The sequence below is a fragment of the Hypanus sabinus genome, chromosome 15, assembly GCF_030144855.1.
Source record: "Hypanus sabinus isolate sHypSab1 chromosome 15, sHypSab1.hap1, whole genome shotgun sequence".
In the NCBI taxonomy this organism is placed as follows: domain Eukaryota; kingdom Metazoa; phylum Chordata; class Chondrichthyes; order Myliobatiformes; family Dasyatidae; genus Hypanus; species Hypanus sabinus.
Genome location: NC_082720.1, coordinates 77,481,900 through 77,693,834, shown reverse-complemented (window position 1 = coordinate 77,693,834; position 211,935 = coordinate 77,481,900). Strand labels below are relative to the sequence as shown.

The 211,935-nt window shown below is 39.4% G+C and overlaps 5 protein-coding genes and 1 long non-coding RNA gene across 13 annotated transcripts; 4 read left to right on the top strand and 2 right to left on the bottom strand.

Annotated features, from left to right (window-relative positions):
* Positions 1 to 20,810: 20,810 nt before the first annotated feature.
* Positions 20,811 to 24,916, top strand: LOC132405610 (cytochrome b-c1 complex subunit 8-like). Its single transcript, XM_059990549.1, has 3 exons — positions 20,811 to 20,935; positions 23,704 to 23,881; positions 24,703 to 24,916. The coding sequence occupies exons 2-3, from the start codon at positions 23,728 to 23,730 to the stop codon at positions 24,795 to 24,797; spliced, it is 249 nt and encodes an 82-aa protein (XP_059846532.1). The 5' UTR covers positions 20,811 to 20,935; positions 23,704 to 23,727; the 3' UTR covers positions 24,798 to 24,916.
* A 9,827-nt stretch (positions 24,917 to 34,743) lies between these two features.
* On the top strand, positions 34,744 to 41,030 carry LOC132405611 (liver-expressed antimicrobial peptide 2-like). Its single transcript, XM_059990551.1, has 3 exons — positions 34,744 to 36,743; positions 37,737 to 37,876; positions 39,914 to 41,030. The coding sequence occupies exons 1-3, from the start codon at positions 36,678 to 36,680 to the stop codon at positions 39,948 to 39,950; spliced, it is 243 nt and encodes an 80-aa protein (XP_059846534.1). The 5' UTR covers positions 34,744 to 36,677; the 3' UTR covers positions 39,951 to 41,030.
* A 4,370-nt stretch (positions 41,031 to 45,400) lies between these two features.
* Positions 45,401 to 161,477, bottom strand: aff4 (AF4/FMR2 family, member 4). 6 transcript variants are annotated; one of them, XM_059990540.1, is made up of 23 exons: positions 161,129 to 161,477; positions 135,246 to 135,341; positions 130,865 to 130,994; positions 124,400 to 125,230; positions 118,124 to 118,168; positions 116,880 to 116,966; positions 115,862 to 115,898; positions 114,408 to 114,459; positions 96,556 to 96,582; positions 91,183 to 91,237; positions 90,546 to 90,583; positions 89,847 to 90,006; positions 84,321 to 85,247; positions 77,558 to 77,646; positions 76,113 to 76,371; positions 74,225 to 74,328; positions 66,164 to 66,227; positions 59,991 to 60,127; positions 59,813 to 59,884; positions 57,755 to 57,848; positions 57,619 to 57,662; positions 55,207 to 55,430; positions 45,401 to 49,609 (listed from the first exon to the last, which is right to left on the bottom strand). In XM_059990540.1, the coding sequence occupies exons 3-23, from the start codon at positions 130,988 to 130,990 to the stop codon at positions 49,482 to 49,484; spliced, it is 3,600 nt and encodes a 1,199-aa protein (XP_059846523.1). In that variant the 5' UTR covers positions 130,991 to 130,994; positions 135,246 to 135,341; positions 161,129 to 161,477; the 3' UTR covers positions 45,401 to 49,481. The 6 variants fall into 6 exon arrangements, with proteins under 6 accessions (XP_059846523.1, XP_059846527.1, XP_059846525.1 ...); XM_059990544.1 differs by having other exon boundaries at positions 89,847 to 90,003; XM_059990542.1 differs by having other exon boundaries at positions 161,331 to 161,457.
* Positions 161,193 to 176,349, top strand: LOC132405609 (uncharacterized). 3 transcript variants are annotated; one of them, XR_009515928.1, is made up of 5 exons: positions 161,193 to 161,331; positions 165,891 to 165,985; positions 169,406 to 169,482; positions 171,096 to 171,313; positions 173,638 to 176,349. It is a non-coding gene; the product is annotated as an uncharacterized LOC132405609 (long non-coding RNA). The 3 variants fall into 3 exon arrangements; XR_009515929.1 differs by having other exon boundaries at positions 161,200 to 161,326; XR_009515927.1 differs by lacking the exon at positions 161,193 to 161,331 and adding an exon at positions 161,551 to 161,953.
* A 150-nt stretch (positions 176,350 to 176,499) lies between these two features.
* zcchc10 (zinc finger, CCHC domain containing 10) lies at positions 176,500 to 192,724 on the bottom strand. Its single transcript, XM_059990548.1, has 4 exons — positions 192,619 to 192,724; positions 184,999 to 185,160; positions 180,801 to 180,839; positions 176,500 to 177,508 (listed from the first exon to the last, which is right to left on the bottom strand). The coding sequence occupies exons 1-4, from the start codon at positions 192,657 to 192,659 to the stop codon at positions 177,256 to 177,258; spliced, it is 495 nt and encodes a 164-aa protein (XP_059846531.1). The 5' UTR covers positions 192,660 to 192,724; the 3' UTR covers positions 176,500 to 177,255.
* Positions 192,725 to 193,081: 357 nt separating this feature from the next.
* LOC132405607 (uncharacterized) lies at positions 193,082 to 201,130 on the top strand. Its single transcript, XM_059990547.1, has 2 exons — positions 193,082 to 196,573; positions 200,432 to 201,130. The coding sequence occupies exon 1, from the start codon at positions 194,560 to 194,562 to the stop codon at positions 195,946 to 195,948; it is 1,389 nt and encodes a 462-aa protein (XP_059846530.1). The 5' UTR covers positions 193,082 to 194,559; the 3' UTR covers positions 195,949 to 196,573; positions 200,432 to 201,130.
* Positions 201,131 to 211,935: the final 10,805 nt, after the last annotated feature.

Sequence of the window (211,935 nt, the reverse complement as noted above, 5' to 3'; positions counted from 1 at the left end):
TAAATATCTGGAGAATTCCTCAGTTCCCCTTCAATATGTCTTCTAGGAAACCACGTTTGTAGCCATCCAGATTTTGTTCTTCAAAGATCAAAGTAAATTTTACTATCAAAAAACAGGTGTCAAAGTATGTGTCCTCCTCTACTTCCTGTACTCTAAGTACCTCATTTGATTCTACCTCCATATACCTTCTATGCAGCTCTTTTCTTAGCTAGAGCCTCAACATTTAAACCAAAGTTCCTTTAACATACCTTTATCTTTTTATTTTGACAGGCAGTTATAAACTTTGTAGTCAGAATTTAAGCAGACTCTCCAAGACTCCCTACTTATCAAGTCCTTTTTTCAAAAACCATGCTGTTCCAATTCACACTTGCCAGATCCTTTCTCATACCATCAAAATTGGCCTTAATTGAATTTTGGGTGTCAAGCTGAGGACCAGATCATAAGATTTAGGAGCAGAATTGGGCCATTTGGCTCATGTCTGGTCTGCCATTTTATCATGGCTAAACTATTTTTATTCTGTCCCAATCTCCTGCTGCCTTCCTGTATCCCTTGATGTCCTGACCAACCAAGAATCCATCAACCTTTGCCTTAAATTTACATAAAGACTTTGCCTTCACAGTTGCCTGTGGCAAAGAATTCCAGATTCAACACTCCCTGGCTAAAGAAATTCATCCTCTATTCTAAAAGGATGCCACTCTTTTGTGAGGCTGTCCTCTGGTCCCAGATTCTCCCTCCATTGGAAACATCCTCTCTACATCCATTCTATTGAGGCCTTTCACCATTCAATAGGTTTCAATGAGGTCATCTTCATTCTTCTGAATTCCAGTGAATACAGTCCAAGTCATCAAACACTTCATTTGACAAGCCATTCAATCCTGGAATTTTGTGAATCTCCTTTGAACCCTCTCCAGTTTCAGCACATCTTTTCTAAGATGAGGGGCCCAAAACTGCTTACAATCCTCCAAATAAGGCCTCACCAGTTCATTATATCCATCCTTTTGTGTTCTATTCCTGATGAATGTTAAATCACTTTTGCTTTCTTCACCAAAGACCTGACCTGAAAATTAACCTTTAGGGAATATTGTACAAGGACTCCCAAGATACTGCTTCAATTTTGTATCTTTCTCTCCATCTAGCAAAGTCTATCATTTTCTCTTCTACCAATCTTGATGCACTTCCTGACACTGGATTCTAACTGCCACTTTTTCACCCATTCTTCTAATCTGTTGTGCAGCACCTCTACTTCCTCAAAGCTACCTGCCCCTCCACCTATTGTATTTTGGCCACCCACTTTCTGCGCAGGCAAACTGGCTCACAAATAGCCCGTGCGCGGGGAGAGACTATGTTAATGCACCTCTGACATAATTTCTGCCCGGAGAGGGTGGGAACTAGGGATTAAAAGCCAGTGCTGTGAAGTTTGAATAAACTAGTCTTGAAATGAGTTACTATATCATTGTTTCTAGATCTGTATGTAGTACATCACTACAGTATATGTAAATTTGGCAAGAAAGCCATCAATTTCTTCACCCAAGATGAAGTATAATGTAAAAAGCAGTCTCAACGCATGTCTGGAACCCCACTAGTCACTGGCATCCAACCTCCCTTTATTCCCCTGCTTTGCCTCCTACTTTATCAGATCAGTCACTGCTTTATCCATGCTCATAGCATTCCAGGAAAGATTTAACTTTTAGCTTGTAAAGCAGCCTTGTATGTAGTACCTTGTCAAAGGCCTTCTGAAAATCTAAATGCACATCAGCTGATTCTCCTTTGTCTAGTTTTTTTCAAAGAATTCTAACATGTCAGGTAAGATTTTGTCTTGAGGAAACCATGTTGACTACAGTGCAGTTTATCATGTGCATCCAAGCACCATGTAACCACATCCTTGTTAAGCAACTCCAGCATCTTCCCAAAACTGAGGTCAGACTAACTGGTCTATAATTTCCTTCTGCCTCTCCTTGGAGAGTGGAGTGACATTTGCAATTTTCCTGTCTTGCAGAACCATTGCAGAATCCAGTGATGTTTGAAAGATAGACAATAGGTGCAGAAGTAAAACATTTGGCCCCTTGAGCCTGCACTGCCATTTTGAGATCATGGCTGATCATTACTAATGCCTCCACAATCATTCCAACCACTTTTAGAACTGTGTGGTGTACAACATCTGGTCCAGGTGACTTGTCCACATTCAGAGCTTTCAGTCTCCATCTTATTAATGGGAACTTCAGACTTCTGATCCCTGACATTCCCAAACTTTCACAATGCTCCCTAGTGTCATTTTCAGTGAAAACTGATGTAAAATAGAAACATAGAAAACCTACAGCACAATACAGGCCCTTTAGCCCACAAAGTTGTGCTGAAATTTCTAGGCTTGCCCTCTATTTTTCTAAGCTCCATGTACCTTTCTAAAAGTCTCTTGTAGACCCTATTGTATCTGCCTCCACCACCATTGCTGGCAGCCCATTTCTCACTCACCACTGAGTTTATATATTTAAAAAAAAAAAACAAAAAAACTTGCCCCTGACATCTCTGTACCTACTCCCCAGCACCTTAAACCTGTGTTCTCTTGTGGCAACCATTTCAGCCCTGGGGGGAGGGGAGGGAAGCCTCTGACTATCCACATGATTAATGGCTCACCTCTATTAGGTCACCTTTCATCCTCCATTGCTCCAATGAGATGGCTGAGTTCACTCAACCTATTCTCATAAGGCATGCTCCCCAATCCAGGCAACATCCTTGTAAATCTCCTCTGCACCCTTTCTATGGCTTTCACATCCTTCCTGCAGTAAGTTGACCAGAACTGAGCATAGTACTCCAAGTGGGGTCTGACCAGGGTCCTATATAACTGCAACATTGCCTCTCTGCTCCTAAATTCAATTCCACAATTGATGAAGGCCCATATACCATACACCTTCCCAACACTGAGTCAACCTGTGCAGCTGCTTTGTGCATCCTACGAACAAAAATACTTGTTTGTTCATCTGACATTTGCTTGTTCCCCATTACTACCTTGCCAGCATTCTTTTACAGGAGTTCAGTATCCACTCTAGTGCCTCTTATGGCTTGTGTATCGAGGAACCTTGTTTAATATTATTGGTTGGCTTTCATATTCCATCTTTACCTTTAATTACTTTTTTAGTTGCCTTCTGGTTTTTAAAAGCTTCCCAAACCTCTAACTTCCCACAAAGTTTTTGTTCTATTATGTGCCCTTCCTTTGGCTTTGACTCCCCTGATTAGCTGTAGTTGCATCAGCTTTCCTTTAGAGTATTACTTCCTCTTTGTGATGTGTGTATGTATGTGTATATATCCTGTGCTCTCTGAATTGCTCTCAGAAATTCCAGCCGTTCCTGCTCTGCCATCATTCCTGCTAGTGTTCTTTTCCAATCAATTCTGGCCATCTCCACTCCTGCCTTTGTAATTCTCTTTACTCCATTGTAATATTGATACAGCTGACTTTAGCTTTTCCTTAAATTTCAGGGTAAATTTGATCTTATGATCACTTCTAAGGGTTATTTTTACCTCAAACTAATCTATTCCAGTTCATTACACAACACCTAAGCTAGAATAGCTGATCCCCTAGTGGGCTCAACCCTGAGCTGCTCTAAAAGTGATTTTGTAGGCATTCTTCAAACTCCCCTTTCTGGAATCCAGCATCAACCTGATTTTCCCAATTTACCCACATGTTGAAAACCCCCCCCCATGACTATTGTAACAATGACCTTTTAGCATGCATTTTCTATCTCATTGTAAATTGCTACTGTTTACTTACTACTTACAACCTTACTACTGTTTGAGGGTCTATAATCATCTCCCACCTTGCAGTTCCTTGGCTTTACCCAGAATGTTTCAACACCTTCTGACCCTATATCACTTTCTAATGGTTCAATTTCATTTTTTTTTTACCAAGTTATGTCACACCTTTTGCCTACCTGCCTATCCTTTCAAAGCAATAGGTATCCTTGGATGTTGAGCTCCCAGCTATAATTTTTTCAGCCATGAGTCAGATGCCTACAATGTCATACATGCCAATCTCTAACTCCAGTACCAGTTCATGTATCTTGTTCTGTATACTGCATGCATCTAAGTATAACACCTTCAGTCCTGTATTTGCCTGCCTTGATTCTCTCTGTATTGCAACTCATCCTGTTGACAGCAATTCTGTCCTATCATCAGCCTCTCCTTACTAGGAGTGTCCCTAAATGTTGCCTTTGTAAACCAACTACCTCATCCTCCATACTATCACTCCAGTTCCCATCCCCTGCCAACTTAGTTTAAATCTTCCTGAACAACTCTAGTAATCCTGCCCACTAGGATATTGTACCCCCTTGAGTTCAGGTGTAACCCATCCCTTTTGTACATGCCATGCCTTTCCCAGAAGAGATCCCAATCTCAAGTCTGAACCTCTGCCCCATGCACCAGTTCCTCAGCCTGTCAAATCATCCTATTCTTACCTCACTGGTGTGAGGCACCAGCAGTAATCCAGAGATTACTGCCCCAGGGGTCCTGTTTCTCATCCTTTTAACTTGCTCCCTAAAATCTCTTCAGGACCTCACATTGTCTACCTAAGTCACTAGTGCTGATATGCAACAAGACTACTGGCAGCTCACCCTTGCCCTTGAGAATGCCATGACCTAATCGGATGTCCCTGGCACCTGGGAGGCAACATAACATCCAGGTGTCTCTATCATGCCCACAAATTCTCATCCTTGTTCCTGAATGTGGAATCACTGTGTACGATGCTCCTTTGGTGTACATCTGGATAGATCATGAAACCATGCATCTCACTGTTATGGCTTTTACATTTGTTTTTCATCTTGAATGTGATTCTTGAACTGTAAGACCCTGTGATTTGCAGTTTGGAGATCATCTGGGTGTTTCGATGCTCCACTGTCCCAGAATTCTGGGAAATGGGTAGCGTGCGCAAACCTTGTCGAGAAAGCTACAGGATGGAGTGTGAGCTGATTAAAATAAGGGAGAGTGAAACGTCGAGGTGAATGAGGAAGATAAGTGCTGCTACCTGCCTTTTGATCTCTGGGATCGCTCCGCTGTCTGAGAGGAAAGGCCTGTTGCTGTGCCTGGAGAACGTTACCCAGGTTTTCTGCATTTTGGATTTGGACTTGAATGATAGAATTTTTTCAGTCTTCTAGTTTTTTATATTCTGTTTTTCACCTGATCTTTCTCAGTACTTTTGTGTGCAGGGGAGGGGTATTTAAGGGTCAATGTACCTTTTCCATTTTTCATATTTTGTGCAGGGAATAAGTGTTTGCTGTGTTTCTTGTCTGTCTTGATTTTGTGGCTATCTGAAGAATTTCAGTTTTATATTTTGATAAATGAACCTTTTGAAAGATGGTCCTCTTCATCTTTCTCTTTGAAGCCACAGCACCTGACTGTGATGGAGGCCTGGTCACTGATGGGTCATCCACTTCAACAGTACCTAAAGTTGTATACTTGCTATTGAGGGGACTGGCCATGGGTCTACTGTGCATTCCTCCTGATGGCCACCCAGTTGCCCCTTTCCTGCAGCTCCTGTCTATCACTTCCTTGTTCTCCTGAATGAGTCAAAGGTCATCGAGCTGCAGCTCCAGTTCTTTAATCTTCTCTCCGAAGCTGCAGATGTTTATCTGGGAGACTGGCGGTCCTCCAGACTTCCACATTCCACACGCAGTACAAAACACTGCCCCTGGAGCCATTCTCACTAAACCACTATGTCCTAATGGATGAAGTACAAACAAAAAGACAAACTTCCCAGATTTACCTCGCCCAAACCTGATGAGCCAAAGCCTCTCTAAAACTGGCACACAAAAAATGGCTACTTTGTGCATGTTAATTTTCATTTGCTCTTTTTAATGAAGACCTTTTGTTGATTGGTTACTGTCCAATGCAAACTGCTGCAAAGCTCTTAAATCCTGATTGAAAGGTGGCTCTTTCAACACTTCCTTTTGCTAATTACCCAACTCAGCCTTATACTTTTCCGTAATTAACTTGAGACTAATGGCATTGTGATCACCAGATGCAACCAATTCCCCTACACAAATGTCTCACCTGCCCTGTCATGTTCCCTAATAAGAAGTCAAATATTGTACACTCATTGGGCTTGCTATGAACTGATTAAGGAAACTTTCCCAAACAGATTTGACAAACTCCATCCTAACTAGTCCTATTTGCCATACGAGTCCCAGTCAATATGGAAAAAGTTAAAATCACCTTCTGTAACCTTGTGTTTTTTGCAACAGTCTGCAATATCTACGGATTTTTTCCTCTAAATCCTGTGGACTATTGTGTGGTCTGTAATATAGTCACATTAATGTAGTTGTACCTTTCTTGTTGCTCAGTTCCACACATAAAGCATCACTAGGTGAGTTCTCCAGTCTGTCCTGACTAAGCACTGCTGTCACTTTTTCCTGACAAATAATGCCTACTGTTTTGTTGTGTCTAAAACAGTGGGTCACTAGAATATTGAGCTGCCAGTCCTGCCCCTTCTGCAATTAAGTCTCACTAATGGCCACAATATCATAATTCTATATGTTGATCCATGCCCTGAGCTCATCCGCCTTTCCCAAAATGTGCATTGAAACGTATGCAGCTCAGAATATTTGTCACCCCATGCTCAACCTTTTGATTTCTGAATTTGTCTACTATCTTAACAGCTGTCTCCACAACTACTCCACTATCTGTTCTAGCACTCTGGGCCACTCTGAGGCCACCCCGGCCACCCCGGCCTCAGTTCAGGTGCAAACAATCTCTTCTATACAGGTCCTACCTACCCTAGAAGAGAACACGATGATCTAAACATCTTATGCCCTCCTTCCTGTACCATCTTCTTAGCCACATGTTAAACTGTATGACATTCCTATTTCTGGTCTCTCTAGCATGTGACATGGGTAGCGATCCTGAGATTGCACCCCTGATGGTCTTAACCTTTAACTTAGTGCCTAACCCTCTGAGCTCACTTTGCAGAACCTTGTCATTCTACTTACCTATGTCATTGGTACCTACATGGACCACGACCTCTGGCTGCTTGCCCTCCCACTTGAGAATGCTGAGGACTCTATCCAATATGTCCCTGATCCTGGCACCCGGTAGGCAACATGCCATCTGGGAATCTCATTCTTGTCCACAGAACCTCCTTTCTGTTCCTCTAACAAATCCTCTATCAGCACAGCTGGCCTCTTTTTTTTTTTCTCCCCCCTTTTCTCAGTCATAGTCAGAGATCCTACCTGGGGGAAGCTTCAGTGGCCATGCTGAGTCTGGCCCTGTGACTCAGAAGGGAAAGGAACCAAAGTGGATGGCAGCAGTAATGGTCAGTACCAATCTATAGTCGGGAACAGACAGGCAATTCTGTGGACACTAAAAGGAGACACAGATGGTAGTTTGCCTCCCAGGTGCCAGGGTCCATGATGTTTCTGAATGCACCCACAATATCCTGAGAAGGGTGAGCAGCCAGAAGTTGTGGTACATATGGTAGCAACAACATGAGTGGAAGAAGTCCTGAAAAAAGAATTAGAGTTGGGAAGGAAGCTGAGAAGCAGGTCCTCAAGGGTAGTAATCTTGGGATCGTTGCCTGTGCCATGTAACAGTGAAGGTAGTAATTGAATGAGGTGGCAGATAAATATGTGGCTGAAAAATTGGAGTAGTGGGTAGGGATTTAGATTTCTGGATGATTGTGATTTGGTCTGGGGCAGGTGGGACCTGTACAAAAGGGACAGGTTGCACTTGGATCCAAGAAGGACCAATATTCTTGAGCAGATTTACTAGAGCTTTTGGGAGCGATTTAAACTAATATGGCAGGGAAATGGGAACCAATATGATCGAGTTGAGGATGAGCCAGAAGATGATGTAACATGAATATAAGTATGGACAATGCCAATAATTGGGTACAAATGCAGACAGTAAAGTATTAGGTTGTATCATAGAGGCAAAATTAAAAGATGAAGAATGCAATACTGAAGGTGCTGTATTTAAATGCACATAGCATTTGGAATAAGGTGGATGAACTCGTGGCACAATTAGAAATTGGTCGGTGTGATGTGGGCATCACTGAGTCATGGCTGAAGGAAGACCATAGTTGGGAAACCAACATCAAAGGATATACCTTGTATGGAAAGAACAGGCAAGAAGGTGTAGGTGGTGGTATAGCTCTGGTAAGAGATGGAATTACATTTTTAGAAAGGTGACAGGGTCAGAGATTGTTGAATCTTTGTGGGTGAAGTTGAGAACCTGCAAGGGTAAAAATTCCCATTATGGGAATGTACTGTAAAGGCTTCCAAATAGTAGCTAAGATGAGGGGTTGAGATTTCAAAGTGAGTTGGAAAAGGCATGGAATAAGGGTAATGACACAATTGTAATGGGGATTTCAATATGCAAAGAGGTGGGGAAAATTGGGTTGGTGGCGGACCACAAGAGGGAATTTATTGAATGCCTGTGAGATGGTGATTTAGCGTAGCTTGTTCTTGTACCTACTTGGGAAAAGGCCATCTTAAATTAAGATCTGTGTTATTACATAAAACCTATCAGGGAGCTTAATGAAAAGGAACCCTTTGGAGGCCCAAGAGGGGAGCTTGTCTAGGTGGATTGGAGAAGGATGCTGGTGGGGATGATGGGAGAGCAAAAATGGCTGAAGTTCCTGGGAATAGTTCATAAGGTGCAGGATAAATATATCCCACAGAAGGTGTTCTCAAATGGCAGGTAAGCAACAAAGACTGTCAAGGGAACTTGAGGACTGAATAAAAGCCAAGGAAAAGGCATACAAGGTAGCAAAAGTGAGTGGGAAGTTGGATGACTGGGAAGCTTTTAAAATCCAACAAAAGGCAACTAAAAAAGCTGTAAGAAGGGAAAAGATGAAATATGAGGGCAAACCAGCCAATAATATAAAGCAGGATACCAAATTTTTTTCAGTTATAAAGAGTAAAAGGGAGGTGAGAGTTGATACTGGACCACTGGAAAATGATGCTGGTGAAAGTATTTGGGGACAAAGAAATGGCTGATGAACTTAATGGGTACTTTGCATCCATCTTCACTGTTGAAGACACTGGCTGTGAGCCAGATGTGAGTATCAGAGCAGGAGTGAGTGCCATTGGTATTACAAAGGAAGAACTGCTAGACAGACTCAAAGGTCTTTAGGTGGATAAGTCACCTGGACCAGATGGACTACATCCCAGAGTCCTGAGAGGCTGCTGAAGAGATGATGGATGCACTGGTCATGATCTTTCAAGAATCACTTGATTCTGGTATCTTCCTGGAGGTCTGGAAGACTGCAAATGTCTATCTCCTTTTAGAAGGGAGGGAGGAAGGCAATAGAACAAATTATAGGCCAGTTAGCCTAACCTCAGTGGTTGAGAAAGTGTTGGATTCTATTAAGGACGAGGTTTCAGGGTACTTGAAGACTAATGATGAAATAAGTCAAAGTCAGCATGATTTCTGTACAGGGAAATCTTGCCTGACTAATCTGAGTTCTTTGAGGAAGTAATGAGCAGGATGGACAAAGGAGAGGCACTGGATGTCATTTACTTGAATTTTCAGAAGGCATTTGATAAGGTGTCACACCTGAGGCTGCTTAACAAGATAAAGTCCTATGGCATTACAGGTAAGATACTGGCATGGATAGAGGAATGGCTGACAGGCAGGAGGCAGTGAGTGGGAAGAAAAGGGGCCTTGTTGGGTTGGCTGCCAGTGATCTTCAGAAGTCAGTACTAGGACTGCTACATTTCACATCATTAATGATTTGGATATTGGAATTGATGGCTTTGTGGCAAAGTTTCCAGATGATACAAAGGTAGGTGGAGGAGTTAAGTAGTGCTGAGGAAGCAATGCGATTGCAGCAGGACTTGGACAAATTGGCAGAATGGGAATGCAGTGTTGGGAAATGCATGATGCATTTTGGTAAAAGTAACAATAGTATAGAGTATTATCTAAATAGGGAGAAGGTTCAAACTTCAGAGGTGCAGACAGAATTAGGAGTTCTTATGCAAGACTTCCAGAAGGTTAATTTACAGGTTGAGTCTCTGATTTAAAAAAAAAAGGCAAATGCAATGTTAGCATTTATTTCAAGGGGAATGGAATATAAAAGCAAGGGGAATGCTGAAGTTTTATAAGACACTAGTCAGGCTGTGCTTGAAATATTGCCAACAATTTGGGCCCCATATCTCAAAGGATGTGTTGTCATTGGAGAGTGTCTAGAGGAGGTCATCAGGATTATTCTGGGAATGGAGAGGTGAACCTGAGTGTTTGGCAGTTTTGGGCCTGTACTCAATCAAATTTAGACGAATGCTGGGGATTTTATTGAAACATACTGAATGTTGTAAGGACTAGATAGGGTAGATGTGGAGAGGGTGTTCCTATATTGGAGGTATCCAGAACTCAAAATTAAGGGGAAACCTTTTGGAACAGAAGTGGAAAAAATTTTTTAGTCAGAGCAGTGAATCTGTAGAATGCTCTGCCACAGACTCCAGTGGAGGCAAAGTCTGTGGGTGTATTTAAGGCAGAAGTGGATTGCTTGCTGATTGGTTAGGGCATCAAAGGATATGGTGAGAAGGCAGGTCAATGGGGTTGAGTGGGATCCAAAATCGGTCGTGATGGAATGGTAGAGCAGATTTGATGACATGAATGGCCTAATTCTGCTCCTATGTCTTATGGACCTCCAGGATTATGATCTCAAGATTGCTATCTATGCTATATGCTAGTGAGACCAGAAATAGGAAGATATTATACAGTTAATGGCTAAAGTGATGGTGAATGTTCTGAGTTGTGTATATTTCAATACAAGAAAGGTAGATGTGCTTAGATCAGCATGTGAAATTATGACATTGTAGCCATTAGAGACTTGGTTACAAGAGTGTATGAATGCAGCCTTGAGGCCTGGCTGCTCAATGTTCTGGGGTTCTATTTTCAAAATAAGTGGGCAGGATAAAAAGGGGGGGGGGGGGTTGCATTATTAGGAAAAATATCATTGCGGTGCTCAAAATGAAAAGATTGGAGAGCATGCCTACTGAGGCTATATGGGTGGAACTGAGGAATAAGAAAGGGGATGTCCACCTTAAGAGACTATGAAAGACCATCCAATAGTTAGCAGGATTTAGATAAGTTCATAGAGAGCAGAAGCTGCAAGAAAAATAAATTGTTATCGCAGGTCATTTTAATTTTAAAAAGTGACTGAAACTCCCATACTGCAAAAGGGCTGCATTGGATAGAATTAAACAAATGTGTTCAGGAAAGCTTACTTTATATAGAGAGGTCCCACTGGGGGGTGCAATACTGGATCCTGTATTGAAATGAGACAGGGCAGGTGACAGAAGTGTGTGTAGGTGAATGCGTTGGATCTAGCCATTATTTTCAAGATATTTTGAGGAGAATAGGTCTGGTCTTTGAGTTGAGATTCTGGATTGGATAAGGGCAAATTTTGATGTCAGAAAGGATATGGTGAATGTGGACTGGGACAGACTTTTCTGGCAAAGAAGTTCTTTGTGGGAGGCCTTTAGCAGTGAAATTTTGAGCACAGGTTTGTGTATTCCAATCAAGAAAGGCAAGGATAGCTGTTTTAGGGAACCCTGGATTTTGAAAGATATTGATGCTCTGGTTAAGGAGTAGGTGCACAGCAGGTATAGGCAGGAACAAACAAATGATGTACTTGAGGTGTATTAGAAATGCAAGGGAACCTTGAAGGAAATAAGGAGACATGAGTTTGCTCTAGCAGATGAAGTGAAGAATTCTAAGGGCTTCTACAGATCCTGTTAATGAAGAGCAAAATGATACCAATGGATAAAATTGGTTCCCTTAAAGATTGGGGTGGTCATCTACGCATGGAGCTGAAAGAGATGGGGGAGATCTTAAAATGATACGTTGCATCTGTATTTACTTGGAAGACAGTCTACAGAATTGAGGCAAAAGAGCAATGAGGATTATGCACAAAATATGGATTAGAGGAGGTGTTAGCTGTCTTGGAGCAAACTGGGAAGGATAAATACCCAGGGCCTGACAGTGTTCCCTTGGAATTTAAGGTAGGCTAGTGCAGAAATTACAGGGTCTTTGGTAGAGATCTTTAACACCTCCTTAGCTATAACTGAGGTGCTGGAAGATAACTAATAATTTCTATTTAAGAATGGCTCTGAGAATAGGCCCATGAGCCTGATATCAGTAGTGGTGAAGTTATTGGAAGATGTACCAAGGGACCAGATATGCAAGTATTTGGATAGATGGGGACTGATTAGGGATACTCAACATGACTTGCAGTATGTTGGGTTGTGTCTAACCAATCTTGGAGTTTGTCAATGAAGTTACCAGGAAAATTGAAGGCAAGGGAGTGGATGTTGTCTAGATAGACTTGAGGCCTTTGACCAAGCTCTACTTGAGATTGGTCAAGCAGGTTCAGCTGTTTAGTAGTCAAGGTGAGGTAGTAAACTGGATTAGACATTGGCTTCTTGGGAGAAGCCAGAGAGTGGTGGTAGATGGAGGCCTATGACTAGTGTGCTGCAGGAACTGGTGTTGGGTCCATTGCTGTCTGGTATCTATATGAACAATCTGGATGCTGTGGTAAACTGGATCAGCAAATTTGTATTTTATCACAAACAAGAGAAGATCTGCAGATGCTGGAAATCCAAGTAGTGTGCACACAATGCTGGAGGAACTCAGCATGCCAGGAGAGTATAGTCTAGCTAAAGAGTCTCAGCCTGAAACATCTTTCTCATAGATGCTGTCTGGACTGCTGAGTTTCTCTAGCATTTTATATGCCCAGTTTTTTTTGTATTTTATCTCCATTTAGAAAGTAGTAGAACAAATGAAAGGGTTGACTAAAGTCCATGACCATGCATTTCCCAACACTGTATTCCATCTGCCATTTCTTTGCCCATTCTCATCCAAGTCCTCTGTTAGCCTCTTACTTTCTCCAAACTACCTGCCCTCCACTTACCTTCATATTGCCTGCAAACTTTGCAACAAAGCCATCGATTCTATCATCCAAATCATGTGAAAAGAATCGGTCCTAACACAGACCCCTTGGAACACCACTAATCATCAGCAGCCTGCCAGAAAAGGTTCCCTTTATTCCCACTCTTTGCCTCCTGCTAATCAGCCACTGTTTTTATCCATGCTAGAATCTTTCCTGTAATACCATGAGCACATGTGTGGCACTTTGTTAAAGGCCTTCTGGAAAATCCAAGTACACAACATCAACTGATTCTCCTTTGTCTATCCCGCTTGTTATTTCTTCAAAGAAACCAACAGATTTGTCAGAAAAGATTTTCCACTTGAAACCATGCCTATTTTATCACATGCCTCCAAGTACCAAGACATCTTTAAAAAATCAATTCCAACATCTCCCAATCACTGAGGTCAGACTAACTGGCCTATAGTTCCCTTTCTTCTGCCTCTCCTTGGAGTGGAGTAACATTTGCAATTTTCCAGTCTTCCGCAACCATTCCAAAATCTGGTGATTTTTGAAAGAGCATTACCAATGCCTCCATGGTCTCAGCCACCTTGTTCAGAACTTTGGATTGTGCACCATCTGATCCATGTTACTTGGCTACCTTCAGACATTTCATTTTCCCAAGAACCTTTTCTCTAGTAATGGTAACTTCACACACTTCATTATCCCTGACACCTGGAACCTCCACCATACTGCTAGTGTCTCCTGCCATGAAGACAGATGCAAAATATTTATTCAGTTCTTCTGCCCCTTCCTTGCCCTCCCACCACCATTACCTCTCCAGTGTCATTTTTTAGCAGTCTGATGTCCACTCTCACCTCTTTTACACCTTTGGTATCCTCTTTAATATTATTGGCTAGCTTACATTAATATTCAGTCTGTGCCCTCTTAATGACTTTTTAGTTGCCTTCTGATTTTTCAAAGCTTCCCAATCCTCTAACTCACCAGTAATTTTTGCTCTCTTATGCTCTTTGGCTTTTATGTTGGCTCCCTTGTTAGCCACAGTTGTCATCTTTCCTTTAGAATGTCTTCCTTGTTGGGATGTATATATCCTGTGCATTCCAAATTGCTTTCAGAAGTTCCAGATGTCGCTGCTCTGCTGTCATCCCTGCCAGTGTTTTCTGTTCTGGACAACTTCTCTCTTGTGCCTCTGTAGTTCCCTTACTCCACTGTAATACTGATGCATCTGACTTGGCTTTTCCTTCTCAGATTTCAGGGTGAATTAGATCACTTGTCCTTAAGGGTTCTTTTACCTTAGTGTCGCTAATCAGTTCTGGTTTATTCCCCACACCTACTGCACATAACTGATCCTCCAGTGGGCTCAACAACAAGCTGCTTTTTATATTTAAAAAAAAAACAAAAAATACACCATCTCATAGGCACTCTAGAAATCCTCCCTCCTGTAATCCAGTACTGAACTGATCTTCCCAATCTACCTGCATATTTAAGTTCCCCATGGCTGTTGTAACATTACCCTTTTGGGATGCATTTTCTATCTCCCATTGCAATTTGTAGGCCTCATCCCTGTACTGTTTGGGGGACTGTATACAATGCCCATCATTCTTTTTACCCTTGTAGTTCTTTAGTTCTATCCACAATTATTCCTCATCTTTCTGCTCAAATAAAAGCCTGCTTACATTAACCCTATCTGTATCCCTCAAACTTGTATACCTCTTATCAAATCACATTTCCCTATGCTCAGAATAAAGTCCAAACCTAGTCAACCTTGTAATTCTGGGCAACAAGTGTTAGCAACATCCATATAAATTTTTATCTGTACTCTTTCAATCTTATTAATATCTTCCCTGTAGATTGGTGACCAGAAATGTCTTATACAGCTCCTATAGAGAGTACTTTATTTTATGAAGGCTGAAGGTCAATGTGCAAAAAACTTTTTACTGCATAACACCTGTGCTGCTTTCAAGGAATAAGCCAAGAAAATCAATGCAATAAATTTCCTGAAGAATAAAGGTTGCACTTTACAACTTTGAAATAGTCGGGTAACTAGTTTGGATTATAGGCAAGTTGATCTTTATGCTACAGGACTTGTGGTAGAAAGGAAATTGGGCTATCCCTTGTGGTGTTGATGTATGACAGCTAGTAAGAGTACGAATACCCTGGGTCAGCCATACTTAAAGCAGCAGCTTATCCTGGAGTTCTGTGCCTTTTGGTCACAAAAGTGAACAGTGGGGAAGATGTGATAATGACTTGGGTTTAGAATTTGACCCTGTCTGCCCAGTGGGCTCCAAACCAAACCTGCCAGTTCCCTCAAAGCCTAACAGTTATCAAGCCACATTTTACTGGCCCATCTGATGTCATTTTGGGTCTGGAGTATTGTCGGAACCAATCCTAGTTTCTGGATCAGTCTTGATCAGCTCTTTTTCCAACTTAAAATCCATCTCAAGCTGGAGTACAGGTCTTTCACTGAATAGCATTGGAGTTAACACATTGATGCTAACTGCACACTTCAGAAAGTTAGACAGAATAGGTTCTTTGAATTATCATTGTGCCTTCTCACCTCCCACCACCCCCCCCCCCCACCCCAATGCACCATCAATAACTCTTGGAGATGGGAGGTGAATGATAGGCCTTTATTAGCAGCAAAATGGAGCACAGCAGCTCGGAGACTGAGGTGGAAGCAGTGCCTCCAATCGCCTTTATACAGGGGTCTGTGGGAGGAGCCACAGGAGCAGTCAGCAGAGGGGTGTGTCCAGACAGGTATACATTGTTTACCACACCCCCGACATCTGGATTTGACTCCCATTAGAAATGGAAATGCATATTTCAAATACATACCCAGATAAAACTGGTATGGTGGGGGACTGTGGTTATGATAAATAAGTCAGATTCATAACAGCAAGATAACAAGCCCTTTACCCATTACTCCAGGCTGGCCATTAAGTGCCCATTAACACTAGTCACATGGATTGAAAAGCATTCAAAGCCTTTGAAATTTTGGTACATATATTTTTAAAGTTGAAAACAGTGAGCTAGTGTGAGAATTTAATAATATATCTTTAATATCCTTTATAATAATGTTAACACCATCCAGATTTGGATACAGATCAGTGTTTGTCCATTCTTTGCTGGATTAAAATTCTGGATGTAAGTGCAGCACTAACTGGCATAGAAAAACTTTCCCCATGCATTGTTGCTCCTGTGCTGTCCAGTGGTGGAGGTCACAGCATGTGAAAGTTCCTGTCCAGACCTGTTGATGCAGTAAGGTTTCAAAACCCAGAAATGCTGTCTTACAATGAAATATCCATGCTAGAATATAAAATAATAAGTCACTTTTTCAAGTCTTCTATTGTCTTTCACACAAAATCTAGCTTCAGCTGCTGAGATAAATATCTAATGCAGCCAGTCTTTCTAGGTAGAGCAGCACTGTTTCCAGACTTGTGCATTGCATTCAGTGTTCCCTTTGCATTGCAGACACCAAAAGCAGAATGGATGTGTGCAGAGATGACCCAAAGCTTGCCTTTGCTTGCTACTTTAATTCCCCTGTTGGTGCATGTTTCTCTTGCTGGCAGTGGACAATATGGCTGGCCTGAACTGTTGTCCTCCTGCTCTACATTCTTTTGTTTATGGTCTCGCTCTCTAGAATCACAGAACACTACATCAAAGAAATTTTTGGTACCTGCTCCACCTAGTCCATGTCAAACTGTAAACTTTGACTAGTTCCATCAACCTGTACTTTATCACGGACCTCCATACCCTTCCCACCCATGTACCTATCCAAGCCAAATACTGCGATTGAACCCGCATCCAGCACGTCCGCAATTCGTTCCACACTCCCACCATGCTCTAAGTGAAGAAGTTCTCTGTCAAGTTCACCTTTAACCAATGACTCTAGTTCTCTAACTGCTGCCATTCATCAATTGACCAAATAATGTTATCCCTGAGAATCACCCTGTTGGTGGCATCTCCCATCCCACCTTCCTGCATCTTTACCAGTCTCGTTAGTCTTCTCTCCAGACCTGATAAAGGGTTGCCAGCCTGAAACAATAAACTGTGACTGATCTGCTGAGTGGTTCCAGCATTTTCTGTATGGAAAGGGGTGAAAAAACATACGCATAAGTTGCGACTACCATCATTGGGTTGGGCTACACTTTAAGAGGTTGGTCTACTGTGATGTCATGGCATGAAGTGTTTTGCCGCGCTTTATGTTCAGTGTTTGGCTGACAAAGTGAGGTGTTATAGTTTCCCTTAAACTAAAAATGTCTTCGCTATGTTGTTTACAAAAACCTGCATTGGTGACTGGAGTTTTTAAAACATGGCAAGCAAGCAAAGTTACTGCATAGTAACTTAGAAGCTGCCTGAGTTTTGGGAGCAAAATTTCCTCCTTTGGCTTGTACAAGCCAAGGCCCAATCTGCACTGCGAGGAAATTTCCATGGACTAAGCAACTAGTGGTTTGGTTAGTAGCTCCATCTCAGGCTGCTTGAACAGCTGCCTGAAAGTGCAAAATATGGCATGCTGAAGACTTGCCTACCTCAGCCTAGCCTACCTCAGCCTATCAGAGCCTGATTGTGTCAAACAGTTGCTCTCCTTGCCCAGCCTGAGGGATTCTAGGCCTTTGGAGCTAATGGACCACCTATGCTCCCTCTCCTGAGAAATTACTATCCTTGTTTTATTTTTAAAGAACTCTTCATGTGGCAAGTGCCTGAGCAAATTGCATAGGCCTCACTAATGTACCCATAAAAGACTATAGGGAGCTTGCTAAAACAGCTGATAGTCTACACTCAGCCTGGCAGCGGTGCCTAATTCCTTCTTTCCTTGATCAGAAGGGCCTCTGACACACGCACACCTGCGGCTGTGAAACAGACAATGCTGGGTCTATGGTTTCACCACACTCGTTTTGGTACAAATGCCGGGAAGTGCTAACTGCTATGCAGATACAACTGTATCAGGACATCAGAGGTTCGTGAGCATTGTGGGTTCCAGCTGCCAGGATAGTGTATTGTTCATTAAAGACCCCCTTCCAGGCTGTTGGTTTTTGTGTGACAAGTGTGCTCAAGTGAGTGTGCTGCCAGCATCACCCATTGATCAGAAGGCAAAGAGTGGCAAAATCTTGCCGGAGTCTGCCAGGCTCCAGATCTGGGGACATGACGGGTGACGCTCTGCTTCAGTGGATGACGTTACACATGGGACTTCATCCTGGCTTCAGTGGATAGATCTCTGCTCGTTGCAGATTTTTGTGAGCCCAAGGACTGTTGGTTGATCTTAAGAAGTGCTGGCTTGTGGACGACAAGGAACGTGGGTCATTACACTGCTCTGCCAGTATGTTCCTCACGACGACTCTGTCAAGCACATGCACCACCGCCTGTGAGTTACTCTACTGCTGGGAGAATTTCCAGATCTCACCAAGCCCACATTCTCCACTAAAGTTGCAAAACATGAGGTCGAGCACCATACTTCCTTGATTGTCCTATCTGTCCATGCCCGTGTGCATAGACTGGACCTAGAAAAGCTGCCCACTGCGAAGGCCGAGTTTGCATACATGGAAAGGCTTGGCATTGTATGCAGGTCAAATAACCCCTGGTCTTTGCCCCTCCATGTGGTCCTCAAGCCCGATGGTAGTTGCCACCCATGTGACAATTACGGACACCTTAATGAGATCACCACCCCTGATCATTACCCAGTCGCACTCATCCAAGAGTTTTCAGCTCCTTGAGCTGGAAAGTTTTTTTTTCTGAACTTGACTTAGTTAGGGGCACGGTGCCTGTGTGCTCAGAGGACATTCCCAAAATGGTTGTGATATCTCCATTAGGCCTCTTTGAGTTTCAGTGCATACTGCTTGGGCTGAAAAATTCAGCACAGACAACAGCTGATGGGCTCTGTATTAAAAGACTTGGATTTTCTTTTTGTTTACAGTACCTGGATGACATACTTGTTTGGATTTTGATGCACAGGCAACATGTATCACATCTATGCACACTTCTCAAGTGCTTAAGCCAGTGCGGGTTGTCAAACATTGACTTTCTCAGCTATCGCATCTCCCTCCTATCAAAAGTACTGAAGAACTTGGAGTTTATAGGAATGGTGAATTTCTATCATTGCTTCGTTCTGTGAGCTGCTGAACTTGTGTTGCCTTAAGTGCTCTTAAGGCAATGCCCCTAATCACACGTTTGACTGGTTAGCGTATATGACCAGGGCATTTGATGGTACCAAACGAGCTCTTTCTAATGCAACCCTACTGACACATCTGATCCCCAGTACAACTACAGCCATTGTTACCGACACCTCAGACTATGCTGTGGGTGCTGCACACAGACAGTTGGTTGGAGGCGTGTGGCAGCTGCTCACCTTCTTCAGCTATTTGACCACAAGCTTCTTGGTCTCTATCAGGCTGTCTTCAATTTTCATTTTCTACTAGATGGTCCCCATTTCACAACATTTGTTGACCACAAACCCCTCGTGCATGTGATGGCCAAAATATCAGACCCCTGGCCGACACATCAAGGGGACTGATGCCGTGACTGATTGCCTCTCATGGCCACCTACTGAGGCCATACACATCGGATTGACGATGCTGGCATGAGAGCTGACCATACTACTGACTCGGGTCACTGAATTGCAGTCACGGGCCTGTGGTCGGCTGACATTAAACTTAGAGAAGCTGGGGTTTCTCCCTTGTGCGATGTCTCAGCTGCTTTCCCTCGCCCCATGTCACCCGCAAACTGTTTTTGACTCCATTCATGGCCTCACATAGTGAGCTAATGGGCAAAATTTAACAGTCAGGTTTGGACGCCATTGACTCATTTTGAGATCCCTGGTTTATTTGTGTCAACGTGGACCTGGTTTGACCTCTTACTATACGGCGTAGGGTACGCGTTTAGACTTGCACTTGCGCGTCGCATCGACGTCGTGGGGTAACGCGTATCCTACGCCGTATGGTGACGTACATTTTCCGGAAGTTACTCGCGCGTCGCGGCGACGCACACCGCAACAACGGTGATTGGTCCGCTTGGTAGCACCGCATTTCCGATTGCTGCTTCTCCGCCATGTCAGTAGGCTGTGCGTCCACCGGCGCGAAATAGATGAACCAAATCGTCAAATCTACCTGCCGACATGCGAAAATGTTTGAAGTGCATTTCCTCGTCCATGTCTCTCACAAAGAAACTCAAACACCTTGGCATAGAAATCCCACCGCCAACTAGCATTTTGGCGCACACCAACGCAAGCTCGCTACGGCGTAGAGCGACGCAGAAGTGAAAATCAGGGCTACGGCGTAGGCTGCAGCGTAGCCTGTACGCACAAGTACAAATCAGCCTTAAAAGGAGTTAGACTTTCCCTTGAACTTACGAAAACCTACATTAGATTTACAGCACCAGCAGATTTTTTTATTTCCACCCACCAGCAATCTCAAATTCTTGGAATATGATGTTAGCGACCCTGCCTGCGGTACTTCATTCAGAAAACACTTGCAGCAAGTTAGTATAAGTTACACATATACTAACAAAGCCGGGAAATCACTCATAAGCAGCAATAGATATATAACTATTAACTTTAAATATACAAATAAAAGAGAAAATCCACTCTAAATCCATTCTATCCTCTTGGACGGAAGGAACTATATCTAAAAGGAGTCACAAAACAAAAACATTTAGAGAAATAACCCGAAACCTTGACAAATTTATACAATCTAAAGACTAACTAGCTTTCTGGTTATGGGAAGTTTTCAGAGTATTAATGCTTAGTTGGAAATCTGACGTAAAAAAATATAAATGAAGGTTTCTTATTGCTGTATTTGCATTTATGGATATAAAATTTGCTATAAATTAACAAAAGATTTATGATTAAAATGATCCCTATGAGATTTGGTATTATTAGTAAACCCAAATAAAACATTTTCAAAGCAAAAAGTAAAATCCACAATAGTGCAGGATATTGATCTACACGAGCGCGCTGACGTCAGACGTACCCTACCTGCGTGACGCATCGCTAGGGGCGGAGTCAGAGCTGGGCCGGGGCCTCTCCGTCACTGAGGCGCCGCCATTTGAGGTCGGAATCAAGGAGACGGGAAGGTGAGAGCGGGAGGGACGGTGCAGGCGGGCGGGCGAGCGAACGAAGTACCTTCAGTTAGATTCGGGCTAGTGTCCGCTTTGCCTGATTGATGGAGGAAGTTTATATCTTGATCTTCGGGGCTCAACAATGAGCAAATCAGGGCGCCCGGAGCGGGAGGCCGCGTCGCAGGTTCTGGGCTCGGCTGCAGCTTTCGGACCACTCCACGATTAACACTGAAATTTTAAGTCACCCTAGTGTTTCGTGTTTTTTTTTTCAATTGTTGCTTGAAGTGTTTCAAGCTATTTTAATTGACAAATTCAGCTTGAGGTAGTGCCCCGTCCCATTGATAATTTTTGTACTGACAGGTTTGTGCAAGTAGTTTTGTTGGGTCAATGAATCCATGCACGGTGGTCGCAAGTTTCAAATACCATCTACTTCTAATAGGGAACAATAGGTAGTTTCTTTGCGTATCAATCTTAATCGATGTTTTGATTTCTTAGTAAATAACAAGTGTGGTTATCCTTTCCTTCAAGATATAGTTGTGACCTGACCTGTGTTTCAGATTGGCTCAAACAGAATTCTAAATGTGAAACATCAGACATCCCATCCTGCAAAAACTCATTTCAGGGACGTAGCACCCCCGATTGATTTCCAGGATATTGTATATATAATTTGTGGGCATCAGGAAGCCGCTATCAATATATGGGAGCCTCCTGGATCTTGCGGGAGAGGTGGGATGTCTGAAACCTGCAGCTTTTGCAGCACAGCAAGTCAATTACAAACTTGAGTTTCTGCGTCGTCCATCCAGTACAATTGTGATTCTGCAGACCATTTCTGGAACCATCAAATCAAATTCCATATCTGTCTAAAGACTTGATCCCTAAGTTCAGTCACAAACAAGAAAATCTGCAGATGCTGGAAATCCAAGCAACACACACAAAAGGCTGGAGGAACTCAGCAGGCTGGGCAGCATCTATAGAAAAAAAGTAGTCGACCTTTCTGAGTTCCTCCAGCTTTTTGAGTGTGTCCCTAATTTCAGATTGAGATTGATTTATCCATCACATGTACATTGAGATGAGTAGATTGTATTAACAACCAGCACAATCTAAGGGTGTGTTGGGGCAGCCTGCAAATGTCGCCATACATTCTAGCATCAGTATAGCAAGTTGTTCTGCAGAACAACCCAGTCAGTAACAACAGAAAAGCAAGTTATTTACGTTTTATATGTATCCAACCTCCAGTTCCTGGTATGGTCTTGCAGAAATTGGGCTTCTGACTTCCGGACACTCTGATTTAGAGGCTATGACCATTGGTCCTCGACTTCCAGATTTTGCCGACTTTGTGCATCAACCTTAGATATCAACCCCAGGACTCAGTGTTCACGGGACTTTCAACTCCGGCCCTCAAGCCAGTGACTTAGATGAATAATATAATTAATAATTTTGGGGTTCTGATGCTCTGACATTCATTCTTTGGGTTTTTTCCTGTTCTGTGGATGTTGGCGAAGAGTAGGAATTTTAGGTTGTGCACTGTATACTTTTACTGCTGTTGTAAGACCATTGGGTGGTCAGAAATAAGAGTCAGCTCTTGATCTGTCTATTCATAGCCCATACAACTTATTGCACTGCACTTTCTCTGTAACTGTAATGCTAATTCTATACTCTTTTTTCCCTCTTTCAATTAACTGTTTGGATCACATGCATACAAAAATCTTTTCACTGTTCGTGATGAAATGGCGGAGCAGACTCGATGGGCTGAATGGCCGGCTTCTGCTCCTTTGTCTTATGTGACAACAAAACAGTTACCTGGCAGGGTCGTTAAAGTGCATGTGTGAAAGAATAAGAAAGAGGAAGTAAGTGAGGGAATGGATTTGCTCAGAAGTGCAAGGACTCAATGGTCTAAATGGTTTCCTATCTCATAATGAAATATAGTGAAATTATCGACTGATCATGAAGTAGGAATTTCTATGGATTTTTGTACTTTGTCAAGAAGGTTTTGGAAACAGCTTTGAACCATTCCCTCTGTCCACCTGACCATGTAATGCTGAGATACTTTTTTTGGAATCTAATGACTGTCATGTGAACAAAATGGCTTAGCCCCAGGAGCTGACCTATTGTAATTAAAACTACAATGATGGAGTAAGCCTACTACTAATAACTGACATTGGTTTGCTTATTATACCAATGGATTTGTAGGGTTTTGCAAAGTATTGGTGATAGGTCTTGCAGTGAGGTGCCTGAACTCTATATTTTACAAATTTAAAGCAGGGCAGGGATCACTAGTAATAGATTGGTGCTGGGGTTGGAGTCTTGATCTTCTTTCAGTGGCCAGAGATGGTGCAGGCACACTGAGGGCAATGTGGACTTTAATTTTTGATGACTGCCACATCTCATGTTGTTTCTAAAGTGAGAGGTGTGAACCTTTACTGTCTGATATGGAAGTGGATTGTGGTTGTGGAGCTTGATGGGTTGGTAGACGACTCCTTTTGAATGTTAACTATAACAGTTCATATTCTTGTGTTCATGTTTTTCTTATGACATGAAAATTCAGTGCATCTTTATTGGCTGTGCATTTTCAACAAAGCATGTCTAAAAATGTAACCTAAATGCATAGACGTGGATCTGTTGCTATTGTATTTGAAGAGATCACAGTATTATATGTCAAGATTTTATGAATGGTCAATATGCTATTTGCTTATAATATTTAGCTTTTGACTGTTTATATAATATTGGAGTTGTAGATTTTATTCCTGAGCAATTCAATATGTTTTTCTGTCTGTTTTCCCTAGGACTTTGGATTTAACTTCTACAGAATGGGTCTCCACTTTGGAAATTTGGCCAGGGTGCGACACATCATCACCTACACCATATCTCCCTTTGAACAGAGGGCGTTTGCGAACTACTTTATCAAAGGCATCCCAAATACATGGAGGCGATTCAGAGGCCAGGTTTTCCGTGTTGTTCCTCGTAAGTACAAGTGTTCGCATTGCTGATTTCTATAATGAAACAGAATTTTAAAATCCTCTTATCACTACAAATTAGGCAAGTTGCAAGTCACAGATGGTGTAGGGAAGCAACTATTTTGTGCAATCCTGTGCTCTTTTAAATTGAACCATACATAGAATTAAGATAAAATGTCAGTGAATTGGTGTAACTGCTACTTTATCTAATTTACCAATTATATAAAATATACTAATATATTTTGTATACTAATTTTTAGACAGTCAGCCTGCATATCCTGTCACAATATTGATAAATGAATTCACATACATACTATCGTACCTGTTTTTTTTAATTGTGGTTTTGCCTAAAAGCACAAAAATATAAAGTAAATGTGCATTGATTAGGCATGTTTGTGTTTTGAGATTACAATGGTTAATGGCTTGGGACTGGGGTTTCTACTTTGATTTCATAAGTTTAATTCCAAGCATTAGTTAGAATGTTAAGCATAGATCAAAGAGAGATCAAATTGAGTTTGTTACAATTTTATTACGTGTTGGATCTGAACAGTATGTTTTCTAACAACAACAACACACACAAAATGCTGGTGGAACATAGCAGGCCAGACGGGTCTCGGTCCGAAACGTCGACAGCACTTTTCCTTATAGATGCTGCCTGGCCTGCTGTGTTCCACCAGCATTTTGTGTGTGTTGTTGTTTGAATTTCCAGCATCTGCAGATTTCCTCGAGTATGTGTTTTCTGTTGGAATTGAACAAGTTGTAGTCATTATCATCTTGATGAAAAAGAAATATTGTTGATCTGAATTGAATTGTATTTTTTTCCTCCAGCATTTGTGATCTCGTACCTCATTTACACTTGGGGCAACCGTGAACACGAATTGTCATTGAGAAAGAACCCAGCTGACTATGCCAATGACAGTTAAATACCAATTTCAAGAGAACTTCTATTTTGCAAAAAGTATTTCCAATCAGCAAGTTCACCTGCTTTCTTCTTGTGGAGAAAACTGTCCTGTCTATTGAAATAAAGTATTTATTATGTACAGCCTGCTGTGAACTCACTGCTAAACATTATATAATTAATAAGTTGTGAATTGAATTGTTTTATCAAGACAATGACAAGAATATTAATGGAATGCTCAGTCTACTTGTATTTAGACCACAAAGTGCATTTTTATTGACAGTACTTTATCAGGAGAAGTCAAGTCACTTTTTATTGTCATTTCGACCATAACTGCTGGTATAGTACACAGTAAAAACGAGACAACGTTTTTAAGAACCATGGTGCTACATTGACAATAAAAAGACTACACTGAACTATGTAAACCAACCCAAAAACTACACTAGACTACAGACCTACCCAGGACTGCATAAAGTACACAGAACAGTGCAGGCATTACAATAAATAATAAACAAGTGGAGGGCAGTAGGTTGGTAGTCCAATGGCTTGGGGGAAAGTCTGTTACTTAAATAAACAGCTGAATGGCAGTGTCCGGAGTTCCATCCGTTTCTGTACTCCCGCTGAGTAACTCGTTGCCACAGATGTAATCCAATTTAATGTCCATTGGAGAGCAGAATGGATGGAAGAGTCGGCTGGCTAGGGCTTGCTTTTTTTCTAGCACGGACTCCTGCTGCTTGCCTTGCTTCCTTCTCCTTGCACAGTGCTTATGATGTCCCCACCTCTGGCCACCGGCATCAGGCGACACCGCAGGCCCAATTCTCTCAGCAAGCCAAGGTCGCGCAATCTAACCAGCAGATTTTCATGAAGGTTTGTTTTTGGGCGATCTCTGAATTGTAGCAGTATCTGGCGATGGTAGATAGTCGCTCTGTTATCCATTGCCCGAAACCCTAATTGTGCCTTAAAATTAAATTTAAAAACTAAAGTAGCACCAGGTGGAGAATGAGGTTGAGAAGGAAATGGATCAGCCATGATGAAATGCTCAATGGGCTGAATGGCCTAATTTTCCTATGTCTTATGGTCTTTACAGCACAAATATTCAAAAGTTAATGCAAGATGTTGGATCTTTAAAGCATCATTATTTGTCTGTCAATTATTTTAATATTGGAGTTAATGTGATCTCAGACTCGTTTGTGACTAATAGGTGAATGCACCACTTATTGAAGCTAAATTCCACAGTTTAGCAATCTTTCTGATATGTTTGGGAATGGCATTTTTCTCATTTAGAGACAGAAGTTGCCCATTTTTGGTGACCTCTTGATGTAAGGCTGTTTTGTTTAAGAATAGGTGATTTGGTGAAATTAAGAATGCAAATAGAACAAGACAATAAATAGCATTAAAGTGAAGAGGTGCTAATGGATGCTGGACTAAGTTGTAAAGAAATAAGTAAAATGAAGTTTTAATACTTTTCAAGTAGTTACAACCTGGAAGGAGACCATTTAGCCTTGTGCTATTCCCATTCTCAGAGTTCAGCTTGGTCTGACTCCTTCCAAAAGTGTCTTTTTAGGTACCTATTCATTTCTCTTTTTAGAATTCTGCCTCCTTTAGTGCAACTGCATCCAGACCTCAGTCCTTTTTGCCATATGAATGATAGAACTGTCTTGGCACGTCACTGCAAGATGCAACATCAGATCTACTCATGCAATTTAAAGAGCTGGTCGAATTGCATTTCTGATCAGGGGTGATGCTACTATCTATCTCCCCCCTCCACCGCCCTCCAAAGAGATTGATGAGTGGGGGCTTATCAGTGATAATGCCTTTAGATATCAAGTGCAGGTGATTAAACTCAAAATGGTAGTTTTGTCTGGCATTTTTATAGTATGAAAACTATTTGTTGGAGAATTAGCCATGGGCGCCCACGTAGACCTCAGCTATGCCTGCCTTTTTGTTGGCTACATAGCACAGTCATGTTCCAAGCCTTCCCAGTAATGCGGTCCAATTCTTCCTCTGCTACACTGACAACTGCATTGGTGTTGCTTCATGCATCAACGCTGAGCTCATCAATTTCATCAACTTTGCCTCTAACTTCCACCCTGTCCTTAAATTCACTTGGTCCATTTCTAACATTACTTCCTCTTCTTTCTTGGTCCCTCTGTCTCCATGTCCGGAGACAAACTGTCGACCAACATCTTTTATAAACCTATGGATTCCCAGTTATCTTGACAATACCTGTTAGCAACCTGTCTCCTGCAAAAATGCTATCCCTTTCTCTCATTTCCTTCATCTCTGCTGCATCTGTTCCCAAGATGACCTCCTTCAAAGAACAGGTTTTCCTTTCCTCAACTATTGATGCTGCCCTCACCCATTTCCTGAACATTTACACTGACCCAAGCTTGCTATCTTGACAGTGATAGAGTTCCTCTTGTCCATATCTACTATTCCCATGAGCCTCCAAATCCAAAACATCATTTTCCTATAACTTCAAAGATCCTGGCACTGAATGTATCGTTACTTCATCCCCTCTCTGCTTTCTGCAGCAATTTTTCCCTCCGTGATTTCCTTGTTAATTTGTCCTTTCCAACATTTATCTCTGCAATTGGCCAAAGTGTGACATTTGCCCATTCACCACCTCCCTCGGCTCCATTCAGGGTTCCAAACAGTCTTTCCATGTGAGGCAACACTTCACCTGTAAATCTGCTGGGGTTGTCTATTGTGTCTGGAGCTCCCAATGTGGCCTGTTCTACATTGGTGAGACCCGTCATAAATTGGGGGACCGCATTGTCGAGGACATCTACTCCACCGACCAAAAGAGGGACTTCCAATTGGCCAATCATTTTAATTATGAATCACATTCCCATTTCAAGATCTCAGTCCACGGCCTCCTCTTGTGCCACAATAAGGCCATCCTCGGGGTAGAGAAGCAACATTTTGTATTTCATCTGGGTAGCATCCAAACTAATGGTATGAGTATTGATTTCTCCTGGTTAAAAAAAAATTACCCTCTCCCCTCTTCTGCACTCTGACCTCTTGCCTCATCTCACCTACCAATCACCCCCCCCCCCCCCCCCGGATTGCTCCTTCCCTTTTTCCTATAGTCCACACTCCTATCAAATTCCTTCCTCTCCAACCCTTTACCTTTCAGCTGGATTCACATATCACCTCCTCTCCCCTGCTTTTATTTTGGTGTTTTTCCCCTTTCTTTCCAGTCCTGAAGAAGGGTCTGGGCCTGAAATGTTGACTTGTTTATTCATTTCCATTGATGCTGCCTTCTGAATTCCAGTGGTTACAGACCCAGAGCCATCAAATGTTCCTCGTATGATAACCTTTTCATTCCTGGAATCATTCTTGTGAATTGCCTGGGCCCACTCTGATGCCAGCACATCTTTTCTAAGATGAGGGGCCTCAAGGTGAGGCCTCACCAGTGCCTTATAAAGCCTCAGCATCACGTCCTTGCTCTTGTATTCTAGACCTCTTGAAGTGAATGCTGAGTTCCTCCAGCATTTTGAGCGTGTTGCTTTGGATTTCCAGCATCTGCTGAATTTCTTGTGTTTATGGTTTGTTACTTACTAGCCTGCCTCCGAATGTCTTACTGCAGGCAGAGATGAAGTGCTTCATTTGCTGAGTTGTGAAGGAAATTAACAGTGCTATCATCTCCACTGAACATGTGGAAAGACAATTGTTGCTAAAATATCTAAAGAGATGGTTGAGGCAAAGCTGCAGCTCTGAGAAATTTCTGGAGTTATCAACCGTGGCTAGAATGATTGACTTTAATAATCAATATGGAGTTTAGCAGGCTTGTGTAATATTTGAATAGTCATACATCCTAAATGGAATTTGAGTTTCCATATTTTGCAAGCTGTATTGTTCTGGAACCCACAACAGTCAGAGCAGGATTTTGCATATGCTGTGCTAACTTCATAGTGCCATAGCAACTGATTCTAATTTGAAGATCAATGCTACTATAGTTGTAACCTAAAAGGAAATGAAACCAATATTAGGAGAATAGGAAGAGAAAAACTTGGATTATACTATCGGAAAAATTGAAAGATCAATGCACGTGCCAGTCAGTGGTTATCACTAAATATATATGGATTGCAATTTAAGACATCATAAAATAATAAGCAAATGATTGGGCAAAGGTGATGGGTATATTAAAGTCCATAATTCAAACTGATGTTGGTAATTCCACGTAGTAATATCAGAGTTTGCAAGATACGTTTTCGGTTATGTTCTAAAGTTCCAAAAAGAATGAGAGAAAGGGAGTTGGAGTTATCAGCTGTGATGTGAAATTTGATGATATGGCCTTTGGAAACTGGACATTTCCTGATTATGAAATATTGCAAGAAATAATTCTGGGCCACTTACTGTCAATAATTACTGTAAATCCAATAGAGCTTCTCAGTGGTCAAGTTAAGAATAAATATTGCATTGAAATGGAACCATTCTTTTCGTCTTTCTGCTTCATGATATTTATGTTCCACACAATCCTATAAATCCTTATTTAATCATTTTGGTTAATTGCTGGCATATACACTCAGAAGCCTTTTTATTAGGTATCTAATAAAGTGGTCACTGTGCATGTGGCTTTTTGCTGCTGTAGCCCATCCACCTCAAGGTTCAGAGATGCTCTTCACATCACAGTTACAAAGTGTGGTTATTTGAGTTTTGAGCTTCTGTCACCTTCCTGTCAGCTTGAACCAGTCTGGCCATTCTCCTCTGACCTCTCTCAGTAACAAGGCATTTTTAGACGATAAGATATAGGAAGAATTAGGACATTTGGCCATTGAGTCTCCTCTGCCATTTCATCAGGACTAACCCATTTTCCCTCTCAGCGTATTTCTACATGCCCTGACTAATCAAAACTCTTTCAACCTCTGCCTTAAATATACTCAACGATTTCACCTCTACAGTCGCCTGCAGCAGCAATTCCCACAGATTCACCACTCTCTGGCTGAAGAAATTCCTTCTCATCTCTTTCAAAAGGACACCCCATATTCTGGGGCTGTGTCCTCTGGTCTTAGACGACCACCATAGGAAACATCCTGCCCACATCCACTCTATTGAGGCCTTTCAGCATTCTATAGGTTTCAATGAGGTCACCCCTCATTCTTCTGAATTCCAGTGAGTACAGGCCCAGAGAACTGCTTCTCCAACCGTTCTCTGTAAACCCTACAGATTGTATGTGGAAATCCCAGGAGATAAGTGGCTTCTGAGGTACTCAAACCACTCAATCTGGCATCAACAATCGTTCCACAGTTAAAATCACTTAGATCATGGTTTTGACTTGACTTCATTGTTTACATCCTTCATATATATATAGAAACATAGAAAACCTACAGCACAATACAGGCAAACATGAGGAAATCTGCAGATGCTGGAAATTCAAGTAACACACACAATATGCTGTTGGAACACAGCAGGCCAGGCAGCATCTATAGGGAGAAGCACTGTCGATGTTTAACTAACTGACGAAAGTTAGTCCTGATGAAGGGTCTCGGCCTGAAACGTCAACAGCACAATATAGACCCAGTTGTGCCGAACATATCCTTACCTTAGAAATTATCTAGGGTTACCCTCAGTCCTTTGTAGCTATCCAGGAGTCCCTTAAAAGACCTTATCGTATCTGTCTCCATCACTGTCGCTGACACCCCATTCTACGCACTCACCACTCTCTGCATAAAAAAACTCACTCCTGACATCTCCTCTGTACCTACTTCCAAGCAGCTTAAAACTGTGCCTTCTCGTGCTTGCCATTTCAGCTCTGGGAAAAAGCCTCTGATATGATCATCTTATACACCTCTATCAGGTCACCTCTCATCCTCCGTCCAAGGAGGAAAGGCTGAGTTCACGCAACCTATTCTCATAAGGTGTGTTCCCAATCCAGGCAACATCCTTGTAAATCTCCTCTGCACCCTTTCTACGGTTTCCATGTCCTTCCTGTAATGAGGTGACCAGAACTGAGCACAATACTCCAAGTGGGGTCTGACCAGGATCCTATATAGGTGCAATATTACCTCCCAGCTCCTAAACTCAATCCCATGATTGATGAAGGCCAATGCACTGTATGCCTTCTTAACCACAGAGTCAGCCTGAGCAGCAGCTTTGAGTGTCCTATGGAATCGGACCCTAAGATCCCCCTGATCCTCCACACTGCCAAGAGTCTTACCATTAATACTATATTCTGTCATCATATTTGACCTACCAAAATGAACCACTTCACAATTATCTGGGTTGAACTCCATCTGCCTCTTCTCAGCCTGGTTTTGTATCCTATCAATGTCCCACTGTAACCTCTGACAGCCCTCCACACTATCCTCAACACCCTCAACCTTTGTGTCATCAGCAAATTTACTAATGCATCCCTCCACTTCATCATCCAGATCATTTATAAAAATCTTGAAGAGTAAGGGTCCCAGAATAGATTCCTGAAGCACACCACCGGTCACCGACCTTCATATAGATTATGACCCGTCTACAACCAATTTTTGCCTTCTTTGGGCAAGCCAGTTCTGTATCCACAAAGCAATGTCCCTTGGATCCCATGCCTCCTTAATTTCTCAATAAGCCTTGCATGGGGTACCTTATCAAATGCCTTGCCGAAATCCATATACACTACATCTACTATTCTACCTTCATCAGTGTGTTTAGTCACATCCTCAAAAAATCAAATCAGGCTCATCAGGCACGACCTGCCTTTGACAAAGCCATGCTGACTATTCTTAATCATATTATGCCTCTCCAAATGTTCATAAATCCTGCCTTTCAGGATTTTCTTCATCATCTTACTAACCACCGAAGTAAGACTCAGTGGTCTGTAATTTCCTGAGCTATCTCTACTCCCTTTCTTGAATAAGGGAACAACATCCACAACCCTCCAATCCTCCAGAACTTCTCCCATCATCACCAGAGGCTCAGCAATCTGCTCCTCGATGTCCCTCTTAGTATTGGATGGTCTATAATAAACACCCAGTAGAGTTATTGACCCCTTCCTGAATCAAACTTCCACCCACAGAGACTTTGTATGACTTCCTCCTTTCCTGCAGCTGTGACACTATTACTGATGAACAGTGCCACGCTCCCTCCTGTTTTGCTTCCCTCCCTGTCCTTTCTAAAACATCTAAAGCCTGGCACTTGAAGTAGCCATTCCTGCCCCTGAACCATCCAAGTCTCTGTAATGGCCACAACATCATAGCTGCAAGTACTGATCCATGCTCTAAGCTCATCCGCTTTGTTCATAATACTCCTTACATTAAAATAGACTCATCTCAAATCATCAGTCTGAGCGTGTCCCTTCTCTATCACCTGCCTGTCCTCCCTCTCACACTGTTCCAAGCTTTTTCTATTTATGAGCCAACTGCCTCTTCCTCCATCACTTCAGTTCGGTTCCCACCCTCCCCAGCAATTCTAGTTTAAACCCTCCCCAAAAGCCTTTACAAACCTCCCCGCCATGATATTGGTTCCCTCGGGATTCAAGTGCAACCAGTCCTTTTTGTTCAGGTCACACCTGCACCAAGAAGTCCCAATGATCCAGAAATCTAAATCCCTGCTCCCTGCTCCAATCCTTCAGCCACACATTTATCCTCCACCTCATTCTATTCCTATACTCACTATCACGTGGCATAGACAGTAATCCCGAGATTACTACCTTTGTGGTCCTGCTTCTCAACTTCCTTCATAACTCACTGTTGTCTGTTTTCAGGATCTCCTCCCTTTTCCTACTTATATCGTTGGTACCAATATGTAACACGACTTCTGGCTGTTCACCTTCCTACTTCAGGATATCGTGGATGCGATCAGAAACATCCTGGACCCTGGCACATGGGAGACAAACTACCATTGGAGTTTCTTTCCAGCGTCCTCAGAATTGCTTCTTTGACCTCCTAACTATAGAGTCCCCTATCACTGCTGTCATCTTCTTCCTTTCTCAACCCCTCTGAGCCACAGGGCCAAACTCTATGCCAGAGGCACAGCCACTGTTGCTTCCCCCAGGTAGGCCGTCTCCCCCAACTGTACTCAAACAGGAGTACTAATTGTTAAGGGGGACAACCAGTTAAGGGGTACTCTCTAGCATCTGACTCCTTCTCTTCTCTCTCCTGACTGTTACCTACATATCTGTCTCCCGAGGCCCCGGTGTGATTACCTGCTTGTAGCTCCTATTTATCACCTCCTCACTTTCCCTGACCAGACGAAGGTCATTGAGCTGCATCTCCAGTTCCCTAACCCGGTCGTTAAGGAGCTGCAGCTCGGCGCACCTGAGGAGTAAAAATCTTTACATTACATCTCTGTCTAAATGTTCAATGTGCAATTTATAGTAATTTATAATAAATAGTACGTACAACATGATAGTCAATATTACTTAGAAATGCAATTATGTCCGCGTGAATTAAGCAGTCTGATGGCCTGGTGGAGGAAGCTGTCCCAGAGCCTGTTGGTCCTGCCTTTTATGCTGTGGTAGTGTTTCCCGAATGGTAGCAGCTGGAACAGTTTGTGGTTGGAGTGACTCGGGTCTCCAATGATCCTTCAGGCCCTTTTTACACACCTGTCCTTGTAATGAATAGTGAGAAGTTCACAACTTCAGATGCGCTGGACTGTCCGCACCACTCTCTGCAGAGTCCTGCGATTGAGGGAAGTACAGTTCCTGTACCAGGCAGTGATGCAGCCAGTCAGGATGCTCTCAATCGTGCCCCTGTAAAAAGTTCGTAGGATTTGGGGACCAATACCAAACTTCTTCAACTGTCTGAAGTGAAAGAGGCACAGTTGTGTCTTTTTCATTATACAGCTAGTATGTACAGAGCATGTGAGATATTTGGTGATATTTATGCTGAGGAACTTAAAGCTGTTCACTCTCTCAACCCCAGATCCATTGATGTCAGTAGGGTTTAGCCCGTCTCCATTCCTCCTGTAGCCCACAACCAGCTCCTTTGTTTATTGCGACATTGAGGGAGAGGTTGTTTCCTTGACAACACTGTGTCAGGGTGATAACTTCCTCTCTGTAGGCTGCCTCATTATTATTTGAGATTAAGTCCATCAGTGTAGTGTCATCAGCAAATTTAATTAGCAGATTGGAGCTGTGGGTGGCGACACAGTCATGGGTATACAGAGAGTAAAGGAGGGGCTTAGTACGCAGCTCTGAGGGGCACCTGTCTTGAGGGTCAGAGGGTGGAGGTGAGGGAGCCCAGTCTTACCACCCACAGGCGATCTGACAGGAAGTCCAGGATCCAACTACACAAGGCAGGAAGACAGGGTGAAGGCCAAAGTCTATGAGCTTCCTGTCGAGCCTGAAGGGAATTATGGTGTTGAACGCTGACTTGTACGAGGGGTGATTGATAAGTTTGTGGCCTAAGATAGAAAGAGGCAATTTTAGAAAGCCTAGTACATTTATTTTTCAATGTAGTCCCCTCCTACATTTACACATTTAGTCCAGCAGTCGTGGAGTATACGGATCTTGGACCTCCAGAAAGTGTCCACTGCAGGAGTGATTGATAAGTTCGTGACCTAAGGTAGAAGGAGATGAGTTATACAGCTCTCATTAGATGCACATGCAGGTCAACTCTTTGAGGGATTATGCAGAAAGTTTGAAGTTAATAACTCATTGTGGGTGATTGATAAGTTCGTGGCCTAAGGTAGAAGGAGATGTTATTAACTTCAAACTTTCTGAGGCAAATGAAATACAATGTTGGAATATGCATGGTCATGCACTTTGGTAGTAGAAATAAATATGTGTAGTATTTTCTAAATGGGGAGAAAATCCAGCAATCTGAGATGCAGAGGGACCTGGAAGTCCGTGTGCAGAGCACCTGAAGGTTAACTTAAACACAAAGTACACTGGAGATGCTGTGGTCAAAGCAACACGTACAACAAGCTGGAGGAACTCAGCAGGTTGGGCAGCATCCGTTGAAATGAGCAGTCAACATTTCGGGCTGAGACCCTTCGTCAGGACTGAAGAAGGAGGGGGCAGGAGCCCTATAAAGAAGGTGGGGGGAGGGTGGGAAGGAGAAGGTTGGTAGGTGCCAGGTGAAAAACCAATCAGAGGAAAGTAGGTGGGGAGTGACTGAACTATGGGTGACAAAATGGAGTCCAGGTAGGCACATACAAGTTCGGTGGGGCAGGATGAAGCCGAAACTACTGGGACAGTCAGGCTTGTGGATCAAGGGGTGGGGGAGTGGAAGCAGGGAGGGGATAGGCAGGAAAGGTGAAGAAGGAATGTAAGGGGAAAGCCCTATGGGTAGTAGAAGAAGGCAGAATCATGACAGAGGTGATAGGCAGCTGGAAGAGGAGGCAGAGTGAATTCTCCAACTTCCAGCAATTCCCTCCCTCTCCCTTCCCCCATCCCAGGGTTATCATACGGAGGAGCATTTGATGCCTCTGGGTCTGTACTCGCTGGAATTCAGAAGGATGAGGGGGGATCTCATTGAAACTCATCGAGTGTTGAAAGGCCTACACAGAGTAGATGTGGAAAGGATGTTTCCCATGGTGGGAGAGTCTAGGACAAGAGGGAGAAGCCTCAGAAGAGAGGGGTGCCCTTTCAATACAAATGCAGAGAAATTTCTTCAGGCCAAGGGTGGTGAAGTTGTGGAATTTGTTGCCACGTGCAAACTGTGGAGGCCAGGTTGTTGGGAGTATTTTAGGCAGAGCTTGATAGGTTCTTGACTGGCTTGCAATCAGAGGTTATGGGGAGAAGGCCAGGAATTGGGTTGAGAAGGAGAGAGGAAAGAGGATCAGCCATGATTGAATGGCAGAACAGACTCTATGGGCCAGATGGCCTAATTCTGCTCCAATGTCTTTTGGTCTGATGGTTAATGCTACCAAGCTGGCTGGAGACCATTGCTTATGTACCCTGTTTTTTTTTCTTGGTTCAATCACGCTGGCAAACTCTAATGCTTATATATATATATGGTTTTACTCAATGTTCTGTCATCAATATCAACCCTTTTAATTTCTTTTTTGCAAAATTTGCAGGTATCTCCTCCAAAGTCAGAATTGTGAGGCACATGCGTCCTCTATTATGTTTATTCATTTATAGTCACAAATCTACCCAAAGCTTGTGTTCAAGTTGATACTGACATGCCAAACTCTCTTTGGTCTTAAGGTAATTCAGAATAGGTCCTTGCCTCACTTATACATCAGGCATTACTGGTGGACATCTTTTTGAGCGACCCTCCAAAACTTACTTTGCTTATTAATATCTCAAAAAATCATCTCTGTGTATTAGTTTGATCTTTGCACTTTGTTCTGTTGTTGCCTGTTACACCTTTTATAACCATATCTAAGAGCACATTTATGGTACCATTTGCGTATGTTTCAAGATAAGATATATTTTCATGTTCTTAACTAAATTACCATATAAAGGTATTTGTGCTGCACTAGTGTCCTTATCTTAGGCAAATTAATTGAAACCATTTTTGATTGATAGCCCGGTGTAGGTCAGCACCAAAGAACACAGAATCAAAATTGAGTTTATTGTCAAATGCACAAGTACATGTGTACATGGGTGCAATGAAAAACTTATTTGCAGCAGTATCACAGGCATGTAGCATCAGAGACATGACATTCACAAGAAAAATGTATATTAAACATGAATTATATCAGAAATGACACAAAATGTACATTGTGATGCAAAGCTATCATAGTGTATGGGGCAGAGTGGCCACTGTATTCTTTTGGAAAGATTTGGAATCACAAGGAAATTGTATGAAATTTCTTTCTTACCCCATCTATCCATTTGCTGTGCACCTGCTAGGTAATAAATTTCTGAGCTGACCTTTGCTTTCTGCCCCAGCATCAGGAAGAGTGCCACGTGAAGTATTTATGTTCATGCCCTGTGGCTGCCTATAAAAGAGGTGCAAGGGCTGCACTGTACATACTCTGCAGTCTACTGTGCACACCTGTTACAGAAGCAACTCCGACTATGGATTCTCAACTTCTGAAAATCTTTGCAATTTTTTGCATAGCCTCTACTATCTTGAGCAACCAGGTATGTTTCTGTGGCTTGAAACCATGCAAAAATACTTATTTTCCATTATAGAATAATCAGAATCAGATTCATTAATGCTGTCTTATATGTAGTGATACTAGTTTTGTGGCAGTAATAGAGTGCAAAGTCATTAAATTACTATATATGACAAAATGGTGCACAAAACGGAATAGATAAAATTAATGTAGCAGTGGCAGCACATGGGGTTGTTCTTCAGATTTTACGTGATCAGCCTCACAAAGCAACAAAAAAAGGTTTTGTTGCTTATTCTTGCAACTCATAATAGCTCAACAAACAGAGAGAAAGACCAGATGTGTGAATGTGAGTTGCCTTATTGGGCTTCAGCTGAACAATATCGCATGATGTATTTCTGCAATGTATGTGTTTCAGTGTTAGTGCAAGAAGTTCAATTTTAAAATTAGAGTGAATGCGTTTCAATTGTGCCATTAATATGACAAATCAACATCTTGCGGCAATTTAAATTTTATAGTAAACCCAGTTTATCTGTACCAGATGCACGTGATTATGTAACAAGGTATGAATAGGTAATTAGCACTAACATTTTAATAGGAATTGGTAAATCAATGCTGGTTTGTGGAGATGAAATACATAATTATTGTAGACTTTTGATTCATGTGAAATTTAATAGCCCATAAAAATTCCAGCCATTCTATATGGCAGATGTTTGTTACAACAATCCAAATCTGCTTTTGACATTATAGTTTCCAGTTAGGTTGCTGATCCAAGATGCATTTCCACAGGGGATCTAGATTTCAGCATTGCACAGAATTTCAAGTCATTTCTCCCATTTCTCAACTGAGACATACATTAAGCAAAAAAGTAATACAGAAGAAAAGAGTTTTAAATTAACTCTCTCTTGGCATTCATTGATTCTGGCTTTCTGAGGCATATATTGGGATGCAATATTTTACTAAACTGTTTGAGTTCTTTCTGTATCATTTGCATTATTGCCATTATTTGCTCTTTTCATAGGCGGACTGTGCTGCTATTGGACAAATGGAGACTGTGTTCTACCGGGTCCGAAGAATGACTCCACTCTGGAGATGGACCATCCAGAAACCAGTTGGATCCACATGTAGGAACAATGATGATTGCATCACAAAATACTGCAGGTATGTAAGGAAAAATCTTGAGAAAGTAATGTAAAAGGAGGAATCAGACTTAACTGGTTATCATGACTTGCATCCCATTAAGTAGTCTAGTGAAGAAGGGAGATAAGAATTAATGCTGAGTTTTGAATTATAATGTGAGCTCTTCCAATGCCTCAATAAACAAAAAATATATATTTTCTATTAGGTCATTTAATTTCACAGTTCAAGGAGAGACAATTCTCTGCTTGGTCCCAAGTAGAAATAAAATATGCCCTGTCAACATTCACTGATTTATCTTGCCTAATATAAAAAATAACTTAATATGTTTAATGCAAAAGTCTTCCCATCTTCGGTACTTGCAAAATACGAATTATCATTTCACTTAAAAAGAAATGACAATAAAAAATAAAATCTTCAGGTACTGGATGAATTCCACTTCAGGTCTGCAGTCAAAGAAACTACGGAAGTATAAAACCAAATGTATAACAAGTTGCTAAACATTTACAGACTAGGAGGTGATTAATCATACAAATAATCAAGCAAAAGAAAGCTAAAACTACAAGTAAAAGCACAATAAAAACAAAAATCTGGATGCTAATCTAACTCCTCCCAGGTCACAGATGTACCTTTTTTTAGATAGGAAATTTAGGATTCAATGTGTTAATGTTTAGCAGCAGTTTGGTTTACAAGATCTGGAATGGGTGGCTTGACTAATGCAGAAAGATTAGAGAGGTTCTGCTTATCTCTGCTAGGGTTAAAAGTGAGTGAGTGAGTGAGTGATTGATTGCACCATTTAACATCATTTGATAGGATAGCAACAATTTTTGTTTCTTGCTTCTTTTGTTTGCGTGAGCTGTGTTTTTCTTGTCTCCCTTTTTCTGCGCATCGGGCATTGGTTTTTATTTTTTTAATTGGGTATTTTCAGGTTTCTTGCTTTGTGGCTGCCTGTAAGCACACAAATCTCAAGGTTTATAATTTATACATTCTTTGATAATAAATGTTCTTTGAATCCTTTCAATTTTTATGGAAAAACCCAGAAATGGGGCGTACCAGTTAAACATAGGCAGCTTCTCAATTTTGAGACAGAGATGAGGTAAATTTTGTTTTCCCTCTCAGAGGAGCTCTGGGGTTGACTTCCTCAGAGGCCAATGAAAACAGAGTATTTCAGGATTTTTATGGTAGAAATAGATAAAATAAGGAAGTATAACAGAAATTACTCAAGGCAGACAGGACTGTATGTTTAAGGTTACAGTCACATCTGTTGTAACTCTATTAAATAACACAGTAGGTTTGAAGAACAAAGTGGACAACTCCTTCTTAATCCACATATTTGTATGCTCATTTTTGTTACAGTTTCAAACTTCAACTACATTTCTTTACTGATTTTTGTAACAGAAGGAAAAAAAAACCCTCCCAGCAAATTTAGAGCCATTTTCCTAAAATATTTTAATGATACAAATTGCAAACCACTGTGAATATTGTAAATCTTAAGTAAAAAACAAAAATACACGATATAACTAGGCATTACCTGGGAATGCCAATTACTAGGCATTAACTTAACATTTCACATTAATAACATTTGAAGATAATTTTCAATCTTCTCAATCAATGCAATTTAAAATTTCTGGTTAAAATATTTTCCTCTTCCCATTTCAGTCACCACTTGTAAATGAATCAGAACCGACCATTAGACTGAGTAGAATGAGGAGCAGACCATGCAATCCCTCATGCATGTTCTGTCTTGAATGTCATCGTGGCTTTTCTGATTTTCTGCAGGTCCTGCTTCCCCACAAACTTTTATTTCCGAGTGCTTAGAAATTTATGAGAGCCTTAAACATTCCCAAGGACACTGTTGCCACGACTCTCCATGACCAGGAGTTCCAAAGAACATGGAAAGCTTCTGGGAGAAGAATGATAGGGAAGGTTGATAACACTGATAAGATAACATTCATTCTCTTCAGCATTTTAAATGTTTAGCAACTTTTGGATTGTGTTGTTCTAGTTTAGGCAAGACAGTGAGGCCTGTGTTCTAATACAAGCAATATTTTGTTTTTGTAGGAACAGCCGCTGTTCTGTGATTGCTCATCGAGATTGACATTCATTGAAAGATTTTGTAAAGGATCATCATCTAACCATGTAATAACCTATGTACAGAATATGTGTAAATAAATGCTGTCTAATATACTGTAAATAACTGTTCAAAGCTCTGTAAATAATTGTTTAAACACAACCACAACTGAATTTCACAATGTTGTAGATTCATATTTGTTTAATTATGCTTAATGAACTGTATAATAAATTTTCATTTATATTAAAAATATAGAATTTGTAGCAGAGATAATTTTGGTCATTGAAAAAGGTTTAATGCTGAAATTGACATTTTACCTTCTCCAGAGGTGGAGTGGTGCCCCCAGCTATTACAATGGTAAAAACCACATCATGTCTCTTAAAACAAAACATATCCAATTGCTAGAGGCTCTGCTCGCATTATGAACGGTGAATGGTTGGCCAGTGACGATTACTGCTCCTCTCGTGATAAATTCCCAGTTTAACATATGAAACTCCCACCAGCATGCAAAACTGAAGGGGAATAGTTTGATCCAGCTTTTAGTAAGCTTTGTTTTAAACTAATAGAGTTTTGCATTATGAAAGCATCACATTCTTATAAGTTCCTCATTGACAGCATGTTGTTCATTTTAACAAATGATATAATTAATGAGGCTTGGGTGGCCAGTGCTCTGGACACTGTCAAGGTGTTTGTGTAATGAGATTGTGCCTCAGGTTTGTCTATTGTCTATTGTTTAAGAGGAGTCAACAAAAAATGAAATGTTGCTGTAGCAAAGCAGCATACGTCATCAAAAGATCCTCATCAGGCTGGTCATGCTCCTCCCTCGCTGGTGCCTCAGGACTCACACAGCACCAGGTTCAAGGTTCTTGAACAAAAGGGGATAATTAGATTGATTCTATCTCTGAAGGTCCCACAACCGACAGTCTCACTATAAGGACTCTTCAGCTTATTTCATACTTGTTTTTTTATTGCTATTTATTTATATTTGTACCTGCACAGTTTATTGTTCATTGAACCTGTTTACAGTTACTGTTCTAAAGATTTGTTAAGTATGCCCACAGTAAAGAAAAACCTGTGTTGTATGTGGTGACATGTAGAAGTTGAACTCTGACAATAAATTTTACTTTGAACTCTAAAAGGAAATAATTGCTCCACAAGTTTAGGCATTTGAGGAATCTTTAAAGTAAATTTTATCAAAGGCATGTTTTCCTTTTCAGTTTTAGTAAACACCGCTCATCAATGGCATAAGTGAGGATAAGAATATCGTTTCACTTGCTCCTGCATCATTTCCTTTGCTACATGTTAAAATGCCTCATCTTCCGATTTCTGACCTCACTAGCATGCAGCACGAATAGCAATCCTGAGATCACCATCCAAGAGATCCTGTCCTTTAACTTAGCAACCAACTTTGAACTCATTTTGCAGAAACTTGTCATATATCATTGGTACTGTTGTGGACTACACCCTCTGGACTGCTCACCCACCCTTTAAAAATGCTATGGATTCAATCCAAGTCATCTGCCCCTGGCACTGGGGAGGCAACATATCACACCTGGGAGAATCATTCTTGTCCACTGGGTCTCCTATCTTCACTAACCAGAGAATACCCCATCACTACTGCTTGCCTCTTCTCCCCCCTTCCCTTCTGAGCCACTAAACAAGACTCGGTGCTAGAGATCTGACAGCAGTGGCTTTCCTGTCAGGTATCTCCCCTTCCCAACAGCATCGAAAATGATATACTTGTTATTGAGGTGTATGGCCACAGCAGTACCCTGCATCAACAGCCTTTCTTTGCCTCTCCTGATGGATCAACTATGTCCTGCAATTTAGGAATAAGTGTCACCCTGTGTACCTTGTCAATCAACCTGTCTAACAAATGATCTGTTGGTCATCCAGCTCCCAAACTTAGTCTGTAAGGAGCTGCAGCCACATGCACATTTCACAAGTGTCATTCTCAGGGAGACTGAAAGTCTCCTTGACTTCCACCATCCTGCAAGAGGACCACAGCACTGCCCTGGGTTTCATTGTCACAGGTCTACCTGAGCAATACTAGAAACTTACCAGAAACTCATCTTTGCCTCTTCAGCTCCCCACTCATTCATACTACGACTGCTTTGCTTAAACCCAACTTCTTGTTATTAGCCGTTAACAATTGTCAGATTACCCTATCAATTTACAATAAAGGTTTGCCTTTTAGCCTCCTGCTATATGAAACCAACACAGATGATTTTGGCCATCTTAGGGCAAGTGTGGTTAAAGACCAAAACCTTAACATCCCCCCCCCCCCCACCAACACACACACACAAAAGCACACGGTATAAGGTGCAGCAGAGGTGTTACCTATCTTTGTTTATTTTAAAGATATATATTACCTATAACACCTACCTTAAGGTATTGGAGAGATATCAATTACTCAACAAAATCCTCCAAACCCATTGGCAGAAGCAGCACATCAATATCTGTGCCTTCTCCCAAGTCAACATTATAATAGTGCCAAATTGCATTTAGTTGATGACAGGAGCCACCTCAGTCGTATGCTCGACACTAGACTCCCCAGATACTATTCTAAACTGTCAGGATAATAGATAAGGTGGGGGTGAGAAAGTGGTCCATGGATATGCTTCAATCCACAAGTTCCACCAGCTGGTGGGAATCCTTTGCTGTTGACTACTGGAATGGAAAAGCAGCATAGTGATGCCAGGGGTTAGTTTATTATAAACACAGAAAGTCAAAGTAAATGGAAAAAGTAGCACACCATCTCCTGATCTTCCACTTGAACACCTTCTGTTAAAGGGTACAAAAGAATACACTTTTGGTATAGGTATGGGTGGAGAAAAGGCAGATAGAGTTACAGTTGAAGTCAGAAGTTTACATACATCTTAGCCAAATACATTTAAACTCAGTATTTCACAATTCCTGACATTTAATCCTAGAAAAACATTCCCTATCTTAGGTCAGTTAGGATCACTACTTTATTTTAAGAATGTGAAATGTCAGAATAATAGTAGAGAGAATCATTATTTCAGCTTTTATTTCTTTCATCATTTTCCCAGTGGGCAGAAGTTTATATACGCTTTGTTAGTATTTGGTAGTATTGTCTGTAAATTGTTTAACTTGGGTCAAACATTTTGGGTAGTTTTCCACAAGCTTCTCACAGTAAGTTGCTGGAATCTTGTTCCATTCCTCCAGACAGAACTGGTGTAACTGAGTCAGGTTTGTAGGCCTCCTCACTCGCCCACACTTTTTCAGTTCTGTCCACAAATTTTCTAACAGATTGAGGTCAGTGCTCTGTGATGGCCACTCCAATCCCTTGACTTTGTTTCCTTAGGCAATTTTGCCACAACTTTGGAGGTATGCTTGGAGTCATTGTCCATTTGGAAGAGCCATTTGCAACCAAGCTTTAACTTCCTGGCTGATGTTTTGAGATGTTGCTTCAATATATCCACATAATTTTCCTTCCTCATGATGCCATCTATTTTGTGAAGTGCACCAGTCCCCCCTGCAGCAAAGCACCCCCACACCATGATGCTGCCATCCCTATGCTTCACGGTTGGGATGGTGCAAGCCTCACCCTTTTTCCTCCAAACGTCACGATGGTCATTATGGCCAAACAGTTCAAATTTTGTTTCATCAGACCAGAGGACACTTCTCCAAAGAGTAAGATCTTTGTCCCCATGTGCACTTGCAAACTGTAGTCCGGCTTTTTATGGCTGTTTTGGAGTAGTGGCTTCTTCCTTGCTGAGCAGCCTTTCAGGTTATGTTGATATAGGACTCATTTTACTGTGGATATAGATACTTGTCTACCTGTTACCTCCAGCATCTTCACAAGGTCCTTTGCTGTTGTTCTGGAATTGATTTGCACTTTTTGCACCAAAGTACATTCATCCCTTGAAGGAGATGCATTCTGTCTCCTTCCTGAGCAGTATGACTGCTGCCTGGTCCCATGGTATTTATACTTGCATACTATTGCTTGTACAGATGAACAAGGTACCTTCAGGCATTTGGAAACTGCTCCCAAGGATGAACCAGACTTGACATCATTTTCAAACCTCAATCCGATAGAAAATATGTGGGCAGAACTGAAAAAGCGTGTGCAAGCAAGGAGGCCTACAAACCTGACTCAGTTACACCAGTTCTGTCTGGAAGAATGGAACAAAATTCCAGCAACTTACTGTGAGAAGCTTGTGGAAGACTACCCAAAATGTTTGACCCAAGTTAAACAATTTAAAGGCAATGCTACCAAATACTAACAAAGTGTATGTAAACTTCTGACCCACTGGGAAAGTGATGAAAGAAATAAAAGCTGAAATAATCATTCTCTCTACTATTATTCTGACATTTCACATTCTTAAAATAGTGATCCTAACTGACCTAAAACAGAATGTTTTCTAGGATTAAATGTCAGGAATTGTGAAAAACTGAATTTAAATGTATTTGACTAAGGTGTATGTAAACTTCTGACTTCAATTGTAAATCTGAGTATGTGTGAGGTATTATACTCGGGAAAAGTATTTAGTTAATGGCAGGAAACTTAACAGAAATATAAAGGGATCTCAGGCTCAAGTAGCTCACTGAAATTGCCAGAACTAAGAGAGAAGGTGGCAAAGACCTGTCAAGTTACAACTGTATAGAACTTTGGTTAGATTGCACTTCGGAGTATTATGTGCAAATTTGTGTCACCCCATTGTATAGGATGAATGTGGAGGCTTTGGAAAAGGTGCAGAAGCTAACCAGGATGTTACCTGATTAGAGATTTGACAAACTTGGGTTGTTCCTCTGGAGCACTGGAGGCTGAAGATATCTGAAGACATGATAGAAGTTTGTAAGATTAAGTATGGCACAGATCAAGTAAAAAGAAAGAAGTTTTCCTAACTAGAAATTAGGACATGCATTTTAGGAAAAAAAGATACGTTTTCTGTTTTACAGCGGCTAAGTGCCTGGAAGAGGCTGTTAAATATATGAATATGTAGGAAATGGATCATGTATAGGCTGGAGGTTTAGTATAATTCAATGTGTTTGGGGCCTTCATTTTGAGTCAAAAGACCTGATCCTATAACTGTGCCGCTTTGTTTTAAAAGTTTAAGATAACTTAGAGCTGTTGCAACTGTACAGTTTCAGAGACATATTGGAAGAAGGATCTTGCATAAAGTTGCAACAACAGAATACTTTTGATATTCCACAACATGATGGGAAAGAACATTCTGAGGTGCCAGTGAGCACATTTTAAGCCATAACAGTGATCTAAGTTAAGGAATGGCCAAAAGTTTTAATTCAAAAAAGATGGGGTATGGAAACATGCTCAAGATAGCAAAGGTTGGACACTAGAGGGAGTTAGGAGAAAACACATCCACTATGAAGATGGAGAGAATGATGTCAGTATTTAAATACCATTTCTACCCTTTCCCCCTCACTTTAATGGAAAATCCATATGATGCAAACAGATTTTGTGTTTCTGGTATAATAAATACACAAAATGGTCAGCATTTGAAAAATTTATTAAAGAAAAATCTCACTGGAAATTGACTAAAGTTAACAATCTGCATTATACAAAGCAAATCTACTTTTCCTGACAGAATATTAAGAATCTGATGTTTCCTTTATACACTGTAAATATGCGAATCCCATTTTACTTAAAAATATGTAACTTGTGACTAAAGTTGAAAAATACAGAGCTGAGCTGCAACAATCTAGATTTACTAAAAACCCTTTTCCATTATGATGGAAAATATATAATCTTTACAGAAGCCAAAGTTTAGGTTATACAATGCTTTACTTGCAATAAACAGATTATCTTACAAATACTTCCCAATGCAAATACCTCACCATATCCGAGGCAATTTCTGCAGTACTTTCTAAAGGGCCAACGTACTGCATACTGCTAAAGATGGCACTATGTTAGAGAACAACCTTATACACAGCTAAAAAAAAAGAGCTTTCCCTTACTGATTTAACTATTCATCTCCAACATTTTCAAGTGTTATAAATCATAAGTAAACACATTATTTTGAGCATATTTAAAAGTTAAAATGAAAAATAGACCATTTCCCATTAAATCAAAGGCATGTTTTGCAAGTTATATATCCTAAATTATACTACCTTTATTATTAATACATTTATTTGATAGGATTAACACTCCATGAATGTGTACAATTCACATTAAGCAGACATGCTGTGGGTCTCCAAAACAAAATTGTTAATAATTGTGTAATTACATCTTTTCTTCAACTACTGACATTAACCACCTGCTCATGACAGTCTTTTGGGGGGGGGGGGGGTGAAGGGGGGAAAACATAAGAATCTAAGAAGTCATTAATAATTTAACATTGTATGAAATGTTCATTTTCACTGATCCTCAAATTAAAACTACAAAGATCACAGGCAAATTGAGAACAATGATTTGATGAGGTACAAACACTGATCAGAACAAATTTCAATCATGTCTTTACAGGACGATACAAATGTCAGGTGCATACTCAAATGGTCATAATTATCATTTCCCTTTATGTATTGTAACTACTTTCTATCATACTTTATATCCAAATGCTCAACGTGTTTCCATAAATTCATTTGTAGCTCTAGTCTGAATTTAAACAAACTGTGCAGCTAATGAGCAATTGAATTTTGTTCAATTTTAGATCTGAAAATTAAAACAAATTATAAGGAAGCATTAAATGGGAATGATGAGCTAAAAAGGTCAAGATGACCTATATATCTACAGTAATAAATACTATAAAATATTATAAGGTCAGTTATTTCTATCAAATAAACATTTATAATTAGAAATACACATTACATTTAAAAACTTGGTATTTCATGGCAGACATCATAACAGACACAAACCTATCACACATCTTCAGTATTAACATCAAATACACAGCTCAAGAAGACAACGGTAAAGATTGAACATTTTGGAATTCGGCTGAGTGAATGTTTGAGGATCCCTCCATATACCACTGTACAGGAAGACTCTCCTAGTTAATAGTTTAAGGGGTATTTCATACTGTGGCTCAATATAGTAGCAGTTTCCACAGAATAGATACAGGAGAATACATTACAAAAAAGATTACTATTAAGTATTAGGCAATAATAAGTGGCACTTCTTTTCTTTAGAAAATACAGAAAATATTATTTGTTTGACTTCTCCAATATATGCCATAAACACAAAGGCATTTCGGCAGTAACAGATGCGAGGAAAAGCATGGTTGCTGAGCTATTCCTTGCAGCTCCATTATGGAACCCCTAAGAATCTTAAATTTGCCATTGCTTTTAAAAAATATACTTCTGACAAGCCCTATGTAAGAGGCATCCTATTAACTCAATAGTGTTGCAAAAGAGATACTGTTAAATCAGGCACAACTTCTCACAATCAAGTCCATCATTCCACACAAATGGAAATGTTCCAGAATAATTTAAATCTTTCTGGGAGAAGGGAAAGTAATAGCCCTTGTTCATGCTGTTCACTCACATTCTGTTGCATCCATGCACTCTCAATACTGATGCCACTTTTATTTTCAAGCACATTAATGGATCTTCATCAGGAAATCCATTACAGAAGATTTTAAAGCAGCAGGCAGAACACATTTTCAGAATGTCTTCCAAAATAAAATAAATATATAAATAAAGTGGCCTGATTTAGTAAAACAAACATACCCCTCCCCAAATAATATATTTTGCCTTTTAAGTTAATATATTTACTGACTGCAATCTAGCAATCATTATGCTAGATTATGGCAAGTGTGTGATATCCTTTTTTTAAATTGGCAGGATAAGAGTCGTTTCAAAATGAAAACTTGCAGGCTGACATTGGATTTTAAATAATTGCATTAAAATAGATTCCTCTAGGACACTATATTTCCTTATTTCACCTGGTTGTACATTATTTTTACTGAAAATGTTTGCATCCATCCCCGAATGATTTTGATTAAACCTCTGGTTCACAGACTAGTGTAATCATTTTAAAAGATCAGAGTGGCATGGACACCCGGCAGATGTAGTCACAAACCAAACCAACATTCAACAATACAGCATGATCCAAGATGGAAAATAACAAATCTTGATTAGTTTTCTTCAAAATTACATCATTTACACAAATTTAGTGTTTGATGTAGCACCTTGCAATCTACTGAAAATGTATAATAAAAAAAGGGAAATAAGAGATGTATAAGGCACACTCAGTGTGTTTGATGTGGCAGATGCAAACTCCCAAAGAGAATGTGACAAAAACATACAGAAAATGTAAAACGCTATTCTGTTTCAGTTTTAAAGAAATGCAGTTTCTTTAAAACCAGTGACATTTAAAGAAGCAGTGCAAGTCTGAAGCATATTTGTTGCTCTGATAGCTTGGAGTTTCCATTTCTTAAGCTTCATATGTAGGAATTTAATCATACTTTTAAAAATCATTTTCTATATTGTGGCACATCTTAAAGACAAATCCAGTTAAATGAAAATAATTCCAGACAAATAAAGATCTCACTGTGAAAAGGTGTCAATTCATTTTTGGGACAATGCACATTTTAGTGTGCTCTTGTCTATATACATCAGGTTGAAATGGATGTCTTCCCAGTAAACCTGATGAACAGATAACTGGAAGCAGAAGCTAAGATGGTTACGCAAGGAGCTGTCATATGTTTGTCTAGCATCACAGACTGGTTACTATAACCTTATGAACGCTGTACATCTTCTGTACAAGATTACATCTTTTGTACAAGATTGCATGCCTTCTGTACAAATGTTACACTAGACCATTTTGGACAATTCAGTTAGCCAACACTCAACATTCAAAAATGAATGCAGTAAAGAATCCATTTCATATCTTAAAAAGTCCAGCTGAGAGTAGATCCATTCATTATGTAATATGAACTGTGCTTGAAAGTCAATGCTGTTCACAGAACTGTGTACCCAGACACAGTAGCAGCACAATTTCCTACTCCAGTGGAAGTAGTAAATTTTCCAATAAGGTCACACCATTTGAACCAGAAATAACATCTGGCTTTAAACACACAACAGTCTCTCAATTTTGTTTTAATATACCCTGTGATAATTCCTGATTCAGACAAGAAACTGAACAGTATTTAAAGGTTGGTGAAACTCTGAAGTTATTCTTAGAATAGCTATGAACTTATTTGGTAACATTAAACAGAATAGAGAATCAATATAAAATATAATGCACCCATTTAAGATTCCATGCAAGTTAAACCTGGATTTTGTTTCGAAGCTGTGATTGTTTGAGTAGTGTAATGTAAAAGACAGGAGTTGTGGTTTGCATGATTACGATACTCCTGACGCAAACAAAATGAAATGATCCTGCATAATAGGAAAAAATTCCCATTTAAAGTATCTGAGGAAACGTAACAGAAATGTTATAAATTGCTATGTGTATTTTATCAGAAATTTATGTTACTAGGTTCAAAAATAGTTTCATTGGTAATATATCATAATTTTTGTTCTGTAAAAGTTCAGGATCTTATTTACAATTATAAAAAAGTGGAAAGAATGACATGAATTCTGAGAGTTAGAAAAAGGCAGATTTTTCTAGTCTTCCGTCCAACTTTTCCAAGCTCATGGTAACAAATTGGCATCCAGGCGAAGCCAATGTAAACCCTGCCGGGTGTAGCGCACCAAATCAGTCATACTGCTGCTGCTGAATACCAATGGATGCATCACTTTATCAAGTTCCACAAAAAAGTCTGTAAATAAACAAAAAATATTCAAAAGCTTCATTATTAAATAAAATCACCAACACAATTATAGAAATAACTATTAACCTAAGAAGCACTGACAATACTTCTATTCAGTGTACGTATATACATATTCAGTGGCCACCTGTACACATGCTCATTAATGCAAATATCTAATCAACCAATCATGTGGAAGCAACTCAATGCATAAAGGCATAGAGACATGGTCAAGAAGTTCAGTTGTTGTTCAGAATGGGGAAGAAATGTGATCTAAGTAACTGTGGAAGATTGTTGGGGACAGACGGGATTGATTATCTGAGAAACTGCTGTTCTCTTGGGAGTTTCACGCACAGCTGTCTTAAGAGTTAACAGAGAAAGGTCCAAGAAGTGGCAGTTCTGTGGGTGAAATGGCCTTGTTAATAAGTGAGGTCAGAGAATGGCCAGGCTGGTTCAAACTGACAGGAAGGTGACAGTAATTCAGAACTCAAGTAACCACACATTACAATGGATGGAGTGGAGGGTTACACAGTCCCATTCTCCCTGCCTGTATGTGTCTATCTCCTGATATAGTGGGAAGTTTGGGACTTGCAATGTCAGAACAATCTCAACAGCAATACATTTGATATCTGCTTCACCATCACTGTGACGAGATCTTCAGGCAAACGAATCCAGAGTAAACTCGAGACTTGAAGATAGAAAATAACGACAAGGATTTACTTGAAGAACGTAACAGATGAATAACAGATGAGCCAGAATGTACTTACTCGAGAGGCCTAGAGTACATAGAATGTTAGTTCACTCAGTACCCAAATTCAGGACTCAGTGATGAACACTAGTTGTGATGAACTTAAAACAGTGCATTTAGCGCAGGCACCCCATGCATATCAAAAATTAAAATTCAATAAACTAAACATAGAATGAAGAACCCACGCTCAAAAACAAGCAGCACGAAAAACACAAGGAGAGCTTAATAACTAAACCTGCCATTTAACTGGTTTAACTGAGGCCTGATGCTCTCTGGCACCTCACATTGGTCCAAAGAATTCATGTCAGGACCACTTCCCCACCCCCGTCCTATGGCCAGCATCTGATGGCCCAGGGTGATCTTGATATCTGTGATGATAATCCATAATTAACTGAGGATCCAAAATGTTATTGGACGGAACCCAACATCTTTCCTCTGGGTCATAACCCTCCCAAGTCCAAGAGATATCGTACTTTATCATGAACAAAAGGAGAGTCTAGCAGTCGCCAAACTTTTGACTTGGAAATAGGGGCAAAGGGACTAGAAAGTACGGGTTTAAGGTGCGAAACATGATAGGTAGGATAAATACGCAGTTCGTGGTAGTTGCAGGTGGTATGACACCGGACTGATTCTCCCTAGAGCTTTAAAAGGACTGATGTATTTAGAAGCCAATTTCTGAGATTCCACCTGCATAGGGATGAAGTGGAAAGCCAAACGCACTGGCTCGGACAGAACGAAGGACCTGGTCACCTTTGACAAACAGCCTGATGTCACTACCGTTGGGAGTTGACCATTAAAATTGATCTGGTCTTTGACCATGTCTGCCTGTCACCCAACATGGACTCTTGCTCTGAATAGAGGAAGACTGTAGCTGAGCTGACATTCAAACAGTGACATCTCAATGGAGTGTAAAAGATTTCAATGAGTGAACTCCACTCAAATAAGATGGGTCACTATGTAGTTAGGAATCTTTCCAAATCTTGGTTCACTCTCTGTTTGTCCATTGGTTTGCAGATGGAACCCAGAGAATAGGCTGACAGTAGCCCCAATGAGTTGATAAAAGGTTTTCCAGAATTCAGATGTGAATTGTGGACTAAAGTCTGAGAAGATATCCTGGGAAAGCCAAGTATCTAGAAGATAGTTTGTAACATTAGATTGGCCATTTCCAAAGCCATGGCAAGTGTGGTAGGAGGGACAGATTGACATGTCTTTGAGAATCAGTCCACAACCATAACAACAGTACTCCCCCAGGATGGACGAACACCAGTGATAAAGTCCATTGAAATATGAGACCAGGGACGAGTGAGAATAGGTAATAGTTGTAAGAAACCTTGCGGTAGTGATCTAGGTTACTTATTTCGGGCACATGTATCAGATCCTGAAACACAGTCCTTGAGACTGGCCACCAAAATTGCCTCTTAATGAACTCTAATGTATGCAAAATCCCCAGATGCCTGACTACATTAAGAGGCATGCTCCCAATTCAATACCTTGGAGTGAACCACCTTGGGGATGGAGATATGACCAGGGAGTGCATTGCCTAGATTAGCCTCATTTTGTTCCTGGGCCTTTTGCAGAATAGAATCACTTTCTATTCTAAGGGGAGCCACCAGCCTTGAACTGGGAAGAATGGTCTTTGATACTTTGTCGTCGTGTGTATCAAACAGTCTTGAGTGAGTGTCTGGTTTCCGATTCTTGGAACCAGATCTCTAAGTTATAATAAAAATTAAACCTATTGAAAAACAATGACCAACGTGCCTGCCAGGAGTTCAGTCTCTTGGCATCTGGCATACAAGTTATGATCAGTCCAAACCACAAAAGGATATTTTCCCCCCTCAACCAATGTCTCCATTTTTCAAGCAAGCAACTTCCTGTTGCCAATGTCATAGTTCATCAAACCAGGAGAGAGACTAGAGACCGTCACAGTAATCCTCTCACTGGATGATCCTGGAGATTCCCTGCAACTCAGGACTGGAGTCTCGAAAAAGGCCAGCCTTACTGCAGTATAAGCAGCTCCATTCTTCACACTCTTCTCTGCTTCTCATTGTGCTGGAGAGAGCTGGGTTCTTCCCAGTTGCATGGGCTCCTCTGGAGAAAACTGTAAGGATCTAGGTTGAGTGACGGATTGTGGAACCAGAGAAGGCATCAGGCAATTTTGAGAGCTGGCTCTTTGGGTGAGCTCACCACACCTCTCTCTCCTCTTGGACATGCAATTATAATTCTAATAGCCCTATCCATAAGCTCCTCCAAATCCTCTACCAGCTCCCTGGTCATTAGAGAATCCTTGAGTTGGTCACTTAATCCCCAATAAAACAGAGCAACCAAAGCTTCCATATTCCACTTACTCTCTGCTGTCAAAGTCTGCAACTCAATTGAATAGTTGCTAACAGATTGCATCAGAGCCCCCTGATGCAAATGTAAGATTCAAGTGGCTGCTTCTAGACCCTGGCAGGGTGAACGAACACCCTCCTCATAGTTTTTAAAAGACAAAATGATATCAAAACACATAAGAGAATCCTTCTCCCGTAAGGCCATAGCCCATGAAAGGGCCCTGCCCAAAAGGAGGAAAATTATGCAAGCCACTTTACTCCTGTCCAAGGGGAATTCAGCATGTTATAATTCGAATGCGAGAGAGTACTGATTTAAGGAAGGGCACCAAGATTCAGGTAGTCTTTGCACCACTCTTGTGCCGGCATGTTAAATGACTGCTCATGGTAGGTCTGGGCAAAAGCAGCAGGCAACAAAGGTGAATGCTTGAAACCAGAATCCACCGCCAAAGTACGCAAGTCTCACCTACTAGTTTCAGAACCTTTCTGTAATGATGCTAGTATCTCCTGGAGTAAATGCTCCTGCCATCCAATTGCCTCTCCTCGGTAGGTCAAAACCATAAGTAAATGATCAAACTCTGCTAGGTCCATGACAGCTGAGTCCTGCTGGGATGAGATCTTCAGGCAAACAAACTCAGGCACGGAGTAAATTTGTAACTCAAAGGCAGAAACTAAAGACGAGTATTTATTCAAAGAACATAACAAGAGGCATAATAAATAACAGAGCATACTGACTCAAGAGGGCTAGAGTCCACAGACTGTCAGTTAACTCAGAACCCAAATTCATGACTCAGTGATGAATGCTAGTTGTGACGAACTTAAATAGTGCACATATCATGGGAACCTGTGCCTATCAAAATCAAAAAATAAAAATAGGATGCACGATGAACCCGCATTCAAAAAGTAAGCAGCTTGAAAAATACAAAGAAAACTTTACAACTGAACCGCTCACTTAACAAGTTCTAGTTAAAACAGATCAATGATGTTCAGGTGCGACAGAGCGCTGAGGCCTGACACACTCCAGTGCCCAGTGCTGGTCCAAAGAACTCACAACACATAACTTGTGAGTTTATTTGCTTTGATGTTAACATCACTGAACACCATGGGCAGGAGATGGTTGGCACTGAGTTCCTACTGAGGCAGCCCAATTTATTTGGATGCCAGCACAAGTCTCTGAAAAAGACACATTGGTCTGCATTCTGTGAAGGGATTACCAGGCAGACAAAGGCAAACCAAATCAAAGACGTACTTAAAAGAATCCTTGAAGAAATGTAACCTCCCAATGATTTCTGGCAATCTTTGGTCTATGGCTGCTGGAAATGAAGATGCACTTACTGGATCGCACTAAAATTCTCAATGTCATGAACTGGGAACACAAAAAGGCCCTGCATAAGCAAGAGAGGGAGTGGATTACCACACAAACTACTCACTAGTCTGCTCAGGTGATTCCTTCAGGGTGATTGCAAACCTAACTTCCAAACTAATTGATTTAAGTAGTCTAACCTGCTTCCAACTTGCTTAGCTCACTTCTTGAAATCCTTATCCAGCTTGTCCGTGCAATGCTCTTCTGGATGGTATTTTAATCTTCACTTTTATAAGCTACAGCATAGGCAAAACACTGCTGCCTTCCTCAACAATCCCACTTACCTGGTGACTCCTGATCAGCAACATCACTATGTTAAAATTCTTATCCCCGTTTACAAATCCTTCAAAATTAATTTCACAAGTTCTAATCTCCACTATCCTCACAGCCTTTTTGAGAAGCTGCACTCTTCTAATTCTGTTCCCTTGTGCCTTATTTGTTAAGTTTAAACGATAACTGGTACTCATGCCTTCAGCTAACATGTCTTTGGTCCTTGGAATCAACTCCCCAAACTTGTGTTTATTTCTCTCTTTAGGATAATATTACAATCTACTTCTGATGAATGCCTTGCTCTTATTTGAATACCTTAGTGGTTCAGTGTCATATTTTCTGAGACAATGCTCCTGTGAAGTGCCTTGAAATGCTTTGCTATTTTTGAGTCATTGTAATACATGTACAATGAAAATGACTATCGGTATGTACTGGAATCATTGATGCCACAAATGGACAAAGAAGAATTTTATTAAGGATTAATTGCTCCTGCTAATCATTCATGTTGAATCTCAAAGAATCATTCCATTTTACTTTGCATAAATTTAACCCTTCACTTTCAAGGACTCTTCAACTCATGCTCTCAATTTATTGCTTATTTATTATTTTCACTTTCTTTTTGTATTTACACAGGCTGCTGTTTTTTCCACATTGGTTGCTTGTTCATTCCGTTGGGTATACTTTTTCATTGATTCTATTGCGTTTCTTATATTCACTGTGAATGCACACAAGAAAAAGAATCTCAACATTATATATGGTGTCATATGTACTTTGATAAGAATTTTACTTTGAACTTAAAATAACTGGGTAATATTTCAGGATTGTTTATAGATAAAAACATAGCTAATATTGATCTAATGCATTGTTAACATGCTAGAAAATGAGAAGTTTTCTAAGCTACCTTTGTTTTCTTTCCCCAGCTGGTCAGCTTGATCCCACACTTCAGTGGCATAGAGGAAATTGGATGTAACTTGAACATAACTGGCTGCCATCTGGTGGATCCTCTGTGGAATTGTGACTGAGGCAGAAGAACTGCTGGAGGAAGTATTACTTCCTGAGGAATAGGTTCCTGTATTACCCGGAGAAAGCTTGGGAGACACTGGGGATGGTGTGCCTGCAGCTTTGCTGAGTAATGATAAGGAGAAAAAATATATGTACATATATATTTAAAAGCTTTATATACATTTTTAAATACTACACTATTTTTTTAAATACTAAAATACAACATACTTTCATATGCAAATGCTTCAAGGTATGATATTTACACTAGATTTGTTTTTCTCTCCTTTCTGCTCCTCTTGGCTTGCACAAATTATTTTGAATTAAACAGCTCTAGTTTAAAAAAAAATCTAAGAATACATCTATAGACATTTTTAGTTGGTCCATTTTCATTGGACAGAACCAATTAAGTGGCAGCATCTTCTAGCATTAAGGTTCTGATCCATTTCCAGTGTTCACTCCTGAAAACATCCTTACCCTTTTCGTATTAGCTACTACCATCATCTCCAGCAGTACATTCCATGTTAAAGACTCTAGCTTTAGTTCTTTGCTATTTTTGTTTGGACGGGATACTCCTCAGAGATCTTCTAAGGCCCTTCTATAGCATGGAGAATAGTTCCTGCATTATGATCTTAACAGGATTCAATGCAGGCATTACAGAACCTTTGTATTTGCTTTATATGTTTAGAAATAGAACCCAGTTAGCATTTTTATATGCTTTACTTTGAATTCTGTTCACTTTTACCCCTTTACTAATATATGCAATCAGTGTTATATTCTTCCTCCCTAAGTGCATCGTTTGTTCAGTTCACAAATATGAACCTCAGCTTCCTGAACTGGTTACTTGACCTATTTTCACCTTTCCTTAGACCACTGCATCCTCTGCTTCCTACATTGTTCTGGTGAAGAACTGGTGAATACAACTTCATCTTCAAACTGGAAACATAATCTTCTGGACTCAATTAGTTTAATTATCTTCAGCAATTTGAATTTCCAGTATTCACCCCTCCTCCTTCTTGTTAGATAACTATTCTGCAAATGTATGTACTTCCTCCAGACTGATAAGTTTATTCCCTTATTTGTCCCTTAACACTTTGCTCTATTATTCCTTTGTCATCTAATTCCTCCAGCCCCATCACAAACCAACTTTCCTTGTTTTCCCTCCCACCTCCGCATCTTACCCAAATATCAAAGTTTTGAAGAACCATTAACTGCTTCTCTGCTTCACATCTTGCTGAGAATTTTATATTTTCTGTTTTGTAATTAAATTTATAGCATCTGCAATACTTTGTCTTCGTACCCCTGTAAATCTCATCTGCTGTTTAAATAACTCATGCAGGTGTGCCCTGCTGTATTTATTCAGTTGTAAATGGAATTGAACAAAGTTTACTGATGACTATATGTTGATCATACCCACTTCTGATTATGAAGAAAAGTTTTAATGGTAATGGTGCAGGTACTTGTGGAGTGTAAGTCCTGAGTAGCATGGCCAGGATTCCGTTTGTTCCCATAGCCTTTTCTATGCACTATATTCAGCACCTTTGTGCTGTGAATAAAACTGACTAAAGATTGGTTTCCTCCAAGAGCACCACAATCTGTTTGTGGTTTGGTGGCTTGCGTGTCATGGTGACCTGGACAGCTACTGTACGTTGGCTGGCATCGGCTTTATGACCATGCCATTACAGGCACGACTAAGAGTGGTCCACAGGTCCTCCGGGTGGGGTGGTTCAGCTCAGAGCTAATAACCCCGAATAGTACAACAAAATTGGAACAGAAACAGAAATGAAGAATAATTCTATATCTGAGTATGCTGTCATTCCTGAGTTTCCTCTAGGGACTCGCACAACTGACAGAAGTGAAAACTGAAAGCGGGCTACTGACATGATGGAAGAAAGTCCTGAACTCAACCAGAGAAGAAGGATCTTCATTGCTGCCCTAAATGCCAGCAGCACAAAGGGTGGTAAGTAAAGATTGGTTTCTGTGAATGTAAAGATTTCAATGGAAAGTCAAGACACTGCTTGGTTGCAACTGCATTAGACTTGCCTTTAGCATTTTTAAGCTGAGTCCTGTTATTGAGGATAGGGTCACTCTTGAAACTTTTCCCTTTCCGTAAACCGACATTTCAATTTGGATGAATACAAAAGTTCTCAGAAGTATATGATTATCTTTTGATTTTCAGTATCTTTTTGCATTAACTGTGTCATTGGAAACTTATCATTTTAAATACTTGAAATGACTCCAAGACAGTATCAAGTGAACTCAAGTAAAAATAAAACTTTCACATTATCAAAATGCAAGTACTAAATTAAATTACCTTCCTACGCCAGGTGACTGGGCTTGTGCACTGTTATACGAATTCTAGAAAATAAAATAATGTAATATCACAAGGGAATGTCTAAAATAAAATCTGTGAAATCAAGGTCTCTTCTTAAAAATACACTATTACTTACCTTAAGGTGTTCAGTCAATGTTTTGGAATATTTTAGTGCACTATCTTTCTTCAGTTTGAACAACCTCATGTATAAAAGGGACTGGCATCTGAGACTAGAAAACAGTCAAAAAAATTTAATTTCACTGTTAATGGAAAGAACTTTTGCATACACTGTTTTCAGTTTGATTAGCCAAAATTGGAGTAAATATTCAAGAAATGGATTGATCTTAAACTTCCTAAATTGTGGATTATCAATCATATGCTGAACTTCCTCTTACATGTATCTATGCTATTCACCTCAACCTCATTGTGACAACATGTTCCACATTCTTGCTGGTAGATTATTAACAGAAATCATATTCTGGCCTCCATCAGGACACTAGCTCTGTCTAAAGAGCCCCACATACTTTAGCCTTTCCAAATAAGCATGTAGTTTCAATACAATTAAACTTCTCCTACACTACATTGACAACTGAATTGGTTCTGCTTCCTGCACCTATGCCAAGCTCATCGACTTCATCAATGATGCCTCCGACTTCCACCCTGCCCTCAAATTTAGCTGGTCCATTTCTGACACCTCGCTCACATTTTTCATCTATTTCTGGAGACAGTTTATCCACTGATATCTTTAATAAATCCACTGAATCTCACATTTACCTGGACTGTATCTCTTCCCACCCTGTCTCTTGTAAAAACACCACCCCCTTCTCTGAATTCCTCGCCTCCATGCATCTGCTCTCAGGACTGGTCTTTTCGTTCCAGAACAAATGAAATGCCGTCCTTCAAAGAAGGGGGTTTTCCTTCCTCCACCATCAACAATGCTCTCACCTGTATCTCTTTCATTTCATGCATGCCTGCCCTTACCCCATCCACCTGCCACCACTAGGGATGGGGTTCCTCTTGTCCTTACCTACCATCCTCTGTGTCCAACACATAATTCTTTGTAACTTTACTTGTTGGTCTCTCCTCACAGATTTCCCTCCTCGTACTTATCCTTGCAAGAAGAACAAGTGCACAGCTGCCCCTACATCAGTTCCCTCACTACCATTCAGGGCCCCAAACAGTCCATCCAGGAGACACTTCACCTATGAGTCTGTTGGGGTCATCTACTGTATCTGGCACTCCTGGTGTGGCCTGCTGTATATGGATGAGATCCGACGTAGATTGGGAGACTTTGTCAAGCAACTACACTCCATCTGCCAGAAAAAGCAGGATCTCCCAGTGGTCACCCATTTTAACTCCACCACATATGTCAGTCCATGGCCTCCTCTAACTGCTGTGATGATACCACACACACATTGGAGGAGCAACATCTTATAGTCCATTTGGGTACACTCCGACTTAACAGCATGAACGTTGATTTCTCAAACATCTGGTAACTGCCCCACCCCCTTCAGTATTCCCATTTCACATTCCCTTCTCTCACCTTATCTCCTGAGCTACCTTCCTCTGGTGCTTTTCTTCCCTCCCTCCCTTCTGTCCTCTCCCATCAGATTTCCCCTTCTCCAGCCTTTACCTCTTCCACCAATCGACTTCCCAGCTCTTTACTTCACTCCTCCCCCTTTCTGATTTCACATATCAACTACTACCTTGTACTTCTTCCTCCCTTCCCCCCAGCTTGTTACTCCGACTTTTCAGCTCTTTCTTTCCAGTCCTGATGAAGGGTTTTGACCTGAAAAATTGACTGTTTACTCTTTTCCACAGATGCTGCCTGGCCTGCTGAGCTCCCCCAGCATTTTGTGTGTATAACTTTGATTTTCAGCATCTGCAGATTTTTTCATCATTCTTCTTTTTCTCCACAAGTGTAAATAATCCACACAACCCCTTTGGCTTGTTATCATAATGTTTTGGTAGTAGCCAGTATCTGCATAAGCATTTAAGTTTTAAAGGGCAAAAGACCCAAGCTAATCCAATCGTTACTTGTGCACAGGAAACATACTAAAACTGAAAATGGCTAGATGTGAATTTTATATCAAACCACACAATATTTTTGACGTTTGCACATTTAGAGATCTAGATTATGACATGATAAATATGCCTGCTAGCAATGAAGATGATCATGCAAGATTAAACCTACCACAAGACTGCCAACTTCTTGTCAGCTGCTGTAGCATCAGGCGCCATATGATTCTTTAACTTCATAGTGTATCTAGAAAATAAAAATATATCTTGAAATGATATGTTTTATTAAAAGTCACTTAGAATTTACTTATCTTTGTGTTAACTGTGTGCTACCCTGTTGAGTGTTTACTTACTTGATAAGCTCTACTGTCTCAGCATACATTGGGAAAGGAGATTTGGCTTTCTGAGAATTTCGTTCCAAAGCGTTGCCACATTCAATGAAAGATACCACAGCATCAAGATAATATACTGCTTTTTCAAACCTGTCAGACTGCAAAACAGAAAGGAGTTCTTAAATAGATTAAAGCAATAAACCAAAAGTAAAAAAGTCAGGAGTCTGACAAGTGTAAATGTTTATTTCATAAGTAAAGTTATATAACTCAGAAACAGGGCCATCAGCCCAACAGGTTCACACTAATAAGTTACAAAAACCTACATAAAATAGTGCACCTTACTTCAGGAAGGAAACTTAAGTAAAAGGAACAGAACACTCGATTAAAAGAGGAGATCTTAATTGAAGAGACACGAGAAAAAAATCTGGACCTGATGCATTAAAACAGTCATGATGAAAGAAATGCTCAAAATAATGGGAAACAGTTTCCTTTAGAAGAATAAGTAAAGAAAATAGAACTGCGATAATATATAGTATGAAAAGAATATTCTGTCAGAAGCAATGCTGGAAGCATAATCTACATCTGTTCAACATGGAAGTGGATATTTTCAGAGATTGTGATAAGACATACTTGAAGCTGGAGGTGGTAGACAAGGTCTTCAATGAATACTTTGCTTTAGTATTCACCACTGAGAGGGACTTTGATGAATGAGAGGTCAGCATAGAATAGCATAGGCTAATGTGCCGGGACATGTCAAGGCTAGGTGAAAAATATTGAGATAGGTAAGTCCCTGTGGTCAAAAGGGAGAAAACCAGGGAAGAGATTGATGAAGGTGTATGTGGTGTACATGGATTTAAGACAGACATTTGACAAGGTTCTCTATGGTAGACTTATTCAGAAAGTCAGAAGACATGGGATCCAAGGGAAAATAGCTGATTCAATTTGAAATTGGCTTGTCCACTAGTGGTAATCTGTAGGTATTTGTTCTGGGACCCCTGATCTTTGTGATTTTTATAAGTGACTTAGCTGAGGAAGTTAAAGGGTGGGATACTAAGCGTGACATAACATGACTACTGGTGTTGTGACAATGTAGAAGGCTGTCATAGGCTTTAATGGGACAGTGATAGGAGAAGAGCCAGACTGAGAAGTGGGAGATAGAGAAGAGTGAAATGATATACTTTGAAAGGTTGAACTTGAAAGAGGGTATACGGTTAATGGCAGGATTCTTAGCAGTGTGGAGGAACGGGGGGGGGAAGATCTTAGGGTCCATGTCCATATACACCTTAAAGTTGCTGTGTGTTGATAGGATTGTAAAGGTGTATGGTGTGTTAGTAAGCTGCAAAGTATTTTGCAGTTCTAAACACCTCGGGGTGGACCACACTTGGGAGTATCATATTCAGTTCTGTTCACCTGATGAGCAAAAAGCTTTAGAGAGAGTGCGGAGATTTACTAGCACACTGCTTGGAGTTGAAAGCATGTCTTAAGAGGAAAAGTAGGGTGAGCTCAGACTTCCTCTTTGAAGCAAAAGAGGATGAGAGGTGATTTGATAGAGGCAAATAAGTTAAGTAGTATAGATCAAGTGGACAGCCAGAGACTTTTTGCCACTCAGCAGCAATGGCTAATACAAGGCATAATTTTAAGGTGAATGGGGGAAAGTATAGCAGGGATGTCAAAGGTAGGTTTTTTCCCCCAACATGCAAGGAGTGATAAGTGCATGGAATATACTGCCTGGGTGTAGGTACAGTCCGCCCTCCTTATCTGCGGGTTCCGCATGCGCGGATTCAGCCAACCATGGATCGAGAAAACCTGGAAGTTCTCTCTCCAGCACTCGTTGTTTAAGCATTGTTTGCATTGCGTTTCGTTCGCTCACTACTTGTGTTGTGAGCGAGAGGAAGGAGTTTAAGGCTATTAAGGCTACAGCTGGCTAGCTACAGCCTCAAGAATTTAAAGATTACAGGAGAATCTGGATCGGCTGATGCTGAGGTGGCATCAGCATTCCCAGAAGAGCTATAATGGTTGCGTCTGTACTGAACATGTACAGACTTTTTTTTTCGTCATTATTCCCTAAACAATACACTATAACAACTATTTACATAGCATTTACATTGTATTAGGTATCATAACCATATAACAATTACAGCACAGAAACAGGCCATCTCGGCCCTTCTAGTCCATGCCGAATGCTTACTCTCACCTAATCCCACTGACCTGCACTCAGTCCATAACCCTCCATTCCTTTCCTGTCCATATACCTATCCAACTTTGCTTTAAATGACAATATTGAACCTGCCTCTACCACTTCTGCTGGAAGCTCATTCCACACAGCTACCACTCTGAGTAAAGAAATTCCCCCTCATGTTACCCTTAAACTTTTGCCCCCTAAGTCTCAACTCATGTCCTCTTGTTTGAATCTCCCCTGCTCTCAATGGAAAAAAGCCTATCCACGTCAACTCATCTATCCTCCTCATAATTTTAAATACCTCTATCAAGTCCCCCCTCAACCTTCTACGCTCCAAAGAATAAAGACCTAACTTGTTCAACCTTTGAAACCGAGGTAACATTCTAGTAAATCTTCTCTGTGCTCTCTCTATTTTGTTGACATCTTTCCGATAATTCGGTGACCAGAACTGTACACAATACTCCAAATTTGGCCTTACCAATGCTTTGTACAATTTTAACATTACATCCCAACTCCTATACTCAATGCTCTGATTTATAAAGGCCAACATACCAAAAGCTTTCTTCACCACCCTATCCACATGAGATTCTACCTTCAGGGAACTATGTACCATTATTCCTAGATCACTCTGTTCTACTGCATTCTTCAATGCCCTACCATTTACCATGTATGTCCTATTTGGATTATTCCTACCAAAATGTAGCACCTCATACTTATCAGCATTAAACTCCATCTGCCACTGCTCAGCCCACTCTTCTAACTGGCCTGAGCCTCTCTGCAAACTTTGAAAACCTACTTCATTATCCACAACGAATCCATTATTCATTATCTACCTTAGTATCATCTGCATACTTACTAATCCAATTTACCACCCCATCATCCAGATCATTAATGTATATGACAAACAACATTGGACCCAGTACAGATCTCTGAGGCACACCACTAGTCACCAGCCTCCAACCTGACAAACAGTTATCCACCACTACTGTCTGGCATCTCCCATCCAGCCACTGTTGAATCCATTTTACTACTTCAATATTAATACCTAACTATTGAACCTTCCGTGTGGAACCTTGTCAAAGGTCTTACTGAAGTCCATGTAGACAACATCCACTGCTTTACCCTCGTCAACTTTCCTCATAACCTCTTCAAAAAATTCAGTAAGATTTGTCAAACATGACCTTCTACGCACAAATCCATGTTGACTGTTCCTAATCAGACCCTGTCTATCCAGATAATTATATGTACCATCTCTAAGAATACTTTCCATTAATTTACCCACCACTGACGTCAAACTGACAGGCCTATAATTGCTAGGTCTACTCTTAGAACCCTTTTTAAACAATGGAATCACATGAGCAATACGCCAATCCTCCGGCACCATCCCCGTTTCTAATGACATTTGAAATATTTCTGTCAGAGCCCCTGCTATTTCTACACTAACCTCCCTCAAGGTCCTAGGGAATATCCTGTCAGAATCTGGAGATTTATCCACTTTTATATTCCTTAAAAGTGCCAGTACTTCCTCCTCTTTAATCCATAACTTCCCTACTTGCTTCCCTTACCTTACACAATTCAATACCCTTCTCCTTAGTGAATATCGAAGAAACTGTTCAAAATCTCCTCCACCTCTTTTGGCTCCACACATAGCTGTCCACTCTGATTATCTAAGGGACCAATTTTATCCCTCATTATGCTTTTACTATTAATATAACTGTATAAATGTACTATTAATATAACTGTATAAACCCTTTGGATTTATTTTCACCTTACTTGCAAAAGCAACCTTGTATCTTCTTTTAGCTTTTCTAATTTCTTTCTTAAGATTCTTCTTACATTCTTTATGTTCCTTGAACACCTCATTTACTCCATGCTGCCTATATTTATTGTAGATATCTTTCTAACCAAGTTTCCAATATCCCTTGAAAACCATGGCTCTCTCAAACTTTTAACCTTTCCTTTCAACCTAACAGGAACACAAAGATTCTGCACCCTCAAAATTTCACCTTTAAATGACCGCCATTTCTCTATTACATCCTTCCCATAAAACAAATTGTCCCAATTCACTCCTTCTAAATCCTTTCACATCGCCTCAAAGTTAGCCTTTTTCCAATCAAAAATCTCAACCCTGGTCCAGTCCTATCCTTCTCCATAATTATATTGAAACTAACATTATAAGTAATCTAGAGATGATTTAAAGTATACGGGAGGATGTGCGTAGGTTATATGCAAATACTACGCCAGTTTAAATAAGGGACTTGAGCATCCGTGTTTTTTGGTATCTGTGGGGGATCCTGGAACCAGTCCCCACAGATAAAGAGGGCCGAATGTAGTGGCACATACATTAGGAACATACAAGTGATTCTTGGATAGGCACATGGATGAAAGAAAAAATGGAGGGCTGTGTGAGAGAGAAGGGTTAGATTGGAATACATTAAAACTCAGTACAATATCATGAGTGAAGGGCCTGTCTGTTCTAATGTTCTATGTACTAACATCAGGAAGCAATGCAGTAAATTGAAGAGCAAATATATTTTATATTAAATTTTGTCTGCATGTCAAGAATTATGCATATTAACACCCTGGGAAAGGGTTCACTGCTAATGTAATGGTTTCTCTGTAGTAGCAATGTTTGGGTTATGACCAGAGACAATGGCAGCTTTGGAATGTGTGCCTGCCAATGAGGGGAGGCACAAAGGAGAACGAACAAATGGGAAAACAGTGAGCTCCAACATGTGCATTAGACTGTCTCATTAAAATGGGACCTTTTTCTTTTTGCTTTCTTTATTAACCCTATTGTCAAATTAAGAATTATAAAGCTCAATCGTTTAATTGCATTTTGTGTACTGTTTGTTATTTTGTGGTACTGATTTGCAACAGGGGAACATAACATGCAGCATCCATCCAAACAAGATTTCTCAAGCTGTCTCCCCCTAAATTAACGCAGCTAGCCAAACCTGAGGGTTACATGTAGTAAGAAAAACATTCCCATGGGCAAGTGAAGTTGATTATATATAAGCAGTGCCAAGAGCTGGATCTACAGTTCACATGTGAAAATGCTTTATAAATTATGAGAGTAGTTTATACCAGCAGCTTAAGTACTTATTGAACTTATCAATCACCCCTGCTGTGGACCACTTCTGGAGGTCCAAGACACCGACTTCTACAAAGAAGGGATCCGTATGCTTCACGACCACTGGACTAAGTGTGTAAATGTAGGAGGGGACTATGTTGAAAAATAAATGTGCTAGGTTTTCTATAATTGACTCCTTCTACCTTATCAATCACCCTTCATATAATTTGCTATTCACTAAATAAATTTTATAAATTAATTTCCTTACTGACAGCTCTAATTGAAAGAATGCTAACGATAACTGCAGTCAATTTTTCAAAATTTTTATCATTTAGAAGATCATAAGCTGCAGGCTTCAAGCTCCTAAAAGTACAGCCCTCTACCCCCAAGTCGCATACAGTCTTCATCTGGAATTATATTACTATTCTTTCATAGACATTTGAAACAAAATCATGCAACTCTTGCTAATGGCATTGTGGCAGTACTTTTAACCACACACACAAAAGGAACAAGAAAGCAGCCTTTTGTGACTTAGGGCGTCTTCATGCAGTATCCAAGTCAACAACATAACCCTTTCAAAGTCAAAGAACATGCTGCACAACATCAAAAATATTAAAAGGAAATTACCTTTTAAAGTATGTTGTTAATATAACTTATCATGCATCAGATAAAGTGGATCCAACATAAGCCATCTGCTAAACATGTTGTATCCATTACACATTTCCTTTAAATCCTACACATTTCAAAAAAAATTCAAAGGTGGCCAAAATCTTAATCACCATATTGCCATACTTTGCATTAAATTTGATAGGAAGCAAATCTAACCACTATGGAATAACAGTCATTAAGCTGCAACATTACTTATCATCAACCGAGGCAGCTCAATTTGTTTGAGATGTTCTCATGAATTAAAAGAGGCAAAAATTATTAAGGCATACTCACCAGTGCATCTGCATTGTGCTTAAGTTTCTTTGCTTCCTGAAGGTAATGATCTGCAGAATGTAACCTGAAAAAAATTAAGGCAAAAATAGTTTTTGACATTTGGTCATTCATAAAATCCAAACTGTAAGATTTTATTATTGTTGTTAAAAATGACAATGAGAGTTTGGTTTGTAGGGAGTCAGCTGGAGACGCTCATGGAGTGAGTACCGTTTTGGATTCGCTCCATAACTTTTACTTTTTTTAACCTTTGATCACCCTTATTCAGCTTATTTTTACCTATACCGAAAGTTTCTTTCTTTTTTTTTGGATTTACTGCCAAGCGTTTGTTGTGAACTTTTGATGATATGCAAACAGAAATGTCTCTCAGGTCTAAGGGACGGGATCCCGGACGTAATCCGAACGGTAACGGAAAAAAGCAGGCTCCGACACAACAAACATCATTAACTTTTGAATTGTTTATGGAGGTTTTGAATCAAAAATTTGCTGAACTACAACAATTTTTTAAAGAAGATATAAAGGTTTTTCAAGAGTACATGGTTAAGACGGATTTAGTAATTAAACAGCAACAAGCTCTTATTACGTCTCTGCAAGAAGAAGCTCGGAAGCGAGATTTGACTATTGGAAAATTGCAACAGGATTTAATTTCGACCATTAAGCTGATGGAAGCCCTTAAAGCCAAGAGTGACGATTTTGAGAATCGCTCCAGAAGACAGAACGTACGTATACTTGGTCTTCCAGACGGCATAGAAAAAGATGACCCTTCGAAATATTTTGCTCAACTTTTAAAAGAAGCGTTTCCGACAATTTTCCCGAATAACCCCCCTTTATTGGATCGGGCACATAGAATTCGGCGTCGATCACTGAGTGTTACAGACAAACCTTCGGTGATAATTGTCCGGTTCCATTATGTACATGACAAAGAACAAGTTATAAGAGCAGCTCGTCGACTAGGAATGATTAAAATCAAAGATTTTTCCTTCCGCCTGATCGAAGATTTTAGTTCAGATTGTAGCGCCTCATTTCCTAGCGTATCCGAACCAACTCACAATTAGATAGCCTACGGGGGTTTGCGAGCACAGAGCTTTGGAGCCTCTTCGCCATGGGGGGCCGGTTGACAGAGGCTTAAAAGTGAGGCTGAAGTTTTCGAATAAAGTTTTTCCTTCGACTGCAGTTACCGACTCCGTGTCGTAATTTTAGCGCTGCTTGTAGCACACCGCTACAAGATCTTTTAAAAAGAAGGCTTCTTTTTAAACCGTTGATGGCTGAATGTTATGAGAAAAATCTGAAACCTGCGCTTCTATACCCTGCGAAGCTTCGAATTTCTCCATGACAAGTTTTCCTTTCAACTTCAGAAGTGAGAAAATATCTGGAGGAGAACTTCCCTACTGCTACAGACACCAGTCTTTAATAAATGAATGATTCTGATCGTATAAGATGGTTCTCGATCTCTTAAACCAGAATTATAATCTGGTTATTGGTGTAGGTTCATCCTACACTTTATACTCAAGTTAAAGTGTGTTTGCGTCATGTTAATTGTTTTGCCTTATACACTTTAATCATTTAACTACATACTTGTCTATTAACTTTGTTCCTTTGAAGGTATATTTTTAATTCTTTGAAGGTAAATTTTTCCTTGATTAAGATGGTGGTTTTTTGGAAAAGATTTTTGGTTTTGCTTAAGATGGCATTATGTTTATATTTTTCGTGTTTCTCCCAGACAATGGTATCGCTTATCTCAGCTTAAATATTTTTTGTTTTGTCTGGGCCAGAGCCCGAGTTATAATTGTTTTTAGTGATTATATTTTTATTCTTTTTACAACTAACTATACTTAGAAATATGGTTTTTATTATAGTGATTTTATTTTTAAAGTCGGGGTGATTCTTTTATATATATCCTTTTTATATGGAGTGTTCTTCAGCTGACATGGGGGTAGGATTAGTCTTACTTTTTCTCTTTTTAAGTCATATTTTGGCTTTTTCTCTTTTTCTCGGGGGGTGGGGGGATGGTCTGTTTTCTAATTCTATTTTTTTGTACCAGTTTGTGTCAGTTTTTTTATTCGGGCTGTTTTTGAACTTCAAATATGTCTGTGTTGTCGTCACTTCCGGGTCTTCTCACTACTTTTGTTCCTCTTCCGGGTGCATGAGTTTATAAGTTGGTTAACCCTTTCTATACCAAAGGGTTGATTATAGAATTATGGCTCAGACCATTAATTTTGTGTCTTGGAATACTAATGGTTTAAATCATCCAATTAAACGAAAGAAGATTTTCAAAGTATTCCAAAGACTTAATGCTCATATCATTTTTGTACAAGAAACTCATGTGAGGAGGGAGGACAAATTTCGTTTTTTTAGATTTTGGCGGGGTCAACAGTATCATGCAAATTCGAATGCTAAAGTAAAAGGAGTTTCAATTTTTATTGACTCCTCTATTTCATTTGTTCAACATGATATTTTTTCAGATCCGAATGGCAGATTTTTGTTAATTACGGGTTTACTTTGTAATAAAAAGGTTGCTTTGGTTAATGTTTATGCTCCAAATGTGGATTGTCCTGACTTTAAGTCTTTATTTACTTCTTTACCCAATCTAAACGAATATAAGTTAATAATGGGTGGTGACTTTAATTGTTGTTTAAATCCTCTGATGGATAAATCTTTATCTATTCAGACTTTACCTAATAAGTCGGCCACTTGTATTAACTCCTTTTTGACTGACAATGGAGTTTTTGATGTTTGGAGATTTCGGCATTCTAATGACAAAGAGTTTTCTTTTCTCTCACATGTTCATCACTCTTATTCAAGAATTGATTATTTTTTTGTAGACTCTTGTTTTATTTCATTAGTAATCGGTTGTAACTATGATATTATAGCTATCTCTGATCATGCTCCGTTATTACTTTCTATGAAATTTACGGATACAGCTTTTAATGCTAGACAATGGCGATTTGACTCTACCTTGTTGCAAGACTCTGACTTTATTAAATTTATGGAGGAGCAGGTCGACTTCTTCTTCTCAACTAATTCTACAGATGATATTTCCTGCGGAACACTTTGGGACACTTTTAAAGCTTATATACGTGGACAGATTATTTCTTATTCTGTTGGTTTGAGGAAACGTATCAAGATGGAAACTCTTTTATTGGTTGATAAAATTAAAGAGATTGATAAGAAATATTCGATTGCTCCTAGTAAGGAGCTTTACAAACAAAGGGTTGAATTTCAAATGGAACATAGTTTATTACTTACATCCTCGATTGAAAATCAATTAATGAAAACTAAATCTGATTTTTATATACATAGTGATAAATCTGGTAAACTGTTAGCTAGTCAATTGAAGAATGCTCTGGTTAATCACTAAGATTGGTCAGCAGAATGGGAATCTGACAGTTAATCATGATGAGATAAATAAGGCATTTCAAGATTTCTATACCTCCCTGTATCAATCTGAATTTCCTCAAGATTATAATACCATGTCTGATTTTCTGGGGAAATTAAATTTTCCAAGGTTATCATCTGATGATCTTTTGATATTGGATACTCCTATTACGGATGTAGAAATTAAAGGGGCTATTTCCTCAATGAATTCTGGGAAAGCACCGGGTCCAGATGGTTATACAGTTGAATTTTTTAAATTTTTTTCCGCTACTCTTTCCCCTTGGTTAGGTAAGGTTTTTGAGGAGGCCATTAGATTAGGGAATTTGCCACAATCTTTTTATAGAGCTTCCATTTCTCTAATATTGAAGAAAGATAAAGACCCTACTAATTGTGCTTCTTATAGACCTATATCTTTATTGAATGTAGACTCCAAGATTTTTTCTAAGTTACTGGCATCTAGATTGGAGAAGGTATTACCCAAAATTATTTCAGATGATCAAACTGGCTTTATTAAAAATCGTTATTCTTTTTTTAACATTAGGAGATTGTTGAATATTGTTTATACTCCCTCACATGATACTTCAGAATGCGTGATTTCATTAGATGCGGAGAAAGCATTTGACAGAGTTGAATGGCCTTACTTATTTAATGTGTTGGAGAAGTTTAATTTTAGTCCGATATTTATATCATGGATTAAATTGTTTTATCATACTCCAGTAGCCTCAGTGGTTACCAATAATCAAAGATCTCCCTTTTTTCGCCTATTTCGGGGCACTAGACAGGGATGTCCTCTTAGTCCATTACTATTTAACATTGCCTTAGAACCTTTGGCAATTGCCATCAGACAATCACAGGATATTTTGGGTATTAATCGTGGGACAGATATTCATAAGTTATCTTTGTATGCAGATGATTTATTACTATTCATTTCTAACCCGGAGAAATCCATTCCAGCAGTTTTATCATTATTGGCTCAATTTAGTGAGTTTTCTGGGTATAAGTTAAATCTTAATAAAAGTGAATTGTTTCCATTAAATAAACGGGTCCCAATTTATGGAAATTTACCCTTTAAATTAGTTAATGACTCTTTTACTTATTTAGGGATCAAAATCACAAAGAACCATAAAGATTTGTTTGGATTTAATTTTTTACCCTTAATTGATCAGATTAAAGGTTTGTTTACTAAGTGGTCACCTTTGTCTCTATCTCTAATAGGCAGGATTAATGCTATTAAGATGGTTATTTTACCTAAGTTTTTATATATTTTTCAAGCGATACCAATTTTTATCCCGAAATCTTTTTTTACTAATGTTGACTCTAAAATTTCTTCATATATATGGCAGTATAAAAATCCCAGGTTAGGTAAAACATATTTATAGAAGACAAAAAAGGAAGGCGGGTTAGCATTACCTAATTTCAGATTTTACTATTGGGCAGCTAATATTAGATATTTGTTATGCTGGTTGAAAGATGGGGGTGGATCTTTTGGCCCTTGTTGGGTGAGTTTAGAAACTAAATCGGTATCAGCTTATGCTTTGGGTTCTATTTTAGGGACTTCTCTCCCTTTTGCTCTTTCTAAATTGCCAAAACGAATTGACAACCCGATAGTTAACCATACATTGCGTATATGGTTTCAATTTCGGAGATTTTTTGGGTTGACTCAATTCGTTTTAAATAGTCCTATTGTATCTAATTGTTTTTTTCACCCTTCCATTATAGATCAAGCTTATTCAGCTTGGAAAACTAAGGGATTACTAAGATTTTCTGATTTATTTTTAGATAATTGTTTCATGTCTTTTGAACAATTATCCAACAGATATAACTTGCCGAGATTTCATTTTTTTTAGATATTTACAGATTAGACATTTTTTAAGTTCTGTACTCTCTACGTTTCCAAATTTTGTGCCTTCAGATACTTTGGAGAGTTTATTTGAATTAGACCCTTTTCAAAAAGGGCTTATTTCAAAACTTTATAATATAATTATGAAGATACGTTCAGAGCCCCTTTATAAGACTAAACAGGATTGGGAAAGAGAGCTTAGTTTTAGTATTTCTAGTGAGAATTGGGATAGAATTCTTCAATTAGTTAATACATCATCGTTATGTGCCAAACATTCACTAATACAATTTAAGGTTGTACATAGGGCCCATATGTCCAAGGATAAATTAGCTCATTTTTACTCTCATATAAGTCCTATTTGTGATAGATGTCATTCTGAAATTGCGTCTTTAACTCACATGTTTTGGTCGTGTTCATTTTTGGAGAAATATTGGAAAGATATTTTTGATATTATTTCTGCGGTTTTGAATATTGATTTACAACCTCATCCTATTACCGCAATTTTTGGTTTACCAATGTTAGATTCACAGCATTTGTCTTCTTCAGCCTGTCGAATGATTGCATTTCTAACTCTGATGGCTAGAAGATCTATATTGTTGAATTGGAAAGAAATTGATCCTCCCACTGTATTTAATTGGTTCTCTCAAACTATGTTATGTTTAAATTTAGAAAAAATTAGAAGTGGTACTTTTGAGACTTCTATTAAATTTGAAAAGTTATGGAGACCATTTATTCAACATTTTCATATGACCCTGTGCCAAGTACATTTGATTTCCTAGCTTTTAGCTTATGTATTTTGAGAGGACCGGAAGTGACGGCATTGATGAATACTTATTTTTGTGAGATATTATAAACAGCCCACTTTTTTTTTTCTCCTTCTCTTTTGTTTGTTTTTCTTTCTTTTATATTACTTATTAGTTATAGTTATTAGATTAGTTAGTTTTGCATTATATAAATTTTTTTTTGTTTTTTTTTCTTTTTTCTGTTTTTTTTATATTATACATTATGAAATATTTAGATTTACTATGTCCATACATATATCTTATGGCTTATGTCTTGGTAAACTCATTTATATTGTAACTATTATGTATGTTTTTTTTCATATGTAATGGAATGTGTATGTTGGTAATTTCTTTATCAATATATCATCTGTATTCTGTCCATATTACTAATATTAATAAAAAGATTTAGAAAGAAAAAGAAAGAGAGTTTGGTTTGCAAGTTACATTGTAAAAGTATTTGTATATGCACCATAATAAATATTGAACAGGCTGGTCACAAACTCAATATATTTCTATACAAATTGAAATTGAATTTCCAGGCTTTTTTATATTAAAAAAAATCATTCTTCAGTACATAAGTGTAAAAGAGAACAAAATAATTGTTACTCTGGATCAGATACAACATACAAAAAACACAACTGAGAGTGGCCGAATATACATAAGATCAGCTTATGTACACAGACTGATTGTATGTACATAAAGCAACACTAGGTGCACAAGTAATCTTGGTAAAAGAAACTCTTCTAGGTAGCAGCAGGGCATGGGAAAACACAGTAAAACAGCCAGAAGTCCTGGCACATATTGGCACCAATGACATGAGAAGAAAAAGCGAGGAGGTCCTGAGGAGAGCATTTAGGGAGCTGGGTAGAAAACTGAAAACCAGGACCTCCAGTATATAGTATAAAGTATATAATCCTGTAGCACAGTTAAGAGATTGGCAGGAATGATGTTGTGGGCATCAATGAGTCATTGCCAAAAGATGATTATAGTTAGGAGCTTAACATCCAAGAATGCACACTGTATTGAAAGGACAGGCAAGTAAGCACAGAGGGTACCGTGGCTCTGTTGGTAAAAAAAAATGAAATTAAATCCTTAGAGGTGACAAAGGATTGGAAAATGTAGAATCCTTGTGGGTGGAGTTAAGAAACTGCAAGGGTAAAAAGACCTTGATGGGAGTGATATACAGGCCTTCAAACTGTAGTCAGAATGTGGGCTACAAATTACAACAGGAGGTAGAAAAAGCATGTCAAAAGGGCAATGTTACAATAGTCATGGGAATTCCAATATGCAGACAGACTGGGAAAATAACTTTGTTGTTGATTTTGGATACCACAAGAGATTATTTGTAAAATGCCTATGAGATGGCTTTTTAGAACAGCTTTATGGTTAAGCTCACTAGGGAAAAGACAATTCTGGATTGAGTGTTGTGTAATGAACCATGGTTGCTGCATTACAGGGTGATGTGCAGGATTTTGAGATGAGGTTCAGAATAGGTTCACTTGGATAGAAAATATTAACTACAAAGAAAGACAAACTACAAGTTTCTTTGGAGTGGCTTAGCAGTATCTTACAGAAGTATATATCATTAAGGAAGGCTTAGATAGAATAGATAAGTGAGTATTTTTACCATGATGGGAATGTCAAATAATAGAGGATATAGCTTTAAATTGGTTTATTATTGTCACATGTTATTCATAAAGATTGTTTCATGATAACAGTGCAGTGCAGACAGGCAATAAAGTACATGACAATAACACGGTAGACTGCTAAGTTGAGTCCATCTCATCTTACTGGGGACTGTTTAGTAGTCTTCTAACAGCAGGATAGAAACTATCCTTGAGCCAATAGTACATGGTTTCAGACTTTTGTACCTTCTGTTCAATGGGAGGGAGGCAGAAGAGAGAAGTGGGGTCTTTGACAATGATGGAAGTAGATACAGTAAAAGTTTAAAAGGCATTTATGAACAGTTAGCAAGTTGAGAGATATAGACCATGTACAAGCAGATGTACAGTTCCTGTGGTGTACTGTTCTACGCTCCATTACCAGTGAAGTAACTATTACACTTACCGTTCATCAAAACTGAGCTTGGGCCGCCTTGACTTCAAACCATCTCCTGATGGTGCTGCTGACTGCAAAGGGTTCAAGCAGCTAACTGGATTTTTTTCTTGTGACTGATTAAAATAAAACCAATTAAACCATGAGTCCCAATGAATACCATTAAAACTGTAAGATGTTTAGAAGAAGTTCTACCCAAGAACAGATTTCTTGAACACATGGATATCTGGGATTCTAATTTCCACAACATTAGCAAGTAACACAAAAAATTAACTTTGCACCTGTTAAAATGTCTAGTCTCCTTTAATTTATTGTCATTCCAGATGATGATTTCATGCAAGCTATTTGATAGCCAATATAACCTAGATGTCTTACGGCTTTCAAGGAGTTTTACAGAAATGGTTTGAGATCAACTTCTTCTACAGCTGTTGAATGGCAGTATTGAGCCTCAGCCTAATCCCCTCTAATAGAAAAGTACCTCACAATAGTCCTGGATTTGAAAAATAGGAGAAAAAAATATACATTTGCTCCCAATAACAGACTTTTTCCATCATGATTTCCACATTCAAAAAGCTTTATTGAAAACACTATTTTGGCAATGAAGACAAAAATCATCTTCATAAATAACTAACAGAAGTTGGTACAGCAGCAGAAAGTGTTTGGTATAATGAAAAGGTCTGGTCCATCAGTACTTGATCCAATTATTCGCTAAATAGATTGTGTGTGAATACATTGATCTGAAATAAGTCTGTATGTTTGTTGTGTACCTTTTGATGTTGTCAAATTTTTGGACAAATACACATGATGCATTGAGAATATTAGTGAAGTTGGTCTCAGCTTCTTAAAAAAAAATGTCTGGATGCAGAAGGTTCATTGCCCTGTAAAGGCACTGGAAAATGCTGGCCATGTGTTGGTATACTTTCTATACTGATTAGACTGCTCAACTGTATTAAGTTGATAATTTCATGACATTAAACCATCTATAATGAAACAATGCTAATAATTTGCAACCTTCTGCACAATTTCACTGAAAATATATGCAGCTATAAGTTACAGATATGCTGATGTCAACTTCATGACCCCTGCCAAAATGGCAAAGCCTTGAGTGGTTACACTGTCTAGCGTGCAAAAATTCTACCACATTTAAAGGGGAAGAACATGCAGATGATGTCAAAATAAACCATGCTGATAAAACTTATCTAAGCTATGTCGCTATTGAAGTGTAATTTTTATGAACTTTTCAGAAGCAGATTTTCAAAAACAGATATATTTTGAAAGATTTAAAGATTAAAAAAACTAAATTCAATTTAAAAAGTGTAAATTGAGTTAACAGCTACACCTTTCAGACGCATGATTTGCATGCAAGGCATCCCAGTACTAGCACCAATTCCTCACAAAGTTTTGAGGTCTGTGGCTTTAAGAGAAACATACAACTTCTGGTCTATAATTCTAAAAAAAACCTGATTAATTTCTATAATACCCTGCTGTTGCTTTTTTGTAATAGTATTTGCAGGAGGAGAGAACTACTGAAGTAATTTTAATCTGTATTATGGACCCTACATTTATATTCCACCAATGGCTTCCATTTTATCCCCATTTATACATTTAGGTTTTGGCTTATTTTGGCTTTCTTACATAAGCTTCATTTTTCTAAGGAAACATGTAGTATGAGACATAGCAGATTATATTCCCACCCAGGTTGAGTACTGGCATGCAACTGTTGTGACTGCACATCATAGGATAGGCAAAATATTTCACACTGAACAATGTGTTCCAGAGCACGGAGGAACCATGAAAATGAGTGGAAAATAATCAGAAATTTGGCCATAGCAACATATTAATACATCAACATGCGGTGATATGACTTATAAATTCTGAAACTGAAACTCGATTGACTCACTCGGTTTTCCTTTGGACGTGAGGATGTTTTATCATCCGTTTTCTTATGCTTGGAAGAGGAGGAACTGTTTTTGCTGCTATTACTGCTGCTACTAGTCTGCTTTAGGTTACTATTTTTGCTCTTTGAGGTTGATGCTGGATTGGCAGTTCTTTTACGATTTGGATGTTTATGCTCTGTTTTGGGTGTTTTTTGTCCAATGCTTGCAGATGGAGAAGATGGAGGGATCTTTTCTCTTTCAGTGATTGGTTTTGAAGAACTCCTTAAAAAAAACACAAAGTTAAGATGTTAAATTACAGGAACCCATTCACCCCTGGATAATAAAGCTCTAGAAATCACCAGCGGTTAACAATGCGCTTATGTCAATTGTGCTCCGAGATCCTTCTCAATTAGTTTGTTTTTAATATTATTTGCTTGAAAATAATGTCAGGGGAGCTCACTATGGAGTAAAATAATGGTGGTGCAATTGGCAAACATCCTTTACAATTTTGTTAGTAATTAAAGACAGAACATCAACTCCTTCAAATGTGCAGATTAATTTTGTTGTGGAATATGGTTTTGCTAGTAAAACCAGCATTTATCAATCATTCCTAATTGTCCATGAGATGATGGTGCTGAACTATCACTGACTTTTGCATTCCTTCAGGGGAAGCTTTGTTCAACTGGATAGAATGCGATTTAAAAGAACAGTCAATCAGGTTAACGTGGGTCTGGAGTCACTAACATGTCAGTCCCAACATTAGAGTTAGTGATACCTATTTAATTTTATTTAAATCCCATTACTACCAGAGTGTACTTTGCAGTTAAAATAGCTTTCTTTTGAGAAATAGTCACACTGGAAGCTTTCAGATGTACCAGAAAGTAACAGAGGTATATTTATGCAGTCTTTATACATATGGTATCACTGACTCCCTCATGTATTGGATCTCAGTCCCCATCATTTTACTAGGATAAGAACACAAAACACATACATGGAAAAATTTGGGGTCTAGGGATGCTGGGACAGAAGATAAGAGAGAAAGGCCTCTTCTTCAGGTGAGCAGGAGCAAGATAATGATCTGGTGTACAGTGATTCAGCACAAGGCTTCGGCTCTCATATACAACTACATGAACAGCAGAGAATTACAGCCATCTTTTGGGATGATAACATCATTGGTTGCTATGGTTAGTTGAGAACATATTAGAGAAATGAAAAAGACATTTTTTTCTTTTCCACCAGTCTTGAAGCAGGGTCCTGGCTTGAAACATCAACAGCTTATTCATTTCCATAGATGCTGCCTGACCTGCTGAGTTCCTCCAGCATTTTGCGTGTTGCAAAGAAAAGTATTGTTTTAACTCAAGAATAAATTTATAACATATAAATTAAAGGCAGTATTCAAATGCATATAGGTTTTCAAAATATTACCAGTTAAATCATTTTAATCGTTTAATCACAAGAAAATACTCACTCTCTATTACTGGATGCTTTGTGGTTAGAATTAGTCCTTTCTTCTATTTTAGACTTCTTGCTTTCACAATTTTCAATTTCTCCATCATTCTGAGCAAACATATGAAATATTTATCAAAATCTCAAATGGTTATTAATTACATGCACAAATTACATTTAACTTACAATAATTTTTTTCAATTGTAAGTTGGAGATAATTTGGTGCGTTTCCATAACATGATCTGGCCTGAGAAAGACACAAGATGAGGCAAAGTTTCATACAACTCTGTATTCAATATTGTAACTTTATACAACTTTAAATTTAAAACAGCTTCAATTTCAAAACAAGGCTGCTATAGAACTGGCCTCTGTTAAGGCAAGTTGCATAAACCCAATGGGACTGGAAAGAAAACACCAAAGAAACCCTTAAAATTTCACTGTTGTAATTAACCTCTGAAAATTTAAGTAGCTGAGGAATGTTAAGATTTACAATTCATAAGAGTCACCTAAAACAGTTAACAAACTATGACATTAAATACATTTGCAGTGGAAAGTGGTTTAACATCAAAAAATTGAGAAGTACAGTGGACTAGGTCATCTGTGGGCCCATAAGTCCATGCAGACTGAATCCCTCTTTACGTCACTCACAACCCACTTTACATCGGCAGCACAGCAGTGGAAACTGCAAGTAGTTTTGAACTCCTAGAAGTGCACATCCCACACTTCTCATGATCCCCGAACACAATGTGCACAACTAGGAAAGCTCAGCAACACCTCTAATTTCTGAGAAGGCCGTAATGAGCTGGACTATGCAAGCTATACTCCCCTCATTAGATGGATACACAGTATGGAAACTGCATTTGAAGGCATGCTTTTAAGAACTGCAGTGGTTTTCCCATCAAGATGGAAATTCAAGTCACTTCACTTTGAGGGTTAGGGAATGTGTTTTTACAGATTATGTCCACTCTGGAAAACGTCAGATCATAAAAAGGACAGAGCTATGGGTCTGCAAGGATCACAGGACTGTAGGAATAGAGAATATTAAATAGGGCACAAATGGCAATGAGGATTTTAAATTCAAGACAGAAGTCTTTATGGTCGTGCAGAAGTGAAATACAACACAGACTGAAGATGAGCAAATAGAAGCCATGATAAAATAAACAGCAGCAAGGGAGGGATTCTGTGACAAGGAAACAGCTTGTGGCAGGTTAACTGTTTTAGCTATAACAATATTTTGAAAGGAGAATTTTCTCCCACATTCCACACGACCAAATATACTGAAGCTTATTAGAGGTAGGTTACTGATTGGTGGTATTACGCTACTATCCAAACACAGTTTATGGCATGCCTGTGAATAAGGCTGCCATGGGACACCATGGAGATTGTTGAATGAAGGATGAGATGAGGCAACCAAGTCTGACAAAGGAAACCAAATAAAACATAAAAATATATAATATAGCAAAAGTTAGGAATATTTCAAAAACCAACAGAAGGCAAGAAGAAATATGAAGGGAAACTAGCTAATTATATACAAGAAGGTACCAGAAGTTTTTTTCAAATATATGATTATATTGAGAGTGGATACAGGACTTCTGGAAAATGAAGCTGGAGAGGTAGTAATGGGGATAAAAAAATAGCAGAGGAACTTAAGTATTTTGCATCAGTCTTAATATGGGTGCAGATGTGAGTGTTGTTACTAAGGAGAAGGTGCCTGGGAAGATGAAAGGTATGAAGGTACCAACTAGACCAGGGTTCTGAAAGAGGTAGCAAATGTTACTACACCAAGAAGGGAGGGAAGCAGAAGTAAGGAACTTGTAGGTCAATAAGTCTGACCTTCAGTTGTTGGGAAGACGTTGGAGTCCATTATCAATAAGATTTCTGGATACTTGGAAACATGAAAAAAATAGGCCAAAGTCACCATGGTCTCCTTTGGGGAAAACTTGCCTGTTAAGAGTCAGTGGATGTTGTACACATGGATTTTCAGAAGGCCTTAGACAAGGTGGTGCACATGAGGATGCTTCACCGGATGTGCCCATGGTATTACAGGAAAGGTACTAGCATGAATAGAAGATTGCTTGGCTGGCAGGAGGCAAAGTGTGGGAATAAAGGGGGCCTTTTCTGGTTGGCCACTGTTGACTAGTGGTATTCCACAGGGGTTAGTGTTGGGGCCGCTTCCTTTCACATTATGTCACTGATTTGGATGACAGAATTTATGGCTTTGTTGCTAGTTTTGCAGATAATACAAAAATAGGTGGATGGGCTGGTATTGTTAAGAAAGCAGGGAGTCTGCAGAAGACTTAGATTGGGAGAATGGGCAAAGATGTGGCAGATGGAATATTGTGTATGGAAGTACGTGGTCATGCACTTTGGTAGAAGGAATAAAGGTGTAGACCATCATTTAAACAGGAAGAAAATTCAAAATTCTTAAGTACAAAGGGACTTGGGGTCCTTGTTAACATGCAATTTGTGTTGGTGGTAAACAGCAAATGCAATGTTAGCATCAGTTTCAAGAGGACGAGACTGTAAGAGCAAGGATGTCATGGTTAGGCTTTATAAGGCTAAAGTCAGGCTGCACTTGGAGTATTGTGAGCAGTTTTGGGCCCTTTATCTAAGAAAAGATTTGCTAGTATTGGAGAGGGTCCAGAGGAGGCTCACAAGAATAACTTTGGGAATAAAAGGAGAAGGATCGCTTTGGGCCTGTACTCGCTGGTGTTTACAAGAATGATGGGGTGGGGATCTCATTGAAATGTTTTGAATATTGAAAAGTCTGGATAGTGTCCATACAAGGAAGATGTTTCTATATTGAAGATGTCTAGAAGAGGACACAACCTTTGAGTAGAAGGACATCCATTTAAGATCAGAGATGAGGAGGAATTTCTTTAGCCAGAGAGTAGTGAATCTGTGGAATTCACTGCCACAAGCAGTTGTGGAGGCCAAGCTTGACTGATTCTTGATTAATCAGAAAGGTTACAAGCGGAAGACAGGAGAATGGGGCTGAAAGGGATAATAAATCAACTATGGTGGAATGGCAAAACAGACTCAATGTGCCAAATGGCCCAAATCTGCTATGTCTTATGGTCTAAAGCACCCATAATTCTGGGCAATGAGGTCTGCCTGTATGAGACATTACAGCAGTCTCACTGGCATTGCATCAATAATACCAATATTTTTCATGGCTGGTGAAAGGGTGAACAATTTTCAACAATGATGAGTTAAAGGAAGGAAAACAAATGTGTAAGAAGAGAATAAAAAATGAAGAACTGAATAGCTCAAAACAACAAGGCTGGGGATCAGAAGCTACAAGGCAATTTTGGGTTGCTGAGCCTTCAAATGATATTAAAAAAAATGAACAAGACCAGGTTTTTTTTCAAAAACTTATTCTAGTCACATGTTTATTCTTCATTCTAATTACTTTTCTCTCCTTAATCAAGATATACTGCAGCATTACATTTATTCCAAGCTTCAACACTCGTCATGAAAAGCATGTGAAAAATTACTTAACTTTTCTTTATTGATGGCAGAATTAACAATAACGTTAATTTCTAATAACACTCATAGTAAAAACAGGAACAAATTGGCAGCGAGTCATGAGAAAGAAAAAGTTACATGGATTCAAGTTCTACAGATGTAAATACTGCAGATTTTGGAGATCTGAGAAGTTGATGGGTTAGACACTGGAAACTGAATTACAAATTGTGATGACGTCAGCTGAAGAGGCATACAAATGTGCATTGGAGGATGGACAATTAAGAGATGATAAAAAATAAGCTGAAACATCAGAACAGTGGTGAGGAAAATCTGAATGCTGGAAATGAGAGATACAGGACTAGAATAGAACATATTGCTGAATTTGATGTCATGTCCTGAAGGCCGCAAAATGAGATGTGGTGATTCATAAGATTACATTGCACTTCTTGGAACAGGGCAGGAGACCAAAGATAAGAATTCAGGGGGAAGAGAGGAATGAATCAGAATTAAAACATTAGACATTTGTATGTCCAGGACTGAACAAGGCCTTACATTGCAAGGCGGTCACCCTGTCTACATTCCCCCCCCCCCCCCACATATAAACATGAATTTCAGATGATGATGAGGTCTCTGGGAGTGATAGATCAGCTGGTTGAGTGGTGTCACAATAGCAGCCTCACACTCAATGTCAATATTTGAAGAGGTATAATATGATTAGTAGTAGTCAGCATGGCTTTGTCAAGGGCCGGTTGTGCTTTCGAGCCTGACTGAGGATGTGACTAAACACATTGAAGGAACAGCAGTAGATGTAGTGTATATGGATTTCAGCAAGGCACTTGATAAGGTATCCTTTGCAAGGCTTATTGAGAAAGTAAGGAGGCATGGAATCCAAGGGGACATTGCTTTGTGGATCCAGAACTGGCTTGCCCACAGAAGGCAAAGAGTGCTTGTAGACAGGTCATATTCTGCATGGAGGTCGGTCACCAGTGGAGTGCCTCAGGGATCTGTTCTGGGACCCTTAGAAGTTTTTATAAATGACCTGGATGAGGAAATGGAGGGATGGGTTAGAAGTTTGCTGATGACACAAAGGTTGGAGGTGTTGTGGATAGTGTGGAGGGCTGTCAAGAGGTTACAGCGGGACACTGATAGGATGCAAAACTGGGCTGAGAAGTGGCAGATGGAGTTCAACACAGTTAAGTGTGAAGTGGTTCATTCTGGTAGGTCAAATATGATGGCAGAATATAGTTTTAATGGTAAGACTCTTGGCTGTGTGGAGAATCAGAGGGATCTTGGGGTCCGAGATCATAGGACACTCAAAGCAGCTGCGCAGGTTGACTCTGTGGTTAAGAAAGCATATGGTGTACTGGCCTTCATCAATCGTGGAATTGAATTCAGGAGCCAAGAGGTAATGTTGCAGTTATTTAGGACCCTGGTCAGACTCCACTTGGAGTACTGTACTCAGTTCTGGTCGCCTCACTACAGGAAGGATGTGTAAAGTCATAGAAAGGGCGCAGAGGAGATTTACAAGGATGTTGCCTGGATTGCGGAGCATGCCTTATGAGACTAGGTTGAGTGATCTTGGCCTTTTCTCCTTGGAGCGAAGGAGGATGAGAGGTGACCTGATAGAAGTGTACAAGATTATGAAAGGCACTGATCATGTGGATAATCAGAGGCTTTTTCCCAGGAGTGAAATGGTTGCCACAGGAGGACACAGGTTTAAGGTGCTGGGGAGTAGGTACAGAAGAGATGTCAGGGGTAAGTTTTTTTACTCAGAGAGTGGCGAGTGCGTGGAATGGGCTGCCGGCAACAGTGGTGGAGGTGGATACGATAGGGTTTTTTAAGAGGCTTTTAGATAGGTACATGGAGCTTAGTAAAATAGAGGGCTATAGGTAAGCCTAGTAATTTCTGAGGTAGGGACATGTTCGGCACAACTTTGTGGGCTGAAGGGCCTGTATTGTGCTGTAGGTTTTCTACGTTTCTATTGTGGATTCTGGAAGTGGAAACTAGGAGAACATACACCAGTCCTAATTGAGGCATTAGCAATCAGAAGAGTGAACAGTTTCAAGTTGCTGGTGTCAATATCTCAAAAGGATTTGTCCTGAACCCAACATATTGATTCAATCATGCAGAAGACAGGTCAGCTGCTCTACTTCATTAGGAGTTTAAGATTAGTATGTTAGCAAAGACCCTTACAAATTGCTTTAGATATATGGCGAAGAGCATTCTGACTGGTTGCCTCACACTCTGGTATGAAGCCTTCAGTGCACAGGACTGCAAAAGGCTGGAGAGAGTTATACAGTCAGCCAGCTCCAACAGAAACACAACCCTACACCTCACCATCTGAGACATGTCCTTTTCTCATTACTACCAGAGGAAGCACAGAAGCCTGAAGAGAGATACTTAATATTTTAGGAACAACTTCATTCCCTGCACTATCAGATTTCTGAAGAATCCACAAACCTATGAACACCACCTCATTATTCCTTATTTTTGCACTATTTACTTTAGTAATTTATAGATTTTTATGTCTTTGCACTTTGCTGCTGTCCTAAAACAAATTTCATCTTATGCTAGTGATAATAAATTTGATTCTGATTTAGGAGATTATTCTTCTACCTCCATCAATAGCCGCTTAAATTCTCATGGCATCTTCCTTGGTAACCACAGGAGATGCAACATCTGGCCTGATACCTCCTGTTTTCCAGGGACTGCAACACTCCTTTTAGGTTATGCAGCAGTTCACTTATGTAATATCAAATATACGCATTTAATGTTCAATGGAGTCACCAATACATTAACAATTATTGAGAAAATAATTCTGAGCTTCCAATTGCCTGACACTTCAATTTTCCGCCCCATTCTGAGGCTCTGCATCTCTGGTTTCCTAGCGCAATGTAAACTGAAGCAGTAGCAGTTCCTTCTACATTTTGGCACATTATAGCATTTGGGACTCCAAAACGAATTTAACAATTTCAGATAATCAGCCAATTATTCCTGAGCGTTTGCAGCTATCTGATGTTTCAGATGTCATTCATAACCTCCCACTTGTATCTCTTTTAGAGATACATTTACCAACCTCTTTCAACCAGTATCCACCAATTGAGTCTTTCAAGCTTACTTAATCTTCACCCTATCATCAACCTGAAAAGATAACTGTTCCTCTCTCCACTGATGCTGCCCAACCTGTCAAACATCCAGTATTCTGGTTTTAAAACAGTCTTCATTAAATTAATTCTACTGTGAAAATTCAATTCTCTACTTTGCATCATTTCCTGTGGAAAAACCCAAAATGTTGACTATACAAAAATGTAACTTACTTTGTGTTTCCGCTTGCCTTTATTTGACTTTTTCTCAGCAGACTGCTTTGGAGTGTCATGCATGCGTTTATCTAAAGAAATCTCCTTATTCATTTGGATTTGCTTTGTTTCGTTGTGAGGTGATTCAAATTTCCTAGGTAACAGACTTAAATCAATTCTAACAATGAGTGAAGTAATGTTGCGGTATTTATCATCAACATCACTCAGAGGTGAAAGTAGTTCCTTCTCTTCCATAGGAGAGAAAAGCCTTTGTTGGAAAAAGCTGTCTTCCCCATCAATGGAGGATTTATGGACAGGTGTCCTATTATTCTCCGAGTATTTTGGAGTTTGGGAAGCAGGTGGTAGAGTTTCACTTTGCTCAGAATCAGAGGATGACAAGTCTGTTTGAACAGGCTCTTTTGATTTCTGGGGTGTCTTGCTGACAATCTTGCGTTTCTTTTCGATTGTTGTTCTTGTTGAGGACTTGGATTCTCGCTTTGTGCTGGGCTTTCTAGAACCTTTCGTAGCAGCTTTAGGGCGATTTACAGGAATGAGAGTTGCTCTATCAGATGTTGGCTCACTTTCAACTTTCAGCCCACCCCTTGGTTCCTCAGTCACAGTTGGTCTCTCCGGTTTCTTGGGTTGCTTTTTACCGACTGTTTTCCTCTGAGTGTTCCCATCACTCTGAGCTGGTGACTTTTGGCGACCTCTAGTTTCTGATCCTTTCTGTGTATTCCTTGAATCTCGCCCTGGTGTGGCTACAGAGCCATCCTTGGACCCACCTGGATCCTCATACGTGGCACCCTGATCCCGACTCTCCTTTTTGTAACTGCGGCTCTGTGATGATTGTATATGACTATCCACAGAAGAAGCCGGTGAAACTTTATGAGAATTCACTTTGTTCAGCCAGTTTTCTAGCTGCCACTTACTTGAAGGTGGTGGTTCAGGCTGGAAAAGAGTAAGTATTTTAAAAATATTTACAGACTTTCCCTCAAAAATTGACAGAGCTCTTTTGAAATCAAACACCATCATTTGAATACCCATTACTTTGCTCATGTTGTCCCAATGGCTTTTGGAAAATACTGACAAACATCAGTTTTCATATCCAAACAGGTTATAAAGTACCATTATTAGCTTTAGATAGAAAAAGAAACAAGAATAAAAAGTGGAACACATTGACGCGATCCTTGTACAAAATTAAGCTTTTTCCAAAGAGCTAAAAGGATACAAAATTAAAACAATCTATGTTAGCTAACTGGCTATGACAAGTTAGTCTAAAATAATTTGATGGAAATCTGGGACATCGGCAGTGGCGTATAATGTACAAAAACTGAAAACTATTAAGATCAATCAGCATCAGAAGGGAAAATTTTACCCTTCAGATCAATGACATTTTAAAAGATTTGTCCATTTCAGATAGGCCTCTAGACTGCACATGTATTAGTATTCCACTGTATCCACACTACAGTCTTTCTAGTTTGACTTGAAGCTGCAATATTCGACTCGGATAGAATGGTTCTTAATGACATACAACTAACATGCTGGTCATGAGGATGTAATATAGCAGCAATGCTCCCTCTAAGATGCAGGCGTGCACATATCTTTTTGCTACTAGCACACAAAGAAATTTAAACTGTGCACAAAAAGTTGTCACCCTCTACCTTGCTGGCATGTTAAATATATTCACATCATACACAATCACATTTCCTTTTCTGGTTTCTGAAGCAGGCGGTGTTGATAACCTGGAGTTTGTGATGATTTGTCTGCAGATTTTAGAAATGGTTTATTTATATTGTTTTTATGTAGAAATTATTGATACACTATGTTGAATTCCAAGGCAGCACAAAAGAACTGCTTGTTCATTTAAAGTAGAATGGCTTAATGAAATAGAAGAAACTGCTACACTGAAAGCTCATGAGGTCAGAAATGTGCAGCTATGAGAAATATTTATGTACAATATAGAAACTGGTGTTACCAGAAAGTTGCTGGAGAACTTGCAAGTAGAAAGAGGCGGAGTGATATCTGTAAACTTGACTTTTTAAAGCATCATTTAGCAAGCAAATCACATTTGCTAGCTATTAAAATGAATAGTTATATATATAAAATTCAGAGCGCACATTATCACTGGGCAATAAAATGCACAGCACAAAATTCTGGTGGACACTGGTCATGTTATTACAAATTAGAGGGATAATTGTACAGCAGATTGAAGGAAAAATGTGATATAATAGGAGGACCAGATAATTATAATCTGAACTTCTCTAACATCTAAGAAAATAAAGTGAATGTTTCATACATTTTATTTTATTTGAGTGAAGGCAAAAATCTGAACACATTACAAATAGCCTTTTACTTGCAACAAATAAACCTACTGATGCATGGAAACAAACTGAAAATCATGATGTGGCAAAGACAAAATTGAGCCTATTTAATTCTTTAAGTTGAGGCTTCTGAGCACCAATGCGGCAAACTGTTAGTGAAACTAAACAAATAAAATGTAATTTTATAGAAGTTTAAAATACAAACTTTTAACTTTTCAAACATTTTGAAGGAGTATTTGGACATTTTAGTTAATTAAAATAAATTACCTGATGGACATAACAGCAAAATATTGTGGCTGACTGAAATCTTAAGTAAAGCCAGAAAACACTGGAAAAACTCATTATCTGGTAACATTTATTGACTAATAGAATAAGCAGTTCAAGGAATGCTTTAATCAGAAGTACTACATGCAAGTGTGATCACTAAGTTGTAGGGCGGATATGACAGATATAGAGGATGCAGTTCACTTATTGGATTGAACAACTTACTTATGAAGAGAGATTGAGAAGCTAGGTCTATTTTCCCTGAAGTGCAGGAGGTTAACAGGATAATGAGTGATGTTTATAAAATTGTGGGGTATAGACAGAGTAGACTGCAGGAAACATTTCCTCATTTTAGAGATAGATAAAACTTGAAGACATAGGTTTAGGATAAGGAGGAAGAGATTTAGAGAGGATGTCAGGGGAATATTCTTCACTCAAAGTGACAAGTATCTGGAATGCACGGCCTGAGAGAATGGTTGAGGCAGGGTTGCAGACAGAATTCAAATTTCTAGATGTGCATCTGAATCGCTTCGGGACACAGGGTAGGGACCAAGTGCTGGGAAATTGAATTAGTTAGTGTGTCCACTGGTTGGCATGAAGAGTTGGAGTAAATGTCCGGTTTCTACATTGTATGATTTGAATTCTGATGGCAGGATTAAGTTGAAATGGCAACATCATTTCCCCCTCTACAGATAAATAACAGATTAAACCTTCAAGAAAAATACTTGGTACAATCATATGTATCCTGCTTTAAAACTATATGCCAAAACTTCAAAAAAACTAAGTGGAAACACATACAAATTATCTAAAGTTATTAAAGCAGTTTACATTTTACAGTTAGAACATATATACATTTTATGTAACTTTAATATTTAACTATATAACTGCATTTGTGTATACCTATTAAAATTAATTTTACATTGAATAACCATTCTCAGTTTAAAACTATACATTCCTTATCGGTGTAATGATTATTCATCCCTGCTGATTTGCTGCAAATCAAAGTAAAATGAAACAAGTTACAAGCGATGTAGCACAATTAAAATATTCTAGATATTGGAAATTTGAAATCAACAAAATTCTAGAAAAATACAAGTGAGGCAGCATTTCAGTGAAATAAAATCTACCATTTACGCCAATAACCTTTCATCTTTCAGGTGAGATGTAAAATCAAACCTTTTTTTGTTACAGATATGGACCATTCTGTTGAATATTCATCAGTTTGAAACATTAATTCTTCATTTAATCATGAGCTGATGCCTGATCTGCTAATTATTTCCACTATTTTCTGTAATAAGTAATGCTGATGAAAAGCCTCTACATATTTTTGGAAGGTACATGAAAACAGCAACCAACAATCTCTTCTATTATACAGACATGGGTTCTTCATCATGCATTCATAGGTGCAGTGTTGATAAAAAGTACAGTATACACCCCCACTTTGGATGATTTCATGCTTTATTGTTTTACAACCCTGAGTCAAAGCGGATTTAATTTTTTTTTTACATTGATCAACAGAAACATTTGTGTCAAAGGGAAAACAAATTTCTACAAATTGGTCAAAATTTATTACAATCACTAAATGCAAGATAAATGATTCATTATTACTTATCCCCCTTCCAAGTCAGTATTTAGTAGATGCACCTTTCGCAAAATTACAGATTTCTGTCTGTGTGGATAGGTGTCTATCAGCTTTGCACATTTGGACACTGCAATGCTTCCCCATTCTTCTTTACAAAGCTGCTCAATCATGGGTCCATTTCAAGTCTAGCCATAAATTCTCAATTGGATTGAGGTCTGGACTCTAACGACCACTCCTGGATTTTAACTTTGTTGTTTTAAGCCACTCCTGTGTAGCTTTGGTTTGTACTTGGGATCATTGTCTTGCTGGAAAATAAATCTTCTCCCAAGACGCAGATCTCTTCATCAGGTTTTCCTCCAAGAATTCCCCATATTTTGCTGCATTCATTTTACCCTCTATCTTCACAAGTCTTCCAGGTTGCAGTGAAGCATCCCCATAGCACGATGCAGCTACCACACTTCACAGTGGGGATAGTGTTTTTTAATGATGTGCAATACTTGGCTTATGCCAAACCTAGTATTTAGTCCGATAGCCAAAAGGCTCGATTTTGGTTTCATCTGAACCTTCTTCCAGCTGACTTCAGAGTTTCCTACATGCTTTCTGGCAAACTTTAGATGAGATTTCATGTGAGTTTTTTTTTTCTAACAGTGGCCTGCTCTTTGGCACTCTCCCATAAAGGCGTGACTGGTGAAGCATCAGGGCAACAGTGGTCATAAAAGATCTCTCATCTCTCCCATCCTAGTCACTGAAGCTTGCAACTCGTCCAGAGTTGTCATAGGCCTCTTGGTGGTCTCCCTCACTGGTCCCTTTCTTGCACACTCAGTTTTTGAGGATGGTCTGCTCTAGGCAAATTTACAGCTATACCATATTCTTTCCATTTCTTGATGTTTGACTTAACTATACTCCAAGTAGCAGTGACTTCGAAATTTTCTTGTAACCATCTCCTGACTTGTGCTTTCAAATAACCTTTTTGTGGAGTTGCTTGAAGTGTTCTTTTGTCTTCATTGTGTACTTTTTGCCAGGATATTGACTGATCAGCAGTTGGAACTTACAGATACAGGTGTATTTTTACTACAATCAATTGAAACATCTTGACTGCATGCAAGTGATCTCCATTTAACTAATTATGTGACTTCTAAAGCCATATGGCTACACCAGTGATGATCTGACGTTTCATATTAAAGAGGGTGAATACTTATGCTACCAATTATTTTGTTTTATATTTGCGATCACTTTGTGGAAATCTGTTTCCACATTAACAAAAAAAGTCTAAACCCACTGTGATTCAATGCTGTAAAGCAATAAAACAGGAAAACTTCCAAGGGTGGGGTTGACTAATTTTTATAAGCACTGTATATGAGAAACAAACCCTTGACTTACCACAGGCGGAATACATGACGGTTCATTAGCTTCACTGTCACTAGAGCTGCTTTCACTTTCTGAATCGGATCCAGAACTGCTCTCAGACCCACTGTGGCTGCTGGAATCAGCTCTTGGAGGTTCCATACACTCATTGTTTTGCTGGGAAGGTTCAGAACTACTAAAAAAAACATAAAATAAACAGGAAATCATTCCCAAAGACAATTAAAAACAGCTTTAGAAAATATGTAAAGTTGACAGAGTCCCCTCCTCATAACACATTTAGGAAAACTGTAATTGTAAATAACACTGGTACAATGTCCATGAGTTAACATGTTACATTAAATTAACCTCTGGCATACTAAGTTCCGAAATTGCCAGAAAATTGTGTATCATGTTTACTGAAATACAAAAAATGGATACACTGTGTATACTAAACAGCAATTTGCTGGAAATATTTTCAGTATTCTAGAAAATGACTTTACGCAACTTTCATGTGAAATCCCATAAAACTGGCAGAAGACCAAGTCTTAACTACATCCTTGGTCAGCTAATACGATGATTCTAAATTAGTTGCCAATGCTCAAAATTTATTATTTTAAAGTCTACAAGTACATGGGCTACAAACCTCTTAATTACAAAATGGTGCAGTGTAAGGTGGCATGGATCAGCAAAAAAGGTTTTAATACATTTACATTAACCCACGTAAGAACTACATACCCTTCAGGAGTAGTCCTTGCAGGTTGTTTCCCCAAATCCTAAAAATAAAGCAAAAAGATACTCATAAAATTAAGACAAATTCAGATTATTGTCATTTAAAAACCACAAATGCAATGCAGTTAAAAAAAGACAACATTCCTCCAGAATGATATCAATACTCAAAAAGGATAAGTTAATATTCTCTTTCAAAATATTTTGATTTTCCCCGACACAAAGAACATGCAGCTTGTGAATGCAAAATCAATCTAGTTTGATAAGCTGCAAAGTCATTCTCAGTCAACTTTCAAGTCACCTAATATATCAGTGCACCTGTTTTACCATCTCCAGTTACTTGTTCCTCCTTCCTTCTTGTTCCTGCTGCATATGATCCTTTATGTATAATTGTCCTCAATTCCACTAATTGTCTTTATGCATATTATAAAGGTAAAAACATTTTCACCCATTAAATCTCGAGTTTTTGGTGAGTGAAAAGACCGTTCAAGGAAACTTAACAAAGAACATGGTCCAAGAGTCTCACAAATTATTTATATTTTGCTAGCATATTAACAGCCTGGGGCAAGCAATTTTATCTGTAAATATAAATGTTAATTAAATTTCAGTAGTGAGACACAAAGCATACGCTGGATTGAAGGCAAACCTGGTCTGCATCGCTGTCTTCACTGCTGCTAAGTTTGAGGTCCTCTTCCAACACTCTATACACAAAGAAAACAGAATTTCCATCATCACCAATGTACAGCAGGTCTCATTGACTGAAACTAATCTACACTGACAAGGCTCTAGCTCTATTATACCTTCAAACCTAGAAGAGGAGGAATGAACGGTTTAATTTCAGAACTATCTTTATAACCATCTACTATAGCAGACTACAAGAAAGTACAAAAAATATTTGTTGATAATTTGTTAAGATTTTGAGATGTTTACCAGGAACACAAAAACCAGAGCATGATTAAACATCCATTCAAAGAGGGAAACACAGCCACATCCAAAAACAGCTAAGGGTGTTCAAACGGGAAGAAAGCAAAATTGGACTCTACTTTAACTCTACTGAAACTTAAGAAAACAGGATTACTTTGATTATATTTGTAAGCCTGATATTAACATTTTTGAATACAGAAAAAGTTAATGATACCAATATAAAGCAATAAAACAAATCAAACTAGTCAGCTTCATTATACAACTTGTTTGTTAATCTGCATTATATTTTTGTTTTTTCTTTTCTACCATCATTAGAAAAAATCCAATGTTATTAAAATTCACCTTGTCTGCTCTTATATTCTATGATAAGAGTCGAGGGGGTTCATTAAAATTAGGACTTCCCTTCTACAGAATAAGAAATTAAGTTTGAAGTAAACTTAACAGGTAGAACCGACAAGTCAGAATTGTAGTAACCAAGCTAATGCGATCAATATTTATTTACTAAGATACAGTGCAGATTAGGCCCTTCCAGCCCTTCGTGCCATGCTGCCCAGCAATCCCCCGATTTATCCTAGCCTAATCACAGAACAATTTACAATTACTTAACTACCGGTATATCGTTGGATTGTGAAGGAAACTGGAGCACCTGGAGGAAACCCCCCCACCAAGTCAAGGGGAGAATGTACAAACTCCTTACAGACAGCAGTGGGAAATGAACACTGGTCATTGGCACTGTAAAGCATTGTGCTAACCACTATGCTTTACTGAAGGAGATGATTACAAGCAAAATTTATGGTGTATCACAAGCCACTTTCTTTGCACAGTTCTAATATCTTAAAGTGTATATTGCTTCCAACTTTTCCTAGACTGATTTGAATGCGCACTATTTTTGTGGCCTTTTATTCTGAGTGGAAGAAATATGGGCACTATTGCATTCCTGAGATTTTGCAGGATCTGTAAGGGACAGACTAAAAGAGTGATGGAAATATCCTCCACTAGGTTGTCATGTGCTGCTGTAACAACACTTAGCCAGCACAATACGACTGAAAACAAACTTGCCTACTCAATTGTTCCCCCCCAGTATTTTGCTCAATTAGTATTCCACTAACATTGTGTACCACTGCTAACTGGGACCAACATATACCTAACTACAATTTAGGCTGCAGTTACTTACCTTCCATACATGTTCAAAAACCAAGAAACTGTACAAAAAAATAAGGACAGCAGGCAGATGGAAACCCTACTGCCTCCATGTTCCCTTCCCTGCTACTTCCAAAAGTCATAACGTATCTCAATTTGGAAATACATTTCATTCTTTCATGTTCATTAGTTCCCAATCCTGGAATTCTATCCTGCAACCTATGGTAACACCATTAAAAAGAATTAATTTCAAGAACACTTAACAATTAGCACCAAATGCCTTGTCAGCAATGCCAACCATGGTCAGTTGTACAGAAATGACAGCATTTCAAGTAGTATTTCATTGGTTGAAAAGTGCTTTGGGATATCCTGCGACATTGCTAGTAAACATTTCTGGTGTCATTCTTAAATCTTTTTGCATTCACTTCAGTGCCACAGTATCCTTTATATAAGGGGATGAGATCTGTACACAGAATGCTGCCATAATCAAGATTCGATACATCAGAACATTTTTTTAAACTTGTTTCCACAAAACCCTGAGTGGCTTTTGCTGTTTTGTATTCCAGTATCTGATTGTTTTTCTGCTCCACTTCGAATGTCCCACAAGTGACAAAATTTTTATTAAAATCTCACCATAGAGTTAAAATATATTTATTTTAGGAAGAAGTATGAGGTTGTTTTGGAACTTTGGCATTTGGAAGTTCAAAGTACCATGGTATTTTGGAACTCCACAGGCACAAAACAAAACTTAGGCCTGAAAAATGCTACCAATAAAATCATCTTTTCAAAAGGAGAGGCTAATTAAATAACTGTTAACGTCCTCTGTGATCACTGTACGATCTACATTATTCAGGTATCCACTAGTTTAGTGAATGCTAGGTCTCTCAAAGTTGGAAAAATTATAACTCAATAAAGGAAGGAGAGAAGGTAAAACAAATAATCTAGCATGCTCAAGACTCTGGTGTGCTTGAACTTTTCCTATACTGAAACACCAATGTGCCTTTGTTTTCTTTAACAAAAGAAAATGGATTAGACCATAAGACAAAGGAGCAGAAGTCAGCCATTTGGCCCAGAGTCTGCTCCACCTTTCCATCATGGCTGATTTATTATCCCTCTCAGCCCCTATCTGTTTTCTTTCTGTAACCTTTGATGCCCTGTTTATCAAACTCTGCCTTAAATATAACCAATCTCTTGACCTTTATAGCTATCTGTGGAATCCATTGCCACAGACTCACTATCCTCTGGCTGGAGAAATTCCTCATCTGATCTAAATGGAGACCCCTCTATTCTGAGGCTTTGCTCCCTGGTCCAAGACTTCCCCACCACAGCAAACATCCTCTCCACATCTACTTTGTCTAGGCATTTCAATATTTGATAGGTTTCAATGAGATCCCCCTCACTCTTCCAAACTCCAGCAAATACAGGCCCAGAGCCATCAAATGCTCACACTAACCCTTTTGTTCCTAGAATCATTCTTGCGAACTTCCTCTGGACCCTCTCCAAAGGCAGCACCTCCTCTCAGATAAGGGACCTAAACCTGCTCACAATGCTCCAAGTGTGGTCTGACCAATGCCTTGCAATATCTTAGCATTACTTCCTTGTTTTTTCATACTAGTCCTCTTGAAATGAATTGTCAGCTGGTGGCATAGTGGCATCAGCGCCGGACTTCAGATCAAAGGCTCCAGAGTTCGAATCCAGCTGGCTCCCTTGCACACCTTCCATCCGTGCTGGGTTAAGCGCTGAGCTAGCAACTTGGCCTCGTAAAAACAAGAAAGTCTGCTAAAAAAAATGCCGTCACAACAGCATCCTGATGACTCCACTCGGAGTTAAGGGCTTTCTTCTTGTTGAAATGAATGCTAACACTGCATCTGCCTTCCTTACCAACTCAACCTTTGGAGAACCCTGCACTAGGACTCTCCCTTTGCAGCTCCAATTTTTGAACTTTCTTTCCATTTACAACATCGTCCACATCTTTATTCCTTCTGCCATAGTGCATTTGCCACTTCTTTGTCCATTCCCCCAATCTGTCTAGGTACTTCTGTATACATCCTGCATCCTCAACAGTACCTGCCCCGCTACCTATTTTTGTATTGTCCACAAACTTGGCCACAAAGTCATCAATTCCTTCATCCAAATCACTGCCATGTAATGTGAAAAGAAGCAGTCCCAATACCAAACGCTGCTGCACACCATTAGTCACTGGCAGCCAGCCGAAAAGGACCTTTTTATTCTCACTCTTTGCCTGCTGCAAGTCAGCCAATTTTCTATTCATGCTACTACCACTCCTGTAATACCACAGGGTCCTATCTTGATAAGCAGTTTCACCTGTGGTACCTTGTCGGAGGCCTTCTGAAAATCCAAACACACATCCACCAACTTTCCTTTGGTCTATTTTTTCATGTGCCTCCAAGTACTCTGAAACCTCATCCTTAATAATAGACCCCACGATCTTTTCAACCACTGTAATCAGGCTAACTGGCCTAGAATTTCCTTTCTTCTGCCCCCTCTTGCTTCTTAAAGAGTGATGAGATTTGCAATTTTCCAGTCCTCTAGAATCATTCCAAACTCTAGTGATTCTTGAAAGATGATTACTAATACACATCCACAACCTCTTCAGCTGCCTCTTTCAGAACCCTGGGACATAGTTCATTGATCCAGGTGAATTACTTACATTCAGACTTTTCAGCTTCCCAAATACCTCCTCCTAAACAATGGCAACAACTCTCACTTCTGCCTCCTGACACTCTTGCATTGCTGGCATACTGCTAGTTTCTTTCACAGTGAAGACTGGCAGAAAATACTTGCTCAGTTTGTTAGTCATTTTGTTGTCTCCTATACTACCTCTCCAGTGCAATTTTCCAGCAGTCTGATATTTCTACTCTTGAGTCTATATATAGAAAAATCATTGTATTCTTTTATACTATTGGCTAGCTTTCCTTCATATTTAATCTTTTCTCTATAGCTTTTTCAGTTGCCTTCTGTTGGTTTTTAAAAACTTCCCAATCCTCTACCTTCCCACTAATTTTTGCAATACTGTGTGTTCTGTTTGGATTTTAGGCTGCCTTTGATTTCCTTTGTCAGCAATGGTTGCCTCATACTCACTTGAGAATCATCTTTGGAAAGTATCTTTCCTATACCTTCCAATTTTTCTCCAGAAACACCAGCCATTACTGTTCTGCCGTCATCCCCTTTTCAGTCAAATTTGGCCTGTTCCTTTCTTATGCCTCTGTAATTCTCTTTACTTCACTGTAACACTGATACATCCAATTTCAGCTTCTCCTTCTCAAACTACAGGGTGAATTATATCATATTAAGATCACTGCCTCCAAAGGGTTCTTTTTTCTTAAACTCCCTAATCAAATCTGGGTAACTACGTAACACCCAAACCAGAATTGCCATTCCCCTTATGACCCAACCACAAGCTGCTTGAGAAAGTCATCATGTAGGCATTCTACAAATTCCCTCTTGGAATCTAGCACCAACCCGATTTTCCCAATCTACTTGCACATTGAAGCTCCCCATGACTATCACAACATTGCCCTTATTAAATGTCTTTTCCATCTCCTGTTGTAATTTGTTCAGAAGCCAGTTTCTTACCTCTACCCATAAGAACTCTACATCTTACAATCCTATGTCACCTCTAAGGATCCATCTCATCTGCCTACCTGCCTGCACTTTTGATTCAATGTATATCTTTGGATGTTAAGCTCCCAACTATGATCTTCTTTCAGCCATTATCAGAGTTTACTATACGAGACCACACTAGGACATTATAATGTTACCAAGCTTTTCAACTATCTATTGAGCACTTCAGGGTAGTGTTGAATGAGCTCCCAGACCAACGGCAGCACTTATTAACCAAAATGTGTTAAATATGGTGAATGTAACTAGAATACAAGGACCAAGGTACATAAAATCTAATTCCAGTTACAGTTCCACTTGGATGTAAACTTACCCTGAAGGCGTCTGATCAGCTTCTGAGCTATTTAAAAAAGAAAAAAGGCACTAAGTCATGCAACTTATAAACATTTAGAATATAAAATTAATTGTTGAGGTCTACTGTATTAATAACAACACAGAACACTTCCACATTTTTGTTCTCATCAACTTTAAGGGAATTTACCAATGAACAATAATAATGTTATACCCTATATACACAAACTATGATCACTGAGCAGCATGATACTAAATATGTGAATCAAAAATCAAAGGTTAATTATTTCAAATTCTTTGGATGCTACATCAGCTACGAAAATTGCTAATACGCTCAGTACCCTTTGTGACTACATCAGAGAATAATTCATCTGCAAGATGTTGGTAAACAGAGACAAATCTCATTACTTCAATCAGCTAAAGATGAATTTTTGATCTAACAATCTACTTCATCATGGCCCTCGCACTTTGTTTACCTGCACTGCTCTTTTTCCCGTAGCTGCAGTACTATATTCTGCATTGTTTTCTATCTACTTCCTCAGTGCAAGCAAAGTTTTTCATTATATCTAGATACATGTAACAATAATAAACAAATAACAGCAACACCTTAATATCCAAATCTATTTATGTGCCTTAAACATACTCAGCAACTCTGCCTTCACAGTCATCTAGGGTTAAGAACTTCAGAGGTCCAGTTCCCTCCAGGTGAAGAAATTTCTTGTCTTCTGTTGCCAGTCTCACCAGGTTTCTACTTACGGTGTTTTTATAGTTGATTATTTTCACGAATACTACTATGATGAAGAGGTATATTCAAGTTTGATTTCTGTATCATTGAAACATACTGTACATCACAGAAGGCCACCATTTGGCTAATGCTGACCAAAAAAATGACCTTTGGTTCAGTTCGACTTCCCAGGTCTTGCCCATACCCTTGCAAGTTATAGCACTTCAACTGCTGGTCCAGGTGGTTTATCAATGCAGAGAGCGTTCTGCCCCCATCATGCTTTCAGGCACACACTTAATATTTCAATTTCTCAATTCAGGTGAAAAGCTGCTTGCTTCCTTACTGTAAGGCCTGGCAATGGATAAAAGAGAGGTTAACAGTTGTGAAAGACAATATTGGGGTTGAAATATTCTGAAGTACTGCCTTTTGGTGAAGACTGGTTTTCAGCAAGGAGGGCAAGTAGCAATACGGCAAAGCAAGATTTTCTCCTTTGCTTGAGCCAATGGAATGGAACACTTCACTGAATGTGAGAGACCAGGTATCCCTAATGACCACGTCTGTTGGGAAGTTATGTTGCAGCTGAATAAAATTTTGGTTAAACCACATTTGCAGCAGATATAATGCCAGCCACTGAAACTGGAAGGATGTGGAGGATTTTGAGAAAGAGCTTCAAGAGAACGTTGTCTAGATTAGAAAGTAATTGTAAAAAGGTTGGAAAACTGTGGAGCAACACAAAAAAAAAAAATGCTGGTGGAATTCAGCAGGCTAGGCAGCATCTAGGAAAAGAGTACAGTTGATGTTTTGGGCTAAAACTCTTTGGCTAGACAGGAGAAAAAAAGCTGAGGAGTAGGTTTAAGAGACGGGAAGAGGGGAGAGAGAAACACAAGGTGATAGGTGAAACCTGGAGGGACAGAGATGAAGTAAAGAGCTGAGAAGTTGATTGGTGAAAGAGACAGAAGACCATGGAAGAAAGAAAAGGGGGAAGGATCACCAGGAGGCGGCGATGGGTGGGCAAAGAGATAAGGTGAGAGAGGGAAAAGGGGATGGGGGGGGGGTTGGGCATTACTGGAAGTATGAGAAATCATTATTCATGCCATCAGGTTGGAGGCTATCCAAATGGAATATAAAGCGTTGTTCCTCATCATGACAGTGGAAGAGGCCATGGAAAGACATATTGGAATGGGAATAGGAAGTGGAATTAAAACGAGTGGCCACTGGGAGATCCTACTTTTTCAGGCAGACAAAGCATAGGTACTTGGTGAATCAGTTTCCCAGTCTATGTCAGGTCCTACCGATGTACAGGAGGCCACACTAGGAGCACCAAATACAGTATATAACTCAAACAGACTCACAGGTGAAGTGTCACCTCACGTAGAAGGACTGTTTTATGCTCTGAATGGTAGTGAGGGAGGATGTGTAGGGGTAGGTGTAGCACTTGTTCCGCTTGCAAGGATAAGTTGAAAGGAGGGAGATCAGTGGGGAGGGACGAATGGACAAGGGAGACGCATAGGGAGTGATCCCTGCAGAAAGCAGAAAGTGGGGGGAGGGGAGGGGAGATGTGCTCGGTAGTGGGATCCTGTTGGAGCTGGCAGAAGTTTTGGAGAATTATGTGCAGGACCCGGAAGTTGGTGGGATGGTACGTGAGGACAAGAGAAACCCTATCCCTGCTAGGGTGGCGGAAGGATGGGGCAAGAGCAGACGTGTGTGAAATGGAAGAGATGTGGTTGAGGGTAGCATTGATGGTGAGGGAAGGTAAGCCCCGTTCTTTGAAAAAGGAGGATATCTCCTTCATTCTAGAATGAAAAGCCTCACCCTGACAGTAGATGCAGCACAGACAAAGGAATTGAGAGAAGGGGATAACATTTTTACAAATAACAGGGTGGGACAAGGTATAGTCCTGGTAGCTGTGGAAATCCATTGGTTTATAATAGACAATGGTGAATAAGCTGTTTCCGCAGATATAGACAGTGAGATTGAGAAAAGGGAGGGAGGTGTCAGAAATGGACCAAGTAAATTTGAGGGTAGGGTGGAAGTTGAAGGCAAACTAGATGAAGTCGACTAGTTCTACATGGGTGCAGGAAGCAGCACCAATACAATTGTCAATGTGGCATAGGAAAAGTGCAGGACAGTCATCGGTGTTGGCTTGGAACATACTGTTCCACATAGCCGACAAACAGGCAGGCATAGTTGGGACCCACGTGAATGCCCATGGCTAACCCTTTTGTTTGAAGGAAATGGGAGGAGCCAAAGAGAAATTATTTAGAGTGAGGACAAGTTCTGGAGGAGAATGGTGGTGAAGGGAAACTAGTTAGGTCTGCCATCCAAAAAAAAAAATAGGAGAGCTTTGAGGCCCTCCTGGTGGGGGATAGAGGTGTCTAGGGACTGGATAACCATAGTAAAAATATGATGTGGGCAAGGGAACCTGAAATGGATTGTCTTCTCAGAAGGCTGGAAGGGGCAATCTGATAGAAGTATATAAAATTGTAAGAGGCATGAATCATACAGATTTTACTGCCAAAGTGGAAATGTAAATTACTGGAGACCACAGCTTCAAAGTGAGAGGGTTAAGCCAGGGTTTTAAACATAAGAACTTAAGAAATAGGAGCAGGTGTAGGCCATCGTCCCATTGACCCTGCCCTGCCATTCAACAAGATCATGGTTGAACTGCCTGTAAACTCAGCTCCATCTACCTGCCTTTTCCCCGTAGCCCTTAATTTCCTTACTATGTAAAAACCTATCTAACTGTATCTTAAATATATTTGGTGAAGAAGCCTCAACTGCTTCCCTGAGCAGAGAATTCCACAGATTCACCACTCCGGGGAAAACAGTTTCTCTTCGTCTCCATCCTAAATCTTCTCTTGAATCTTGAGGCAAAGTCCCCTAGGTCTAGTCTCACCTGCCAATGGAAACAACTTTCCTACTTCTATCTTATCTATCCCTTTCACCACTGAGAGGGAACTCAATGACAGTGAGGACAATATGAGTGAGGTTGATGTTCTGGAGCAAGTTGATATTATGGGAGAGGAGGTGTTGGGAGTTGTTAAAATACATTAGGACAGATAAGTCCTCAGGGCCTGATGGAATATTCCCCAGGCTGCTCCACGAGGCAAGGGAAGAGACTGCTGAACCTCTGGCTAGGATCTTTATGTCCTCGTTGTCCATGGGAATGGTACTGGAGGATTGGAGGGAGGCAAATGTCCCCTTGTTCAAAAAAGGTAGTAGGGATAGTCCAGGTAATTATAGACCAGCGTGCCTTATGTCTATGGTGGGAAAGCTGTTGGAAAAGATTCTTAGAGATAAGATCTATGGGCATTTAGAGAATCATCTGATCAGGGACAGTCAGCATGGTTTTGTGAAGGGCAGATCGTGCCTAACAAGCCTGATAAGAGTTCTTTGAGGAGGTGACCAGGCATATAGATGAGGATAGTGCAGTGGATGTGATCTACATGGATTTTAGTAAGGCATTTGACAAGGTTCCACATGGATAGGCTTATTCAGAAAGTCAGAAGGCATGGGATCCAGGGAAGTTTGGCCAGATGGATTCACAATTGGCTTGCCTGCAGAAGGCAGAGGGTCATGGTGGAGGGAGTATATTCAGACTGGAGGGTTGTGACCAGTGGTGTCCCACAAGGATCTGTTCTGGGACCTCTACTTTTTGTGATTTTTATTAACGACCTGGATGTGGGGTTAGAAGGGTGGGTTGGCAAGTTTGCAGACGACACAAAGGTGTTGTAGATAGTGTAGAGGATTGTCAAAGATTGCAGAGAGACATTGATAGGATGCAGAAGTGGGCTGAGAAGTGGCAGATGGAGTTCAACCCGGAGAAGTGTGAGGTGGTACACTTTGGAAGGACAAACTCCAAGGCAGAGTATAAAGTAAATGGCAGGATACTTGGTAATGTGGAGGAGCAGAGGGATCTGGGGGTACTGGGGTCCACAGATCCCTGAAAGTTGCCTCACAGGTAGATAGGGTATTTAAGAAAGCTTATGGGGTGTTAGCTTTCATAAGTCGAGGGATAGAGTTTAAGAGACGCGATGTAATGATGCATCTCTATAAAACTCTAGTTAGGCCACATTTGGAGTACTGTGTCCAGTTCTGGTCGCCTCAGTATAGGAAGGATGTGGAAGCATTGGAAAGGGTACAGAGGAGATTTACCAGGATGCTGCCTGGTTTAGAGAGTATGGATTATGATCAGAGATTAAAGGAGCTAGGGCTTTACTCTTTGGAGGGAAGGGGGATGAGAGGAGACATGATAGAGTTGTACAAGATATTAAGAGGAATAGACAGAGTGGACAGCCAGCACCTCTTCCTCAGGGCACCACTGCTCAGTACACGAGGACATGGCTTTAAGGTAAGGGGAGGGAAGTTCAAGGGGGATATCAGAAGAAGGTTTTTCACTCAGAGAGTGGTTGGTGCGTGGAATGCACTGCCTGAGTCAGTGGTGGAGGCAGATGCACTAGTGAAGTTTAAGAGACTACTAGACAGGTATATGGAGAAACTTAAGGTAGGGGGTTATATGGGAGGCAGGGTTTGAGGGTTGGCACAACATTGTGGGCCGAAGGGCCTGTACTGTGCTATGTTCTATGTTCAAAATTTTGTATGTTTCTATAAGATCCCCTCTCATTCTTCTGGACTCCAGAGAGTATAGTCCCAGGCAATTCAATTTCTCCTCACAGGTTAACCCCTTCATCCCTGGAATCAACCTGGTGAAACTCCTCTGCACTGCTTCCAAAGCCAGTATATCCTTCCTCAAGAATGGAGACCATTTTAATTATGGAAAATATTTTAAAGAAATAGTAAAGAGGTAGGTGCCTGAAATGTAATGCTGGGGAGGTGGTTAAAACAACACTAAGAGGGACATGAATAGGAAGACAACTGAGGGATATAAAGCACTTGTAGACAGATACGCAGTTTAAACTGGCATTGTGGTCAGCACAGATAATATAGACCAAGGGGCCCATTTCAGTATTACAATGTTCTATGTTCTAACTTCCATCTCATCTCCCTAGCCATTAATGAAAGTCCCCTTGTAAACAAGGCCTTTGTTAAAGAAAATGAATCTTCCTATTACAGCTTTATTGGCACCTGAACTATTACCCTAAACACTCATATTTTCTCTGTTCATTTTTTGTCTACAAAATGTATTGTAGCAATCCAAAGCTCATTTTTACTAGCATCTCTAGAAAACTGTCCTTCCAGATGGTGGACTGCGAAGACAGAAGGAATGATGAGAAACTCATGGCCTACAAAATTATCTTCCAAATTACACATCACACTGATTTGGAAATATTGTTGAAGTTTCTATTCCAAGCATACTTTGAAGACTATTTAGTATAAGTATCTTACAATCAGCTTAAGTACAAAAAGAGGTGGCCAACTAATCTTAGCCAAGATAGAGATGTCCACTTCCTGTTGGTAAATATAAGATTTCGTTACTTCATATTCATTTCATTACAAGTGGCCATGTTTCATAATAAAACCTGTTTTACAAGAACAAATTGCAGAAACTATGGATATAGAGAAAAACAAACAATTTTACAACAAAAATTCCATTTGCCTTAGCTTGTGAGAACCAAAGGGATGCAGTTTGACTAAGCTTTTCTGTTCTAATTGTGTTTTTCTTGCATAACCACACTTAATTTGTGTTTTTCTTGCAGTTGTCTCCCTAATACCATTTAGTCTGTCAACCAAAACACTCAAAAACTTTTCTAGATGTACCATGGAGAGCATTCTGACAGATTACATCACCGTCTGGTATGGGGGGGGGGGGGGGTCAACTACACAGGACGAAAAACTATAGAAAGTCTTTGGGACTAGCTTCTGTATTACCCAGGACACGTTCAAGGAGTGGTGCCTCAGAAAAGCAAAAAGCAACATCCATTATTAAAGACCCCCAAGCACCCAGGGCATGCCCTCCTCTCACTGCTACCATCGGGAAGGTGGTACAGAAGCCTGAAGGCACACACTGAGCGATTGACGAACAAGCTTCTTCCCCTCTGCCATATAATTCCTAAACTGACATTCAACTCATGAACACTACCTCACTTTCGAAAAAACAAATATTTTATTTGTTTTTGCACCATTTTAATCTATTCAATATACTTATATACTTACTGTAATTGTTAGATTTATTTCTATATCATGTATTGCATTGTACTGCTGCTGCTAAGTTAACAAAGTTCACGAGACATGCCAGTGATGATAAACCCGATTCTGATTCTGCCTGTGATGTGGCTGCAAATAAGTTTTTCTCTGCACTTGTGCTTGCATGCACTTGTACATATGATAAGACTTACTTTGACTATAAAGCAGTTGTTAAATTTAAGAAATGCTAAGTTATAAAATGCTTTAAGATATTTTCAACTTTTTTCCTACTTAATACAAGACAGGCAGTGCACATGGTCCTGTTTACATCAATGGCACTGAATTAAAAGAAGATTAAGAGCTTCAAGTTGCATGGAGTTGTTGGATCTGTTTGTTACTTTCTTTGCAGTTCAACCATTATCTACTTGTATTTTAAGTTCTTATCTGAGTGTAGCAATTTAATATGCTTCCTAGTGGCCACAATATGCATATGCAGCTGTTCAATGTACCTCCTAGAGGTTATATTGATACAAGCCTGAACACTTCTGGAAGCTTATTTTGGTGCTGCATTATTTGAATAAGAGAGCTCTCTCATTCGCCGACTCTTATCTATGAATGGAGCAGTTTTTAAAAAAAAGCTACCACAATTAAATGCTCCTGGTCCATTTTTACACTTATAAGTGGACCACATTTCTTTAGCAAAAAGTCAAGGATACGCAGATGTACTGGTAATAGTGGACAAGATTTCAAGATGGGTGCAAGCTATTCCAGCAAATAAAGCCACTGCCATACAGAGCAGAAACTCTGATCAAGGATTATTTTCCTAGATGGGGATTGCCATGTCACATCAACTCTGACCAAGGAACACATTTCACTGGGAGTGTTCATAAGGAATTTTGATGACTGATGAACATTGCATGGCCTTTTCATTATCTACATCATTGAGACATCAGAACAAGTCAAACGAATAAATGGCACTGTGGCGACCCACTTCCTAGCACACTCAAACCGGCTCACAAATAGCCAGCGCGCCGGCACAAAGGCCAGTCCCAAAAGGGCGCCAGGTCTGCTTCACCAACAAAGGGAAAAGCCTGCGCAGGATTGTGAGTACATGCCCCTACAGCATCCGCGCCCGGGGAGGGCGGGATCAGGGAGGCTTTAAAGCAAGGCTGTGAAGTTCGAATAAAATCTTCTTTAACTGCAGTTTACCGACTCTGTGTCGTTATTTTAGCGCTGCGTGTAGCACACCGCTACAGCACTATCAAAAAACTAAGTATCATGAGGAAAGTGTACTATGGTCTATGGCTTTTCCTATGCTCTTGTGAAGCATCAGAGGAACCCCAAACAAGAAAACTAAACCAAGTACATTTGAGGTGGTAACAGATGACCCTTCACCCTTTCCAGAAGTTCTCAATCTCAGATGATACATATTATGGCAGACAGTTTAGTTCACTATTATGTGAAATTAACCCAAACTGTATGTTTCTCAATAGGATTCTGCTGCTTGGAGTGATCCAACAGAAGGAGGACACTTGATTCCTGGCGAGTGGACCCTGAAGAGCTTGATGGGAAGGTGCTTATGAACTCAGTGATAAAAGTAGAAGGCAAAAGTAAGTGGGTGCATGCCAGCCATTGTAAGCCAGAAAAAGTAGTACCTGATGAGGACAACAAGCACTGTGGTTAAAGTGGTAGTAACCTCTAGATCCAGTGCCTATGCTGCTGGGCTACAGTGAGCAAATCACAAACATCCAGAAGACTTCAAGCAAATTTACAACTACTTGACTTATGAAATTTATTCTAATATTATTTACTTCTGTCATTATTATTATTTAGCAACAATAACCCCCACCAAACCTTCCTGTAGCTGCTGATCAGACTTGCGGAATGGCAAGGAGGCATTTTAGACCATTTCCCCATACAAAACTGTTTCAGTTCATTAACACTTCAGGGATACCTTGCAGGAACAGCCCTCTTCAGGTCGTGCTACAGCATCTCAATTGGGTTAAGGTCTGAATTCCAAACCACAAATGTTTTTCTTTTTAAACCAGTTTGTTATTGATTTACTCTTGTGTTTCAGATCAGTGCCTTGTTGCATCATCCAACTTCTACTAAGCTTCAGATAATAGACCAGTACCCTGACATTCTCCTGTAAAGTGCCTTGACACAATTTTGAATTCATTGTCATTAGTGACTACAAGCTGTCCAGGCCCTGAGGCAGCAAAGCAGCCCCAAACCATCATTCTCCTTCCACCATGCTTCACAGTTGGGATGAGTTTTTGGTGTTGGTGTTTAGTGCCCTTTTTCTTCCAAATATCTCTGCCAAATATGTTCTGGAACAGGTGGTCTTTTGCAAACTTGAGACCCACAGCAATGTTTTTTTTTGGAAAGCAGTGGTTTCCTCTGTAGTGTTCTTCCATGAACACCATTCCTGTTCACTGTTTTTCTTATAGTGGACAATGACAGAGACTTTAGCAAGTCCTAGAGATTTCTGCAGGTCTTTTGTTGTTACCCTTTAGTTGTTTCTCACCTCTTTCAGCATTGCACTTTGTGCTCTTTGTTGTGATCTTTGCAGGAGTGTAGCAACAGTACTGAATTTCCTCTAGTTGTAGATAATCAGATCACATTTTATGAGAAATTAATGCAGAAAACAGGATTTTCTTGCAAGTGTATGTGTAATAATATCTTCTCTCACTGATGATCAACACTAGCACACCTCAGGGATATGTGCTTAGCCAACTGCTCTATTCTCTCCATACACCCATGACTGTGTGGCTAGTGATAGCTCGAATGACATCTATAAATTTGATGATGATACAACCAATGATAGCAGAATCTAAGATGGAGATGAAATATCCCAGCTTGTTGAGTGGTGCAGCAGCAACAACAACCTTGCACTCAACGCCAGTAAGACCAAAGAACTGACTGTGGTCTTCAGAAAAGGGTAAGACGAGGGAACAAGAACCAATCTTCATAGAGGGATCAAAAGTAAAGAGAGTGAGCAATTTCAAGTTCCTGAGTATCAAGATCTCTGAGGATCTAACTTGGTCCCAACATATTGATGCAGCTATAAAGAAGGCAAGGCAGTGGCTTCATTTCATTGGGGTTTTGAAGAGATTTGGTTTGTCACCTAAAACACTCAAAAACTTCTACAGATGTTCCATAGTGAGCATTCTGAAAGGGTGCATCACCATCTAGTATGGGGGCAGTGCTACAGCACAGGACCAAAAGCTACAGAACTCTATCTTGGGTACTAGCCCCCGTAGTCTTCAAGACTTCAGGGAGTGGTGCCTCAGAAAGGCGGTATCCATCATTAAGGACCTCATCACCCTTTTCTCATTATTAACGTTGGAAAGGAGATACAGGAACCCTCTGCCATCCAATTTCTAAATGAATATTGAACACTAACTACCTCACATTTATTGTTTGTTTTTGCACTATTTTATATACTTACTATAACAGATTGATTTTCCCCCCTATATTATCATGTGTTACATTGTACTACTGGCAGGTTAACGAATTTCACAACAGATGGCAGTAATGTTAAACACAATTCTGATTCTAGCTTAGACTTCTACACAGTACTATGTACAATGAGCATGTCTCCCACATACCACATTAAGCCAGATCATTTATGAAAATAATCAGCATGATTTAAGAAATATGTCAGACCCTATTCATGGGATAAATCCGCATCTAATGTTCATGACAAAGCTCTTAAACCTTTTCAAGTGTTTACTATAAAACCATTGTACCTTGTGCATTCAATTTTACTTGAATACACAAGGTACCATTTCAGTAGAGCATGGTCTTAATTGGGGTAATGATTCAGGCTACATCCACACTAGACCGGATAATTTTGAAAACCCTGGTTTCGTGTAAAAATGATAGGCGTCCACACTATGCGTTTTTGAAAATATCTCTATCCACATTGAAATGGGGATTTTGGCGAATCTCCTCCTCCTGCGCATGCGCAGGACACATCTACCAAAAACAAGCAACATGTTTGGAGTCAAATCTCGCCGTAGAAGTGCACGTTTGTGTAGTTACAGACTAGAAAAACTTAAAACGACTGTTGGCTCTCACGCAGGAGAACTTAAAACTAAAAAAAACCAAATATGGCGGCAACCGACAGGGAGTTCATGGACAGATTGACCCGGCTGACGACGAACATTGAAAAACTGACCAACTCTGTTGCATTAATAAAGCACCTTGTTAAATGTATAAAACATGTCTGCATCAGTGTTATCTTGTATTTCCATACAATGTTACATTAGGCTGTTACACATCTATTGTCAGAGAAGTACTTGCATAAATAGGTAAACCACCTTCATACGAGCAAGGACACAAAACAGGGCAAAGGGAATACAGTATACTTATTTATTCAGTAAGTTATGGGTCAAAGTATTTGGTGAGTACATTCCTAACTCTTCTGGCTTCAGTCTTGTTGCCGTCTGTTCTGAAATTGTTAGGTTGCGTTCAAGAAAACAATGAAATAGCGCGCTGCCGTCTGACAGTGTTTTCAAAAGTCTCTGGTTACCCCATCCACACTGATCTCCCGAGCAGCGTTTAAAAAAAATATCCACCTTGGAAAGCGTTTTTGAAAAGCTCCGGTTTCAGGAGACGAAAATGCCGTTTCAGTGTGGACGGAGGGTAAAAATTAAGAGTAAAAGCTTTGGTTATGGATTTATCTGGCGTAGTGTGGATGTAGCCTCAGAAATTTTCATTGATGGTACCCATTAGAAGAACATCACAATTCAGCAAAGCTCCTGTCAAGTACTAAGAGATTGCCTACATTCATGGAACAATATGTACCTTACATGTGGAAATACAGCCCAGACCTCTCTTCCAAGTAATTCGTTAGGATCTTACTATTTAGGGTATGTTTTCCTTAAGCACAGATCCTAAGATATATGAGCAGAATTAAGCCACATGGCCCATCAATGACCCATTTTTTTCTCTCAGCCCTAATCTCCTCCGTTCCCCATATCCCTCCGTGCTTTGACCAATCAAGAATCTATCTACCTCTGCCTTAAACACACATCAGGACTTGGCCTCCACATATTCAACACTCTCTGGTTCAAGACACTCCTTCACACCTCCATTCTAAAAGGACACCCCTCTATTCTGAGACTATGTACTCTGGGCTTAGATTCTCCCACCATAGGAAAAATATTTACTCTTACTCAAGGCCTTTCACCATTTAATAGGTTTCAATGAGGTCAGCCCTCATTCTTTTGAACTCCAATGAATACAGGCCCAGATGCATCGTATGACAAGTCATTCGAACCTGGAATCATTTTTGTGAGCCTCCTTTGAACCCTCTCCATTTTCAGCACATCCTTTCTAAGATAAGGGGCACAAAACTGCTCACAATACTCCAAGTGAGGCCTCACCAGTGCTTTATAAAGTCTCAACATTACATCCTTGCTTTTATATTCTAGTCCTCTTGAAATGAATGCTAAGATTACATTTGCCTCCTTCACCAGACTCAACCTGCAAATTAACCTTTAGGGAATCCTGCACAAGGACTCCCAAGTCCCTTTGCACCTCAGCTTTGGCATTTCCTAAATGGAGAGAAAATACAAAGTGCATGGCCATACATTTCCCGACACTGTATTCCATCCCCCACGTTTGTCCATTCTCCTAATCTGTCCAAGTCCTCTTCTTCCCCAAAACTACCTGTCCCTCCATCCATCTTCGTAGCATCTGCAAACTTTCTAACAGAGCCATCAATTCCAATATTCAAATTCTTAACATATAACATGAAAAGAATCTGCCCCATTCAGACCCTTGTGGAACACTAGTTGCTGGCAGCCAACCAGAAAAGGCAGCCTTTATTCCCATTCTTTGCTTCCTGCAATTATCCACTGCCTTATCCATGTTAGAACCTTTCCAGTAATACCATGGGCTTGTAGCTGGTCAAGCAGTCTCATGTGTGACACCTTGTCAAAGGCCTTCTGAAAATCCAAGAAAACATCAACTGATTCTCCTTTGTCTATCATGGCTTGTTATTTCTTCAAAGAATTCCAAAAGTTTCATCAAGCAAGATTTTCCCTTGAGAAACTATGCTGACAAAGGCTTGTTTTATCATGTGCCTCCAAGAACCCCGAAACCACATCATTAACAATTGATTCCAACATCTTCCCATCCACTGCAGTCAGACTAACTGGCCTATAATTTCCTTTCTGCCTCTCTCACCTTCTTGAACAGTGGAATGACATTTGCAATTTTCCAGTCTTCCAGAACCATTCCAGAATCTAGTGATTCTTGAATGATCATTACTAATGCCTCCACAATCTCTTCAACCACCTTGTTCAGAACTTGGGTTGTACACCACCCGATCCAGGTGACTTAACTACCTTCAGACATTTCAATTTCCCAAGAAATTTCTCCCTAGTAATGGCAACTTCACACACTCATGACACCGGGAACATCCATCATACTGCTAGTGTCTTCTACATTGAAGACTGATGCAAAGTATTTACTAAGTTCATCTGCCATTTCCTTATTCCCCCCCCCCCTCCATTACTACCTCCCTAGCATCATTTTCCAAAAGTTTGATATCCACTCTCACCTCTCTTTTACACTACATATCTGAAGAAACCTTTGGTATCCTCTTTAATATTACTGGCTAACTTATTTTCGTATTCAATCTTCACCTTCTTAATGATTTTTTAAAGTTGTGCTCTGTTGGTATTTGAAAGCTTCCCAATCCTCTAACTTCCCACTAATTTTTGCTCCATTATATGCTCTCTCCTTGGCTTTTATGTTGGTTTTGACTTCTCGTTAGTCATGGTTGTGTCATCTTGCCTTTAGAATACCTCTTCCTCTTTGTGATGTATACAGTAGCATGCAAAAGTTTGGGTACCCCCAGTCAAAATTTCTGTTACTGTGAATACTTAAGTGAGTAGAAGATGAACTGATCTCCAAAAGTCATAAAGTTAAAGATGAAATATTCTTTTCAACATTTTAAGCAAGATTAGTGTATTATTTTTGTTTTGCACATTTTTATAGAGTGTAAAAAAGGAAAGGAGCACCATGCAAAAGTTTGGGCACCCCAAGAGATTTGAGCTCTCAGATAACTTTTACCAAGGTCTCAGACGTCAATTAGTTTGTTAGGGCTATGGCCTGTTCACAGTCATCGTTAGGAAATGCCAGGTGATGAAAATTTCAAAGCTTTAAAAATACCCTGACTCCTCAAATCTTGTCCCAACAATCAGCAGCCATGGGCTCCTCTAAGCAGCTGCCCGGAACTCTGAAAATTAAAATAAATGATGCCCACAAAGCAGGAGAAGGCTATAAGAAGATAGCAAAGCGGTTTCAAGTAGCCATTTCTTCAGTTCGTAATGTAATTAAGAAATGGCAGTTAACAGGAACGGTGAAGGTCAAGTTGAGGACTGGAAGACCAAGAAAACTTTCCAAGAGGACTGCTCGTAGGATTGCTAGAAAGGCAAATCAAAAGCCCCGTTTGACTGCAAAAGACCTTCAGGAAGATTTAGCAGACTCTGGAGTGGTGGTGCACTGTTCTACTGTGCAGCGACACCTGCACAAATATGACCTTCACGGAGAGTCATCAGAAGTAAACCTATCCTGCATCCTCACCACAAAATTCAGCATCAAAAGTCTGCAAAGAACTATCTAAACAAGCCTGATGCATTTTGGAAACATGTCCTGTGGACTGATGAAGTTAAAATAGAACTTTTTGGCTGCAATGAACAAAGGTTTGTTTGGAGAAAGGAGGGTGCAGAATTTCATGAAAAGAACACTTCTCCAACTGTTAAGTGCAGGGGTGGATTGATCATGCTCTGGGCTTGTGTTGCAGCCAGTGGCAAGGGTAACATTTCATTTCACTGGTAGAGGGGAGAGCGAATTCAATTAAATACCAGCAAATTCTGGAAGCAAACATCACACCGTTTGTAAAAAAGCTGAAGATGAAAAGAGGATGGCTTCTACAACAGGATAATGATCCTAAACACACCTCAAAATCCACAATGGACTACCTCAAGAGGTGCAAGCTGAAGGTTTTGCCATGGCCCTCAGTCCCCCGACCTAAACATCAGTGAAAATCTGTGGATAGACCTCAAAAGAACAGTGCATGCAAGACGGCCCAAGAACTTCACAGAACTAGGAGCCTTTTGCAAGGAAGGATGGAGTGAAAATCCCCAAAACAAGAATTGAAAGACTCTTAGCTGGCTACAGAAAGCGCTTACAAGCTGTAATACTTGCCAAAGGGGGTGTTACTAAGTACTGACTATGCAGGGTGCCCAAACTTTTGCTTTGGACCCTTTTCCTTTTTTTGTTATTTTGAAACTGTAAAAGATGGAAATAAAAAAGTAATCTTGCTTAAAATATTCAAGAAACGTGTCATCTTTAACTTTATGCCTTTTGGAAATCAGATCATTTTTTAGCTATTCACAATAACAGAAATTTTGACCAGGGGTGCTCAAACTTTTGCATGCCACTGTATATCATGTGCCTTCCAAATTGCTTCCAGAAATTCCAGCCATTGCTGCTCTGGAATCATCCCTGCCAATGTTTTCTTCGCCAATCAATTCTGGCCAATGCCTCTGTCATGGCCCTGTAATTCCTTTTGCATCACTGCAACACTGATACATCTGACTTTCGCTTCTCCTTCTCAAATTTCAAGGTGAATTCAATCATATTATGCTCACTTCCCCTGCACCCGCCAAGGGTTTCTTTATGTTAAGCTCTCTAATCAATTCTGGTTCATTGCACAACACCCAATCGAGAACAGCCAATTCCCTAGTAGGCTCACCCACAAACTGCTCTAAAAAGCCATCTCATAGGCATTCTGGAAATTCCCCCTCTTGGAATCTAGCACCAATCTGATTTTGCCAATCTACCTACATATTGAAATCCCTCATGACTAATTTAACTATTTTCCTTGCTACAAGACATACACACATCTTGCCTTTACTTCCAGAGTGTAGAAGTAAATGAGCCATATCAGAAAGAGATCGCTTTGCATCAATTGTATATCCATTTTATGGTGTTGCAAGGAGTATTAAGATTAAAAATGCTGCTGCTGCCTTAGAAAAGTTAAGAAATGACACTATGAAGCCTTGTGATAAGTAACAACAGAAATGGTCACCATGTGCAAGGTGGGTCTTCAAATCATATGGTATTAGATCTTCTCTTAGCAGTTAAGGGGGAACATGGGTAGTTACAGGGAAGGAGTATTGTGCTTACATATCTGATAAGTCTGTAGACAACTAATTTGGCTGGTCATATCTGTAAAGCAGCAGCAAAAATACATCTGATGGATGGAATTTCTTTGATTGGATTCATTTAAGCCTCATTTAAGCTGGAGTTACTCAATATTACAGCTCATATTATTCATACTAATATGCCTCATCATAATTTACTTATTGTTTTGCTTGTTGAAATGAAATAATTAATAGAATAGTTAAAACTCGTACAAGTATGCCTACTAATCTGCCTAACAATGACATAATACTATGAATACATACCCTTTGATATTTCCTATCTTAGGTAGATCTTAATTATTTTATACTTAACATATATGTTAGTTTTTCTGCTTCTGAATTTTCAGATGCAATAATTTTAAATGTGTGATTCAGAATCAAAGCGGTGACAGTTGGATTCATCTGTTTGTTATTTTCTTTGCAGGTTTGCATTTCAAGTACTTATATACATATAACAGATTAATATGCTTCCTAAGGCCACAGTATATATATGCAGTTGTTCAATATGTCCCCTGGTGGTTACACTGGCACAATTCTGGAAAGTTCCTGGTGCTACATTATTTGAATAAGAGTTCTTTCATTAACTATGAATTTAAATTGAATTTCCCTTATCAATGTAGTATAAAAAGAGCTGCATGAGTTTTATTTCACTTCTACCCCCCCCCCCTTTGCTTAGCTGACCTCTATCACTGTCAGTTTCAATTTTCCTTTGTTCTAACAATGCTAAATAAAACAATCATGAAGCAACATGTTTTGTGCATCTTTTCTACCTTCTGAAAGAACTTTGTATTAAAACATAAGAATCCACAGAGTGGATATCACCACTAGCCTGCAGTGATTGAACCACATAGACCACATGGCCAAGAATTCACACTGGTGTCTCTACTTCTTCAGAAATCTGGCATGTCCCCTTTGACCTTCACAAACTTTTACATATACACCATAGGAGGCATCCTATCTGGATGCTTCAAAGCTTGATACGGCAACAGGACTGCAAGAAACAGCAGAGTTGAGGACATAGCTTAGCCATCATTGAAACCAGCCTCTCCTCACGAACACTGTTTACACCTCACTGTCTCAGTAAGCAGCCAACATAATCAAAGACCCCATCTACCCTGGATATTCTCTTTACTCTCCCCACTGAACAAAAAAAAAGCCTGAAAGCATGAACCAGTGTCAAAGACAACTTCTATCCCATTGTGAGAAGACTATGAATGATCCCTAGTGCAATGAAGATGGGCTCTTTGATTTCTCAGTCTGTCGCATTATAGCCTTGCAGCTTATTGTCCATCGAACTGTACTTTTTCTGTAAGTGTAACACTTTATTCTGCATTATTATTGCTTTTCCTTTATATATCTCAATGCACTCATATGAAGCAACCTGCCTAGATGTACACAAGACACATCACCACTAGCCTGCACTGTACCTCTGAACCTCGGTGAATATACCAGTTCTCACTTCACATTATCAAAATTCAATTCAGAACTAATGCTGGTGCACATCTAATTCTGTGTCAATGGCCAAATACAGCAACATATACAAAGAAAAATCAGTTCTTAACCAGAAACCACAGCATTACATTTCTCTTTCACCATCTGCATACTCCCAAAACAATGAACACAAATATCAGGTTCACCAAAAAAGCACCAAATGGAGTAGTATTGCTGATATCACACACCCAACTTCACAGATTTCACTGAACTCTGTTGCTCCTATTGAAGAACAGGCAGTAAATGCTCTATCCCTATGTACATTGAATTTGAAAACCTGATTTATGATTGCTTCAATGTGCATACAGAAAGCACTTTACAAAGGACAGCAAAATGAAAATTACTTACCATTTTGCTTGAGGATGAGTGGAGGTTGACTTTGGTGTTGAATTGTACCTCTCTGCAATTAAAATCTCATTATTAAAATATTTTTAATGGCCAAAATTTTAGGCCTATTATGCGCAATAACTTTGCACACATTTTGTAAGACAAAACCTCCGTTAATCAGAATAAGTACACCTGGGTAGTGGATGATCTGTGCTCAATTGATGCTAGTACAATAAAAATGGCATCAGTAAACTCTGAAGATACTTTTCACTTCAAACAGTTCTCATTTAACTTCTAAGGAGCGTTTGATGGCTCTGGGCCTGTAGTCACTGTACTTAGGAATAACGAAAGTGATCTTAGTGAAACCTACTGAATATTTAAAGGGCTAGATAGAGTGAAGAGAATGTTAGCATTAGCGGGAGTCCAGAAAGAATACACATCCTTAGAATATAAGGACGCTCATTTAGAACAGAGATGAGGAGGAAGTTCTTAACCAGTGGGTGGTGAATCTGTTGAAGTCATGTCTGTGGAGGTCAGGAAGGGTGTGAATGGTAATAGGGGGAAGGCAGGAGAATGGGGTTGAGGGAGAAAGTAAATCAGCTAGGATTGAATGGCAGAGCAGACTTGGAGTGAATAGCCTATTTCTGCTCCTTTATCTTATGGTCATTCAGATACTATCCAGTGACTCTTGCTTTGTAGCCGCTGTTCATGATCTAATTGCCTAGCTGTTGAAAAGCTGCCTAACGAGATTATATTAAGAAGGTGACAGCTATCAATACAGTCAACTTGAAGTGTAATAGGACAGAGATTATGCAACCTGATTTAGCAAGAAAGGAGAATTTGTGGAATCAGGATTGGTGGGGTGCTGGTAATCTTAAGTGGGGAAAAAAGCAACACATTTGGTATTCCCCCCAGGCTTTTATTGTGGAAGGAAAGTGATATTTTAGAAACTTGACTAATTATATGGTGATATTAAAATTGTGGTGCACAAAGTGAACACAGCTGAAGAGATTTAGAATAGAGTCAAGAAGAATTTGCTTCCAACTTTCACTACCATGGGTTTTTCATTAATTCTTTCGTCATTATGGTAAAAAACAATGTTTCATACAAAATTTCAAAAGTTGCTCGACTCCTTGTTTATGTATCTCCTTAATGACTATGAACCAACTTTTTTTTTGTTCACATGTAGGCATCTACTTCAAAATGAAGAAACGCAGGGTGAGTTTCTGTGTAGTTCAGTAATGACAGGTCTATTTCTGATATATGTGGTTGCAAAAAGCAAATACATTATTACTGTCTACCTTCTCTTAAAAAAACAAAATTAAAATTCATGTTCAATGCCCATTTAGGTAAGATAAAAAGAAATTTCACCTATTTCATTGACCTGAGTAAGTCAGATGATATAAATTTCTACTGAAAGGAAAGTCACACCCCATCATGAAAGAAATTCATTGTAAATAGCTTTAAATACTTACTCTGCCCTTGTACACTGTAGTTAACATGCTGAGATTCCTAAAAAAATAAAAGACAATATAAAATATGAAATGTACCACAACAATAATGGACTGGAAATGGAACAAACTCCTCTTCGACTCCTTGATTTGCTGGCTATCGAAATCTTAGTAAATTTTCAGAATGCACTTTACCTTCAAATTCATACACATTTTGCAATTTTACTCGTACAAATTCTGGAGGCATAGCAACAATTTAAGGTTACTCACCACCTAGGTGAGTGATATTTTCTACACTCACCAACATGAACTTTCCACTCACCAAAATCTGTTAATTGATTGTTAGTCAGAGAACCTGAATCTTAAGAGTTAAAATGAACTTTTGATGCAGATAAGAATCTTGTGGTTAGGGAAGAACAGCCAAAGAACAGTCAAACAAAGGATCAGATGCAGCATGAAAACAAAGAAAAATGGAGAGAAGAAACACCACAGTTAATTCTAAGCTACAATATTTTTTCAACCTTCTAAAGATGGAAAGTAGCAGAATTCATTCAAGCTAATTACTGATTTACCTTTACACTCCATGTATTTTAAGTATAAAAATAAATGAATACAAACGATATTTAAAATTAATGTTTTCTACAGTCAAGTATTAGTACAAATATTTAAATCTGTTGACATATTGTGCCTCAACTTGGGTATGAATATTTTCCATCAAGAGCTGTTCAAAATTACACGACGTCTGATTTAAGCACATTCAATTTGAAAGACCGCATGGTTAGATTAAATACTGACAGGCTGCATGCAAAATATTTCCCACTAGAGAGGATACAAATATACCAAAGTTAATGCCAATTGTGAATTCCTCTGTAATGGCTTGAAACATACTGATTTTTTGATATTTCTTCTCTTTCATCTTCCAATCACAAGTTCATATCTACATGACTTCTTTCCTTGGCTACATCATACAACCTCTCTCCTTAAATCCTTTGATTCCAAATTCAAATATTCCATTTCTGTAGAGGTAAATGCAGACACCCACCTTTGTTGGAAATGGAAATTTTGATGGCTCAGCTTTGCATGGTGTATGAATCGCTGTCAGTGGTGGTGGCCAGGAGTGAGTCATTTCCTGTAGCACGCAGAATGCACTGGGTCAGAATTTTACTCTATGTTGGATGCTTCCACAGTAATAAGCTATTTTAAGTTGTGTTAATATTTAAAATGAAACCAGTTAGAAATTAAGTATTCTAGAACTTAAATATGTATTTAATTCTACAACCATATATTTCATTGTAAATTCTTGTTGGCCATTTTTATGTTGAAAACTGGTACATGTATTAAAATCTAGTTACCACCCCCACTATCAACAAGAGAGTTGTTGGTGCTATCCTACAACATGAATTTGCATTGTGGTTCCAATGTTTGTAAAGAAAATCTTGAAAAGACTTAATTAATGCATGATCAACTAATAAATCAATTACCCCTTAGATCACTCTCGGCCTTTGACTTGATCACGTAGGAGATCAACCAACAAACTCAGAATACTTCATACAGTTGAACACATTTCATTTTAGATCTACAATCTCAAATAAACTGAACTGCACTTGTACTATATGGATTGAGGCACAGCACATTTATGATAGAACATAAACATACTATCACAATTATCAAATACTTTCAGTTCTTCCCACCCATTCCGGATTACTTTTTATTCTACTGACTAAAACACTGCTCTGCACTTAATCACGAAAATTGTTTAGCAAAATCAGGAAATAAAACACCCAATTTTGGGAAATTTTGAAGTGTTCTCGTAGGAGATCTCGTGAGGATTAGCAACCATATTTCTAGGGATGCAATTATCTTGAGCCAGAACAATTGGAACTCGTGCATGCTACATCTTCAGTGCAACTCAACAGATTAAATGCATCATCTGCTCTGACTGAGCATCATTATGGTTGTATGGCTGTATTTGACTAATACTGTATGTTTAATTAGGTAGAAAAAAAACATAATTTCCTTCAGTTATTGATGAAAGGAAAATATGGCCTTCCTATAAAGTAATTGAAAACATGATGTTGATCTTGCTTACAATCAACCATAAGGTAAGCAACCAACATGCACTGAAGTGAAAAGGGTGAGAAAAGAAAACTGTGGCCAAAATACATGAAGACTTCCAGAATTACGCCCAGGCAATATCAGCCCCTCAAATAAATGACTTTGGAAAAGGTATGAATAGAAAGGAAATAGCCCAAACAGTAATACTATTACCCATAATCAGAAATATACCTTCAAAATTTCATCCACACAGCTGGCATCTCCCGAGACAGAAGACTGAAAAGTTAAAAAAAATGAAAAGTGATTGTCCGATCATTTCATTCCTGTTATACACCAACATTACAAATAAACCATTAACAATATTATTAACAAAACTAAATTAGGTCCAATACGATTACATCCTTAAAAAAGGTGAAACAAACCACAATAAACAGAAAATACTGGAAACACACAGGTGAAGCAGCATTTGTGGATAAAGACTGAACATTTCAGCTGAAAAACTTTATTTTCTCACAAAGTGCAATAGCCCTCAGTTGCTGTTGACCCACTGGGGTGATTTCAGCATCTGCAGTTTTTTAAAACTTTCACTTTCTAGTTAAAGTTTTCAAAATTATCTGAATTGAAAATATTTCAAATTGTCCTATGCACAAAGCAGTAATGGAATTCCCTCGCTGGAATGATTCAAGGGAGTTCATGACAACCTTAACAAAATTGTGATGAGCAGTAAATGATAGTCTTGACACACAGATCCTGAAAAATATTTTTTTTATAATTATCTAGTGGATTCCAGTGATTTAGGACACATCGGGACCAGTACATTTTGGGCTAATTAAGCACCTGGCCAAATTAGCTGACATTTTATGGAAATAGTTTATAAAGGTATCAAAGAGACAAACTGAGTAACAGATTACATGAAATACAGACATATTAGACCACTACCAATTGTACTACAGTACTATAACACGGTATTAGTTCTTAATAGTTATGGGAGGAATTCATTCAGTGCACCCAAACGAGCAAAATCAGGCAGACACGTAGTGCAGATAATGGACTGCCTTCATACAATGTTGGGTGAAACATTTAAAAGAATGAAAAGATTAGATATCGTTGGTCAATTTATTGAAAAGGATATGCCAAAATAGTATTTTTTGGAGAGTTTCTCACAAACCAGCGTACTCATGAAGCTATCACCCCTCGTTTCTCATGGATGCTGGAAGGCCAAGTATACAGCCTATTCAAATATTTATATTTTTCTTTTGAACCTGGTTGAGCATTAAGCTGAAAATTTAGTAAGATATTACTGATTGACTGGAACAAATATGGCTGTTAACAACACCAAACATAATTCAACATTACTCAGTGGAAAACACAAACTGCCTTAACAAGAACCAGCTGTTCTACACATTCACTCAGTGTTGCTCCAAAGAGCCCTGAATAAATTCTGAACCAGGAATAAACAAAAAAATAGATGACTGTACTACGGGTCTTTCCTGACTGGGCAGAGATACTCCAATTTACTTGGACAACAGTAAACATAGAACATAGAAAACCTGCAGCACAACACAGGCACTTTGGCCCACAATGCTGTGCTGAATACGTACTCACTTTAGAAATTATCTAGCATTACCCATCACCTGCTATTTTTCTAAGCTTCGTGTACCTATCCAAGATTCTCTTAAAAGACCCTACTGTATCCATCTCTATCACCGTCACCGGCAGCCCATTCCACACACTCACCACTCACTCTGTTAAAATCTTACCCCCGACATCTCCTCTGTAGCTACTTCTAAGGACCTTAAAACTATGCCCTCTCGCATTAGCCATTTCAGCCCTGACAATCCACACTATCAATGCCTCTTATCATCTTAAAACACTTCTATCAAGTCACCTCTCATCCTTCGTCACTCCAAGGAGAAAAGTCAGTGTTCACTCAACGTATTCTCATAAGGCATGCTCCCCAATCCAGGTAACATCCTTGTAAATCTCCTCTGCACCCTTTCTATGGTTTCCACATCCTTCCTGTAATGAGGCAACCAGAACTGAGCACAGTACTCCAAGTGGGGTCTGACCATGGTCCTATACAGCTGCAACATTACCTCTCGGCTCTTGAACTCAATCCCATGATTGATGAAAGCCAATGCACCATATGCCTTCTTAACCCGAGTCAATCTGCACAGCAGCTCTGAGTGTCCTGTGGACTCGGACCCCAAGATCCCTCTTATCTTCCACACTGCCAAGAGTCTTGCCATTAATACTACATTCTGCCATCATATTTGAACTACCAAAATGAACCACCTCACACTTATCTGGGTTGAACTCCGTCCAGATTTGCATCCTATCGATGTTCTGCTGTAACCTCTGACAGCCCTCCACACTATCCACAACAACCCCAACCTTTGTGTCATCAGCAAATTTACTAACCCATCCCTCCTCTTCCTCATCCAGGTCATTTATTAAAAATCACAGAGAGAAAGGGACCCAGAACAGATCGCTGAGACACACCACTGGTCACCGACCTAGAAGCAGAATATGACCTGTCTACAACCACTCTTTGCCTTCTGTGGGTAAGCCAATTCTGGATCCACAAAACAAGGTCCCCTTGGATCCCATGCCTCCTTACTTTCTCATTAAGCCTTGCATGGGGTACCTTATCAAATGCCTTGCTGAAGTCACTGCTCTATCTTCAACGTGTTTAGTCACATTCTCAAAAAATTCAATCAGGCTCGTAAGGCATGACCTGCCTTTGACAAAGCCATGCTGACTATTCCTAATCATATTATGTCTCTCCAAATGTTCATAAATCCTGCCACTCAGGACGTTCGCCATCAACTTACCAACAACTGAAGTAAGACTCACTGCTCTATAATTTCCTGGGCTATCTCTACTCCCTTTCTTGAATAAAGGAACAACATCCGCAACCCTCCAATCCTCTGGAACCTCTCCCGTCCTCACTGATAATGCAAAGATCATTGCCGGAGGCTCAGCAATCTTCTCCCTCGCCTCCCACAGTAGCCTGCGGTATGTCTCATCCAATACTGGTGACTTATCCAACTTGATGCTTTCCAAAAGCTCCAGCACATTCTCTTTCTTAATGTCTATATCCTCAAGCTTTTCAGTCAGCTGCAAGTCATCCTCACAATCGTAAAAGTTTTTTTTCCCCATAGTGAATATGAAGCAAAGTATTCATTAAGTATCTCTGTTAACTCCTCCAGTTCCATACACACTTCTCCTCTGTCACACTTGATTGATCCTATTCTCTCACATCTTATCCTCTTGCTCCTCACATACTTGTAGAATGCCTTGGGGTTTTCCTTAATCCTGTCTGCCAAGGCCTTCTCATGGCCCCTTCTGGCTCTCCTAATTTCATTCTTAAACTCCTTTCTGCTAGCCTTATAATCTTCTAGATCTCCACCATAACCTAGTTTTTTGAACCTTTTGTAAGCTTTTCTTTTCTTCTTGACTTGATTTTCTACAGCCGTTGTACACCATGGTTCCTTGTCCCAGTCTCATTGGATCGGAGCTATGCAGAATGCCATGCAATTATCCCCTGAAGATTTGCCACATTTCTGCTGTACACTTCACTGATAACATCTGTTCCCAATTTATGCTTCCAAGTTCCTGCCTGATAGCTTCATACTTTCCCTTACTCCAATTAAACGCTTTCCTAACTTGTCTGTTCCTATCCCTCTGTAATGCTATGGTAAAGGAGATAGAATTGTGATCACCATCTCCAAAATGCTCTCCCATTGAGAGATCTGACACTTGACCAGGTTCACTTCCCAATACCAGATCAAGTACAGCCTCTCCTCTTGTAGGTTTATCTACATATTGTGTCAGGAAACCTTCCTGAACATACCTAACAAACCCCACCCCATCTAAACCCCTTGCTCTAGGGAGATGCCAATCAATATTTGGGAAATTAATATTTCCCACCACGCCAACCCTGTTATTATTACATCTTTTCAGAATCTGCCTTCCTATCTGCGCCTCGATTTTCCTGTTACTATTGGGTAGTCTATTAAAAAAAAACACCCAGTAGAGTTATTGACCCCTTCCTGTTTCTAGCTTCCACCGAGTAAACAACTCAGTAGACAATCCCTCCATGACTTCCTCCTTTTCTGCAGCCCTGACACTATTACTGATCAGCAATACCATGCCCCCACCTCCTTTGCCTCTCTCCTTGTCCTTTCTGAAACATCTAAAGCCTGGCACTTTAAGTAGCCATTCCTGTCCCTGAGCCATCCAAGTATCTGTAATGGCCACAACATCATAGCTCCAAGTACTGATCTATGCTCTAAGCTCATTCGCTTTGTTCATGGTACTCCTCACATTAAAACAGACTATCTCAAACCATCAGTCTGAGCGCATCTCTTCTCTATCACCTGCCTATCCTCCCTCTCATGCTGCCTACAAGCTTTCTCTATTTGTGAGCCAACCGCCCTTTCCCTCCATCTCTTCAGTTTGGTTCCTACCCCCCATCAATTCTAGGTTAAACTCTTCCCCAATAGCCTTAGCAAACCTCCCCACCAGGATATTGGTCCCTCTCGGATTCAAGCGCAACCATCCTTACTGTACAGGTCACACCTGCCCCAAAAGAAGTCCCAATGATCCAGAAATCTGAACCCCTGCCCCCTGCTCCAATCTCTCAGCCACACGTTTATCCTCCACCTCACTCTATTCCTATACTCACTGTTGCATGGCACAGGCAGTAACCTCAAGATTACTGCTCTCATATTCCTGCTTCTTAGCTTCTTTTCTAACTCCCTGTATTCTGTTTTCTGGACCTCCTCCCTTTTCCTACCTATGTCTTCTGTACCAGTATGTACCACAATCTCTGGCTGATCACCTTCCCACTTCAGGATATCGTGGAAAAACAGAAAAGACTAGAAATAATTTGTAATGATAATAAATATTGTGCCAATCAGCAGTAGCTTTGTAGTATACAAACAAGAAGCCATTTCACTTCATATAGTTGTGGACATGCAATCAAATCAGCAAACATTATAGCTGAATCTGGGGCAAACTATTCAATTTTGAATTAGTTCAAGCAAAACTATGTAAAGAATAATGACCTATTTAATTTAGTGATTGCATAACAGGATACAAAGGAATGGGTTTCTTGATTAATGCACATCTACAATTCTGTCTCTGGGTAAGTATCAATGGAAATTGTATTCAAACTTAAATACTGTTATTTAATTGGTTACTATGTGATAAACTAACAGCTTGACTGAAGCTATTGATCAAGAGTCATACAGTGGCTCAAGATTAAGCTTTATGTACTTTGTTACAAATATGTGGCACTGCTAGAAAATGCAAGGTACAGTAAAACCCTTATAACCCAGCATACTCAGAACTCAGACTGCCAAACTTTCTGGATTAATAGATGTCATTTCAATTAATATCACCATGCACTTCAACTTGACTTAAAAAAAACAGATGTTACTTAGTATGAGAAATACTCTGTAACCAGGTATGATTAAATGGAAGCTCCAATGAGCAGAAAGTGGGACAGGGTGGAGGGTGGGAAGAGATGGTACAGGAATTGGGTCCTTAGCCAGTGAGAAATGAAAGTATAAGAAATAGGATAGGAGGAGAGGGGAGAATGGAAGAACTGAGCAGGAACTCAAGTCCCAGTGGGCAGGAAAGTGCGGAAATGGCATGAGTGAGAAGGGCGGAAGGCAGTGAGACCTACATAATCTTATCAGACATGCACGGAAGTATCACGATTTCCAAATCATTAGATGGTAAATGATTAGAATTGTGTTGTCTACACTTTAAAACTGCCCAACTTCGTTTAAAAAAAAAAGAAAGTTAAGTGTGCCATGAGTAAATTGAGATTTGGAAAGGATGCTCAACACCAGAAAACTTTATTGAGCATTGGTAAGAACTGTCCTGAACAATTACTTAATATACAGTTGACAACTAGATCAGATGAGAGTGAAATGGTAATAAACCTCTCCAAAAACTGCTCCATCCAAAATGGAGAATTAAGCTAAGTTATCTATGTAAAAAGGGTCCCAAATGCAGAAGCACCCCTAAAAGATGATTTGCTGTCATAAACAATAGAATTGACTGCCAGAGACTGGGTAGACAGAAAAAAAATCTCAAAACTCAGGGCAGAAAGTCTTTGCTTCTGACTTCTCTAAGAAGTTAATGAGGATTAATCACCTGCGATATCATAAGTGTATTTAGTCTAAATGCTTCAGTTAAGTGCTGTTCAAGCATTTAAATCTCCTTACAGATCTATTAGATGTAAAACTGTATGTGCTTGAGTTAGTTTAAGGAACTGGTACATCACCAAAATTTCAATTTCTATTTTAAATAAGCTATGAAATCTATTTGGTACACCAATAACATTTAAATTTTGTAATGAACACAAATCATTTAACCTTCATTCTACTACAAGATGTCACTTAAAGCAACGGACAATTACATAAAATTTAAACATTCAACAGTAATATTTTTTTAAATCAGCAGGATCAAACATTTAGAAAGCATGCTTACCTCCACTGGTTGAGATGGAATTTTTAGTTTCGAAAGTAGTACTTTGTTGCCAGACTTCATTTCTGCCAGACTGCTACCATGAGACTGGCTACTATAATGCTCAGAAGGTATCTTCGGTTCTACTGATTCATTAGGCGCTTGATCCTGTCCATCCATTGGCCTTACATATGCAGTGGGCTTCTGTAACATGGAACTGGGTTTGGACATCAATGCAGGAGTGAAAGATTGAGAAGTATGCTGCCCACTAGCAGAAAAGGTATGAACACGTGATGGAGAATCCCAGGTAGCATCCAGATCACGGGGAGATTTGGACCGATGGCGCTCTTTACTATGGTGGTCGCTTCCTAGAGATCTGGATAGATTTGAACTTAAAGACGAAGAAACTGCAGGTGGCTTTGCTGGACTGACTGAATGGGACTTTGAATGTTCAGATCCATGCTGCCCACTTCTCTTACGATTGCTACTGTATGAATCACGATCATGTCTCTGGCTACTGCCACTCCCAGTACTGCTGCTGCTACCACCATGTCTTTGGCTACTGCCATGGCTACTCTGCAGGCCTGAATTTGATCTCTTTTGTGACTGTGATGAAGTACTAGGAGCAGAGGCTGCCGGACCCACTGGAGTCCATTTACTGCTTTGGTGAGATGCACTGTGTCTTTGCTCAGCAAAGAAAGCTTGATCAGATTTCTCATCTGTAGTTGATGCAACTGTCCCTTTGGGTATGTCATTGAATTTTTGAAGAGACCTGTCTCCTATGAAGTCTTTCATTTCATCATAATTTCCCAACATGCTCTGGATTCTGCTGGAAAGTTTATCTTCTGTTCTCCCCTGTTTTGATTAAAAAACGTTTTAGCCAACTGTGAGAGTAACAATAATAATTAATCACCAATAATTATCAGAAAACTTGCAGATGACACCATGACACCAAGATCGAGGGCAAGAAAGGCCATCAAGTTTGCAGCGGGGTCTGGACTATCTGGAAAAATGGGTAGAAAAGTGGCTGATGGAATTTAATGCAGTAAATGTGAGGTGTTTCAGTTTGGGAAAACAAACCAGGGTAAGACTTACACTGTGTAGAGAAGGGCAATGAAGACTGCCGTAGAACAGTGGGCTCTGGGCATACAGATCCATAATTCCTTGAAACTGGTGTCACAAGTAAATAATGTCTTAAGAAGAATTTTATGGCAAATTGGCCTTCATAAATCAAAGCACTGAGTGCAGGAGTTGGGAGATTATGTTGAAGTTGAAGTCTGCAGTTTTGTTCAAAAACCTACAGGAAAGATATCAATAAGAGTGAAAGAGCACAAAGAAAATTTACAAAGACGGTGCTGGTACTTGAGGACCTACGTTATAGGGAAAAGTTGAATAGGTTAGTACTTCATTCCCTTGAATGTAGGAGATATGATCGGGGTATATAAAATTATGAGGGGTTGTTCAGAGTTAATGTAAATAGGCTTTTTCCACAGAGGTTGTGTGAGAGCAGAAGTGAAGGTCATAGGTTAAGTGTGAAAGGTGAAATACTGAAGGGGATTTCTTCACTCAGGTGTGGTGCGAGTGGGGAACAAGCTGCCAGTGGAGGTGGCGGATGCAGGTTCCACTGCAACATTTGAGGGAAGTTTGGGTAAGTACATGGATGGAAGAGGTATGGGGAGTTCTGGTCCAGATGTGAGGCAATGAGGCTTGACAGAGTAATAGTTTGGCACAGAATAGATGGGCTGCAGGGTCTGTTCCTTGGCTATAGTGCTCTATGAGCACGAATAAGGAGAGCAGAAGGCATGAATACTTACATTCTGCATTTCAAATAAAGCTGTCATATTTACAGATGACGACTCAAATACAATAAATCACAATTGGACAGCATGGCTTTTAACACCATAAATACAGAACTATATTATGAGATGCAGTTAGAATTAACAGTGTAAGAGCACTCATATAGTTTACAATACAATTTAAATACAAAATCAAATTGCAAGAGCATATAAAGTATGCAAACATAATGGAATATCGAACTAACTCTGCTCAGAAAGCAAACATGCCCACTAAAATGTCTGAAATTCCCCAAGATGCCTGATTAGCCATCTTTGAACTCCTTCAGCAAACACCAGAAGCTCCCCTTTAACACCCCTCATATCCATGGCAACAGGACAAAGTAATGACTTAAAACCCTTATAAAATGAAATTCCTGACAATTGTAGCTCCTCAAAAAGAATCTTTTTCTGTTAGAAATTACAATAGGAAAGTTAGGAACATTTTGCAAAATAATCGATTGATTTAAGCGTCAGTCGAATTTGTACAAAATTTGGTTTACTGAAATGCACACTTCTATGTGCAAACCGGTCTTTTGCACTGTATAGAGCAAACTAACTATTTAACATATACTTTTTAATTTATGAACGCTTAATTCTACTTCCACTACAATTATGCCCTGGCTATTGAATCAATAAGACTGCGAATTTGTGGATCTCATCTTCTACCTGCATCCTTTAATGGACATTCATCCAAGAAAATTAAATTAACTCTATTTAATACAACTGATTTCAAAATGAATTTTTCATTCTATAAGCCATTTCTTTTCTCTGAAATTAATGAAATTGATGAAACTACACCATCATTTGCAATGTAACTGCTAAGAAAATGCAGGACACTGGTGTTCTATCATGGAACACACTAGTTGCCCAACACTGGAGGACGCCTTCTCAAGAACCTTAGGACTTCCATTTTTATGAAAATTTCAATTTCAATTTTTCTTCCCTTAAAAAGTTGCACCTAATGGTTTTGGGATTAGAGTTTATTATAAGACACTGCAGAGTTTAAAACAAAATCAGCAATTGCTTTCAGTTTCAGGATTGATTGAGACAACCTCTCTAAAGAAAACAATTTGAACCTATAGATATATTGATGACTGAAAAGATGCTGAATGAGATGGTCAAAGCCCTTGGCATTATCAGTACATCTGGGTTATTAGATGCAGAGTAAAAAAATCTTTCCTGAAACACGTTACTGACAAACATAAAAATATAGCTGAAAAAGATTTGATGAAAGCCTAACAAGATTCTCACTAGCAAGAAGATTTCAACTTCCGATGCCTGTGGATTCCAGAATACGCGTAAATCACTAAAGTTGATTTAACTTCAAACATCAAACTTCAATGTGAACCGCTGTACGTTATGCACCTTGAAGGGTCTAAAAGCTTCACAAACTTAGTGCATTTTCAGCAGCTGTATCAGAAACCTTTCTATGTCTATCAATAACTGGTAATTTCTGACCAGGTGGACTACAAAATGTGTTTTGTCATCAATAATTATCAATATAGGATCACAAAGGGCAAGTCACCTTGCATCTTACCGTCACTAAACGATATAGGTAAAAAACGGGATGAGGTCCTACAAGGTGAATTTAGGGAGTTAGGAGATAAACTAAAAAGTAGGACCACAAAGGTAATAATCTCTGGATTACTACCAGTGCCACGTGCTAGTCAGAGTAGAAATAGGAGGATACTTCAGTTGAATATGTGGCTTGAAAAATGGTGCAAGGGGGAAGGATTCAAATTTCTGGGGCATTGGAACCAGTTCTGGGGGAGGTGGGACCGGTATAAACAGGACGGTCTGCACCTGGACTGGACTGGAACCAATGTCCTAGGGAGAGTGTTTGCTACTGCTGTTCAGGAGGCTTTAAACTAATGTGGCAGGGGGATGGGAACAAGTGCAGAGAGACAGAGGGGTGTAAAATGAGGGTAGAAGCAAAAAGTAGTAAGGTGAAAAGTAAAAGTGGCAGGCAGGCAAATCCAGGACAAAAAGCAAAAAGAGCCACTTTTCAACATAATTGTATAAGGGCTAAGAGTGTTGTAAAATCAAGCCTGAAGGCTTTGTGTGTCAATGCGAGGAGCATTCGTAACAAGGTGGATGAATTGAATGTGCAGATAGTTATTAATAAATATGATATAGTTGGGATCACAGAGACATGGCTCCAGGGTGACCAAGGATGGGAGTTCAACATCCAGGGATATTCAATATTCAGGAGGGATAGACAGGAAAGAAAAGGAGGTGGGGCAGCATTGCTGGTTAGAGAGGAGATTAACGCAATAGAAAGGAAGGACATTAGCCTGGAGGATGTGGAATTGATATGGGTAGAGCTGCATAACACTAGGTGGCAGAAAACGCTGGTGGGAGTTGTGTACAGGCCACCTAACAGTAGTAGTGAGGTTGGGGATGGCATTAAACAGGAAATTAGGATGGGTGACTTCAATCTACATATAGATTGGGTGAACCAGATTAGTAAGGGTGCTGAGGAAGAGGATTTCTTGGAATGTATGTGGGATGGTTTTCTGAACCAACATGTCGAGGAACCAACTAGAGAGCAGGCCATTCTAGATTGGGTATTGAGCAATGAGGAAGGGTTAGTTAGCAATCCTGTCGTGCGAAGCCCCTTGGGTAAGAGTGACAATAATATGGTGGAATTCTTCATTAAGATGGAGAGTGACATAGTTAATTCAGAAACAAAGGTTCTGAACTTAAAGAAGGGTAACTTTGAAGGTATGAGACGTGAATTAGCTAAGACAGACTGGCAAATGATACTTAAAGGGTTGACGGTGGATATGCAATGGCAAGCATTTAAAGATCGCACGGATGAACTACAATTGTTCATCCCAGTTTGGCAAAAGAATAAACCAGGGAAGGTAGTGCACCTGTGGCTGACAAGGGAAATTAGGGATAGTATCAAGTCTAAAGAAGAAACATATAAATTAGCAAAAAAGCGGCACACCTGAGGACTGGGAGAAATTCAGAGACCTGCAGAGGAGGACAAAGGGCTTAATTAGGAAAGGGAAAAAAGATTATGACAGAAAGCTGGCAGGGAACATAAAAACTGACTATAAAAGCTTTTATAGATATGTGAAAAGAAAAAGATTGGTCAAGACAAATATAGGTCCTTTACAGTCAGAAAAAGGTGAATTGATCATAGGGAACAAAGACATGGCAGACCAATTGAATAACGACTTTGGTTCTGTCTTCACTGAGGAGGACATAAATAATCTTCCGGAAATAGTAAGGGACCGAGGGTCTAGTGAGATGGAGGAACTGAAGGAAATACATGTTAGTAGGGAAGTGGTATTAGGTAAATTGAAGGGATTAAAGACAGATAAATCCCCAAGGCCAGATGGTCTGCATCCCAGAGTGCTTAAGGAAGTAGTCCAAGAAATAGTGGATGCATTAGTGATAATTTTTCAGAACTCCTTAGATTCTGGATTAGTTCCTAAGGATTGAAGGGTGGCTAATGTAACCCCACTTTTTAAAAAAAGAGTGAGAGAGAAACCGGGGAATTATAGACCAGTTAGTCTGACATCTGTGGTGGGGAAAATGCTAGAGTCGGTTATCAAAGATGTGATAACAGCACATTTGGAAAGAGGTGAAATCATCGGACAAAGTCAGCATGGATTTGTGAAAGGAAAATCATGTCTGACGAATCTTACAGAATTTTTTGAAGATGTAACTAGTAGTTTGCGGATGACATGAAGCTGGGCGGCAGTGTTAGCTGTGAGGAGGATGCTAAGGGGATGCAGGGTGATTTGGATAGGTTAGATGAGTGGGCAAATTCATGGCAGATGCAATTTAATGTGGATAAATGTGAGGTTATCCACTTCGGTCGCAAGAACAGGAAAACAGATTATTATCTGAACCGTGGCCGATTAGGAAAAGGGGAGATGCAACGAGACCTGGCTGTCATTGTACACCAGTCATTGAAGGTGGGCATGCAGGTACAGCAGGTGGTGAAAAAGGCAAATGGTATGTTGGCATTCATAGCAAAAAGATTTGAGTACAGGTGCAGGAAGGTTCTACTGCAGTTGTACAAGGCCTTGGTGAGACCGCACCTAGAATATTGTGTGCAGTTTTGGTCCCCTAATCTGAGGAAAGACATTCTTGCCATAGAGGGAGGTACAGATAAGGTTCCTGGGATGGCAGGACTTTCATATGAAGAAAGACTGGATTGACTAGGGTTATACTCGCTGGAATTTGGAAGATTGAAGGGGGAATCTTATTGGAACGTATAAAATTCTAAAGGGATTGGACAGGCTAGATGCAGGAAGATTGTTTCTGATGTTGGGGAAGTCCAGAACGAGGGGTCACAGTTTAAGGATAAAGGGGAAGCCTTTTAGGACTGAGACGAGGAAAAACTTCTTCACACAGAGAGTGGTGAATCTGTGGAATTCTCTGCCACAGGAAACAGTTGAGGCCGGTTCATTGGCTATATTTAAGAGGAAGTTAGATATGGCCCTTGTGGCTTAAGGGATCGGGGGTATAGAGAGAAAGCAGGTACAGGGTTCTGAGTTGGATGATCAGCCATGATCATACTGAATGGCGGTGCAGGCTCAAAGGGCCAAATGGCCTACTCCTGCACCTATTTTCTATGTTTCTATGTTTCTATTTAAGGATAATTATTAGCTTTGCTCACCCATATTTACTGTACCTGTACTTTATACGGCTCAGCAAAGAGAGGGGAATTTCCAGAGAAAGTCTCTTCATTCTGCTGAATTCCTTGATTTCTCCGCTCTCGTTCTTTCATTCGTAGTACATTTCTATCTTCTCGGTTCATGTTGCTGAAAAGAAAAAAAAGAGCTAGGTCTCCTTTCACACAAATGTAGATGGCACATGAATTACATCTTACAACCTTCAACTCTTGAATTTGGTATGTTCACCAAATGCTACATAAATGCATACATTAAAAAAAACTTAATCATCAATACACATTTGGAAACAACTTGCTTTAAATCAAGCTTTTCCTTCCCTATTTAAACACAAACTGAAATATGCTAGGTAACAGCCATCAAGAAAATAATTCCATGACCCCCTGATCACATACAGATGAAATAAGAATACCCTATTGAGATTCCATTTAATTTACAATGGATAAATGATCTCTCATATATTGCACCTTATAAATCAGGTACTGGAAGAATGCAATTATTAAGCAAGAGGGGAAAATATATTTCCTCTCTAATGTTTATCATTTGTCATTAAAGATATGTGTAATTCTGAAAATGTAGCCAAACTTTAATCTTAAGAGATTTAATTCACTTTTTTTCGATAAAGTTTTTGACTGCCTTTTTCTGTTTGAGACATTTAAAAATAATAAAAGCACATTACTGCTTTTTTTAAAACTGGCAAAGGGGCATTGACCAAGTTTTAAGTGTAATCTTTCAACAGTAATGCTTCTGTGTGCAACTGTATGCTCTGTCTGCACTCAACTCTTAATTCAAGACTCTAGAATGCTTGAACTACTAAATTGGCCCTTCATTTGAAACCGTTATGGAGCATAGGAATTCTTCAGATAGTAATTCCAATTCCAAAGGAGGATGTAGAAGAATTACTTATTATCTAGTTCCATATTATTATGAGGGCAGGGGGTGATGGGGAGGGGGAGGGGGGAAGTAGTGAGGGCAGAACTCTCATCTATGCTACATTGACAATAGCATTCATTTCTCCACTCCAACCTTTATCCAGTAGAGCAATCATTACTCTAATCTGCATCTGTGTACACAACACAACTGAAAACTGTGAATGTCGACAGTGCTTCTCCTTATAGATGCTGCCTGGCCTGTTCCACCAGCATTTTGTGTGTGTTGTTTGAAGAATGTGAAAACTTGGGAGGCATCAACATGAGAAATATTAAACATAGTATCTCTTTAAAGTAGATAAATTGCCATAAAGAGTAAAACTTGAAATATTCAGCATGCGAGATAGTATCTATGGCGAAAGAGTTAACTCTGGTTAATGAAAGTATGATTCACAAATAATCTAAAACAATGCTTTTATTTAAAATTTCTAGCATCTCCATTGGCTACCTAAGATTACCTAAGGTAATCTTACATTGATTACATTGATTACCTGAGATCAAATACATTGGATTCTGGATAACTAGGAAACATAAAGACCAGTACATTTTGGCCTAATTAAGCAGTTGCCCCAATTGGCCAAAATTTCATGGAAATAGTTGAAAAGGTATTTAAAAAAGACAAACTACCATTTAACTGAGTAACAAATTGCGTTTAAATGAAATACAGAGCAAAATAGAATACTACCGACATTACTATAATACTATAAAACTGTATTAGCTCCTAATAATTATCAGAGGAATACATTGAGTTCTTTGGATTGACTGTAAATGAACAAAATTAGTGTAGATAATGCACTACCTTCATTGCCTTCTTCCAACAAGTAGCATCAAAAATCATTGCCTTTCAATTTGGTGTAGATCGACCCAAATGAATAACGTAACAGAAGCTTACGCAACAGACGCTATTTAAAAACTGTTTGTTCCAAGCATGATGTAGTGTCTGATGGCAGCAATGATGCTAGTTAAAATAAAACACAGTTGCATCCTCTAAATCTTCATTTTCATTGCAACATTCAAGATGAGTGTTGATTCCTTCAACTCCTTCATAGTTCTTAACTTGAAGTAGTGAAATCGTTTCAATTTCACTCCCGGGCATTTCTGGCATCTCCAGCCTGAATGCTTGGATCCGGTGAGTAAAATAGTTCAGAATTGTCCTACTGGTTATATTTTTGCCAACTTCAATGTTAGAAATCACTGTATTTTGAATACAAATACATGCACCTAGCGCTATTTAAAAACTGTTTGCTCTAACCATGGTGTAGTGTCTAAATGGCTACACGTGCACATAACTACACTAGATAGAAGTTGTTTGACAACAGTCTTCTGCTCCAATTAAGCGTCAAAGTATCCAAATAAATGAAGGAAATCCAGCAAATTTCTGTTAGTTTTTGTTGTTTAAGAGTAGTCCCAAAGTATATCCCAGATTGTTAAGAGAGGAGAGTGCTGAGAATCTAAACATTATTTCTCAATCCACCAACTGCAGATTTAGTACCATACAATTGAAAAACAGCTACATTTTTAACTTTTTTTTTTAGAAAGGACAAGTATTCATAGACAAGTCAGCCTATGTGTGATGGACTAATTATTGTAAAAAGATCTAACGTATAGTACAAAATGCCACTGAGAAAGATGCAGACTAACCTGGGGCAGATTGAATAATTTTACAACTAACAAGACTGAATATTTTGAGAAAATAAAAGTCAACAAGTGTTTCAGGATTTTAGCACATCCCTTTAACAAGAAATTGAGAAAATACTAATATTAGCATTCAAAGTAGATTTATTAAAGTATGTGTATGCTACCATATACTACTTGGATTTTTTGCAGGCATTTATAGAGAGAAAAAATACAATTTTATGAAAAAAAAACTACATAAACAAAGACTGACAAACATGCAAAATTCTGGAAGAACTCAACAAATATGGGGTGGAATAAACAGTCGATGTTTCGGGCCAAAACCTTTCATCAGGAGTGGACAGGAACAGGGTAGAAGTCTGAAAAAGGAGTGAAGGGAAGGAGTACAAGGTGGCACAGCCAATATACAAAAGACGACAAACTGCAAAAAAAACTAAAAACATTAGTTGTAAAGAATACTTGAAAGTGAGTCTATAGGTCGTAGAATCAGTTCAGAATAGTGATGAATGAAGTTGTCACTAGTTCATTCAGGAGCCTGATGGTTGTAGAGTAATAAGTGTTCCTGAACCGGGTGGTGTTGGACCCAAGTTCTTTTGTAGTAGTGAGAAGAGGTACAGAAGTGAAAACTGGTATGGTCTTCTGCTGCTGTAGCCCATCCACTTCGTGGCATGACATGCTGTGCTTTCAGAGATGCTCTTTTGCACACCACTTTTTGTAATGAGTGGTTAATAGAGTTACTGTTAACTTTTGTCAGTTTGAACCAATCTGGCCATTCTACTGACCTCTCACTAACAATGCATTTTCACCCACAGAACTACTACTCACTGGATGTTTTTGTTTACTCTATAGAGACTACTGTGCGTGAAAATCCCAAGAGATCAGTAGTTTGCCCCGTATGGCACCAACAATCACTCCACGGTCAGTCTCTTATATCACTCGGCTCAAAACGTTGACTGTTCGTTTCAACGGATGCTGCCCGACCTGCTGAGTTCATCCAGCTTACTTGTACGTGTTGATTCCCCATTCTGATGTTTGGTCTGAACAGCAACTGAACCCCTTGACCATATCTGCATGTTTTTATGCATTTAAGTATTGCCACGATTGGCTGATTAGATGTTTGCATTAATGAGCAACTTAACAAAATGGCCACAATAAATATGCTAGTACCCCACATAAAATTAACATTATCAATCCTAGAAATGTCAGTAAAAATTCTCTGCATCTTAAAAATACATCTTATGATTTATGTTTACTTTCTGTTTTGTAAAAATCTGCATTTCCAGAATCCACCTACTCTTAGTTCACAAAATAATTCCACGAAGTGCAAGGATTTTCAGAATCAGATTTATTATCACTGATATATGTGGAGACATTTGTTGTTTTGAAGCAAGGCAAAGTAATTATAAATTACAAAAACAGTTAATGCAAAAGACATCATAAGGTGGTACTCATGACCCACAGATCTGATGACAGAGGGGAAGAAGCTGTTCTTAAAACATTGACTGTGGGTCTTCAGGCTCCTGTGCCTCCCTCCATGGCAGTAACTCAAACAGGGCATATCCCAGATGGTGAGAGCTTTAATGATGAATGCTGCTTTTGTGAGGCATAAGATGTCCTCAACAGGCAATTAATATTTTTGTGACATTTTCAGCGATCATTTTAGTAAAAGGTAAGATTTTGATCATAAATGGAAACTCAAAGGAAAAGGAAGCAGATTATTATACAGCTTAGAGTCAGGTCCTTGCATCCCATCTCAATCATGTTACCTGCACTAACCCAATGTGCGAAGCAATCGTAAAAGGCTTCAGTATATACTTACTCAGTGTGTGTGAAGCAATCGTAAAAGGATTCAGTGATCTGAAAGCCACCCTCCCGTCACATCTCTTCTAACCAAAAAGGAATTTTCTTCTGCAGTCTTAAAGAAATAAGAAACCCAGTTACACAACAGCTACAACTGGGGCATCCCTTTCATGAAACTATAGTAAAACCAGAGAAAAGTATTCTGAAGATGACAAAGGAACGTTAGAATTCAACATATTTAAAGTCATTATCTTGCAACTTCACCCATCTCAAATTTCAAAACAAATTTTCAATGCCTTAATGAAGCTTCCTCCACCCAGTTGGTGAACAATATGTACAGCTTTTAGGCCAGAATATACTGTGCTTCCCAAGGTTGCTAATCAGGTAGCAATCTAGCAACATCTGCAAAGCAGACAATAACTCAAGGCTTTTGTCATAAGGACTCTCATTGCATTCATGTGCTTTTCACAACGTCCTGAACTAAGTATATTATTTCATCAGATTTAGTGATTTCTACTTGCTTGATAATTCCATCCTATCTAGTTTAGATTTTGCGCTCGATTGCCATGGTGGTAACTACCTTCCACATTCCACTCTAAAGTATCACCATACAAGTTGGACAATGAATGATCATCCACAGAAATAACTGCTAAAGTATCATTTGAAAATTAATGAAAACAATTTGGAATGCAATAGTTAAAATGGCTCTGCACATTTTAATAAAGTTTATACTTTTGCCTTACTGCAGCAATACTGAATTGATGAGGCAGTTTTGTAAAGTCACCAGTTCTTCAGCTAAAATGCCAAATGAACAGATAAACTACACTACCTAGTCTGACTAGGACAGACTAAAGTATCAAAAGAAGGAGAAAAGTTCCGAAGTTCTCAACTAAGGATTGATATTTCATCTCATTATTTAGATTCTTTAGTGATGTGCCAAAGCATGAAACTTCATGATCAATAAGAGAGCAGAGAGTTTGAGGAACTTTCTCTTCAGCATAATGAAATCCAAATGGTATACAAGGACAAAATGAGCCACAATTTCCTTCAGGTATGCAGATTCTGGGAATAGCAAAATGAAAGCCTTGCTTTAATATAGCATACGAAAACTGTAAGACATCCAAAAACGGTCACCAACTACTAAAAGAATTGCATTTTAAAAGTGCTTAAATGGCAGAGGCTAATGAAGCTAGTGTATTAATGTGCAAATGATCTTTCAAAAGTATCAAGAATCCCTGCAAATTATGAACATTGACTCAAGGCAGAAAACAAAAGCAAGATAAATGCATGACAATGTTAGTAGTGCATACATATTTGGATAAATATGACATAACCTCAAAATCTGCAGGAAACATTAAATCAACTGACAGAGGAAAGTCAGGAATTTGCTAAGCACATGGCCACTAAACAAGAAATATTAAGTCATCCATTTTTGATAATGAAGAATTGATACCCAACATACGCTATAAGGTGCAACATTAAAGGTTCAGAGAGTATATGTTCATAAACTGTTTTAACATCGGGGAGGTTACGTCAGTGAAACTTCATACTCATTTATTTGAAAATATATCTTTCTATATCACATATCTGAGGACTAAGAGCTAAATATTAGCCAGACAATGAGAATGGTCTCAGACCCGGTGATCATGTCATACTACATTAGTGACCAGATTCCAACAGGTCAATTATCAGCTAAGCTTAATGTCCCACATATTTGTCCTAATATTTTCTAACATTAACTATTAGAAAAAGTAGAGATCAACTTAATGTCACATTTCCATGCTACATACATAATCTTAATTTCCAGGTGTTTTTTATGCTCTGAAAAAAATGGACCATTCTCAAAACTGACAGTCAATGCCAAAGAAAACATGATATGACACTATAAATATTGGAGTGGAATAGAATAACTGAGTGGATGGTACGTAACTACCACTGGTTTCATTGTACTTACGGAAATTACAAGTGCAAGAGGAAGCCAGGCTTTTCCAGAGGCCAGGAGAGCATCTTACAGAATATTATAAATCAAATAGGAGTGGAAAATGTATCTACTGAGATACAGCGCAGAATACAGCGCAGCCCTTCGAGCTACACCAACGAACTCCGATATAACCCTAGCCTAATCATGGGACAATTTATAATGGCAAATTTAACCTACTAATCAGCATGTCTTTGGACTGTGTGAGGAAACAGAGGACCCAGGGAAAGCCCATGTATTCTACAGGAATGACATACATACAGATTTCTCAGATGGAACTGAACTCTGAACTCAGGTGCCCCGAGCTTTTATCATTTTGCGCTAACCACTACGCCACTGTGACATAACAATAAAAGCATTTATGCAATGCTATGGTTTTATAAGGCATTGAGCAGACCACATTTGAAGTATTATGAGTAGCTTTGGGCCACATCCAACAGAGGATATGCTCACATCAGAGATGGTCCAGAGGATGTTCACGAAAATGAACTGAAGGATGAAAGAATTATAATATGACGAGTGAAGCTCTTTACTCACTGGAGCCCAGAAGGATGGAGATGGGGGATCTCATTAAAATCTACAGAATATTGAAAGGCCTATATATAGTGGATGTGGAGAGGTATTTGCAGTAGTGGGAAAGTCCAGATCCAGAAAGCAAAACCTCAGTAAAAGGGCATCCCTTTAGAACAGAGATGAGGAGAAATTACTTCAGCAATAAATGGTGAATCTATGGAATTCATTGCCACAGACTGCTGTGGAGGCAAAGTTATTGGGTATATTTAAAACAGAGGTTGATAAGTTGTTGATTAGTAAGGTGTCAAGGGTTACATGGAGAAGGTAGGAGAACAGGATTGAGAGAGAATAATATATCAGCTATGATCGAAAGGCAAACAGACTCAATGGGCTGAATGGCTTAATTCTGCACATCTTATGATATTAGAACAGGACTATGAATTTGATAATACAATTTGCAGATGCCATTAGCTATATAGTATGAACTCCATCTTCAAACTACAAAGTTGCATTTTTTGGATAACTTTATAAAATTTGAAAAATAAACCTGCTTACATAAACACAGTTAATTTGTTCTGAATACAACAACAGTCAACCTTCGAACTTCACTGTTATTAGAATATTTTTCATGAAAATTCACAATGATTTGCTCAAGGAAAAGTGATCAAGATGTGATGAATTTCAGATATAGACATATGGAAACAAGTCAGAGTTTGTATAAATTTATGACCCACCTTGCTACAAATATATACTGTTAAGATTACCTGGAAAATTATAACAAAAACAGATGAGCAAAAGCAAACATTGAAATAAATAATGTACACACATGCCTGCAAGAATAAAAATACCGCAGGAAAGGTGGCCCTACCAGCAACGACAAGAAAATTAAAAGCAGGATGTGGCCAAAATGTATAATGGGCCTTAGGGCATTGGAAGGTTTTGGAAATCAATAGAGGACAAAAGAACTGATGTAAAAACAGATACTTTTTGGTACTTTTAAAAACAAAGAACAAATTACAATGAATATATTTTGCAACTATCCTTACAGAAGATAAAATACATACGGTAAAAATGGAAATCAAGGCTGTAATGAGAGTAGCAATTTAAAATAATAGTTAAAAAAAAGTAGTGATATTAAAGCTGATAAATCCCCTCAAATCTGTTAAGCCATGTTCCAAGGTTTTAAGACAGACTAATGCACTGATTTGACACAATTACATCGATTCAAGTTGTGTTTTGATAGTCAGACAACAGAACTGCCTTTTCACAAAAGGGGAAACAATAATGGAAAGGTCTATTAGCCTGACATCAGCAGCAGAAAAGCAGATAGAATCTATCAGTGGAGCATATAATCCTAAGTATAATTAGATGAATAATATTTATGCAAGGTACATAAGCTTTCTAATAGATTTCCCAAAGTCATTTCTATGGTATTAACAGTGCCGATATGGTGTTTTCATTAAATGGAAATGTGAACAATATTAAATGCCTGCTGGATTACTATAACACAGAGCAAGTCATATTCAGTTACGTAAATTTACAAGCAGTAGAAAAGTTCAGCTATATTTCTGCTTGCAATTTATGAAGGAACCTGGTCTGATATATCTAGGTTTGCCAGCAATACACAGCAGTTGAGAAGACAAGCTATGTGGAGGATACTCATGGAAGCTAAATGAGTATCAGAGTGGTCGTGGGTGACTCATTTACTACTAGAGTTGTTGCCTCAGAGTTCCTATGTCCCAGGTTTGCCCCTGACCTCAGGTGTTGTGTGGAGCTTTCACATTCTGTTACCATATGAATTTTAGGCATTAGGTACAAGTTTTAGGGATTTGGATTTCCATATAGGTAGATGGGTTAATTGTCTACTATAAAACCACAGGACCATAAGACAGGGATGGCCAACCAATGGTGCATACGCTAAAAGTGGCACATTGGATGATTAGAAGTGGCGCATTGTACCCCAGTGATAATAATAACAAAGTAAGTCTACTCATGCAAAAAGTATTAACCAAAAACCGATTTGTAGAAAAAAAATCTATAACAGGAATTCAAGTAGCTTAGAGCTAGAAATGGGTTTTACTGAGAATAAATCTAAAACTCAGTAATTATTTTTAGCGATTTTATTATTTTGTGCACATCTTTTGGCGAAAGTTATCTTCTTTCACATTAGTCTGTTTGCAATTAAAAAAATGTTCAATGAGTCAAACGAGGAAAGAAGGACTTTTGTTCTGCAGTCATTGTATAACTGTTCAATACATGTTTGTTCCTGAGGCACCAGGCGTCTGCACCAGCAGTGTGTCTCAGGTTTTTGCCAGTCAGTTTATAATTGACACTCATGCGCTATGGGGTTGTGCTTTGTTTCTCCTTTGTGAACATTGGCAGTTTTGTACTTTTTCGAAAATTAAGCCGTTTTTACTTTCAGTTACTCATCACAGTGCAAAAGAAAATGAGCAAAATAAAAGCAGAAAGTGATAGTAAGCGTGAATTCAATGAACAGCGAGAAAATGAGTTCTTATTTATAGTGGGTCTGTCAGGAAAACTGTTGTGCATTGTTTGTGAAAACACTTTCTCACATAATAGACACTAAAACACAACATCAGACTGAAATAGAAGGAAAACTGAAGCTAGTGCTTGGGTCTGAGTTACAGAAAGAATATGTGATTAAGAAAAAGGAATAAATCAAAAGAAAATATATTTGTTAAAAGTCTCATTAAGATAAGTAACGTTCATCTTGTTTTTATATTAAATCAATATGCTAAATATGTCTATATTAACATATTTTTACAAGAATTGAATGGGGGTACAAAAGTTGCACGGCGCATCTTAACTCATTCGTGAAAAAAAGTTGATGCATTGAATGTAAAAGGTTGGCCATCCCTGCCATAAGACATAGGAGCAGAATTAGGCCATTTGGCTCATCGAGTTTGCTCCTCTATTCAATCATGACTGATCCTTTTTTCCCCTCCTCAGCCCCACTCCCTGACCTTCTCCCCATAACCTTTAATGCCATGCCCAATCAAGAACCTATCAAACTCTGCCATAAATACACCAAACGACCTGGACTCTACAGCTGGATGTGGTAATAAATTCCGCAAATTTATCAACCTCTGGTTAAAGACATTTCGCCATTTCTCTGTTTTAAATGGATGCCCCTCTATTCTGAGACTGTGCCCTCTTGACCTAGACTCCAACTTGGGAAACATCCTTTCCACATCTGCTGTCTAGACCAGGGGTCAGCAACCCGCGGCTCCGGAGCTGCATGCGACTCTTTCTTCTCTGTGCTGCGGCTCCCTGTGGCTTTGGAAAATAAATGATGTATTTAATTAAAATGTATTTTATGTTAGTTTGTTAGTTTTTGAAATGTAATTCGAAATTTGAAGTTTATGGTGATCCTGTACAATCTAAATAAAACGTTGTGGCGGCCCCATTTCCTGGCACATCCGAACCGGCTCACAATTAGCCAGCGTTCTGGCTAAGGGAGATAGCCTACGGGGATTTGTGAGTACGTGTCTTTTGGAGCATCCGCACCCACGGGGGGCGGGTTGAGGGAGGCTTTAAAGCAAGGCTGTTAAGTTCGAATAAAGTTATCTTTGACTGCAGTTTACCGACTCTGTGTCGTTATTTTAGCGCTGCGTTTAGCACACCGCTACAACATGTTTTTTATCGCTATTAATATACGTCACCACTGCTAATGCCTGACACCCACCAGTGCGCGATTTCTTTTAATTTTTCGATCCAAGGTAGGTTACCTATGGAGTAACCTTCAACCCAACGTCTTTTTTTCGGAGTTCAAAATGTTTTTTGTTGCATGCAGAAATGTAATTTTGTTTTCTCTGCAGGAGTTCATCAATTTCATAAATGCAACACATTATAGTTTGTTTATACATAGCATAAAGGCAAAAAAAAGTTGTATGCAGTGTTATTTCATTTTAAATGTCTAACAGGTTTTGTGGCTCCCAGTGTTTTCTTTTCTGTGGGAAACGGGTCCATATGGCTCTTTCAGTGGTAAAGGTTGCCGACCCCTGGTCTAGACCATTCAACTTTTGAAAAGTTTCAATGAGGATCCCCCCCTCCCCCCCAGCTTCCTAAATTCTAGAAAGTATAGGCCCACAGTTAACAAATATTCTTCTTATGATAACCCTTTCATTCTCAGAATTATCACTGTGAACCTCCTCTAATACCAGCACATCTTTTCTTAGATGAGGAGCCCAAAACTGTTCACAATACTCAAGACCAGGCCTCACCAGTGCCTCATCAAGCATCAGCATCACATTCCTGTTCTTGTATTCCCGACCTTTTCAAATGAATAACAGCATTCCATTTGCTTTCCTCACTACCAACTCTACCTGCAAGTTAACCTTTAGGGTGTCCTGTACAAGGACACCCAAGTCTCTTTGCAGCTCAGATTTTTGGATTTTCTCCCTGTTTACAGAATAGCCTGCACATTTATATCTTCTATCAAAGTGCATGACCACACATTTTCCAACACTGTATTTCATTTGTTACTTTATTGCCCATTCTCCTAATCTGTCCAAGCCCTTCGGCAGCCTACCTGTTTCCTCAACTTTACCTGCCCATCCACAACTCTTATCTGCAAATATGGCAACAAAGCTATCTATTACATCACGTAATTCATTGGTATACAGTTGGCCCTCCGTATCCATGGGTTCCGCACCCATGGATTCAACCAATCACAGATCGAAACTATTCAGAAAAAAAATTCCAGAAAGTTCCAAAAAGCAAAACTTGAATTTGCCGTGCGCCGAGCACTATGCTGAATCCACGTGAATGCAGTGATGTGTAGGCATACTCTGCTGTAGCCTCCTGTCATTTCACAGATCCTCAGTCTCTCTCCAGCACTCGTTGTTTGAGCATTGTTCGCCTCGCATCTCGTTCGTTTGCTACTTGTGCTGTGAGCGAGAGGAAGGAGCTTAAGGCTAGTAAGGGATAGCTGGCTAGCTATGTAAAGCACTACAGCCTGAAGAACTTAAAGATCACAGGAGAATCAGCATCGGCTGATCCCGAGACGGCATCAGAGTTCCCAGAAGAGCTATGAAGGTTAAGTCTGTACTGAACATGTACAGACTTTATTTCCTGTCATTATTCCCTAAAACAATACATTATAACAACTATTTACATTGTATTAGGTATTACAAGTAATCTAGAGATGATTCAAAGTATACAGGAGGATGCGCGTAGGTTATATGGAAATACTACGCCATTTTATATAAGGGACTTGAGCATCCGCAGATTTTGGTATCCGCGGCGGGGGGGGGTGTCCTGGAACCAATCCCCCGCGGATACCGAAGGACGACTGTAAAGCATAAAAGCGATCCCAACACTGACCCCTGCAGAACACCAGTGGACACTGGGAAACAACCAGAAAAGGATCCTTTTATTCTTACCAACTGCCTCGTACTAATCAGCTAATGCTCTAACCATGCCAGTAACTTTCTTGTTATGCCATGGGCTCTTAACTGGGTAAGCAACCTCATGTCATGACAAGCACCCTGTCAAAGGCCTTCTGGAAGTCCAAATATACAACATCCACTGCATCCCCTTATCTATCCTACTCGTAATCTCCTCAAAGAATTCCAACAGGAATTCCGTCAGGCAAGATTTTCCCTCAAGGAAGCCATGCCGTCTTGCCCCATCTTGTCCTGTGTCACTAAGTACTCCAAAACCTCGTCCTTAACAACAGATTAACTTCTACCCAATCTCTGAGGTCAGTCTAACTGAAATTTCATTTCTGCTGCCTCCCTCTTTTCTTAAAGAGTGGAGTGGCATTTGCAATTTTCCAGTCCTCTTGCACCATGCCAAAGTCCAATGATTTTCAAAAGATCATTTCCAGTGCCACCACAATCTCTAACGCTACCTCTTTCAGAACCATAGGATACAGTTCATCTGGTCCGGATGACTTATGTTCCCTTAGGTCTTTCCACTTTTTGAGCACCTTCTCCTTTTGCAATAGTAACTGCATTCACTTCTCTTCCCTCACACCTTCAACATCTGCCACGTTGCTAGTGTCTTTCACAACGCAGACTGATGCAAAATACTCATTTAGTTCATTTGCCATCTCCATGACCCTCATTATTATTTCTCTGACCTCATTTTCTAGCAGTTCCATGTCTACACTCATCTAATTTTATCTTTACATACTTGAAAAAGCTTTTACTTTTCACTTTGATATTGTTTGCTAGCTTGCTTTCATACTTCATCTTTTCCATCCTAATGATTCTTTCAGTTGATCTCTGTAGGTTTTTAAAAGCTTCCCAATCCTCTATTAAACTGCTAATTTTTGCCTTGTTGTATACCCTCTCTTTTGCATTTACATTAGCTTTCACTTCCCTTGTCAGCCACAGTTGTAATATTTGGCCATTTGAGTATCTCTTCATTTTTGGAATACATCTATCCTGCACTTTCCTCATTTTTTCCCAGAAACTCACACCATTGCGATTCTGTTATCTCTGCCAGCAGCTCCTTCCAATTGACTTTGGCCAACTCCTCTCTCATACCACTGTAATTTCTTTACTCCACTGAAACACTGCTAGTCAGACTTTACTTCATTACGTAACACCCAAACCAGTGCAGCTGATCCCCAGCAGGCTCAATGACAAAATACTGTCCATATCCCAGCTCTTGTTGAAAGGCTTGTATGTAACTACCATCAAGAACATTTTACCCTTGCAGTTTCTTAACTCAACCCACAAGGATTCAATATCATCCGATCCTATGTCACATCTTTCTACTGACTTGATGCCATTCTTTACCAGCAGAGCCACGCCACCCCCTCTGCCTACTTTCCTATCCCTCTGATACAATCTGTAACTTTGGACATTCAACTCCCAACTATAAACAACCTTCAGCCATGATTCAGTGAAGGCCATATTATACCTGATAATCTGTAATAGCTAACAAGATCATCACCATATTTCTCATACTCCGCACACTGAGATATAACAATTTGAGTACTCTATTTGCTACCCTGTTTGATTCTGCATCCCTAATGCACTGATACTAACCCTGCTGGCTGCAATTTTGTCCTATTATCTGCCTGGTCTTCCTGACAGTTTTATTGCATGCTACCGCTGCTCTTTTTTTTTACCATCGCCCTATCCTGAGTCCCTTCAGTTTGGTCCCCACACCCCCTCAAATTAGTTTAAATCCTTCCCAACAGCTCTAACAAACCTGCCTGTGAGAATATTGGTCCTCTTCGGGTTCAGGTGTAACCTGTCACTTTTGAGCAGGTTTACCTCCCCAGAACAGATCCCAATGATCCAAGAATCTGAAGCCCTGCCCCTTGCAACAGCTTTTCAGCCACACATTAATCTGTCAAATTATTCTGTTTCTTCCCTCATGGGCACAGGCAACAATCCAGAAATTACTACCCTGGAGGTCCTGTTTCACAGCTTTATGCCTAGTTTTTAATTCTCTCTTCAGAACCTCTGCATTTCCTTCCTATGTCATTGTTACCAGTATGTACCAAGACATCTGGCTGCTCTCTTCCCCCCCTCCAAATTGCTATGGATGTGATCTGCAATGACCATGACCCTGGCAACTGGGAGGCAACATACAACTCGGCGTCCCGTTCATGTCCACAGAATTCCCTGGCTCTCAAGTCCCCGTCACTACCGCTCCCCTCAATGCCAGTAACCCAGTCTCCATGGCATTCCCCTGGGAGGTCATCCCCCGAAACAGTATCTCGAACTGTATGCTTATTATTGAGGGGAAAGGCCACAGGTGCTCTGTGCTAACTGCCTATTCACATTTTCACTTTCATTCCTGACAGTCCCGCACTACTTGCCTCCTGCAACTTTGGGGTGACGACTTCCCTGTAACTCTGATCGATTATCTCCTTATTCTTCCATATAAGCCGGTCATCCAGCTGTTGCTCCAGATCCCTAATGTGGTCTTCAAGTAACTGCAGCTGGATGTAGTTCCCTGGGAGACCACTCCAACATCTGGCATGAAGTACACACAATAGCTATTTACTACACTAGGTACATTACTGGAAAAAAGGGAACTTTAAAAGAATCTTACCCAGAGTCAAGGTCTATTTCGAGCCGAAGCTTCCTTTGAGCCAAAGCTCAACACTCCTACTCACACCACTGGTCTACTCCCAACAATGGCACCCCACCTGTCCCTCCTGTACACTTAAACAGAAGTTGCCGACCTCCGTGAAAACTCATTGCCATGGTCTGCTTCTGCCACTGATCAGACTCATTCCAGCCGCCCAAATGCTTGCGAGGTTCTCCTTTTAAACAAGCATCGCCAACCTGCAAGTAACCTGGTCACTGTGGTCTGCTCCTGCCACTGAAGTTTGCTCTTAGTGTGTAGCAAGTGTTAGAAAAATAGACAGTAGGTGCAGGAGTAGGCCATTCAGCCCTTCAAGCCAGCACCGCCATTCACTGTGATCATGGCTGATCATACACAGCCAGTACCCCCTTCCTGCCCTCTCCCCATATCCCTTGACCCCGCTATCTATAAGAGTTCTATCTAACTCTCTCGAATGCATCCAGAGACTTGGCCTCCACTGCCTTCTGGGGCAGAGCATTCCACATATCCATCGCTCTCTGGGTGAAAAAGTTTTGCTGCATCTCTTTTCTAAATGGCCTACCCCTTATTCTTAAACTGTGGCCTCTAGTTCTGGACTCACCCATCAGCGGGAACATGCTTCCTGCCTCCAGCGTGTCCAATCCCTTAATAATCTTATATGTTTCAATCAGATCCCCTCTCATCCTTCTAAATTCCAGTGTATACAAGCCCAGTCACTCCAATCTTTCAACATATGACAGTCCTGCCATTCCGGGAATTAACCTTTTGAACCTACGCTGCACTCCCTCAATAGCAAGAATGTCCCTCAAATTTGGAGGCCAAAACTGCACACAGTACTCCAGGTGGGGTCTCACCAGGGCCCTGAACAGCTGCAGAAGGACCTCTTTACTCCTATACTCAATTCCTCTTGTTATAAAGGCCAGCATGCTATTATCTTTCTTCACTGCCTGCTGTACCTGCATGCTTGCTTTAATTGACTGATGTACAAGAACACCTAGATCTCGTTGTACTTCCCCTTTTCCTAACTTGACTCCATTTATAGTAATTTGCCTTCCTGTTCTTGCCACAAAAGTGGATAACCTCACATTTATCCACATTAAACTGCATCTGCTATACATTTGCCCACTCACCCAACCTGTCCAAATCACCCTGCATTCTCATAACATCCTCCTAACATTTCACACTGCCACCCAGCTTTGTGTCATCAGCAAATTTGCTAATGTTACTTTTAATCCCTTCATCTAAATCATTAATGTATATTGTAAACAGCTGCGGTCCCAGCACCGAACCTTGCGGTACCCCACTGGACACAGCCTGCCATTCCGAAAGGGACCCATTAATCGCTACTCTTTTGTTTCCTGTCAGCGAGCCAATTTTCAATTCCTGTCAGTACTCTGCCCCCAATACCATGTGCCCTAATTTTGCCTTCTAATCTCCTATGATGGACTTTATCAAAAGCTTTCTGGAAGTCCAGGTACACTACATCCACTGGCTCTCCCTTGTCCATTTTCATAGTTACATCCTCAAAAAACTCCAGAAGATTAGTCAAGCATGATTTTCCCTTCATAAATCCATGCTGACTCGGACTGATCCTTCTACTGCTATCCAAATGTGTCGTAATTTCCTCTTTTATAATTGACTCCAGCATCTTTCCCACCACTGACGTCAGGCTAACCGGTCTATAATTCCCTGTTCCCTCTCTCTCTCTCTCTCTCTCTCTCTCTCTCTCTCTCTCTCTCTCCTTTCTTGAAAAGTGGGACAACTTTGTGAGGTGGGTTTAACCCTAACCCTAACCTGTGCAATGAGACAGGTGAAATTAATGATCTTGTAGTCAGGGATCCTCTTGGAAAGAGTGATCATAGTACGAATGAATTTCACATTCAGATGGAGGATGAAATAATCTAAAACTAGCGTATTATGCTTGAACAAGGGAGACTGCAATGGGATGAGGGAGGAGTTGGCTAATGTGTCTTGGGAGCACAGGCTATTTGGTAGAACAGTTAAGGAACAGTGGAATACTTTCAAGGAGAATTTTCAAAGTGCTCAACAAAAGTATATTCCAGTCAAAAGTAGGGCAGTAAGTGTTGGGAGAGCCAGCCTTGGATAACTAAGGTAATAAAAGATAGTATCAAATTAAAAGCTCATATGTACAAAGCCGCAAATAGTGGGAGACTGGAGGATTAGGAAAACTTTAAAAAGCAACAAAGAACAACTAAACAAGAAATAAGGAAAGGGAAGATAGAGTATGAAAGTAAATTAGCACAAAATATAAAAACAGATAGCAAAAGTTTTTATAAATATATAACGAGGAAGAGGGTGGCTAAAGTCAATGGCTGAAGCACTGAATATGCCAATATGCCAAAGAATTATGTTATGGACGAAATGAGGGGTGAGGACCTCAATAAAATCACTGTAACTAAAGAGATAGTGATGAGCAAACTAGAGGGCCTAAAGGTAGATAAGTCCCCTGGTCCTGATGGGATGCATCCCAGGGTCATGAGGGAATAGGAGGAGGTTATAGTAGACGCACTGGTAATCATTTACCAAAACTCTCTAGACTCTGGGTAGGTTTCAGCGGATTGGAAGACAGCAAATGTCACGCCACTTTTTAAAAAGGGACGTAGGTAAAAGACGAGCAACTATAGGCCAGTTAGCTTAACATATAGTCGAGAAAATGTTTGAAGCTGTCATTAAGGAAGAAATAGCAAAACATTTAGAAAGGAGTGGTTCTATTAGACAGATGCCGCATGGATTCAGGAAGGGCAGGTCTTGTTTGACAAACTTACTGGAGTTCTTTGAGGTTATAATGGGTGCAGTGGATAGAAGGGAATAGGTGGATGTCACATACTTGGATTTCCAGAAGGCGTTTGATAAGGTGCCGCACAAGAGACTTATAAATAAGATACGGATGCATGGAATCGGAGGAAGTGTATTGGTAAACCAATAAAAGGCAGAGAGTTGGTATAAACAGGTATTTCTCCAGTTGGCAGTCAGTGGTGAGCGGGGTGCTGCAAGGGTCAGTGCTCGGCCCACAGCTGTTCACCATTTACATTGATGATTTGGAAGAGGGGACTGAGTGTAGCGTGGCAAAATTTGCTGATGACACTAAACTGAGTGGAAAAGCAAATTTTACAGAGCATGTGGAGAGTCTGTAGATGGATATAGATAGGTTAAGTGAGCAGGCCAAGGTCTGGCAGATGGAACACAACATTGGTAAATGCAAGATTATCCACTTTGGAAGAAATAATAAAAGAGCAGATTATTATTTAAATAGTGAAAGATTGCAACATTCTGTTGTGCAGAGGGACTTGGGAGTACTTGTTCATGGTCGCAAAAAATTGGCTTGCAGGTACAACAGGTTATTAAGAAGGCAAATGGACTGTTGGCCTTCATTGCTAGGGGGTTTGAATTCAAGAGCAGTAAGCTCATTTGCAAATAAACAGGGTACTGGTGAGGTCGCACCTGGAGTACTGTATGCAGTTCTGGTCTCCATACTTCAGGATATACTGGCAGGGGTTAACCTATGAGGAAAGACTGAGTCGCCTGGACTATACTCTGAAAATCAGAAGAATGAGAGGGGATCTTATAGAAACATACAAAACTTTGAAAGGGATAGATGAGATAGAAGTAGGAAAGTTGTTTCCATTCGTAGGTGAGACTAGAACTAGGGAACATTGCCTCAAGATTCAGGGGAGAAGATTTAGGACAGAGATGAGGAGAAACTGTTGAGGTTCTTCACCAAATATATTTAAGATACAGTTAGATAAGTTTTTACATAGTACGGGAATGAAGGGTTATGGGGTAAAGGCAGGTAGATGGAGCTGAGTTTATGGACAGATCAGCCATGATCTTGTTGAATGGCAGAGCAGGCTTGAATGGCCTACTCCTGCTCCTATTTCTTATGTAATGTGTATCATATATGCATGTTATTATTTGTTAATTGATTTGTAGTAATATTACTTTGTTTTGTGTGTGAGACTTATACGTACTGTTGTACACCTTGACCTGGAGGAATTTTGTCTCTTTTGGCAATATGCGTAGGGTTGAATGATAATAGATTTGAACTTGAGAATGGGATTTGTGCAGAATAAGCATTAATGAATTCTTGATCATGGGTGCAGATTCAAGGGTCCAAACATTCTGCTGTTGCCCTCACCACCCAATTCTTACAGATGTATCAGAGAGCATCCTATTGAGATAGATCACTTAGTACAGCAACTGATCTGCCCGTGACCTCAATAAACTGTAGTTGTGGACATCGCTCAGCACAGCAGAGAAACCAGCCTCCCATTCATGCACCCTGCATTTCTCACTGCCTTAGTAAAGCAGCCAGCATAATTGAAGACCCCACCCACCGGAGACAGTCTCTTCTCCTATCAGGCAGAAAATATAAAAACTCGAATGTTCCACCAGGCTCAAGGAAACCTTCTACTCCACTGTTATAAGACTATTGAACAGTTCTCTAAGCGATAAGATTGACTCGACCTCCCAAACTACCTTATGATCTTGCACGACACTCTTTCAGTAACTAAATTTATTCAGCACTCTTGTATTGTTTTCCCTTATACTATTTCAATGCAAGGAAATTATTTGTATGGATGGCATGCAAGATTTTCCCCACATATTTGCAGGGAAATAACCACACCAGGAGCAACAGCTAAATTATCTTTGCTGTCTTAGCTGAATGGTCACCTGTAGTCAGAGGTCATTTACACCCCACTTCTTCCTAAGATCGTGCCCCAGCTGAGGAAGCAGAGGTACTGGTGAGTTATCTTAGCCATGGCATGTACAGGCTATTGGTGATGTTCACTCCAAGGAACTTATCCCATGGAAGCAGTACAAGCTACCTCATTAAATATATTTAAGACAGTTAGATAGATTTCATGAAACACAAAGTAGACTCGAGTGACTGTATTTTGGATTCCAGTTATGTTCATTTGTGTTAAGTTAGTGGAAATGTTCCATTTTTTCCTTTACTCAGTTCATAACTGGAAACGATTAGGCATCAACTCAACCTGCATTGTCTACATCATTGGCATTCATCAACCAGCCTGCCCTCCTTCTCAACTACTACTGAGAAGGAAAAAGATGACACATTTAATAATGTTTTAATCAAACACATGTGGAGCTCTTTTTTAAATACTGTAGGTGGCAGCAATTTGTGTTCTTTTAAAATAGAAAACAATTTTGAGCCTTATGAACTTGATAAACTCGATAAACCCTGGATTCAGTACTTTGCTCAAATGTAGTGCCCAATAAAACTGAAATTAGAGCAAGACAGATCTCCAGATTAGTCAATAAACATCAAAATAAAGTTGTCATTAAAAGCATTTTAAAAACGATTCTGTACTTGCTCCTCTCAATCTTAAATGCAGTTTATGAAGATAGCTTTATACTAAACACTTCAAAAGAAGAAATTAGAGCAGATCACTAATATGAGCAGTGGTTTGTTCCATTTCCATCACAAAAGCTGTCATTTACATTATATGTGAAATGCTTTGAAATGGATGAGTGGCATATATACACCAGTAAATGTCAAAGGTCTTTCCTTCTGAAATATATGCATAAAGATCTGAGATTTATGGATGAACTCAGTTCACAAGCAAAATTATTTCACGCACCCCATGATCAACTGCTTAAAAAAACACACTTCTACACTGCGAAGATCAAATGCACACTGAATGATTGATATGCTGAACCCTTAAATTTTGCCCGTGGGTACTGTATTTTAGCTCACTATAATACTCTTCATATTGTTTCATGAAGGGCAATAAGGAGTCAATTAGAATACCTCATATTCCCAGAGTGGATAATCTTCTTCAACAAAACTTTTGTCTGAAGATTATGTCTTATTACGATCCTGTTTCCTTTAAGGCAGGGGAAGTAAAGACGGTTTCCACAAGACACAAGAGTAGAATTAGTCAATTTGGCCCATTAAGTCTCCTCTGCCATTTTATCATGGCTGATCCATTTTTCCTCTCAGTCCCAGTCTCATGTCTTCTCTCCATATCCCTACATGCCCTGACCAATGAGTGTATCAACCTGTGCCATAAATATACATACAGACTTGGCCTCCACAGCTGCCTGTGGCAATGAATTTCATGATTCACCACTCTCTGGCTAAAGAAATTCCTTCTGATCTGTTTGAAAAGGACTCCCCTCTATTCTGAGGCTGTGTCCACTGCAGGCTGCCTGTGACTCTCCCACTGTGGAAAACATCCACTCAATATCTATTTTTAAGGGCTTTCACCTTTTGATAGGTTTCAATAAGGTCACCGCTCATTCGTTGAAATCCAATAAATACAGACCCACAGACATCAAATACTTTTTATATGACAAGCCGTTCAAACCTGGACTCATTTTCGTGAACCTCCTCAGGACCCTCTCGAGTTTCAGCAGCCAACTAGAAAAGGCCCCCTTTATTCCCATTCTTTACCTCCTGCCAGTCACCCACTGCTTTATCCATGCTAGAATCTTCCCTGTAATAGCATAGCCTTTTAGTTTGTTAAGCAGCCACGTGGGTGGCACCTTGTCAAAGGCCCTCTGAAAATCCAATTACCCATCAACCAACTTTTTTTTGTCTGTCCTGTTTGTTATTTCTTCAAATAATTCCAACAGATCTGTCAGGCAAGATTTTCCCTTGAGGAAACCATGCTGACTATGGACTATTTTATCATGTGCCTCCAAGAACAGTGAAACCACATTCTCCACCACTACTCTCCTTTGCCTAGTGGAAGTTGCCCTCACTCTAAATAATTTCTTCTTTGGGTCCTTCCACTTCCTTCAAACAAAAATGGGCAGCCATGGGCATTCGCATGGGTCCCAGCTATACCTGCCTCTTTGTTGGCTACATGAAACAGTGTATGTTGCAAGTCTACACTGGTGATCGTCCCACACTTTTCCTATGCTATATCCGTAACTGCATTGGTGCAGCTGTCAACCTGAAATTATTAACCTGCTCAGTTGAGGAAAAATGCCAGAGACACAACACATTGTCTTGTGGTTGCAAGGTTCCTCTTCTTTGTGGTTGCCACATGCTGTTTGGCATCTTATTTTAGCTACCTCTTCCCTGTCCTCTTACACTTCCCCAATGACGTATCCTCTCCCTGGTCATGTCTACATATTTTGCTACTCTTACCCCTCGCCCACCCCTTCTACACATACCCCTTACCCTCTTCACATTCTCAATGCTTCCTGCATCCATGCTGAACTCAACAATTTCATCCAATTTGCCTCAAACCTCCACCTGTCCCTCAAACTTACCTGGTCCACTTCCGAAATTCCCTTCCTCAATCTCACTGTCCTCCTCCAGAGACAGCTTATCCACTGATGTCTATTATAAACCAATGGACTCTCACAGCTCCCTGGACTATAACTTACCCCACCTTGCTACTTGTTAAAACGTCATCCCCTTCTCTTAATTCCTCCGTCTCTGCCGTATCTGTTCTCAGGACAAGGCTTTTCATTCTAGAATGAAGGAGAATTCCTCCTTTTTTCCCCAAAGAAAGGGGCTTCCCTTCCTCCACCATCAACGCTGCCTCAACCATACTCTTCTGTTCTTACCACATCCTCCCAACCATGCTACCAGGGATAGGATTCCTCTTGTTCTCACCTACCACCCCACCAGTCTCCGCATCCAGCACATAATTCTCTGAAACTTCTGCCACCTCCAAAGGGATCCCACCACCAAGCACATCTTCCCCCTCCCACTTTCTCCTTTCTGTAGGGATTGCCCCCTACAGGACTCTCTTGTCCTTACATCCATCCCCACTGAGCTCCCTCCTCGCACTAATCCTTGCTAATGGAACAAGTGCTTCACCTGCCCATACACCTCCCTCAATGCTATTCAGAGCCCCAAACAATCCTTCCAGGTGAGGTGACACTTCACCTGTGGTTTGTTGGGGCCATATACTGTGTTCAGTGCTCCTGGTGTGGTCTTGGTGAGACTAGTGAGATTGGGAGACCGCTATACCAGGTATCTACACTTCATCCGCCTGAACAAGCAGGATATCCCAATGGCCACCCATTTTAATTCCACTTCCCATTCCAAAGTGTCTATCCATGGCCTCCTCCACTGTCAGGATAAGGCCACACTCGGGTTTGAGGAACATCATCTTATATTCTGTTTGGGTAGCCTCCAACTTGATAGCATGAACACTGATTTCTCACACTTCCAGTAATTCCTCCAACCCCCACCTTCATTATTTCCTATCCCCTTGTCCCTCTCTCATGTTGTCTCCTTGCCTGCCCATTGCCTCCCCCTAGTGCTCACCCAACCCCCTGCCTTTCTTCTTTCTTCCATGGCTATCTGTCTCTTCCACCAATTAACTTCCTAGCTCTGCTTCATCCCTTCCCCTCCATGTTTCACCTATTGTCTGGCGTTTCACTCTCCCCTCACCTTTCAAATCTACTCAACTTTTTACCCCCAGTCCTGCCAAAGGGTTTCAGCCAAAATGTCAACTGTACTTTTTTCCATAGATGCTGCCCTGCCTGCTGAATTGCTCCAGCATTTTGTGTATTGTTCTTAACAACCGACTTCAACATCATCCCAACCACTGAGGTCAAACTAACTGGCCTATAATCTTCTGCCTCTCTCCTTTCTTGAAGAGTGGAATGACAACAGCAATTTTCCAGCCTTCTGGAACCATTCCACAATCTTAATGTTCTTGAACGTTCAATACTAATGGCTCCACAATCTCTTCAGCCACAACAACTGCCTTAGAGTCCTTGCACTGTAGTCTCACTAGTTTGATTTCTGCATTGATACATGCCCATCAAACAGTATGCAGAAGACTGGAGTTTGGAAGAATGTGAAATTATCTCAGAGACATTCAAGTTTCTTTGAGGCACTAATAAAAGTAACTACCATAAGGCAACCTTTCACTACCTAAAACCAAGTGCATAGTCCAGAATAAAAGTTGTCAAAGACAAAACTCCCTTGCACAGATCACAATAATTACATAGAATTCTACACTTCATTCTGGATCCCAAGTTCTTGAGTACATTCAATAGTGAGACGAATAGATTTTCTGATGCAACCAGGTCATGAGATTTGTTGATAAAGTGTACAGGCAACATAATCAGCTGTATCTTTCACAAAGGGCCATTAAATCTATTAGTGCTTTCATTTCCTAAACTCTTAAATACATGTCGAGCACAAATTAATACACCTGACCAACAACAATACCAGTATTAGACTGCTGTTTATCGATTACAGCAACACCATCATCCCCCTCAGTACTAATCGGCAAGCTTCAAAACCTGGGCCCCTGTACCTCTTTCTGCAACTGGATCCTTGACTTCCTCAATAGGAGTCCACTGTGGATCGGTAATAACATCTCCTCACTATCAGTCAACACAGGCACACCTCAAGGATGGGTGCTTTGCCTATTACTCTTCTCTCTCTACACTATGACTGTGGCTAGGCACAGCTCAAACAACATTTACAAATCCACCAATGCCACTTCTACTGGCTGGCAGAATTTCCGAAGGCAACGAGGTGGTGTACAAGAGTGAGACAGATCACAACTGGTGTCACAACAACCTTTCACTTAACATCAGCAAGATCTAGGAATTGAATGCAGACTTCAGAAAGGGGAAGTTAGGAGAACACACACCAGTCCTGATTGAGGAGTCAGCAGTGGAAAAGGTAAGCAGCTTCAAGTTCCTGGGTGTCAATATCTCAGATACTTCATTAGAAGTTTGAGGAGATTGGTATGTCACCAAAGGTTTGCAAATTACTATATAGATGAACCATGGAAAGTTACATGGTATGGAGGCTCCAATGCACAGGATTGAAAGAGACTGCAGAGAGTTGTAGACTCAGCCAGCTTCATCAAGGGCACAAGCCTCGTCACCATTGAGAACGTCTTCAAAGTTAGTGTGTCAAAAAGGCAGCATCCATCATTAAGGATCTGGGAAATGCCCTTTTCTTATTACTACCAATAGGGAGGAGGTTTAGGAGCCTGAAGGTATACACGCAACATCTTAGAAAGCTCTTCTCCTCCATTATATTTCTAAATGGTCCATGAACTCATGAACACTATCTTACCATTCCATTTTTTATTGCAACTTATCACAATTGTTAATGTATTGCACTGTACTGCTACCACAAAACAACAAATTTCATAACGTCAGTGATAATAAGCCCCAATTCTGATTGAAATCTTAGTAAGCTTCTGAAGATGAGAAAGATGGAGTTTGGAAAGAAGTAGCAGAGTCAAATGAAGATATCCACAGCAACAGTGCAGTAAAATGAAGATGAATATGAAGTCCAAGCTGAAAGCTGCTTGTTGAATCACAAAATAGAGGCTAGTCCTGTGGTTTGTGGGAACACAGTTGAATATAATACACTCAAAATATTACTTTCTGCAATATATATATATATACACACACACACACACACAGTGCACAAACCGAGCATAAAAGCCATCACTTTAATATTAAGATGTACCTATTTCCCTTCAGAAAAACAGTTACCTCCCAGGAATAACCCAAAACTTACAGGGACAATCCACAATCCAAACCTTATTTGTGAATTATAAGAGTAGACAACTTGAAGTCTGGTAGTTAATAACAACCTGCTGATTCTAACCCCCACACGACAATGTTCTAGCTATAGTGTGTTCATTTTTTAAAAAGGTAAACACTAATAACCAGGTAGGTTTATCAAAACTTTCCTACATCAGGTTCGCCTCTGATTACACGGCTAATTTAAAATTAGCAATACTAAAAACAGTAATGGCAACAGGCAAGCTGTTCTTCAGCCTATTTTCACCAAGATAAAGTAAAGTGAACCAAATAAGCACATTAATGTTATTTTTTAGCAATCCTCAACATGGCTTAAATTCATCAAGCATCACTTGTTAAATATGGAGACTTGGAATAGTGGATTCAAAACTGGTTCACCATAGAAGGTAAGGGGCAGGGTAGGGGGTTGGTGGAGGTCTGCACCCAATAATATTTGGCAAGATCAATGCAGTTATTTGTGATGTCTATAAATGATTTGGATGAGAATGCACGTTTATAAACAACACCAAAATTGGCAATTTTGGATAATGAACACCGGTTGATAGGATATAGAGGAGTTGGAAATGTAGGTAGAGAAATTGCAGATGGAATTTAATATGCACACGAGGAATTACTCTTTGAGTGGCCAAATACAAGAGAAAGGCATGTAGGTAAATGATAAGGTCCTTTAAGAGCACTGATACAAGAGGATCTTGATGTGCAAATCCATAGCTCTCTGAAAGTAGTAACATGAACAAATTGGTAAATAAGGAGGAAGGCATAATCACAGTTTCTGGAAATCTTGAGCAGCACTCACAAAATGCTCAGGGAATTCAGCAAGTCAGAGACTCTCATCAGCACTTGGAAAAGGGGGCAGAAGCCAGCACTTTCAAGCTGAGTTTGGCCTCATCATGACGTGTCAGAGTGGGAATGGGAAGTTGAACTGAAATGGGTAGCCACTTTTTCATGAGCTTGCATTGAACATAACAGCAAAGGTAGGTAAGAGTGGGAGTGAGATATGAATTAAAGTAATAAGTTAACAGAAGCTCAAAGTGATCACCCAATCTGTGTTTGATTTTTCCACTGTACAGGAGGCAACTTTGTAAACACTGAATGCATTATATCAAATTGGAACAAGTGCAGTTGTTTGGGTCTCTGGATCTTTGTCTGGTCTGGATCTGGTCTCAATTCATTCCCCCTCCCCACACACCTGCCCTTCCACCAGGTCTCATCTGTCACCTTGTTTCCTGCACTCCTTAACCTCCCCACACCTTGTTATTCTGGGTTCTGCCCTTTTTTTTCCTGTCCTGATGTAAGAACTTGGCCCAAAATGTCACCCATTTATTCACCTCCACAGATGATGCCTAATTTGTTGAGCTCCTTCAGCAATTTGTGTGTGTTGCTTAAGGCACATTTGCTTTCAACAGTCAGGGTTGAGTATAACATTTGGGAAGTTATGTGGCAGGCTGCAGCTAAAATTGTGTGCCATTCTAGCCAATGCATTACAGGAAGGATGTGTAGAATTTGGCAAGGGTGTGGAAGAGGTGCCTAGATTAGAGAGTATAAGCTTCAGGACATTGGATAAACTTGGACTGTATTTTTTTTTTCTTAAGTATCAGAGGCTGGGAAGTGATCAGATAGGAATATGTAAAATGAGAAGCATAGACAGGCTAGACATTAAATCTTCCCCCTGAGTGGAAACATCAAATACTACAGGGGATAAATTCAAAGAGGTTGGGGTGAAATGAAGTTTAAAGATTTATGGCCAGGTTTTATTCTCCCCCCCCCCCCCCCCCCCCCCCCCCCCCCCCCGCTGTGGATACCTGGGAAATTGGTTGTAGCACATATGATAGCAACATTAAAAAGGCATTTAGACAAACACATGACAGGTAATTGTAGGAAATGGACCACGTAGGCAGATAAAATTGATTTAAATTAGTATCATGGTCACCACAGACACTGTGAGCCAAGGCCTGTTTCAATATGACAATATAAAAACAATTTCGACAAGCCTTGTTTACAGTTTAGATTTCATCCTCGTTATGACACTAGCAATTAACCATTAAAATTTCAGAGGAAATTTAACATTTTCAAACTCAATTATAAAGTTTGCAATGCTCTTTGGGGAGCTCAAATTGAACTTGCAAAAAGTCAACTCTTGATACTCTTCAAGAAGAAACATACCAATAAGCTACAAGAACAAAGAGCAATCTCTAACATTTGCATGGCACAATGCATTGCCACCTTGGCACATACTTGCAGCCCTGGGCATTGAACATTGTAATTCATTTCCAATTTGGACACAGAAATTTGCATGCTTGACTTACATTGCAGCTGAATTACATAGATAAGTTGCATAAACTAGGCTGGTGTTCCCTTGGGTAAAAATTAAGGGAGTGACAAGGATTTTTTTTTAAAGATGATTAAATAAATTGATATGGGCAGAGAGGGGGTGGTGAAGGGAAGAGAAAAAAAAAAGCACCACAGATGGACTTTTTTGGGATTATAAAACCATGTCCTAGATAAGTTAACAGATGAAATGTTTTAATCAAATAACATATTTGAAACAAAGATTTTTTCATCAACTACTACTTAGTGGTGATACTTTATTCTGAAGACTATTGGTTTAGATCCACATGCCAATTGGTTAATAATCTATGGGGACTTGGCAAACTAGATCCAACAATGCCCTATCAGCAGGAAACAATGGGCAACAGTTAACAGTTTTCTCAACTCCAAACTTGTATCCAGTGGAGATCCATAGGGATCATTTCTAAAAATGATTCTGTGATCAAAATTAGCTAAATGATAAAGAAGTCTACGGGGAATGTGAACTATGCATTTGGGGAGGAACAGAACATCTACAGACCCAAAGGTAGAGTACTGCCATAATTCTGATTAACTCTCATAATACATCAACTTGTTATTCAATGCAAACAGTAAAGGTTTAACAAAGACATTCAAGATCCTTGCAAGACATCCATCTCTGTCTGCGGCACCTGAAGCTCCATGATAACATGTCCTCTGGCCAATCAATAGCTTTATAATGGATTATCATAAAGGGTCATTTAAATCTTCAAGTCTCTATGGGCTTTCCCTATAATAAATTATATGTACTATTTTTTAGTTTTAGTATCAAAATCCATCTGTAGAAGTCCAGAAGTATCAGGCCCTTTACAAAATGGGAGAAATAGTACCCTCCACTCCACTATTGCAATAAACATTAATATATTAAAAAAAATAAAATATTTAAATTGCATGAATTAACTCAATATCAGATGACAAGTTATGAAGTGTCATTTATGCAGTTAACTTTAGCTAATTACTATACAGCCTCATACAAATAATAGGAACTATTTCATAACCTGATTCAGCTTCAGAATAATTCAAAATTGTAGCCATGTAAAAGATCAAAAAGCTAAATACTATACCCCACCTATGTTAAGCCTCAGTTAATAAGCCAAAAGGATATCTGATAGCATGGTAATTTCTACTCTTGTTCTAAAAATAAAGTATTAAACTTCATAATCAAGATTATAGCTGTTTTAATACAGAAATAAAGTCTTTACTCAGAGATTGTCAAAGTATTTCCAAACCTATTTCATTAGCTTTAAGGAAGTGAGGCAAGAAATGTTGCAAAACTAACTTGGCTTTTTTAAAAAGACTGCTCCAAAAATCCATTCAATCTCTCTACCCTATATTCCACTTTTATGTGCATCATTACCTTGTAACTGTGACAACATAAAGCTAACTTCACTGAATACTGTACATACAGAAATGTCAAGTAATGTCAAGACTGATAGTTACCAAGTGTTCCATTAAAATTTTGGTAATTCAAAGACACTTCAACACTTTCTTAAAAATATTAGATATATTAAGAAGGACATTTTGTTTCAAACAACCTGAATATTACTGTCTAAAAGTGCTCCATTACAAAGTTTGATTTTATATTTCAAATCCAATTAAAAAGCAGATAGAACTAATGGCAGTTGTCAACTGTAGATGCTGATCACACTACTAATCTGCTAACATAAGATAAATAGATAGATAATCTGTAGTATCCAACATTAGCTTTAAGAAAATGGACCCCAAAGTCAGTTTGTCTGGAAACACTACGTATTCGAAATCGATCGGTTTATCCAATTCGTCGTTAATGCATTAGCGTTTATTATTAAAAAGGGAACATCAAATATATATTTGTTCAAAAAAATAAATGGCATGCCGAGAACTTAGAGGGAAAAAAGGCCCAAATCGTACGTACGTCTCTTTGAGAGGAGAAAAAAAACACGGTTAATCCTATTGCTGCCAACAATCCTGACGCTTGACGGACATCTTTATTGACGGATTTGTAGTTCTTTTCGGCTCTTCTAATAGTTATTGGCTGGGATGCCAAGTACTGTTAAGCGCATAGTCACTACTTCGACACCGGCTTGAACAAAAGGGTTCGGCCGAGTGACGTCGAATTTACTAGAAGTGTTTTCAGGGACGAAAAGAAATTTCATTCGCCACCTAATTCACCCACACTCCACCGTAAAGTAAATGCTGGGAAAAGTTGGAAATCCCCCTTAAAATAACCTGATTAGAATAGACCCCCACTGATTAAAATTAAAAACATCAAAATCCACCGCCCCGTACTAATCCTGCGGTGATCTGGGTTGTTTTGAAGGCGGTGGAGGTGAGTAGGAATCAGCTGGAACCACCATTGCAAGAATAAAAAAAAAGGGCTAGGGTACAGTGCAACCGGGCCTCATCAAATAATTACTCAGCTCCGGCTCGCCGGGCCGGAGGAGTCTGACAAGACAGGGTGGAGTGGGGAGAAGTCCAGACACTCAGCGTGATTCAGTTACCTTCAGTGCTGTCCGCGGCCCCGAGCCATCTTGCACATCCACGCAACTGCAAGAGGATCACAACCCCACCGGGGAGGGGAGGGGACGGAGGAGGAAGACAATCCCTCTCAAACCAGCGCCTCTACCGCCACAAATGGACGACCGCCTCCCCCCGTCGCCGACCGTGGACGCCCATGGAATCAATCGCGGTGCTAAAACGTACGGTAGGCAAATCTCTGAGTGGAAGTCGACATTGGGGAGCGGGGGGGGCGGCTACGGCGGAAATCAGACCAACGCCATTTTAGGAAGCAGCCCCCCCTCCCTCCCGTGCGGGAACAGCTGGTAACCAAGGGAGAGCGGGTCACGTAACGAGCGCACGCCACCCGCAGGGGGTGGGGCTAGCGGGGGCCCTGAGCATCACGGGACGCGCTGTGCCGAGACGGACCACGTGACGGCGCATCGCTGTTCGGGATCTGGGGAGGGAGAGAGAGCGCAGCAGAAGCTGTGGTTGGGACGTGCGTCATTGTAAAGGACTGGCATACGCAATATTTTAAAAAATACTTCACTGCCCCAAAACTCTTCGGGATAAGCCCTGACCGCACGCTTATAAATCTGGACAGCAAAATTTACAAAAAAATATGCAATAAAAATCACAAACCAGAGAAACTTGCAGATGCTGGAAATCCGGGCAACACACACAAAATGCTGGAGGAACTCCAGGCCTGGCAGCACATATGGGGAAAAAAAAGTACAATTGACGTTTCGGGCCGACACCCTACGGCAAGTCGATAAAAATTAAATACTTGAAAATTTGCATTTAGGTACCAAGTGCAACAAAGACATTCTGTAAGTTTAGTAACTAGATGCACAAAACATTCGTGAACAGTGGTTGATTATATTTGGTAAAATCAGCATTCCAATTTGATATTATTACTGAATCAAAATATATCAACATGAAACTTAAGTCGTTTAACTAAAGCAAGTCATGCAATTACAAAAGATTTTTAGCAAGATATGTAACTATTTTGTTTATATAATATAAACAGTATTGCTGTCAATAATTATTGGCTTTGCCGAGATTTTAAATTTAAACGTTTGCAGGTACTGATAACAATGAATGTACCAATCTTCTTGATGTTTCCCTCCTCAATATCAAAGTCCTTAACTCATCAGTTTAACAGAAAAAAATGTACAGCTGTCTTGGTCACAAACGTCGTAAATTGTCCTAAAACCAGAAACCCATACCTCCTGTGAACTATACCCCACAATATTATAAGAAATGGCATCAACATTACATAAGACTGATAAAAATGAAAAACTATTAAAAGTGGAGAGAGAGGAAACTAGTTCTGCCATTCATATGAATTAACATTTGCCAGACTTCTGAATTTAATATTTCCTGTGTAAGGGTGGCCTTAAGGCAGATATTTTTAACATGGAGAAGGTTACATCTGTGGACTACTCAATCCCCCTTTCCTATGGCTAAATGAGATAATATTTTACATGCAGAACAGTATTTGCTTTGAATGCAGTCTTAATATAAACTTTTGGTACTTAACCTTTATTTTTTACAATACAGGTACATTATTATAGTTTCTGGCTTAATGAATCAGTTATTAAGAATTATTACACAGGTGCAAAGAACTTTAATTTGTAAAATCATGAAAATTAGCACAGACGCTGACACACACTCTTCCTCCTATTTTCAACCACCTTCCCAAAAAGCTGTAAGACCTAAAGGTACATAAGTTACCCAGACCAGAGGAACTGCACCCGAGGATCTGAAAGAGGTAGCAGTAGAGAACGTGGTGGCATTAGAAATGAGCTTTCAAAAATCATTGGACTCTGACATGGTGCTAGAAGACTGGAAAATTGCAAATGTTTCTCCACTCTAAGAAAGGAGGAAGGCAGCAGAAAGGAAATTATAGACCAGTTAGCCTGACCTCAGTGTTTGTGAAGATGTTAGACGTTAGAGTCAATTATTAAGGATGAGGTGATGGAGTACTTGGTAACACAGGGCAAGATAGTACAAAGTCAGCATACTTTCTTTCAGGGAAAATCCTGCCTGACAAACCTGTTGGAATTCTTTGAGGAGATTACAAGTAGGATCGATAAAGGGGATGCAGGAGATGGTGTTTATTTGGACTTTCAGAAGGCCTCTTACAAGGTGCCACACATGAGGCTGCTCACCAAGTTAAGAGCCCATGGTATTACAGGAAAGTTACTGGCATGGTTAGAGCATTGACTGATTGGTAAGAGGCAGCAAGTGGGAATCAAAAGATCCTTTTCTGGTTGGTTGCCAGTAACTGGTTGTGTTCCACAGGGGTCAGTGTTGGGACCACTTCTTTTTACGCTGTTTATAAATGATTTAGATGATGGAATAGATGGCTTTGTTGCCAAGTTTGCAGATGATCCGAAGATTGGTGGAGGGGCAGGTAGTGTGGAGGAAACAGGCAGGATGCAGAAAGTATTAGACATTAGGAGAATGGGCAAGAAAGTTTTAAATGAAATTCAATGTTGGAAAATGCATGTTCATGCACTTTGGTTGTAGAAATAAATGTGTGGACTATTTTCTAAACGGGGAGAAAATCCATGAATCTGAGATGCAGAGGGGCTTGGGAGTCCTTGTGCAGAACACCCTGAAGCTTAAATTGCAGGTTGAGTCGATGGTGAGGAAGGCAAATGCCATGTTAGCATCCATTTCCAGAGGTCTAGAATACAAGATCAAGGATGTGATGCTGAGGCTGTATTAGGCAGCCGTGAGGCTTCACCTTGGGTATTGTGACCAGTTTTGGGCCCCTCATCTTAGAAAAAATGTGCTGGCATTGGAGAGGGTTCAGAGGAGGTTCACAAGGATGATTTCAGGAATGAAAGGGTTATCATATGAGGAACGTTTGATGGCTCTTGTTCTGTTCTTGCTGGAACTTAGAAGTATAAGGAGGGATCGCATTGAAACCTTTCGAATGTTGAAAGGCCGAGACAGAGTAGATGTGGAAAGGATGTTTCCCATGGTGGGAGAGTCCAGGACAAGAGGGCACAGCCTCAGGATAGAGAGGCACCCTTTCAAAACAGAGATGCAGAGAAATTTCTCTAGCCAAAGGGTGGTGAATTTGAGGAATTTGTTGCCACATGCAGCTGTGGAGGCCAGATCATTGGGTATATTTAAGGCAGAGCTTGATAGGTTCTTGATTGGACATGGCACCAAAGGTTAAGGGGAACTGGGGTTGAGGAGGAGATAGAAAAAAAAGATCAGCTTTGACTCAGCCTCTTGCATTTTCTTCTTTTTGACTGCTTCAAGCTATCTGCTCTGTTGCACATTTCTCTCTTCCTCCATACTGTTTCCAAACATTACATACACATTGGGCTTTTGATTCAAGGGAAACTACCACTTCACACCCAAAACTTACAATCTCCATACACCTTCTGCAACAATATTTGTCTATTGGCAGTCTTGGATATCCTCTTCAACTCCATGCCATAACTTTGACACCTGCAACCTTTGCAACAATGCCCATCATGATACCTTTCCCACCCTCTCCACTACTTAAACCAACCATTCAACATCTGCAGACTTTTTATCCAAAGACTCCCTTTACTTGTCTTCTATGTAAACTCCAGTATAAAGACTACAGCAAAACAGTGTTCTATTTTGCTAGCCAAGCCACATTGAATCTTTGATCCCTAGTGAACTAAGTTTGAATTGCTTCATCATGATCTTGCTTGATCCTCTCTACAGTAATTTCTACCTCACATTTTCTCATAACTGCTGTTTCTGTGACTTAAGCATTTTTAAGCATCCTTTGTCTTCTACACTATTAATTGCAAAGCTTGGGGGGAAAAAAAGGAAAAGTTATATGTCCTGGCAGAGGAAATATATCGTAGTGAAGGATACACTAAATAAGGATTCATGATAAAATTTCACATTCAGCTTGAAAGTAAGAAACTTAGGTCTGAAAAATGTCTTAAATTTAACTTAAGATAAATATAATAATAATGAAGAAAGAGTTACTAAACTGGACTGGGAAAATAGACGAGAAGAAGGTCACCAGTGGCAGACATTTATGAACACTTAATTCTTAACAGATACTTTCTTTTGAGAAATGAACAGCAGAGCTCGATAAGTATTGAATTGAAATATAGGATCGAACACAGGAAGGCCAAAATTACTGGTAGGGAAAATGATTGGGAAAAAGACTTAAAAATATGGAAGGGGAAAATAAACTGAGAGAACAAACTGGCAAGGAATAAAAGCACATAGTAAGAACTCAATAACAGATTAAAATTCACTAGTCCCTTAGAGAATGATATTGGGGAATTGTCGTTGTTGAGTGCCATTAAGTCACAATCGACTGATGGCACGCCTATGGTGTAGGGTTTTTAATGGCAAGATACAGAAGCCCTTTCTTCCACGCAGATATTACTGCTGCTCAGATTCGAACTCAGGACCATCTGCCTCAGTGTCCAGTACTGATGCTATCACACCATCGGAAACTCAAAACTATTATCAGCAGAGGAAAAGTACTCGGAAAAACTGACAGCAATGAAGGCTGTCAAGTTCCCCACATCTCAAATGAGGGAGCTGCATAGATAGACTGCATGGATCTCCTCCCACATTCCAAAGATGTATGGGTTGGTTTTATAAGTTGTGGGCATGCTATATTGGTTGCAGAAGCATGGCGACACTTGTGGCCCAGCATACATTTGGATTGTGTTGGTCTTTGGCACAAACGACACATTTCACTGCATATGTAACAGAGAGTAATCTTTATCTCTCTTTCCCTAGATTCTGAAAAAGGTCCCAGAAGATAGAAAACACTAACATAAACTCACTCCAATTTCCTTATTCAAGAGAGGGAGACAGAAAACAGGAAACTAAAGGTTAGTTTGTTTAATACACATCATTGTGAAATTTCTGACGTTATGAAAATGCTGGAATTTGTTAGGTGAAAGGATTTTTGGAAAATAATAATACATGTTGGATCAATTTTTGTTAAAGTTTTATTTGGTTATATAACACACAGCACAGAAACAGGCTTTTTGTCACTCACCTTTCTCACAAGATTCCAGCACCCATGTATACTTTAATTTACGATGAGCAAGTAATCTACCTGCTGAATTCCTTTGGAACAAGATTTGAAATTAAGGACAGGTGACAGGGAGAATATTCAAATATCACACAGACAGTAGTGGATGTCAAGATTGAGCCTTGTTACTGCAGTTATGAGGTTGCAGCCCATTAGTTGTGTCTCCAGCTGAGAAGACAGAAATAATCGTATTGAAAAACAGGCATGTAAAATGTTTGGTAGGTGTATGCTGTGAAGACAGACAAGGACAAATTTCTATTTTTGGTATTTTCTGCCCAAGAGAGCCTTAAAAGTCATGTCTTGGAATATATGCGAGGTTGAAGTAAGTTTTTTTTGAACCAAGGAGGAGTCGATTATGGGAATTGAGCAAGAAAGGAGAGTTGAGCCCAAGAGTAGATTAGCCAAATTATTAAATAGCAAAGTGAGATTACATTACTCCTTTTTCATATATTCTATATTGTTGTCCTACTTTTCAGAAGTTTCTTCCCAAACATTATCTCCCTTTATCATTAAAAAGTTCAAATAAAATGTATTCCCTCTATGGTTCAACTACCTTAGTCTCTTTAAGAATAACTTTGGTGTATTTACTTACTTGAAATGCTTTACAAATTTAAACATTTTGCATTCAAAATTCAAAAGGAAACAATATTTTAACCAAATATTTTGACTGAATTTGAAATGGAATAAAAAGGCATAAAGTTCAAAAACATTCTGAAAGATATTGTTACTTAAATCCACCAAATGGATGAAAGCATTAACAGTAGTGGGCAATATGATCCCTTGATCATACCCACTTTCACAAGGATTGACCACCTAAAACAAGTTCTACTTTCTTCCAAAAGGATTTCTGCTCATTTCTGTTACCTTGCTACTTTCTTTCTTGTCTTGGATCAGATTTCTACCAAGCATTCCTGCTGTAGTCAGGTCTTTTTCCATAGACATCTATTACTTTGCACTATTAACTCTTTTGTCATACAAATTCTTTTTCCTTCCACCTATCATGCCTCACTATACTTTCTTCCACTTCCTGAAGCTTACAATGAATAGGACATAAGAAATAGGAGCAGGAGTAGGCTCTCTGGTCCATGAAGCCTGCTCCGCCATTCAATAAGGTCATGACTGATCTGACCATGGACTCATCTCCATCTACCTGCCATTTTCCTATCACCCTTAATTCTCCCACTACGCCAAAATCTATCCAACCTTGTCTTAAGTGTACAAAGTATTTACTGAGGTAGCCTCCACTGCTTCTTTGGGCAGAGAATTCCATAGATTCACCACTCTTTGGGAAAAGCAGTTCCTCATCTCCATCCTAAACTTACTGCCCCAAATCTTGAGGCTATGTACCCTAGTTCTAGTCACACCTACCAGTGGAGACAACTTTCCTGTCTCTCTCTTATTAATCCCTTTCTTAATTTTATCTATTTTTACAATATATCCTCTCATTCTTTTGAATTCCAGTGAGTACAATCCAGGCAACTTAATTTCTCCTCATAGTCTAACCCCCCTCATTTCTGGAATCAACCTGATGAACCTCCTCTGCACCACCTTCAAGCCAGTATATCCTCAATCCAGTATAACTTGATCTCAATCTTTGTCACAGCTTTGCACCTTATTGTCTACCTGCATTGCAATTATCCTATAACTGTGATACTATATTCTGAATTCTGTTTTCACTTTTCACTTGTACTACCTTAATATATTGATGTGATGTAATGATTGTATGGATGGCATGCAAAACAAAATTTCTCACCGTACCTTGGAACATGTGACAATAATAAAACAAATTTATTGAGAGATACAGTACATCAACAGACCCTTCTGGCTCAATGAGACTATGCCGCTCAAATGGTCAACCTACTAACCTGTATGTCTTTGGAATGTGGCTCCTTAGTACCGTATTGAGTATTCTGCTCTTCCTCTCAACCCTCCATTACAATATTTGCCTATCAAGTTACCTCCTGAGGCAAGGTCTCACCCAACTATATCGCATATGCATTTGTTCTGGAATAAGATAACCAGATTACTTAAATGAAGCCTCCAGTTTCTCGATGAATCCAAAGTTGTGTATTGGTAAGTCCCCTTTCTTCTAGAGGGAATGGCAAGGGAAAGGTATAATTAAATTGGGAGACCTTTATAATGATGATAGTTTAAAATCTTTTAATCAATTAACCCAACAGTATGATGTCTCTAGGTCACAATTTTGGAGATATCTTCAACTGCGTCATTTGCTACATACAACTTTTGGTTCCACACGGCAACCCCCACAAGTTGCTATGATACTGTCTACTGTACTAGCTGCGTATGGTAAAGGTCATTAAGCCTTAACTTATTATTCAGCTTTAACACAAATCTCCGGGGACAAATTTCTGTTGGGTCTTAAAAGAGCATGGGGAAAAGACCTGAGTGTGACTTTTGAGATAAAGGAGTGGGACAAAATTTGCAAAAAATGTCAAAACAATGTCAAGAGACCTGAGGATGCGCCTTATTCAGTTTAAGATTCTACACCGTTTTTACTGGACTCCAGCAAGGTTACAATTAGGGTTGAAAAATACACCTGAATGCTGGCGCTGTGAGGCGGATAAAGGGGACCTTGAACATGTGCTCTGGTCCTGTTCCCAGAATTCAAGAATTTTGGATTATGATACAAGTTTCGGGCATTCAATTCCCTTTCTGCTCCAGACTTTTTGTCTTGGGAGATACACTTGGGTTACTTGGGGATAAATACTCTCAAAATTGGATCCAGACAGTATAATGGTAGGAAGACAAATTATACTTAAGAGGTTGGAGGATCTTGTGGGGACCATCATTTCAGGAGTGGGCCACAGAAATAGCCAAAATGGCAGCTTTTGAACACAAGTGTTACAAACAATTTGATAGATTGGACAACTATACACAAAACTGAGGCAAATATTTAGGCTTCCTGGGGGGTGGGGGGGAATAGTGGTGAAGCATATTGTTGAATGGCAGTTTATGTTATTGGAGGGCTAAATGGACACACATGATTATTATATTGATATTTCTGTCATGTTTTTATTTTATAATTTTATGTTTTGTAAGCTATGATTTACATAATTTCAACACTGACTCAAGAGTTCAGGGAAAATTTGTAAAAGAATTCGATAAAATTCAAATCATAAAAAAAAGTGTAATGTTAACCACTACACCACCGTGTTACCCAAAGTAAATTACAAATTTACTTTCTCCAAACTAGTGGGGTAAAAAGCTGGAGCACCAGAAGGAAACCCAGATCATAGGAAGAACATCAACTCTGCACAAGCAGCATCCAAGGTCAGTATTCTGTTGGCATTGAGAGGTAATATCTATACAAGCTGTGCCAATTTTGCAGCCCCTATTCTAATACCAATCACAAAACTTCCAGTTGGTAGAGCTTTTGAGGCAAAAATCCCTCAGCCTAAATAACTTTGGTGAAATCTTACATATAAAATACACAAGACATTCGAGCAGAATTAGGCAATTTGGTCCATCGACTGTTCTGCCATTCAATCATGGCTGTTTATTTTTCCCCTCAATCCCATTCTCCTGCCTTCTTCCCATAATCTTTGATGCCCTATTAATCAAGAACCTGTCAATGACCACTTTAAATATACCCAATTAATTCAACACCACAGACATTTGTGGCAATGTATTCCACAGATTCATCATCAACTGGCTAAAGAAACTCCTCCTCATCTCTGTTCCAAAGCAATGTCCTTGTATTCTGAGGCTGTGCCCTCTGGTCCTAGACTCTTCTACTATTTGAAACATCCTCTCCACTTCCACTGTCAAGACCTTTCACCATTCAGTTGGTTTCAATATCTTCACCCTCCCCCCATCCATTCTCCAGTGAGTATAGGCCTAGAGCTATCAAATTCTCCTCATACATTAACCCTTCCATTCCTAGGTACTTTCTTGTGAACCTCCTCTGGAATACCCTCTAATACTAGTGCATCCATTCGTACATGGGAAAGGATCACAATTCTCCAAATGTAGTCAGACCAATGCCTTATGAAGCTTTAGCATTACATTTATGCTTTCATATTTGAGGCCTCTTGAAATGAATGTATTTGCCTTCCTTACTATCAACACAAACTACAAGTTAGTCTTTAGGGAATCCTGCATTAGGCCTCCCAAGTCCCTTTGCACATCCAATTTCTAAATTTGCTCCCTGTTTAGAAAACAATCTATGGCCTATTCCTTTAAGCAGCTCATTAAGATATAATATTTAAGTTGAGGATCCATCAACCCATACAGAACACGAGTCACTAGCTGCCAAACAGAAAAGGCTCCCTTTATGCTTACCTTTTGCCCTCTGTTAATCAGCCTGTCTTCCATCCATGCTAGTATCTTTCCTGTAATACCAGGGCTCTGACCTTGTTTAGCAGCTTAATGTGTGGAACCTTGTCAAAGGCCTTCTGAAAATCCAAGTAAACACTGACTCCCCTTTATCCTGCCTGTCATTTCCTCAAAGAATTCATACAGATTTGTCAAGCAAGATTTCCCCTTAAGTAAACCATGCTGACTTCAGCCTATTTTATCATATGCCTCCAAGTACCTCATCTTTAGTAATTGTCTCCAACATCTTCCCTATCACTGAAGTCAGGCTAACTGACCTGTAATTTTCTGTCTTTTGCCTCCCTCCCTTCTTGAAGAGTTGAGTGACATTTGCAATTTTCCAGTCCTCTGGAACCATTCCCAAATCTAGTGATTCTTTAAAGATCATGGCTAATGCCTCCACAATCTCTTCAGCTATCTTTTTCAGAATCCTGGGGTGCAGTCCTTCTGGTCAAGGTGATTTATGTAATTTCAGACCTTTCAGCTTCCCAAACACCTTCTCCTTGGCAACAGTGACTACACTCACGCCTGCTCCCGACTCTCAAATTTCTGATTTTTGTCCTCCACAGCAAGTCCGTCATGGACCATTCAAAGCTCAGCTGCAAAAAGGAGGGTTGAGCATGGGGCTAGCACACCGATCCTGTGAAAACCCAGTGCTACAGAAACACCAGCAGAAGCTCTAAAAACCTTCTGGCCCCAGACAGAAGAGCTACTGTTGGCAGACTATGCCTGGTAACAGTGATTAGCCTTATTGAGGATCTAACCTGCTCCCAACATATCTATGCAGGTATCAATAATCTATATAATATATATACTTACTGTAATTGATTTACTCATTTATTTTTTTCTGTATTATTATGTATTGCAGTATATTCCTGCTGTTAAGTTAACAAATTTCACAACATATGCCAGTGATATGACTATAATATGATTAGAAATAATCAGCACGGCTTTGTCAAGGGCAGGTCATGCCTTACGATCCTGATTGAATTTTTTGAGGACGTGACTAAACACATTGATGAAGGAAGAGCATTTGATAAGGCACTCCATGCAAGGCTTATAGAGAAAGTAAGGAGGCATGGGATCCAAGGGGACTTTGCTTTGTGGATCGAGAACTGGCTTGCCCACAAATGGCAAAGAGTGGTTGTAGATGGGTCATATTCTGCATGGAGGTTGGTGACCAGTGGAGTGCCTCAGGGATCTGTTCTGGGACCCTTACTCTGGATGAGGAAGTGGAGGGATGGGTTAGTAAGTTTGTTGATGACACAAAGGTTGGAGGTGTTGTGGATAGTGTGGAGGGCTGTCAGAAGTTACAGCAGGACATTGATAGGATGCAAAACTGGGCTTAGAAGTGACAGATAGAGTTCAGCCCAGCTAAGTGTGAGGAGGTTCATTTTGGTAGGTCAAATATGATGGCAGAATATAGTATTAATGGTAAGACTCTTGGCAGTGTGGAGAATCAGAGGGATCTTAGGGTCCGAGTTCATAGGATGCTCAAAGCAGCCGCGCAGGTTGACTCTGTGTTAAGAAGGCGTATGGTGTATTGGCCTTTATCAATCGTGGAATTGAATTTAGGAGCCGAGAGGTAATGTTGCAGCTATATAGGGTCCTGGTCAGACCCCATTTGGAGTACTGTGCTCAGTTCTGGTCGCCTCACTATAGGAAGGATATGGAAGCCATAGAAAGGGTGCAGAGGAGATATACAAGGATGTTTCCTGGATTGGGGAGCATGGCTTATGACGATAGGTTGAGTGAACTTTTCTTTTTCTCCTTGGAGCGACAGGGGACGAGAGGTGACCTGATAGAAGTGTATAAAATGTTGAGAGGCGTTGATCGTGTGGATAGCCAGAGGCTTTTTCCCAGAGTTGAAATGGTTGCCCCAAGAGAACACAGGTTTAAGGTGCTGGGGAGTAGGTACAGAGGAGATGTCAGGGATAAGTTTTTTTTTTACTCAGAGAGTGGTGAGTGTGTGGAATGGGCTGCTGGCAAAGGTTGTGGAGGCAGATACGATAGGATCTTTTAAGAGACTTTTGGATGGATACATGGAGCTTAGAAAAAGAGGGCTATAAGTAAGCCTAGTAATTTCTAGGGTAGGGACATGTTCAGCATAACCTTGTGGGCCAAAGGGCCTGTATTGTGCTGTAGGTTTTCTATGCTTCTATGAAATTAAACCCTATTCTATTAAATTTAACGCTTTCTACAGTGAAATCTGTTGCCAAGTGCTTAGTCAGTTTATGTCATTTCTTTTCCTCCCCCAATTACTACCCTTCCAGAGTTAAATACCAGCAGCATGATGTCTACTCTTGCTTCTTTTACTCTTTATTTATCTGAAAAATGCTTTGGCATCTTCATTTATATTACAGGCTAGATTGCCAAATTTCTGACTTGTATAATTTACCAAGATTCAGGTTTCTGTACGCGACGTACCAAATAAAATGACTTATTAGCTTAAATTCCAATTCAAAGCAATCTCAACTAAAAAGAATACTAAATGCAGTTTAAGCTCTGGAGAGCAACTAATTATCTTCACCTCAAATAACTATATTTATTGCAAAATAGGGTATTTGGAGCGCATGAACTACAGCTTTTTTTGGAGACGTTGACATCAAACAAAGTCATATATAGATTTTAAAATTCAAAATTGCTTTAAAAAGTAATGCTACTAATATTTACATTTACAGTCTTTATTTAAAACCAGAAAAGGGCATAAGTCTTAATTTATACACATTGAACTAACAAATAGTCTTAAAATGTTTAACTCACATATTAAAATACTGACAACATTTTTAAAGTTAATACATTTATGAAAAATCTGAAACATACAATGCTCTTTTCTAAAAGTTTAAAGTATGTGAAGTACATTTACTAAAAACTAGCCCTCTACAGAAAAACAAATCAAGATAAAACATTTAAAATTAAAATTCATCCATGCTAATAGGTGCTTTAATACATGCATCAGATAACTGTACTAGTGTGAAACTAAAACAAGCAAAGTAAACTTCAGATAGTTACATCTGTTAAATTGGAAGATTATCATCCAGCATTCCAGGCAGACGTTGCACAAGAGCAGATTCCAATTCTTGTAAAAACCAACATTTTTCACCCACACAGGGTCAGATTTGGCAGGCTTCCAGAAATCTGCTTGTGGAAAAGGAACTGCAGCTCAGCCACAATGTCTCTTGAGAACTTTCAGACAATGCAGAAGTTGAGAAGAATGAAAATACACAGATAACAGCTAAGTGGCAGCCTCTTGTATTATACATTTTCTATGAAAAACATATGTGCAAATGACAGTTTAAATACTTGTGTTTCATAAATCAATAGGTTATTAATATTTATTCATAGCATTGCTAATAAACACATTCTTGTATAAAACATTAGAAAAGGAGGAAGGAAAATGACAAATAAAATGGAAGCATTCCTTGTTGAAAGTATTGGGCAATGAGCAACATAAGCAACAGAACTTATATGCAACAGTTACTGTTCTAAAGTTATTAAACAAGATTTAGCCATCTTGCAAAGATTGAAATGTGTCAATTTTCCACATCTAAGAATGCACACAAGTAGTCCAATTAGCAAATATATTGATTTTCCTTTAAGTTGGTGGTTCATTAGAGGAGACTATAAAATTGGCTGGAGAACATGTAGGGGAAAGAAACGTGTAGATTTAGAAAATAATGAAGGAATGATGACAGATGAAAGACAATGGAATTTGACAGCAGAAAAGGAACATGACTTGAAAACTATAATTAAAGAGATGGCAAGACATTTACCTATGTAGTGTGAATGCAAATTCTAAAATAAAGAGCTGCAAGTATAACCTACAAATAAGTTGAATTTTTGGGGGGTTTCATTTGGAATAAGAGTAACTGAATCACATCTTCAATGGATGTATAAAAAGTTAAATTCCATTTGTGATTTCCAACAAAGTTATGGAACCTTGATATATTGTATGATCAACTTAAAGGCAAAAGAAAATGTTTGCTCAAATGCCATTATGCAACTTACAGATGTCTGAATGCATGTGATAAGACAAGATTGTACACCAAAATAGTTCCATATTAAGAAATACAAATGACAAAAATAACCTCCCAAAAATTGGACATAGCATTTGGCAATCACACAAGTGATGCAATGGAATGTGATTACAACTGAATTATTTGTCACTATTCCTTCATTATTTTCTAAATCTACACATTATCAATTATTTCTTCCATTCCAGTATCTCTTAATGCTCTCCAGCCAACTTTATGGGGAATTGTTAACGTGAAGCAACCTCTCAGTAGAGAGTACAAGCAGCCTTTAGCCATCACGAGTCAAGTTGGTTTCATGCAGCACTAGTATAATTGCAACAGATTAAGCACCGCCTATCTTGGCAAAAACATCGGATCATGTAAAGGGAGAAGAATAAGGCATTTAATGTAGGTACAGAGAGTAAACCTACAAATCGGGGGATAAGAAAGACAACCACAGAACAAGAGACTTTCTTGTTCAATTGTAATCTCTCTCCAAACTGATACCATATTTTAAATTATAATATTTAACAAGGTTTTTATTAAAAGTTTCCAGTTATTTGCATTTTGAATGAAATACTTCCATTATTCTAATCTTATGCTTTAAGATTAACATCATGTTAACTATTGCAATGAAAGATGATAAAGGTTAAACATTTATCTAATTGAGAGAATCGCTGGGATTCCCTTTGTTTATTTAGGACACTATGCCGCTTAATTGAAATGGAAACTGGTGCCAAATAGTTTCTAACTAGCATCAATTGCATGCACTTGTGTGGCCATTAGAGACTACACTGCGTGAGAACAAAGTTGTTTTGCATAGCAGCAGTTGTATGCACTTGTGTTCAAAAAACAGTGATTTTTGTCACTGATAATTGGTGAGAAATAAGCAGTAAGACATTTAAGAACTGTTTTATTCACTATACTTTCAAGCATTCAGGCTTGGAGATGCCAGAAAGAAAATGAAACAATCTCACTACTTCAGCAAGTTAGGAACTCCAAATAATTTGAAGGTATCAAAGATCATCTTATCTTACAACAAAAATGAAGATTTGGAGGATGCAACATTTCTAGTTAGCTTCAGTTGTGTGCACTTATGTGGCTGTTGGACACTACACTGTGCTTAGAGTGAACAATCTTTAAAATAGCATTAGTTGTACATGCTTGTGTTACGTTATTCATTTGGGCTGACCAAGGCCAAATTAAAAGTGATTTTTGAAACTAATTCATGTAGGTAGGTAATGAAGGCAGTGCATTATCTATACTAGGTGTCCGTGTTGATTTTGCTCATTTAGTCAGTCAAAAGAACATGGCAGCATACACTAAGAATTCCTCTATTGATAACTATAAGGAACTATTAGTTTTTTAGTACTATTACACAGCTTCATAGTGTACTAATTTGTTATGTATTTCATTTAAGCACACAATTTGTTACTCAGTTAAATGGTAGTTTGTCTTTTTTATACCCTTTTAACTATTTCCCTGAAAGCTCCATGAATTGGGGTAGCCACTTAATTTGGCCAAAATGTACTGGTCCCGATATGTCCCAGTTAACTGGAATCCACTGTATATTCTTTTAAAAAGTAACTGTTATGCATATAACCATTAAGCATGACTTACAGGGATATAGAATGGAAATGGTAGTAAATATATTTGGTCATAGCTGATGAACAACTATTCAAAATGCAGATGGGCATTGCATCCCTATGAATGTAGGGTATCTTGATTTTTTTTCCCTTCACACGTCTATACATGCTCAATTCACTCAAGACATGTACATAATTTTTTTTGCCTTTATTACCTCAGTGGCTAATTAATAAACTGGAACAGTAAAGGTGCACCATTTTAAGTTCAAATTTGCAGTAATTTGTTGACTGAATAACCTCGTCTCAATTTAAGTAGATGAACTTTCTCCAAAACAATGCATACAAAGCAAGCTTAAGAAAGGGAGACAATCGTGTATGGGTAAGAATAATGGGGACAGATTTAATTTGAGATTTATAAAAATAGCACAGAGAACATTTAACAATGGTACATCTTATAAAGGTGAATTATTGTTGATAGCTTTTTGGGAATAATTTCACAAACAAGGTTGAGAGCATATCCACTAGCTTTACAATATTTGAAGTTTTTGAAGATATATTTCAGTATTTGACAAATAAGTAACCAAATAGCACACATTTAAGTCATTCTCCAAAAGGGGAAGTTGACTTTAAAGTCTTACTGCTAAACAGAATACATTGACAAATTGTGAAGCAACAGTCCATAATTTGATAAACAGAAGGTGAAATAAATAAATATCTGAGGAGTGGAAGGAAGAAATGGAAAATTTTAAAGATTTGAGAAATGAGACCAAGTCGATAGCTTCTTCACAATGACATATTATGAGCCAGGTAGCCCAACATTTGATGCAACGTCTTCTGGTTTTCAATTATCAGAGTACCCTACTTTAACATTTGCATGCTGATGCATTTATGAAAATTACTGTGCACTACAGGGAAAAAAAGGACAATATTCACTTTAAAGAAAATGACCAAAAATTCATTGTTGACAGGTACATTTGAAGGTCACAAACATTAGGCAAACACTTCACGTTTGATTCATAATTTGTCTATAACAGTTTCTTTGTAAGAGGCTAGTTTATCTTTTAAGTTTTGTTAAAAAGACACTTTTTCAAATTGCAAGGATGCATACGAAACTTGCTTAAAGAGTACTGTCATGATTTCTGCCTCTTTTTTGGGGGTTCTTCATCAGAGCTACTAATACTACTACTGGAACTAGAATCAGAGTCCGAATCTGAAGATGATGTTTCACTTGATGAGGAGGTTGAGGAAGATGAGGAGCTGTCAGTTGATGAACTGTCATCATCACTGCTGCTGCTTTCTGATGTGGATGAATTGGATGATGTTTCACTGTCTGACGATGAATCAGTAGAAGTGCTGTTACTGCTGCTGCTAATGCTCTGAGACCTTGAAATGAAAGTAAATACACAAGGCATAATATATTCTTATAATATGATCAAAATATAGTTACAGCTTAAAAATGTAATGTGTCCAATTGCTATATAATATGCATCTTAAAAGTGACACACATTTATATCTGCTTTTCTGTGTTTTAATTAGGCATGGTATTTGCCAAGTTATTTTGAATTTACCCAGTTTGCTGAAAACATATTGGCTGTAACTAAGAATTCTTCCTCTATTGGATGAAATCAAAGTATAAAATATCCATTCTTGAGATGAAAAATTTACTTCATTAGAAAGTTTTTTTTCTCTTTTTTTCCCTCTTTTTTTTGCTTCTTTTTTCTTCTATATTAGTTATTAGATTAGATTAGCTAGTTTGGCATTATATTTTTTTTTGTTTTTTTTCTTTCTTTTTTCTGTTTTCTTTATATCATATATTATGAAATATTTAGACTTACTATGTTCATACATATATTTTATGGCTTATGTTTTGGTAAACTCATTTATATTGTAACTATTATGTATGTTTTTTTTCATATGTAATGGAATTTATATGTTGGTAATTTCTTTATCAATATATCATTTGTATTCTGTACATATTACTAATATTAATAAAAAGATTTAGAAAGAAAGAAAGAAAGAGTAGTAAGTCATTCAGGCTATTGTTCCTGCTCCACCATTCAGAAATTCATTGTTGATCTTCTACCTTAATAATATTTTGCTGCCTCGATTTGTTTTTTTATATATACAAGTATCTATTGAACTCTTTCACGAATATACTGAATAACTGAATGGTTACAATCTTTGATCTAAAAGATTTCCTACTTAGTCCCACAGTTTTCTGTCTTTAAGCTTTAATCCACACCAATAAATTAAACCAAATAAAAAATTGGTTAGGCTGTACTTGGAGTATTATGTGCAGTTCTGGTTGTCACACTATAGGAAAGGCATGACTAAGCTGGAAATGATGTAGAAAAGATTCTAAGAATGTTTAGATTCACTGTATCAGGAGAGATTGGATAGGCTAGGTCTGCTTTTCTTGGAGCAAAGGAGGCTGAGAGATGACATGATTGAGATCACATTTGAATGTTTTCCTGTAAGCAGTGACATACTCTGTTAGATCATCCATTATGAAGTCCTGACTCTCATCCAAAGAAATTTGAAGAACCTCAGACCTTGTGAGTAATTGTAATGGCTGGATTCTACATTCTGGATTCCGTTACTTGCCTTATTTGTAATCATACTCCCAATTAGGAACACTGATAAAAGTAGAAAATCCCATCATAAAGTGCAAGAGTGGCCTTTGTCTAAAGCATCCAATGTGCAGGAACACTTGCTGCTCTACCTGCAATTTAATTATTCTGAATCAAATGTTCTTCAAGACAATAACTTACTGCAGATATGTTTGTGCTGGATCACATGGGCATGAAGGAATTCCATCTGTTGTACTTACTTTAATTGCTGTTCTTTGTTCTCAATTTTAGTATAGTGCATGATGGCAGGGTACTATTTCAAACCTTCAGAATAGGTTAGATCGAAGTAACTTCACACATTCGTTTAAAGTTCAGCAGGACTCTGCTTCCAATATACCTTTGAAATAGAGCTACACATTTGACTTTAAGGATCAACATAGGTCTTATACAACTTTTATATCTTTTTAAATCCTCAAATGTGCCAGTTTAACGTACAGTAATATGGCTTTTGGAAGGGAAGGAATTTGCTGGAGCATTGTCAATATGCATCTTCACATCCAATAAAAACACTAGATTTTTACACATGCTCATCATCTAACCCATGTTGTATTCTCTTGGCCCACACTAACATGTAGCAAATTTTCAAAGCCTGCTTTAAAGCTGCAAAACTGGCTTTCGATTAGCAAAGGCTTGCACAACATTTTGGTTTGATAGAACCACCCAAAAAATGCTTTGACACTGTTTACATTATAAAAGCATTCCAACTCGGTTTTAAAAAAACAATCATGCTAGTAATTACATTAAAATTTAGACTAAAAAAGAATTAAAAATACTGTAATTAAATATAATTACCTACATTTGTTCAAGAATTATCCAAAACTTTTCTCCATTTCATGGACCAATTTAAATTGAGCTGCTGAACATGCACCAGATTGGGGCTTCACTGAGAAGACTCACACAAGGTAGAAACCTTTGACTGGCCCTCCAAAATGATTCAGATAACCAGTCTGACCTTCCCCAGAAAAAAGATGTGGATCACAGGCTTAGTTAATCGTCATTTGCAGCACTCTGTAAGGTGTAAATTGGATTTGAAGCTCTTTGGAATATCATGAAGTTTATGAAACCACTGCTTTATTAACATTTAATCTAAACTTATGTGGAAGTAGATTTCATATATTATTTTTTCTATGAGTGAAACTGAAAGCTGCTGTAAATACACAGAAAATAAGTTAGTTGTATTGATAGAAAACATGATGTCGTGTTATTGTATCAGGACAAGGTAATATTCCCCATGGATAGTCACATTTACTGAGTGCCCAAATAAAACAATCTAATTTTTGTCACAATACTTATGTGCCGTGTATTTTCAGAATTTTTTTTACTTCAGATCTGAAGTTTTTTTTGTTGAGAAGAAGAATTTGCCTAGAGTTCTGCTGTTTAACTTATAACACTCAGATATAAAGAACACATTTCATTGTAGTTTTGGTCAATATCGATTTTTTAAAAATTAGATACTTATGTTTCAACATATGGAACTGAGGGATAGAGCTTTAGTCCACTAAACTGTTCTATGAAATCTCATGGCAATTATACATCATGATCCAGATTGATGTCACCAGCCAGTAGTCACAAAAAATCCCTATAATCAAACATACAAATAAAACCCAAGTCAATTCATTGAAAAATAATCTAGAAAAATGTACTTGAACACAGTCAAGGCAATTTCGAGAGGACCACATTTCCCAATATTTAGTTTTTTCTCCATTGATTTCAAACCCAAACTCCCTTCTTTTAAACATGTACACCATATACTGTACTTGCTGCACAAACTGACAGTTCCAGAAATCGATAATTGATTCCAAGAGTCACAAGAAAAACCATGCTATAGTGAAGTATGGGACAAGAGTTAATATCAGTGAGAAATGGTGGGGTTGAGAAGAAAGGAGTAGTATTATTGAGGATCATGCTAAGAAGGTTGGAAGAAATAGGCTGATGGTATTCTGGCAGGCACTATTCTCTATGGAACTGAAATCTTAACAGTGGTGTAGTGTACAGCAGGAATGGAGAAGAGTTATATAATAAGATCATGGCTATTTTAAGATTACCTTTTCTTCTTTATCTTCTTTTCTGCATTTCCTTGTCCACTGTTGGAATTTAAAACAATTAACTTCTTGTTTGAATATTTTATTTTCAATAACATTAAAATCTTACCCAATGACATACATAAGCTTAATATCTTGTATGCTTCAAGATGCAGAATAAATTTGTTAAGTGTTTATCCCAAACTTGAGACAATAATTGGTACTGGACAAATTTTTGGCAAATTCCTCTTCAACCTCCTCCCAAAATATATTTATAAACGTTACGTTTGTACAATTTACTCAGAGTAAAACAAAGAGGATTTGAGGATGTGGCCTTTTTGAATGCTGATTTAAGCAAATTTAAAATAGCCTTTCACAGAGAGTTTGTTAAAATTAAACCAGATCAGTTTAAGAATTCCTGTAATCTTGAGTCCAAAAAGCACATACCTCCCTGGATTCATTACTGATGAAGAGCAAAATGAAGCTGGGCCAGGATATTGACACAGTTCATTAATAATGTCTACGTTGTGGATGTATCTAAAGTTAAAAGTCGGCACAACATCCTGGGGTGAAGGACCTGTACTGTGCCATACAGTCCTATGATTTATGTTCTAAGCTACAGTATCTAGCTTTTCCACCAAGCAGTTAACTCACAGGTCGAACTTCATGCTTTCTGGGAAAAAAAAACACATCTAATTGATCTAATTATACTCTTGATCACATACTGCACATAGCTGGAGTTCAACAATCAAAAACAATCAGACAAATTTAGATCTAAATCAGCTTTCAATCAGCTTATGAAAAGCATTGTACTTGTACAATAGCTTTAAAGATAGAAAGCATCCAACAAAAAAAAACAAAATCAGAGATATTATACCAGATAGTTGAAGAGGTGGATTTTAAGCCTTTTCTTAACAAATGCATTTGTAGGTTAAGGAAGGAAATTCCACAGTTTGACATCACAGAGAAATGACAGCAGGAATGCTCCAGAGGTTAAAACTAGAACAGGGCAAGTGCAAGTGGAATGCAGTGGGAGAGATAGAAGAAAAATGAGGAGTACACTACCGGAGTTGCTTCACTATTCATCATTGTCACAGCAGATGATCTGCTGACCATAGCAAACATCCATGAGCCAGTCCTTATTATAAGAATAGAGATGGGGAGGGTCAGTAGCTTTAAATTACTTTGTCAACATATCAGCGGACTTATCCTTGGACCAGCACACAAGGCATGACAGCACCTCTGCTTTCTAAGAATGTGTAGATTTGGCATGTCATCAAAAACTTTGATAAACCTTGATTGATGTACTGCAAAGTGTCTCCTAACTGGTTGTATCATGGGCTGGTATAGAAACACCAATACTGAGGAATTGAAAAGGCTACTGAAAGTGTTGGAAACCATTCAGTCCATCACACGGAAAGCTCTCCCCACCATTGAGTACATTTACACAGAACACTGCCACATGAAAGCAGCATCTATGATGGAAGTGTCCGACTATCCAGGCCATGCTCTCTTCTTCCTATTACCATTGGGCAGGAGGCTCAGGAACAGTTAGACATATCTCTAATATGTACAAAATATACTAATCTTACTCTTGAATGAACGCAATGAACACGCCTAAAGCCTCGGGGGTAAACAATTTGTCACCGTCCTAGTGAAGAAATTCTTTCTCTTCTCAGTTATAAATGGTCCACTCTTATTCTGAGACCTTTGACCCCTGGTTCTCTGTGAGGAGAAACATCTTCCCTATATAACCCTATCAACACCTATAAGTACTTTGCATGTTTCCATGAGTTATGTTTTATTTATCTGAAATCTTAAAAATTTGGATCTTGTCTATTCAATCTCATCTCTTATGATAATCCTCCTATTCCTGGAACAGGAGGACAAGTTTAAAATCCTCAGTGTTATAATTTCAGAGGATCGGTCCTGCGCCCAATACTCAAGTGCAATTACAAAGAAAGCACAGCAGCGCCTCTCCTTCCTTAAGGGTTTGCAAAGATTCAGCATGACATCTAATACTTTGACAAATTTCTATTGATATGTGGTGGAGAATATACTGGCGTTGCATCACAGTCTGGTATAGAAAAACCAATCCCCTAAAATGGAAAATCCTACAAGTAGTAGTGGATACTGCCCAGTCCATCACAGGTAAAGCCCTCCCCTTCATTGAGCACACCTATAAGGAATGCTGTTGTAGAAAAGCAACATCCACCATCAGGGACCCTACTACCAAGGTCATGCTCTCTACTCGCTGTTACCGTCAGGAAACAGGTACAGGATCTTCAGGACTCAACCCAGGATCTTCAGGACTTCTGGGAAAGTTATTACCCTTTAACCACCAGGTTCCTGAACAGGTGAGGTTAACTACATTAAACTTCATTTGCCCATCAATATGGACTCACTTTCAAGGACTCTTCATGTTATGTTCTTGATATTTATTGCTGATTATTGTTTTTTTCTCTTCTGTATTTGCACAGTTTGTCACCTTTTGTATGTTGGTTGTTTGTTGGCCTTGTGAGAGCGGTCTTTTATTGACTCTATTATGGTTTTTAGATTTACAATGTCCCAAAGAAAATGAGCTCAAGGTCATGTACATGTATTTTGATAATAAATTTACTTTCAACAGTCTGGTGAATATTCATTGCAATCTCTCATTATTTTATATGAAAAGACATCAAAACTATACACACTATTTCAGGTGTGCTCACTAAAGTCCTAAATAAATCCAGTAAGTCACCTTTACTGCTGTATTTAAATCATCTTGTAATAAAAGTCAACATTAATATTTGCCTTCCTAATCACTTGCTGACCCTGCACATCAGCTTTCAGTGGCTTCTGTACAAGGACTAAGGTTCCTTCGAAGCTCAATATTAACAAATATCATAAAAATACCTTGATTTTATTTTGTGATTCTTCCCCATATAATATTCCATATGTCATGTTCCTACCCATGTACTTCATTAAAACTGGAGTTAACATGGAGTAATTATCTTACATACTCAAATAATGCTTCATAAAGATGAAGTAAAGACAGCCAAGGACAAAAGCTTATTTTCCTCTTTTTTCCCCTCTTATTTTCCCCTCTCCCCCCCCCCCTTATTTTCCTCTTACTACCCCAATTCTCTCTGTTTAAAAGTAACTCTTAATGCCCTTCTCTTGGAAGCTGTTAACATCTCTTGAAGCCCTCTATTGATCAGGGTCAACCATGGACGTTGTGTCCCAGTTGTCTACATGAAGCGCAAGTCCGATATCTGTGTGGAGATCAAGCTGTTGCCCACGTAATAGTAGGATCCCCCTCTCCACACAGAGGATGACAGAATCAAGGAATGGCAGAGTCCAATATAGTTTGGCGGCAGCAGCAGCCTTGTAGGAGTTGCCAGTCAGCGTTGAACTTTGTGTAGGACTGTCTGAGGGACTCCAGCTCCAGATTTTTTCCTTGGAGTTTCCTCCTTACGCCTTCCCAATGAAGCCTTCTGCAAGGCAGCGGAGGTTTGAGATCAGAGTTTACCTTTTCCTAGGTGAGCTGCCAATCACAGCTGACGAGCTCCATCTGCCCAAACTGTAAGGCGGTAAGGCACTAGTAAGCAGCAATTGCCTTTCTCCTGTCAGTAGAAATGGTTCTGCTGGGCTTAGTAGCTAAGCCACACATGAAGACCAGGAACTGGACTTGGCTGTCAAGTGGATACTTGAGACGCATGCCATTGGGAGCAATTAATAGGCTGTTGCTCCTCTCCTCACCTTATGGCGCATCGAGTGGCAACCTTGTCATTTCTTTAGCATTTACCTGCTTTTTCTTTTTTTACGATGAAAAGCGTGCAAGGAGCCGGCTTCGAACCTGAGACCATTCACTTTGAAGTCCAGTGCCGATGCCACCACACCACTGGCCAGCAATTTAATAGGTAGTCGGAGCTTAAACCCACTAGCACCCCCTGGCTAGAACAACCTTAAGAAACCAGTAACACTCGTACAGCTTGTTTTACATGCAAGCAAATATGTAGAACCTCAAGTTTTTACACAAGGCGGGCCACGCTTCTGGCAGTAGTATTGATTAACGACCAAAATTCTTAGTTCCCTTGTTCTATCTGAGACTGCGGAAGTCAACTGTGGTTTCCCTCCTCTTACCTCAAGAATTCAACATACACGAAGAAACCCATGCACTGCAGCATATAAATCCACTGAACTGTTGCAGAAATAGGATAACAAACATACATGAACCTACCTTGCTGGTAATGCTAATTTATTCTGTTTTTCTTTTAAACTCTTCTTCAACTGCACGGTTCGTGATGGTCTATGTAGATACTTCCGTTTTCCAGTACACTCATAGGTCCAGTGACCATATTCTAAACATTTTTGACATCGGACATGTTGTTTATTAGCTTCCCTAAAATGAACAAAAAAAAACTTTAAATCAAGCTAAGTTTTCCATTACACAATTGAGGAAATTAAACAAACCCGTTTTGGGGTTTGGTTTTATTCAATATTTTTGTGAAGTGTGGTCTTTAATCTAAAAGTAGTGGATTCTGGTTAATTGGGCCATCAGTTATCAGCAGCTGCTTATTTGGGAGTATTCTTAAAGAACAAAAACAAGTTGACAGAATAGCTGGGATTTCCTTCATTTATTTGGGACACAATGTTACCTAATTGGGGCGGAGACTGCTGCCAAACAGTTTTTAACTAGCATCAGTTGTGTGCTCTTGTGTGGCTGTTAGACACTACATCATGCTTAGTGTGAACAGTTTTTAAATAGCGAGACTTGTGTATGTCTGTGTTCAAAAAGCAGTGATACTTGTCACTGATAGTTGCTGAGAAATAAGCAGTAGGTAATTCAGAACTGCTTTGCTCATTGGGGATTCTAGCATTCAGGCTTAGAGGTGCCAAAATGCTCTGGAGTGAAAGTGAAATTAATCCACCACTTCAGCAATTTAGGAACTATGAAGAGTTTGAAGGTGCCATCTAACTTTTTGGACGTTACAATGAAAATTAGGATTTGGTGGATGCAATAGTTTCTAACTAGCGTTAGTTGCATGTACCTGTGTAGCTGTTAGACACTACACGATGATTAGGACAAACAATTTTTAAAATAGCTTCAGTTGCATATGTTTGTGTTATGTTATTGATTTGGATTGACCAATGCCAAATTAAAAGCAGTAATTTTTAATACTACTTCATGCAGGAAGGCAGTGCATTATCTAGGTGTCTGCTCAGATTTTATTTACGGTCAAAAGAATACAGCAGTGAACACTTATCAATTCCTCCGTTGATAACTAATAGGCAGTTTTATAGTACTGTAGTAATATTGGTAATGTTCCAACTTGTTCTGTATTTCATTTAAATACATAATCTGTTACTCAATTAAATGGTAGTTTGTCTTTTTAAAACTACTTCCATTAAACTTCAGCTAATTGGGCCAAAATGTACTGTTCACAATGTGTTCCAATTAACCAAAATCTGATGTATATAGATTCCAAAATCACCTATCTCAGTTATGTCACAGATAGTTTGGATGGCTAGGGGTATTTCGGTCAAGGAGTACAAGAATAAAGAATTATATTAGGTACTGGTGAGATCTTCCTTGGAATATTGTGTGCAGATTTGATATTCCCAGAGAAGAATATATAGTGGATTCTGGTTAATTGGGAAACATCAGGACATTTTCTCCCAATTAAGTGAAGTTTCATGGAAATAGTTAAAACGTTATAAAAAAAAGATACACTACCATTTATCCGAGTAACAAATTATGGATTTAAATGAAATACAGAAAGAACACGATGGAAATTACTACCGTACAAAAAAACAGTGATTTATCTTCAATAGTTATCAACGGAGAAATTAATCCGGTGTATACTGCCATGTTCTAGAAACATAGAAAACCTACAGCACAATACAGGCCCTTCGGCCCGCAAAGTTGTGCCCGACATGTCCCTACCTTAGAAATTACTAGGCTTACCTATAGCCCTCTATATTACTAAGCTCCATGTACCTATCTAAAAGCCTCTTTTTTTTAGCCTCTTAAAAGACCCTATCATATCCACCTCCACCACCTTTGCCTGCAGCCCATTCCACGCACTCACCACTCTCTGAGTAAAAAACTTACCCCTGACATCTCCTCTGTACCTACTCCCCAGCACCTTATACCTGTGTCCTCTTGTGGCAACCATTTTAGCCCTGGGAAAAAGCCACTGACTATCCACACGATCAATGCCTCTCATCATCTTGTACACCTCTATCAGGTCACCTCTCATCCTTCTTCACTCCAAGGGGAAAAGGCCGAGTTCACTCAACCTTTTCTCATAAGGTATGCTCCCCAATCCAGGCAACGTCATTGAAAATCTGTTCTGCACCCTCTGGGCCTGGACCGACACCTTGCTGTACTGTCCTGTTTATTATTTATTGTAATGCTGATACTGTTTTTGTGCACTTCATGCAGTCCAGTGTAGGTCTCTAGCCTAGTGTAGATTTCTCTGTGTTTTTTTTTATTACGTAGTTCAGTCTAGTTTTTTGTACTGTGTCGTGTAAACCACGGTCCTGAAAAACGTTGTCTCATTTTTACTATGCACTGTACCAGCAGTTATGGTCGAAATGACAATAAAAGTTGACTTTACAGTTTCCACATCCTTCCTGTAGTGAGGTGACCAGAAATGAGCACAGTTTACTCCAAGAGGGGTCTGACCAGGGTGCTATATAGCAGCAACAATACCTCTCGGCTCTTAAATTCAATTCCACGATTGATGAAGGCCAATACACCATACGCCTTCTTAACCACAGAGTCAACCTGTGCAGCTGCTTTGAGTGTCCTATGGACTCGAACCCCAAGATCCCTCTGATCCTCCACACTGCCAAGAGTCTTACCATTAATACTATGTTCTGCCATCGTATTTGACCTACCAAAATAAACCACTTCACACTTATCTGGGTTAAACTCCATCTCTTGATTGACTGTAAATGCACAACATCAGTGCAGGACCTAGTGCATGTAATGGACTACCTTCGATGTTTGTATCTTCCAAATCTTCATTTTCATTGTAACATGCGAGATGATTGTCCACATCCTCAAATTCTTCGTAGTTCATAACTTGAAGTAGTGAAATAGTTTCATTTTCACTCCCAACTGTTTCTGGCATCACCAAGCCTGGATTTTTGAAACCTTAATGAGAACAGTTCTGAATTTTCTTCCTGCTCATTTCTCACCAACTGTCAGTGACAAAAATCACTGCTTTTTGAACACAAACACACACAGGTGTCGCCTTTCAAAAATTGCTTGCTCTAAGGCGTAGTGTCTACCAGCCCCATTAGTGCGTGCGCCTGTTGCTAGTTAGAAACTGTTGACAACAGTGTCCTGTCAAATAAGCGGCTGCTCTAACAATAGCCACATTAACGGGAATCCACTGTACTTGCATTATGAAATGCAGCGATGATCTACAGACTGATTACAGCAATAGCAGGTTTTCCAAGAAAAAGCCATCGAGCAGACTGGGTGCGTATGTATAGGGGTTAAATGTACAAAATTCTAGAGGCTTGAGTGGATAGACAAAGGAATGATGTCTTCCCTGACTAAAGTATTTAGTATCATGCCTTGCATTTTCAAAAAAATATGAAGCAGCCATTCAGGGTAAGATGAGATAGTACATCTTCACCCAGAGTTGGATCAGTTTTCAGAATTCCCTAAGCAATAAGGATATGGAGACACGGTGATAGAGTATATTAAGAAAATGTTTGATACAGTTTTTGACAGTAAAAGAATCAAAAGATATCAGTTTAGTGCTGGAAAGTGGTATGAGCCATCAAACTTGATCTCATTGAAAGGCAGAGTGGACACTAAGGTCTGATTACTTAATTCCTGCTTTATTTTCCTACATGATTACATTCTCAGCAAGATTACCAAATCTGATACTGAAATACTTTGTACCAAATTCCTGCCGGCAGAAGTAACAAATAACTATTTGACAGCAATAGTCTTCAACATCAATTAGTATAAATAAAGCAGTTTTCTCATAAATTTGCTCATGTTAAATATATATGAATCTGGGTATATTTCCAAATACAAAATAAAAAGTCAGAATATATACAGGATACTGAAAATATATTAAAGTTCAAAACAGCCAAATCCTCCAATATATAAAAAAATCAACTAAATCTGTTTGCTTGCTGAGAATCTCTGGGTATAAAATTTGGCTAGGTGATCAGTAAGTCCAATAGATTACAGGCTCTTTCAGTAAAAGCAAACTAGTGACAGATCCCATTGCCCCAGTTGCTTCTTTTCTTTTTTACAGCCAATTGATCTACCTATAGAATTAGTGGGTGATAAGACCATCACCAAAACTGAACATCTATGACATTCAAGAAAATTAAAAACTAAAAACTGTCCTTGTTATTTTGTTAAATTAGGACACTATGATACAAATACTTGAATAGAGTTGATTAAATCAAAATTAAGAAATTTATCATAAACTTACTTTTCTACATGTAAATGTAGAATCTCTGTAAATCTTTCAATTTACAGAGATAAGCTTGGTGGTATAGCCAGCAACCCCAGGGCTGGGAATGGTACAGAAATTTGCATTTCTTGATTGATAATCTACAAAACCTACTGTTGTTTTGGCAATCAGTTGAGGCAAGTTCGTGTTCATTGCCTTCATTCTGGAGTTCCAAACTTCAAAGCAGTTACGAAAAGCAATGCTAGCAGTTTCAAGTGTAACCGTCAACTTCTAAAATGGAAAGTCTGGAGCAAGAATATCTTCCAGGCACTCAATAAGTGACAAATACAAAAAGAATATTTTGACATTAAACATTCCTCCCCACTGCAGATTAGAAGTTTTCTGGGTTTGCAATTATTTATAATATTTGATTTTACCATTGGAAATACTTTTGTGTGAAGATACAATTCAAAGTACAAACTCATTTCTGAAATAACATTTTTAAATAAACATGAATGTCGGTACTGTTTGTGCAGAGTAATGCAATTTAAATGAAAAGTGCTATACAATACTCATACACATGATGGGTGACAGATCTTATTTGACCAATCTCCTTAATTTATTTGAGGAATAACAACTTCAAGTGAACTACACAAATGCTTAGTGGAGCTTGAAAATGCCATGATGAGTTTCCAAATTGTATTTCAAGTTTCACATAAAATCAAACTCTGAACATGCAGATAAACACTGGAATTGAAAATACCTTAGCTGAGAGTGGGAAAACTAATGGTACTTTTTAGAAGTGAGATGCTTAGGTACAGGTAAAATAGAAGCCCTTGTTGAGACTTATTAATTTCAACTTATTTCACTAATGTGGAAGACAGAAAATTGGAGCCAATAAGTTAAATTTACCAATGATGCTGAATTATAAAGATGAAAAGAAACACAAACAAATCAAAAGTTACTAAATTTTGGATGAGAGTGGCAAACACAATGATGAAACTGAACATGGACAATTCTGAGGATCTGCAGATTACACATGAACAGCGATGAAACAGGTAAAATTGAAGGCGCAAGAGATTTAGCTTTCAACATGTATAAGTGTTGAACTATACAACATTCTAGTAAGATGGCTTAACAATATTAAGAAAGATGGGAGACATTTAAATGCTTTTCACAATTATTTAAAATCTAGGTGATTAATTATTGTGGTAATTCATGTTTTTATAACTAGCCATTGTACAGGAATACAAACTGAGACACCAATACACAAAAGTATTTCAAATAAAATTTGTACCAAAAAAGAATAAAATGCATAATATTGCATAAGGATTTCCAGCATCTGCAGATTTTCTTTTGTTTGTATATAGGTAGACATAGTTTGTATTTTTGACAACCTAGAAATTTTGGAAAGTTTAAGATTATTTTTGAGAGACAACTTGCACTTAAAGAGACACAAAAGACTAAAGATGCTATTTTCTTCTCAAGTTTTTGGATAGTAGAAAATTTCAATTTGCTAAAACCATATTAGAAGTAAAACTAGAGATAACACAGACATTGTATCATCAGCTGAAGACGTGAAGCAGGAGTCAACAGTTAGCCTTAGAAACATACAGTCTTGTGAGCTGAAGCCTACCACTCAGTCAATTACAACACCAAGTCTGTGAACTGTTTGTCGTAGTGAGCACAGTAGTCGAGGCCTAGAAATGCATTAGGGTTTCACTGTGCAGGTTTGAATCCTGCATCAATGTTTTTTTTTGAAGAACAGTCTCAAAGGCCAAATAGCCTAATACTGCTCCTATGATTGGTTTAATCTTGAACTAATATCAGGTAAGGAATGCAATCAGCACCTAAGAAATCTCAACAACGAATTGAAACTAAACTGGAACAAAAGATCTTTAACTATTACAGAGTGAAATTCACTAATCTTGATTTAGAATAGTTTCTAAATCTTGATTTAGGATGGCCATTATTCATTCAAAATAGTCTCACATCTGAACCAAACAATTGAAGATTTAAGCTCCCTATCAGTCCTGAAGGGTGTCTGAGTGGAGATAACGTCTCTACCAAAGGAGGTGCAAGGTGCTCCTTCCCTTCACTACCCTGCAGATCACCCTTGGGCAAGGTGTAGCATCTGCATTGCCACCCCCACCCACTCTAACCCCATCAGAGTCACATGAAGCCATGGGAGCAGGTGGTGGATGATCATATGAGCAATTGGTGCATAACCCAAGTCCTGGTTATGCGACCACTGACGCCAGACAGTCTCTAAAGAGTACTGATAATGGCTGGGGTCATCCATCTTGTCAAGGCACTGCCCATAAGGCGGCAATGGCAAACAACTTACACAGAAAAAATTGCCAAGAACAATCATACGACACAGCACATAACAAATGAACGAAAGAGAGCTGAACATTCCAATCCAATACAGAGGAAGTGCTGCAATGTTGGAAATACCATCTTTTGAATGAGGGTTTAAATGCAAAATGTCTATAAAATAAACTGCGATTACTTGATTAACACCCCCCAAATCTTCCCACTCAACTACGTCAGAGAACAAAGCCAGAACACCATCTCTTATAAGCTCCCATCCAAGTCACATTTCATCCTGATTTTAAAACAGGTCCTTTGTCATCTGTACCAAAATCTTCAAACTTCTACACAGCAAAACCAGTATTATCTATTCCAGAATGATTGTAAAGTGTTAGGAAGACGACACATCATCACCTTCTAAAGACAAATTAGTATACATAAGTAATGACCTTGTTAGCAATCTCAGAAGCGCGGTATTGTGTCTATGTTAAAAAAAAGTTGCGGCATTACATTAGATCGACAAGTATTTATCCCTCAACCACCACGCCGAAAAAAACTAGAATAGTCAAATCATTGCCTTACAATGTGAAGGATACATGCTTTGTAAAATTACATCCATTACCAGAACGTTTTATTTGCTTTAAAACAACTTATGATAAAAAGATGGTTATTTTGAACAAAATAAAATGTTTATGAGTGAAAGGTAGAAATTCAACAGGTGCGGGAAAACAGAGCTAACGTGTCAGTGTCAATTCTGATGATCCGTCATCAAGCTGAAACGTCAGCTCTGATCCTCCCTTCACAGATGTTGTTTGGACTGCTAAGTATTTCCTGTGTTAATTGTAGGGATAAACTTCGCGACTACAAGTTTACTCCATGTCGATGATTCAAGTGCACAGCATGGTCTTTACGCGGTTGTGTAAACTCGACCGCCAGTAGACATTTGGTGAGAGGTTGGGGCCTGGGTTGAAGATGGAAACTACACCAACCTCACGACCCAGATAAAGCCCATTATGCATGCATCCTCCAAACAATAGAGACTTAAGAAAACCATAACAACGGTCCCCTGCTCTCACTGAACGGCGAAAATTAAAGGAAACCCGTATACTCACGCTTGCCTGCGAGCGATAAGCCTATGCATAGGTGTCGCCATCTTGGCTTCCCGAAATGCACCAGGCCGTCTCTAGGCAACAAGTTCGCAACAGGCCTGGGAAAGGAAGCTGTGCGGACGGAAATGCAGAAATACCGAAATATAAACTCAGTGTTCCCGAGTTTAAATGCTTTCTGGAAGCCGGGATAATTTTAGATTGTTAAAAATGAATTTGCCTTCTTTAGGTCAAAATTATGTTTGCTAATCGGCACTCTCAAAAATGCAGTCTGGTACTTGTCACTTCCGTTGGTACCATGTAATTTAAGGTTAATTTTGGATTTTTTTTTCCTTTCTGGGGCATGTTGACATTGCAGATAAAGGTAGCTATTACTAATTACCCCAGAATTGATGACGCAGTTAAACTTGGAGTCACACATTGGGAAGTGATACCAGATTTCCTTTATTTTGGAACATTAGGTGAATTTTCGCCACAATCCAATAGTTACTGTTTCTGAAAATATTTTAACCCATATGCGTTTACTTGCTTAAATTTAATTTCTCTAGATGTTCTTGTTAGATTAAAATTCATATTCAGATTTGACCCTTTAGCTACAGGTGAGGTCCCTTAGGACTGCAGTGTTAGTTGAAGGATGGTGTTGTGGATTATCCGACAAGTTACTAGCTGGTGCTCCTATGTCTGTTGTACTGAAATTATTGGAGAAGATTGTTAGGGATAGGAATTACTGGCATTTAGAAGAGTGCAGAGTTTTTACAAATAATCATTTTGGCTGTCTGCAAGGAGGTCATATCTTTCAAACTTGATTGAATTTTTTAATGAAATGATGAAGATGGCTGATGAGGGTAGGGCAGTGGATGTTGTATTCTTGAAGTTCAGTAAATATTTCAATAAGACTACTCATTGTAGGCTGAGCCAGAAGGTTAAGGCACATGAGATTTATGGTAATTTGGTGGATTGGATTTGAAATTGGCTTGGTCATAGAAGACATGGCTTAGTGGTGAAGGGTGGTTCTTTGACTGGATTCATAACTAGGGTGTTCCACATAGATCAGTGCTGGGACTGCTGTTGTTTGTGAAATATATAAATGATTTGGACGAAAATGAAGCTAGGCTGATTCACAAGTTTGCTGACAACACAAAAAATTATAGCTGTGTATAATAATATAGCTATGTCAATGGATATAGCGGGATGTAGATTAGCTGGAGATATGTGTGGAGAAATGAGAGATGGAATTTGTTGTAATGTGAGTATTATTAAAAGTAAGTTAATACTAATCGAAAAGCTGTTGGTCAGGATCTGGGGTTGGCGGGGTGTTTACTTCCACTCTTTTACTCCCGGTATGCATTGTATATAGTTCCTCCACCCATGCCGCACGAGGTACCTGGAAGCCTCTGTATTGTGAATATCATTTGCCGTCTCAGATAATGATGCTCCTTTGGCCATCAAGTTATTGAGTGGTCTTTTTTGTAAAGTAGAAGTTACCACATATTTTTGGCAACGAGTTAAACTGGTTTTGTGGACGGGTCGGCCCGGTTTTCGATCAGGAGCTGTGAGCAGGTGAGGAGCCTCGTGTTCGGATGGCTACGTTCGGAACGGTCGGTGTGCTCGACGAGCAAATTGAGGAGTGGCTCCGCGGAGTACGAGGAAAGGTTGGGCCACTTTTTCTGTGCTAATGGAATTACGAGGAGGCTAAGAAGCACTCTTCTCCTGAGTGTGTGTGGGGCAAGGACTTACAAGCTGATACAGAACTTAGCTACGTCGCGGAAACCGGGAGAAATTCCATACGACCAACTGGTCAAGCTCGTGGGGAACCACCACAATCCGAAGCCTTCGGTGATAATTCAACGGTTCAAGTTTCACAGCCGTGTCCGGAAACTAGGTCAGTCTGTGGCTGAGCTTCAGCAGCTGTCAGAACATTGTGATTTTGGAGCCGTGTTGGATGACATGCTCTGTGACAGATTAGTATGCAGCGTTAATAATGACACCAAACGCTGCTTGTTAGGGGAAACCCCACCGTTGACTTTCAAGACAGCCCTAGAGATTGCTCAAGGCATGGAGTTGGCTGCTGATAATGCCAAGGATATACAGAAAGGATATGGGGGGTCGCAGTCGACGGTAGTGCTCCAAATCAGGAGGGAGACTGGTAGACAGGAAAACTGGGTGGAATGTTTTCAGTGTGGAGGAACGCACTATGCAAATACTTATAAATTCAAAGATACTGTCTGCCATGCTTGTGGCAAGAAGAGACATTTCATTAAAAAGTGCAGGAGCATAAAGGGTAAGGTTGAGCCTGGGCAGGCGACAGCTCAACAGGCTCAGGCAGCCTCACACCACCTGGGAGAAGAAGATGAAGAGGCAGTGTGTGCCTACAACATGCTTGAGGTGGAAATGGATGAGGGACCACCTGAGCCATATTATGCCACAGTCACTGTCAAGGGAAAGGACATTAAGTTCGAGATTGATTCAGGGGCTACTGCATTGGTCATTATTGAAGAGACCTACAGGAGGACATGGGGATCCAACCTGCCTCCCATCAGACCACCTAAGCTCCAACTCAGGACCTATACGGGGCAGCCCATACCTCATTTAGGGGTGTTATATGTGGATATTTTGGCTGGGGGCCAGAAGGCTGAAGCCAGGCTGGTGATAGCTAAGGGCAGTGGGCCCAGTTTTCTGGGCCGCAATTGGCTTCACAAAATCCGGCTCAACTGGCATGAATTTAAATATGCACGCATGACGGAAGAGCATGAGGTGCAGCGTGCAGATGAAGTCACCGATGGCAATGTGAGTGACAGACATAGTCCGGACACATTTGAGAGTGAGCTCGCAGTGCAGCTTGCGGCTCTTCAGCCTATTACAGGAGCATTTGAAGTTACCCCCTCGGCACTCAAAGCCAGCACGCCACTTCTAGTATGGCGAAGCAGTGACCCAGCTCTTGTACCACCTGCCCCGTTACAGCAAGGTGCATCTCAGCCTGATGATCCCGCTAACAGGAACCTGCATGTGAAGCCAATCGTAACTGTAGCAAATGGGGCACCCGCAGACGATGTAAGAACAGAGCCTCCAGGACCACCAGACAAGCATTCAGAAAGCACTGTAAGTAATTTGACAAAGAAAGTAGAATTTTCTGGAGGCGGTGGCCCCCTGGGAATCCATGTGGTACCTTGTAACTCTACGCTGAGTGGAAGATTCCTTAGCCTGAGTATTCGTGGTATTGAAGAGAACAGCCATTCAAGAAAAGAGAACCTGCTGCAGGAGAGTGAATGTATCATCAAAATCAATGACTGTGATTTAACAGACAAGACCTTTGATCAAGCACAAGAGGTTTACTGAAACACAATGCGATTTCCTGCTGTTGAACTCCAGATAGTTCCAAGTTATAACAAGGAACTCTGTGAAAAATTTACAATTGGGTCTATTCTGAGCCATGGTCAAAAACCAAAATTCCTTCTTCAGTGCCTTCCAAGCTAGGTGGCAAATTATCCCAATAATGCTGAGAATAGCTTACCACCGATTTCAAAGAAACTCAGTGGTCCAAAACAGTTAAGGAGCAATGACCACTTAATGCATACCAGGAAAGCATGTCTACCAGTGACCTTGCTAGAGGGAGAGACCACTGGCGGGGGGAAGAGTCCCCTAAAGAGGATGGATATTCTCACGCAGACACACAGACCCCTCTCGTGTCCCCAACACTAGATCTGCCCAAAACATCCTCACCAGCAGTGCCTGCTGGGTCACCGGGGGTAGTGTGTAGATCGCAGCGCCCTCACAAGCCCCCTGACAGACTGAATCTTTGATTAGTTAGTTTCTTTTGTTGTTAGATTGAATGTTGAATTTGCCATGTTTTTTTTTAGGTATTTTTGTATTGGTAACCTGTTGCTAATGATAACACTTCTTATTTCCCAGTTCTTCTATATTTGGGGAATGTTGGATTTTAAAGGGGGAGAAGTGTTGTAATGTGAGTATTATTAAAAGTAAGTTAATACTAGTCGGGGAGCTGTTGGTCGGGATCCGGGGTTGGCAGAGTCTTTACTTCTGCTCTTTTTACTCCCAGTATGCATTGTATATAGTTCCTCCACCCATGCCGCACGAGGTACCAGGAAGCCTCTGTATTGTAAATATCATTTGCCGTCCCAGATAAAGATGCTCTTTTGGCCATCAAGTTGTCGAGTGGTCTTTTTGTAAAGTAAAAGTTACCACAGAATTTAATCTGGACAAGTGTAAGTTGATGTGTTTTGGAAGGGCAAATGTAAGAGGGAAGTATATAGTAAAGAGCAGGACCCTTAGGAGAATTGATGTATGGAGTGATTTTGGGGTATAAGTCCATAGCTCCTTGAAAGAGGAGTGGGTGGTAGAGAAGGTGTATGGTGTGCTTGCCTAATTATTTGGGGCATTGAGTATAAAAGTTGGTAAGTCAAGTTGCAGCTTTATAAAACTTTGGATAGGCTACCTTGGAATATTGTGTGTAGTGGTTGCCAAATTACAGGAAAGATGGGCAGGCTTTAGGGAGGGTGCAAAAGAGACTCGCCAGAATGCCATCTGGATCAGAAAAGTATCCGCTAGAAGGAGGTGGTTGAACAAACTTGTGTTGTTTTCTCTTGACCATTAGAGGCCGAGAGGCAACCTGATAAAAGTATAGAAAATTTTGAGAGTCAAAGTTAGGGTAGATAGTTGGAGTCTTGTTCCCAGGATGGGAATGTCAAAAGGCATAGCATTATGGTGGGAGGGGAAAATTTAAAGGAGATTTGTGGGGCAGTTTCTTTTTACACAAAGAGTGGCAGATGCCTGGAGTATGCTGTTGGAGACATGGTGGAAGCAGATATAACAACAGTTAAGAAACATTTAAACAAGAATATGAATGGGAATGAAATGGAAGGATATAGACCATGTGCAGGAAAATGTGATTAGTTTAGTAATTGATTTTGGGTGTTTGCTACAAATACCCTGGAAGGTAGTACATTTGCTATGGTTGACTGCAGTATCAGAAAGTCCTCTTCCGTGGCTGCACAAAAATCTGTAATGAACTTCTGCTCACTCTAGCTATATCTTGCAGGGTGCTTTGGACAAGCTCATGTGATTCCCTTAAATGCCTATTCTTATATTTTTGTAAGGAAATCCTAGGAAGCATTAATCTCTGGGCTCTGAAGCTTAGGAAGGATGTAGGCTGGTTCTCTGATTGGTTTGAATTTCACTTACATTACCATATGCACACACCAATTATACACTACAAACCAGAATCAAATTTTCCATGACACATGTTTTGTCCTGTTTGGTTCTATTAAATTGAAACTGGCAACTCATTCCTGAGCTGGCTCAACCAAATATAATTTTATTTAGAAAGAATACGAATTCCTATAGGAGTTTTAATTCCATCAGAGTAGTTGGAAGTACATCAGAATCTCAATTATTATTTATAAATTGGAGACAATCTAGTTACAGGAAAAATGCCAGATTTCTTCTAGGTTTAGTGGTAGCCTTTAAATTTCTTAACTTTTAACTTGAATACTATTCAACATGTTACTAAGAAATGCTGTATGAGGGAGTTGTTCTTCTGCAAACTGAATGGTAAGCTTTTTTCCATAATTTTAATTGAATGTAGAAATATCTATATTTCAAATTAAAAATGCCATCACATACTTTCCATCTTCCTGAATAACCAGGTGTGGCCGCAGATAAATATCACATCTGAGTGGCAATACAATGTATAATGCAGCGCATTCTCAGTGCTGTGTTGAATCATTAAGATGACTAAAGCAGCCAAATTGTAGAACTTCAAAGGCAACCACGAATCTTGGGAATTATTAAATACTATATTAAATGATATTTAATTAATTTCCCTTCTTGAGACCAAGCATAGTTCTAAATCCCCCAACAATGATCTTAACTTCAAACAACTTGAGAACATTAAAAAAAACCCTATCTCCAACTTCCAAACCCTCGATTAAATGAATTGTATAGCCTCAAACTTATGTTGTCACACTATTCTCTGCACCATGCTTTTCCTGGTTGCTAGAAGGCCACTATAAAATATGTTATGTATTTTATACAATTTTATGAAAAAATGTATATTTATAAAATCTTCCAGCTTGAATTCTTGGTTCTAATAGTATTATTCTGTCCTGCAAATGAGCAATGTTTTTGTGCTTACAATAAACTTTTATAATTTATAGTGTAAAGTTAATAGCTGGAAACCTTGGATATATTTGTTAATCTGTTTGCTGTATTTTACATTTAAGCTACCTTTCACAAAACAGAATTACCTTTTAGTATTGTTAATTCTGCAATTGATTGGCTGTATAACTCACAAATGAAGGAGTTGTGTCTAAATGAGCAAAGGGAGAAGGGTACCAGTGGAGACTTTTGTGCCATCTTCTCTGAAACAGCCCTTCAGGGCTAAGGGTGATGTACTTACAGCCCTGTTTCATAAATTGGTTGATGTAGCCATTGTGAGATGTGATGACTCTGCCTCAAATGGCAGAGCTGGATGCTCTGAGGAGATGAGCTGTTTACATTGTGCTCCTGATGAAGGTACTCAAGGATCTAGGTGCTATCTTTGTGTTCCTTCTCCCTGGGTCAAGACTTCTACAATTTCCACTTTACAAAGAGGCTTTGAGAAAATTTTTGAATCATTTCCACCATCTACATTGTATGACAGCAGTAACAGTAGGGTTTCTGTTTCTGTGGTGTTTGGGGTAAGAGGATGGCTTGCCTATCTATTTGAGTCAGTTGAATATAACTAGAGTCATTCTGCTGGGGATGTTGACTGGGCGAATGTTGATATTGATTTAACTGTCCTCTCACTGGATGTAGACCATTTTGTGGAAACTTCATTGGTGCTATCACTCCATTGTTTAGAGATTGTCCATGACTTTGAAGCATTTTGGACATTGGATATCACACCCAGTAGACCATAAGTTTCAGTGCTGACTTTGAGGTTTTGAGTAGAGCATAAAGGTTATGCAAATTAGCCTCCATGGAATTTTATTTTTAATGCAGAGACCTTGACAGCACAGGTCATATTGATGTAGTTGGCAAACCGTGCTGTAAGTTCATTTATATTATACAACTCAATGACTTACAGGAGATTTTTCAAAGTGGCTTTGTTTGTAGTGATATACAGGGACAACACCTGACATTTTATGTTGAATAGGAGCCTTCCTTGTTTGCTGTTACAAATACCATAATTTCATTTTCATTTTGGGTATATATTGGGAAATTAAGAGAAGTCTTTGTTCTGCCATCTTGATAATTTTAACAGAAGGCCTGTGATCTGTAGGTGTTAATGGGTATAATCAGCAATTCTTGATTGGAAGGATAGGAAATTCAGCAGCTCATTGAATGAGACCTAGTTACAAAAGGAAGGGATAATGAGAAATGGCAACCCCTGTAGAGTATTCTGGATATGGGGAAAGTGTGGAAAATGAAATGGAGAATCTGCCTTGCAACATTTTTCTGCTCTTTGTTTACTACTGGGCAACCTGGCTATGCAACCAGAGCTCAAACGATTGGGTGGGGCCTGCTCTTGGTAAATAAGTGCACCAATTTTCAATATAATGGGGCATGATAGAACTGACTACCCATAATTAGCCTGGAGGGTACCAGTAATATTTTTTCTTTCTAGACTAACAGTAATAAGAATAGTGGACTGCATCCACAAACGGAATTGCGAGTAGCTCTGGAGTAAATAGGCCCTTAGAAACAGTAATAGTGGCTATATATGGTGAGAATTCACCCAGCATATTGCATCCCCTGTATATTTCTGAATCTTGTGTGGCTGTGTGGCAAAAAAAGTACAACAACATCTTTTCCATCTCAGGCGACTGAAGAATTCAACATGAGCTCTCAAATCCTCAAGACTTTCTCCAGAGGCACCATTGAGAGCATCCTGACTGGCTGCATCACTGCCTGGTATGGGAACTGTACCAACCTTGATCGCTGGGCACCACAGAGTGGTACGGGCAGCCCAGCACATCTGTGGATGTGAACTTCCCTCCTTTGAGAACATTCACAGCAGCAGGTGCATAAAGAAGGTCTGGTAGATCATCGGGAATACTAGTCACCCCAAACGTAAACTGTTTCAGCTGCTTCTGTCTGGCAAACAGTACCGCAGCATTAAAGCCTGGATCTATGACAGCTTCTTTCTACTAGCCGTTAGACTTCTAAATTCACATGTCTGTAGATTGCAACGGAGTCATAACGCAAAGGTTTTTACTCCCTCATGTTGTGGGATGGAAGTAAGATTTAAATAAACTAAAATTAATTGTTTATGGTAGAACCAATAGAAATACCAAAAGAATTTTCCATGTTCTATGGTCTAAGTTGACTAAGCAAAAATGGAGACAAGGAAGCTGCTTAAAAAAACTGAATAGAATTTAATTGGGTGAATGACATTTATTTACAAACTGGAAAGCATTTAAATGTAAAGCACAATATTGGAAAATTCCCTTTAAAGTTGAATATGCTTTGGCAGTATTTCCCTCCATTTATGGATATCTGCATAATAAAATTCTTCAATAATTTTTATTTCAGAGAACTTTAAGTTTTTAATTTATTAAGGATCCATTTCATTCTCCATACACAATTCTTATCACAGTGAATTACTTCAATCTGAAGTCTTTTTTACAGTAATTTTGGCGTACTGTGCAAAGGTGAAACTACATTGCAGTGGTGGCCAGCAGATGGGGTCAGTGAACCAGATATAACAATATGTCAAACTACTGCCTTGAAATTGGACTGCATGGCACTACGGCTGTTTGTAACATGCAATTTATTAAAAAAAACATAATAGACTTACAAAATCTCATTGTATGTTACTCAAGTATCCAGGTCCTCCATGTGACTCCCATGATGATACATAGATGAGTTCAAACAGATGCAAAACCATCTAATGGTGTGCTACATGGCTGGACCAATATGTCTGAATACTCATGTTATCTGCTGTCTATTAACAGAGTGACAGGCCCTCAAACAACTTGGCATTCTCAATCTTGTCAAAGATGAATTTCATTTCCAATGAGCCACAAAATTCAGATTTGTGCTGAAGGTTAAAATTATTCTTGGCACTGAATATTTTCTTAGTATCAAAATGAACATGTTTCTTTCTCCACCATTGATGCTACTCTCACTCGCATCTCCTCCATTGTCCAAACATCTGTGCTCACCCCATCTTCCTGCCGTGTTAACAGTTATATAGTTCCTCTTGTCCTTGCCTACCATCACATGAGCCTCCACATCCAAGACATCATTCTCCACAAATTATTGGAGCTGCCATTGCTGGAGTGGACAGTGTTAAAGTGTTTTATTTGAGGCTTCAGTGAGGAAGAGGCTTGAGCATGAGAAGGCAAAAAAGCTGTAGGTAGATTTTCCCCTCAGTTTATTTATTGTTTCTTTCTTTATAGTTGCACAGTTAGAACAGTAAGGATGCCAGGCAGGATAGTTAAATGCTCCTTTTGTGAGATGTGAGAAGTCAGGGAGACCTCCAGTGTTACTGACTACTTCACCTGTAAGAAGCTGCAGCTTCTAACACTCCGTGTTAAAGAGTTGGAGAAGGAACTGGATGAACACCAGATCATTCAAGAAGCTGAGAGGGTGATAAAAGGGACATATAGAGAGGTAGTTACACCCAAGGGGCAGAACACGGGAGACTGGGTGACAGGAAGGGGAAAGGGGTTAAACAGCCAGTGCAGAGTATCCCTGTGGCCACCTCCCTCAACAACAGGTATATCACTTTGCATACTGTTGAGGGGGAAATGACCTAGCAGAGGAAAATAACAGCAGTCAGATCTCTGGCACTGAGTCTGGCTCTGACTCAGAAGGAAAATGAGGAAGAAGAGGTAGGCTGTGGTGATAGGGAAATTGTTAATTAGGAGAACAAAAAAGAGATTCTGTGGATGAGAATGAGATTCTCGGATGGTATGTTGCTCCTCGGATGCCAGGATCCAGGAAATCTCAGATTGATTCCTCAGCATTCCTAAATGAAAGGGTGAGCAGCCAGAGATCAGAGTGTATGTAGATACCAAGGACGTAGGTAGGGAGAATTGACAAAGCTCTTTAAAGTGAGTTTAGGGAGTTAGGTTCTAAGTTAAAGGATAGGATCTCCAGGGTTGTGATCTCAGTATTGCTACCCATGCTAGTGAGGCCAGAAATAGAAAGTTGGTATAGGAGGGAGGGTGTCAGATTTTTAGAACATACATAGAATAGTACAGCACATTACAGGCCCTTCAGCCCACAATTTTGTGCTGACCCTCTAACCCTGCCTCAAATATAAACCCCTGCCTTAAATTCCTCCATATACCTGTCTAGTAGTCTCTTAAACTTAACTAGTGTGTCTGCCTCCACCACTGACTCAGGCAGTGCATTCCACGCACCAACCACTCTCTGAGTGAAAAACCTTCCTCTAATATCCCCCTTGAACTTCCCTCCCCTTAACTTAAAGCCATGTCCTCTTGTACTGAGCAGTGATGCCCTGGGAAAGAGGCACTGGCTGTCCACTCTGTCTATTCCTCTTAATATCTTGTACACCTCTATCATGTTTCTTCTCATCCTCCTTCTCTCCAAAGAGTAAAGCCCTAGCTCCCTTAATCTCTGATCATAATCCATACCCTCTGAACCAGGCAGCATCCTGGTAAATCTCCTCTGTACCCTTTCCAATGCTTCCACATCCTTCCTATACTGAGGCGACCAGAACTGGACACAGTACTCCAAGTGTGGCCTAACTAAAGTTTTATAGAGCTGCATCATTACATCGCGTCTCTTAAACTCTACCCTCGACTTATGAAAGCTAACACCCCATAAGTTTTCTTAATTACCCTATCTACCTGTGAGGCAATTTTCAGGGATCTGTGGACATGTACCCCCAGATCCCTCTGCTCCTCCACACTACCAAGTATCCTGCCATTTACTTGGTACTCTGCCTTGGAGTTTGTCCTTCCAAAGTGTACCACCTCACACTTCTCCGGGATGAACTCCAACTGCCACTGCTCAGTCCACTTTTGGATCATTGTGCTCTCTTCCAGGGAAAGTGAGACCTGCACAGAAAAGATGGCTTTCACATGAACTGGAGGAGGAACTAATATCCTGGTGGGAAGGTTTGATACTGCTGCATGGGGGGTTTAAACTGCAGGAGGATGAGGACCAGAGTGCCAGAACAGGTAGTGGAAACGTTGCGGAGATAGATGTTGTTAAGACCCCAGGAATGTCAGGAATCAAAAAGTTGAGCATAATGTAACTAATGTTCTGAGCTGTGAATATTTCAACATAAGAAATTTTGTAGGAAAGGCTGTTAAGCTGAGGGCATAGATCAACACATGGAATTATGATGTTTGCAGCCATTAGTGAGACTTGGTTGCAGGAGGGAAAGACTGGGAGCTCAATAGTTTGGAGTTCATTGTTTTAAACGCAACAGAGAGGGAGGAATGGGGGGTGGTGTTACTAGTCAGGGAAAATGTCACAGCAGTGCTCAGTCAGAAAATGAGGCTTTATGGAGGGAACTGAGGAATAAGAAAGGTATGACCATGTTATTGGGGCTATATTACGGTCCATCTAATAGTCCACAGGACTTAGAGGAACAAATTCGTAGAGAGATTGCAGGCTATTGCAAGAAACATATACTGTTATAGTCATTGATTTTAACTTTCCACATATTATCTGGGAATCCTATACTGTAAAAGGACTGGATTGGATAGAGTTTGTTAATTATATTCAGTAAAGTTTTCTTAATCAGTACATAGAAGTCCCAATGAGAGAGTGTGCGATACTTAATCTCCTTTTAGGGAATGAGACAGTGCAGGTGAAAGAAGTTTGTGTATGGGAACACTTTGAATCTAGTAATCATAATGCCATTAGTTTCAAAGTAAATATAGAAAAGGATAGGTCTGGTCTGCAGGTTGGGATTTTAAATTGGAGAATGGCCAATTTTGATTGTATCCGAAAGGATCTGTCAAGTGTGAACTGAGTCGGGCAAAGGTGTACTTGGTAACTGGGAGGCCTTTAAAAATGACATTTTGAGAGTACAAAGCTTGTATGTACTTCTTAGAATAAAAAGGTAAAGGTAGCAGGTTTAGGGAAACTTGGTTTTCAAGAAACCAAGTTGAGGCCCTGGTTAAGAAAAAAAAAGGTGCTTAACAGCTATATGGAGGTATGATCAAATGAGGTACTTAGAGAGTATAAGAAATGCAAGAAAACGCAAGGAAGAAATCAGGAGAGCTAAAGGAAGGCATGAGGTTGCCCTAGCAGACAAGGTGAAGGAGAATCCTAAAAGATTCCATAGATATGTTAAGAGCAAAATGATTGCAAGGGACAAAATTGGTCGCCTGGAAGATCAAAATGGTAATATATGCGTGGAGCCAAAAGAGATGGGGGAGATCTTAAATGGACTTTTTGCATCTGTGTTTACTCAGGAGATGGACACAGGGTCTATAGAAGTGAGGCAAAGCAGCTGTGAGGTTATTGGCCCTATAGAGATAACAGAGGAGGAGGTGTTTGCAACCTTGAGGTAAATTAGGGTGGATAAATCTCCAGGACTTAACAAGGTGTTCCCTTGGACCTTATGAAAGGCAAGTGCAGATATTGCTGGGGCCCTAGCAACAGGTGAGGTACTGAAGGATTGGAGGATAGCTAATGTTGTTCAGCTGTGTAAGAAAAACCATAACAATAAACCAGGAAATTATAGGCTAGTGAGCCTGACATCAGTAGTGGGAAAGTTACTGGAAGGTATTCTAAGGGACTGGACATATGAGTATTTGGATAGGCAAGGACTAATTAGGGATTGTCAGCATGGCTTTGCGTGTGGTAGGTCTAGTCTAATCAATCTTACAGAGTTTTTTGAGGAAGTTACCAGCAAAGTTGAAGGCAAGGCAATGAATGTTGTCTGCATGGTCTTTAGCAAGGCATTTGTCAAGATCCTGCTTGGGAGGTTAGTCAACAAGATTCAGTCACTTGGCATTCAAGATGAGGTAGTAAATTGGATTAGACATTGGCTTTGGGGGAGAAGCCAGAGACTGGTGTATATGGTTGCCTTTCTGATTGGAGGCTTGTGACTAGTGGAGTGCCACAGGGATCTATGCTGAGTCCCTCACTGCTGTCCATTTATATCACTGATCTGGCTGATAGTGTGGTTAACTGAATTAGCTAATTTGCAGCTATTGCCAAGATTGGGAAAGTAGTGGACAGCGAGGCTATCATAGCTTGTAGCGGGATCTGGACCAGCTGGAAAAATGGGCTGAAAAATGGCAGATGGAATTTAATGCAGACAAGTGCATGGTGTTGCACTTCGGAAGGACTAACTGGCATAGGTCTTACTCAGTGAACAGTAGTGCACTGAGGAGTGCTGTAGAACAAAGGGATATGGGAATACAGATCCAAAATTCATTGTAAGTGGCATCACAGGTAAATAGAGTTGTTGAGAAAGCTTTTGGCACCTTGGCTTTCATAAATCAAAGTATTGAGTACAGGAGAAGTGATGTTATGTTGAAGTTTTATAAGATATTGGTAAGGCCTAATTTGGAGTATTCTGTGCAATTTTGGTCACTTGCCTTAAGGAAAGATGTAAGTGAAGCTAAAAGAGTACGGAGAAAAGTTACAAGGATGTTGGTGGGTCTGGAGGACCTGAGTTATAAGGAAAGATTGAATAGGTCTGGACTTTATTTCCTGGAATGTAGAAGATTGAGGGGAAATTTGAGGGGTAAGCAAAATGATGAGGGGTATAGACAGGGTAAATGTAAGTAGGCTTTTTCTGTGGGGCTGGGTGACACTATGACTAAAGATCATGGGTTAAGGGTGAAAGGTGAAAAGTTTAAGGGTAACATGAGATGAAACATCTTCACTCAGAGGGTCAAGAGAGAGCCAGTGCAATTAATGCATGTGAGATCGATTTTAACATTTAAGAAAAGTTTGGATAGGTACATGGATGGGAGGGTTATGGAGAGGTATGGTTTGGGTTCAGATCAATGGGACTAGGCAGTTCAAATAGTACAGAATGGATGGACTAGATAGGCAGAAGGGCCTATTTCTGTGCTGTACCTTTTTTTGACTATTTCCCTAATTTCTGCCATCTCCAGAAGGATCCTATCACCAAACGTATCTTTACTTCCCACCTTCTCTGCTTTCTGTAGGGATCACTCCCACTGTGGTTCCTTTGCCAATTTATCCCTCCTCACCAATTTCCCTTCTGGCATTTATCTTTGCTAGTGCCCAAAATTCTACATCTGCTCATTCACATCTTCCCTCACCTCCCTTCAGGGTCTAAACAGGGCTTTTGTGTGAGAAGACATTTCAACTGCAAATCTGATGGGGTCATCTATTGTGCCTGGTGCTCCTAATATGGCTTCCTCTAGACTGGTGAGACACATTATAAATTGAGGGACTGCCTTGTCAAGCACCTCCTCTCCATCTGCCAAAAGTAGAACTTCCTGGTTGCAAAACGTTTTAATTCCGATTCCCATTCCCTTTCCAATATGTCAGTCCATGACCTCCTCTTATGTCACGATGAGGCCCCCCTCAGGGTGGGGGACCAACACCTTATATTTCTTCTGGGTAGGCTCCAACCTGGTGGCATGAATATTTTTTCCTTCTCCTTTCTTCTTCTTCTTCTATTCCCCACTTTGGCCTCTTGCCTCTTTTTGATGGCCTATCACTTCCTCCTGTGTCATCCTGACTTCCATTTCTCCTGTGGTCCACTCTCCTCTCCTATCAGATTCCTTCCTCTCCAGCCTTTTACCTTTCCTGCCCACCTGGCTTCACCTGTCTTCTTCTAGCTATCCTCCCTCCCCTTCCTCCACCTTTTTAATTCTGTTATCTTCCCACTTCCTCTCCAGTGCTGAAGAAGGGTTTTGGCCCAAGACATCAACTGTTTATTCACTTCAATAAATGCTGCCTGATCTGCTGAGCTCTTCCAACATTTTGTGTGTGTTGCTCTGGATTTCTTGTGTTCATGTTTCTTTAATATGTTTAAATATTGGTTTCAGTTGCTTACAATCAACTATATATTTTTTCCCCCAGACGAAATAGATAAGCATTTAAAGCTGAGTAATTTGGGAGTTGAGAATGCTTTGTTCAGGAAACAGAAAATTCACATTGATGGTCTCAACATTTTATATAACAAAAATCTATATTTTTTTATTGCAAGGTTCTGGACTGAGCTAAAACCTTCGTATTTCTTGAATTTATTGCTTAGATAGTTCAAATACTGAGGTTCACAGAAAGAAAAGATACTACAATTTTTACTGTGCAGTGTGTGCAGTGTAAAATTGTAAAATAAATTTTCATAGAGATAGCTCTATTTTTAGTACATATGTAATTTTGTTTTACTATATTGAATTCTGGAGGGTCAATGAAGATAAATGACTTGTTATGATTCCTCATGCCTATCTAATACTGTGTCAAATGAGTTGAGGAATAAAAAAAAGGTTTTCAAGTGATATTAGGTAATTTCAATTAAATCATATCAAGTAAAGTCAAACAAAAATAGAGAAAAATTGGAACTGATAGTTTTCATAGATAAAATTTCAATGGAAATAGATTTAAAACAATTGATAGCATATTTTAGTAGCTGTCCCTTCAGGCCACCTTTTTCCAATATTTTGGCACTTTATCAAAGAAAACTAATAATGAGTTGCATTTTGTTTGATTGGATTTCTAACGAGGAACTTAAAGATTTATTAATGGTGCAATGGTTAAATTACTGGACAACTAACTTGTAAACAAACTGAGGTAGAAAGTCAAATGTGACCATGGCAGTTTAATAATCTAAACCAGGGTTCCTCAACTGGGGTTCCGTGAGAGATTGTGATTGAAAAAAAATAAACATTATGTTTTGAACTGTGCACAATGCTAGTGTTCGCAGTGGTGCCCATTGACTGAGCAGCCCCGTTGGCAATATCGTTAGAGGTCTCAGCCCAGTATGACAGTGTGCAGTAGGACCATGCTTATTTGGTTGAGTCCACTCTCAGTTTTTGACATGAGATTAGGGAGGCCATTAATAATTAGTGAGCACTGTATTGCATGGAGGGGAGGACATTAGGCTGATGAGGAGCTTGAATGGTCTCCAAACATTGAACGGACTTACCTGAATTGGGCTGTGACGTCAACTTCTCCCTCCTGAATTACCTCCCCCAGCTTCCCCTTATGCACTGCCGACTGACTTATGCAGCAAAAAACAAGCACAGGTTTCACATGCTTGTTTGAGCCTGATCATGTCACTTAGTAAGAAAATGTTTTTTCAGTCTTGTGTAAAATTGTGTCCTAGGCTGTCTTTTTATTAGTAATTCTTTGGCTTATGGTTTTAATAACTTTACTATTTAGCATTGTCTATAAATTATCATGTTGTAAATAGAGTTAATTAAAATCAATTTACAACCTTCATTTAAGTTAAATCTACCGAGCCTGCCTCTAGAAAAATTAAATACCGCTTTTGGCTTATGCCAGTTATTTAACAGAAATTTATTATGTTTTGATTTTGACTTTTTAAAACTTATGAAAGGAAAAAAAGAGATTAATTTCAAGAAAGGTAAGCTAAGCTTAATTACCTTTTTTTCCGAGAAAGTTTGGCTAAAAATTCATTCAGTACTCTAAACAGCATTGACAATTACTTTTGGATTATTAAATCTACAACTTACTGATCATGCTGACGTACTGTGAGCTGTAGATATTATAATTTTTATGTAGGGGTTCCCTGAGACCTGAAAATTATTTCAGGCATTCCTCCAGGGCAAAAAAGTTGAGAAAAACTATCTAAATAAACAAATACAACTTGTCTTAGTAAAGATGGCTGTAGAACAGCTGGATTTTTGTAAAAAACCCATCTCATTAATTAATATTGGTCAGAGAAGAAAAGTATCCTTACTCACTCTGGTTTAAGTGACATTCAGACCCATAGCAATTTGGTTAATTCTTAAAATATCCTCTGCAATGGTTAAGCAATAAGTGTGGTTAATAAAAGCTGGTTTTGGATGAAGCTGTGAATAAACCAGGACTTTCACAGTCGGCTCAGGGCTAGAGCTGTACATTTAGAAGTATACATAAGGGTTGAGGTTTATTGATTACTGTTGAATGTTCAACACAATTGTACCCTCAGTTCTAATCAATAAGCTCCAAAACCTGTGCCTATGTATATCCCTCTGCAACTGGATCATCTTCCTCACCGAGAGAGGATTGGAAATAACATCTAGTCCTCGCTGACGATCAACACTGGCGCACCTCAAGAATGTGTGCTTAGCTGACTACTCTACACTCTCTACACCCATGACTGTGTAGGCACAGCTCAAATGGCATCTATAAATTTGTTGAGGACACAACTATTGTTGGCAGATTTTCAGGTGGTGACAAGGAGGCATACAGGTGGGCAATGGATCAGCTGGTTTAGTGGTGGCACAACAACAACCTTGCACTCAACATCAGTAACACCAATGAATTGATTGTGAACTTCAAGAAGGGTAGGTCCATGAAACACCATCAGTCCTTATCGAGGGATCCTGGATGTCAACATCTTTGAAGATCTAACATGGGCCCAACATAATGATGCAATTACAAAGAAGTCACAGCTGTGGCTATATTTCATGAGGAATTTGAGGAGACTTGGTATTTCACCAAAATCTCTGGTAAATTTCTATTGATATACCCCGGAGAGCATTCTTACTGGTTGCATTGCCATCTGGCATAGAGGGGTCACTCAGGGTCAGAAGAAGCTGCAGACATTTGTGAACTCAGCCAGTTCCATCATGGGCACTATCCTTGACAGAATCGAGGATACCTTCAAAAGGTGATGCCTCAAAAGGCAACATCCATCATTAAGAGCAATAAGGAATTGTAATGCAGAGTCAAAACAACAAATTTCATGACATATGCCAGTGTAATTAACTCTGATTCTGATTCTTATAACAGAGGGATAGAAGTGTCCTTGAGCCTATTAGTAGAAGCTTTTAGGCTTCTGTATATTCTGCTGATTACTGCAGGAACGGGTTAGCTGGTGTGGTATTCAGTACTGAGGCAATAATCACCAAGACCTGTGTGTTGTAATACCCATATGATTGCTTAAAGTCAGTATTGAAATCAAATGCTACATCTAATTGGTACAAATCAGTGCAGATTAAACAAAGTGTACAAGTTTAGCACTTATATTTAGGAACAGTCCAATTTCAGGGCTTGTGGCATAAATTTTAAAACTATCAGCAAAGATGAATACATTTTAATGCAATTTAGAAGTAATCCAATTTGTGCTGTTTTTTCAGGTCAGCAGAATATTATTATAGTTTAAAATTTGTTCATTAAAATTACAATTGGATTTCAAAGGGCATCATTGTTATTTGTATGAGATATTGCATATCTGGTAAAGCTAATTGCAAAAGAAGAATTACAATTTCCCAAGAGAAAATAAAAGGAGGAAGCATGCTATTCTGTGTTATACAGTAGATAGAATTTGATTTGCTGAAGGATATGGGTTGTCTCAAATTTATATAAAAAAATGAAAACCCTCAGGTTAATTAAATTTGATTTAGGTCTAACCCTGGAGATTTGAGTGGAGTTCTATTGTTACTTTATGCTAATTATTAAAGTAGACTTGATAAATGGAAGAAAATCATAGAGTGTTACCCATTTTAATGGATGCCATGGCATGTAACCAATGTGCAGAATATCAGAACAGTTTTTTTATTTTTTGTTTGATAAGAATTGGAGTATACATCTAGATAAGCCCAATAGCAATTACTGCACTTACAAAAGGTAGCTATTCGTTTGAGAGCTTGGTATTGCTTGTTTGTCAGGAGAACTTTGTAACAATTCCATTCATCTCCCTCAATGAACAATATAACTTACTTCAACAGATAAACTACCCTGACTCTACCTCTGCCATAAAGAGACTGTGGCTTAGAAGTTCTATGACGTGTGAAAGCAGATGCTGGATATAAAGGTTTGGTGCTTAGCCTCCACGGTCAGATGTGCTGGCTTGCACAAAACTGAAAGTGTATGTTGCAGAATTGATTAAGGAAAGTGTGATTAAGGGTGATGATTGATGTGATAGGGAAAGAATGGGAGTAGAGAAAATATGCAGAGCAGGTGAAGATTCTTGGTATGCAAGAGATGGGTAGTGTTTGGTAAAAGTTCAGAGAAGATGGAGACTGTTCGGGGGATATGGTCACAGAAGAGTCTGGAGATTATCAGTGTCCTGAATAGATCATTATTGGGGCTGGTTGGTGGGGTTAATTCAGTTGATCTGGGGAAAGAGAGTACAAGTAGATAATTAGATAGGTTGTAGGAAGGATGGATGGCTCAAAATTTGGAAAGGGCTGACATCTGATGGGCCAATGTGAGTGAGGAAGGAGGTGGAGG

Coding starts and splice junctions, on each gene's coding strand:
- LOC132405607 (XM_059990547.1), top strand. CDS start 194,560: ATGCTCTGTGACAGATTAGTATGCAGCGTTAATAATGACACCAAACGC.
- LOC132405611 (XM_059990551.1), top strand. CDS start 36,678: ATGGATTCTCAACTTCTGAAAATCTTTGCAATTTTTTGCATAGCCTCT. Junction 36,744..37,736: donor CTACTATCTTGAGCAACCAG/GTATGTTTCTGT, acceptor CTCTTTTCATAG/GCGGACTGTGCTGCTATTGG. Junction 37,877..39,913: donor TGCATCACAAAATACTGCAG/GTATGTAAGGAA, acceptor TTGTTTTTGTAG/GAACAGCCGCTGTTCTGTGA.
- LOC132405610 (XM_059990549.1), top strand. CDS start 23,728: ATGGGTCTCCACTTTGGAAATTTGGCCAGGGTGCGACACATCATCACC. Junction 23,882..24,702: donor GGTTTTCCGTGTTGTTCCTC/GTAAGTACAAGT, acceptor TTTTTCCTCCAG/CATTTGTGATCTCGTACCTC.
- zcchc10 (XM_059990548.1), bottom strand. CDS start 192,659: ATGGCGACACCTATGCATAGGCTTATCGCTCGCAGGCAAGC. Junction 180,840..184,998: donor AAATTAGCATTACCAGCAAG/GTAGGTTCATGT, acceptor AAATTCCAACAG/TGGACAAGGAAATGCAGAAA. Junction 177,509..180,800: donor AAGAAGATAAAGAAGAAAAG/GTAATCTTAAAA, acceptor TTTCATTTCAAG/GTCTCAGAGCATTAGCAGCA.
- aff4 (XM_059990540.1), bottom strand. CDS start 130,990: ATGAACCGAGAAGATAGAAATGTACTACGAATGAAAGAACGAGAGCGG. Junction 90,007..90,545: donor GCAAGGACTACTCCTGAAGG/GTATGTAGTTCT, acceptor TGTTTTTTTTAG/TAGTTCTGAACCTTCCCAGC. Junction 66,228..74,224: donor AAGCTCAGTTTTGATGAACG/GTAAGTGTAATA, acceptor AATTTTTTTCAG/GTTACATTCTGCAGATCATT.